Source organism: Sus scrofa, chromosome 3, assembly GCF_000003025.6.
Source record: "Sus scrofa isolate TJ Tabasco breed Duroc chromosome 3, Sscrofa11.1, whole genome shotgun sequence".
Taxonomy (NCBI): domain Eukaryota; kingdom Metazoa; phylum Chordata; class Mammalia; order Artiodactyla; family Suidae; genus Sus; species Sus scrofa.
In genome coordinates, this window is record NC_010445.4 from 37,641,489 (window position 1) to 37,882,327 (window position 240,839).

Consider the following 240,839-nt stretch of genomic DNA (forward strand, 5'->3'; position numbering starts at 1 on the left):
GTGGTGGGCAGCCCAGGGTCTTGCTCTGCCTGTGTGCTCACAAGAAAAACTGGATATTGGATGTCGGGGGCAACAGTGGAACATGAGAGCACATGGTGAATAGATGTGGAAGAAAGAAAAGCCAGTGGGAGGGTTAGTTAAGACACTAGGCCTGGGGATGCCAGAGCTGCAGGGGATGCCAGGGCTGTCATTACGTCAATGACAATGTTTAGGACACTTTTTTTTTAAGGGCTTCACCTGTGGCAGAAGGACGTTCCCATGCTAGAGGTCAACTTGGAGCTGCAGCCTTCGGCCTACACCACAGCCAAAGCACTGCCAGATCCTTAAACCACTGAGCGAGGCCAGGGATCGAACCCCCATCCTCGTGGATACTGGTTGAGTTTGAAGCCTGCTAAGCCACAATGGGAACTCCTGTTTATGACACTCTTATCACTCACACACCCAGCCCTCACCACCTGCTTAGACCTCCCTGCCTGCCCAAACCTCCCTCTCCCTGGCTCCATAGGGACACCAAGGACTGACTGTCCAGTTCACCTCCTGTTCACACTGCTGGCTGGACACAAAGCAGTGCCCCTGCTCTGCATTTACTGCGTGTGTGTGACCTTGGGCGGGTCACTGAACCTCTCTGCACCTCCCTGCACCTCCATTTCCTCATCTATAAAATAGGGATAATAGTACCTCCCTCCTGGGATTGTTTCAAAGATGAACTGATTTAATAATGGCAAAGCGCTTAGAATAGAGTCTGCCACATACATAGGACTATCTAAAAAAAAAAGTAAATTTCCAGCGTCCCCTCCAGCGTGGCCAGGGAGGGTGCCTAGGAGGGTGGATGGAAAGGAAGCAGGGAGGATGGTCCAGAAGCTGCGAAGCCCCAGAGCGCTCGCGCATGCTCACTGAAGGTCGTCTGCGACGCCTCCCTCGACCCACCTACCTACTCCCGGTAGTGGTTCAGTCGAGGTGGAACTACATTACCCACAATGCATCTCGCGGGCTCGTCCGCAGCCCTGACAGGCGGTACAGCCAATAGTACAAGGAGTATGTTACCCACAATGCCTCCTGTGGAACCTCTTATCCAGGCTCGTTCACGCCCTCCTCGGCCGGCTCAAGGTGCGAGGACTGCATCACCCACAGTGCTTCCCGGCCACGTGGGGTTTGCCTGAGCAGGGGACGCGGGCTCAGCCAATGGTCGCCGCCGACGGACCTGGGTCTGCGCCCTACGTGTTGTGGACCTCGGTTCTGGTCTGCCGAGCCCTCCGCTTCCAGTGTCCCGCTCCTGGCCCGGCCCGCCACGCAGGGCGCGCCCCGAGCCGCCTCCAGGTCGCAGCGCTATGGGTGAGTGTGGTTGCGGGCGTAGGGTCCCAGCTGGAGCTTCTCTCCCCGAACGGCGCCAGAGCTGGTTTGTGCTCGGTCTCGGTCGCCGCTCACCCTCCAGGTGAGGGGTCAAGATATCGGTTCCTAACTCTCTCAAGACCCTGGAGTTGGAGGGGCCTCGGTGGCCATCCATTTGGTGGGGTCCACGGAGGGGCTTCAGGCTTGCTGAGCCCGAAATCGGGGTCAGGTTGGACAGAATCTGGTCCTCCTGGGCAGGAGAGGCCCTGGTTCTCAGCGTATTCCCAAAGGGACCATATCCAAAAGCGGTCATCTGTATACTGAGAACTCAGCGTGAATCCACGTTTAACCGAGTTCCAGGCACTGTGCTAAAATAAACCAATTTCAAACATCCTGTTAAGTTCTCTCAGCAACCTGTTTGTAGATGGCGTCACCATCTCTTAAAATGAGGAACCGAGGTCCAGACAGGTGAAGCACTTTTACTGGGAATTAGAAGATTAGTTGCAAAAACAGTGTGATCTTCTTTAACCCTTACCTTATGCCAGTGTGGGCAAGTTGGCCTTGGGGCCAGGGCATGGGCTTATGGGTGCAAACCCTTATCCAGCCCCCAGTGCTGCACTCTGCATGACTTGTTTCTCCACAGAACCTTGAAAACACCTTTCCCAGTGTCTGGCCAGAGATATACGTAGAGACTGGTTTGATTCCCCCAGACCAGAGAAGGAGCAAGGCCCAGCAGGAGCAATGGCAGACTCTCCCAGCCTCCAGCAGCCACCACCCCCACCCCTGGAGCAGGATGAGATCCTGATTTTGAAGGTGGAGGAGGACTACTGCTGGGAAGAGGAGCCGTCCGTGGAGACAGAAGACCCGAGTCCAGAGACCTTCTGCCAGCTCTTCCGGCTTTTCTGCTACCAGAAGGTGGCCGGACCCCGGGAGGCCCTGAGGCGCTCTGGGAGCTCTGCTGCCGCTGGCTGCGGCCTGAGCTGCGCACCAAGGAGCAGATCCTGGAGCTGTTGGTGCTGGAGCAGTTCCTGACCGTGCTGCCGGGGGAGATCCAGGCCTGGGTGCGGGAGCAGCGGTCGGAGAGCGGTGAGGAGGCTGTGGTCCTCCTGGAAGGGCTGCAGGGGGAGCCCAGGAAACAAAGGCAGCAGGTGAGGTGGGGGGCATTTTGCCCCTGAGGTGAGGAAACAGGGCCCTGCTGCTGAGCTCTGCATCTGTAGATTCTTTGGGCCCTGGTGCTCTGGCCAGCCTTGCTCATTGGGAGGGCCTGGGGCTGGCTGGACGCTGAATCAAAGAAGGCAACTTCAGAGTGTTTCTCAGCCTTGGCCAACGGGTCTCCACCCGTTGAGTCACCACCATAGCCCCTCAAGCCCTTTCTAAGCCGGGTGGACTGGTTCATTAACACCACTCCAGGACAGGCCAGTCACAGGTTTTGATGGGAGGGATGCTGAAGACTGTCCAAGGCAGGGCCTTGAGAGTTGGAGAGATGCCCAAAAAAGGGGCAACCCTGGGAAGAAAGACCAAGGGCTGGTGGGTGCCCACATTAGAGCCCCCAGGTGTTCCAGTCTCCCCAGAGCTATGGCATTCAATATGATAGCTACCAGCCCTGTGTGGTTTTTCAAGTTAAAATTAAATAAAGTCTAATGCTTAAGTTACACTGACCACATTCCAAGGGCTCCGTCATCACTTGTGGCTAATAGCCACTTGCTGGACAAGGACAGCCCAGATCTGGGGTACTTCCATCCTAGCAGAAAGTTCTGCAGAGGAGTTCCTTCTGTGGTGCAGTGGGATCAGTGGTATCTTGGGAGCACTGGGATGTGGATTTGATCCCTGGCCCGGCAGTGGGTTAGGGATCTGGTGTTGGTCACAGCTGCAGCTTGGGCTGAAACTGTGGCTCGGATCTAATCCCTGGTCCAGGAACACTATGTGCTGCAGGGTGGCCAAAAAAAAAAGTTCTACAGAGAGCACCCCCCTAGAGCAGCCTCCAACTCCTTCTAACCAAATGTGGGGAGTGGAATGTCTCTTACAAATTTCTGCTGATGATATATTTGGCAAATCCTGCAGGTCACCTTTGTCTTCACTGGCCACACACTGCTGTTCTTTTGCATTTGGCGAGACAACCCCACCCCCCACCCCCAAAACTTGATCACAAGGTGAGTTGAGTGCAGTAAGCAAATCCTGCCTTTGTGGTGGCCAGCAAGAACCAGGAGCCCTTCTCTGTTCCTCCCTCCTTGGTGTTGGCTTTCCTCTGCCACTGTGCACCCCGCAATCTCTGGGGACTGTTTCCTCTCAGAGCTGTGGAATGTTGAGCCTGAGACAGGGTCCCTGATGCTGATTTCACAGTTCCCGGGGTGTGTATCCTGTCCCAAGTACTGTTACAGAACTCAGTAAACTGAGACCCAAGTTCATCGGATTCACCTTCTCTGGAATTAGGAAATAGATAATCCCAGGGGACCTGCAGACAATTACAAAAAATGTAGCAAGTGCAGTAACTTAAACTTCCAAAATGAGACCCAATTCAGGGCCCTTCTAACCCCAGTCTTTCTGGAGCACCAAGAAAGGAAGGGTGAGAGTGGCAGTGACCCTGACCCAGTGTGATGGGGACAGACCACAGGGTCTTGGGCCTGGAGCTTGAGCTCTTCCCGGATCATGTGCCTCCTCCCTGGGGGCTGCCTGGAGGGAGGCGTGTGGAGGGCCGCAGAGGCCATCAGACACGACAAGGCCGCCCAGTGGGGAGGCAGAGCCTGGGGACAGGATGGCCAGGGTGACTGAGACCAGAGGGGTTGGGAACTGGTGGGCAGACCTCTGTCTGCCTGCAGGATCCAGAGGTGTTCCCTGACGATGCATTGCCCCACAAGGCAGGGGAGTGGTTCTTGAAATGCCAGGCAGAGGCCCTGCCAGAGTAGCTGTTGCTTGAGGAAGGGGCTCAGCACTCCTGCCAGCAGCGCGCAGCCCAGCTGAACCACAGACCAAAAAGAGGCCCCCAGCTCTGGCCAAAGAAGGGTGAGTAGCTGCCCCTCTCGAGGAAAGAAAAGCCCTGCACCGGGGAGGGGACGGGGCAGGAGTGTGACAGAGGGTCAGGCCTGTGTGCCTCGGGGGGCAGGCTCCCTGCGGGGTGAGCATCAGGGAGCAGCTGGACAAGCCTTCGCTGCCACGCTGCAGGTGGGTGACTCTGTGCTCCTTCCCCAGGCCCAGAGGCTTCCTGGCATCAGGACACGGCGGTGCTGGCCACCTTCCTTTCAGCCTGGCCCCAGGTGAACAGGGATTCTGGACCAGCAGCAGCATCCCATTGCATCCCCACACCCTTCTCTCCCTCAGCCAGGTCCCAGGGTGTGCGAGGCAGACCTTCCCCTCCTGGGAAGTCTTACCTGCTTTCAGGTGCTACTTGGGCATCAGGTGTGTCCTGGAGGATTCTGGGGTCCCACTGGTGAGCTAGGGCTGTTGGTTCAAACCAGCTGTATGTTCTGGGATCTGGGTAAAAATAGGTTTGCCCTCTAGCTCTGGTCTGGCATCAGAATCTCTTTTGCTTGTTTGTTTCAATAACAGCCTTATTGAGAACGTTTTCATCGTCTCCCTAAAATACCCACACCTCTTAGCAGTCGCTCACATCTGCCTCCCTCCATCTCTCTGTCGCTGTGGATTGGCCTCTTTTGGATCTTGTTTGCTTGGGTATTAATCATACGGCCACGGATCTGGGAACCACTGGCCTGGAGGCATCCTAAAGTCCTCAGGTCTCCCCGTTTGGGTCCCAGAGCTGGCTTGAGCTGAGGCAGACCCCAGTGGCTAAGATCTCGGTGGGTCCAACTGCCCGGCCCAGCCCGTGTCCGTACCTCTCCAGCTCTGCAGCAGTGTCTGCGCCAAGCCTGGAAGGAGCGGGTGGGTAACGGCAAAGGGAGGGGAAGAAGTGTGGGGCCATGAGCAGGACCTGCCCTTGGCACACGAGAGGAGGGGACCAGTAAACCCGCCAGGCTGGCCCAGCCCGAAGGGGCAGTGGCACGGGACGAGTGAGCTGCATTCCAGCAGGTGCTGCTGACCTTGGAGGACATGGCCGTGTACCTGACCCAGGAGGAATGGAGATGCTTGGACCTGGCTCGGCAGGGCCACGGCTGCGGTGTCCTGCCAGAGGATGAGGGTAACGTGCGGAGAGACCCTGGCTTTGTCCATCAGACACTGTGCTGTGTCTCTGACTTAGGTGAGTCTCAGGGAGGGTGGCGCTCCCCTCGGGCTGGCTGTGGGGCTGTGGTGGCCTCCAGGCCCCGATGCCCAGGCCAGCTACTTGCTGAGCACCTTCCCTGGCTCCACCCCACCCTTCAGGAGTGGGTCCAGTAGTTCTCAAACATTAGTGGCCTGAGGAGTCGCCCAAGGAGCCTGGTAAAAATAGGAACTCACGCGCCCTGCGCCCAGGGGCTAGTTCAGTGACCTGGCCGTTCCCTAGCGAGCTTGCCAGACAGCCCCCTGCATGCAGCCGGCACTTCCAGGGTTGCTAGTGTCCCATCCGTGGCCCAGTTGCAGTGGGGGCTGTGTGACTGCTGGCTCACATCCCAGGCAGATGCCCAGATCTGTCCTGGGCTCCTTCACCCACGCACTGTCCACTGCTGGTTCAGCCTCTGTGCCGTCCTAAGCCCCCAAGCGCAGGGCCTCCCTTCACCACCCCACGCTGCCCCGCCTCAGCTCATCCTGCCACACTTGGCACCCACTCACTCCCTGAGATGTTTTTGAAGGAATTGAGACCCTGCTTTGTGTCAATTGGGGTTCTTCAGAGAAACAACAAATAATAGGATGTATGTGTGGGGAGAGATTTAATTTGAGGAATTGGCTCATGATTGTGGAGGCTGGCGAGTTTGAAACCCATACAGCAAGCCAGCTGGCTGGAAACCCAGGCCGGATTTCTTGGCTGCTGTCTCGAGGCAGAATTCCTTCCCTGGGAAACCTCACGTTTTCTCTCAAGGCCGTCAGCTGATTTGGTGAGGCCCACCTGCTGTTTTTAGAGTCAACTGATTTTACATGTTAATCATATCTGCAAAGTTACTTCTGCTGCAACATCTAGATTGGTGTTTAACCAAACAACGACACCGTAGCCTGACTAAATTGGCACAGAAAATTAGCTATCACATGGTTTCCTTTACATTCTCATTTTTGCTGAACTGATTGTGTACAGATGAAACCTTTCCACCCCCGTGAACCTGGCTGGCTGTGTGCGCTGTTGCTGGGCCACTGCTCTGTGCGCGGTTCCGTGTCTGACCTCTGCTGTGTGCTGTAACTCGGCCCTTCATCTCCGTAGTGATTGGGCGTCTGGGTTCCCTCTCGGAGCCAGGGCAAGCCCAGTCCTATTTCCTTCCTTCCTCTGCCTCAGAGCAAACGGTCACACAGAAGCAGAGCGCCTCCCGCCTCTTTCGGGGCCTCTAGCGTTTGCTTGGGTTCTCCTGACACCCCTTTGCCCTCACGCGAGGCAGTTGTTGCAGTCTTGTGTTCCGTCCTGGCCACACTCCCGCCCTCTCTTCCCTCCCCGTGAGCAGGACTCCCCGCCCCTGGGCCCCATCTCATGGCCCAGCAGGGCCAAAGGGAAGGCCTGTGGGGCCCAGCTCGTGTGGTCCTGGGGCCCAGGGACGTCTCTGGCGGTGGCAGCTCAGGTGAGGAGGACCGTAAGGAGAAAGATGCCCCCCCTCCCAGGCTTAGACCTCGGCGACTGTGTTTGTGGAGTTCGGGGTCAAGGGCGTAGAGCAAGGGTCAGCAGACCTTCTTCTAAAAGGGCCTGTGGCTCAGTGCGTTACAAACTCCACTAGCATCCATGAGGATGCAGGTTCAATCCCTGGCCTCGCTCAGTGGGTTAAGGATCTGGTGTTGCCATAAGCTGTGGTGTAGGTCACAGGCACAGCTAGGATCCTGCATTGCTGTGGCTGTGGCGTAGGCCAGCAGCTCCAGTTAGACTCCTAGCCTGGGAATTTCTATATGTGGCAGGCGCAACCCTAAAAAAAACTCCGGACACTAAAAGGCCAGATAGGAGGTAGTTCAGGTTTTACTGATCACAGGGTCTCCATTGCAACTGCTCAACCACAGACAGTACGAATAGATGTGGGAATGGCTGTGAAGCTTCATTTTCCAAGACAGGCTGGTCCCTGGCTGCAGGAAAGGTGAGGGGGGACCGGTGGCTTGAAGAAAGGTTTGGGGAGTTCCCGTCGTGGTGCAGTGGTTAACGAATCCGACTAGGAACCATGAGGTTGCGGGTTCAGTCCCTGCCCTTGCTCAGTGGGTTAACGATCTGGCGTTGCCGTGAGCTGTGGTGTAGGTTGCAGACGCGGCTCAGATCCCACGTTGCTGCGGCTCTGGTGTAGGCTGGCAGCTACAGCTCTGATTCGACCCCTAGCCTGGGAACCTCCATATGCCACGGGAGCGGCCAAAGAAATAGCAAAAAGACAAAAAAAAAAAAAAAAAAAAAAAAAAGGAAAGGTTTGGGTCTGGGAGTTCCCTGGTAGCCTAGCAGGTTAAGGACCTGGCATTGTCACTGCTGCCACACAGGTTCAATTCCTGGCCCAGGAACTTCTGTATCATGCAGGTGTGGCCAAAAAGGGGAAAGATCCAGGGCTTGAGCAGAAAGCCGTCAGCATAGCAGAGAGAGCCACACCACGGGCGCGACAGGGCCAGGTGCAGGGCCCCTCAGGATGCCCTGGGTGTCCTCCCCAGCAGCACTCACTCCTTGGGCCTGCCTGGGGATGGAGTTGCCCAGTTACGTGCTAACGGTGTGAGCCCTTCTAAGGACCTGGCAGACTCAGATCCTTTTTCAAAACTCTCATCAAAGCCCAGTGAGGCAGTTCCATCATCGTCAGTTGCACAGACAGGTGACCGTGAGCTTGAGCCCAGGCCTGGCCTAAGAGCAAGCGTGGAGTCAGGGGGGGGACAGCGGAGGGGCCTGTGCAGACTTGTCCCTTCCCTGAGGGTCAGTGTGCCTCAGTGTCCTCGTGTGTAAGCAGACAGTAGCCACAGCAGCTCAGGGTTGCTGTGAGGCTTCAGTGAGTTGCTGTGTAGCAGCATCTGGCCGTAGTTTCAGTTCTTGAGCTGGGCTCTGACCGCCACTTCCCCGTGGGGTGTGTAGGGGAATTTGAAGGCCCTGTGGCGCAGGGTCCCCCACCCGCCGTCTTCTCTTTGTCTGAAGCCTCCCTTTGCCTGCCGTCCCTGTGAAACCCTCGGCCATGGTGCTTTCTCTGTCCCAGAGCTTTGGACGCAATTCGAGGATGGCAGGGACCACAGGGAGGACGCACTGATGACCACGGGGTGGGGCCAAGCACTTCCGAATCCCGGTCAGCGTCGGGGACTGGCCACCATCAGACCCCAGTGACCCCTGGAGATAGGGGGGCCCCGCAGGCTGCAGAAGCCACACACGTGCCCCGAGTGCGGCAAGGCCTTTGGTAAGACGTCGCACCTGACCAAGCACCAGCACACGCAGACGGGCGAGTGGCCCTACCAGTGCCAGGTGTGCGGGAAGCGCTTCAGGGACCGCTCCAACTGCAGCACGCACCAGTGCATGCACACGGGTGAGAAGTCCTACGCCTGCGCCAAGTGCGGGAAGCACTTCAGCCAGAGCTCTAGCCTGGTCATCCACCGCAGGATGCACACCGGCAAGCGGCCCTACACCTGCACCCAGTGCGGGAAGCGCTTCAACAGCAGCTTGCACTTCAGCACGCACCGCAGGACACACACGGGCGAGAAGCCCCACGCATGCCTTAACTGCGGCAGGGGCTTCCGCCGGGGCACCGGCCTCCGCAAGCACCAGCGCACGCAAGGAGGTGAGCAGGGCCGGGGCAGCGCGGTGGGACTCCAGGGGCCGCCCGGGGCCCAAGCCTGACGATTCAGGGGAGCCAGAAGCCCTGGTCTTCAGGCATCTCCAGACCTGTCTGCTCCCGTGGACCCCGCATGGGAACACGCAGCGTGACATCTGAGGGGCCCAGGCTGCAGGAGGGCGCTGGGCGCTGCAGGTGCGTTAGGGTCCGGGGAGCCCCATGCGGGGGTGCTTTCTCTCACGGTTCAGGAGGCCAGAGTCTAAAACCAGGGCATCTGCAGGCCTGGCTCCTGGCTCCTGGCTCCTGGCCGTTCTCCGCGTTGCTGGGCTTGGGGCCACATCACGTCTCCCACAGCTCTTCTGTGGTCTCTCCATGTTTGTCTCCTTGCGGGAGGACATGGTCACGGGGTTGAGGGCACCCCCAACCCATCTTAACTACCATCATAGACCTCGTTTCCCAGGACGGCCACCGTCTGAGGTTCTGGCTGTGGATTTGGGGGGTACTTGAGCCCAGTGTGGGGGAAGCCTTGATGGCTGCAGGTGATTATGTACCCACGTCTTCCCTGGGCTTGGGCACCCCCCCACCCCCCGGCCTCGCTGCACTTTCAAAAAGTGGTCTGTGGGGGTTTTCCAGTATCACCTGGTGTCAGTGGGGAGATGGGTGGTTGGGGGTCACCTTGGCAGATCGTGACTGCTCTGTAGGGTGGCTGGGAGCAGTACTTCCCCGAGGCCCCCTCTTCCGGCCTCCCCCCGCCCGTCCCAAGTCTGGGGGTCTGGTGTTGCCACCTTTCCCACGGGGGTGGGCGCCAGGGCCGCCTGTGGTCTGGCCCACGTGGCCGTGTTCTGGGGCAGAGGCCGGCCTGTTTGCCCCTCTGTCTTTCTGAGGGGGATGTGCCTCTCTGACCTGTTCGTCCATTGTCTCAAGAGTGGCTGAGGGGAGCAGTAAGAGTCCTTGTTTGCTTTCGTTTTTAGTGGAAGAAGTCGCGAGCCGCGCTGAAACCAGAGGTTCCAGAATGTCTCATCCAGTCACTCGCTATGTTTCTGCGTTTCCACACAGCCCAGGTTCCAGGCTGCGTGATCTGGTCTCTGTTCCCTTAATAGACGAGATCCGTCCCTCTGGTCTGTGCCCTGTCCTGTGTGTACTCTGGAGAACGGGGCAGTCTGGTTGAGCGGTGGGTTTTTACCTTCTGGGCCAGCTCAGGGGGCACGTGGTGCCCAGCCAGAGGCCTGCAGCCTTAGTGGAAGCCTTTTCATATCTGACTCATAATGAAAATGCCCTTTTTCATCGGGAATGGGGGTTGCTGGCAAGGACCCCGTGACCAGATCACGTGGAGTCTCTGGCCCTGATCTTGGCACCCAGTGGCCGGCTGAGGCCAAGCAAGGCCTGCCTTACCTGGTGCAGGGCTAGATGGGAAGAGGCCCTTGACCACCCTCAGCATGTGGCAGCTGGCAGTGACGCCAGCTAAATGCTGCAACATGTGCCTAAATGCCAGGGACCCTGCCGGGCCCCTGTCCCCATGGCCCGTGGAGGAAGGGCGAGATGCTTGCCCTGCTCCTCCCACAGTGCGGGCGGGGCAGAGGGGCGCTGAGATTCTCAGACCTTGGAAGCAAGTTTGAGAGAGAACAGGGGGGCCACAGATCAGAGCTTCAGCCTGTTGGGAGCAGCTGGGCTGAGAACAGCAGTTGCAAAAGGACTGTGAAAATCAGGGGTCGGAAGATAACGCTGGGAAAGTACTGGCGAGGGAAGTGACAGAGCGTCCTGTCACCTCAGCTCCCGCCGGGTATTTACAATGGCAGGTGCCGCCCCACTGTTCACGGGGACGGCTTCAGGTGTGAGAACGTTCACGTTCTTTCTCTGTTTAAAAGTCAGTCCACCTGTACTTTGGAAGGACTCTAGAACATATAAATGCCCTTGTGTCTTGGTTAAAGAGAAAAAAAAAAGCGAATTTCCATCTACCTTTTTATCAAAAAGTCCCTCGGTCCGTGTGTGTGTGTGTTGTGTTTGTTGAGGAACACAAGGCAGTAAACATCCAGGACCAGGACCCAGAAGATCAAGCTAAGTTCTTCAAGACCTTTTCAACCTTGAGGTAAGTTTTTTAGTTTTAAAAAGGAATGGTGTTTCCTTCTGGTCTCTTTTCAGAGGCCTGGGGCCGCTTGAGCTGTCATGCTCCGTGCAGTTGGTACTGGCGTCTTTGCTCTCAGTGCCTGAAGATGTCTGACTGCGTTCTAACGGGTCTGGTGGCAGGGCCACTGCAGGAGGGTCCCTGTGCTGCAGGGGCACATGCAGATGGAGGTGCGAGAGCAGGGGACCCCAGGGCCTCGAGTGTGGATGGAAAGTCAGGCCATTCACTCACCTCCTCAGACCCATTAGCAGAGGCATCTACAGTTGGCCCAGAGCGGGTACCAGATCCTCCCTGGCTGGCCCTGCCCCAAGAGGGTCCCCCAGGGCCCCGAGACTTCCTTCTGGGTGTCTGGCCTGGGTGCTCTGCCTCTCGGCCCAGAGGGTGCAGTGTTGCTTCTCCACAGGGCTGGATCCGGCTGTGTCTCCAGGGCCCTGAGCCTTCTGGTTGCTGGGATCCTTGCCGGCCGGCAGTTGGGGCTCAGCCGTGGCCTTCTGAAATGCCCTGAGCTGCTGGAGAAGCTGACTCTTGCCCGTGCAGTCCCTGCGTCACAGGAGAAGCAGGCTCCATCAATACTTTGCCACCGAAACGGCCGCAAACACTGGAAAGGCTGAGTCTTCTGGAGCGAGTTCCCTGGTTCTCAAGATACTGAATGAGTAAGAAGTGCGGCTTCTCAGCCCTCACTCCGCCCCAGAGCACGTCAGCACGTTAAAGGCTCTGGGTGGCACTTGCTACCCCAAATTTGTCTTCCCTCTCTCCCGTGGCACCTGGTCACATTCCACTGCGGGAGCTGCCTCAGACCCCAGCGTCCCCAGAGGGAGGGTCCGCGGGCTTCGCAGTTCCACAGGGCCAGAGCATGCGATTCAGATTCACCCCATGACCATGGGGTGGCCTCCACACTCAGGCCTGGGCCTCTCCTGAGCTAGATTCTTCACTTAGTTGCCCCGAGCCCTGCTTTTCTGGCCGACAGCCGTGACTCTGTTCCCTCCCAACTCTTCCCTCCGCTTCCCCTGTGATCACCGGCAGAGAGCACATCACCTCGGGGAGATATTTTTCAGAAAGAAAATGTGATCCCCTCTCAAGAGTGAGCCAGGGCGTCCTTGGGGGGTGTCTGGAGGACAGCAAGCCAGGCCAGTCGATGCTGGGCTTCCCTCCCAGACCAGCCCACACCCTCCTGTGCTGGCCCTGTGGGTGCAGGAGGCAGAATGGAAAGCGCCAGTGCTGACTGTGCCAGGCCTGGGTGAGGTCAGCCTCCCAGGTGGTGGGAGCCCCCCCCCCATGGTTACCTGAGCCGCATTGGGCCCTTCGGGTCTCTCTGAGCTGCCGCCTCCTCCTCTTCCTCCTCCTCGCTGTTGGAGGAGCTGGAGCTGGAGCTGGGAGGGGAGGAAAAGTGGGTTTACTGGACCCCCGCCGAAACCAGAGGGCCCCTGGGCTTCCCACAAGTGGTGGAGGGATGCAGCCAGGGGCACGTACCCCCACCCCGACCCCCACCTCCTCGCTCCTTGCGGGGGGCGCCTGCTGCTGAACCCAGTGTGACTGTGGGCTGGGCTCAGTTCCCAGAGAAAGCGCTTCTCAAGTGAGCAGTGCTCCCGGGACCTGTCTGTCCAAGGGCCCTTCCCTCCGGAGGCCAGCATGACAGCTCAGAGCAGTCGGGTTGCTGTAGGGCTGTCACGGCTCCCTGTACCTGTCCAGTGACCCCTGGTCTGATGGCTTCGTTGGCCGCAGGTCAATGAAGATGCTGGGGGGCTCGGCTGGCCCCCTCAGCCGCATGTTCTCGGCCAGCGTCTGGAAGCCCAGCTCCCTGGAAATGCACCTGGGGTGAAAGGGGCCAGGTGGCTGTGTCACCTTCCAGTGATTGCTGTGTGACTGGTGCTGGGCTTGGCTGCCATTGGCTGGTCACCCCATGCAGGACACAGAGGCAAGTCCTGAGAACAATCCTCAAGATGTGGGCCAGGGCTGGCGGGTGGAACTTCCTGTCTGCCTTTTCCGGGGTGGCCACAAGTAGCTCCTTACGTTTACTTTTTTTTTTTTTTTTTTTTTTGTCTTTTGAGGGTCACACCTGCGGCATAAGGAGGTTCCCAGGCCAGGGGTTGAATTGGAGATGTAGCTGCCAGCCTATGCCAGAGCCACAGCAACTCAGGATCCAAGCTGTGTCTGCGACCTACACCACAGCTCACAGTAACGCTGGATCCTAACCCACTGAGCGAGGCCAGGGATCAAACCTGCAACTTCCTGGTTCCTTGTTGGATTCGTTTCCGCTGCACCACGACAGGAACTCCACATTTACATTTAAGCTCATTGAAATCAAACTAGAAATTTGGTTTCTCAGCTGCACTGGCCACATGTGGCCGGTGGCCCCTGACTAGACAGTACAGGTCTAGATCTTTCTACCGTGCACCTGAGTTGTCAAGGACAGAAGCCCATTCCAGCCAGCTCAGGCAAGAAGGGCAGTTACTGGCTCTCAGATTCCTCAAGAGGGCGGGACTAGCAGAGTGAGAGAGTTGGGATGCAGCTGGGCCTTGAGGGACCCCCGGGCCCTGACTCCACCTCTGCCCACCCCACCCCCAGCTTCAGCCTTTCTCACCGCAGCTGGCCTAGCTGGAGCCAGACAGGCAGGGTTCTCCTCCAGGGAGGCCATGTGGACCGTGAAGGGGTTCTCCTGGGGTGGGGAAAGAGCAGCTGCTTTGGGGCTTGAGTCCCAGCTCTGCCACTTAGGTCCTAGACAAGTCAACTTCTCTGAGCCTCAGTTTCCTCATCTATAAGATGGGGGGACTAGTAACTGATCACACTCTGAGGATGAAGGAAATGCACATCCAGTGCCTCAGCCATAGTAGGCCCTATAAATGCTGAGAGAAGCCATTTCTAGAGGGGACAGGGGCCGTGGCTAGTGGCAAGCCCCACCTGCTTCCAGCCTCCTGCTGCTTGTCCTGGGGCGTGTCAGCAGGTGCCCTCCGGGCAGAAGGAGAAGCTCTGGACTGCCTGGCACACAGGAGGACGAGCCGTTCCATGAGCCTGTCCTGTGTGCTCGGCTCCGCGTGGTCTGTGGGGAGGGGAGGCAGCTTAGTGGGGACACAGCCCCCTTTGACTCCTGGGCTGTGGGGATAAAAGCAAGAGGGTCATCCTTTATAGATTTTTTCCACGTATCCTGTGTCTTTCTAGGTTCAGACAGACGGACAGAACCCCCTCACCTCACGCAGAGAATCATGTGGTTGACTGATTAGCTTGTCCCCTACTGAACACCCAGTGTGGGTTGTTTGCACTTTTTCACAAGTTTGGACAGTGCTGCGATGAACATCCGTGATCCACCTGGGTGAGGGTGTGTTTAGGACACACTTTAGAAGTGGAATAGCTTGATCTAAGTCTTATGCGCCTTTAAATGGAGAACAGGTTTTGCCACATTGCATGCCAAAAATGGGGGTACCAGCTGCAGTCCCCCAACCCTGCCCCACTGTCAGGAGGGTGAGAGTCTCCTTATCCTGCTCTAAGGGGTTAAATTATAAGCAAAACCCTGTTTAGAACAGCACCAGGGCTGTCAGCCACAGAGGAGGCCTAAAGCCCCCATCTCCTTCACCTCAGACCTGCCTCCACTGGCCTTTGTGGGCCCAAGTGGCCTGGAGGGGATGGGGCTTTCTTACAAAACTGCCCAGAGTCAGGCGCAAGCGCAATGAGAAACAAGTCCCTGGTTTCCTTTGGTAAAGGGGGAGGCCGAGGAAGCAGGACTGTGTTTAGGAGCTGGCTGAAGGGGCACAAAATGCAGGATGACTCTGCTCCCAGACATAAAGAGAAGAAGGTCTGCGGGGGAAGGAGGAGGAAATGGCATGGGTTGAGGGCAGGGGCCATGTCTGAAGGGCTCCACTGTATCTCCAAGGCCTGGTCCATCCTGGCATCTAGCTGGCAGTCATGGGTATAATGGATGGTCGGACGAGGGAGTTGGTTTGTGGATGGATGGACAGATGGATGGTTGGTTGGATGGATGGATGGATGAGGGAGTCAGTGAGTGGATGGATGAGGGAGTCAGTGAGTGGATGGATGGAGGGATGGATGAGGGAGTCAGTGAGTGGATGGATGGAGGGATGGATGAGGGAGTCGGTGAGTGGATGGATGAGTAAGTCAGTGGGTGGATGGATGGATGGATGGACTCTTGCATCCTGGGTTGTAGGAGAGTGAGAGCCAAGCAGCAGAGAAGATGTGGCAAGCTGCTGGGCTGACTGGGCCCAGTCCACAGCCCTATTTTACTGGGAGGCCTGGAAGGAGCTGTTTGTGGGGATGCACCTGGGTTCAAAGTCAGACCTTGGCCCTCGAGGTGGTCAGCTGCCCAGCATGTGGCTCCAGGAGTGCCATCTCCCTGGTCATCTTCTCGCCCCGTCAGACTCTGAAGGACTTGATCCAAATCCCACTCTTCAAGTTGCTGAAATTGTTCAAAGTGGTGATTATGAGGCTTCTGGATCCTGTTGGATTTCACAGCTGCCTTGACCCACGGAGGCTGTCCTGGGGTGTCTGGGGCAGAAACCAGGACTGAGGCTCTGTGAAGGGTGCAGCCTGCCTTTCTTGCCCCCTTCCTGCACTACCTTTGGGCAACACTGGTTTCTGGCACAAAGACACTGTTTAGCTTGGAGGAAACCAGTGTGATTTGAAAACTACTTAGTTCATACAGGTTTAGAGTGTTAGGATTTAAAACGTTTTGCTCGATTAAGAAACAGGTTTTTGGAGTTCCCATTGTGGCTCAGTGGGTTAAGAACCCAACTAGTGTCCGTGAGGATGTGGGTTGCATCCCTGGCCTCACTCAGTGGGTTAAGGATCCAGCGTTGCTGTGAGCTGTGTACAGACGCAGCTTGGATCTGGTGTTGCTGTGGTTGTGGTGTTGGCCAGTGGCTGCTGCTTCGATTCGACCCCCAGCCTGGGCATCTCCGTATGCCTGGGGTGTGGTGGTAAAAAAAGCGAAGAAAGGGAGGGAGGGAGGAAGGAGGAAAGAAAGATGAAAGAAAGAAGCGGGTTGTTCTAGGCAGGTGTCAGGACTTGAGGGCCTGGGAGAGTGTGGTGGGGGCATGGGTGTGATGCGAGGGCAGGCATTAATCAGGAATTAGTGTGTCTTAGGTACAGCCTTGCAGCTCCCGGTAGCTCCATAGAAGAGTGAAAATAAAGGGGTTCGAGGGCAGCCTGGAACTGATAGAATGGAATCGGTGAAAACGACTCTCATGTGCACCCTGATGCTGGTTGTCTCCAAGTAGGTAAGAAAATTGTGACATTTGAATGTCATGTGGGAGCACCTTCGAAGGAGCCCACATCTCTAGGGTACACTTTTGTAAAACTGAGACGTGAAGGCTTTTCTCTTCCGTCCGGTGGAGTAGACAACTCCCCGAGGCAGGTTCCGCTGCCCTGGAGGCACTGACTGACCAGGTGCATTTAGGGCAGCACTTTTCATCCCCGCAGTCCTTCCCCCCCCACCTTACAAAATCCATTTCTCATCATCTCTTTGAACCGCCTTTGTCATCTTGCTGGCTTTGCTGATAGCTAAATTGCATTAACAGGGGCTCGCCATTTGTATGAGAGCGAGGACGAGGACGTGAACATTTTGCGACTTCGCTTTATCAAAGCCTGTTCTCTATCTCGTAAGTCTTGGTGATCATGCTTGGGTTTTTTTTTTTTTTTCCTTTCTTTTTTTTAAGGAGGCTGGGGAGGAGTTCCCATCGTGGCTCAGTGGTTAGCAAACCCGACTAGCATCCATGAGGACGTGGATTTGATCCCTAACCTCGCTCAGCGGGTTAAGGATCTGGCATTGCTGTGAGCTGCAGTGTAGGTCACAGGCACGGCTCGGATCCCGAGTTGCTGTGGCTGCAGCACAGGCTGGTGACTTTAGCTCCCATTCGACCCCTAGCCTGGGAACCTCCATATGCCTCAGGTGCGGCCCTAAAAAGACAAAAGACAAAAAAAATAAGTAAAAGGCTGGGGGGGTCCTACTGTGGTACAGTGTGTTAAGAACCCAACTGCAATGGCTCCGCTCACTGCAGAGGTGCAGGTTTGTGGCAGCATTGCCCCACCTGCAACCCAGCTTCAGTCTCTGGCCTGAGAACTTCCATACGCCACAGGTGTGGCCAAAAAAAGAAAAAAGAAGCAACAGCCTGGGGTCTCCTTGCTCTTCTCTTGGTCTCTCTGACTCTCCTGAGGAAGGCCTGTCTGCCGGTGCTGGGATGACACCCCGAGATTGGTAGGACCGCCTGCCTGGTGGTGGGCCTGGTGCCGTGGGCCTAAGGTCGCTGTCATGGACTGAATGTCTGTCCTAGAATCCGTGTGTTGAAATCCTAGCCCCCATGTGACAGCATTTGGAGGTGATTAGACCATGAAGGTGGAGGCTTCATGCTTGGGATTTGTGCCCTCAGAAAGGAAACCCCAGGGAGCTCCCACACCCTTCCAGAGGAACCGGGAAGCATGTTCTCAGCAGACACTGGACACAATGGAGCGGTGACTTCCAGCCTCCAGACCGTGAGAAAGGAATTGCTGTTGTTTAAGCCCCCAGGCTACACCTCTTTGCTACCAAGGCAGGCAGAGTGGGCCGGCCCTCGGCTTGGCCTGGGGAGGACCAATGCCCCAGGAGGCCTGGGCCCGGGGGACACCTACCTGGAGGGAGCGCATGGGCAGTCCCCGCTGGGGCCCCTCTGGTGGCTTTTCTGCAGTGTCACGGGGCGTTTCCTCCACTGGACTTGGGTCCTGGCAGGCCGGGTGCCGGGCGCTCCTGGTGACCTTGTGGAGTATGTCCCTCTCGATCATCTTCCTTCTCTCCCTCCGGAGGCTCCTGTGGTTCGTGGAGTCGGAGCCTGCCGGGGCCCCTGAGGCAGCGCCCGGGCCCTCTGTCTGCAGGGCTGCTTCCCCAGGGGGGAGGGTGGCCTGACCCTGTGGCCCCTGGCTGCCACTCTGGGATGCGCTGGTGTTGAAGGACTTGCCCCCCTCGTCTTCCTGCCACGCGGCGGCCTCCACGGGCATCCTGAGGTGGGAGCTGCTCTGGCCACAGCTCTGCAGAGGTCCCCCGGGGGCCCTTCCTTCCAGGGAGGCCGACTCCCGGAGCCTCGGGCTATAGTCCCTCCAAGGTTCTGGGGTGGGCTCCACGTGCACCGCTGGCTGTGGGAAACAGACGAATCTGGTGAGCACCTCAAATCACCTCGGCGAGTTCTGGTGTGTGGGAAGATGTGTATAGACTGTAGAATCTGCCATCTTAGCCATTCTTTTATTTCAGGACTGCACCCGCAGCTTACGGAGGTTCCCAGGCTAGGGGTCCAGTCAGAGCTGTAGCTTCTGGCCTATGCCACAGCCACAGCCAGGGGGGGTCCAAGCCACGTCTGCGACCTACACTACAGCTCACAGCAATGCTGGATCCTTAACCCACTGAACAATGCCAGGGATCGAACCTGCATCCTTATGGATGCTAGTCAGATGTGTTAACCGCTGAGCTGTGGCGGGAACTCCCACCTTAACCATCCTTATAGGAACAGTTCAGTGGTATTGACTGTATTCACAGCCTTGTGTGATACTCATCACTGCCTGTCTCTCTTACAAAGCGTCTTCTTCACGCTGAACAGAAGCTCCCACCCCTCTCCCGGCCCCTAGTGAACGCTCATCTACTATTTGTCTCTGTGCATTTGCCTGTTCTGGATATTTCATAAAAGTGCAACCACACAGCATTGTTCCTTCCATGCCCTTCCGCTCATGTTTCCAAGGTCCCCCCATGTTGTGGCATGTGTCACAACTGCCTTCCTTTTCATGGATGCATAATATTCCTTTGTATGGATGGCCCTCATTGTGTTGATCCATTTTGTCTGTTGATGGACACTTGGGTTTTTCTCACCTTTTGGCCTTTATGCACAGGCACACAGCCCTGGCAGTTCTCCTGTTCGGGGTTATTTCAGATCTATTTCTAGGCATGGCTGAGGGAGTTGGTGAGTTCTGCCCTGGCTCTGTAAGGTGACCCTGTGTCAGAACGTGTACTTGAAACTATAGAAGCTCGGCATGTATGGGGCTCCGAGGTGGCCTCTGACAGCATCAGGCCCCTCATTAAAACGCCTGCCCGAGAGGCTCACTGCTGCCGTGAGAATTTACTCTGTTTTTGGCAACTCCCAATGAGAAGCCCCTGACCTCCCTTTCTTAGGCCATTTACTAGAAAGGGCTTATAATTCTGAATATGTGCCTATTAGACCCCAGAAGCATCTCTCACAGACCTGAGAGCTGGGCCTTTGAAATGTACTCATCGGGAGCGACCAGGGCCTCTGCCTCCCTTCTCTGTGGGAGGATAGACTCCAGCTTCCACACCTGCCAGCGAGTAGTCACACCTGGGAATCGCCTCTTCCCTGACACCTGCGGTTTGTGGTTTCTCACTTTTATGCCTCTACGGAGCCCCCCTCGCCCCCTCCCTCACTCTCCCTTTGAACACCCCGTCACCCTCTGCACATCAGATGGAGCTCAGCTCTGCCCTGCTGTCCGTGGTTACCCAATAAAATCACCTTCCACTGCTTTAACTAACCCATTCCCCTAGTCACTGAGTGATAACGAGTCATAATGTTTATAATTGGGCTAGGTTTCTTCTGGAGCCAAGACACATCAAGAGCCCAGCAGACATGTGAGAGGCTTGCCAGTGATGAAACGCCATTGATGGGTTCTGGTCATAGAGCCAGCAGGTGACTTTAAGCATCAAACCGTTAATTTTACTTTTTTTTTTTTTTTTGGTCTTTTTAGGGCCACACACACGGCACATGGAGGTTCCCAGGCTAGGGGTCAAATCAGAGTTGTAGTCACCTGCCTACACCACAGCCACAGCAACGCCAGATCTGAGTCGTGTCTGCGACCCACACCACAGCTCACGGCAATGCTGGATCCTTAACTCATTGAGCAAGGCCAGGGATTGGACCTGCGTCCTCATGACTACCAGTCATGTTTGTTTCCTCTGAGCCATGACGGGAACTCCATGCCATTAATTTTATTAAAAATTTTTTTTTTTTTTTTTTTTGCTTTTTAGGGCCACACCTGCGGCATATGGAGGTTCCCATGCTAGGGGTCTAATTGGAGCTACAGCTGCTGGCTTACACCATAGCCACCAGCAACTCGGGATCCAAGCTGTGTCTGCAGCCTACACCATGGCTCACATCAACGCCAGATCCTTAACCCGCTGAGCGATGCCAAGGATTGAACCCTCAACTCATGGTTCCTAGTCAGATTTGTTTCTGCTGTGCCACAATGGGAACTCCCCCATGCCATTAATTTTAGATAAGAGCTCTTGGTCTTACCTGGTGCCCTGGGAAATAGGGAGACAAGAAGATGGAAAATTCACTCCATCTGGCACTGACTGCAGCTACAATGCACAGAGTTTTCTGTTTCTTGAGTTCATCTCACCTCCCTAGCCAGGGACACTGCTCATCTCTGAATCCCCACTGTTGCCCTGATACAATCAACAGGTATTTAGGGAGCTCAGGATCTTAGGAGGATCCTGAAGCTAGCTGGGTTAAGGGAGGTGTTTATGCCAACAAATTGTGACAGTGGTCAGACAGCCCAGGTAGAAACTAGGACAGCTGGTAGGAGTGAGTGAGTGTGTGTGTTTGTGTGTATGGAGGGACCACCAAGGCGAAGAGTAGGTGGCAAAACAGGATAGAAATCAAGGCCTCACCCCAGCCTATGAGAGTGTGCTGTGTACAAGGTCATTAGATGCTTGGTGTCCGAACTCCTTGGGCTGTGCCTAGAAAAAGGCCTGGGCGTGCAGAGATGCGAGACCTCTTTAGACCCACAGTGCTGTCTGAGCATCATGGACACCCACACCCTATTCTGCTGGAAGGGTCCTGGCTTCAAGGACCCCTGGAGCCCGCATTGCACAGACCTCAGGAGGAAACCCAGAGGGAGTGACCCAGGGCCCAGCACAGTCTTCAGCCAGTTCCTCTGACAAGTCTGGAATCAGGGTGGTTTGATCTCGCTGGAAGATGAACAGCTCCTCTTCCTCGCAGTCTGACTGTGGACAAATGAGAGGGCTTTGGATTACATGGCAGCGGCAGCGCAGCAGACAGAGCCAGGAGGGCCTCGGCTTCCCCGCACCCCCACCACCCTGCCCTGCAGCTGGGGAGACCAGTTTTCTTCCAAAGGGCCTTGCTTTGGCTGGTTCCTGCCGCTGACTTAGGATGAGGCTCAGCAGCACCATCTGGTGGAGGTGAGACCCAGGGGTCCCCGTTCTGCACATACCTGTCACCCCTAAGACCTAGGGGACAACAGTTGCTTAGTTTATGCCTGGCACTGAATGAGCAGGGCAGTGAGGATGACTGAAAGAGCAGACTCTTCCCATCCCCTCCTACGACAGGGAGCCCTGGGGCTTTACTTATGTGACATTGAGCCAACAAGCTCCAAAGCTGTCCTTGGTCAGCCTGGACAGTGCAGTGGGGGCCTAGGAAGACCTAGGAAGAAGGCAGTTGCCTACCAAGGATGAATCAGAGTCCAGAGACGGGAGCTGCTCCCTGACGGCCTCCAGGATGGCATCCCAGGGGGAGGGCGATAGGGGTCCCACGTCTTTGTTGTGGAATGCCATGGGGGCCGGGCCCATGGGATGCTTCGCAGCACGCTGTCATCCAAGGAGCCTTCCGTAGGACAAGGGAATGAGGCGAGAGGACAAAGTGTCAAAAGCTCAGGGGGCTGCCTTTTCAAAGCATATGCCACCCCTCGGGGGATGAAAACAGGTTGGCAGACCTCCCACCCCATCTCCTTTCTGGTCTGCAGGTTTCTGTTGCTGAGTGCCAGGCACTGTGCCTGCCATGCTTTGTGAGTGCATGTGTGTGTGTAGTGTAGTATGGCACCTGCAGATGTATATGATGATGTGTGATAATATATAGATATATGCATTGATGTGTAATGATATGTAATATGTACTTGATATGTAGATATATGGACATGATATACAGAATGATACATGTGATGATGTATAGATATGTGTAAACTATATATATCCCATATAACAAAGACACTATTATTGTCTACATTTTATAGGCTCAGAGAGGTTATATTATTAGTAAAAGCAAAAACAGAATTTGTGGAGTTCCTATTGTGGCTAAGCGTGTTAAGAACCTGAGTAGTATCCATGAACCTCACTCGGTTAAAGATCTGGTGTTGCCGTGAGCTATAGGTCGCAGATGCAGCTCAGATCCCACACTGTTGTGGCTGTGGTGTAAACCAGAAGCTGTATCTCTGATTCAACCCCTACCTAGCCTGGGAACCTCCATATGCTGCAGCTGTGGCCCTAAAAACAGAATTTGTATCCAAGTCAGAGGGTATTTCAAGCTCAACCGCCCTTTACTGCTGCCTTACAAAGGAACAGACTAGAGACACTTTGGAGTCCCCAAGACACTTTTTGGGGGGGGGGAGTTGACACTCAGTTTAACTCCTTATACAACCCCCCCTTTTTCTTTAATCCCAGAGTCTAACAGGAGAAGGCCCAGTCTCTCAGGATCAAGGGGGCTTTGAGATGTGGCTTGATGGTTCTTCAGAGCCAGCGTCTGGAGAGTACTTGCAGCCTGAGAGGCCTCTGTAACTATGCAGTGGGAAAAGAACACTCCTGCCCCAGCAATGGCCCCCAACAGGGAAGAAGCAGGAGAGGTGAGTGGGGGTGTCTTGCTCTTTCTGCGTTCACAGGAGCGGGGGCAGGAGCTTGGTGCACTCTGACCTGGGAAGAGCAGAGTGAGGATGCATCTGGTAGATAGATCACGGGGTGTTCTCTGGCTGGGGGAGCAGATCAGAGGGCAACAAAATCACCTGGGTGAGAGGGACTACCAGAGGTGACTACTACTGCTGTTCCCCAGGAGGATAAAGCACTAGGGGAGGAAAAGGCATTGCAGCCTGCGGGAAGAGCAGGTAAGAGCTCAGAGGAGTGAAAATTGCCAACAAGTTGGGGGAGGAAGGTTTCAGTTACTGGAAAATGACGTGCAAACGGACCAGATCGGAAGGGTCCTGAACGCCAGGGGGAGGAGCTCCGCTCACCCAGCTGGTAAGGATTACGTCAAAACACTACGCGAAATAGCAGATCCAGTCCGGGGGAATCCTGACTGCCTCTGCGTCCGTTTCTTGGCGGCGGCCCGTTAGCCCCGCCCCAAACCCCACCCCTTCCCACTGCCTGGGGCTAGTTGTTATGACAACTAGACGCCAACGTCCTCCTAGGTCGGGTTTTTAAATTTTATTTTTTTTTATTTTTTTAATTTTTTTGGTCTTTGTGCTATTTCGTGGGCCACTCTCGCGGCATATGGAGGTTCCCAGGCTAGGGGTCGAATCGGAGCTATAGCTGCCAGCCTACGCCAGAGCCACAGCAACGCAGGATCCGAGCCGTGTCTGCGACCTACACCACAGCTCACGGCAACGCCAGATCGTTAACCCACTGAGCAAGGGCAGGGATCGAACCCGCAACCTCATGGTTCCTAGTCGGATTCGTTAACCACTGCGCCACGACGGGAACTCCGAGTTTTTAAATTTTAAAGCTCGGAAACCTGAAAACCTTTCTCGCGTCCTCCCACCGACTCCCAGCCCCTCTTTCTCGCCCGCTCCGTCCAACTCTCAACATTTATCTCTGCAGCTGCGGTAGGCCCGAGGCCACTCACCACCGACCTAAGCCTCAGCCTCCCCTCCCAGCGCAGTCGCAACAGGGCTATAAACAGCCTCGATCGCAGCCCTCCTGTCTTATTCTCCCCCTCGGATCGCAGGGCAATTACAGGGGCTTTCGCCGCCTTCGTATCTCCGCTCAGCAGTCTTACGTTACTGGACTGCCAACCGTTTCCCAACCTCCCCCGCTCCTCCTCCGGGACTTGGCGCGTCCTGCCTATCCTGAAACAAGATTGGTTCTCCTGGCCAGTGGGGGGGCGGGGCAAGGCTACTCCCCCCTGATCATTGGCTGCCCCTGGCGTCACACAATGAGCTGGGCGAGCTGACCGGAAGGTCCGGGAGCGGGAATGACGAACTCCACAGCCCCTGGAACTCCCCCGCAGACCCGCGAGCGTCCCGGCGTGCTCCGCGCCTCCCGCAACCACTTCCGGGGCGGGAGCAGGGCGGCGGGATTTGGAGGCTGTGGCGGCGGCCCGCGTGGAGGGTTCCTCCGGCGGGCGCAGCTGGGGAAGCGCCGCGGCGAGCGGACGCGGGTTGGCGGCAGCCCCAGGACGGCCCAGGGCCCGAGGCCCAGAGCAGGTAGGTTCCGCGGCGGCCCTGCCCTGCCTGGTGCCCGCACCTGCTGCCCACCCGCGGGGCGTCCCAGCGGTGTGGCTGGCTCGCTGCAGGAGTTTCAGACTCTGAGCTTCCGCTTTGCAGCTGGAGAACGGGGAGGATAAAGCCAAGTGCCGAGTAGGGTTTCTGGGAGGAGGCGCCAAGGGATGTCAGTGCTGTAGATGCTCCGGTTATTCCCTAGGTTCCTTCCCCAGGGTCTGAGAACGAGATTGGATACCCGGCCCCGCGGAGGACCTATGCCCCGGGGCGGGACCGGGTGCCCTCGGGCTTTTCCAGAACTCCTCCCTGCGAGCGTGACAGTTATCACCAGCGTCATTTTGTTGTTGATTTTTTTTGCTTATTTCAGAAGTAACGGATATTGGAGTTCCCGCTGTGGCGCAGTGCGTTGAAGGATCCCGCGTTGCCACAGCTGCGTCTGGGATTCAGTCACTGGGCCGGGAACGTCCATATGCCGCAGGTGCGGCCGTAAAATTAAAAACAAACAAACAAACATAATTTAGCATTTTGCAGGATGGATAGGACACAAAGGTAGAACGAGAATTAAAATGTAGTATTTACAGTGCTACTTCCTTCAAATTAGTTTTGGAAGCGATGTGTAGATTTTCTTCAAGTATACCGTGGTACATGCTTGAATATAATTTTGTTCATAACCAATACCCCATCATTGTAGAGCAGCTGGCGTGTGGCAGGGTGAGAAAGGAAGTAGTAGTAGCTTTATGCTCTCTTAGCCTCCCAGTTCTCCCTCCTCGGGCTCCTTGAGTGGGGGTCTGGTTCTCATTGCCTCTTAGCGATGGGAAAGGTGTCAGACAGGTGAGTCTCCAATAAAACCTGGGTCTCACCCTGGAAGGCGTATGCAGAGTAGAAGAGACACACCCAAAGAAGGTTTGAGGGATCCAGTGAAAGGAGAACTGAACTGATGCTCAGCTTTGGATCCTTATCCAGGCTCTGTGGCCAGGACTGTTCAGGTTGGGGGTTCCCACCTGCAGAGCGAGAGAGCTGGTTGCTCTCTCGCCCACCGGTGTGGTGTGGAGGATCCAGGAAGCAGGCTTTGCTCTGAACTTGATTACACATACTCTGGCCAAGGGCTGCCGGACTGTTCCCCTAGCTGGTGGCTTGTTTGTTATTTGGCCATCTTGGCTGTCCCCTCGTGCTTGGAAGCATTCTTTAGTAGTGACAGAGGTGCTCATGGCGCCTGTGCACCTGTACTTTCGGGTCCCCTGAACTGGAAGGGGTTTTCTTTTTTTTCCTTCTCTTCCTTTTCCACACTTTTGTCCTTGTTCTTCCCTCCACCCAGAAGAGAAAAGGAGACAGATGTCTCTCCGGGGATAAGAGTTCTACTAGGAAGCTGATGACGTGGGTTTGATGAGTTAGGATTCCTCGAAGTCTTCATCCTGGTGTCCCATCTCGGGGAAGGTGTCACCCCACACATTTACTAGTCTAGCCCGTCCCCGTCATCTCTCCCAGTTTCAAGGGAATGCTGGTGGATTCCTAGTCAGTTGGCCTTTCCTATACACCAGTCCCATCCTGGTTTCTGTCCTGGGGCTTTTTTTTTTTTTTTTTCAAAATTTGTTTTAAAAATTTATGCACCGTAAATTCACTCATTTTGGTGTTGAGGTCTGTGAGTTTTGATAAACGTGTAGTCATGAGTTCACCAGTCAGGATGTAGGAGAAGTCTACCACCCCCAGGTTCCCTCTTGCTCTCCCTATGTGCCACCCTGACCCCTAACCCTGATTACCACTGATCAGTCCTCCAACCTTTTAGTTTTATCTTTTCGAAAGTCCTGTAAATGGGATCATTACAGGAAGCAGTGTTTTGAATCTGGCATCCACTTAGCCTAATGTGTTTGAAATTCGTTCATGTGTTGTTTACATCAAAACTGTTCACTGCTGCTGCTTGTGGTGGAGTGGCATTCCCTTGTATGGATGTGCCCCTGTTTGTTTATCCATTGTTCCATGTGGGTTTTTGTTGTTGTTGTTGGTTTTTTTTTTTGTCTTTTTTTAGGGCTGCACCCGAAGCATATGGAAGTTCCTAGGCTTGGGGTCAAATCAGAGCTGAAGCCGCCAGCCTACACCACAGCAACACCAGATCTGAGCCTGGTCTGTGACCTACACCATAGCTCATGGCAACGCCGGATCCTGAACCCACTCAGCCAGGCCGGGGATTGAACCTGCATCCTCATGAATACTAGTCGGGTTCGTTAACTGCTGAGCCACGACGGGAATTCCCCATCCACGTGTTTTTTTTTTTTTTTTTTTTTTGTCTTTTGTCTTTTTGTCTTTTGTTGTTGTTGTTGCTATTTCTTGGGCCGCTCCCGCGGCATATGGAGGTTCCCAGGCTAGGGGTTGAATCGGAGCTGTAGCCACCGGCCTACGCCAGAGGCACAGCAACGCAGGATCCGAGCAGCGTCTGCAACCTACACCGCAGCTCGCAGCAACGCCGGATCGTTAACCCACTGAGCAAGGGCAGGGACCGAACCCGCAACCTCATGGTTCCTAGTCGGATTCGTTAACCACTGCGCCACGACGGGAACTCCTCCACGTGTTTTTAACTGCAGTCCTTTGAGATAGTATGTCCCCTTTAGACAGAAACTGGGAGTTGGAGCTAAGTGGCAGAGATTTTTTTTTTTTTTTTTTTTTTTTTTGGTCTTTTTGCCATTTCTTGGGCCACTCCCGCAGCATATGGAGGTTCCCAGGCTAGGGGTCGAATCGGAGCTGTAGCTGCCAGCCTACGCCAGAGCCACAGCAACTCGGGATCCGAGCCGCGTCTGCAATCTACACCACGGCTCACGGCAACACCGGATCGTTAACCCACTGAGCAAGGGCAGGGACCGAACCCGCAACCTCATGGTTCCTAGTTGGATTCGTTAACCACTGCCCCACGACGGGAACTCCTGAGATCATTTTTGATCAAATTCCAAGTCCAGGGTCTCTCCCACTGACCCTGAGAGCTGATTTGGTCCACTGACCCAATTACCCTATCTCTGGTGCCCATCTGAGAGGCGATTGGGCTCCTTGAGTTCCTGGGGGATTCCCTTTCTAGAATGTGGGGCCTAGGGCATCATGAAGGAAAATACACACCACAGCTGATGACTCAGGATAGTGCTCCTCTTTTCCTGTCCAGCAGCAAGCTCACCAGTGTGAGCACGATGGAGCTGCCCACACCGTGCGCTCGTTAATGAAGTTGTCTGGTCAGCCCCAGGAGTCAGGGCATTGGGCAGCAGTCGGCCAGGGCAGTGAAGGTGGGCAGGGGTGTGACCATCCCCTCTCACTTCCCAAAACAGCCAGGAAGGAAAGGCCTCACCAGCCCTACCTCCGCTGCGGCGATGTCGGAGCTCAGCGATGAAGCCAGCGAACCGGAGCTCCTGAACCGCAGCCTGTCCATGTGGCACGGGCTGGGCGCGCAGGTCAGCCGGGAGGAGCTGGCCGTCCCCCTGGACCTCCACACAGCCGCTTCCGTCGGCCAGTATGAAGTGGTGAAGGAATGCGTGCAGCGGTAAGACAGCTCGAGCAGCCTTCCTCCCCTGTGGAGTTGGGAGCTCCCGACCAGGTCCAGGCCATCAGGGGCTCGCGGGGCCTTGCCCACCGCTCTAGCCATGTAGCACGTGGCTGGCGTGGCCTTCGCTCCTCTCAGTGAGGGTTTATGCTGGGCGCCAGTGAGGAAGGCCGTTCGGAGTCCGAGGAAGAAAAAGACAGCTTAAATTTTATTTCATCGGCTTCGAGACTTTTCATTTTAGGCTTACTTTAACCAGAGTAGTTTTAAGGTTTTCAGTGATTGCAAAAATGCTCAAACAAAACAGAAGTAAAGATGGAGAGCAGTGCCGTATGACCCGCCTTCCCCAGGAGGTTCACTTCAATCCTGTTGGCCTCCTCTCCCCTCTCGCCCTTGCCGCAGAGGGAGGGGGTGACCCCCCCGGGAGCATGGCAGAGGCAGGTGGACGGCGAGCATAGCCATCCTTCTCCATGACGTCCAGGGCGGCAGACAGCTTTGCTTCTTGTCAGCATTTCCCACCCGCTCTCTTGGCCTGGCCTCGCCACCAGCTTTGCTCGGCCCCAGGTGGGGGATGGCTCTTGTTTGTCTAGGAGAGAGTTAGATTTGAATAAGAAGAATGGTGGTGGCTGGACCCCGCTGATGTACGCCTCCTACATCGGACATGACACCATTGTGCACCTGCTGCTCGAGGCGGGCGTGAGTGTGAACGTGCCGACCCCGGAAGGGCAGACCCCGCTGATGCTGGCTTCCAGCTGCGGCAACGAGAGCATTGCCTATTTTCTTCTCCAGGTGGGCGGGCCGCTCTGCAGAGCCGGGAGCGTTTGGGTCCTTACAGCGAGGTGGCCCCATGCAGAGGAGTGGCCGCCCTGATGAGCGTTCTGTGTTCTCTTGAAGCAAGGTGCTGAGTTAGAGATGAAGGACATTCAAGGCTGGACTGCCCTCTTCCACTGCACCAGTGCTGGCCACCAGCAGATGGTCAAGTTCCTTCTGGATAGCGGAGCCAACGCCAACGTGAGGTGATCAGCAGTCTTAAGTAGCCGTGGGTGGGGTTGGTCACGTCTGACTCAGTAGGGCAGCTGGCGAGGCAGCTCAAGGCCAGAGGGCAGGGAGCCCCCGCCTGGGTTGACAGGCTCAAGACGAAGGGGCACAGGGAACTGTCCCGCCCAGGCACCGAGGCACAGGGATGGCCCTGGCTTTTCCGTGCATCTGTCGGGTGCAGTCCTTTAAGCTGCCTGCTCCTGATTCTCTGTCTGAAAACAGGGTAGCAATGCCTGCGGCTTAGAGCTGTTAGACACTGCTCGCCCCGGTTGGCGTCAGTGATTTACATGCTGCTAAGAAAGAAAAATGCACCTCATTTATTGACATTCGGACTTCAGCAGTGCTGAAATGTGAGAACTGTGTTCCTGAGAATGGATGAAAACCACTAGTTTGCTTGCTTCCTGTCTTCTAGACCAGGTGAAACCAGTGAGGCCTGGGAGGCATCTGCAGAGAGCACTGGTTTAACCATAAACAAGCATGAAAAATAAGCACACCAGATTCCAGGTGTGGCAAGGGCAGGGTAGATGGCAAGGGCAAGGTAGATGGTTAGGCCTGGAGCTTTGGGCAGGGTTCCTGGAGGATGCTGAGCCCGTGAGGCAGGCTGTCTGGATAGGCGGCTGGGAGGGAGTCGCTGTCTGTGAGTGTGAAAGGCCGCCGCTGCTCCTTGCTGGGGTTAAGTGGAGTCGGAGACAGCAGGTGGAAATGGTTAAGCAGGAGCAAAGACGGGGGATGGTTTGTCTTTAGAACCCGAGAGGTGAGCGCTGGGGTAGAAACCAGGAGAGCGGACGGGCCGACGTGCTCTCGGGGCTCGTCCCTCCCCGTAAGGCCGAGGGAGTCCTCTGGCCCCAGGACAGGCGGTTTGTCTGCAGCAGGGACACTTCTGCCTGCACAGCTTATCTCCGCTGATCATCTGCCGTGTCTCCATCCTGCAGGGAGCCCGTGTATGGATTTACTCCTCTGATGGAAGCAGCTGCTGCAGGCCATGAGATAATCGTGCAGTATTTTCTCAATCATGTATGTGACCCCGCTTGTTAGCTTATAGTTTAGTCACAGTAAGTGAACAGTCATCTCCCTGGGGTGTAAACTACAAGAGAGTTTTCTGCTACACACAAATAAGTGCTCTTTATACTTTATTCAACACCTTTTCATTGAGCATCTGTTGGTGCCAAGTGCTGAGCCGTGCTTAGGCATTAGGGGAACAATGGCGAGGAACCGTAAACGCCTATTCCTGGGATAATTCTGGAAATACTGTGATTTGAGAAGTGTGGGAAAATATCACTAAGAAGTCAGTGGCACTTGGAGTTCCTTCAGGCTGTGGTGCCCTGGGTTAAGAATCTGACTGCTTGGGAGTTCCCTTTGTGGCTCAGTGAGTTACAAACCCAGCTAGTATCCATGAGGATGCAGGTTCAATCCCTGGCCTGGCTGAGTAGGTTAAGGGTCTGGTGTTGCTGTGGCTGTGACATAGGCCTCAGCTGCAGCTCCATCTCTACCCCTAGCCTGGAAACTTCCATATACTGCAGGTACAGCCATAAAAGGGGGAAAAAAAAAAAAGAATCTGACTGCAGCAGCTTGGGTTGCTGTAGAGGCGCTGGTTCTGTCCTCGGCCTGGCGCAGAGGGTTAAAGGATCTGCTGTTTCCACGCCTGTAATGTAGGTGGAAGCTGTGACTCAGGTTCAGCTCCTGGTCCGGGAACTTCCATAAGCCTTGGGTGTGGCCATTAAAAAAAAAGTAAGTAGGAGTTCCCATCGTGGTGCAGAGGAAACGAATCCAACTAGGAACCGTGAGGTTGCAGGTTCGATCCCTGGCCTCGCTCAGTGGATTAAGGACCCCCGCCCAGTGGATTAAGGACCCGGCGTTGCCATGAGCTGTGGTGTAGGTCGCAGACGTGGCTTGGATCTGGCATGGCTGTGGTGTAGGTCAGCAGCTGTAGCTCCAATTAGACCCCTAGCCTGGGAACCTCCAAATGCCACAGGAACGGCCCAAGAAATGACAAAAAGACAAAAAAAAAAAAAAATATTATAGTCGATTTAGTGTTCTGTCAGTTTCTGCTGTACAGCAACATGACCCCGTCATACAACACATACGTTCTTTCTCTCACGTTGTCCTCCACCATCCTCGTCACAGGTGACTGGATACAGTTCCCTGTGCTGTACAGCAGGACCTCATGGCTTATCCACTCCAGATGTAACGGTTTGCATCTACTAACCCCAAAATCCCAGTCCAGCCCTCTCCCTCTCCATCCTTCTTGGCAACTACACGTCTGTTCTCCATGTCCATGAGTTTGTTTCCGTTGTGTAGCTAGTGCCATTTGAGCCATGTATTAGATTCCAGATATGAGTGATATCATATGATATTTGTCTTTCTCTTTCTGAGTGACTGTGCTTAGTGTGAGTCTCTGGTTGCATCCATGTTGCTGCAGATGTCATTATTTTGTTTTTCTTTTTATGGCTGAGTAGTATTCATCTGTTAATGGGCATTTAGGCTGTTTTCATGTCTTGGCTATTGTGAGTAGTGCTGCAATGAACATAGGGGTGCATATATCTTTTTGAATGCAAGTTTCGTCTGGATATATGCCCAGGATTGGGATTGCTGGATCATATGGTGGTTCTATATGTAGTTTTCTGAGGAACCTCCATACTGTTCTCCATAGTGGCTGTGCCAATTTGCATTCCCACCAACAGTGCAGGAGGGTTCCCTTTTCTCTACACCCTCTCCAGCATTAGTTATTTGTAGACTTATTGATGATGGCCATTCTGACCTGTGTGAGGTGGTACCTCATTGTAGTTTTGATTTGCATTTCTCTAGTAATTACTGATGTTGAGCATTTTTTCATGTGCCTGTTGGCGTCCGTATGTCTTTGGAGAGATGTCTGTTTAGGTCTTCTGCCCATTTTTCAGTTGGGTTGTTTGTTTTGTTGTTGTTCAGTTGTATGAGTTGTTGTATATTTTGTTTGTGTATTTTGGACAATAAGCCCTTGTCAGTTGCATGAAACTATTTTCTCCCATTCTATAGGATGTCTTTTTGGTTGTGTTGGGTTTTTTTTTGTTTGTTTGGTTTTTTTTTTTTATAGTTTCCTCTGCTGTGCAAAAAGCTTTAAGTTTGATTAGGTGCCATTGGTTTATTTTTATTTTTGTTTTTATTTCTGTTGCTTTAGGAGCCTGACCTAAGCAAACATTTGTACAGCTGATGTCAGAAAATGTTTTGCCTGTGTTCTTTTCTAGGAGTTTTATGGTGTCGTGTCTTACGTTTAAGTTTTTCAGCCATTTTGAGTTTATTTTTGTGCATGGTGTGAGGGTGTGTTCTAGTTTCATTGATTTACATGCAGCTGTCCAATTTTCCTGCACCACTTGCTGAAGAGACTGTCTTTTTCCCGTTTCATATTCTTACCTTCTTTGTCAAAGATTAACTGACCATAGGTGTCTGGGTCTATTTCCGGGATCTCTGTTCTGTGCCATTGGTCCGTATTCTGTTTTTGGTACCAGTACTGCACTGTCTTGATGACGGTAGCTTTGTGATATTGCCTGAAGTCTGGGAGAGTTATGCCTCCTGCTTGGTTTTTGTTCCTCAGGATTGCTTTGGCAATTCTGGATCTTTTACGGTTCCATATAAAATTTTGAACTTTTTTTTTTTTTTCCCCGACTTTTTGCCGTTTCTTGGGCCGCTCCAGCGGCACATGGAGGTTCCCAGGCTAGGGGTCGAATTGGAGCTGTAGCTGCCAGCCTCCGACGCCAGAGCCACAGCAACGCAGGATCCGAGCTGCGTCTGTGACCTACAGCTCACGGCAACGCCGGATCATTAACCCACTGAGCAAAGCCGGGGATCGAACCCGCAACCTCATAGTTCCTAGTCGGATTCATTAACCACTGTGCCACAACAGGAACTCCATATAAAATTTTGAATTGTTTCTTTTAGTTCTGTGAAAAATGTCATGGGTCATTTGATAGGGATCGCATTGAATCTGTAGATTGCTTTGGGTAGTATGTCCGTCTTAACAGTATTAATTCTTCCAGTCCAGGAGCATGGAATATCTTTCCATTTCTTTTCTTTCTTTCTTTTTTTTTTTTTTTTTGTCTTTTTGCCTTTTCTAGGGCCACTCCCACAGCATACTGATGTCCCCAGGCTGGGGGTTGAATCAGAGCTGTAGCTGCTGGCCTGCTCCAGAGCCACAGCAATGCGGGATCCGAGCCGCATCTGCGACCTACACCACAGCTCACGACAACGCCAGATCCTTAACCCACTGAGCAAGGCCAGGGATTGAACCTGCAACCTCATGGTTCCTAGTTGGATTCGTTAACCACTGCGCCACGATGGGAACTCCTCTTTCCATTTCTTTGAATCCTCTTTAATTTCCTTGATTAATGTTTTATTGTTCTCAGCATATAAGTCTTTCACCTCCTCGGTCAGATTTCTTCCTAGGTATTTAATTTTTGGGGTGAGGTTTTGTTGTGTTTTGTTTTGGTCTTTGTAGGGCATTACCCATGGCATATGGAAATTCCCAAGCCAGGGGTCACATCAGAGCTATAGTGTCAGCCTGCACCGCTGCCACAGCAACGCCAGATCTGAGCCAAGTCTGTGACCTACACTGCACTTCACAGCAATGCCAGATCCTTAATCCGCTGAGCGAGGCCAGGGATTGAACCTGTGTCCTTATGGATACTAGTCACATTCATTAATACTGAGCCACGATAGGAACTCCTGGGGTGAGAATTTAAAAGGTATCTTATTTTTGTATCCCTTGTCTACTGTTTCATTGTTAACGTTCAGAAATTGGTTGCATTTCTGTATACTAATCTTGTGTCCTGCTACTTTGCTGAATTCTTTGATCAGTTTGAGTAGTTACTGTGTGGAGTCCTTAGGGTTTTCTCTGTATCGTGTCATGTCATCTGCATAGAATGGCAGTTTTACCTCTTCTCTCTCAACTTGGATACCTACCTTTTGTTTCTTTTGTTCGTGTGATTGCTGTGGCTAGACTTCCAATACTGTGTTGAGTAACAGTGGTGAGAGTGGGGAATTCCTATTGTGGCTCCGTGGTAATGAATCTCACTAGGATCCATGAGGACGCAGGGCAGCCCTAAAAAGCAGAAAGAAAGAAAGTTGTCCACTTCTTCTAAGCTGTCAGATTTGTTGGCCTGTCATTGTTCATAGTATTCTCTTTGGGGTTTTGTATTTCTGCAGCATCTGCTGAGATTTCAGTCTGGGTGAGGGTGCTTTGCAGGCGAAGTCCTAACTCTTCTTCTTTCACGAACTTTCACAGGGAGTCAAAGTGGACACGAGAGACCACAGTGGGGCCACGGCCCGGATGCTAGCCAAGCAGTATGGACACATGAAGATCGTGGGGCTGCTGGACGCTCACTCGGCTTCTCTGCCCAAGAGCCTCTACCGGAGCCCAGGTGCCTGGGCCAGGCCTGTGCTGGCATCCTCCCTACCCCCTTGGCTCCTGGGGTCTTGTGGGGACCCCCCCCAACCCCCTGCCAGCCCCAGGCTGAGGGGGGCGACCACGCTCACGGGACCACCCTGAGTTTTGTTTCTTGACTTTGCTCTGGTATCGGCGGCCGTGCGTATGTGTTACTTTTATGTTGTCAGAGTCATCAGTCTTGCATTGTCTCTGGGTTTTTAGTGGGCAAATCTTTGTGATGCCCTGGTTGCACAAGAATGTGCCCGTGGTTTCCTCTAGTACATGCGTGGTTTCCCTTCTCCGATGCATTTGCACGGCATTTTCCCGGGTGGTGTGAGGTATGGTTTTTTCCCAAGGCCACCGCGTTGTCCAGCATCATTTATGTCGAGTCCATTTTGACCTGTGATCTGAGAGGCCGTCTTTACCATGTATTCTGCGTTTGTTGTTGTGTTCGGGGCTGTTTCTGGGCTTCCTGATCAGTTCCACTGGGCTCTACACGCCCCCCGACCCCCTGTGAGTGATCGGCTTCCTCCGACATGTGTTACTGTCCGATGGGCACCCCCCATAGCTTTCCTTGTCCAGCGTTTCCTGGCATGTGCTTATTTTTCTGTGTGATCTTGAGCCTCAGCTTGTCTGGCTCCTTTAACATGGCCTGGTGTGGGCGGAGTTGTTTTTGTTACTGACTGTGCCCATGGCACTCGCAAGTTCCTGGGCCAGGGATCGAATCCACACCACAGCAGTGACCTGAGCCACTGCAGTGACAACGCTACATTCTCTCTCTCTCTTTTTTTTAGGGCTGCATACACAGCATGTGGAAGTTTCCAGGCTAGGGGTTGAATTGGAGCTGCTGCTGCCAGCCTATACCACAGTCACGTGGGATCCCAGCCGCGTCTGTGACCCACACCACAGCTCACAGCAGTGATGGATCCCCAACCCACTGAGTGAGGCCAGGGATCGAACCCACACCCTCATGGATGCCCGTTGGGTTTGCTACCACTGAGCCGCAACGGGAACTGTTAACTGCCTCTCTGTTGGTCGATTGTCCCTTAAGAACAAGGGGCGTCGTTTTGTTCTGGTGTCCTTTTGTGTCTTACAGGAGGTTTTAAGGTTTTCCTCACAGGCATTTTGTGTGTAACTGAAGCTTGTCCCCAAGTGTCTGACTTGCCCCGTTGCTGCTGTTAACGCGTCACCCCTGGTGCTGCTGTCATTGCCTCCCAACCACCCGTCTGTGCCGAGGACGGCGGCTGGTGGTGGTGCCGGTTTTGTGTTCTGCCGCCTTGCTGAACTCTTTCCTCATCTGGGTTGGTTTTCTTATTGATTCTCTAGGGTTTCCAGCTGTACACCATGGAACCCGCACATGGACGCGGGTTTATTTGTTCCCGGGTTTTCATACCTCCGTTTTCTCTTCTCTTGTCGTGGTCACGGATCCCTCTGGTAGCTGCTGAAGGAGCTGGAGGTAGCGGGCATTCCCTGTGGCCCTGATCCCTGCAGAGATGCCGCACGCGGAGTAGGGTTTGCACATGGGCTGTCCTGTTGAGGAAGTGTTTGTCATTCCATGTAGGTGTGTACACACACACACACACACACACACACACAGTTTCCTTTTACAGCCACACCTGCAGCAATGGAAATCTGCAGGTTGGGACTGAATCCAAGTTGCAGCCGAGGCCTGCACCACAGCCACGGCAACGCTGGATCCGAGCTGCATCTGTGAGCTACGCTGTAGCTTGCAGAGTGCTGGATCCTTAACCCACTGAGCAAGGCCAGAGATTGAACCCGCATCCTTATGGAGACTGCATTGGGTTCTTAACCTGTTGAGCCACAACAGGACCTCAACATGTCCCATGTTCTTTTTTGTTTTAAATTTTATTGAAGTGTATTTGATGTACATTGTTATAATTTCTGCAATAATAATTTCCTGTACACTCACACATACATACATGTATATTTTTCTTTCTTTCTTTTTCAGCTGCCCCCCAGCATGTGGAGTTTCCAGGCCAGGGATCAGATCTGAGCCACAGTACAACTGGATCCCTAACTCTCTGGGCCCAGCCAGGTATCTAACCTGCGTCCCAGTGCTCCAGAGACACTGCCAGACCCATTGTGCCACAGTAGGAACTCCAATTCCTATATTATTGAAAGTGTTTTTTCCTTTTCTTTCTAGGGCCACACCTGTGGCCCAAGGTGGTTCCCAGGCTAGGGGTCGAATCTGAGCTGCAGCTGCTGGCCTACACCACAGCCACAGCAATGCAGGATCCGAGCTGCTTCTGCAACCTACACCACAGCTCATAGCAACACCAGATTCCCAACCCACTGAGCAAGGCCAGGGATCGAACCCTCATCCTCATGGATACTCTTACGATTCGTTTCCCCCGAGCCACGACGGGAACTCCCTTTAGAGTTTTTATAGGATAAATGTTGAATTTTATGAAAGGCTCTTTCAACACCTATTGAAGAGATGGTGGTTTTCTTGGTAAATCCATTCATACAGCGTGTTGTATTAGTGAATTTCCTAATAGTGAACCAACTTTCCTGGTGTGCTCGTCTCTTATGTGGTTTTGGATTCTGTCTGCTAAGATGTTGTTATTTTTGTGTGGCTGTTCATTCCTAAGGGAGATGGGGCTGTCGTTGTCTTCTGTCTGTACCAGGTGTAGGTGTCCCTGTTATACTTGCTTCATAAAAGGGACTGGAAAGGTCCCTTCCCTACTCTGCTCTAGGACAGTTCACATAGCCTTGGTCCCACGTTGTCTCTGAAGCATTTTCCTGTGACACCGTCTGGGCCTGGACTTTGTCCTCGCCCCTCTTCTGTGTGGTTTTCTCCTAGACCCTCTAGTCTCTGTGCAGAGAGTGGAGTGAGCTTCGAGAAACCCCTGCTGGCCCGGGTGTCCCCTCCTCCCGGGAGTCCAGGGGCGCTGGCATCTTCGGGGTCTCCAGGCGGTGCTGGGCTGTGGTGTCTGTGGGGTCCTGTCTCTTCTGACCCCCCAGGGGTCGTGTCAGGAGGTTCAGACTCGGGGATTGCCTTTTCCTTGGCTCCGCCTCCTTGTGCATTGACATGGGATGAGTCCTTCAGCCTGGGCTCGGATGGACCCTGCCTCTGCCTGGCCGCTGGCGGGTGGGGGTGTGGCCGCCGCGGGGGCTGGGTGACTGGGCCCGTGACGCGCTGTCCGGGCAGTGACTGGGTTGAGCTTTCGGTTCACACTGCTGTGAGCCCGCTCCCTTTCCAGGACCTCGGTAGAGGGTGTAGTGAAATTCAGGGAATGACGAAAAGCTATAAAACGCTAACAGCTGTGGGCACTGTGAGCTCTTAAGTGTGACGGTTTGAAATATTTCGTAAACTGAACACAGCCGTCAGGTGGCACTCATTTCCCACAAAGTTGTTCATGTTGAGAATATAAAATCGCTCAGAGTTCCCTGGTGGTGCGGCAGGTTAAGGACCCAGCGTGGTCACTGCTATGGTGCGGGTTGATCCCAGGCCCAAGAGCTTCCACATGCCACAAGTTTGGCCAAAAAAAAAAAAAAAAAAAAAAAAAAACCCAAAAAACGGACTTGCTTAAGGAGTTGTGGCTAATGTTGCTTTATGTTTATGATGGATGGATCTTAGTTGCCACTTCAAGTTAGAATTTATTTCTGACCTTAAACCTTGTACATGCTTATTGTAAAAACATGCTGGAAACTCAGGGAGAGGGACAAGATAGATCCCCTCAGGAGTTCCCATCGTGGCGCAATGGTTAACGAATCCGACTAGGAACCATGAGGTCGCGGGTTTGGTCCCTGGCCTTGCTCAGTGGGTTAACGATCCGGCGTTGCCGTGAGCTGTGGTGTAGGTTGCAGACGCGGCTCGAATCCTGCGTTGCTGTGGCTCTGGTGTAGGCCAGTGGCTACAGCTCCGATTGGACCCCTAGCCTGGGAACCACCATATGCCATGGGAGCGGCCCAAGAAATAGCTAAAAAGACCAAAAAAAAAAAAAAAAAAAGATCCCCTCAGGCTTCGCATTCTTGCTGCCCCCCAGGTGCTGCTGTGGCCCATCTGGACAGTGACATCCTGAGAAAACTTTTTTCATTTAAGAAAACCAGTTATGATTTCGTCCAGTTGGTTATGAGGGTTAGTAAATTAGCCCATCACTGAACAAAGTGTCTTCGTTTTGGTATATGATTCAGAAAAATATGAAGATCTAAGCTCTTCGGATGAGTCCTGCCCGGTTCCTCAGAGGCAGAGGCCCTGTCGGAAGAAGGGCCTCAGCATCCATGATGGGCCGCGAGCCTTGGCCAGGATCACGGCCATTGGGCTCGGAGGCAGGACGCGGCAGCCTCGCTATGGTGAGTACCCTCTGTTGCCCGAGGCTCTGACACTTGGGCTAGGATGCTCCTAGAGAACGGGCGACCCCCAGGCTCCTGACAGGTGGGCCAGCGCATGGGGGCAGCAGCTCCAGGGCTCAGAACTGAGTGCAGGGGTGGAGACGCATCAGTCGTTGGCTAGCTCTTGGGTTCTGCTTCCTCCTCTGGTCTTCCTGTCCACTGGTTACACTTACAGAGAGAGCTTTCTCCCCTGCAGCAGAAAAGTGGCTGAGCTCAGACCCCCCTTACCAGGTGGGTGGGTCAGCCCGGCAGGGAGATGTGGCCGTCGGGTCCTCCCCCCATCTCTGCTGCGTCCCCCGCCCCTGTCCTCTTTTCTGCACGTGTGGATCTGAGCGCTGTCAGGTGGTACACACGTACCCATGGGCCTGAGCCCTGAACCCCGAGTTTACAGGCCGCCTGAGTTCTGAGACCACAGCTCCCGAGTGTTGCTTGCCTTGCTCTCGGGGACCAGGCGCCGAGGCTGTTGCGGTGAGTTGGGCTCGATGCTCGCCTGCTGTTCAGATCAAGTGATTGGGCCTATGTGTGAGTTTCTGAGTCCTCAGTGGCCCAGCTGCCGGTCCAGTGAGCAGCCCTCTGCGGCTGGGCGGGAGGACCCCACTCCCAGTCAGGACCGTGAGACGGCTCGATTCCCTTCTTCGACCTTGGAAGGGGTCCTGGGGCTGACCGGGAGCTCCAGGCCCCCCTTTCTGGGCGTCCTGGGTGAGGGCACCCACGTCTTGTCTGGTGGCTGGGATCACAGGCCCTGGGATGTGACACAGGGCCTGTCCCTTTGGAGAAGCCCAGGCCACGTGTCCTGAGATGTGGTTGGGGAGTAGAACAGTCGGGCGTTACCCCGGAAGTGGAATTAATCTGTGTAGCCAAACAACAGAGGCTTTAAAAATGGAATTCTTGAGAGTTGCTCTTGTGGTGCAGTGGGAACGAACCCAACTAGTATCCATGAGGATGCGGGTTCGATCCCTGGCCTCACTCAGTGGGCTAAGGATCCAACATGGCCGTGAGCTGTGGTGTAGGTCACAGATGTGACTCAGATCCTGTGTTGCTGTGTCTGTGGCGTAGACTGGTGGCTACAGCTCCAATTAGACCCCTAGCCTGGGAACTTCCATATGCCATGAGTGTGACCCTAAAAAGCAGAAAAAAACAGAAGGATTTTTTCAGGTTACCAGCGCTGTCTGTACCCAGTTCTTTTCATGCTCCTTGGAGACGGCTGGGCGACCGTTCACCAGACTAACGGTGGGAGCTGTCTCTTGGTTGTGGCATTTCAGGTTTTGTTCTTCCTCTTGTACCTTCTGATATTTAAATTTTCTTTAGGTGCACATATGGTCTTTGCCAGCAGTTAAAAAAAACCTATTTTGAATGATGAATTTCTAACTACAGAGAGGTAAAGAAGAATTCATCAGTTACCTGTAGCCCCATTAGCTCAGCTCTTTCCTGCGAATATGCGTCCTGTCTCTGGGGCAGGGGCAGAATTAGAAGCACACACTCAGGTTTGCCTTCTGCCTCCTCTTGTTTTCTCGCAAGCAGGTATAGTCACGGGTTATGTGTTTGCTGTTGCTGCTGTTAATGTTTAGCCTGATCTCGGGAGACAGTGAGCGTGAATGACTTGAAGTGAGACCTTAGTTCCCGCCCCAGGAGATGAGCCTGGGCAGCCTGGGTGAAAACGGGAGTCTCAGCCACTAGACCCCCAGGGGCTGGAGGCTAGAAGCAGAGCTGCCCTGACCCTCATCCCCTCAGGAAAACTGGAACTTTGTGCGGAAATCAGGCTGTAAAACAGGCATGAAACCTAAAAGCACAGAAGATGCGGGAGAGCACACCGAGAAGCAGTTCAGGAGCCCAAAGCACCCTCGCAGGGGAGCGTGGGTGCCCTGCGCCTGGGGGCCGTGCCCGGGGAGATTCAGATCACGTCCGTAGGGCACTTCTTTGGGTCTTTGTTTTCCTCCAGCCGTCCCCGGCCTTGTTTCTCACACCTGATGGGACCCAGGGCCCTCCCTTAGCCGGGGTGGACCCCAGCGTGGGGTCAGCGCTATGGGATGGATAGCGCTCGACCCCTCGAGGAGCCTTTCTGCCCTGAGCTCAGCCTGAGAGACGCGGTCTTGGCTTTTCACCCCGTCTCGGCTTTTCACCCCGCTGAGCTCCGCCCTGCTCTTGGCTTCTCCTTGCCGGGTCGGGGAAATGAGCTCCTGTCTGCTCAGCCAGCGGCAGCCCAGCTCCTGGCAGCCCTGGGGCCGCGTCTGCCCCCTCCCTCCAGCCCAGGGGCTCTCAGCTTCCTGCTCGGCCGGGTCTCCAGCTGGGGGGCTGGCCTGAGCAGGAGCATCCTGTGCAGGCAGGGGCAGAGGGCGGGAAGGCGTGTGTGCGAGAGACATTTCCAGCTACAGGAGGCCCTCGCGGTATAGTTTTTTTGGCTCAGGAACCTGTAAATGCAGCTTGATGGAACTGGAAAAGCAACAGTGTGGCGTGACGGAGTGGGCACCAGCTGTGGTCACTGCTGGGCCTGGCTCCACTGTCACCCGTTCTTGGACACTGGCTAAGCCCTCAGGCCCTGTCCTCACTTGCAGGCTGCATGGACGCGCCCCCATGACGGTGGCGGGTGGAGCCTGCCAGTTGGGTAGGACTTGCCCGCCTCTTCCGGGGGCTCCCCTCAGGGCCATTCCTCTGAAGGAGGTGGCCGCGTGTGGGGAGAGCTTGTCTGCCGCTTGTGCGTGTGGATGTACGTGCCCCCTTGTGTCCACAGAGCAGGTGCTTCCACGGGGCTACGTCACCTTCAACAGCAGTGATGAGAGCCCGCTGGGAGAGAGGGGCCTTTGCTACAGGGACGTCACCTCCCCCATCAACGACCGGGATGTGGAGAGCAGCAGCAGCAGCAGCCGGGGTACGCGGGCTCCCCCACACCTGCCCAGTGGGGCGTGCGGCTGTGACGCTCCGTCCGTCAGAAGACGGGGGGGGGGGGTGGGTTAGAGAAGGTTCTGGCTCATAGGAGCAGAGTCAGAGAGCGGTGTGGGGGCAGGAGAGGAGGCGTCTTGGCACAGGCTCGGGGGAGTCAGTCCAGACCAAGGGTTGAGCCCTTGGCCGTGAGCCTCGGGAAACGCCGTTCGTTGTTTGCCGAGTGCCCTGTGTGCCCAGCCCACTTCTAGATGCTGCACTTAGCAGCGAGCAGAGCACACCTGCCGTGCGGTGGGCTGGGGGTCGGGGGGCAGGCTTGGCCGGGCAGCAGGCAGCAAGCGGAAGGAAACGGGGACCTGCTAAGGGGCTGGGGTACTGTGAATGAAGGCGCTTGGGTGTGGGGCTCTGGGGCGTCGCCACGGGCGAGGCCTGTGGTCAGGCGTTCCCGTCCTCGCCATTGTCAGAAGAACATACCTTCTGTGCCAATCTTGGGGCCGCAAGGAGCAGCAGCAGCAGTGAGGGCCTGGCCAGGGCCCCGGGACTCAGCAGCGAGGCCTCCCTGGAGAGCAATGAGGTGACGTGCCCCCCTTTCCCGGTGTCGTGGGGATGCCACGCAGCGCCCTGGCGGTGAGCGGGGCTGGTTCAAGTATGGACCGCGTGTCCACGCGGCGCCCGGCTGGCTGGGGCCTGGAGCACTGCTGGGATTGTGGCACCGGGGCTGCGATGGGGGTCACCGAGGAGGGGCCTCCGTGGCAGGTGGCAGGGGGCGGGGGTGTTTCGTGAAGGGTTTGAGCTTCCCCATCCGGTGAGGGGGGTGTACAGATCAAGATGCAGACACCGGGGTGGGGCAGGGAACAGACTTGGGACACAGCCATGTTAGCTGGGAGCCCAAAGAGTTACTTTGAACACACACCTCTCACTACAGGATTCGGATCATGCACGTAAAAGCTTGGTTCGCAAACAAACTAAAAGTTACCTGAAGGCCAAGAATCGTCACAGCAGCAGTGACAGCCAGTGGTCTCCCAGCACTGGGACTTCTTGTGCCCCAGGATCTGTCCCCCAGACCGACAGGGCCCCATATTCAGGACCCCAGGTAAGACCGCTGTTAAACGAGGCTGCTTTCTGTGGTTGGAGGCATTTATTTGTACTTCCGACGGGCCAGGCGTTGCTGAGAGAAAAGCGGGGTGTTTCTCCCCCAGATGAGCCGTCCAGCTCCTGGGGCTGAACGGATTCCTGACAGTGAGAGGGGCCGGCTGCAGTTGCGCCCCGTCCCTGTGCACAGGAAGGCTGTCCCTCTGCCCTGGGCTTCCGCGCCCGGCTCGCCCTCCCTGAGCACAGGCAGCAGCACAGGACCAGTTGCCCAGTGCTGCTTTCAGGCAACAGCGACGGGATGCATGTGAGGCAGAGACAGTGGCACTTAGGACTTAACGAGAGCCGTGATTTTTGCATTTCTCGTCTCCGCTGCTCTGGCTCAGCACCTTCTCGGGGATGAGACAGCAGCTCCCTGAGGTGTAAGTGGCACAGCTCTGGCCCCCAAAGCCTGTGCTTCTGCTGCTTTCTCCTCTCAGCCCCTCTGTGCTCCGTGTTTCCAGACACGACGAACGGCTAACCTCTCAATGCCTCAAACACATGCTGACCGGAGACCTTAAATCAGCTTCTCAGAACATGTTCCAAGATCCAGCGTACATGCTTGGCAGAGGAACCAGTGGGGTGAGGGATTTTGACGGAGTCCCCCCAGGTGGGACCATGGGCAGGGCAGTGGAGCCTTGGACAGCTGGGCCCCTGCTGTCCCCACCTGCCCCTGCCATGGCTGGCACGGTGCATCCCACTGCGTCCTGGGATAGGGGTTGGGACAGGGGTGTGGCTGTGAAGGTGGCTGCCCCTCACCCTTCATGCACGCACATTGGTGGGAGCCTGGCTAAACCATCTGCAAGACCTGCCTCTGGGTTGGGGTTTCGCACATAGCAGAGCAGCTCCCTGGCTTCCAGAATCTGCTGATCAGTGCTCAACATGGGCTTTGTAAAAAAACAGAAAACAAAAAGAATAAAATATGTTCCAAGAGTTTTTTTTAAAAAAAAAAATCCTACATGTAAATCGAATATCAAAGTGATAGAAATAAGAATAAGTCACATAGGAGTTTCTTTGGGATCAGCAGGTTAAAGATCCAGTGTCACCATTGCAGTGTCTCTGGTAATTGCTGTGACACAGGTTCAGTCCCTGGCCCAGGAACTTCCACATGCTGTGGGTATAGCCAAAAAATTTGAAGATGGGAAAAAAAAAAAAGGAGTTCCCATTGTGGGCTCGATGGGTTAAGAACTCAACATAGTGTCTGTGATGATGCGGGTTCGATCCCTGGCCTCGCTCAGTGGGTTAAGGATCTGGTGTTGCCAGAAGCTGTGGCATACATCTGGTGTGGCTGTGGCATAGGCCTGCAACTCTGGTTTGACCCCAAGCCTGGGAACTTCCGTATGTCGCGGGTATGGCCTTAAGAGAAAAAAGGAAAGAAAAAATTAAAGGCTAGACGGAAATATGCATAGTTGACTCATGAAAAAAAACCCAAAAAACAAATAGAAATTCTGGAGTTGCAAATACAATAATAGAAGTGAAAATTTCGCTAGAGGGATTCAACAGCAGATTTGACCACACAAAAGAGTCAGAAAACTTAACATAGATCAGCTTGAGGCTTTACAGTCTGAGAAACAAAGAATGAAGGAAAATGCCTTTGAGACACCAGCAAATGTAACAAGTATGTCATGGTGTTCCTGGGAAAGAGGAAGAGAAAAGCAGAAAAAATTTTTGTTTTGTTATTTTCTTTTTAGGGCCACATCCATGGCATATGGAAGTTCCCAGGCCAAGGGTGGAATCAGAGCCGTGTCTGTGACCTAAACCATAGCTTGAGGCAACACCAGAGCCTTAACCCAATGAGTGAGGCCAGGGATTGAACCTGTATCCTCATGAATACCAGTCAGATTGGTTTCCGTTGAGCCACAACGGGAACTCTGCTCATCGGCTTTTTAAACTGCTGAGCCATGTGGGAACGCCATAAAAAATGTTTGAAAATAGTCACATCTGGGAGTGGGTTAAGGATCCAGTATTGCTGCACCTGTGGCTCAGATTTGATCCCTGGCCTGGGAACTTTCATGTGCTGTGGGTGTGGCCAAAGAAGAAAAAATCAGCTGTATCTTCAAATTAGATCCAAAAATGCATTTGCACATCCAGTAAGCTGAAAGCTCTACTGTGGTTAAACTCAGAGCCACCCCTGGACGTATCACGAAGTGTCAGAAAACAAAGCCGCCTGGAAGAAGAGACCAGCGACTCTGAACAAGCCAAGAGGGTCCCGGGAGGTTAAGACCATGTGTCTCCTTAGAAACCACGGAGACCAGGAGACACGACATGACACAGTCAGAGGCGCGAACGAAACCTCCATCAGGGACGTGACATCCAAGAAGTCCCCGCATGGCACAGCGGGTTTAGGATCCTGCATTGTTGCAGTGCTGGCAGAGGTCACAGCAGTGGCTCCAGTTTGATCCCTTGGCCCTGGAAACGTATATGCAGCAGGCATAGCCCAAAAAAGGGCAGCATCCAGCAAAAACTCCCCCAACGTGAAGGCGAAATGCAATGGCCTTGGGTCAGCAGAGGCTGAGAGAAGCCGCTGCCGTAGGCCTGCCTGCAGTGCACCTGCCCCTGCTCAAGTGAAGACGCTGGTCCAGCGATCCCCGCGGGCTGCCCATGTCCCTGGTGGACACGGAGGGGCTGGCCTGTATTTCTGCACACTTGGTGTCAGCAGGGCTCAGAACCGGCCACCTGCTCAGCAGCAGGAAGTAAGGCGGCTCTCCCTTCAGTGCCTGTCTTGTCTTGTCCCCGTGTCCCTGTCCTCGCTCACATCTTGGCTCCTCACCCTCCAGGACCTGGCCGCGCTGCTGGAGCAGATCGGCTGTCTGAAGTACCTGCAGGTGTTCGAGGAGCAGGACGTGGACCTCCGCATCTTTCTGACCCTCACCGAGAGCGACCTGAAGGAAATTGGCATCACGTGAGTGGGAGGGGGTGACCAGGAGGCCCGGGAGCAGCTTCCGGACCGAGAGACAGCGCTCTGCCTGCGCCCAGCACTCCTCCACCCCCGGGGCCCCGAGCTGGCCTGGCGGATGTAGCCGGGCGTAGGGTACCTCGGTGTTTCCCACCCACTCTTGAAAGGGTCCCAAGTTGGCAGATGGGTGTCCACAGCCTGGGGCTGGTGGCCCCAGCTCCCTGTCCCATGAAGGCAGCCGGGCGGGGTTACGATGCCTCATGATACTCTGCCCTGGGGCCTGGGGGCTTCTCTCCCATCAAAGCTGGGCTCTTCCCAGGCGTTGGTCTTGCTCGAGGACAGCCTGTGGAGCCTCCGTGTGCTGAGCTGTGTCCTCATTCCTGCTGCAGCTTGTTTGGGCCCAAGAGGAAGATGACCTCTGCCATCGCCCGCTGGCACAGCAGCGCCCGCCCCCCGAGTGATGCCCTGGAGCTGGCCTATGCCGACCGGCTGGAAGCCGAGATGCAGGAGCTCGCCATCCAGCTGCACAAGGTCAGTGCGCGCGGAGATGGCGAGTGGGCTGTGTGCAGAGGACACGGCCAGGGAGGTGGCAGGAAGGTGGCAGACGAAGGCTCAGCCATGCACAGAGAGGAGGGAGGGTGAAGGCAGCGGGTGGCAGCGCAGCTCGCAGGGAGGCCCCAGAGCAGGGGAGGCTCCAGGTGGAGACAGGCCGCCTTGGGCCAGGAGAGGGTGGCAGGCGGACGGACACCTAACGTGGGCTGGGGCACCCAGCCCAGCAGTTGTAGCCTGGTGTCCCTGTGCCTGCTGCCTGCTCACCCAGCCCCGCCTGCCCCCTTTCCCGCTGCAGCGCTGTGAGGAGGTGGAGGCCATGCGGGGCCAGGTGTCGCAGGAGCAGGAGCTGCGGGCCGTGGTGGAAAGCTGCCTCCTTGAGCAGGACAGCGCCCGCAAGGACGTTGACACGCAGCTGCAAGAGAGCCGGGCCCTCGCCCGGGACGCCGCTCTTGTCCTGGACCAGCTGCGGTGAGTGAGCATCCAGGCTGCCCACGTGGGCCAGAGCCAGGCGAGTCCCTCTTTGCTCCAGGTTCTTCAAGCTCCGGGTCGTTTTCAGGGCCTCCTGGGGTCCCCCTGCCCCGCCACTTCACTCCGGCCGTTCCTCCTTGTAGGGCAGACCCGGCGGCAGAGGGGCCCGAGAACCTGCACGCCTTGTGCAGGGCCTTCTCGGCGCGGCCTCACGGCGTGAACCCACCTCGTCCTCGGAGGAGGTGTCCGCCCTCGCCAGGCCTCCCCTGACCGGTGCTGGGTTTCACGTCCCGCAGAGCCTGTCAAGCTGAGCTTTCAGCCCGAGTGCAGCAGGACGGGCCCCCACTCGGGGCGGCCACGGGCCCAGCCCTCCCCACAGCGGGTAAGGAGAGCAGCGTCCCCTGGCCGGGTTCTCCCCTCGTCTCGGCGTGGTCATCACACACCGACACCCAGGTCCCCTCACGCGCCCAAGCCCACACGTGTCTGTGCTGTCCCTCGTGGGGGCCTCCGGGCCGTGGCTGCCAGTCCAAGAGCTCAAGGGACTTGTGCAGCCCCGGGCTAGGCCACCCCGGGGCAGGGTCCTCTGCAGGCAGGAGGAGAACACGCTGACCAAGGGGGTGACTTGGGAAGATGGGGCGGGGCCTTTGGGCACGCAGACCCCAGGCCCACCCAGCCCTCCGCCCTGCAGACCCCAGAGGCTGGCAGGCCTCCCTGCGGGCCCTGAGCCTCGCGGAGCTGGCGGGAGCCCTCGAGGACCGCGTCCGGGAGATGGGTGAGTCCGAGCCCACACCTTGCCCCTGCCCGTGCCCCCAGCCCCCCGGACTTGCAGAGCGCTAACTGTCTGTTCGTGGCCGCAGGGCGAGTGCTGTGCTCCGTGACCCAGAGTCTGGAGAAGCTGCAGGTGCTGAATGGGAGGGAGAACTGGCGGGAGCCTTAGCCGGGGGGACGGTGAGTGTCGGCCTAGGACGCTGGGACGCCGCATGGCGGAGTGAGCACTCCCTCACACCTTCCCTTCCCTCCTCAGAATCTGACATGGGGTGACTGATCCACCCTGAAGCCGTGAGCCCGGAGGACAGGAGGGCAGTGAACGAGCGGCTGCAGCGGCCAGGGCCAGAGGACCGGGCCCCAGGAGCGGCCAGCAGACAGAGGCAGGACGGGGCTGTGACTGGTGCGAGCAAGGGCAGCGAGGCCCACACCGAGGCGGGACCAGGGCCTCTGGTCCCAAACCTGGGCATAGGGCCCAGAGCAGGCAGGGCTTGGGGGAGCATGTCCCCAGACACCGCAGGCGCCACACAGAGGTCCGCCCAGATGGGTGAGGACCAGGCACCTGTGCAACATATGTCATTTGCTGGAAAATAAAATTTAAGATAGGCTGGTGAGGGGTTCGGGTCTGGTCACTCAGCCTGCAGCACCAGCTGCTCAGCCACACCAAGAGGAAGCCCCGCCAGGGCCCTCAACCCCGTGCTCAGCATGGGGCCAACCGGGCGACCCCCGATGTCCCACTTATCCCTCTGTGTGGAGGGCCACCTGTGTCAGAGCCCCCATGGTCCCAGAAAGCTACTCGGAGAGCAAAGCACGTCCTGGAAAACAGGCAGGGTGCAGGTGTTTTATTTACAGAGCAAGGTGCCCTCGCCCACGCGTGTCTGCCGCCCCGTTGAGGCTCTAAGGTGGGGCACTGGGCAGGGCCGGGAGCACTGAGTTCCTTACCAGGCCAGGCTGGCGCCGTGGGGACTGTCAGCGTCACTGAGGCGTCTTTCTGGACAGTGTCGAAGAGACGGCCCGTGCTGACCTTCCTGCCCTGGGGGCTCTGCCGTTGGCATCCTGCGCATCCAGCCAGTGCTGCCAGACCATCTCCTTGCGGCACCTTCAGCCTGTGCTGGGGACAGAGAAGGGAGGAGCAGCAGGCTCAACCCTGGTGCCACCAGGATTTGGGGCCGGGGGGGAGACAAGGTTCTCTCACTGTCCGTCTCAGCAGCAAAACCAAGCCCAAAGCCCAGAGTGTCCCCAGCTGGCACTGTCACAGGACACGGAGGTGGCTGGCACCCCCCTGGATGGGATGCCTACACCTGCTCCACTCTGAATGGTGCCCAGAGCCTGCTCTCAGGCCTGGCCCTGCCCTCCAGGTCCCTGGGTGGTAGGGACAGGGATACCCTTGTGCACCCATCCTGAGGCCTACGGCCAAGACCAAAGAACACAGGACAGGACAGCCAAGGAGCAGCCGGACTGTCCTGCCTCCAGCAGCTCCATCTACAGCAGACCCCATGGCCCTGTCTGTCCTCAGGGACCAGGCCCTGGCGGGTGATACTGCCTTGAAACCGCACCACAGATAAAGCTGAAAACAAAATTACATGTAACATCCTATCCGGGGCTGGCTTTAAAAAAAAGCAAACCCCAAACTCCTTTTATTTACCAAGTGACTGTCATCATGAGCAACAGCCAACCGTCACCTGGCCGCGAGCCAGGTGAGCAAACAGCACGCAGCTCCAAGAGTAAACTGAGGCTTCCCTCCCCCAGGCCTGCTACGCCGAGCAGGATGCAGGAACCCGGTCAACCCAAAGCTGCCCCCACAAGGACAAGACTGGCGAGAACAAACCCGCTTCTCCAGGGCCCATGTGTGGGTTCCCTTAACCCAAGTGGCCAATCAGGTGACACCTGGGGCTCCCCCAGCTGGTGAGACACGCAGAGGAGAGCCCAGGTACCCAGGGCACCACCCAGTGCCTGCTCAGGGTGAGCAGAGGTGACAGATGCCCACTCCCCATGCAGTGAGCCTGGGGCTCAGAAACAGGCTGCAAGACAGACTCCCACACAAACTGAGGGCCCAGCCACAGAACTAGGGGAGGGTGACAGACAAGGCACAGGAGCAACCTCAGGAGGAAGATGGGAGCAGCTTCTCCAGGGCCTTCTTCTGCTTTTCCGTGGCTGCAGCCAAGGCCTCAGCCAGCTTTTCCTCCGGCATCATATTGAGCACCTTGAGGGCAAAGAGGAGCTGGTACTTGGCTGTGCTGATGAAAGCGTTGCTCAGGAAGTTGGGAAAGCCACCAACTCGGTCCTTCTGGGTGTACAGTGGGACACGCACAAGTCCCAGCACCTGCATGGAGAGGAGACCTGGTTTGGGACCAGGTCCCCATGTGGATGACATGGCCCTGGCAAGGGGCGCTCCTGAGCTGCTAGGCCAGGGGAAGGACAGCCAGGTTGCCAAGGACACAATGGGACACCCCGGCGGGGTCTGGTGAGGCGGAAGCCAGCCAGCTCCCTTGGAGCAGCACAGCGCCTCTCTTCCCCAAGCGAGCTTCAAGGCCACCCCATGCACATCAAGTCCCAGGCCCCATCCACTGGCAGGAAGCCCCTCGTCCACACCCCATGCTCCCTCTGTCACCTGGTAAATCCCAAACACCCAAGTGTCACTCCCAATCCTTCCAGACTATGACACCCACAAACAGAGCCTTCACTCCCCCACCGTGAGATCTTGGCCCTTGAACTCAGACCTACAAGATCCTCTTTTGGCTCTTCGGTTTCGCACCTCCCCGGCAGGCACCGCCCCTTCCCATCCTCCCACCGATCCCACTCCCCACTCCCAGGATTGGCAATGGCAGGCAGCAAGGCAGATGGAACACAGCCCCGAGGGAGCCCCAGCCCCGGCTCCCCTCCCAGCCCACCCCCGACCCGTGGTCCCTCTCCCCACCCCGGAGCTGGAGACAGCGACACCCTCCCAGCCCGGCCTGGGGACCCTCAGGGGGACGTGTTACCCATCGGTGCCTTCCGCGGGGCCAGAGCCAAACCCCGGGGCGGGGGGCGGGGCCCGGGCGGCGGCCCCACCTCCAGGCCGTGGTCGCGCGAGTGCACCGCGCTGATCTCCACGGCGTGCAGCTGCTCCAGCGTCAGCTGCCGCGCGTACAGGTGCGCCACGACGCGGTGCGGGCCCTCGGTCAGGTGTGAGCTTAAGTAGTCTGCCTCCGTGAGGCGCAGGCAGCCCAGGCCCAGGCCCAGCACCCGGTTCAGTCCGTCCTCCAATGACCAGAAGCGCCGGTCCACGAAGCCCCCGGGAAAGCCCAGCAGCCCGTCGAAACGCATCTGCATCTGCAAGGGAGCGTCAGGGTCACGGGCGCGAGTCCGAGTGGCGCCCGGTCCCCGCCCGCCTGCCCGCGTCCTCACCAGCACCGAGAAGCGCATAGGGATGCGGCCGAAGAGCTGCCCGGGGTTTGCAGCGTACAGCATGGCGTGGCACGAATGGCTCCAGCCCGGCCCAAGACGCATCGCCTCCACCCGGCTGATCTGCTTCAGCTCCGGGACTGCCACGGTCGACATCTTGGCACTACCCACCGCCGCCCAGACACCGCCCCTTAAGTGCATGCGCGGGCCCGCCCCGCCGCACCCAACCAATCCGCGGGAAGCCGCGCCCCTGGGCCCCGCTCCTCCGCCAATCGCTGACCCGCGCCGGGGCCGAGCCCATCGCGACGCTCAGAGGCGTCGTTGCGAAGCGGGAGGGGCGTGCGCAAAGGGGAAGGCGGTTCGCGCCCAGCTGTCACCCAACAGCCGCGCACCCCGAACCGGCACCGCCCACGATCCTAGAAAACCACAAGGCCCAAGATGCAACGCGACAACCGAGCCCGCACGAGCCGAGCGCAGATTCGGATTCGGGTTCCCAGACGCGCGGCGCCTGCGGGGTTGGGGCGCTACCTGCAGGCGGTGCAGCCTGTGGAGTCTGGACTCAAACTGCGCGTCTAGAAGAGGGCAGGGAAAGCCCTAGCAATTATACTGCCCTCCGCCTTCCCCCGCGCCTCTTCGGGAGCACAGCCGCGCCGGCTTCCCACCGTCAGCTCCAGGCCGGGTTGGCGCCTGTCCCTGGGCGTGCGGGCGCCCCCTGCCTGCCCCAGGGGGCTCAGCCGAGCCTTGCGGCCAGGAGGCACAATGCCAGCCCATGGTTCTGCTGCCGGTTAAACACAGCCTGGCAGAGTCCAGCTACCCCCCGAGTCCAGCCCAGCCCTGAACTGGGGGTGGGCGGTGAGGAACTCGGGGACTTCCTGAATCCAGCCTGCTGGGGCAGAAGTGATTTAGATTCCGGGCAGGGAGCTTCCCAGCGCAGCGCCCAAATACCCGTGTCAGGGGCCATATAGGCCAGGTACTCCCCCCTTTAGGAACCTGGGGCTCAGATGAACGGGACTTGCCTGAGGGCACCCAGCAGTTTGTGAGAGCCAGGATCCTACCCTCGAATTCCACCTCTCCTACCCAGTGTCCGCGCAGAAAACCGTGCAGCTTCTGGGGACGAGGGCCTGAGTCACTTACCAGCGTCTGTACCGGAGAAGGCAGGCACTACGGCTCCGGAGCATCAGAAACAGCAGCTGCGGCAGAGCAGCAGGCTCCCCCGGGTTCTGTGGTGCTACTCACTCCATCAGGTAGCCCAAGCTCCATTTTCCCCCCGCGTGGTCCTCTGCCAGGGTTGGGGCTGCCGCAGCAGGGAGGCAGCCGCAGCTGGCAGTGGGAGGCCAGACTCTAGGGAGACTAAAGGTGTTTGAAGGGAAGGACCCAGGCATTAATAAATAAAGGTGTTTGAAGGCTCGCCTCAGGCATTAATAAAGGAGGTGGGCCCGTGGTGGGAGACCCAGTGCAGCCAATGCAAAAACCTGTGTGACTGAAAGGCCTTTTCCACACCGAGACCGTGGCAGACCGGGGACCCCCGAGGTTGGCAGGCCTTCCCTGGGGCAGGGCCAGGCCAGCTAGGAAGGCTGGCTCCACCCTTGAGTGCCTGAGTCAGAGGGCACTGCTGGCTGGCCGTGGTTCGGGCAGTGCTGCAGTGGGCGTGCTGGGGCACCAGCCTCTCCCCATGCAGAGGCTGCTTGCTGGTCAGGGGAGCTCAGGCTGAGCAGAGGGCCCCAGCTGGGCTCCAGCGTCCTGGCAGCCAAACCTGCCCTCCAATCCATTTCCCCCGAGGACAGCTGGAGAAAGTCGCTCCCTTGCTTAGCAGCCTCCAATTGCTCCTAGGGCAAAACTGGGCCCCCACAAAGTGTCTGCACCCCACACCCCAGCTCTGACACTTCAGCCACTCCGTGGACACAGTAGACCCACTCCTGCCTTTGCACTTGCTGAGCCAGCTGCCTGGGGTGCTCTTCCAGGCCCAGCTCCTTGGCATCCTTTAGGGCTCAGCTGAAACGTATCACAGAAGCCCTCCCCAAACACAGGCTAAATCAGCACCACCTCGTTAGCCACCGACCCCCTTCCTAACTGTAATCACATGTGGTTAGACCTGAATCACTTGCGTAGCATCTCACTGACTAGAACGCAGGCTCCCAGGGGCCTGGCGCCTTCTGCTTTCTGCTGGCACAGCAGGCACTCAGTTCACGGCGGCAAGAGGAACTAGCGACGGCTACGGCCAAAGCAATTGCATAGCTGGAGGCCTGGGCTCTTCCACCTGCTCAGGAAACAGAGCCAAGTCCCAAGGGTCCCTCCCCTTTGCTCCAACCCGACAATCAGCATAATGCCGACCCCAAGAATAACAAGCAGCAGCACTCACGCCCTCCCGGAAGTCCTATGTCACATCACACATGAGGGAACAGTGGCTGCAGCCACAAGCAGGCACTTGCGCTGCTCTGAGTGTGTCAGAGCTGCCACTCAGCTGTCCTGCCTCCCGAGAAACAACCCAGTCCTGTGGAGCTGTGCATGGAGGGAAAAGCGAATAGGATATTGCTGCATGATTTTATTACTATAAATATACAGTAAAAACGAACAAAAACTAGCCAATCAGAGTACATCAAATGGTAGCACGTGTTAAGTCCAAGACAGGCCAGTCTGCACCCCGCCCTTCAGTTACTGGCCCCAAAACCAATGGTGAGAGGCGGGGGGTGTTGGCCAGTGAGAGGAGAGGGGTGAGGAGAGGGAGACGGTCATGTGCGTGTGTGGCATCTGTGCACCCACGAGCACACGGCGGGCAGGACGGGAGGCAGGGCGCCTGCAGTGTGGCCTCTGTTCATAGGCTCAACTGGAGAGAGAAGGAGGCGCCCATTCCGAGCACCCCACTCATCAGAGCCTCAGGCTGTGTGGTCGGCTGCCCAGCACCATCCTTCCCACCTGCTAGGAAAGCGCTGGCACGGGGAGTGCAGACCCGCCGCCGCCAGGCTAAGGTCCCACTGGGGCAGCTCTCATCCAGAGGCACCAGGGCCAAGCACGCTGTCTGCCTTTCTGTTGCCCGCAAGTTTGTCTTTAAGAGAAGGCGAGGTCACCTCACATGGGGCCCTCGTCCCCAGGGACATCCCGCCACAGGAGCCCCAGACGGGAACAAATCAAAGCAAATTCTCAGTGCCATCTACGGCAGAGGGAGCAGAGAAGCCACCAGCGCCTTCCAGAGCAGGTGATGGCGTGCCGCTCGCCGAGCAGAGCCCCGGCCCAGAGGGTCTGGTGCCGTGGGCAAAGCTGCCGCTGGGAAGGGCTCTCAGGCACCACACCGCCCATGCCCAGACCCAAACCTGGCCGAGCCTCGCCAAGCTGTGCAGGGGGAGGGCAGGGGCAGTCTCCTTCCCGGCCTGAGACTCAGACCCCACCTCCTCTCCTTCCAGGGGCCCCGCGCGTCCCCGTGAAGGCAGCACCTCACCGCCCAGGAACTCCTCTTCTCCAGCGTGTCCCTCAGTTCCCGGGCATCGGCCGCCACGGCTCGGGGGCTGGGTGAGGCTGCACACGGGTGCCCGGCCCCGGGGCATTGGGAAGGACCCAGAGCTCAGCGCCCGGGACAGAAAGCCACTGTCCTTCATCTTGTACCATTTACAAATACATGGACTGTAGAAAAAGGGTCGTCAGAGGGGACAGTCAACTGTGCTCTTCGGTCAAGGGTCACACAGCTCCTCGCAGCCAGTGACCACGCAGAACTTGCAGACTGGAGAGGCCAGGGGTTGCGCTGGAGTCCACGGCCCTCGGCCAAGTCCGGGGAGCCAGGCCAGGCTCTCAGAGTGGGGTCAGCTCGGCGGCCCCAGGGTCAGGACTGGGGCCACCAAGTGGAGGCCGGGGGGGCCCGGTGGTGTGCAGGCTGCGGGGCGTCTCCATGGAGGTGGACCATCCTGCGGGCAGGGGGACAGGGAGGGGGGTCACGCTGGGCCGAACTGTCCTGACACCCCGCTCCCCTGACCCGCTGGGCTCGGGCTTCTCTCCGGCTGACCCTGTGTCCGTGGCTGGGCACCCAGAGGGCCCCGGGGGGCTGTCTGTCGCAGCAAAGAGCCGCAGCCCTGCATCAGAAGACAATGGGGTGCCTGGGGCAGCCACCCTGGGTCCCCCACCCGGCCCTCTCTGTGCTTCCCCGGCTCTTGGGGGCCGCTGTCCCGCAGTGCCTTCCCGCTGGGCTCGGCTGGGGCTCAGCTGACCCAGGTGGAGGGAACAGTGGGGTCTGAGTGCCCAGCAGGGCCCAGCGCAGCCCCAGCTGGCCTGGCTCAGGGGCCTCTGCTGTCCCCGCCCCCCAGCTGCTTCCAGGACCCTGCGAGGGGCTCAGGCCCCCGGAGTGCTTGTGCGACAGGAACAGCACAGCTCACAGGGCCCGCTGACCCGGGCTCTGGGGCGGCTTCAAATGGCGAACAAAGGAGCCCTCGCGGCCTGGGACAGACCCTCAGTGACTTGGGGAAGGGACTGCTTTCTTAGAGGCTGTGGCTGCACGTGGGAAGCCAGCTCTGCCAGGGGAACAGCGCCCTGGGCGGCTGCGTGTGACCCGCTTCCTACCTCCAGGATCTTTACTAAGTGACACCACCATGAGGCTGGGGCCACCTGCATGCATGTGTCAGGTCCTATTTCAACAGGGGGTCAGACCAGTCCGAGAAGCGTTGAAGGAAGACGGGAACGGACAGAGCGGGTCGCAGGGAGGGCAGACGCGGGCCTGGCTCGGGCAGCGGACAGGACACCGGAAACCTCCACCCCCAGGTCCTCCACCCCCCTGCGTCCCAGCAGGGCGGGGGTCCGCAGGCGCCTGCCTGTTGTGGGGGCACCCTGGGGATCTGCCTTCTGTACAGCCGCCCGGGGAGAAGGCGCCTCCTTGGAGGGGGCAAGACAATCTCACGGGGCCCCGCACCGGCCGCCCTCAGAGTGCGCCGGGAGGTTCCCCGGCGGGTGGGGGGACAAGTCGGACGTCAGCCGCGGCCTGCCCGGGCCACCGGGTCCAGACGGGAAGGCCTCCGGCTCGGGAAGCCAGAGGCAGGCCCCTGGACTCAGAAGCCCGGGCCCGGAGAAGACACAGATGTGGAAGACCCCAGACGGGCAGAAGCCCCCGGACGGGAAGGACCCCTGGCGGGGCAGGAGAGGAGGGCAACGGGGTCCTCTCTCGGGCTCCCCGCCAAGGCCGCGTGCAGAGCCCCCCGCCCCGCGTGCGAAGGCGTCACGTACCAGCTTACTCCTCTAAAGCACCGGAGCAGGAGCCGGGCCCCAGGGCTGCGCGGAGGAGGAGAGAGATGGAAGCTCGGTTAGCAAAGCGCTCGGAGGGAACAGTGCTCCCCGGGGCAGAGGCACCGCTGCAGGCGAGATGCCCGGGCGGGCGGAGCGGACAGCGTATGATGCAAACAGACGCCCACACAAGCCTGTGCTGACACAGCGGAGACTGACGCGCAGGCACTCGGCCCAGGGACCTCGCGGGGAAGGGGGCGGGGCCAGTTGGGGCGGAGCCCGGAAGCGCCCCACCCTCGGGGGCGGGGACAGCTGGCGTCCGACCGCGGCCTTTCCGCCCCCCTCCCTTTCCCATCCACTGGGGCCGGGGGCGCTCTCAGAGTCCCTAACTTCGCCGCCGCGCGGTGGGTAACAGGAGTGGAGCCCCGCGCGTGCTGCGTTCTTAAAAACACACGCCCAAGTGGGAGGGGTTCGGGGTCTGCACCAAGCAGAAGATCTGGGAGGAAGGAGGGCGCCGACGTGTGCGACTCACAGCGCTTTGCGTGCCCGCCACCCCTGTGCTCGCGGGGCGTGGACACAGCCTGCTCTGCTCCCGCATCCAGAGCCAGCCCCATCCAGGCCCCGCAGTGCGCAGAGCCGGCGGCCTAGCCCAGGAGCTACAAGGGGGCCCGGCCACCAGCCTTTGGCCGCGGTGGTCTCTCCTCTCTCCTCCACCGCCGTGTGGACATAAAGGCCATGAACACTCGCCTGTGCCAGAGAGCCAGAGGTCCTGTCTCACCGGGGGCCTCCCTGTGGGCCGTGGCCTGCCCTGCCCTGCAGACACCTGAACGTTCTGTGTGCCACTGGAGGGGCGACAAGTGAGGGGTGGCACCTCGGAGGCCAAAGGTGGTCACCCCAAGGGGGCCAGGGGCCGCCCTGCAGGTTCAGGACACACACTTGTGGCTCCAGGGCACCAAGGCCCTCTCCTGCCCCCCAGCCCCCAAGCAGGTCTTCACCATCATGAATTACCGAGTCCTCTGAAAGAACTCACTGGAACTTTGTTACTCTAAGCTCCTGACAAGCTTTCACACTTGGCCCCTTTGGCGAGTGAGCCAGTGTTGCCCCCTCCCTCACACCGTCTGCAGAGGCTGCTGCTTGCGCTGAGGCACACAGACAAGAGGCCCATTCAGACCAAAGCAGGTCCCAGCCCCACTCCCACCCGTCCCCGGGCCAGAGGACCAGGCCGTGGGGGCTCCCAGGCCAGGTGGGGCAAGGAGAAGAGACGTCCCGCCATGAGGCAGGACCAGGTCTGAGGGCCACGCAGCGGCTGCCTTGACGCCAGGGCCTCGGCTAGTGTCCCAGCAGCCCAGGCACTAGCCTGCGAGCCCCCAACTCCCATCCCCCGCCTTTGGAGCCCAGGACTCAAATCTGAGGATCCTGACACAGTGGAGCAGGGCCCAGAGGCCACGGAAGAGGTGAGAGGAAAAGCAAGACCCGGCCCCTGCCCCCAGGCCTCGCTGGTACCTGGTGCCCTGCCCGTGTCCCGTGCCCTGGCCCGGACCTGCTGCTTCACCCAGGACCAGAGAGCCTGTCAGCCCGGGGGCAGAGGTCCTGCTGCTGAGCAGCCCCCGGCCCACGGAGGAAGGATGACAGCGGTGCCAGTGGGACTGGACCTGCCCGTCTGGCCGTCAACGAGAAGCCTTTCCCACCTTTCCAAGGCTGAACTGGCTCCGGGGCGGGAAAGAGCCAAAGAGCCAGGGGCTGCAGGGTGACAGGACGCAGCCTGGCTATGTTCTGGGGGTCTCTGGAAGGAGGAGGAGCAGACAGAACAGCGCCAGCTCCAGAGGCACAGCACGGCCCCTCCCCAGGCCCAGAAGGCCCATCCGCTGAGCGCTGTTACCTGGCAGGTAGATGTCAGCAGGGGCGCTGGACTGGCCGCGGCCACGAGGCTCAGGGCTGCCATCCTGCAGGACGTTCTCGATGGACGGCACTCGACTCCCTGCAGGAGGGCACATGTTGGGGACCCGCAGGCAGGAGGTGGGTCCAGCCATCCCCCTGGGGCCCAGACCCCACCCCAACTCCCCTCTGTTCTCCTGGGACCCAGAAGCAGACGGTCTATTTTCTCCCTCTTTCCTTCTCTCCTGCCCCCAGCACAGAGCTTTGTTTTGTTTTTATTATAAGAAGTCACACACCCATGTTTAAGAGACAACATGGAATGGTAGCGGATTTAACTGTCTCCCATCTTCCTGGATGAGCGGGTGGGGCGCACAGCCCTCTGGCCCCACGCCTGCACCAGGAGCTCACACATGAGCTCTCAGCCCAGGATGCTCACCGGGCTTGTGGGGGTGTCCCCTTGGCAGAAGAGGGGTCTGGAGCCTGGGACGGGTGCCAGGAGGGCCCCAGTCTGGCTTGTGCTCTGTACAGGCAGCAAGGAGCTGCTGCGAGGGAGGTGGGGGCACCGAGGCCTGAGAAGCAGAGGGACATGCTCTGCACTCTGGGCAGGAAGTGAGGGCACTGGGCCCACATGGCAGACACCCAACCTGGGCACCCTGCCTCATGCCCCGGCCTGAGGCCCCGTCCAGCGGACTGCAGGCACACGTGGGTCACGGGGACAGAAGGGCTGCGGTTTGCTCTGGGGGCCTTGACCACACCATGGCCACCTCCTGGCTCTGTCACTCTCAACTACGGGGCCCCAGGCCTCCCCTGACAGCAACCCTGAGCCTCGGTCTCCTCATCTGACAGGGAGAGGGATGACTGGAGGAGGCACAGGGTTCCCAGCTGGCAGAGGAAAGCTCCAGAGGCTCCTCCTCCTCACCGCCACCCACGGCCCCGTGTGCTTGGGTGGGGTCCTCACTCAGCACCAGTGCACACAAGTGGTGGGACTGGAGCCTGGGGGCAGGTGGGGGCCACCAAGTGCCAAGGGCTGAGGCTCCTTCACAGGGCACACTGGGGGTGGGGCTGGGGGGGCACCTGGCTAAGCTGTGCACTGCACACCAGTCATTGGCTATGCCAGGCTTGAGGCTCCAGAGACCCTGAGGACCCCCACTCTGGAGGGATGGGCATGGCCCAAGGCCAGGCCAGGTGGCCCGGCCAAGAGGACAGGCACAGAGCATGGAACACAGACAACGGGCAGAACTATCCAAGCAGGAAGAAAAAGAATTCACGGGAGACAGAATTACCATGGCGGAGGAGAAGACCTGGAGCTCGCCTCTCATAACAGCAACAAAATTACAACCAACTGCTGAACAACCTTCAACCTACAGACTGCAAACTATCCAGAAAGATACCCTACTCCGCGAGACAGAGGAGGCCACACCTACCACATTAGATCACAACCCTGTACCTGCTGGGTGGGCAGCCCATAGACTGGAAAGGAAGTACACTGCAGAGACTCATCCACAAGAGTGAGCGTCCTGAGCCCCACACCAGGTCCCCAGGCCTGGGGAACTGGCCTTGGGAGGAGGAGCCCCTGGGGCATTTGGCATTGAGGGCCAGTGGGGCTTATGTGCAGGAGCGCCACGGGACTGGGGGCAACAGGGCAAAATAGAGACTCTAGAGGAATCTGGGTCAGACCTGCCTGAGGTTCTTAGAATGTCTCCTGGGAAAACGGGGTGACTGAGGCCCACCATGGGGGAAGGACATTGGAGACAAAGGTCTCAGGAACAATCATCAGCCTGAGCTCCTCTCGAGGTGGCCAATTTGGAAAACTCCAGCCCCAGCCACTTAGGGCTGAGAAGCCCCAGGCCAAACAACAAACCAGGTGGCAACACAGCCTACAGCAAACAAACTGCCTAAAGACCCTCCAGGGACAGAGCCTCTTCTAATCTCACCCAAACAAAGCCCCAGCCACCAGAGGGATAAGAATCAGGTCCACCCACCAGTCAGCAGGTACCAGTGCCTCCCATCAGGAAGCCTGCAGCAAGCCCCCGGTACCAACTTCAGCCACAAGGGGGGCAGATACCAGAAACAAGAGAGGCTACAACTCTATTGTCTGCAAAAAGGAGACCACACCAAAAATCCACACAAAATGAACAGGCAGAGAATTATGACTCAGATAAGGGAGCAATAAAAAACCTCAGAAAAACGGCTAAGAGATCTGGAGATTGCCAGTCTCCATGAAAAAGACTTTAGGCTGATGACAGTAAAGATGATTCAGGATCTTGGAAATAAAGTGAAGGCAAAAATTGATAAATTACAGGAAACACTGAGCAAAGAAAGAGAAGATTTAAGGATTAAGCAAGCAGAGATGCAAAATACAGTAACTGAAATAAAAAATTCATTAGAAGCAACCAACAGCAAATTACAGGAGGCAAAAGAACAAATAAGTGAGGTGGAAGACAGACTAGTGGAAATCACTAACAAGGAACAGAAAAGAGAAAAATGATTGAAAAAAAATGAAGAGGAGTTCCTGTCATGGCGCAGCGGAAACAAATCCGACTAGGAACCATGAGGTTGTGGGTTCAATCCCCAGCCTCGCTCAGTGGGTTAAGGATCCAGCGTTGCCATGAGCTGTGGTATAAGGTTGCAGATTCGGCACAGATCTGGCATAGCTGTGGTGTAAGCCGGTGGCTACAACTCTGTCTGATTAGACCCATAGCCTGGGAACCTCCATATGTGGCAGCTTCAGCCCTAAAAAGACAAAAAAGAAAAAAGAAAAGAAATGAAGACAGTCTAAGAGAACTCTGGGACAACATTAAATGCTAAAACATCTGTATTATAGGGATACCCAGGAGAGGAGAGAGAAAAGGGGGTAGAGAAAATATTTGAAGAGATAATGCCTGAAAACTTGCCTCACATGGGAAAGGAACCACTCACGCAAACCCGGGAAGCACGAGTCCCATATATTTATTTGTTTATTTATTTTTGCTATTTCTTTGGGCCGCTCCCGCTGCATATGGAGGTTCTCAGGCTAGGGGTCCAATCGGAGCTGTAGCCACCCGCCTACGCCAGAGCCACAGCAACGCGGGATCCGAGCCGTGTCTGTAACCTACACCACAGCTCACGGCAACGCCAGATCGTTAACCCACTGAGCAAGGGCAGGGACTGAACCCGCAACCTCATGGTTCCTAGTCGGATTCGTTAACCACTGCGCCACTACAGGAAGTCCACGAGTCCCATATAAAATACACCCAAGGAGGAACACCCCGAGACACATAGCAATCAAACTCACCAAAATTAAAGACAAAGAGAAAATACTGAAAGCAGCTAGGGAAAAGATACAAATTAACATACAAGAGAACCCCAATAAGGCTACTGGCTGATTTTTCAGCAGAAACTCTGCAGGCCTGAAGGGAGTGACGTGATATACTTAAAAGCAATGAAAGGATGGAGTTCCCGTCGTGGCGCAGTGGTTAACGAATCCGACTAGGAACCATGAGGTTGCAGGTTCGATCCCTGCCCTTGCTCAGTGGGTTAAGGATCCGGCGTTGCAGTGAGCCGTGGTGTAGGTTGCAGACGCGGCTCGGATCCCGCGTTGCTGTGGCTCTGGCGTAGGCTGGCAGCTATAGCTCCAATTCGACCCCTAGCCTGGGAACCTCCATATGCTGCGAGAGTGGCCCAAGAAAATGGCAAAAAAAAAAAAAAAAAAAAGCAATGAAAGGAAAAAACTTCCAACCACGATGACTCTACCCAGCAAGGCCTTCATTTAGATTTGAAGGAGAAATCAAAAGCTTTACAGACAAGCAAAGCTAGGAGAACTCAGCACCACTAAACCAGCTCTACAACAAATACAAGGAACTTCTCTAGGTGGAAAAGAAAAGGCCACAACTAGAAACAAAAATATTACAAATGAAAAAAATAAATTAATTAATTAATTTAAAAAAATATTACAAATGACGAGGCTCACGGGTAAAGTCACACATACAGTAAAGGTGGGAAATCACCCACACACAAACATGCCACCAAAACCAGAAATCGTGAGAAGAGGAGGGTGCAAATGCAGGACACTGGAGGTGCACTTGCAATTAAGACACCAACAACTTAAAACAATCTCGTCTGTATATAGACTCCTCTATCAAAATTTCATGGTAACTGCCAACCAAAAACCTACAATAGGATCCCACACAAATAAGAAAAAGCAATCCAAACACAACACTAAAGATAGTCATCAAACCACAAGAGAAGAGAATAGAAGAAGAGAAGAAAAAAGACCAACAAAAGCAAATCCCAGCCGTTAATAAAGTGGCAGTAAGAACATACATATCAATCATGACAGTCCATGTAACTGGACTACACGCCCCAATCAAAAGACACAGACTGGCTGAATGGATCCAGAAACAAGACCCGTGTACACACTCTCTCCAAGAGACCCACTTCAGTTCTAGGGACACATGCCAAGTGAAAGTGAGAGCATAGAAGGAAATATTATTCCATGCAAACAGGAAGTCGGATGGCTGCTATTTGAAATGGTTGGCTAGACAGGGAGAACCAGGAGTCGCTGAGCGCTGTCCCTCTGGGAGGTCCTGGGACCCCAGCACAGCCAGGGGCATCAGAGTCTTGGGCGGGGGGGCTTACCTTGCTTTAGTGACACAGTCTCATCAACCTCCTCCGTTAGGAAGCTCTAGAAAACAGAGCAAAATGCGCCTGACTCCTGGGGATGACAGCCCAGCACCAGGCCGCAGGGAGAGGACCCCGGGCGAGGCCAGTCTGGGACCCACAGTGCCTACTGGGTACTTCGCCCCCCACAGCTTCACAGGGCTCTGTCTGTGGGAGAGCACCCACCCCTCGGGTGAGGAAACTGAGGCTCGGGGGAGTCACAGAGGCCAAGGTCATCGAGTGATAAAGTGGCGGGATGGGACCAGGGCTCTGGGAGGCCTACAGATGGGCGGTGGGGACAGCAGGACACAGGGCAGCACTGAGGATGGCAGGAGGGGGCCTCACCTCGGGGGAGCTGCTCAGCGCCAGCCCCGCTCTGCTCAGCGGGGGCAGAGCCTCCGAGTCGTCCTCTTCATGGATGGGCGACGAGGGGGACCGCATGGTGCTGGGGACAGAGTGGGCAGAGGGCAGTGTTTCAGCAACGCCAGCCCCACCCAAGCCAACGCCCCCATGAAGGTGCACAGTGGCAGGGGTCCCCCCGCTGCTGCCACAGGCCTGTGCACTGTTTCCAGAGAAGGGATCTCGATGGCCCGGCCTTGCGGGGTGAGGGGGCAGCAGGAGAGACCCACACTGGCTTTTTTTTTTTTTTTTTTTTTTTAATCTTTTTACAGCTGCACCTGTGGCATGTGGAGGTTCCCAGGCTAGGAGTTGAATCAGAGCTGCAGCTGCCAGCCTACACCACAGCCACAGCAACGAGAGATCCGAGCCTACACCGTAGCTCAGGGCAATGCTGGATCCTTAACCCACTGAGCGGGGGACGGGGGCGGGGGGATGAAACTCGTATCCTCATGGATGCTAGTTGGGTTCTTAACCCACTCAGCCACAACAGGAACTCTAGAAAAAAAACGTTTAAAGATGGGATTAAGATGGCGGAATAGAAGGACTGGAGCTCAACTTCTCTCCTAAAAACAACAAAATTCACAACTAAAGGCTGGTTTCTGGTCCACAACCAAATGGACCAGAAACCTTCAAGAAGATATCCTACCCCAGAAGACAACGAGGAGGCCACATCAAGAGAAAGAAGAGAATTACGCACTACCTGTTATTTCTTGAAAAGGTTCTGGTTCATGCAAACAAATAATGCTCCAAAGAATGCAAAGCCCCTCCACCAGGGACAGAAAGCACTGCTGCTCCTGGAAAGGCAAAGTGTCCCTCTGCACGGGTGCTCTGTGGCCTCTGCGTGGAAGGCGAGAGAGGTGGACAGACAGACAGATGGACGCGTGCATAAGCGCTGTCACCAAGGCGTGGCAGGGGTGAGGGAAAGAGAGGCGTTAGGTACGGACATGATTCCATCTGAAATCAGTGACACTGGGCATGTCCATGCATTTCCCATTGAAAAAACAAACAAAACCCCTGATGCCCGTTGTCCGAAAGCCTGGTGGAGAGGCTGGTTGTACCGCTGACCTGGTCAATTTTTATGAAGAAAACTCTTTGAAGAATAGCAAATGATTCAAAGAGCAATGTTTAAAAACAGGGGTTCCCATCATGGCTCGGCAGAAATGAATCTGACTAGCATCCATGAGGACACAGGCTTGAGCCCTGGCCTCACTCCGTGGCTTAAGGGTTCGGTGTTGCCATGAGCTGTGGTGTAGGTCGCAGACACGGCTCAGATCCCGCACGGCCGTGGCTGTGGTAGAGGCCGGTGGCTGCAGTTCTGATTTGACCTCTAGCCTGGGAACCTCCGTATGCTGCAGGTGCGGCCCTAAAAAGACAAAAAAACCAAAACCAAAAAAAAAAAAGTCAAACCTGGGAGTTCCCACTGTGCTACAGCAGGTAAGAGGATCCAGTGTTGCCACAGCAGTGGCTCAGATTTGATCCCTGGGCCCAGGAACTTCCATATGCCATGAGTGCAACCAAAAAAAAAAAAAGGAAAAAAAATAGCTCAAATTTGATCAAAAAAATGCATCTGCACATCCAATAAGCTGAACAAGCTCTAAGTTGGTTCCACTCCCCCGCTGCTTTTCGTGAGTTGGGAGTCATTCTGTCACATGGATGAGGAGCAAGGTGGTTTTCTAGAACCTGTGCCTTCTTTATACTCGAGACGAGCAGCACCGCTGAGGAAAGACTAAACACAGCCGGGCTGGCTGCTGGCCCCTCCAAGCGTCCAAGGGACCTCGGCTGACTCTGGCCTGAGCCCTCTATCGAAGGTCCCTTTCAACATCAGCGACGCCCCGTCACTGCCGAGCAAGGCTGGGGGACCGGCTTGTGGGGCACAAACAAGGGGGACCACGTGCGCCTGGCAGGCCCTGCACCTTCCACGGTGGGGGCCACCTCACCTGTCGGGGGACTTGCTCCGGGGCTTGCCCTTGTGGTGGCCGCTTTCCATGATCCGATCCATCGCAGCAAGCGGACAGGTGGCCTGGGAGAGGCCGTCTGAGACGCCCGCGTAGGTGATCTCTTCATAAAGGGGGGCCGAGGGGACGGCCGGGGACACGGCCCGGAGGCCGTTGAGCGCCTCAAGCAGGGAGATGGGCTCGTAGCCGGGCGGGATGCTGTCGGAGCTCTGCGGGGACAAGGGTGGGTGAGGGCCTCGTGCCCAGGGCGGCCAGATGGTCTGACCACCTCCTGTCCCCTCTGCCTCCGAGGGACACACGCCCCCTCATCAGCACCCTGCCCCAGGCACCCTCGGCCGTCAGCTGCAGCATGCAGCCCTGGCCGCCCACGTGCCCCTGTCAGTGCCCAGGACAGAGGACGAGAGGGCACCGGGGAAGGCCACCCCCGCCCCATCCTCAGCCAGCCCCTACCTGGCTTCCCGCTCCTGCCTGGTGGCGGCGGAGAGTGAGAGAGGGGTTAGTGGGAGGAGGGGCAGGCGCAGGAGGGGAGCAAAGCCAGAGCAGAGGCGGGAGAAACCGGTGGGAGCCGGTGGTCTAGCCCAGGGAGGCCCCGCCCGGCACCGCCAAGAGCCTCCGCAGGCCTGGGGCGACCAGCCGGCCACAGGGCGGATGAGCAGCCGCAGGGCCGACTCGGGCTGGGGAGTCTGAGGGGCACCCTGCTCAGAACGAGTTTCGCCCTCCCTGGGAGTGGATCAAATCAACAGGCTGAGTCTCGCTTGAGGATTCAAGGCAAAGGGAGGGCAGGTGCCAGGTACGGACACGGCAGCGACCCGCCATCACCCTCCTTGACAAGGCGAAGGGCAGCGCTCTCCACCTGGAACGCCGCCTGCCCGGCTGACTTGCGGCGGGAAGGGCCGCTGCCCTGCAGGGAGGTGAGGGGGACCCGGGGGAGGCATGGGAGCCGGGTGGGGCTTCCCGCCCTCAGCAAGGCCCACCCGAGTCCCCTGCGACCACAGGGCCGGCATTTGCTCCCATCCCACCCTCAGTTTAAAGGCAAATAATTACTCTGAACCCCTTCGCCCCTCGAAACAGGAGGAAATCCTCGCGCTGGGCTGACCCTCCGTGACCCCGACTCTATGGGGGGCGTGGGGCTCAGCAGAGGCTCCAGGCTGAGGCCCAGCCCAGCGATCGCCACCCGCTGCCTGGTCCCCAGCCTGCTGCCCGAGATGCAGGGAAAATGCGAGGAATCCAAGTGTCGGCCCGCAGAGCAGGGATGCAGGACGAGCAAGCACGAGGGACATTTGCAACAAGAGCAGAAGCCTTAGTTCCACCTCCAACGCCATTCCACTGCCAGCAAGAAAAAAAAGGGAAACCAGGGCATTCAGGAGGCCGGGTGGAGGCAGAGCTGGCGAGAAGGGGCGCCTGGGGCTGGCGCTGCTGCCCGGCGGGACCGCGAGACCGGCTTTGCGCCAACAGACCTTGAGCTTTGCTTGTTCCACAAAACTCCCCTCCTGGGTGGTGATGCTGGGACGGGGAGAGTGGACGTGACAGATTAACTAACCGAACACGTTAGCGGGGGCGACAGTGACTTCCTGTACGAGTCACGTGCGGCACTTGGGGCATGGGGCAAAGACACAGCCACAGGGCCAAACACACTTACTGTTTCCCTTTTAGGTTTCTTGCTGGCCAGTGAGGCGGGGTGCGACTTTGATTTTTTAAAGGGACACTGTCAAGATAAAAATCATAGGTTGTACCGCTGCCACCCCATGCAGTGCCGGGGCTGGCTGCAAGGGCTCTCCCTGGTGCTGGCCTCAGTGTGCCAGGAGCCTGCGCTTCACAAACTCCACGCGCACAGGCACCGCAGCGCCCGGCGGGGCAGGCCTGCCCATCTGCATGGCTCTGGAAGAGCCCAACCCTGTGCCCAGCGGCCTCTCTCGGGGGGGTTCCTCTGAGCAGCAGGTCCTGACGGGGGCAGGCATAAGAGTGCCTGGGGGCTCCCCACACGTGGGCCCAGCTGGGCTTGGGGAGGGGACCCCAAAGCCCAGCAACATCTTCAAGGACCAGCATGGCCTCATCATCTTATCACCAAGTCTCAGCCCTAAAGGTGGAGTTACAGGCACCGATCACCCCTGCTCTGCAGGGATCCAAACTGACTCACGGGAGAAAGCGCAGCAGTTGGGCTCTCCAGTGATATGTGGCAACGGCCACACAGGGAATGGGACAGACAACAAGGGCCACTTCCTTGGGACGGAACCTCCAGAGAGGAAGGCGCTCTGGAACCTGCGAGGCCACTGGCCCAGGCCCAGGCTGCCCTGCACAGTGGGGGCACCTCAGCTCCAAGACAAAAGGGACACACAGGAGGGTCCTGCCTGACCCTCAGACACCAGGACAGAAACAGAGGGGTGACAATGACAACCCACCCCTGGAATTCCCACCATGGCGCAACAGGATCACGCAGATCTTGGGAGTGTTGGGATGCAGGATGACTCCCCAGTCCGGCACAGTGGGGTAGGGATTTGGCGTTGCAGCAGCTGCAGCATAGGTGGCAAATGCAGCTTGGCTCTGATCCCTGGCCCAGGAACTCCACATGCCGCAGGGCGGCCAGTGACCTGCTCTCTCCACCAAAATCATGGTATGGGAGAAAGGGTGCTATTCCGATATCAAGTCCATTCTTCAATGGTCAGAGGGCCTGTTTTGGAGCCTGGAGCCCTGGTGCTGACGGGCGCCCGGCAGGCAAAACAGTGCGGCTGGCCCAGAAGAAGTGGGGTGACGGGCACCCCACCCGCAGGGGCAGCCTTACCCCTGATTTAGTGGCGAGACCACACCCTCAGATTTCAAAAACAAAGCAAGAAACCTGAGTCTTAAGGAAAATTCCCAGACATCTAAACATTGGCCCAATTTTCAGAGACACTGGGCAGAAAATACACACCTGCTGGCCCTGTGCTGTGGGCAGGCCAATCCAGGGCGTTTTCCTTTTCATTTATTTACTTATTTATTCATTCTTTTCTTTTCCTTTCTTCTTTCTACAGCCACACCCTCAGCATATGGAAGCTTCCAGGCTAGGGGTTGAACTGGAGCTGCAGCTGCTGGCCTACACCACAGCCACAGCCATGCCAGATCCAAGCCACGTCTGAGACCTACAGCAAAGCTTGCGGCTAATGCCGGATCCTTTACCCACTGAGTCAGGCCAGGGATCGAACCTGCATCCTCATGGATACTGGTCAGGTTCTTTAACCTGCTGAGCCCAACGGGGACTCTCCCTATTTCCTTTTTAGAGACATGGCAGGGCCTCTAAGGCTCACTGGATCCAAACCACCTCAGTCAAGAAGCAAGAACACAGGCTCACTGGCTGACAACCCTCGGAGCCAGCCAGGACCCAGGAGCTGGAGAGCCCAGCCTGCCCCACGTCCATGCTCCATCCTTCGGCCCCACCTGTCCAGCTCGGAGGCCCCCCTTCGGCCCCCATCCCCACCTGCGTCTCTCCCTCCCTGTCTCTGTCCTGCCCATCTCACTCTCGCCCGCTGCACCAAGGTCTGACCCATAGTTCTCGGGGAGCAAGCGAGGTGGACGGCAGCTGAGTGCTGTCCTGCGTGTCCAGGCAGGGGACAGGCGGGCAGGAGTGAGGATGTGTCACAGCCGCCCTCGGGCAGGAACAGGGTGACCCTGGCCTTCCGGCTCCGTGGAGCAAGGGGAACGGACACCGCAGCTCAGACGCCATGCAGGGTGACCCACACTGCAGGCACCTGCTATTGGCAGAAGTAGCGACACTCTGGCAGCTGGCGCTCGCCGGGCCCGGCCTGGTCACCCTACTCGTCCTCAGAGCTGCCCAGCAGGACCACCCCTGGCCCACTGGGCCGATGAGTCAGAGGCCGGAGGGGTGGCAGGCAGGGCTGCTGGCCCGACAGTCTGGGGCCCAGCCTGGAGCTGCCCAGAGGGCAGAGCCTGGGCACCTCCTTCTGGCCACCCCTTCAGGGCCTCCTTCACGGCCGGGCCCACTGGGAGCTGGACACTGGCCTCACCCGAAGGTGCACCCCGCACACGGGGCGGGGGTGTCCTCCAGGCTCCCCCACTCCACCCCACGCCCTCCGGGGCAGGAAGAGGCACTTACAGAATGCTCCTCATGGTCCATGCTCTGGGCCAAAACGGGGCTGAAGGAGATGGGGGACAGGGCCCCTGGCTTCTTCCTCACTGCCCGGATCTGCAGCAGGGCCCGGAAAGCTGCGGCAGAAGGAAGGGGTTCAGGTCAGGCAGGAGGCAGCACCACGGAGACCCTCCAAGGTTCGGGGACACTGGCCGCCCAGCCACCCTGCCACAGTCCCAGGACAAGCCACGCGGCTGGTCAAAGGCAGGATTCTCTTTGATGCCACTCTCAGTAATATTGGGGGGGGGGAGTCTCCTCAGGCAAGAGAAACAAAAGCAAAAATAAACACAGAGGGCCACCTCAAACCTAAGAGCTTCTGTACAGCAAAGGAGACGACAACAAAACGAGAAGGGCACTGACGGAACGGGAAAGGTATCTGCAAAGAACGCATCTGAAAAGAGGTTAAAATCCACACATAAGTATCTGTGTACAAACCGGTCACACTGTTCACCGTAAAAACAAGCAACTCAACTTATAAAATGGGCAGAGGATCAGAACAGATTTTGTTTTTTCCAGAAAAGACACACAGCTAGCCAACAGGCACATGAGAAAATGCCCAACTTTACGAGCCAGAGAAACACAACTCTGAACCACACCCCGCACCTGTCAGAACAACTCTTCACAAAAAGACAACACATAAGGGCCGGGGAGGACAGGGAGCAGAGTGGAGCAGAGGGAAGCCTCGTGCACGGGTGGCGGGAATGCGAGCTAGTGCAGCCACTATGGGAAACAGCATGGAGGGTCCGCAGAAAATGAAAAGAAAGGGGAGCTTCTGTCGTGATGCAATGGAAATGGATCTGACTGGCATCCACGAGGACGCAGGTTCAATCCCTGGCCTTGCTCAGTGGGTCAAGGATCCAGCATTGCCGTGAGCTGTGGTGTGGGTCGCAGACGTGGCTCAGATCCTGCGTTGCTGTGGATGTGCTGTAGGCCGGCGCCGTAGCTCTAACTGGATCCCTAGCCTGGGAACCTCCATATATGCAGGAGTAGCCCTGAAAAGCCAAAAATAAAATAAAGAACTATCACACGATCTAACGATTCCACTCCTGGATATTTTGCCGAAGGAGAAAATCCCACTAATCAGAAAAGATACATGCACCCCTATGTTCACTGCATTATTCATAATACCCCAGATACAGAAGCCCATCAATACAAATGGATAAAAAAGATGTGGTGTGTATACAACGGACTATTAGCCATAAAAAAGAATAAAATCCTGCCACTAATGACAACATGGATGGACATTATGCTAAATGAAATAAGCCAGATAAAAACAAATACTGTATGATTTCACTTATATATGGAATTTAACAAAATAGGAGGTTCCCTGGTGGTGCAGCAGATTAAGCATCCAGCATTGTCACTGCTGTAGTTCAGGGTGCTGCTGCGGCAAGGGTTCAATCCTCTGCCCTGGAACTTCTGAATAGTGTTCATGCGGCCAAAAATAAATAAATGAAAGAATTTGAATAGATTCCTTCCCAGAAGCTCAAAGGAAGCATGCTGCTTTCGGAGATTGAAAAAGTACAAATGACTTCCGGAAGACAGTAATCCTCAGATACAAGGAATTTTATTCAAATATAGCTGATGAGGAGTTCCTGTTGTGGTGCAGAGCAAATGAATCTGACTAGGAACCATGAGGTTTTGGGTTTGGTCCCGGGCCTCGCTCAGTAGGTTAAGGATCCAGCGTTGCCATGAGCTGTGGTGTAGGTCGCAGATGCAGCTTGGACCTGGCGTTGCTGTGGCTGTGGTGTAGACCGGCAGCTGTAGCTCTGATTTGACCCCTAGCCTGGGAATCTCCATATGCCGCAAGCATGGCCCTAAAAACCAAACCAAACCAAATATAGCTGATAAAACTGTGATAACCACAATTTTATTTTAGTTTTCATACATGAAGCATTTGTTTTGTGAAAATTAAGTTGGTCATGAAGTGATATTCCATGAGATATTAAAAAGAGTATATTAATTTGTTACTGAAAACTGGGAGTTAATGTTGCAGCTTAGAGGTGATGAGCCCGACTAGTATCCATGAGGACTCAAGTTCAATTCCTGGCCTTGCTCAGTGGGTTAAGGATCCAGCATTGCCTCGAGCTGTGGCGTAGGTCACAGACGCAGCTTGGATCCCATGTTGCTGTGGATGTGGTGTAGGCCAGCAGCTATAGCTCCGATTAGACCCCTAGCCTGGGAACCTCCAGGCTGCCTCAGGTGCGGCCCTAAAAAAACAAAAACCAAACCTTTTTAGGCCCCTAGGGTTTCTCAAGGCCATAGTGATTAATTGCTTTGAAGTATAATTTTAATATAGCTGTGAACGATTCAATGGAAAAGTTTTATAATGAACAGTCATGAACTTAAGACCTAAATGTTAGCAAGAAAGAGCTATCTCTATGCCCTGGAGTTTCACATCTACCAACACATCACTTCCGAAAGTGACTTAACACATCTGATGGCTGTCGGGAGGGTAAATGAGGAGTTTGGAATTAACACACACACACTACTGTACGGAAAACAGACAACCAACAAGGACGTACCGTACGCACAGGGAACTCTACTCGATACCCTAATAAACTACACGGGAAAGGAATCGGACAAGAACGGAGACACACCCGTGTATGTGTAACTCAGTCGCTCTGCTGTACACCCGAAACTGACACAACACTGTACGTCAACTATCCTCCAACAGAAAACAGAAGCTAGAAATACATCCATCCGATAGTCTTGATGCTAAAACCAAAACAAGCTGTCATTCGCCTACTCAGAGAGCAGGCCCCGCAGCTCCCACAGGAGGGTGCTCTCACCACCACACCTGGTCCCTCGTGGACCCAGCAGGAACCAGGCCAGGATGTGCACCCACCAGCAGGACCTACAGCCTCAGAACATTGATTCTTTTTTTTTTTTTTTTTTCTTTTTTAGGACCGCACCCTCGGCATATGTAGATTCCCAGGCTAGGTATCCAATCGGAACTGCAGCTGCCGGCCTATACCAGAGCCAAAGCAACGCCAGATCTGAGCCGCATCTTCGACCCACACCACAGCTTACGGCAACACCGGATCCTTAACCCACTGAGCGAGGCCAGGGATCAAACCTGCATCCTCATGGATACTGGTCAGATTCATCTCCACTGAGCCATGACGGGAACTCCCTAAGAATGTTTATTCTATCAGAGGACAGAGATTTCATTTAGAATTAGGCCCAGTGTGACAACCTTTGACCAAGAAAGGCTGGATGCTCAAAGAAACTGAATTTAACCCTTGATCGTTTACACTCAGCACATTTTTCTTTTTCCTTTTTTTTCTGTCTTTTTAGGGCTGCGCCCACAGCATACAGAGGTTCCCAGGCTAGGGGTTGAATCAGAGCTGTAGCCGCCAGCCTACACCACAGCCACAGCAATGCAGGATTTGAGCCACGTCTGTAACCTACACCACAGCTCACGGCAACACCAGATCCTTAACCTACTGAGCGAGGCCAGGGATCAAACCTGCGTCCTAATGGATCCTTGTCGGGATTGCTTTCTGCTGAGCCACGAGAGGAACTCCTCAGCACCTTTTTCATTTCACTGTAATTTTTAATCCAAATATTTCCCACAGACTTTTTTGCAGGGGCAGGGGGGCACATCCACAGCAGGTGAAGTTCCAGGGCCAAGGACTGAATCCACATCACAGCAGTGACAACGCCAATCCTTAACCCACTGTGCCACCAGGGAACTCCCAATTCTTTTTATTATTATTATTTTTTTTTGGGGGGTCTTTCATCTTTTAGGGCCACACCTGCGGCATATGGAGGTTCCCAGGCTAGGGATCAAGTCGGAGCTACAGCTGCCGGCCTACACCACAGCCACAGCAACTCCAGATCTGAGCCACGTCTGCGACCTACACCACAGCTCATGGCAACACCAGATCCTTAACCCACTGAGTGAGGCCAGGGATGGAACCCACATCTCATTGATACTAGTTGGGTTCCTAACCCACTGAGCCACGTTGGGAACTCCTCCCGTAATTCTTTGAAATCCAGATTTGACTGATAAACTTCCGTGCAGGTCACCACACACACGGCCCTGCAGCCCCTCCTGGCCGATCGTCCCGAGCCTCACGTCCCCAGGGACAGACTACGCCACCGCCGTCGTCACGGCTGTCACCTGCTGTGTCAACCACCAGCCCCTCTCCCCACGTGGCCCCACTCACGCAGCCGGCAGATGGGGCAGTTGCTGGCCTGGTAGCGCAGTGTGTCCGCACACGAGTTGCAGAGGCACAGGTGGCGGCAGGGCAGGATCAGTGTGTCCCGCAGGTCCGACAGGCACACCACACACTCGTTGCTGTTGTCGCTGTTCTCCTCGTCCGAGGGCTGCAGGGACACCCAGGGGCCCAGGTTGGTGGCTCCCGAGGCCGGAGGCCAGGGGTGAGGGTGGGGTTGGAGCCTTCCCGTCCCATTTCGTCTGGGGGCTGCGGGGGCGCAGGGAAGGCCCCGGGGGCAGAGGATGAGAACTCAGGTCTCCCGTTCCTCAGATCCAGGGAGGAAATGCGGAGAGAGGAGACCTGACAGAACGTGGCTTCCGAGGCTGCCCATTCACTTGGTTAAAACAAACAGAAAAGTCAGGCAAGGCTAACACGTTGAAATGTTTTCCTTAAGTAGCAGCAGCTTCTGGAAAACAAAATTCGTTTCTGGATGAAGAGACAGGGATCGGCCAAGTCCAGCCTGCCACCTGTTTCGAAACAGCCTTACTGGAACGAGCTAGTACCCCGTGTCACCCTAGTCCATGGTGGCCTCTGCGTGAAGCCAGCACCGAAGGACAGACTGGGCCCGAGGGTGGAAGACATTAACGAGCAGGCCGACGGGAGAGTCAGCCCACCTCTGGGGCAGAGCCTGTGACCCGGGCAGAGAACACAGCCTCCAAGTTCCAGCTGCCATGGAAGCTGGCGTGAGACTTCAGAGCTTTCACTTTTGGCTGTGCCCATGGCATGTGGAAGTTCCCAGGCCAGGGATCAAACCCGCACCATAGCAGTGATAACGCCAGGTCCTTAACTCACTGAGCCACAAGGGAACTCCGCCAGATATTTTTTAAAAAGAAGCGGCAGTTTCATTGGAGCCTTAAGACAATGCCGAAGGCACAGGCTGAGCTGGACACAGCTCTGTGGGCCACTGGGCTCCTGCCACAGGCAACAGAAGGCAGGCCGGCCAGCAGGTCTTGAGATGGGAAAGGCCGAGGCCACAGTGGCCAAGGCCAGAGGCACCGGGGGGGGGGGGGGGGGGAGGGCGCGTGTCCTCAGGCTGCCCTGATGCCCAGTGATGGTAACAAGCCCCAGGGCGTTTGCTGAAAAGGACAAGACGCCCCACGGACTCTGCTAACTCTTTCAAAATGAGGGGAAATGATGGAGTCTGGGGTTCTGGGGCCCCTGGGGGAAGGCATGGCAGAGAAGTGCCTCACCTGCCACCAACCTGCAGGGCCAGGACCCGGGGCCCCAGGCAGGTCACCCTGGGTATGCATCGTGCAGGTGGGAGGAACATGTGGGAGCGAGGCTGGCCCGGCACCCGGCAGCACCACAGGCACGTACCTTGGTCTCCTGGTTGTTCTTGTTCTCGATGCCGTAGATCTCCTGGAGCAAGTAGCTCACCCGGTCCACCTGGAGGGCAGAGAGGCGTCTGATCATCTGCCCCTCCCACCCCACTCAAGGGTTCCTCTGCACCCGCCTCCCAACACCCCCTCCCAGGTGCCAAGTGTGGTTGCTAACTCTGTCTGGCGCCACTGGCATGGCGGGGGCACTACTGGAGTCAGGCAGGGAGAACGGCCACCTGCCCAGCCCACCAGCAGCTTGGGCGCTGGGCTGGCCAAGGCTGTGCTCACCGCAGAGGGCATGGAGCCAAGCTCTCCACGGGCCCGGCAACCCCCCACCTCACCAGACCCAGTCCCGGAAGAAAACCACCTTGGAGGCCTCGTCACCAGCCCCACGAGTGGTCAGCGTCAGGCCTCGAGTTGAGCATGCTCACAGGGGCCTTTCCCACAGTTCCCAGGGATCACCCACCACAGCCCCAGCACAGCTGGTCAGCCCTCCCACAACACGTGCCCTGACCATCACTGGGGTCTCCAGCCCTCCTGCCACCTCCAGCGGCTAGACCTGCCACCGTTATCTTCTCCTTTCTTTTAGAAAACAACTCCAATCCTGGGTTACAGCTGACACACCTGAGTAGCTGCATACAAGGATAACCTGATAATCATGGCTTCAGAAACAGATCCGCCACGGTCACGATTAAATCAGTCTCTGGAGTTCCCATCGTGGCTCAGAGGTAACAAATCCACTAGCATCTATGAGGACGCGGGTTAAATCCCTGGCCATGCTCGGTGTGTTGAGGATCCGACATGGCAGTGAGCTGTGGTGTAGGCTGGCAGCTGCAGCTCCAACTGAACCCTTAGCCTGGGAACTTCCACATGTGGCAGGTGCAGCCCAAAAAAAAAAAAAAAAAAAAAATCAGTCTCCATGAGCAGTTCTGGGGGCCCCACTGTCTAAATCCTCACAGTACGTACCCAAATGGGAGGCCACCAGGGATAACTCTTTCTGGTGTTGGATGTGGAATTACCGCCAAGAAAGGCTGTACTGGTCTCCAGCTCCCCCTGGTTCCAGAACATTCCACCCCTCTCTCAAACACAGATTGAGTCGATCAAAGCCTTTGCCCAACATGGAGATATTTTTAGTAATGTGTAATGTAAGGAGGAGAAGGGGAGGCTGCGGCGTCTATTCCCTCCCGCCCGCCCGCCCCCTCTCTGTCCATCCATCCATCCATTCATTCAGCAAACCACACTACATGCTGAGTTCAAGCTGGACAAGACTCTGGGCTACGCCAGTCAATGCAGGTACGAGGGGGCAGGGGGTGGGGGGGCAGTACCCGTGCACACACCCGTGACCCTGACTCCGGGAGCCCAGGCCCTCAGCGATGATGTGACTGGCCACTTCCGCAGCAGCCATGGTGGCCCAGGGAGAATAACCCAGAGACCTCTAGTCATGTGTGCACACGTGTCTTTTAAATCAGAAGGCTCCCAGCAATTCCTCTGGAGGACTTACAATCTGCTTCTGCTTCAAAGGCTTCACGGAGAAGCTGCCGTCGACGTGCTGCGGGGAGAAAGACAGGTTAACTCAGCCGCACCAAAGGCCCTGCCTCGGCCAACCTGCGTCCACGGCTGAGAAAGGAGGGCCACTCGCAAGGCCAGGGTTTCTCACAATGTGGTCCTCTGATCTGGCTTCGAAACTATCCAGAGAGTCTTTTAACAATGTCGCCTGCTGGGTCCCACCCTGACCTACAAAGCCCAGCTTGCCAGGAGTAGCTGTCAAATGCACTCAAGTTCACCACCATCCGCCAAGTTCTGAAGATGGACAGGCACCTCCCCAGTGGCAAGAAGCAGCACCCGGACGGCAAGAACTAAGACAAGTGGTTCGGGTTTGGTCTAATGGCAAAAGCTGCAAAGGACGCCATGCACCTGCGCCCACAACGGGGAATCCCAAGGCCCCAAGAACTGAGAGAAGAGGACAGAGCCACATCGCCTGGTGTGACCTGGGGAGGCGTCCGGGTCCGAATCCACGCAGTTAATCACTGGGCTCCACACCAGAGGCACAGCATAGGCCAGCGCCTCGCCAGAGGACAGAGGCAGCCCAGCAGTCACCATCTCCGCTGACACGGCCGGCCCAGGACGGAGACGGCCATCTCTGCCAGGGCACTAGTGTCACCACACCCCGGGGGGCCAGGGAGAGCTGGGGCCCGGCTGGCTGTACTGACTCCCTGGGGCATCTGGAAAGACCCAGATCACGGGGAGGAGCTGGGCTCGGGGCTGCAGACACACACTGGGATGGGGCAGCCAGGGGTCGGCAGGGCGTGTGGAACAAGTGGTCTGCATCTGGGTTCTTCATGGGGTCCCTGCAGGAGGACCATCTGCCTGGCCTAGGACGGTGCAGAAAACCCTGCACAGCTGCTGAGCGCCAGCCAATGTCAAGGGGCACTGCCGAGTGGGGGTGAGCCCGGGCCTCTTCAAATAGGGCACACGCCCTACTACTTATTCAGGGCCCTCGGGTAGCGGGGACCCTGTCCCAAAACAGCCTTGCCCTCACTTGCTGCGTGGACAGATACACAGAACTGCCTGGCCCAACGAACAGGGCCGACAAAGGACCATCCCTGATGGGGTTCCTGTCGTGGCTCAACAGAAACGAAACCAACTAGGAACCATGAGGTGACAGGTTCCATCCCTGGCCTCGCTCAGTGGGTTAACAATCCAGCGTTGCCGTGAGCTGTGGTGTAGGTCACAGCTGCAGCTGGGATCCTGTGAGGCTGTGGCTGTCCTATAGGCTGGCAGCCACAGCTCTGATTCAACTCCTAGCCTGGAAACTTCCATATGCTGCAGGTGTGGGCCTAAAAAGACAAAAAAAAGAGAGAGAGAACCATCCCTGGAAACTGAGAAGCCCCAGGGCCAAGTCAGCGGTGCGGTGGACTGTCCTCACCACAAACCAACACCCCCAGCACACTGTAAACACAGCCACAAAACACACAGCCAGGAGCCCAAGGACTCAGGTCTGTGTGGGGAAAAGGGCAAAGCCTGAGCTCAAACACACGTAACGCTGAAGGCAGATGTGAGCAAATCCGTCCGCGGAGATGGCCTCTTTGTATGCGGGGCACCCTCTCCTCAGGGACCCCAGGAGTGCCTGCACATCCAGGGCCACGCCAGGCAGGTGGAAGACCCTCGTCCACCCACAGCATTCACTGGGCACCTACTGCGTGCAGGATGCGATGACACGTGAGAGATCACCAGGACAGTAAGGGGCAGGACGGCACTTACCTTTTCAAAGGCAGCCAATAGCACGTGGGCGTGGCCGGTCACTTCCACGACTGCCCAGGAGAGAGGTCAGAGGTCAGAGCCAGCCTCCACCCCACCCCTGCCCCCGCCCGGGTTCTCCTCCCCAGCTCTCAGCCTGTGGGCAGAGCCCAGATCTGCTGGGGGTCCTGCCCTCGCCTCGCCCTCCTCTTCCAGGGGCCCTGCAGCTCCCTTGCACCCCCAAAAGCCGCCACCGCTGACCACCCATGGCTGGCTCTGCTCCCGTCACACTCGGCACATGGAGGGACTCTCGGCAGCACCGAGGAGCCCAGGGACAAGCTGAGGCCTGGCCAGGCTCCAGCACCTCACCCTGGCCTGGGACCCTGCAGCCCAGAGCAGTGGCCAGGGAGAGGCCAGCAGGACTGGCAGGAGGATCAAGGGCCGTGAGGGGCTGAGACGGCAAAGCTCAGGGCTGCCTGCGCCCTGCCAACTGCCTTGTCACCTCCCTGCGTGGACATCAGAACCAGAGGCCCGTCCAGACGTTGTTGGAGCAGCAAGAGCCAGGCTCCGCCACAGGGCACGGGGCAGGCTGGGCAGGAGGAGGACCCTAGGGGGCGTGGGGACAGCACGGCCCACAGGAGGCCCCACGGCCCCAAGCCCACTGATGGGCTGATCGGCTGATGGGCGAGGAGGAAAGGAAAGGCCACTCACCGTCCCCCTCATCTACCACAGCCTGGATGACCACTGGGAACACACCCCGGTCCAGGTCGAAGTTCAGCTGCGGAGAAAAGGAGGCGAGAAGAGTCAGCTTGGGACGGAGGGAGCAGACGCGGTGAGCAGCAGGCCTCAAAGCGACAGGCGGCTAAGGAAAGACAGGCGCCCTTTCCTTCTTGTGGTGACAGATAAAAAAGGGCACACGTGTGTCCTGAGTGTGTGACTCAGGGCCATTAAGCACATCCGTCAGGTCACGTGACCCTCGGCACCACCTTCTCAGAACGTCCTCGTTCTCAGCAGGTGCTCCTTGTCCCCGTCCAGCCCCGGAACCTCTTCTCCACATCCCGGGTGCATGGCCTGCCCCGGGCACCGCAGCCAGAGAGCCACGCGGCATCTGTCTCGCATCTGGCTCCCCCCTTCCCGCACGGTCACGCCACGGGCACAGTCACCTCCAGGCCCAGGGGCAGCCCGGCCGAGTCAGAGCCCACTGCCGGCCGTCACCGGCTCACAGAAGCCGGGCCCTCCGGCTGTGCTCCAGGTGCCGCCTCTGTCTGAGCACACATGGCGCAGAGACGCCGAGTTCAACCGTGACGGCAGGTGCACCGTCTGGCCAAAAAGAGAAGGAAGGAGGTAGAGTGAAGGAGACCACGGGGCTGGGCTCCCGGAGAAACCTCCTCCCACTCTTCCTTCCCCTCTGACTTAAATCCCTCCAGCTGTGGGCCACGCTCCCCCCGACGTGTCCGCTCAGATGCAGGGGCCTCAGTGGCTGGGGGCGAGGGGTGTCACACAGAAGTGCTCAGCCGAACACCCCAGCCACGGGGAGGGTGCCAGGCGGTCCCGGGTGTCGGAGGGGCAGGGTGGCAGGGTCTGCCTCTCCAACCTGGGCTCGGTTTCCCAATCCACGGAAAAGAGGGTAAAAGCCACACCTAAGGCAAGGTTCTGAGTGCAGTGGCCGGCAGGGCATGGTGAGCTCCAGCCACTGAAACTGCGTGTGTCTGGGTGGCGGGAGCAAGGAGGGAGGTGGCCTGGGAGGACCGCACAGCACAGGGGCTCTAGGGCGCAGGCTTGTCGGGAACGTGCACCCACGGCTGCGCTCGGGGAGGTGTGGGGCGTGCCCAGGCCCACCCAGGACCCACGACCTCAGGGCGGCAGGGCCGTGCCGCAAACGCCTGGACTTGGGAAAGGGAGGGACCCACTCTCCATGCTCCTGCCTTGCTCTTGGGGGACCCAAGGGTGGAGGGCGGGGGGCGTGACGGCCACAGACAGGAGCTGCACGGCATCTCCAGCTCTCCCCGGGATGGGACCTGCACGCCTGTTCCTGCCCGCCCCACCTGAGTCAGGGAACAGGGAGCCATCCTGCCAACGACCATCCCAAAGTCACCCTGGTGACAATGGTGAGGCTGGAGGATGCAGAGGCGCTGCCCTCTAGAGAATGCGATTAAGCCCAGGAGGAGGCTGGTCAGGTGATAGAGCCTGGTGGGGAGCAGAGCCCTGTGCAGGACCACCTCCGCACTTGCGGCCGGTCGCCAGGCACTGGAGTACAGCCATCAGTGCCGACGTGGGGGACTCGGGGCTCCGAGGAACTGCCGAGAGCTGCCTCAGGGCCAGCTGACAGGTGCAACGACAGACACGGCTCTGGGCAGGTGAGCACAGCCCTTCTCTCCTCCTGTCCCACCAGCAGCCGGTGCAAAGGAAGCACTCTGCATGCCGACTGCACAGAGCCCTGACGGCCACCCTGGGGGGGTGCTGCTTCTGCCTCCGGCTGAGGGTGGGAAAGCAAGGCCCGCAGAAGTGGCATAAAACTTGCTGATGCTCTGGAGAGAAGGACAGAGCCAGGCCTGCCCCAGACCTCGCCCACCCGTGTCCTCCTCGCTCCTGGGAAAGGCCACCAGTGCTGCCCAGACACGCCGGGACTTCTGTTCTGAAGACTCTGCATTATCGACCCAGCTCACCAGGGGCCTCCTGTCCAGACGTATCCAAACCCAACCAGAAACGTGCAAATGGCTGCATCTATCTGCCCAACATCCAGATGCCCTTTTCAGGTGGCAGCACCCCAACTGTCCTTGAGGAAACTGGGGAACAACTTCTCTCTGACCCTGGATCTGGGAGGCCTGGCCAGAGGATGATATGGGCCTGCCTCAAGCAGGGGCGAAGGGGGGCACGCAGCCTACGACTGTGCCTCCCGAGGGTTCTGGGACCCAGGCGGGGACCACATCACCCCACTGGTCTGCAGGCACCAGCAGAGGGCAAGGCCGACTCATTGTCCTGATGCATGGGCCCTGCAGGGAAGCATAGCCATTCAGCTTTTTCAGCATCTATGCCAATAAATTCCTTAAGTCAGACTGAGGTGTTTCTGTCACTTGCAACCAAGAGTCCTGACACAGACACTGCTGCGAGGGCTCGGCTGTAGCAGCCCCCCCGGCACGTCCCACAAACATTCAGTGTGGATTACATGTCGTCCTGGGGGGGCACCCGACCCGTGGCATTCGTTCCACTGACTCCACAAACCCAACGGAAGACGGCCGTGGCCAACCCCGTGCTGCGGAGGGGACAGAGGCAGAGACAGTGGGGCTCCGTGATCCCAGCTCTCCCCAGACACCAGGGCCGGGGTGGGGGGACCCAGGGAGTGTGGGGGATCCAAGGAGCAAGGGCCACCTCTCCCAAACTCCTGCTCTCCAGACCTCGGCACACATGTCACGCACCAGAGCTAAACATGCTGGGAGGGGAGACCTGCACCCACCCAGAGAGGCTGTGGGCGGGGGGTGGGGGTGGGGCTTCTTTTCAATGCAGGGGAGACTTTCTTAGGGAGACAGCTGCCAGGTCAGGGGAGAGCGGAAGCTCTCGACAGCGAGTCTCGCCCCGGCCCCCGGTTCACACTCCAAGGCATCCTCGCCTGCTGTCAGACGAGGGTCTTTGCAAAAGTCAGGCCAGAGGGAAAGGCGAGCGGCTAGGGGGTGACATGGCTTTGCTGAGGGCATGGTGGGAAAACTGCAAAGAAGCCCCGCCAGCCACAAGGAGACTGTAGGTCCTGAGCTGCAAAGACTCCACAGGGCGGTGGAGTCGGAAATCCAGTGACAGGTGCGTGGGGCAGGCAGCACGGAGCCCGTCTCTATGCCTTCCTCCTCATTTTGCACTGAACCTAAAATTACTCTAAAAAAAGTCTTAAAATTCAGTTAATAAAAACAAAGTGCAGCCAAGAGAAATGAAAACTCACATCCACGCAACAACTTGCACACAAGTGTTCCAAGAAGCATTGTTCCCAACAGCCAAAAAAGGCGGAAACAACCCAAATGTCCATTAGCTAATGAAGCAGGGCCACCCACCCAACGGCCCGTCATCCAGCCATGAAAAGGGACAAAGTGGCAACACGCGCTACGGGGGACATGATGCTGAGGGAAAAGAGCCACACACGAGAGGTCACAGGGGGCATGACTCCGTTTGTGTGAAACGCCCAGACGGGCAAATCCAAAGAGACCGAGAGCAGGAGTTCCCACTGTGGCCCAACAGGACTGGTGGCATCTCTGCAGCCCCCGGACACAGACGTGATCCCCGGCCTGCCCTGGGGTTAAGGATCTGGTGTGGTCGCAGCTGCAGCGTAGCTCTGAGCTATGGCTCAGATGCAATCCCTGGCTCAGGAACTCCACAGGCCATGAGGTGGCCAAAAAAGAAAAAGAAGAGAGAAGGTTGATGGGCAGGTGGTTGCCATGGACTGGGGTGGGAGGAACAGGCCTGCTAACGAGTAGAGGGTTTCTCTTAGGGGTGACAAAAATGTTCTGGAACCAGACAGCAGTGACGGCTGCATGACTGTGTGAACACGGTACATACCCCGTGCGACAGGGAGCTGTGTGGTGTGCAAATGATATCACCGAAAGGTATTAGAAAAAAAAGCTACAAAATGGCATTTGTACAGATGACTGCATTTTTGTAAAAAACAAAATGCACGCAGGAAAAAGAAGTCTAGAAAGTACAGGAGAAATGGTCAGGAGTGGTGGCCTCGAGAGAAGAAAACTCAACGGGGGGCATTTCTGTTTTACCGACTCTCTAACTTGCCCATTTCACTAGAAGCATCTATCACTGTTATAATCTTTAAACGTGCAAATTCGAGGAAAATGGCTAAAGAAGGAAAGATGGCCAGGCCTCCGAAGGATGATGCCGGCAGCCGGGGGGACACCTAGCCGTGTCTGGAGACACGTTTGGTTGGCACGGCTGCAGGAGAGGGTACTCCCAACACGCAGCAGGTGGGGGCCAGGGCTGCTGCTCAGCCTCCCACAGTGCACGGGACAGTCCCTGTCACAGAATGACCAGGACCCAAACGTCAACAGCTCCGAGGCTGAGAAACCTGAGTTTGGTTGCACAGTGTGTCACATCTCCACCACCTGCCAACACCGCCTGCAACGCCCTCGGCAGGTGAGGAAGTCACGTCGGGACGTAACAGCACGACTCTCTTCTCTGAACGGCTTCACTTCTAGAACCCGGATGAACCTCGAGTGAGTTTCCCAGCTACAAGAATAACTGATGAAGTTCCCACTTAAAAAGTAACAGAGGGGCGTTCCCACTGTGACTCATCAGAAACGAACTCAATTAGTACCCGTGAGGATGCAGGTTCGATCCCTGGCCCTGTTTGCTGGGTTAAGGATCTGGTGTTGCCATGAGCTGCGGTGCAGGTCACAGGAGCAGCTTGGATCTGGCGTTGCTGTGGCTGTGGTTAGGCTCGCAGATGTAGCTCCGATCCAACCCCTAGCCTGGGAACCTCCATATGCCACGGGTACCGGCTTAAAAAGCAAAAAAAACAAAAAACAAAAAAAAACCCAAAAAGTAATAGAGGGAGGAATGGGAGTGGCTACTTAAGAGGTGCAGGACTTCCCTCTGGGTGATAAGAATGTTCTGAAACTGACCAGCAGTCACACGCCGTGAATGCACTATCACTGATGTCAGTTTAGGGAGCATGCATTCCCCAACCATAAAAATACACTGAAGAGAAATGGACCCAATTTCAAGAGCATACTAGCTGAGGTGATCATGAGAAGGGAGAGAGGAGGATGGGGTCCTGGGATAACAGTGCACCACAGGCTGAGTGGCTGCCACTGGGCCCACCATGCCAGACACTGACAGTTTGGGGACTCGGGCTCCCCGATGCACAGGGGGAGGAAAGGGAGTGCCCTTACGCAGCAGTCAAGACGGGCTTACGAGTCGGCTGTGCCCCTGGGACCAGTGACCCAAACTGGCGGCCTGGGTCTGTACATCTGCAAACACAAAGGGGACCCATTTCAGGGCCAAAACGCTAAGAGATCAGACTAAGACAGAGGTCACCAGGCTGAGGTGTGGCCCCAGCCCAGCCACCCTCAAGTCACCATGGGTGGGCGCACCCCCTTACCTCCCTCCCAGCCCCCCAACCTTGGGGAGCTTCCCCTCCCCACTCACAGGAGGGTGGGCAGGGCCAGATGCACCTGCTGGGCACCTGAGGTAGGCACGTGCACAGCCTGACATGTGGGGCTATGTGCAGGCCCCCGGGGACTGCTGATCAGCCCTGCCTTTGACGTCAAAGCCCACGCTTCTTCCAGCAGACCCGTCTTGCTCATGTTGTAACAGAGAGGTAGCTTCTGCTGCCTGACATCGAAACCCCCGACCAGCCAGCCCATGGTCTGACCAGGCTTCATGGTCTGACACACCCGTGATCTAGAACCTTGCTGGCAACTCCCACACCTCACCACACCCTGCTCCCTCCAATCCTTCCCCTCTCAGATTTCAGCAACATAGTATGTGGCAACCCTCTATTAGATAAACTAGAGAATTCAGCTAAGTGAAAGAAGCCAGACACAAAAGGTCACACACTGTATGGAGTGTCCAGAACAGGCACATTCAGGGAGACAAAAAGCAGACTAGCATCAGGGGCTGGGTGAAGGAACAGGGATTAGCTGCACATGGGCAGGAGGGATCCTATCGGGTGGAGAGAATCATCCTAATACGTGATATTTGTGGTGATGGCTGTGATCACAGATTTAGTTAAAATCCGAACATTTAAAATGGGTGAGTTTTATAGCCAGCAAGGCTCTCATTCACATTTGAAGGAGAAATCAAAAGCTTTACAGACAAGCAAAGCTAAGAGAACTCAGCACCACTAAACCAGCTCTACAACAAATACTAAAGGAACTTCTCTAGGTGGAAAAGAAAAGGCCACAACTAGAAACAAAAAATATTACAAATGACAAGGCTCACGGGTGAAGGCACACATACAGTAAAGGTGGGAAATCACCCACACACAAACATGCCACCAAAACCAGAAATCGTGAGAAGAGGAGGGTACAAATGCAGGACACTGGAGGTGCACTTGCAATTAAGACACCAACAACTTAAAACAATCTTGTGGAGTTCCCGTCGTGGCGCAGTGGTTAACGAATCCGACTAGGAACCAGGAGGTTGCAGGTTCGGTCCCTGCACTTGCTCAGTGGGTTAACGATCCGGCGTTGCCGTGAGCTGTAGTGTAGGTTGCAGACGCGGCTCGGATCCCGTGTTGCTGTGGCTCTGGTGCAGGCCGGTGGCTACAGCTCCGATTGGACCCCTAGCCTGGGAACCTCCATATGCCGCAGGAGCGGCCCAAGAAATAGCAAAAAGACAAAAAAAAAAAAACAAAAAAAAACAAAAAACCAAAAACCAATCTTGTAGGAGTTCCCATGGTGGCTCAGTGAAAACAAATCTGACTAGCATCCATGAGGATGCAGGTTCCATCCGTGGCCTTACTCAGTGGGTTAAGGATCTGGTGTTGCCCTGAGATGTGGTACAGGTGCGGACATGGCTCAGATCCTGTGTTGCTGTGGCTGTGCTGTAGGCCAGCAGCTACAGCTCCAATTTGACCCCTCGCCTGGGAACCTCCATATGCCACAGGTGCGGCCCTAAAGAAAAAAAAATCTTGTACATATAGGACTCCTATATCAAAATTTCAGGGTAACTGCCAACCAAAAATCTACAGTAGAGTCACACACAAGTAAGAAAAAGCAATCCAAACACAACACTAAAGACAGTCATCAAACCACAAAAGAAGAGAACAAAAGAAGAAAAAAGACCAACAAAAACAAATCCAAACAGTTAATAAAACAGCAATAAGAACATGCATCTCAATCATTACCTTACATGTAAATGGACTAAATGCCCCAACCAAAAGACACAGACTGGCTGAATGGATGCAGAAACAAGACCCATGTACACACTATCTTCAAGAGACCCACTTCAGTTCTAGGGACACATACAAATTTAAAGCAAGGGGACAGAGAATAGAAGAAAATATTCCACGCAAACAGAGATCAAAAGAAAGCTAAAGTAGCAATACTCATATCAGGCAAAATAGATCTTAAGGTAGAGAATACTACAAAAGACAAAGATGGACATAATAATCAAAGGATTAATCTAAGAAGAAGATACAACAATTTTAACTATATACACACCCAATACAGGATCACCTCAATATACGAGGCACCTGCTAAGAGCCTTAAAAGGATAAATTGACAATAACACAATAATAGTGGGGGACTTTAGCGCCCCACTTACAGCAATGGACAGATCATCCACACAGGAAATCAATAAGGAAACACAGGCCTTAAATGATGCATTAGACCAGATGGACATAATAGACATTTACAGAGCATTCCATCCAAAAGCAGCAGAATACACATTCTTCTCAATGCACATGGAACACTCTCTAGGATAGATCACGTTCTGGGCCACAAACTAAGCCTCAATAAATTTTAGAAAACTAAAATCAGGAGTTCCCATTGTGGCTCACTGGAAACAAATCTGACTAGTACCCATGAGGACGCAGGTTCAATCCCTGGCCTTGTTCACTGGGTTAAGGATCCAGCATTGCTGTGAGCTGTGCTGTAGGTTGCAGACGTGGCTCAGATCCTGTTACCGTGGCTCTGGTGTAGGCTGGTGGCTATAGCTCCAATTGGACCCCTAGCCTGGGAATCTACATATGCGAGGGTGCAGCACTAAAAAAAAACAAAAAAAACAAAAAAAAAAACCCTTGAGACAAATGATAATTAAGGCACAACCGGAGTTCCCATCATGGCACACTGGAAATGAATCTGATTAGGAACCATGTGGTTGCAGGTTTGATCCCAGGCCTCGATCAGTAGCTTAAGGATCTGGAGTTGCCATGAGCTGTGGTGTAGGTAGCAGATGCGGCTCGGATCTGGAGTTACTGTGGCTCTGGTGTAGGCTGGCAGCAACAGCTTCGATTCAACCCCTAGCCTGGGAACCTCCATATACCACGGGTGCAGCCCTAAAAAGACAAAAGACAGAAGAAAAAAAACAAAGACACAACCATTCAAAATCTATGGGATGCCACAAAAGCAGTGCTTAGCGGGAGGTTCACAGAGATACAAGGCTTCCTCAAAAAAGAAGTAAAATCTCAAATTGACAACCCACCACCTGAACGAATTAGATAAAGAACAAACAAAACCTAAAGTCAGCAGAAGGAAGGAAATCATAAATAGCAGAGAAGAAATCAATAACATAGAGATTCAAAAAAACAACAGGAAAAAAAATCGATACAACCAAGGGCTGGTTCTTTGAAAGGGTAAAAAAAATTGACAAATCTCTGGCCAGACTCACCAAGAAGAGGAGAGAAAAGAAACCCAAATGAAAAAGGAGAAATCTCAACAGATCCTACACAGACTTTGCAAAACATATGGTTACTAAAGGGGACAGGTGGTGGGGAGGGAGGAATTGGGGGTCTGGGACTAGCAGATGCACACTGTGACACCTGACACGACTGTCCAGTGAGAAGCTGCTGTGGAGCACAGAGAACTCTACCCGGTATGCTGTGATAACCTACGTGGGAAAAGAATCCAAGACAGAATGGATACGTGTATATGCATGACTGGGTCACTTTGCTGTACAGCAGAAATGACCACAGCCTTATAGATTAACTATATGTGATCCAAATTTTTAAAAAATAAAAAATTCTAAAAATTAAAAAATAGGAGTTCCCACTGTGGAGCAGTGGGTTAAGAATCTGACTACAAGAGTTCCCTTAGTGGTTCAGTGGTAACGAACTTGACTAGTACTCACAGGAACGCTGGTTCAAGCCCTAGCCTTGCTCAGTGGGTGAGGATCTGGAGTTGCTGTGAGGTGTGGTTTAGGTCACAGATGTGGCTTGGATCCCACGTGGCTGTGGCATGGGCTGGTAGCTGCAGCTCCAATTGGACCCCCAGCCTGAGAGATTCCACATGCCGTCCATATGGCCCCCCCCAAAAAAAGAAAAAGATCTGGCTTTGCCACAGCTGTGACTGGGATCCAATCCCTGGCCCCAGAACGTCTATATATAGGCCATGGGTGTGGCCATAAAAGAAAAGTAATAGTGAAAAGAGAACCATTCTGAGGTGTACGCAGTACTGAGAGTCACGCTCTGTACATACGGTGAGTGTCTGAGTCTCCTCCTTACACCAAGACCCTCTGCAAAACACCCACTGTCCTCGGCTTGCTGGGAATCTGTCTCTCCCTCAAGGACCACATACGCACACGCTCGCGGGCTGCAGAAACGCTCTCCTGCAGTCTGGGGCCGTCACATGCGCGAGGTCACAGGATGCAACAGGCTGCTCTCCACGCCAGCGCGTCGTACAGCAAACACAAGCTCCGTCAGCTGCTCTGAGGCTGCTGGCACCCACAACCGAAGGAGGTGTGGTGCCCCCGCGACCTGTGCAGGTGGCTCCCTCTGCGCCAGTGCCCCAAGCACCCAACCCCCACGCCCCATGCTGTTTCCAATTTTACTGCTCCCGACAGAGCCGCACTGAACATCCTCCACGACCTCGGTTACGGGAGGTGGGGGGCATCCCGCTGCACTCATCCCTGTGGCCCCGAGAACCACACGGAGCCGGTACGGACGGAGCCTCTGAGTGCTGCTGCTTTGTCCGGCCGCGATCACCAGTCCGGCCAACGCTTGGACAGAACCACACGCCACGATCCACGCACACGTGACGGAGCCCACAGAGCTTAGTGTGCAGCCCCTCGTGACGCTCATCAACCACGAGAGGGACGGAGGCAGCGGGGCCCGCAGTGCTGACCCCCAGGGGAAGGAGCCTGGGAGGGGCCGGGGCCGGGGCGGGGGCCGGTTACCTCGTCGTCCTTCCACTCGGAGAAGTCGATCTTGAAGGAGGGCAGGGAGAACTGCTGGCTCACCCCGCGCTTGTAGTGGACGGTCTCAGACTGCAGGGCTGGGCTCTTGGGGCTGTACCTGCAGGGGCCGCACAAGAAAACCATGAGACGGCCCCCGCCGGCTCTGACCCGGGGGGTCTCCCAGAGCCCCGCCCGCCCGGGCACTGCTACATTCCCAGGCGGCCCATACCTTTCCATTTGTTCTTCATGGTTTGTTGACTTTTTCGAATGAACACGGCACAAAGATGCACACAGTGCCACGTGACCCCCAGCCCTCGCCCCCACACTCACTCCCAGCCACGCGCATCTCTGCTTCGTCTACATCGCGGGCACATCCCGGGCAGGCCAGGCACAAGCACACCTGCACGTGCAGCTGCTTCCTTAGTCCACCCACACACGGCTCCTACCAGCCCTGTGCCTGGCGCTGGCCCGCCTCATCGCGTCAGCCACACGACAGCAGCCGCATGGGCTCCATCACGGCTTTACCCCAATTCAGCCCGGCCCCCGCTGGTGGGTCAGCAGGAGGTCCCCAACATCTTGCTGATCCAATGAAGCTTCCGGGACCCTCTTCCACACACACCTTAACCCCACGTGCAAGCACGTGCCCAAGATAAATTCCTAGGACAGGAGTGGCTGCGTCAAGCAGCATGCGTGTTTTCTTTCTTCTTTCTTTTTAGGGCCGCACCCGCAGCATGTGAAAGTTCCCAGGCTAGGGGTCAAATCAGAGCTAAAGCTGCCAGCCTATGCCACAGCCACAGCAACAGGGCATCTGAGCTTCGTCTTTGACCTACACAGCTCACAGCAACACCAGATACTTAACCCACTGAGCGAGGCCAGGGATCGAACCCACAGCCTCATGGTTACTAGTCGAATTCATTTCTGCCACAAGGGGAATGCCCAGCACATGCATTTTCAACACTGATTCCCTAGCATCTCCCTAGGCAAGACTCCAACACGGGCCCCTCCTGCCATCCCCAGGGCCTCACTCAGTCTCTAGCACAAAGGACAGTCTCAAGGGCCTTGGCACCCCTGGCCTGAGAATGGCCCTGGGGGCAAGGCTGCTCTTACAGGAACAAGGGATCAGAGCCCAAGCTCTCAGCCACCACCCACCTCCAACAGAAGCTGGCCCCCGAGGGGTTTCCTCTCACCAGGCAGATGGAGTGGTGTGTTTCTGCAGGTGAACTTGCCACCTGGAGGCAGCCCTGCCGCAGCTGTGCTCAAGTGGCAGAGTTCAACCCTGAGGAGCCAAGAGGGCCCTTATTTCAAATAAAACCTCTGAAAGCTCGAACACACAGCACAGACAGAAGCAGAACTGCTGGGGGCCCCTGCCATCCTGGGCCTGCCCGGCACCACAGGACTCACGTGGCCGTGCCATTCAGGAACTCCTCCACCGCCTGGCAGTAGATGGTGATGGCCACCCGGGCATCAGCATCGAAGGTGAACTCCAGGCTGTAGAGGACCCGGGGCTTCTCGCTATCCTCGGTGGGGCTGTCGGCACCATCTTTGTACCTGCCCAGGAGGCAGAGGGACCGGGGCAGGTCAGGGGCCAGGCCTGGGAAAGCGCCCCCACCCTGTACAGCACGCACCCCCAGGGTCAGGTACCTGGCTTCCCACCTTCCTAGGAGCATGGAGGCAGCCAGCCCCCGTGGGACAGAGGCCCGACAACGCAGGGGCGTCCTGCCCACAGAAGGGGGACGTGCACCCTTGTTTGGAGACGCCCAGACGCCACCAGCCTCCCAGGTCTAAAGCTCAGCGCATGGACACTAGGGCCTGGACCGCGCAGGCTGAAGCAGTGTCCTGTGCACAGTGGGGTGCTGCTCAGATTCCAGACGCAGGGCGCCCCCCCGCTGGGACAACCATGACTGTTCCTGGGCATGGTCACCCGGCTGAGACCCCGGTTTAAAGGCACCCTCACCCTGGGCAGCTCTGGGCACCAAGTCCTGGTCCCAGACACTGGGTGGAGGCTAAGGCCCTCACCCCAGCTCAGGCGATGCGGAGAGCGGGTGCGGGCTTACCTCACAAGCCGGAGAGAGTCTTTGCGGATGTTCACCAGGCTCCTCAGCGTCTTCACTGGCTCGTGGGGGGCGGGGGTGACATAAGGAAACTAGGAGGGAAAATCGACCCCAGGTCACCGCTCTGCCTGGTCCTCCGGGCCCTCACACTGACCGCAGGACAGCCCCATCCTCGTCCACATCAGAGCACACCCCAGTCGCAGGGCCAGCACGTGGGAGAGCCGGGACGAGAACCGCCCGAAGGATGCTGGCCTCAGTCCCCAAGGCCAGGAGGGTCCCCGGGGCCGTGGCTGGAGCCGGGGCTCTCAGGCCACGCCCCTGGAGGTGGGATCCGCCACCGCACTGCTACCCCGAACAAGGCAGGCTCTCCACATGAGGACGACGGTCAACACAGACTCCGGAAGGGGCGCCGGCGCACATGCCCATGCGCACTGTAAAACCAGCGGCATCTGGTGGGGGTGGGCGCACGGTCAGGCCCCTGCTAGTGACGACTCACCCCGTCTCAAGAGACACAATCAGCAGGGAGCCAGGTAAAGGGTGCCTGAGTCTCTGCACCACTCCTGCAGGCGACATTATGATGGCCTCAAGGTACAAGTTACACAAGGCAACAGATTTACAGGCGGCCTGTAGGGCCAGGCCCTTGGTTTGGAGCCACGGCTGTGAACATGTGGAAGGCAGAGTGGACGGCTCAGCATGACTGAGGCCCCCCTAGCCCCGGGGGGTGGGGCAGCACGCTGGGGCCCAGCCCCGTGCCTCCGAGGGCATGAAAACCAAGACTTCATGTCGACCAGCTGCTCCACGGCCAAGACAGCCTGCAGACCCCCAGGCCAGGACACCCCCCACCAAGCCTCCTTAGGGGACAGAGTCCAGGGTCTTGTGAGGGAGAGGGCCTCCCGCCCTGCCCCTCCAGGGACCATCTTCTCAAGTAAGAACCCGCTGAGTTCCCACGGTGGCCCAGCCGGTTAAGGACCCAATGTTGCCTCTGTGAGGATGCGGGTTGGATCCCTGGCCCTGCTCAGTGGGTTAGGATCTGGCACAGGTCACACATACGGCTTGGACCCGGTGTTGTTATGGCTGTGGCCAGCAGCTGCAGCTTCGAGTCGAGCCCTGGCCCAGGTCCGTCCATATGCTGCAGGTGTGGCCAAGAAAAAAAAAAAAAAGAACCCAGTTCTGGCTCAGCAACCCCCGATGGGCCTCCCTCACCCCTCCACCTCTTTAGTCGCCATCCACCAAACACTCCCTCCGCTGTCTGTACCACCCCAAGTGGGGCAGGGTCTGTCCTTGCCTCCAGCTCCCGGAAGAGCCCGAGGCACACAGCAGGTACCCAGTGCACACTGACTGACCAGACAGCAGTGCACACACGCGGGCCACTTCTCCGTGACTAGGGAGGTGGGCTGAGGGTAAAATGGTCCTGGCCGTCTGGGCTTCCGCCTTGGGGCACGTCTCTAGCCCACGGTTCTGTGGAATGGAACGTTCGTTTCTCTTTCTAAGCAGTCGTGCCAGAGGCTGGGATGAAGGCCCCAGCCTGGACACACCGGGTCCCACAGCTGCTGCTCTGTCCCCAGGGAGCCCCCGCCCCCACCAGGCTGTCCGGACTCCAGGGGGGCAGCAGCAGGACACGGCCAGCTGGCACCTCCTCCCCATCCGGGGTGACCCAGCTCCCGCATACCCCGTCCGGGGTGGCCCAGCCCCACCGAGACCCACCTGGACCGGGCGGTTGCCCAGGAAGTTCAGATCCATGTTCTCTCCAAAGAGGTACCCTTCAGGGTGGGGGGTGTCAAATTTCTCACCTCCCATGAAAAAGTGCGAGGCAAAGTAGTTTCCTGGTTAAAAAAAGGAGACACAGCTGTAGATTTCCAGGCTCGCCTCGGCCCCCTGGCCCCATGGGAGCATCTCCTCGGCCCCTGGGCGCCGCCTGCCACCCGCCCTCCTCAGGGATGCACGCAGTCCCCGCTCCATCCCCGCTTCCTCCTGCAGCAGCGGAACTGTGTCCCCTAGGAGGACACGGCCCAGTCCTAACCGCAGTACCCGTGCCTTTATTTAGAGTCTTTGCAGCTATAATCAAGTTAAAGGGAGGTCCAACTCAACGGGGGCTCCTAATCCAGCCCCCAGTGTCTGCCTAACAGGAGACCTGGACAGACACGCAGAGGGAGGAAGGCAGGATGATGACAAGAGGCAGGGACTGGGGTGACGAAGCCACAGGGCAGGATGCTGCCTCCCGGAGAAGCTTCAGAAGGAACCACCCCTTCAACACCTTGATTTGGGGCTTCTGGCCTCCAGAACCGTGAGAATGAACTCTGTTTAAGATCACCCAGTTTGTGGTCCTTTTTTACAGCAGCTGTGGGAAATGAGGACACTTTCTCTTCCTTCCCAGATGAAGCCGTGTCTGCGACCTACACCACAGCTCACGGCAACGCCGGATCGTTAACCCACTGAGCAAGGGCAGGGATCGAACCCGCAACCTCATGGCTCTTAGTCGGATTCGTTAACCACTGCACCATGATGGGAACTCTCTCTCTCTCTCTTTTTTTTTTTTTTTTTTTTTTAGGGCCACATCCACAGCATAACAAATTTCCCAGGCTGGGGATCGAACCAGAGCTGCAGCTGCCAGCCTACCCCACAGCCACAGCAACGCCGGATCCTTAACCCACTGAGGGGTCCAGAGATCGAACCCATGAACTCACAGACTTTTTTTTTTTGGCCACAGTTTAAAACTATACGGATCCAACTTATCTCATTTCAACCTGACTCCACCGTGAGGACCGAGGCTACGTCCCTGGCACACTTCTCCTAAAGACACATCTTGTAAAAACAGATGGACATAAGGCATAAGAGGTGGGTCGGCTTCAAAGGAGCGCGCTCACAGCCTCGCCGAGGAAACACCACAGTACTGCGTCGCCCGAGCTTCCTGATCTGACACTTGCCCGCCGGCCCCCAAAGTAAGGCCAGGTGACCATAGGTCCCCGTAAATTCAGTGCCCTTCCTGGGATGGGATGGTGCCCTTCCTGAGAACTGCAGCCCTGGTTCCCAGGGACCCAGCCATTGGCTGCCTAGCCCAGGAGGCCCAGAAGGAGGACAGGAGCCCAGCGTGGTGGGCGTGCAGGGAACACAGCTGAGAAATTTCAGGCCCGGGTGCAACCCCTGCCCACATGTGGACCAGGGACCAGACCGCGCCAACCACATGGAGAGGAGAATAAAGCAGAACTAGTTAAATAAATATAAGACCCCTGACTTTACGGACACCACAGAATAGCTGCTAGAGTGTCACCCAGACCTGGACATGACACAGAAAGGTGGTCACAGAACACATGTCAGGTGCATATCCCAAAACCCCCTGGGAGGCACGTGCACACTTGTACATGCAGAACCCAGCTATATTACACACAGGGTGGTCAAAAGGACACACCTGAAACTCTGCTGCAAAGTCCGGCGGCAGCGGAAGCAGCAGGGAAGAGCCCAGAGGCTATGCTTCGTGTCAGGTCTTTTCACTGCACATGAACCATTGCGCTGCTCTTAGCACAACAGAAAGGCTTCGCAACCACCTGGGATGCGAGTTCGGTCTCAGCTGCTGCACGGGGAGCACCAGTGCATTTTACTGCGCAAGGACTTCGAAGAGGAAGCTCCCCCACCGGCCCGTGGGGAACACAACACCAGAGGCTGGGGGCAGAGGGGGCCTCTGGACCTGAGTCTGGACCCTGGCTTCAGACTTGGTTGGCCCTTGGCCCACCCAACCTCCAGCCCGAATCAGAGGGAAGGTGAGAGGGGCCTCAGCTGGGGGCTGTCGGGGCCTCAGCTGGCAGCTCAGAGCCACCGGGTCGGCGGAGAAGGAAGTTAGGCCATTATAACAGCACGTGTGGCACGGCGACAGGGACAGGCACGCGCACTAGGCCCCGAGCCGGGTCGGGGCCACAGCAGCACATGTGCAGGGGCAAGGAGGCCTGGCGACTGCTCAGACTGGCAGTGAGGTCCGACTGTTGGGCGGCCTTGGCGGGGCATCTGTGCGTGTGAACTGTGGGACCAGGAGGAGCGGGCAGAGCCAGGAAGGGGAGGGAGGCCAAGAGCAAAACAACACACCCGAGGGCAGAAGCAGGAAGGAAGACACGAGATGCAAAGGGACGAGAACCCACTCCCACAGCCACCGGCCTCTTCTTCCGGGCCCTGGAGTCGGTGACCCAGCCCGGACTCCCTCGGGCCCACCGGGGGGGGACAGATCCTGCCCCCACTTTCCAGGTGGGAGACGGAGCTCGGCGGTCACCCAGAGTCCCCTCAGCCCTTCCGCCACGTGAGGATGCCGAGGACGGCCGCCCGTGCAGCCGGAGAGTGTCCTCGCCAGACACGGAATCTGCCGGCGCACTGATCTGGACTCCCCGGCCCCCAGAACTGTGAGAAAACACACCTGCAGCTTGCGTGCCCCGGCGTGCGGGGACCCATCACGGCAGCCCCAGCCACAGTGGCCTTGGAGCTGCTGGGTCACAGGGCCCAGACTTGAGTCCTTGAGAAGCAGGTGTACCCCAACCCAGCAACCTCTAAATAGGGGGCAGGCCAGATGCCACCCAGCCTCCCGGGGGGCGGTCTCAGCCAGGGCCATGGGGCAGCTCCGGGGCCTCAGCAACCCCTGGTGGCGCCCAAGCACCGCGGCCCTGGAGGACGGGAACACCACGCAAATGGGAGTCGGCCCTCAACCCGAGGACCGATTCAGAGCCCTGCCCGCACCCTGACTCCTCAGGGCTCCTAGGCCTGCAGGTCCCACCTCTACTCTCAGCACTGGCCGTCCTCCCTTCTCCCTCCTGCCTCCTCCCCCCCCCCTCCTGGCTGTGCCCCTGGCCTCCAGGCCTCTGGGGGGCTGACCCCCCCGCCCACTTTCAGACCCACCCGCCCTTGGCTCACCCTGCCCCACTCAGACCTCTGTGTGCTCAGCGAGGCCTTCGCCCTGCCCCCAGCACGGGGAACTCGGAGGGACCGCACACAGATGACCTTCCCACCCCCACCCCAAGCCAGGACTGTGCATCTTGGAGGCGCGATGCCCACGTCACCGGGGCCTCGAGGCGCCCAAAGGACACCTGCCTGGGGAACGCAGGACTCAACGCCCTTCCCACAGCGGGTCTAGGTAACCCAGGCTCCCCCTCGCACTCCAGACACTCCAGACCAGGGGTGCTGGCGTTAGTTACCCTGACAGACAAAGGCTGCTAGGCCGAGGACCGAGGGCCAGGCACCCGTTCTTCAGATCCCGCTCTGCACTGCCCACCCTACCCGCATGTCCTGGGACCCCAGGGATTCCTCCAACCCCTCCAGCCCAACGGGCTGCTCCTGCCCCACGACTCCCTGGGGCCTCCCGTGACCTCTGTCCACACGCCAGCAAGTCCTCCTGCCCAACCCTCTGCACCCGCAGATCCACTTTTCTCTGTTGGCTGATGGACGCCCTGTCCTCCGCTGCCGGGACCACAGAGCATGTGTTTGTTCACCATCCGACACCCCCAGCGACTACCACCCAGGCCTGGACACGGGAGGAGCCAAAGGAAGGTGAGGACACTGGTATTCCCACGTGACCGTCAAGGAACCTGAGGCGCAGAGAGGTCAGGCAAGTGCTCGAGCCACACCGCCAGCGCGCGGTGACGTCCACAGGGAGACCTGCCACCCAGCCACGTCCTCCACCTCGCCTGCCCCGGCTGTGTTCGCAACACCGCGGGCAACCCTCCAACGCGCCATGGACACTGCCGGGCGGCCTACGGATTTCACCCCATCCTGGTGCGGCCCACCTGGAGACAGCGTCGGAGCCCGCAGGATAAGGGCTCGGCCGCACGCCACTGCCCCCACTGCAGGCGCCGACGCCAGGCTAAGGGTCGCCTGTGCCTCTGACCCGCCAGCTACAGATCCAAGGTTCCCAGGACATCCTTTCCGGGCTCAATTAATTCACTAGCGTGGCTCACAGAGCCCAGGAAAAGAGTTCACTTCCTAGGTTACCAGTTTATTTATTTAGTTTATTTAGTTTAGAGCCGCACCTGCGGCATATGGAGGTTCCCAGGCTAGGGGTCTGATCGGAGCCACAGCCACCTGCCTACGCCACAGCCACAGCACCTTGGGATCCGAGCCACATCTGCGACCTACACCACAGCTCACGGCAACGCCAGATCCTTAACCCACTGAGCGAGGCCAGGGATCGAACCTGCAACCTCATGGTTCCTAGTCAGGTTCATTTCTGCTGCACCACCACGGGAACTCCCTAGTCGGGTTCTTAACCCGCTGAGTCACCACAGGAACTCCAAGGTAACCAGTTTATTCTAAAAGGATGCAATTCAGGAAGGGCCAGGTGGGAGAGGCACAGGGCAAGGCCGTGCAGCTTCCACACTCTCTCGAGGCACCACCCTCCCTGCATCTCCCTGTGTTCACCAGTCCAACTCTCCAAACCTGGCCCCCGTGTCTCGGTGGAGGCCTCACCACCTAGGCCAGACCGATTCACTCATGGAACCCGGTCACCGTCTCAATCCTCAGCCCTCGAAGCGCATGGCTGGCTCTACCGGCAACCCGCCCCCAACCCCAGGTGTTTCCCAAAGTCACCTGTTAATATAAACTCAGCCGTGGCTGCTGAAACGGGTCTGTTCAGAACATCAAAACACACCCATTTCACCTTATCAATGGTCACTCAGGAGATTCCAAGGGTGTGAGGAATTCTGTGTCCCAAACAGATGAAAACCAAACACGTATGTATTTCTTCCTACAAACCACACACCGTGACATGAACAAAGATGGCTTGGGCCCTCCTAAGAAACACAGCTGGCCCTGGAACCTGGGACAGCGGGTGTGGACCTCGCTCAGCTGCCCAGTGGTCCCCCCCGCTTGGATGCAGGGGGAGCGGGAAAGGCAAGAGGCCAAGAAGAGTTCACTGACTCCACTGCCTGAAAACTCTTCTCATTCTGTCACAGGACACCTGCCCACAGGGACCAGCTCCCTGACATCCACGGCCACAGCTGGCCTGACTGACAGATCAGACACTGTCTCCAGACGGTGCAGATCTCAGAGAGCATCTCCAGGCCCCCGGGCCTGCCCTTGGTCAGAGCACCTGTGACCAGGCTGCTCGGAGACTCCCCAGGGTCGAGGTCACGTGTGTACAGGGAGGCGCTTCTCTGCCCCCCCACACTCAGGCTGGTCTAGGGCAGCCCACCCAGCCAGGCCTCAGGGTCCCCGCCTGTAATAAGGCCTTGGTGGGTAACACCCGCTGCCCGAGGCAACACCAGCTGCAAACTGCAGAGGGCCGCTGGGGATGCCTTAAGGATAAAAGGAACTTCGCACAGGTGACAAGACGGTCCCTGCTGTGCGAAAGCCACATCACAGCGGACACAGCAAATACAAAGCTCAGGGCCCCCAGCGTGGAGGGAAGACCCGTGAGCTGAGGACGGCTTTGACCAAGCAAAGCCTCTGGAAGGTGCTGCCTCTTTGGTGGGGAGGGGGCCTCCCCACCTTATACACCTCTTCTGGACACAGTCTCCACAGTCTCCACCACCCACAGGGCTGAGCCCTGGCTGCCACTAGAGCATGCAGCTCCCAGCCCCTGGACATAGCCGGATGGCTGCAGTGGACGGGGGCTGGGCCATCCCCAGAGCTCCCCCCTTTCCTCCCCCCAGGGAACTGGACCCAGGACTTGGTCCCTGAGGGCCCCCAGTGGACAAAGTCGGCTTTAAGCCTGCCCCGGCAGCACACACTGAGGCCAGAGGGGATGCGGGCCCTGCTTCAGCTTCCCCTGGCTTCCCCAGTGGGCGTGGTTCCCCACCCTGGGCTCCAGAGACCCCACCCCCCAGGCTGCCAGGGCACGCCATTCCTGCCTGAGTGAGTTGGCGTAAATGCCACGGACTATCAATCTCCAAAGAATTCAAAATGTCATTAAAAGCACCCCTGCTAACAAGCCAGACAGAGACAACCCGAGACAAAAATCAAAAATATGCAAAAGACCTCACAGAAAAGAGGAAAAGAAATGAATGGCAATCTACATACAAAAAGGAGCCCAGCCTCAGGGTCATCAGGGAAAAGGAAATTATAACTACCCCCTGACATCCATGCTAATGCTGAAGAGAAAAGCAACAGCAGCTGAGCCACCTCTGGGCAGCAAAGTTGCCTCTGCTTCTGCTGCCTGCCGCAGCACTACTGCCTTGCTTGGGTTGCCTCTCCTGTTTTCCGTAAAGATCCGAGACAGGTTCTCAGCTGAAGAGGTGATGAGAGTAAACTTGAGATGGCGGCTGATCTAAATAAGCCCTTTGCTTGAACCAAGCATTTGTTGACCAAAGTGTTTTCCCAGCTTTTTCTCAGAGAGACACTCAAAGTCAAAGTTTGAGCTAAGACGAGCAACCTCAGCCAGCAGTCAGACACCAGAGTGCAATGTGCAAATCCAGTGTGCTGCCACGAATTGTGACTTTTTTGTTTTGTCTTTTCTAGGGCCGCTCCTGCGGCATATGGAGGTTCCCAGGCTAGGGGTCTAATCAGAGCTCTAGCTGCCAGCCTACACCACAGCCACAGCAACGCGGGATCCGAGCCACGTCTGCAACCTACACCACAGCTCACGGCAATGCCAGATCCTTAACCCACTGAGCAAGACCAGGGATCGAACCCACAACCTCACGGTTCCTAGTCTGATTTGCTCCCGCTATGCCACAACGGGAACTCCGAATTGTGGCTTTAAATAAAGGCGCAATTTTAATTTTTCTTCCGGGGGGGGGGCAGGGGAAGAAAAGCAACAAAATGGAACAGAACACACACACACACACACACACAGAATCTCGGGTAGCTGTGGTGGCACAGGTTCAACCCCCGGCCCAGCACAGTGGGTTAAAGGATCCGGAGCTACAACAGCAGCAGCAGCTCAGATTCCATCCCTGGCCCGGGAACTTCTCAGTTCTGCTATTCTTCGGTTGTAAACACACGTACGTGTGTAGCCCACACATTTTCTGAAGCACTGAAGTGAGTATGATTCCTTCTCTTGATCCCCCTTAAAGGCACTGCAGGAGGCTGGTCACTCGGGGCTGCCACAGGGGCGGGAGATGCGGGGAGCACAAGGCGGCAGTTATTGGAACAGCGGACGCCGGGCTGACCGGGGGCAGCCAGTACCCCCTTGGAAGGCCGGCTCTGTGGGTGTCAAGTACCCAAAACCAAGTCAACACCCAGTGGGATGCAAGGGTGAGAAAATGGGTTCTTTCCAACCGCCGCAGACACGGGGTGGGCAGATGTTCCCACGTCGGTCATTCCCAAGCCTCCTTCCCAGCTTGGACGGTGCCGCCGCCGATTTCCAGACAGCGAGTGACCCCACCCCGCCACGCTGCCCCACACCGCCGGCTTCTGGGCAGAGTGAGGCACGGCCAGGCGGGGGCCGGGGCTGGCTCCCCCAGCTCAGGAAGTTGGCAAAGCTGGACAATCACCCCGTTCTTCACTGAGCCCGAGGCCAACGCTGCAGGATGACACAGAAACGGGAGGCCACGGCTGCCCCCGACCACGTGCAAACACCCACGGGAAATGGCCCTGGATGTCTGGCTGCCAGCGCCGGGCTGGGGAGGTGAGGCAGGCAGCAGTGGTCATCCAGGAAGCACAGGACCTGCCCAGGAAGCTTCCAGGCCACTGAGAAACACAGGCTGGGCAGGGCCTGGACCGGGTCCACACCCCCAGCTCCCGGGGACTCACAGGCAGAAGTGCAAGGGGACCAGAGGTTACTGTAACCCCAGGGAGTCGGGAAATGGGCCCGAGAGCAAGCACGGGGCCTCTGGACTCAGGATCCCGCGCTCCTCCAGCCAGGGCTCTATAGCAGGTGGGGGCACAGGACTCAGGCGGCAGCGGGCTCGCTCCCGCTGCTCAGCTGAGCTCCGACTGTGGCCACCCCGTTTCTGGAAGAGTGTGCTATGAGCACAGAGAGGGCCACCTGACTGTGAGGAAGAAAACACAAGCACCCCTCTGGTCTCGCGCAGGCAGGGCCTCCGTGCCACGACCAGCGTCCGGCACAGGCTGAAAGGCAACGAGACAAACTGGTGGAAGGGTGCAGAACAGCCCAGGAGCCGCGAGAAGGATGCGGGACCTCCAGGCAACGTGACAAACCCCAGCCCCAGCAGCCTCAGGGCCCAAGTGCCCACAGCAGGCTTCCAACCCCGAGCAACCTACGGCTTCTCCTTTAGGGAAACAGGTCCTCAGACACCCGCCCCCATGGACAACTTAAAGAGGCTTTGTTTCTATTGCTTTGTTGTTGTTTTGACCTAAACATAACAATGGAAGCTTGAAAAATACAGCCAATTTATACAGCTCTTACAATGATAAAGCCCAAACCGAGGTGCGCTGAGCAGAAGCAGAGAACCAGTTCGCCTACGCGAACAGCACAGGCGGCGTGCTGCCAGCCATGCAGGTGTAGCGCTCTGAGCAGGAGGGGGAGCCCTGTGTGCAGGTGGGGCCCCTTCCCCACCCCCACCCCAGCACCACTGACCACGGGCCTGGGCGCACAAGCTCACTGCCGCCAGACAGTGATGGGGCCCAGGGACCCAGAATGTCCCAGTGCCAGAGGTTGTCCTGGGTGACACAGAAAGTCACCCCTTGTCGAGAACACCTGCCTTGGGTATCTCTTTCAGGCTCCAAATAAACTAGAAGTGGCCAGGCCCCCACTCTACAAAGAAACCCGACACAGGTGGCACTGCTGACAAGCAGAGGTTTCTAGACCACCAGCAACATAGCAGCACACGCCCACAGCCTCCTGACACACGCCTCAGGCCCCTCATCGCTAGGGGCGGGCCCAGCGGTCCTCAGACCCCCGCCTGACACCCCAGGGGATACGATGCAGCCCAGTATGAGCAGCTTGTACCCTGGGGAGAGAGGCTTGCTGTGCAAGTATTTATTAAACACCTGCTGTGTGCAGGCCCAGGTGCTGGGAGAAAAAGGACTCAGTCTGATTTGTAGTTCCTCTGCCAAAAAGGACCAAAGCGTAGTGTCACAAGGACAAGGCAAAGCTCCAGGGAGACAAAGGGGCTGAACAGGCTCTGAAAATACAGGTACCTGATGTACAAAAGGTTTACGGCTGGCGGCTCGCAAGGTTGACTGGCCCTCCCGACACTTCTGCTGGGTGACTTGTCCCCACCATGACCTCCCTCGGACACCAGGGCAGGGCAGCCCACATTGCTGTGAGACACACAAGTAGCAATGGTGATGCCGGAGGAGGGATAACCCACAGCCACACTCCTGTGACAACCCACTGAGTTCCAGGCTTCCCTCGGCCCTGGCGCCCTCACGCCTGCTCTGAGCCTCGGCTGGGGACCGAGGGTGAGGACATGCGGAAACAGACCCGGGCCTTTACAGTCAAGCGATTCCTGACCAAGGTGTAATGGCAATTTGATGGGGAAAGAAGAGCCTTTTCAACAAATGATGTTGAAATAACTGAATAGCCATACGCAAAAACAAAAACTCGGATCTTTATCTCAAACCACACATGAAAAAAAAAAAAAAAAACTCGAAATGGATCAAAAATCTAAATGTCTAAGGTAAAACTAAAATCAAAAAAAAAAAAAAAAGGAGAAAATTGTGACCTTGAGCTAGGCAAAAATCTTTCAGATGTAACTCCAAAATACATTAACCATTTAAAAAACCTGACAAACTGAACTTCACCAAAACTTAACTTTTGCTTCTCAAAAGACACCATTAGGAGGGTGTTCCCCGCATGGCTCAGCGGCTAATGAACCCAACTGGGATCCATGAGGATGCGGGTTCTACCCCTCGCCTCGATCAGTGCGTCAGGGATCCAGTGTTGCTGTGAGCTGGGGTGTAGGTCACAGATGCGGCTCAGATCCCGCATTGCTGTGGCTGTGGTGCTACGTGGCAGCTGCGGCTCTGATTCGACCCCTAGCTCGAGAACCTCCATATGCCATGAATATGTGGCCCTAAAAAGATGAAAGAAAAAAAAAAAAAAAAGACACCGTCAGGAGTTCCCTCTGTGGCGCAACAGGATGGATGGCGTCTCTGCAGTGCCTGGATGTAGGTTCCATCCCTGGCCAGGTGTAACGGGTTAAAGGATCCAGTGTTGCTGCAGCTGAGGCTCGGATTTAATCCCTGGCCAGGACTTTCCATACGTCGTGGGTGCAGCCATAAAAATTTTAAAAAGAGGGTTCAACGCTGGCCCAGAGAAGTTCCACAGGCATCCCCACCCCCTCCAAAAAAAAAAAAAAGAAAGAAAGACAAACTACAGACTGTAGACAACATTTGCCAATGGCAGATCAGAGAAATGAACGGTAACATAGTGTCCAGAACCCCTGGAATACACTTACAACTCCATCAGAAGACACTCCAACCTTTACAGTGAGCAAGACGGAAAGAGCCAACCCCCTACACACACACGCACACAAAACAGTCACGAAGCACATGAAAAGACGCCCAACACCATCAGTCACAAGGGAACTGCAAATCCAAACCACAATGAGCTACCGCCTCACACCCACCAGCACAACTATAATTACCAGGGTGGGCAGTAAGTGTGGACAAGGACGTGGAGGGTTTGGAAGGCTCGCACACTGCTGGCGGGAAGACACATCACATGGAGCAGCCGGCATCATGGAAAAGTCTAGCAGCTCCTCAAAGGCTTGCACACAGAGTTAGCACGTGACCCGGTAATGCTGCTCCTAGGTGTTTATCAAAGAACACACCACACCAGTGCTAACAGCGCCGACGGCGGCGTTACTCCTGATAGCTTCTGGAACAGGGGGACACCAGCCAAAGGTGCGCTTACGGGCGAAGCGATAAAGAAAATGTACTACAACCAAACACCGAAGCTCAACAGGCCTCAATCTCAAGATCATCATGTTAAGCGAGAGAAGCCACCAGGCCTGCTGTGTGACCCCATCTACATGAAATGTGCAGAAAGGGCAAAACGGAGAGACTGGCAGCAGGTCAGCGATGCGGGGGGATGGGGGTGACGGCATAGGCCACCTGCAAACAGGCACAAGGCGAAAAAGCCTTCAGGGGCGTTCCCGTCTGGCTCAGCGGTTAACGAACCCGACTGGCACCCCTGAGGATGCGGTTCAATCCCTGGCCTTGCTCAGTGGGCTAAGGATCCGGCGTGGCCGTGAGCTGTGGTGCAGGTCACAGACGCAGCTCGGATCCCGCGCTGCTGTGACACAAGCCAGCAGCTGTAGCTCCGATTTGACCCCTAGACTGGGAACTTCCATATGCCTTAGGTGTGGCCAAAAAAAGAAAAAAAGAAAAGAAAATCAGACAGGAGTTTTTTTTTTTTTTAGGGCCGCAGGTGTGGCATATGGAAGTTCCCAGGCTAGGGGTCAAATCGGAACTACAGATGCCAGCCTACACCACAGCCACGGCAATGCCAGATCCTTAACCCACCACCACGTTAGGCCAGGGATCCAACCCACATCCTCAGGATACTAGTTGGGTTCATTTCCACTTTATTATTTATTGCACTCATTTTTTAAGTTTATTTTTTTGGGGGGCCACACCCTCAACATGTGGAAGTTCTCAAGCCGGGGATCTGAGCCTCAGCTGCAGCAACACAGGATCCTTAACATACTGCAGCCAGTCAGGGACTGAACCCACGTCCTAGCAGCAACAGTGCCAGGTCCTTAACCTGCTGCACCAGAGGGAACTCCCTGACGAGAGATTTTAGAAGCCCTCCCCCTTCCCTCTCTGTGACAGGTATGTTAATTGATCTTACTGTGATAATCATTCTCCGATAAATATACATATCAAATCAATATGTGTACAACCTTAAACTTACATAATGTTATATGCCAATTATGTCTCAATAAAGCTGGGGGGAAAAATGGACAGTGTTACAGAGCTGTAAGAAAAAACTACCAGCACTCAACGATTCAATACGATCAACAAAACTGGCCCAGACTTGAAAAGAGATCAACTTTCTCATAAATGGACTATGGCCCATGGGTCCCTAAAATCATCTCAAAGCCCCCCCTCCCATCCCCAGCCCACCCTTGAGGAAACATACTAAAGCACTGCGTAGGTCCCCAGCTGCCTCCTGGAACAAGGTGGCCAGAGGGACAAGGAAGCAGAAAGGACAGGCCCAAGAGAGTCTTGCTATCACTGGCAGCAGAGCTGAGGTGGCCCATGGCACCCAGATGCCAGCCCCAATCGATGAGACGTGGCTGACTGTAGCCAAGAGTGGCCCAACTGATTAACAAAATCTGCCACGTAGGATCCAAAAGTGGTGCTCTAAGTGCCTTTTGTGATTTTGTCCAAACGCCCAAAGGAAAAAATATCAAGTTTGCTCTGATCCCAGAGAACAGCAGGTGCCACCTTAAACCTTTGTTTGTCTTTTATCTTTTTAGGGCTGCACCCACAGCACATGGAGGTTCCCAGGCTAGGGGTCGATCGGAGCTGTGGCTGCTGGCCTACGCCACAGCCACAGCAACGCAGGATCCTTAATCCACCGAGTGAGGCCAAGGATTGAACCCGCAACTTCATGGTTCCTAGTCGGATTCGTTTCCACTGCACCACGACGGGAACTCCCCCAGCTTAAACTTTTTGCTATCTCTGCCAAGTCACTGCTAACTGCAATTAGACTCTGACTTGGTCACCTCAGAGTCTAAATGCAGTTAGAATTTTCTAATTTTCTTTTCAAGCCATTACAGCAGCTAACATTTTTTGAGGTGTTTAAATGCAGGTTCCTAGGCCACAGTGGCAGGGGCAGCAAGTCTGACGTGGGGCCTGGGAAATGCACGTTAAACAAGCTTCCCCACAGGTGGTTCTGGAGGACACTCAAAGGAAACCTGGCCGGGAGGTTGCCCGCAGGCCAGCTGTGAGGCCTGGAAGACCACGACCTCAGATCAAAGGCTTCTCCTTGGTCCTCCCTCCCCATCCTCCTCCTTCTCTCCTCTCTGGGCAAATGAAGGGATGAGGAGACGGCAAGAGTGAGAAAGCCCAACTAAAGTTCCAGGTTAGGCCACACTCATCATCAGAAACAGAACAGTGGGGTGGGTACAACCGTCTGAGAGTCCAAGTCCAGGTCCTGCTCCCAGATGCACTTCCATCCAGCCCTGAGACCTTGAGAAAGTCACTTCTTCCAAAGTCACTTCCTCCCTGGAGGCTCAGGTCTCTCAGCCACAAAACAGGACACAGGCGAGCCTGGCAAATCTCCTCCAATCATTCTCAGGTTCTCCACTAAGGATTCCCAGCTGCTCTCCCATCCATGGCGGCAGGGCCTCCTTGGGCCCACCCACCATCCACCACACACCACGCACACCTGCCAGGACACAGGACAGCCAAGCCCCTGTCCAGAAGACACGGAGAGTGTCCAGAACCACTGGCTGGGTCTTCGCAGGAAGCGAAGAAGGGAACCCCCAAAGGAAGCGAAAACTGGCGAAGAAGTGATGTCAATCCTTTGGACAATGACCACTTTATCAGCACAAGCGAAGCGCCGGGCACCGTGCTAAGCCCTCACCAGCGTCGCGCCCCTGAACCTCACCCCCCCACCCTGGGGGTTTCCTATTGAGTGTCTCGCCCTGTGCAGCCGAGGGAGCGGAGGCACGCAGGGGCGAACTGACTGACCCAAGGTCACCTAGCCGGGACCAGGCAGTCAGCCCCGGGCCCGACCCACGCCCCGGGGTCCTGGTGGCGGAGCGCGCGGAGCCCCGGGTAGGGCTGCTGCAGAGGGGCCCGCGGGCCGACCAGAGCTCCTAATCCACCCTCCGCGGAGAGGCCCGCGCCCCAGCCCGCGCCTCGCTGTCTGCGCCCAGGGCCGGGGCCGGGACAGCACCTCACCGGACTTCGGTGGGTAGCGATAGGCCGAGTTCGCCTGGATGTCAATGTCCTCCACGCCCGCGATGCGGCGGCTCAGGATGGAGCCCATGGTGCGAGGCGGGCTGGGCCGAGGCTGGGACAGGGGCAGCTGCGGCGGCCTCACACAGTCATGGCCCGGACCAGGCCGCACGGACACTCGCCCACAGCCGCGGGCGCTCGGCCTCCGAGCCCCCACCCCCGGCTCGGCCTCGGGCCCGACGCCACGGCGGCCCTCCGCCCCCCCGGCGCTGAGGCACCTCGGGAAATGGAGTCCCCTCCGCGCCGACGCTGCCCGGCGGCCGCGCGGGAGGCCCACCTAGGAACTACATTTCCCAGGAAGCTTCTCGCCCAGGCTCGCTGAAGTTGTTGACAAATGCTTCGGGACAAACCAAATGGACCGGAGTCCAGAGGGGAGGACCCCATCAACTGCAGTGCAAATTATCCCTCCCTCTGCATTCCAAGCACAAGACTAACGTCGTAGTTCTTTAGCCTTCTATTAATAATTTTATTTTCATACATAGTCTCTTCTAGGAACCAACGCCTTCCATTTACTCCTTTCTGAAAAAAATCTCTCTGCACTACCATGGATCTCCCCACTTCCCGGGATTTAATCTCCTGGCCCGGCCAGCAGAGGGCAGACCCTTACCTGCCACCTGCAAAGAGTTGGGACGGAACCCCAATCACCCAGAGCGGTGCTCACAGGAGAAACGAGGCACCTTCCCCAAAACTCTAGGCATCTCTCCAGCTCCACGTCCAGAACAGTTACTTTGAAGACATAATTTTAAAGCTCCCCGCAGAGGCAGTAGACCTCTCCGCACTATACAGAGAGGGGAACTAAGGCACAAATGAGGGAGGGCCACCCGGAATGGCGCTGAAGACAAGTTTATAAGATTCAGGTTAGAGATTAAGCCTCCTGTCAGGTTGCAATGTACTTTCTTGGTTTTGATTCACACAAAACTCTAAGCAGACCAAATGAGAATCTGTTTTCACCTACTTTTCAGTTGCGAAAAGGCGATTCTAAGAAAGGACTTTCCCCAAGATAGGTGTTGGGAGGGCAGAGGCTGGCTAAGAGTCTCAGATGGTAAATTCACCACAGTTGGCATTAAAGTGAGCCCTACAGCTTCCTAGAGGCCAGAACCCATCCAGAATATAACCTTCCTATTTTCAGGAGACTTGGAAAGCCAAAAATAAAAACGGAGGTGAGGGATTTGTGTGATTATGAGGGAGAATCCAGGTCTTGGGGAAGCTCGGTTTAAACTTTCTGCCCTGCACCCAAGATCCCCATTTACTGCACCCCTACTATGTGCTAGACATTGGTGTTGAGGGCTAAACACACATCTCCTCTTTATTTTTAAAGGCCACACCTGCAGCATATGGACGTTTCTGGGCCAGGGACTAAATCCAAGTCACAGCTGTAACCTACAGGTCCTTTAAGCCACTGCACCTGGCCAAGAGTGAACCTGCGCCTCCGAAGCAACCAGAGGCATTGCAATCAGGTTCTTAACCCACTGTGCCACAGCAGGAACTCCATATCCTCTCTTTTAATTCTCTGTCGTAGGTTCTATTTTCATTCCCAATTTACTGAAGGGGAAAGAGGCTAGGCAACGTGGAGTATCCCACTCAGCTTGCATAGTAGATAAGTGGTAATACAGCTGGAATTTGACCCAGGCCACTCCTTTTAATGCCACGCTCTCCTGCCACCCCTACCCACCCCCACCCGAGACAGGTACCCTCAAGTGCCAGATTTCTTGTCTCTTGCCCCCAGATGGGCCTGAAGACACCCCCATCCCATGTGACCTTTCTTCTCTTCCTTTAAAAGGCTTTCTGTTGAATCACATAACACTGTTGAATCATATATACATAAATAGATATACCAACACGGCATCCAATTTACCAGGCTCCCTGTTTGGAGGGGAGGGGAGGAGGATACTAAGGGCCCAGATGTTCTGGCTGAAAAACAACCCTAAGAGCACGTCCTCCCTATGGATCGTGGGCCAGGGCAGCCGTTTCCATGGGCTGGATGTCTGATTAATTACATACTCCTCTCAAAAGAGCTTTGGACTTGAAGTGTATGGTTCTGTGCTTCTCCACCCACTATTTGGAGATAGGACCTTTCTGATTTGATCCTGGTTCTATTATCAACATCTTGGCTGATTCATTTTTTTATTCAACAAATATTTATCACGCTACTATGTAAAAAGCAATGAGCCAGGCATAGAGATTAAATGGTAAAACCCACAGATATGGAACGTTTAGTGAGAAACAGACATGAAAGGAGAACAAGTGTATAAAAATACAAAATATGGGTGCTGTAGGGAGTTCCCATCGTGGCGCAGTGGTTAAAAAATCTGACTGGGAACCGTGAGGTTGCAGGTCCAATCCCTGGCCTTGCTCAGTGGGTTAAGGATCCAGCGTTGCCGTGAGCTGTGGGGTAGGTCGCAGACGTGGCTTGGATCCCTCGTTGCTGTGGCTGTGGCGTAGGCCAGTGGCTACAGCTCTGATTAGACCCCTAGCCTGGGAATCTCCATCTGCCATGAGAGCGGCCCTAGAAAAGGCAAAAAGAAAAAAAAAAAAAAGGTGTTATAGGGGAATGGACTAAGGTGCCATGAAACACCAGGACCGGCGTACCATTGATAAGGGAGTCAGGGAAGGTTTCTCGGAGGAGGTGATATGTAAGCCCAGACTTGAAGTACAAGTAAGAACCAACCAGGCAAACTCTGAAGGAGTAGGTCAGCCTAGGTTCCAGGCAGGGAGAACAGCATGTGCAAAGGCCCTGCGGAGCTGAGTGAGATCCATGAGCTCAAAGCCCAGTGTGGCTAGAGTCAAGGAGGCAGGAGGGTTGGGGTGCAGAGGTGAGGAGTAAGGTCAGGAGTAAGGGCCCAGACCTCAAGGCCCCTCCGTCAGCCAGCATCTGGTCCTTGGAGTCATAAAGACAGACCCACTTCATGGCTTCCTAGTTAGGAGTCCTTCAAGTCTAGACTTCACGAGCCTCCTGAGGGAGCAGGATTGCTGCTGATGCATTCCTGTCTTCCCAGACCCAGTGGATGCCTGATAAACACATCCGTGGAGTGACTGAAGGAATGCAGGGCTCTGGGCCCTCCAACTCTGGCAAGGTCCTCAATCTCCCTGGACTTCAGATAAGATGAAGGCACTGCCCCAAATGCCTTTTATCCCTCCCTTCCCCCATCTACTGACCCCGACTGTCAGGCCCCATCCAAGCCTGTTAAGAAATCCAAAGTCCACCCTCTAGCCAGGCTGATCCTGGCTGCAAACAAGCTTGTTTTTCATTCCCTGCTGCCCTTGGAAAAACAAGCTGGCTGGGGGGCCGTAGGGGCGAGAGGGCGGACCTTCGCTCCTACTACCCCACTGCCCCACCCCAGGCAGCTGGCTGGCCTGGAAGAGCTCCTTCTGGGCTGGGCAGGTCTAGGCAGGCACCTGAGCGAAGGTACTCCCTCTCTCGCTAAGCAAGAAAAGCCCCCAGTGGGTCCTGCCAGGGCAGTGCCCATCCTCCTTTGCCAGAAACACACCTGCTGCTCACTGGGCGCCTGCTCTCCTCCACGGGCTCTGAACACTGTCAAGAGTGTAAAGAGGTTTGGATTCCAACCTCGGTTTCCTCATCTGTAAAATGGGGCTTGGGTCCCCTAGAGCAGTCCGGGTGGAGGCAAAGAAATGGTGCTCCGAGCACCAAGCCCATGCCAAGCACCTCACTGGCATTAATCTGCCAGAGCAGTCCTGGGAGAGCTCTGAGCTCTTACCTTGGGTTTCACAAATGAGGAAACTGAAGCTTAGAGCCGGAGGACCATGTCCTAACATCAGAATCATTAAGTGGCAGAGTCGAGACTGACACTTAGGTCTGTCTGGCTCCAGAGCCTGCTCACCTTCCACCATGCCTTACTGTCCCAGTGGTAAGGATGTAGCAGTAACTACATTTAGAGCCGCCTACCCCCGTGCTGTGCCAAGTGCTTTGGCTGCATTAAGTCATGTATGATGTTTTGTAAAGGTGAAAGGCCATTCTTTTTTTTTTTTTTTTTGTCTTTTGTCTTTTTAGGGCTGCACCTGTGGCATATGGCGGTTCCCAGGCTAGGGGTCCAATCAGAGCTGCAGCTGTCGGCCTACACCACAGCTCACAGCAACACCAGATCCTTAATCCACTGAACAAAGAGGTGGGCTCCAGCCCCCCCTCACACCCCCCCATACCAGTGCCCAAGCCCCCATAACTTGGGATATTTCAGGTCTAGTCCACTAGTCCCCCACAATGGCCCTCCCACCAGCCAAAGATAACCCTCCCTGGAAGAGTTCAGGGACCCACGAAGCGCTCTTCAGAGAGCACTGCAAGTCCTCCTTCCATGCACCTGCCCCCGGGTGGGACAGTGCTTTTGTTCAATCCAATTCTGCAACAAGGCCCTGAGCAGAGACGGACTGCCCTGGAACCAGACACACCCAGGACATCACCTGAACTGGAATGGACCTCCCCCCCACATCTGGTCTCCACAATGTTCAGACACAGTGACCCTAATGCGGACACTGGATCAGATCTATTGAAGGCCCTCTATGGCTGGCCTTTAACCCACCACCTCCAGGGCCTGTGCCGGTTTCCTTCCTGAGGGCACCGCCCAAGCTTTCTACATCTGCCCTTGGAATTTTTTTTTTTTTTTTTTTTTTTGGCCAAGCCCACAGCGAGTGGAAGTTCCTGGACTAGGGGGATCCCCTGCCACAGCAGTAATACGAGCCACAGTGGTGATAACGCCAGCTCCTTAACCCGCTGCACCACAAGAGAACACCTGTCCCTGGGAATTTTGACGCATGCCCCCACCCCTGCCCCCAGCCCACCCTTTTTTAGAGTTTGTTCTCTGTACCTGGGACCAGGCACAGAGTAAGGACCCAATAAATAGCTTCTCGTCTAATGAAACTGGGGCCAGGGAGCGAGAGGAATCTGGATAAGGTCATTCTGGGCGGAGGTGACTGAGCCTTCCACCCCTCCCGCCAGTTCCGAATCCGCCAGGCACCCCGCACACCAGATCTGAGACGTCAACCGGAAGACGAGCGTGCGGAGCTGTAAACACAGCCCGCAACACCCCACCCCCGAGCGCTCTTCAACCCCGCCCCCGCCATCCACGTGACGTGCCCCCGCCCGCCCCCGCCGCTGCCTCATTGGGCGGCCAGCTTTGTTTACCTTATATGGCCAGGTCCTAACACCGCGCGACCGCCCATTGGCTAAGGTGCGGCCTCACTCACTTGACGTCACTCAGGACTGAAGATGCAAATAAACCGAGGCATTCTGGGAATTGGAGTTCAGGGCCATCCCGGAACTGGCTCCGCGCGGTCCTGGCGCCCGCAGTCTGAAAGCCGAGATTTCCGGCAAAGCGCACGAGATTTTGCGTGGGAAAGTGGGAACCTTGAGCGGAGAGTACCCCTAGGCCGCCCTCCCTTCCTCAGCCGTACATCGAGCCTACTGTGAGCCTGGTTGAGCGCCAGGCCGGGGAGGGACCCGCGTCGCGAGTGGGCGAGGCGAGCTTGGACTCTGTGCTGGGGAGACTCGGAAGGCTTTCTGGAGGCTGTGACTTTAGGCAGAACTCTGAAGGGCAGATTCATTCAGTCACTGAACGGGTATTTATATAAGCGCCCACTGTGTGCCAGGCCTTCTGGGTCTTACGGCCCTAGTGCTGCCGATTTGTACCAAAATCCCAACTTCTCCCCCCACCCCACTGCCCAATAGTGCGCCCGCTCGACACAGAGGGCTGCCAACCACCCTGGGGGTCGGGATCCTCGGGTCCTAGCCAATATCCTGCGACCCGCGTTTGCGCCCATGCAGTCTGGAGTCCTCGCCTCCGGACCCCTCCTCAGTGTCGGGGATGGGGCGCGGGGCCCCCAGAGCTGCGTGCTCGTCCTGGTCCTGTACGCAAAAGGCGCCCAATGTTCAGACACACCCTCGGGCCGGCCCGGCCTGCAGCTCCCGTCCGGGCGAGGCGGAAGCGGCGCGGGACTACATCTCCCAGCATGCCCCCCGCGGCCCGGAGTGAGGCGAGGCTCGGTGAGTCAGAGCCGCACAGTAAATATTTGTATTAGCCGGAGCCGGCTCGCTAATGGTGGACGCGTGAGGCGGAGGAGCGCGCGGCGGCTGGAGGCCGGAGCGGGCAGGCGGCGGCGGCGGCGGCGCCATGTCCGTGAACATGGACGAGCTCAAGCACCAGGTCATGATCAACCAGTTCGTGCTGACGGCGGGCTGCGCAGCCGACCAGGCGAAGCAGCTGCTGCAGGCGGCCCACTGGCAGTTTGAGGTGCGCGGCCGGGCCGGGGCGCGGGTGTCCGTCCCCCGTGGCGGCGCGTGCTGCGGGGTGTGTGCGGGCCGGTGTGGACACGTGCGGCTGTGCCGGGGCCGGGCCCGCGCACTCGGCCCGGTGTTCCGGCGGTCGCGCGCCCCGGCGTCCGGGCCCCAGCGCGCACACGCGGCGTGTGGGTCAGGCCCGGCTGCGCGGCCGTGTCTACGCGGCCCCCGGAAACGCAGCCCGCTCCGGGTGGGCGGGAGGGGCAGCCTGGCTCCTAATCCCCGCCCCCCCATTCCCCGGCGGCCGGGTTACGGGGATCCCCCCGCCCCGCGTTTTGTTCTGGTAATGGCCAAGGCGAGGCGGCGCCGAGGCCCCGACGGACAGTTGGGCGGGCGGCAGGAAGAAGGACGCCCCAGCACTGGCCTGAGCCGGGCCCTCGCCGCCCCCACCTTGGATATGGGAGCCCCGAGCCCGCGGGCGCAGCTGCCCGCCGTGTGTGGGTCTGACGGTCTGTGTGTTGGATGGGCAGCCCGGTGCCGCGTGTCCACGTACATGTGCATTTGTATTTACGCACGCGCCACGCTACGTGTGGGCACGTGTAAACACGCAGTCCACCCGGGGCACGGGTGCGGGTGGGGGGGGAGGGTGTGTTCCGTGTACACACTGGTCGCCGTTTTGCAAACGGTGCTTACGCATGTGCACACGAGTGTACAGGTGGTGTGTCGGAGCGCACACTACAGCTACGGGACGGCATTTGTGTGCCCTGCTTCAGAGGCTTGTCCAGGTTCCCTTCTCTGTGCTGGCTAGTGACTCTACCATGGCATCGTGTACACGGTTCAGTAGTTTTCAGCCAGCTGGGCAGGAGGTGGGGCTGCCCCAGCTTGGCCCCCACCTCCCCAGGCCTCTTGGACCCACAGAACACTAGTGCCCAGGGCTTGTGTTGCCAGGAGGCCACCTGGCCTTCCCTAAGTCAGCCGGCCCAGAAATAACTCAGGACGGTATCTAGGGATGAGGCCAGAGCCCCTTGAGCTCCGCCCCTCACAGGTGTAAGGTCAAAGCCCCAGCCACCCTGTAGAGTCTTGTGCCCAGTCCAGGCTTAGGAGCCCAGGCTCTAGATGGGGACCCAGCTCAGAGAAGGTATTTGGGCGGGAGGAGGGACAGGAAGCCAGAGGACTCTGGAGTTCAGCTTTCTGGGCCCGGGATGGGGATCAGGATTCTAGCCTGAAGGTTGGGACACTCTGTGGAGTTAGCGGCCTGTCCACCCAGAGGAGTCTTGCTCACTTTCCTACCAGAGAGCTCAGGGGGACGGCTGACCCCTGCATGGTCCTCTCATCCCAAGATGGAAGGCTGCCCTATCTCTGCACACGTCCCAGCCTCTGGCCTGAGTTTCCTCCGCTGTGTCTGGGGCGGTGTGAGTTGACCTCTAAGGAGTGAAAGGCCAGTACCCCCTACCCCCAACCCTAGCAGCCCCACCCTGCAGGAAGCTCCCTAATCAGCCCATTTGTCTCAAGAGCTGGATGTGGCAAAACTTGCAAAACCACATTCATGGCAGTTTGCTTGAGTCCCACATCTGCATACATGGCTCCCCCCCTTCCTGGGGCTGGGCAGGCGGGTGTCCAGTGGGAAGTGGCCCTACCTGTCTCTCTCAATTTAAGCCCACAGAGCCTGGCACCAGCCCAGGTTGCTGTCACTTGGTCACAGGAATTGAAAATGTAGCTTTGAAGATGGAGATACCTGGCGGGGGAAAGCTGATCTTAGGAGGGGCGGGAGCAGCCTGCGGACTCTGGCATCCCCCAGGAGAGGAGCGCTGCACCCTGGGCGCTGTTTCACAGCATGTAAAAGGGAGATGCGGGGGGAGGGGGGAGGCTCACCTGTGGTGAAAATGGGGTGTGAAGTCCAGTCCTAGGTCTTCTGGGAGTGAGTGGGTAACTCCCCTCTGTGCCTTCCACCCTTGGCTGGCCCAGCTGGATGCCCTGTTTTTGGGTCACATTCTCTGTGATTCAGGTGTTAATGGGGACGGAAGGCTGCTGGGGGCAGGGGAACCTGAGTGCTTTCAACTCTGGAGGGGCTTTAGGAAGGCAGGACAAGGGCAGCCATTTCTCCTGGAATCCTCACACACAACTACTACTGCCTTTGGAGCTGCTGTTGGAGGAGGAATGGTGTGTTCCTTGGGGCTTCTGCGGGGAGAGGGGGTGTCTCAAGGAGGTGCTTAGAGCCCAGGGCCCTCCCCCCAGCTCCCACCCCCGTGTTTGGGGATACTGGGGTAGGGCATCTCCAGCAGGAAATTCCCAAAGTCATCAGAATCTCCTTCAATAATCAAGCTCCTGGGGTAAGCCCCGAGAACTAGGCTGGGTTTCTGGGTGTGTTGGGAGTCGGGGAGGGGGTTAGACAGGGCTGGGGGCGTGTCCGAGGGGGCAGCCATGGAGGGCAGAGCTGCCCACAGACCCTTCACACACTGGACGGGCTCCCTCACCCAGCACTTTCACAAGAGCACTTGGTTCCCTTATTTTCCTGGATGCCTCTCCTGCAGGGGCTAAACCAGGACACAACAGTGCCAGTGGAGGCTGCCCTGGGGCCCCAGCCCCCCAGAGCCACTAGATGAGCTGCTCTAGCCGGGGCTGGCTGCCAGCCTCTTTCCCACCTCCTTCTCATGGTCCTGGGTGCAAAGCCCATCTCCCCTTTCCTCCTGCTCTACCACCTGGAGAACATCCCGCAAGGAAGTCTCGAGGACTGGAGGGGAGAGCGAAACCAGACCTTCCTACTTAATTCTGGCTCTCGCAGCGGAACCATGGGTCTGAGGAGGTCACTGCTGCCAGGGAGGGGAAACTGCAGGCCACCTCCAGTCTCCCTGTGGTGCACATGGAGAAACCCAGCCCTGGGGCAGCGTCCCTTGGTTGAGAGGAGCGGGCAGGTCACGACGCTCAACACCTGGGGGCCTTCACCATCTCCTGGCTCATAGACAAGAAAATTGAGGTTCAGGGAGGCATAGGGACTCGCCACCCATGGAGTTGGTGACAGTAGCGCTAGGAGCTCCGGGCGCCTTTCCTCAGGAGACAAACCCCCACGTTATAGTGATGATACCAGGTAGGGGTGAGCTAGAAGCACCTGGCAGCCAGGGGAGGGCCTTCCCTGCCAACCAGACCTGCCCAGGGGTCGATGGCACCTCCGGGCAGAGGCCGAGGGTCGGGAATGACAGATACTCTGCCTTAACTTGCCAGGCCAGGGCCTCCAGGGTCCTGAGGGTAAGCGTGGGCCTTTCTTCCTGCAGACAGCCCTCAGCGCCTTTTTCCAGGAGACCAACATCCCCTACAGCCACCACCATCATCAGATGGTAAGTGTCCCCATGGACCAGGGACAGCAGCGCAGGAGTCTCCCAGTCGGGGGCAGGGGGAGGCCGCCCATACCCTAGGAAGGTCCAGGGGCTCTGGGCCATGAGGAGCTGCTGGGACGGGACTCCGTGGGGCTGATCAGCAGGCACAGGGGGTCAGCCCGGCCCGGGCAGCGCACCCTTCTTCTGGGCTCGGGCCGCCTGGCCGCCTGGGGGCGGGGCTGCATCCCGGGAGGGGGCCTGGGTCCCCGCCCCCTACAGCAGGCAGGCGGGGCGGGGGGGGGCTTCAGAAAGGGGTGCTCACCCCTCCCTCTTTGTTCCTCTTTCCCCCACAGATGTGCACTCCCGCCAACACCCCCGCCACGCCCCCCAACTTCCCCGATGCCCTCACCATGTTCTCCCGTCTCAAGGCCTCCGAGAGCTTTCACAGCGGAGGCAGCGGCAGCCCCATGGCCGCCACGGCCACCTCGCCCCCGCCGCACTTCCCGCACGCCGCCACCGGCAGCTTCTCGGCGCCCGGCTGGCCAACGGCAGCCTCGCCCCCAGGGGGCCCACAGCACCACCCGCTGCAGCAGCCGCCCCTGTGGACTCCGGCACCCGCTTCCCCGGCGTCAGACTGGCCGCCCCTGGTGCCCCAACAGGCCGCCTCGGACCCCAGGGCCCACCCTGCCATGGAGGCCGAGAGATAAGGGAGGCCCCTCCCCCCTCCCGGAGGCCAGGCCCCCTGGGGCGGGGGAGAGGACGTCTCTGCGGGCCCCCTTCACCCCGTCTGCACCCCCATTCCCCGGAGCCCTGGAGGGGAGAGATCGGGCCCTGGCGCCAGCACACAGGCTGCCCACCCCCGTGCCCGGCAGCACAGGCCTGCGGCACCCAGCTTTCACAGATCTGCTCTAGAGTCTGGGTGCTGGGGAACAGAACTTCCAAGAACAAGCAGCCTTCGCAGAGGACGCGCCCCGCCCCAGGGGGCTGCGGAGGATCTGAGGCGAAGACTTGGCCGGCTCCTGCCTTGGAGGCGCCTCGGCCGGCGGGCGAGATCCCCACCCTCGGGAATGCAGAGCCTTCTCCGCATGTGTGCGTGTAGCTGTGTCTGTGTATTTATATGTATGTCGCTCTTCAAGAAGCAACCTAGTTTATGGGGCAGCTGGACTTTGCATGTTAGAGTGAACCCCCTTTCCCCTCGCCTGCCGCCGCCCCTCTCTCCAGGGCCCTGCCCCTCTCCCCGGCCCCCTGGGCAGCCAGCCTTGGTGTTCCCTGTGGAGAAAAGGATTGTGGGAAACTCCAGGACTCTTCCCACCCATCCCCCAGCACCTGCCTGCTGGGGCTGCCTGCATGCCTCCCCCCAGAGCCCAGGGGGACCCCGTCCCCAGTTCCTTTCCCCCTTTTAACAAAGGAGAAGAAAGAGTTCCAAACCACCGCCAGGCTCTGTGGTCTTGCCTCGAATCCTAAGCTTTGCTGCCAGCTGGCTCCATGTGGTGGGGGAGGGTGCCAACAGAGCCCAGAGCAGAGGCCCACCCCCCAGTCCTGCCTGGCTCCACGCTGCTCCTGTCTGTCGCTGTCTTTTCAACCACAACATGCTCTGGAATCTTCCTACCCACCCCAGGCCCTTCCCATGAAGTTAGTTCCTGGCCCATGTTCCCAGAACCCCAGCCTCTGTCTGCTCACCCTTCCCCCTGCCCAGCTGGACAGGGATCCCAAACTTCAGGGCTAACAGCTGCCTTCCGGTCTGCCTGGGTTTCACTTAAGGAACCTTTCTTCCTGTCTCAGGGCCCCAGTGACTGGCTGCAGGCTGGAAACCGCCTAATCTCCAGCAAACATGCCGGGTGGGGCAGGGCCCCCTCCCTTGAGGAGGCACAGGCCAGGGCACCCGGATTCAGATAGCAGGCTTGGATGTGCAGCCCCCAGGAGCTGGCAGCAGGGACTAACGAGGTTGGTCAGAGTCCAACCTGCAGCTAAACCTTTGGTTACTATGGAAATGAGCCACCCAGGGGCAACAGACAGAATCCCTGGCTGCTCCCAGGCCCAGTTGGGGCAGGCACCTGCTCTTGCTGTGGGGAAAGCCAGGGATGGCCACTCTGCCCTGGACAGCCTGTTCCAGGGCAGGGCATCTTTCAGGCCTGCACCCCTCTGAAGAGTGGGACCAGAGGAAGGAAGGAGGCCTGAGCCTCCTCAGCTCCCAGGCCTCTGCATGGAGCCTGGGTTGGAGAGTTCTGGTTTGGAGGTCTGCTTGCCTGGCATCTCAGCACATGCCATCCACTGTCCTGCACTTGTGCCCTGGGGGCCCCACACTGCCATTCAGCCTCACCTCCGCCCTGTTGGAACCCGGACAGGCTCTGGACCACTGTCTGCTCCCTGCGCACCGCTGAAGACCAGCTGTGGCACCTGGAAGTGTGTCCTCACCTTGAAGCCCACCCTTTTGCCTTCTGGAGTCTGGAGGGGTGTGTCCGTCTGGGGGACGCGGGGGAGGGGCTGTGCAACGGGGCAGGATTAGAAGGGTGAGGCTATCCTGGGCCTTCAGAGTTTTCACTATAGTTTCTTAACCCTTTTGGATGGAAGGAAATTCTCAGGAAGCTGCGACACCCCCCTCCGAGTGGAGGAAAATTGCAGAGGCAGCTGTTTCTGGGTCATCTGCCTCTCAGGGGTGAGCGTGCCTGAGCTCCACTGGGGCAGGACACTGAGGTGGCCGTCCATGGTGGAGCCACACGAGACAGGTGCAAGGTCCAGGGCTTGCAGGCTGGAGAAGTCGCAGGCAGGCCCCTGGATGGTCTGTAGGTGAACCACACCCTTGCTATTCAGAGAGTGGTCCACGGACCAGCAGCAGCAGCATCTGGGAGCCTATTAGATGCAAGACTTCAGGTCCCAGCCCAGACCCCTAGATAAGAATCTGACAGGATTCTCACTTACCCAGGGGACATTCAAGTTTGAGAATATCCCAACCTGGCATCTGGGCCACTGTGGGCTGGACCTGGAGATCCTGGGTTGACTCACGGAAGCTGGAAGAGACTCGAGGTTCCTGCAGGTGCAGCTTGGGCACTCTGACATCCGGGTCTGGATTGTCCTGTGTACTGTGGGATGATGGCCCATGTCCGGGCCCCTTCTCGCTAGTAGATGGGAGTAGCACCCCCAGTGTGACAGCCAAAAATGACTACAGACGTGGTGAAATGTCCTCTGGGGGCAAAGTCTCTCCAGTGCAGAGGCCCCGCCCTGCCCCATGGTTCCCTAGCTGCCTGCAGAGCAGACAGAACCCCCTGGGAGCTCCTAGGCCCCTTGGCATCAGAACCTCTGGGGAGAGGCCCTGACATAATTTCAAACATTCCCCAGAATACTGGTGATCAACTTGTGAATACACTCGAACCACTCGATCATACAAAGGACAAACTGCAGTGTGTCCCTTTGGTCATAGTTGCTATTAAGATAGCTCCTGGCGGGGGGGGGGGGGTGGGAGAGTTGGATGGAGCTGCTCAGCACAAGCCCCTCATGGCAGCTGGGAGCCACCAGATTCCTGACCCTCGAGCCTGCAGTGCACAAGGGTCCCGGCGGTGCTTGAGGCAGCTTTTCCAGAGGAGGGACCAGGAATCTGATTTTAACTAAGTGCCCCAAGGCACCGTGGGAACCAGAGCAGGAAGGGGCAGAAGGCAGGGCTGGAGCTTTCCCACCCCCCAAGTCTGAGCATCTCCCAGGCAAGCAGAGGGCGGCGAAAGGGGGTGGAAAACTCAAGAGGAGCCAGAGGTGGCCCAGCTGGATGCCACGTGCCCCAGAACACAGACCCTGGAACTTCCTCAACTCCCCGAGCCTGGAGGTTTGGAAGCAAGACTGAAGGAGGCAGGAAGCACCCACTGCACGTTCAGGTATAAACTGGCTAAAAAGCAAAGGTGCCGACATCCATATGGCACAGACCCACGTTTACAGCCGTCCTCAGCTGTCTTCCTCAGGCACCTCCTGGGAGCTGCCTCAGCAGGATCCAGAGCCTCGTCCCCTCAGTCCAGCTTCCCTGGGCTTCCTCTCCTGTTACCTGACCGCCAGACCTGAGCTCCAGATGACTTTGTTTCCAAAATTCCACTCTAAAAAACACCATTTGCATCCATGATCCATGAGGCGGCTGGAAAGAATGTGACCAGGGTTGTGCACTGCTCCTTTCTGAAGGGGAAAGTGGCAGCTCCTGGGAACGGGGCCTGGCCTCCTGGAGTGGGGGTGGCCCTTCAGGGCTGCTGCCGAAGGATCGGTGTGGCCCCTCGGGGGCTTGCAGACTCACAGGTCCTGGATATACGTGGCTGGGCTTACACTGTTTTTTGTCTTATCTGCCAGCATTTTAAAATCGGGAGTGTACATGAAAAGCCTCCCTCTGGCTCACCTTGGCCAAGTTCCCTTAAGGCCGCAAGTGACTGAAGCTGACCACCCGAGAGGGGACACAGCCCAGCCTGTCCCTGACCGGCAGCCACCCTGCCAACCACCGCGGACACGTATGTGTCCAGCTCCCATCTCGGGAGTCGGTTGCCATCTCTGAAGGGGTCTGCTCTGCTCTGGAAGGAAACGCCTTGCCACATGGAGTGGAGGAGGGCTCGGGGTGAAACGGGGCTCTGAAATGCTTTCTGTGGGCAGGCAGGGCTCCTCCTTCAGGGCGTCAAAGAGAAGGGCTTGTTCTGAGATTCCCTTGGTCGAAGGTGGATGGTCCCGGGCCTGCTGAGAGTCCCCTGGGGTCTCTGAGAACACCCTGGCCAGCTGCAGACCATGCTGTCCCCGAGCCTGGCCCGCAGGCCCAGTGGTGGGCGGCGGCCGCAGTGGCCCTGGAGGTCTCCCAGGGCTTTTCAGAGCAGGACTGACCTGAGGACAGACCAGGGCTTTGACTCCGGTTAGTGCCGGCGTCGGCTTCTGGCAGGCCGCCTGCGATGGCCAAGAGGAGAGCTTTTGAGGCAAGGCTGGTTCCAATTCCTGCCTTTGGGAAGGTCTCCAGTTGCTTAGCCACAGCTCATGTTTGGGAATGTATGTATTTCGAGTAAGTCTCACAAGAACAAAGCTCTTTTAGGGGTGTGGGGGCCCGGGTCCTTCTGGGAAGAGTGGGGAAGGGCCCACCTCCTGGACGCCCGAGGTGCTGGGGGCCTGTGGGCAGAGTTCTGCTCTGCTTTCTGGGACCATTTCTCACTTCCTGGAGCCTAAGAGCTGCAAATATTGGGGGACTCCTTTTCTGCAGCTCCTGGGGAAGCCACGAGCAAGAGGAAGAAGGGGAGAGAGAAGAGAAGCCCTTCTCTGGAGGTTGTGTGTGTCTGGAGGGCTTCTGTCTGGAGCTCCCAAATCCATGGAAGGCAGGGGCAAGCCAGCCAAGGTGGTGACAGGAGGACCTAGTGTCCCTAAGAAGTCCCTGCACAGAAGACCCTTCCTTTAGTGCGTCCACTGTCACGAGTACGGGTGCTGCCTTTCGCCAAGGCAGAGCATCTGTTTGGAACGCTTTCATCAGTAGTTTATACTTTAGGGTTAAGGAGTTTGTGGTCTTTGAGAGGAAAAAATATTCAGTAACCCTTACATTTGCATCAGCGGGTTGTGGGGCTGGGTTTGGGGGTGCAGTCACTACACAGCATCTCTATCCCAGCAGCACCTGGAGGCAGGACCCTCTGGTTGGCAGGAGGCATCTCATTCATGCGGTCCCCTCGTATCTGGCCAGCCCATGTGCCCCTCTCTCCACACGACCAATGCATCTCGATCTTAAGATGGAAAGTTCCAGGGATTCCCCTTCACTCTGAGACGGGACAGGACAGCTGGTCACCCTATTCCCTGTCCAGCCTGGCCCTGCTGCCGCGTCCCAGGCCAGGAAGAGCTGTGGCCCCCCCGCAGCAGAGGAGGAGGGTGGGCCAGGGCTTCCCCCAGTTCCCACTCCTACTGGCCCCATCCCTAGTTCTGTCCTGCTGGGGACGGTGGGGTGGGTCACCCTCCAGAGGCAGCAGCCCAGGAGCAGGTGCAGTACCTCCCTGCCAGCTACCAGGGCCAGGAGCCCCTCCGCCTGGAATCGGGAAGGGGGTGTTCTGCCTGTGTCCCTGGCAAAGTCTGTGTGGAACTCCCACCTGGGACCAGGCCAAAGACTGGCTTCCCCACCCACCTTACGGGGGACAGAACTGCCATCTTAAGATTGCCCCCGGCTGTAGCTGGGTTTGCGATCACCCCCCTTCCCGAGTGCCCCGGAGGCCTGTCAGGATGCAGATGGTCAGTGACCCACCTGGGTTCACGCCTCGCTCCCTGGGCTGCAGGAACCCACTCACCACTGATTCCGCGGGTGGACCTAGGCAATGGGCTGAAAGGCAGCTCCGAGGGGCTGAGGGCAGGGCCTGGGTGCCTGTGGTCCCACACATGTCAAGGCTTCAGGAGACAAGCCTGGCCACACCTGGCACAGGATCCCCTGCCTCTGACTGCCGAGCCCAGGCAGCACCTCCCTTTCCTGCCATGGGAGAGATGACATGCCTGTGGGCAGCACCTGCTTCCTGGGCAGGTGGCCAGAGAGCTGAGACCTCACTGTGTGACCCTGGGCAAGTCACACGACTGCCCCTGCCCCCAGCTCCTGACCTGCCCGCCCCGTAGGACCAGGGCAGCACAGGGCCCTCTGCCACGGCGGGACGTGTGACGAGGAGGGGAGGCCTGCTGCAATTCTCTGCAGAGACTCTGACTCAGGGGTGGTGGCCCAAGGAAGGGCCGGCAGGTCCGCCCACCACGTGGCACAGGCAAGGCCACCCCGTGCAGAGGACATGGGACCAGTCACCCTAATCCCCAGGGAGAAAAGTGAAATATTTTATTCGGGGGGTAAGCTGACAAAAATACTCATCTGCGATAGGGGAATGGGGCCACGGCTGCACTGCCAGTGTCCCCCGAGGCAGCGTAGGTCGCTGGGGTCATGAAGAGCTTGGCCTCACTTGGACACAGTCCTTGGAGAAAAGAATGAGAGGTCAGAGCCAGGAGTGGCTGCGAGGGGCGGGGGACAGGCTCCGTCAGGTCCAAGGTCCTCCTCCAAGCCAGCACCCGGCCCCCCACCCCGGGTGGACCCCCGGGGAGGGGGTCACCCCACCCCCTGACTCCACCACCCCAGGATGGATGCTAGGGGTGCTGAGCCCCAAAACCATGTAGAGAGAACTCTTGTTTGGTCTCCGTGGAGTGTGACAGACGTGTCAGAAACACTCAAAGGGTCGAGGGTGCGACTGGACAAGTGAGGGGGCGGAGAGGGAGAAAGAGCAGGACTGAGAGGGAGATGCAAGGACCAAAAACCATCCGAGGGGCAGAAACACACCAGGCTGTGGCCCTGACTCTGCCGGGCCCCAACTCCACATCAGGGCGCCCTGACTCCCACTTCCCTCTCTGTTCCACCCGTGCACAGGCAGTGAGTGCAGGAACGAAAGGGCCAGAGAGACGCCAAACGGGGGAGCAGGGCCTGTCCTCTGGGGACGGAGCCGTCCTGGAGGGCTCCCAGGCTGTTGCTCCAAGTGCCCGTGGACTAGCCAGAAGTAAATACAAACAATCAGGTTCTTTAAATACCCAGTTCACAGCAGCCGTCACTCGTGGAAACAATCAGCACAAAATATGTAAGCAAGCACGGAGGAAGGCTGGTTCCCGTGCGAAAACTGGTCCTGATAGAAATTACAGTCCCCAAGGCAAAAGGACAGCAGCATTAGCTGTAATTGGAACTGATTCTGATGAAGTCATTTCAGCAAAATTAAAAGGAAAGTGATTGTTTTTAAAACCATTTTAACTGTGTTGTATTGAAAACTGCTCAGGAATTCACTTGGCTTAGTGGAAAATTCAAGCCAGAAAGCTGTGTTCTCCACGAGATGCAGCACAAGCAGCACTGGGATGTGTGTATTTATATGGCCACAGGATCAAGACGAGTCCGCCCCCTAAATCCCAGGTCAGGCTCGGCACAGTCCCCACCACCGGGGGATGGGTGGGGAGGGGATGCGGGCAGCCGTTGGCGTGTGGGCACAGGGCTCACAGGTTGGTGGGCTCCTTGGTGGGCTGCATGCCAGCTCTAGACTCCAGGCGCAGAGGCCTCGGGTGCCTGGCAGGCCCTGGGGCAGGCTGGGGATCCTGTGGGGACGGCAGCAGCAGGGGCAGCTGTGGCGAGGGCAGCAGAGACAGAGGCCAAGCTTGCATCATTGCTGTTGGCTGGTGGTCCAACGCAGGCGAATCCATGCTGGCTTGGGGGTGCAGTGCTGGGAGGGGCAGAGAGGCCCAGGATGTGTCTAAGAACAGCCGGGAAGGAGGAGTTCCCATCGTGGCTCAGTGGTTAACGAATCCGACTAGGAACCGTGAGGTTTTGGGTTCGATCCCTGGCCTCACTCAGTGGGTTAAGGATCCGGCGTTGCCATGAGCTGTGGTGTAGGTTGCAGACGTGGCTTGGATCCTGCATTGCGGTGGCTCTGGCGCAGGCCAGTGACAACAGCTCCGATTAGACCCCCAGCCTGGGAACCTCCACATGCCATGTGTGCAGCCATAGAAAAGACAAAAAAAAAAAAAAAAACAATAGGGAGGGAGGCTGGCTCCCCAGGGTCACCCCAAGCCTGGAGGTACTCCATCTCCAGTCCCAGGCTCCCTGCACTTACACCTTGGCTGTGGGGGGAGGTGGTGGTGTCTGCCCAGGAGAAGTGAAACCAGAGAGGTGGGGCCTAACACAGGGACCAGAGAGGACGCAGGGTTTGGTTTGGGGTCCAGGACCTCGGCTCCAGCCCAGCTCTGACTCCCCAGCTCCAAGTCGCTGTGCCTCAGCCCATGGCATGCAGAAGTTCCTGGGCCAGGGATGGAACCTGCACTGCAGCAGTGACAATGCCAGATCCTTAACTGCTAGGCCCCCAGGGAACTCCCTCCTTGCTTTAAAATGGGCAAGCGGGGCAAGGACTGGGCGAGATAAGAGGGGAGGAGGTGCCTTGTGTGCTGGAACGCACTCGCAGCTGCCTGGCGCACGGTAATGTCAAGCCGGGGAGGCGGGGCTCACTTATCCCCAACCTGGCTCATGGGTCCCCAGCACAGACACCCAAGGGAATGAACGGGGCCCCCTTGTCCCACCCCTGCAGCCGGCTAGACACCTGGGGACAGGTGCCTGGTCCAGCCGAAGGGTGCACTGGCTGAAGGGTGAAGCTAGATCCCAGGATGCCTGGAAGCCCTGGCCAGGGCGCTGGGTACCGAGTGCTGGGTGGGGGCCCCTCAAGGGACCTGTTCCAGCCCAGGCCCGGGCAGAGCAGGTGAGAGATGGAGGAGGTGGGGCAGGAGAGAGCCAGGCTGGGGCTCACCAGACACCCGCCAGACTCTCCGGGAGGTGGGAACAGGTACTCACAGGGGTAGACGGCTCCGAGCAAGTCTCCCGGGCGCACACCCTCGCTCGGGTTTTGAGCCGGGGGATGTGGAGCTTTCACGGCTTAGCGGAAAAAGAGAAGAGAAGAGAGAGAGGAGCTGGTGGGGCTCCTCCAGGTCCTGCCCCACCCTGGGGTCCACGTCCTGTCCTCTGGCCCCTGCAAAGGCCTGTTCGCTTGGCTGGAGCCCACCCCGCTGCCCGCTCCCCCTCGCGCACCTCTCCACAGGCCAACCCAGTCCTGTGTGCAGGACCCTTCTTCCCACCCCACTCTAGAGCTCCCCCAGCCTGAGACACGGGACAAAGGCTTTCGGAACGGACCTCGAGGCTGGGGAGGAGAGGGATGTGATTTTAGCGCAAAAAGATGTGGGTGACACGCTGGCCAGTCTGGCAGCTCTTCAGCTCTTCCCAGAAGGACCAGACCCCACGGTGCCCCACCTTCCTGTCCTTCCACTTGTGTGTGCACAGCTTCTGAGGAAAAATTCCCACGAAATTAACCATTACGAGGCAACGATTCAGTAGCATTAAGTTCACTCACAAGGTTGTGCAACCACCATCTCCGTCTGCTTCCAGAACATTTCATCACCCCCAAAAGACACCCATACCCATGAGGCCCTCAACCCCACTCTCCCTCCCCGAGCCCCTGGCAACTGCTCATCTGCATCCTGTCTCCCAAATCTGCCTGTTCCGGACATGTCGGGGGGCACAGGAAGGGTCACACACTCTGCGGCCTTTGGGGTCTGGCTCCATTCTTCACTTCTGAATCTCCGGTGTCCCTTTCTCCCCGGCCTCCAGACCAAAGGCTGACCCACCCACGAGGTGGGACCAGAGGCCGTGAGGGTGACAACCGAACAGGGCATGGGGTCTAAGGTGCCGGGCCAGGCCACGGGAGAGAGGGGGTCCGGGAGCACGAAGCTCCTTCCCACGCAGGGCCCCGACTGTCCCTTCCGCTCAGATGGCTGCGTCCTTCCCTGGCTGTCTCCTGTCTACGTCCCTTTCCAGAGAGTCCTTCTGAGCGCCCACCCCACAGGGATGCCTGCGGGGCATCCTCTCCCCAACTTCCCTGCTTCTGCCCATTCACTCGCGAAACTTAGACTTCACCACCCCTCACCAGCGGCATCTAAAACATGCCCGGCGCCAAGGAGGGCTCAGGAATGACCGGCTGAGTGGCCAGGGCCCTGCGGAAGCAGGAGGGGACCGCAGGGAGCTGACACCTCTGGCCAATGTGGCAGCACAGGGCCCGGCTGTCCACTGGGCAGTTTGCCTGAAAGGCCCTCACTGGGCTGGCCTGGCCTTGTCCCGTCCGCACAGCATCTGCGGGGCTCTCTGCCTGCCCCCTTCCCCCCTCCCCTCTGTGAACACCTCCCCAGCCCAAGTCTCTTGAATTCCTAACCCCGTCTCAGGTCTGCGCCCTGGAGGCCCTGACCGACTCGGGGACACTGTAAGTCCCGTTAGCCTTTGGGGTACGCACAGCTTGGGTCATGTCCCTTGAACGGAGTCCCATGTGCTTCGTGGGTTTGGCCTAAGAGCAAATGCCCAGTTGAGGGTCACTCCCCAGCTCCAGCTCTGATCACCAGTTGCCACGTGGATCCCTCCACCGGTCAGAGGCAGGACCTGCCTACCAGCTAACCACCCGGACTGCCACACCGCTTCCCTCCAAGGGGAGGGATGTGGGGCTGGGGAACAAGTTCAAAACTGAGACCCGGTGAGGCCTGAGAGCCCAGCTCTAAGCCAGTGCTCCCCTCGCAGGCCTGTAGATGCCCTGGGTGCACAGGTCCAGACCCGAACTCACCCCTGACCCCAACACCTGCTCCTAGGCTCCCCTCTACGGCTTTCCTGTCTTTGCAAAAGCCAGAAGCTGAGTAACCGGGAGACTCCCAACGGGACGGGACCCCTGAGTTCCGGTGGATGAGAAAGGTTCTCAGTGGATTCCAGGCAGGGCGCCCGGCACATGCTGACCCCAGAGGTGGGGGCAGCCTGCAGCCTTAGAGTGAGCAGCTCTGGGAGGCCGTGTGGGGGGAACAGATGTCCTAGAGATCAGCCAAGGACTCTCGACTCTAGGGACAATGCTCCCAAGATGTCCCTGTCCCAACCCCCAGAACCTGTGACTACATCACCCTGTGCGGCAGAGGGGACTTTATAGACACCATCAGGTTAAGGGTCTTGAGATGGGAAAACGATGCGGGGACATCTGGGTGGGCCCGATACAATGGCCAGGTCCTGGGGAGGGGAGGCCAGATGGTCAGAGTCAGAGGAGGAGACCCGAGGACGGAAGCTGCGGCCAGAATGACGCCCCGTGAAGATGCAGAAGGGGCCACGAGCCACGGAATGAGGCAGGCCTCGGGGAGAAGACCGTGAGGAAACGTCGCCCCTTGAGCCTCGGGAGGAGCCAGCCCTGCCGACACCTCGATTTTAGCCTCACAGGACTCCTTTTGGATTTGACCTCCAGAACCAAAACAAAATAAATGCGGGTTGTTCCAAGCCACTCGGTTGGTGGTAACCTGCTACAGCAGCCATAGGACACTCATCCTACAGGCTCTGAGCTAGGGCAGAGCCGGCCAGGAGCAGCTTTTAGGCCATTCACCCAGGGCTGGTGAGGACGGCGAGGCTGGTAACACATCTCCTCCTCCTGCACCTCTGCCTCCCTGAGCCCCACCTGGACTCAGCCCTCCTTCCACTGAGACGTCTCCAGAAGTCCGGCCTGCCTCTGGGAGCACGGCTCACCAGGGAGCAACAGGCGTTCCTCTGCCCGGCCTGACCACAGCACAGGCATCAGGAGGGCACAGGCAGGCTGGATGCCCTCAGGGACCCTGTGGGCAAAGGATGGATGCGCACATCTGGGACAAGGCTAGACCTAAGCTTGTTTAGGTTTAGATACTGAGACCAGTTTCCTTATTGTTCTTTTTTTTTTTTTTTTTTTTTTTTTTTGCTTTGTAGGGTCATACCTGCTCTAAAAAGCACATGGAAGTTCCCAGGCGAGGGGTTGAATCGGAGCTACAGCTGCTAGCCTACACCACAGCTCACAGCAATGCCAGATCATTGACCCACTGAGCGAGGCTAGGGATCGAACCCACGTCCTCCTGAATCCTAGCCAGATTCGTTAACCACTGAGCCATGAAGGGAACTCCCTAGACGCTGAGTCTGTTTTGATTAGAACTTTTTTTAAATGGCCATACCCACAGTATAGGGAAGTTCCCAGGCCACAGATGGAATCCAAGACTCTGGAGTTCTTGTTGTGGTGCAGAGTAAACGAATCCGACTGGTACCCATGAGGATGCCCATTCGATCCCTGGCCTCACTCAGTGGGTCACGGATCCGGTGTTGCCATGAACTGTGGTGTAGGTCGCAGATGTGGCTCAGATTCCACATTGCTGTGGTGTAGCCTGGCAAATGCAGGTTCGACCCCTAGCCTGGGAACTTTCATAAGCTGTAGGGGTGCGGCCCAAAAAGCAAAAAAGAAAAAAAAAAGAAAAGAAAGAAAGACTCAGCTGCAACCTATGCCAGATTCTTTAACCCAGTATGCTGGGCTGGGGATCAAACCCGCACCTCTGTTGTAACACGAGCTGCTGCAGTTGGGTTCTTAACCAACTGTGCCACATGGGAACTCCTAGAATGTACTTTTGAGTAAATGAATGAGCAATAATACAAAGCTGTCAAAAGATCCAGCCACAGATGGGTTTCAAATTGATTCCAATTGCTAGTTAGACTGTGGACCCCAAGCAGGTTAAAGCAATTGAGCCGTCCGGATTCAGTCCTGGTTTGTGGATCTGGAGAATGAAAGAGCTCTGGGAGAAAAGCCCTAGCTCTGGGTGCCAGCCCTGGGTGAGGTGGGTGCAGAGGGCGCTCTCTGACGGACGAGGGTCAGGTGAGTAGATCGTCCTGGCCCCCCTGCCAAGGCTGCGCTCACAGCCCATTTGTGTGGAATGCCTCGCCGGCTGCCGCAGGGTGAAAGAAGGCAGTGCCGCAGGGTGAAAGAAGGCAGTGCCGCAGGGTGAAAGAAGGCAGTGCGGGGCCTGGCAAGCAGCTGGGCTCGTTATCTATTCGTCACCATCGTGGTTACCCCGCCTGGTGATCCCAGAAGCCCAGCCTGAGTCTCCTCCCGACAGCATCCATGCTGGGGGCCTGGAGTGGCCAAGCCTCACCCAGGAGCTGTTAACACTGCAAGGGCCACATCCGTGCCCTAGGAATCGGGGGTTTGAGATGAAGTCCTGCTCCTGGACCAGGGCAGGGGCCTGGACAGGGCTGAACAGCAGTCTCCAAAAGGACACGTTCCTCCCGGACCCTGTGAGTGTGACCTTATTCAAAGAAAAGGTCCCTGCAGATAGAACTAAGTGAAAGGTCTTGAGACGATGGCATCTGAATTAAGCTGGGCCCTAAACCCAGTAAGAGGCAGAAGAGGAGAGGATTCAGGGAGGCAGCACGTAGAACGGAGGCGGAGATGGGGTAATGCGGCCACCAGCCCAGGAACGCCGCCTTCGGAGGGAGCGCGGCCCTGCTCATGCCTGGATGTGGGATATGGGACCTGAAGCGGGAGCGTTCGCCTCAGTCGTCCTAAGCCGCCTGTCGGGGCACCTGCTGCGGCCTCAGGGCTCTAAAGCAGGGCTCCGTCTTCTTTGTCCAGTGCATCTAATAAGAACCCCTTTCCTTTGCTTGGGTGTCTGGTGGCTAGTTCTCAAGTCAGTGGGGGCAAAGTGGGCTGAGGAAGGATACTTCAGGCTGGACTTAACCCTCTGGCCACCTTGCAGCTCCAAGACCAGCCCCCTCAGGGCAGTGTGTGGAACCCCTCATCCCAGAGGGAAAATCTCAAGGGGCGAGCAGAGAAGGTACCTTTTAGGATACTGCGGGCCCAGGAACAGAGCTGAGACTTGGGGTCCCCATGAGAAGCCAGCTGTCACTGGGGCCTTGATGCTGCAGCAACTAGAGCTACTCATTTCACAGTCTACCCCTGGCCCCACCTGCCCCCACCTCAGACAATTAGGACACAGGCCTCCAGGGTTATCATGCCCAAGCCCAGCCCTGTCTCCCCACTCCAGGTAGACTTACCTGCTCCCAACTGTGCCTGCCTTCCTTCTACCACAGCCCCCTGGATGGCTCTCTTTCCACTTGACCCTCCATCCAGCTAAGCCTCCTCGGGCTCTCAGAAATTCAGGACCTCCTCCTTGGACCAGTGTCCCTTGTCATAACTCTCCCATCACTGCCCAGCATTCCTTCTTTGGGGAGGCCCTCCAGACGCCCCCCCCCAGCCTCCTTTGTCACAGCTGTCCCCAAGCAGCACCTGGCCTACAGGAGGACCCCAGGTGCGCAAGAGCTGTGTGAGAACCCCCCTCTAGTCATGGATTCTGCCGGCTCTGGGCCCCACCTGCATCACACGGGACTTCACGCTGCCCAGCAAAGGCAGGACACCCAGGCAGGGGTGCCCAGGAAGGCCTGAGGCCACTCACCTGCCAGCTCCTTCTCGGCCCCAGTCACTAGCCGCGGCCGGTCTTTGTTGCTCATTCGACCCTTGTACAGGATCCCGTCCACTCCCAGGATGTCCACCTCGGCCTGTTGGACAGCCCAGGCCCTGGGTCAGGGAGTGTCCTCCAGCCTCTTTTGTACACAGAGGCCACAGGGTCTGGCCTCCCCAGGGTCACCCGCCACTGGGGGCTGCGGCCTGACTCACGGTGTCATAGTTCAACAACTCAGGGTCCCCGTAGGGGTAGAGCGTCGACAGGTTGCATGACTTGAACTTCAGGTTGGCATCGTTTCTGGGGCCATCACCCCAGTCCTGCTGGGAGCCCAGCAAGTCCAGACTCCTCTCCTGGGCTCCAAGGCTCTGCAGCTTCTGCAGCCGCTGCTGTTCCCTGGGGAGAAGCAGTGGGGTCAACAGCCACCTGGAGACCCCTCCTCTCAGAGGAGCCAGGAGGGAGGGAAGACTGGCGTTTCTTCCAGCTGGAGTCGGGACGATGCAGCTGGGTGGGCCTGGGGCCTGCTGGGTGAATACAGACAAGCACTGTGGGGCAGGGGCAAAAGCTGAAACCTGTGTTTCCCAGACCTGAAGCCCTGATCTGGCTGGCCCAGCACGGGCTCTTAACCTTTCATCTCAAGAAGGAGCCGGGCTGACTGAAGGGGAGACGCTGCGGGGCGGGACGGACCGGGAGCCTGGGTTGGCACACGCGCCACTATATACAAAACCGACTGCTAACAAGGACCTGCTTTAAAGAAAGTTCTGGGAAATCCACTCCACAGTCTGTGATGGCTCCCTGAGGAAGGAATCGGAACAGGAATGGGTATCTACGGAGGGCTGATTCACTCTGCCACACCGGCAACTCACTTATTGAAGTCCCCTATACGCCAATAAGATTCATTAAAAAAAAAAAAAAAGGAGCCGGGCAAGGGAAGGCAGGGCATCGGGCACGGGCCCCCACGTCCCTCCCCTCCCCTTCGGGTGGCTGTGGTCGCTGCTCAGCCATCACACCCCCACCTGGCCAGATGCGGGGTGGGCTGCGACCTCTCCTTCAGCCGTGAAAAGGGCTGAGGGCAGAACGACCTCAACGGGGAGGCGTAAGCATGCAAGGAGGTCAGGCCTGTCAAAGCACTTAGCCCACTACCTGCCTGGCCACTGCAAGCCCCACGGGCCGGGGTCAGGGCTCGCTTCTTCTAGCAGGTAGCAGGCACGTGAACCTGAGTCTACGGGGGAGCCTCCCCCTACCAGTCCTTGGCCCGTTACAGACACCCAAGAAACACGTCCGTTCCTCTCCCCGTGATCATTACTGCCCGGGGACGTCTCCCTCTCAGGTGGCTGGCGGTGCCCCGGCACAGTCTTTGCATCCTGGAACTGGAGTTCACGTCTCTGCAGGCACCTGGGCTCCCAGGTGTCCTCTGTGGGGCGCCCCCCCACTCACCTCATCTGTTGCCGCTGCAGGTACTCATAGCTGTTGGCGCTGGCTGGCCGCAGCCGCGACAGCAGGTGGGCATTGCGGACGGTGACAAGTGGCCTGTGAAGGACAAGAGCCAAGTGGGAGACAGAGGACCCAGCTTCCACCTCCTCCAGGAAGCCCACCTACCCTCCACAAAGATCCACAGCACCGGGCCCCCATGCTTCTGGTATGTTGTAAAGAATACTTGTTCTTTTTTTTTTTTTTTTTTTTTTTTTTTGTATTTTTAGGGCTCCATTCACAGCACATGGAGGTTCCCAGGCTGGGGGTCAAATCGGAGCTATAGCCACCGACCTACACCACAGCCACCACAATGCCAGATCCGAGCCATGTCTGCGCCCTACACCACAGCTCATCGCAACACTAGATCCTTAACCCACTGAGCGAGGCCAGGGATCAAACCCACATGCTCACGGATGCTAGTTGGGTTCACTGACCACTGAGCCACGACAGGAACTCCCAAGAACAACTGTTCTGATAATAAAAGTTAAAAAACAGAACAGGTCAATTCTAGAAATGGGACCCAGGTTGGAGTTTGCCAGGGGCTTGGTGGAGGGGGCCGGGGTGGTGGTGACTGCTTTGGGCTCAGGGACCCAAGCCGCTGCAGTGACAATGCTGGATCCTTAACCTGCAGTGACAAGATACTTGATCTTAAACCACGTGAGAGTGCTGTCTGTCTGGTGGTTCCTCAAAAAGTTAACCATGGAGCTTCGACATGACTCAGCACTTCCACCCCCAGATTCGTTGTGAAAACAAGGGTCCAAATACATGTCAGCAGCAGCACCATCCCAACGCTTAGCAGTGGGAACAAACCAAATGTCCAGCAACATGCTGATGGGTCAACAAATTCGATCTGTCCACACAGGGGATGCTATTCAGCCATAAAATGGAAAGACGCACTGACACACGGCTACAGCACGCGTGGAGCCCGAAAACACGAAGCTCACTGAGAGAAGCAGGACACAGAAGGCCGAGCCCTGTATGATGCTGCTGACACGAGAGGTCCTGGTCGGGGGTGGGGAGGGGAAAGAGGGCAGGCTGATGGCTCTGGGTTTCCTTTGGGGAGACGAAAGCATTTTGATACGAGGTGAATGTGCACTAAATCAGACTGAATTGGTCACTTTAAAAAAGGCTGATTTTAAGAGTTATCTTGTGGGGAGGCGGGTTAAGGATCCAGTGTCGTCACTGCAGTGACTTGGGCTGCGGCCGCTGCATGGGTTGGATCCCTGGCCGAGGAACCTCCACATGCTGAGGGCATGGCAAAAAAAAAAAAGGGGGGGGGTTGGTTTTATGTTATGTGAATTTCACCTCAATACATAAACAGAAGTGTTAGACTATAAAAACCCATGCAAGCAAGTGCCACAAAAGTTCCCAGTGTGGCTCAGTGGTTAGTGAATCCGACTAGGAACCATGAGGTTGGGGGTTCGATCCCTGGCCTTGCTCAGTGGGTTAAGGATCTGGCGTTGCTGTGAGCTGTGGTGTAGGCCAGCGGCTATAGCCCTTGTTAGACTCCTAGCCTGGGAGCCCCCATATGCTGCAGGTGTGGCCCTAAAAAGACAAAAAAAAAAAAAAAAGTGGGGCAAAGTTCAGCTTTCCCGTGGGGTTTCCTTCTACCCTTTCCCTCTGGGAGTCAGCCCTGCCTCTGGATGCAGGGGGCACCAGACAGGGCTGGGGAGGGGAAGGGACACCAGCCCCTGGCTCAGGGCGGGAGCTAGCACAACCACCTGCACAGAACAGGGTACACGGACATGCGTGTGAATGTCAGTGGAACCTCGAGGGCACCAGGTTAGGGATGTGGGGGGGATGGGACGGGAGGGGCACTCACGGGCTGGTCATCATCTCCACAGGCCGGTTGCAGGAGATGCATTTCACCCGCTCGAACAGCTTCCTGGAGGACACCTAGCTCCGTCAGCTGCCGCAGCGGCCAGACCCTGCAAGGTCACCCCTGCCCCCTGCCGTGCTCGGGGAGGCCCCAGGTCCACCTGAGCCTCAGGGCCAGGGCTTCCCCCACATGCTGCTCCCACTCAGCTCTACTGGCCCCCACTGACCCGTACCTGCCACCACTGGGCAGCAGTGTGTGATAAAATGTGAGTAGTTTATCTTCTCACCCAAACACAAACCAGGGAAAGCCACCCTTCACGGTAGGCATTTGGGAGTGAGAGGGGTGATCTGAGGACAGGAGCCCCCATGAACATCAAGTCCCTCTGTCCGGAGGGCAGAGGCGGCTCTACTCCTAGATCTGCCCAGGCTCCCCGTGTGGCCTCACAGGGCCCCTCCCTCTCTGAGCCTTGGTTTCCTGTCTGTAGAACAGGTATGCACCGGGGGTCCCTCTGCAGCCAAGGCCACAGCTGCCCACCTCTGAGCCCCTGGGTGCTCTCAGCCTCACCCCCTCTCCCCACCAGCTGGGAAGCCCCCCTGCAGAGAAGGATGCCCAGCCTCTGGGAGCTGCACCCCTAACCGGGAGGGGCTCACTTCCTGAAGCCGGCAGCGCTATCGGGGTCAAAGCGGAGGCCTTCAATCAGCAGCTTCCTGACTATCTTCCAGACCTCATCTATGTCTTTCTTCAGATCATGCAAATCACTGTGAACCAGCTGTGAGCAGCCAAAGGGAAGAAAAGCACGTTTGGTCAATGAGTTCACACCCTGCCTCATTCCAGAAAAGGATTTGCAGCAACCTGCAAAGTTACCAAGAATGCAACAACACGCGTCAAGAAAAGCAAGGAGTTCCCTGGTGGCCTAACAGTTAAGGACTCGGATTCAGCGTTGTCATCGCTGTGCTGGGTTGTATGGTGACTCTGCATGTGTGCCCAGATTCAGACTGTTTTCCACAGTGGGACTTTTGAATATTTATTACTAGCTGATATTTGTTTATTTACTGGAATATAATTGATTTATAATGTTGTGCTGGTTTCAGGTATACAGCAAAGGGAATCAAACTGGGTATATATACACCCATTCCTTTCCAGATTCCTTTCCCATATAGGTTATCCCAGAACACAGAGTAGAGTTCCCTGTGCTATCCAGCAGGTTCCTGTTGATTATTATTTCTTTAGGGCCACACACTAAGTCAGGTTCTTCTTTTTTCTTTGTTTTTTGTCTTTTTAGGGCTGCACCTGTAGCATATGGAGGTTTCCAGTCTAGGTGTCTACTGGAGCGGAGCGAGGCCACTAAGTGAAGCCAGGGATCAAACCCAAAACCTCATGGTTCCTAGTCAGATTTGTTTCCATTGCACCACGACGGGAACTCCCTATGTCAGGTTCTTTTTTTTTCTTTGGATAATGATTTTTATTTTTTCTATTACGGGTGGTTTACAGTGTTCTGTCAATTTTCTACTGCACAGCAAGGTGATCCAGTTACACACACATGTATATATTCTTTTCTCTTACATTATCATGCCCCATCATAAGTGACTAGATAGACTTCCCTATGCTATACAACAGGATTGAATTTTTTTTTCTTTTGTCTTTTTAGGGCTGCACTCACGGCATATGGGGTTCCCAGGCTAGGGGTCGAATCAGAGCTACAGCTGCTGGCCTACGCCACAGTCACAGCAACGCCAGATCCAAGCCACATCTGCGACCTACACCACAGCTCACGGCAATGCCAGATCCCCTATCCACTGTGCGGGGCCAGGGATAGAACCTGCAACCTCATGGTTCCTGGTCAGATTCATTTCCCCTGCGCCACGACAGGAACTTCAGGATTGAATTTCTAAAGTGTTTCTTCCAGTGCCCACATTTTAGTCTTTAAACACCATTTCCCCAAAAGAAACCACCAACACTACTCCAAGAAATGTCTGAGTCAGATGTGAGGAAGGGAATACTGAGGATGAAGCTGGAACGTCTTGTCACTGAAGAAAGGAAGATAGCTATCCAAGACAGAGGGTCACCGTCTAAGGGCTCAGGGGCCAGCTTGCAGGACTAGGATGAGACCGTATAGGTGACAAAGGAGTAACTTAATTAAATGAACACAATAAATATTTTAAAATCCATGATTCATAGTGACATCCATGGAGTTCCCATTGTGGCTCAGTGGTTAGCAAATCTGATTAGGAACCATGAGGTTGTGGGTTCAATCCCTGGCCTTACTCAGTGGGTTAAGGATCTGGCATTGCCTTGAGCTGTGGTATAGGTCGCAGACGCGGCAGATCTGGTATTGCTGTGGCTGTGGTGTAGGCCAGCAGCTACAGCTCGGATTGGACCCCCAGCCTGGGAACCTCCAAGTGCCGCAGGTGCGGCCCTAGAAAAGATAGAAAAAAAAAAAAAAAAAAAGGACACAGTGACATCCATGAAAAAGAAGGAAAAAAAACAACAACAGAAAAAAAACAGAAGCCCTCATCTCCTACCATATACTGAACCATGAAAACTAAATGAATGAAAGGAAATAATTCATCATTGTTCCTGTCTTTCCTGCAAGAACCATATTTCAGGGTAATCAGCTCAAGTTGATGAAGGAGAGCTCTTCTTTACAACTTGCAGCTGATACAGAAGCAAAGCTCCAGGAGTAGAAGGATTTCCATTGTGTAACACTTAATGAGGTAACTGGTTCAGGCAACAACCCTCGATTTAGGAGGAAACTACTGGGAGAATGGCCCATGAGGCAACGGCCATTCCCAGGGGGCCAAAGAGTCATGCTCAAGTCATTCGCTTCTTCTAAGGGGAGAATATAGGTCTACACTGGTGGCGTCAGCACTGCTGTGCCCTGAGGAAGCTTCGCTTCACCACTGAGGGACCACCTGCCGGCAGGACCTGACTGCTCACCAAACTCTACAGGAAGTGCAGAGCATACCCAGAAATTTTTTTCCCCAACTTGCTATTTTAAAACCTTTTAAACTTACAGAAAAGCTGCAGGAGCAATTCCTGCTGTGGCTCTGTGGTAATGCATCCAACTAGTATCCACGAGGATGCTGGTTCAATCCCTGGCCTTGCTCAGTGGGTTAAGGATCTGGGGTTGCTGTGAGCTGTGGTGTAGGTCACAGACGTGGCTCAGATCCTGCATGGCTGTGGCTGTGGTGTAGGCTGGAGGCTGCAGCTCCAATGTGACCCCTAGCCTGGGATCTTCCATATGCTGCAGGTGTGGCCCAAAAAGAGAAAAGAAAGTTTGCAGGAATATCCAAAGAGCACTCTGATATTCACTTAAGTTCACCCATTTTTAGCATTTTGCCATGTCCTCTTTATCTACACATATGTATGTGTATTTATTTTCTGAACCACTTGAGAGTTAATCGCAGACATCATGCTACATCACCCCTTTAAAAAGTTAAACGCAGAATTATCATAGGACGCACCAATTCCACTCTTGGAGATCCACGCAAAAGAACTGAAAAGAGGTGTTCAAACAAAGCCTCGTACATGATTGTTCACAGCAGCATGATTCACATTAGTCAAAAGGTGGAAATAACTCAAGTGTCCTTCAACAGATGAACAAAAAAAAAAAAAAAAAAAAAGTGGCCTATCTATTTGACGAAATATTATTCAGCCGTAAAAAAAAAAAAAAATGACGTTTTGGAGTTCCTGTTGTGGCGCAGTGGTTAATGAATCCAACTAGGAACCATGAGGTTGCCGGTTCGATCCCTGGCCTTACTCAGTGGGTTAAGGATCCGGCATTGCCGTGAGCTGTGGTGTAGGTCGCAGATGCGGCTCAGATCTGGCATTGCTGTGGCTCTGGCGTAGGCCGGTGGCTACAGCTCTGATTGGACCCCCTAGCCTGGGATCCTCCATATGCTGTGGGTGCGGCCCTAAAAAAAAAAAAGGGGGAATGAAGTTCTGATTAATGCTACGACATAGATAACCTTTGAAAACATGGTGCTAAGTCCAAGAAGCAAGACACAAAAGGTCACATACTGTGTGATTCCCTTTACATGAAATGATCAAAACAGTCCAATCACAGAGACAGAGAGTAGATGAGTGGCTGCCAGAGGCCAGGGGAGCAGGGACCGACTGCTTAATGGGTCTAGGGTTTCCTTTGGGAGATGGAAATGTTCTGGATCCAGATGGAGGGAGCAGTTGCGCAACACTGTGAATGTACTAAAGCCACAGCATTAGTCACTTTAAAATGGTTAGGTTAATGGCCGCCTGGTGGCCCAGCAGGTTAAGGATCTGGTGGGGTCACTGCTGTGGCCTGGGTCCCTGTTTGATCCCTGGCCTGGGAACTTCCGTATGCTGTAGGCACAGCCAACAAAAAAAGTACACAAAGAAAAGAAAGGCAACGAGCAGAAGATCAGTTAAAAAAAAAACAACAACAAAAAAGCTTTCAATCAGGAAAAAAATTCAAACACAGAGGTGAAAAGACTAGGATTATTAACCCTGATATATCCACCATCTAGATTTAATAATTATTAACATGTTGCCATATCTGTCTTATTTTCTTGATGCAGTGGTTTTTTTTTAAGTTACAGAAATCATGACATTTCACTCATAAATATTTCAGTAATTTTCTTACATAACCACAATAGCGTTAATCCATCTAATGCAGTGAGCAATCCTTCCCAGCTTCAATCTAAGTCCTAGCCCATTTTTAGAGCTGGAGCAACTGAACCAGGAAACAAGAAAGTCTCCTCATGTGTTGCATCTGGTTGTTTTGTCTCTTGAGAGTTGTAATCTAGAACAGCCTCTGCCCCACTTTCCTTCACTCTGCCATTGAATTATTGAAAAAATAAAACAGGTCAGCTGTTCTGTAGATGACGGAGGTACTCCAGCTGTAATTCTGTATCAATTTATAAGATTTTGAGGACAAATGTGTCCCACATCCGTTTTGCTTATCCTCATATCCTCAGGGACCAGCGTTGGAGGCACCCGATATGGAGATGACAGGTGAATAAGTCCTCATTTTATAGATGTGGAAACCGAGGTGTGGAGAGGTCCTATAACTCAGGGTACTGCTGCACATGGTGGGGCTGCGACTCAAACCTGAAGCTGCTGGATTCTAAACCCAAGCTCTTTTGCTCATACCAGCCACCCCAGCTGCAGGAACCACACGGCGCTGAAATGGCTGGCCCCACTTCCTGTCTCTCTATTGCATGGCACAAATGAAGGCTCGGACCCCTTATCAACACTGTCAGTAAACAACAAATGAGTAAGAGGGGGACCAGCAGGACACCCCCGCCACCCTGCTGCCTGTCCCTCTGCCTGCCCAGACAGCAGCGTGATGGCTGTCCACCTCCCAGACGCTCCTCAACTACACTTCTTGGTATTCACAGCCCCACGTGGTCCATTCACTCGCGCTGAACAGGGCTGACCTGTGGAACCCGCAGGATGTTACAGAAGTGATGGAGTGTGACTTCTGGGGCTAAGTCCTGGCGGGGAGGGACTACTTGCTGCCAAGTTGGAAAGCCCCTCAAGCAGCCCCAAGGCGGTGTCCATGTGACAGGAAGTGAGGCACCTGGCCCACAGCCATGGGAGGGCGCCATCTTGGAAGTGGCTCCTCCAGCCCCAGTCAAGCCCTCAGATGACTGCAGTCCTGGCCATCTGAACTGCAGCCCCAGGGGAGAGCCAGCCAGCCAGCCAGCTGAGCTGCTCCCAAGTTCTAGACCCCCAGGAACCAACCATGAACATTTGTGGCCTGAAGGGACTAAATTTCAGGGTAGTTTGTTTCACAGCAAGTGGTGGCTAATACAGGGCTACTCACTTTCTCTTTTTTTTTTTTTTGGTCTTTTTGTCTTTTCTAGGGCCACACCCACAGCAATATGGAGGTTCCCAGACTAGGGGTCTAATCGGAGCTGTAGCCGTCAGTCTATGCCACAGCCACAGCAACATGGGATCCGAGGCGCATCTGCAACCTACACCACAGTTCATGGCAACGCTGGATTCTTAACCCACTGGGTGAGGTCGGGGATTGAACCTGAAACCTCGTGGTTCCTAGTTGGATTTGTTTACCACTGAGGCACAACGGGAATTCCAGGGCTACTCACTTTGGTGCGTAGGTCCTTGCCCAGCTGAGCCACAGCTTTCTTCCAGTCATCCTCATTGGCCATGACCCGGAACAGCATCCCCTGAATCATCTCGTTCAGCTCCATTGCCATTGTGTCCAGGTCAGCCCGGCTCGCCTTGCTTGCCAGGGTGCTCCTGTCAGCTTTCTAGAGAGAGATGAGACTCAACGAGGCAGGGATGCAGGGGTGGGAGCAGGAGGAGGCTGGGGGAGATCAGATCACCTTGGTCAATCTTTCTAATTTGGGAACCTGGACACCTAGGCTTGGCTTAAATTCAACTTTGGGATCTGTGTCGGCTCAAGTGCAACCATGAAATCTAAGCCAGGGTTTTCCTGTGAAGGATAAGTTGGGGCATGGTTTGTTTTTTTGTTTTTGTTTGTCTTTCTGCCTTTTCTAGGGCCACTCCTGTGGCATATGGAGGTTCCCAGGCTAGGGGTCTAACCGGAGCAGTAGCTGCCGGCCTAAGCCAGAGCCACAGCAGTGCGGGATCCGAGCTGAGTCTCCAACCTACACCACAGGTCACGGCAATGTCGGATCCTTAACCCACTGAGCAAGGCCAGGGATCAAACCCGCAACCTCATGGTTCCTAGTCGGATTCGTTAACCACTGCGCCAAGAAGGGAACTCCATGGTGCATGGTTTTTAAGTTCACATAACAAGTTGTTACTAATCCTGAATTGCTAAAAATAGAAGTTGATGGGACAACTTTTTTTTTCTTCTTTTTAGGGCTGCCCCTGTGGCATATTGAAGTTCCTGGGCCAGGGGTTGAATTGGAGCTGCAGCTGCTGGCCTACGCCACAGCCACAGCAACGCCAGATCCAAGCCGCATCTGAGACCTACACCAAAACTTGCTGCAATGCTGGATCCTTAACCCACTAAGCGAGGCCAGGATTGAACCCACATCCTCATGGGTACTAGCTGGGTTCTTAACCCACTGAGCCATAACGAGAACTCTGATGGGACAACTTTTTTGAGAACCTCCCCCAACCTTTCCATAACATAAAGGTGGAAGGAAACTCCAGAAGTCTGTCTGCCTGGATGATTCCATGTCCCTGGGTGGGAGAGCCGGGCTCAGAGTGGGAGGGGAGGGGATAGCCACTCACTCACCTCTTTTAGCTCCTGCTCCATCACAGTTTTATCTGCCTTGTACATTTCTAGGTTTTTAATTTGAGAATGGACGACCTAAGGACAGAAGCAGAGCGTATGTCAGACACTCCTGGATGCTAAGGATGGCATGGACCTCCCACGTCCACCTTGCCGTGTGCTAGCAAGGGACCATGGGGCCGGGTGGACAGCAGGAGGGGTGGCAAATTCGAAGGCTTGGGCTCCAGGTGCCCAGATTAGAAGTGAAGGAACTCGAGGCCTGAAACAAGCTGTCGCCGTGGAGGTGGCATCATAGATTCTTTGCTACACAGGGGAGGAAGGAAGACTCTGGGAAGGAAAACACAAGCCCATGCTGAGGCTCTGGGTTCCTTGACGTCCGTTTAAGGTAAGTTCACCTCTTCCGACCTGGCACAGGGTCCCCATGAGAACAGCACACTATCCATCAACCAAGCACTTGTATGTCTTTCACACACTCTGTGCACCAGTGTGAGGGGAAAACCCTTGTTTTGCAATCCTGTGACTCAATAAAGAACCAACCCCTTGCATTAATTCTGCCCTCTCTCTACTTGGTGGACCCTCCCTACGACAGCAGCCACCAGCTAACCTGATTGGAAAGAGCCTCACACCCTGGGCCACGTCCTCAGAAAGGAGGGTTACATTTCCTCCAAAGTGGAAGTAGGCTTATACTTCTCATTTCAAATCTGGTCTCTTTTCCACCCTCAGAAACAGAACTCTCAACTTTTAGCTGGCATCTGGCAGCCCAAAATCATGATTATATTTCACAGCCTCCCTTATAGCTAGATGGGACCACTGAATGGAAGTGGGTAAGTGTCCTCTTCACTGCTGGCTTGAATGCAGAGTTAATGACTGGAGCACCAGCAGCCATCCTGGTCCATGAGGTAAACTTGTGAATGGAAGTCATACACCATGGATTTCTGTACCAGCTGAGTTTCTTGAATATAAAAGAGAAATACACTTATGCCTAGTTAAGTCAGTAATTTGGGGTTCTATGTTTTTCAAAGATGAACCTAATATTTTTTTTTCCTTTTTCTTTTTAGGGACATACCTGTGGCATATGGAAGTACCCAGGCTAGGGGTTGAACTGGAGCTGCAGCTGGCAGCCTACGCCACAGCCACAGCAACACTGAATCCGAGGCTCATCTGCAACTTACGCCATAGCTTGCAGCAAGGTCAGATCCTTAACCCACTGAGCAAGGCCAGGGATGGAAGCTGCATCCTTATGTATACTAGTCAGGTTCTTAACCTGCTGGGCCACAAAGGGAACGCCAATCCCCCTTTTTGTTTTTTTGTCTTTTTAGGGCTGCACACAGAGGTTCCTAGGCTAAGGGTCGAATCGGAGCTGCAGCTGCTGGCCCAGGCCACAGCCACAGTAATGCCAGATCCGAGCCTCGTCTGTGACCTACACCATAGCTCATGGCAACGCCAGATCCTTAACCCACTGAGCGAGGCCAGGGATCAAACCCATTTCCTCATGGATGCTAGTTGGGTTTGTTAATTGCTGAGCCACGAAGGGAACTCCCTAATTCTAATTAATGCAAAGTTCCTGCACTTCCACCTTGCCCCAGGTGGGCTCCAAGGTCTAATATGGGCAGTGGAGGGAGGAAAGGGAGCTCCTGCTTGGGCTTCGTGTCAGGCTGCTTCCTCCAAGCCCACATCAAAAGGGCACTCAGACCTTTCAGAGTCATTAGGCCCAACATTAATACTCAGATCCCCACTTTGCTCTTCCTAGTTAAAATCTACAAATAAAAAGGAGGGTTTAGGGAGTTGCTGTTGTGGCTTGGTGGTTAGCGAACCTGACTAGTGTCCATGGGGACATGGGTTCGATCCCTGGCCTCGATCAGTGGTTTACAGGGTCTGGCGTTGCCATGAGCTGTGGTGTGGGTCACAGACATGGCTTGGATCAGGCATTGCTGGGGCTGTGGGAGAGGCCAGCAGCTGCAGTTCCAATTCGACCCCTGGCCTTGGAACTTCCATATGCTACAGGTATGGCCTTAAAAAGACCAAAAAAAAAAAAAAAAAAGGAGTTCCCGTTGTGGCGCAGTGGTTAACGAATCTGACTAGGAACCATGAGGTTGCGGGTTCGATCCCTGCCCTTGCTCAGTGGTTTAACGATCCGGCGTTGCCGTGAGCTGTGGTGTAGGTTGCAGACGCGGCTCGGATCCCGCGTTGCTGTGGCTCTGGCGTAGGCCGGTGGCTACAGCTCCGATTCAACCCCTAGCCTGGGAATCTCCATATGCCGCGGGAGCGGCCCAAGAAATAGCAACAACAACAACAACAACAACAACAAAAAAGACAAAAAGACAAAAAAAAAAAAAAAAAAAAAAAAAAAAAAAAAGGGATTAGCCAGGACCCTCTAACTTCCCCTGCCAGGTTACCTGTGTACTGGGTTGAGTTACTTCTTCCCCCAAAGTCACGCCTGCCAGAACCTGGGAACGTGGCCTTATTTGGAAACAGATCTTTCGGGTGTAATCAGTTCAGTGAGATCATACTGGATTGGAGGGGGCCACAAGGATAAGGAGGCCATGTGAAGACACAGATATACAGAGAGGAGGTGGTGTGACGACAGAGGCAGAGACCGGAGCGAGGCATCTACAAGCCAAGGACAGCGCAGCTCCCAGAAGCTGGAAGAGGCAGGAAGGGCCCTCTCCCAGAGCCTTCAGACAGACCAGGCCCTGCCAGCACCTTGACTGGGGGCACTGAGCCTGCAGAACTGTGAGAGAGTACAAGGCTCCAGTCTTGAGCCTCTGCGGTCATCTGTTACAGTGGCCACAGGAAACTGGCGCACCCAGTAAGTCGCAGAATCGGGATTGAGACCCAGGCCTATGTAACCACAGCAGGCTGATGCCTCTGCCCAAGTCCGTCTCCTCCTTGTTCAAATGGCAGTAATCCCACTCCTGTCCAAGGATGAAGAGGGGCCTGGACCCGACGTCTTCCTGGAAGAGCAGGCACTGGATACACATCAGCTATCTCAGTCCTCTCCTGCACCGAGCCAGAGCCCGGGACACAACAGTCTGTGCCAAGAACGGCTTTGCCTCTGGCTTATCAAAGACACCTGTCCATTTGCAAAGGGAAAATAATGCTTTCACCTCATCTGAGTCACTAAGAAAGAGCTCTGTCCTCACTCTCCTGTGTGTTCGTCGTGGGAAACACCCCGGGAGAAGTGCTCTAAGAGGACGGAAATGTTTCCATCCTGACTGGGTGGTGCTGACGTGGCTGTACAAAGAGGCGAAAATGAATCGAGCTCTGATGCTTCAGGCCTCGGCATTTTCCTGAGTGTCATTTATTCTTTGATTAAAACCCAACAAACACTCCCTGCACTCCCCTGCAAAAAACAGAAGGGCCCAGGCGGCGTCCGTCTTGTTGACTGCTGTTTCCTCGGGCCCTGGAAGGGTGCCTGGGGCAGTGAAGGCTCCACAACACTGGCTGAATGGCTCAGGGAATGAATGGGGATTTCTCTGGCCACCTGTCAGGCCCAGGACATTCTTTCCTGGCATCCAGGTAAAGCAGGGGCAGCGGCGCTTCCCCACCGGCCCCGATGCTGTGACAGAACCAGAGCAGAGGCACCTGCCCTCTCTCCTTCCTCCACTGGAAGGGCTCCTCAGGGCTGCTGGTCTCCTGCAGCCTGGGTTCGTTTGAGAACCATCCAAGGCAACATGTGGAAGATAAAGCCCCATTCCAGATCCTTCCAGGGTTCACTCCTACAAGGCATTTGTGCTCGCTGGCACACGGGGGAGGAAGGAAGTCTGGACAAAGGCTGACTTGATCCATTTGGCCTCTTGGGCCAAACTCCTCTTGAGTTTCTCTGAGCGAGTGACAGCTCCTTGGAGGCAGATCCTGTGTCCCCCCAGGCAGGGCGGGACATGGGGCTGGACGCTCAGCAGACGTGCTGAACAAATGGGCTCCGGTCTCCATCCAGGAAGGACACCAGTAGGTCCCTGGGACACGGCAGCTCCACAAGGGCTGGGAGTTAGCAGGAGGCACTGCAGTTCCTGATGCTGGTACTCACACAGGTCTGCCCAGGACAGGGCGTCCTGCACTCCCGCCGCCCAGATGCTCCCAGGCCTCCCCACTGCAGCTGGGAAGCGGTGCCCCTCTGACAAGCTCTTCTCCATCCAAGTTGCCCTGCAGGCACAAGCCTGATGACCCTGTGTGACCTCAGGAGGGGGAGCGCTGCCCTCCCCTTTCGCTTCCCACATCTAGCCCACTCCGCCAATAGCCCCCAGCTTGGAATCTGAAGCCCCCCATGGGACCCCCTCAGGTGGGTCTGTTTGGAATTTTGTCTCTTTAAAACCTGGGGGAAAAGTCATCTCCTCCTACTGACCCTTTCTGCAAAGGTCTGGGATGTCCTGGGGTGGTCAGGCCAGGGTTACGGGGCCGGGGCTGTGAGCCCACGGGAGGCAGTGTCCGGTACAGGAAGCCCTGGGAGGTGCTGTGCAGCCGTCCTCGTGTTTCTAGTCTCTGCTGCCCCCACAAGGCCCCGCTGACTAAGACCTCAGAAACGAGCTGCTTCAGGGAAAAGCCATGCCCGTGACAGTTGGCACAAGAAATCCTCTTATTCCTGCACTGACTCAGTCCGCACATTTTGAGCCTTCACTTTACACAGGCGCTCTTCTGGGGTGGGTGACCCAAGCAAGGCAGATCCTGGTCAGGCCGTCGGGTTTATGCGGGGGTGCGGGTGGGGATTTGCTCATTTTTTACGGAAGCATAGTTTATGCACAGTAAAATACCAGCACCGTGTCCCTGGCTGCCCTCCTTCGGGGCGTCTGTGAAACGTCTGGAGAGAGTGACTGTCCTGCTGAGGAGTCCTCCCTCCTCCCAGCTGCCCGTCCTGGTCTCCCCAACCCCCGAACCTTTAACTCATCCAGGTGGGTCTGGAGCTTGTCCACTGCCCTGTCCAGCACCACGTGGTGGTCCTTGATCATTTCGATTTGGTGGCCCCAAATCCTCTCAAGTTCTTCCTCCTACAAAGGGAAACAGACATCCAAGGTCTGAGGTCCCCATGGCTGGGAAGGGACTTGAAGGGACCAGAGGGTGTGTTCCCAGCCTGCCAGCCAACAGCTACCTAAGACCAGGCAGCCGCCCACCACTGGCACCCCAGCACCAGCCAGAGCAGATCTGCCTCCCCAGGGTGGCAGCTGCCTTCTGAGCCCCACTCCCTCCCCAGGCCTCCTTTCAGCTCCAAGACTGATGCCTTGTCCGGGAGGGCAGGACCTCTACCTGGCTCTGGGCACGAAGTCTACATCACCTAAAGCCATCACCTTCTCAAATGCCTTTTCTGCCCAGGACACTGACCCTCATCCTGGATTTCTGGAGGATGCCAATCTTCTCCTGCAGTACGTCTACTGTTGTCCCAAGCTTGGAAGAGGCTCCCATATTAGCTGAAAGCAAAGAAGGGGGTGGGTGGCAGGGATGCAGAAGATGCTTCGTCTAGAGCTCTACCTGCTTCCTGTATGGGATACCTCAGGCAGTACTGGAGGTCTTTAAGATCATCTAAAATTTTCCAGTGGCCACAGTTTTTTTTTTCTTTCTATGGCCGCACCTGCGGCATATGGAAGTTCCCCAGGTTAGGGATGGAATTGGAACTGCAGCTGCCCGCCTGCGCCGTAACCACAGCAATGCCAGATCCAAGTTGCATCTGCCACCTACACTGCAGCTGACATCAAGGCTGGATCCTTAACCCACTGAGCAAGGACAGGGATGGAAGCCGCACCCTCATTGATACTAGTTAGGGTCATTACTGCTAAGCCACAATGGGAACTTCTGTGGCTTTGAGTTTTATATTTCTTTGTTTTCTTTTTTTAGGGCCGCATCTGCAGCATATGGAAGTTCCAGATCCAAACACCAAATCTGAGCTGCATCTGCGACCTACACTGAAGCTTGCAGCAATACCACATCCTGAGCCCACCGAGTGAGCCCAGGGATAGAATCTGATCCTCTTGGATACTCGTTGGGTTTTTAATCTGCTAAGCCACAAGGAGAACTCCACGTTTCATATTTAAATGAATGATGATCAGAACCTTAACTGTGCCACAGTATTCACTGATATTAAGATGGATCTTTCTCTTTTTTTGGCCATACCCATGGCACAGGGAAGTTCCCAGGCCAGGGACTGAACCTGAGCCATAGCAACAGTAGTGACCCAAGCCGCTGCAGTGACAACACTGGATCCTTAACCTTAGCCACGAGGGAGCACCAGTGTGGATCTTTTTAGCTGCTCAAAGTTTCACTTTTTCAAGATTTGTGGAAGGGCACTGCCCATCAGAGGCGGCATCACATATGGACTTGACTTAGCGTAATTCAACTGTTATACTTGGCAGAAAGCAAAAAGCAAGATAAAGGTTCAAAGAGAGGAGGACAGTGGGTCTCAAAGTGGTTTCCCTGAGCCAAAAGCAGCCAAGCAGCATCCTCTGGAAACGATGAGGAAGGGAAACTCTGGTGCCCCACCCAGATCAACAGTTCAAAAACTGCAGGGCTGGGCCCAGCCACCTGTGCCTTACCAAGCCCTGAGGGATACATGCGGAGAACCACGGGAGAGAGCCATGCCTCTTTCCACTCCCCACAGTGAACAAATGCCCGTGAGGGGCATGAAATGGTCCTACTGCCCTCAAACACCACTGTGGTCTTTAAGGACATGTTTGCCCAGCTGTTCCTCGTCCCAGCCTGACCCCTTCCTCTGGAGTCTGTTCAGTGCTGCTAGACATTCTGCTGGTTCTGGACTTACTGAAACACTGTGCAGAAATACTGTTTTATGGGCTGCTGAAAGGGAATTTCCAAGGGTAATTCTGACTTCAGATTTTCTGCCTTAAGCACCGACCTTAGACCCTGACCACCCTCTTCTCTAGGACCTCGCTGTACACTCACTGTAAAAGGACACACTAGTAAGAGTTTAATGCTTAAGCCAAAGGAATGAATGGCTAAAGGTTAACTGGACACTTCGTTGGGAAAGGTAAACCAAGGAGAGGAGATGCTTCTCAAAGGCCACGGGGAGGGCCCTGAGCCCTTGTCACCCTTCCGGGAGCCAGGCCAGGCCTACCTAGGTAAGTCATGCGCTGCTCTAGGCTGGCTGACAGCTGGGCAAGCTCTCCTTTCAGGGAGTCGTGTCTAACGGGCATCCAGGCCATGTGGTTCATGGAGGACCTGACGGCCTTCTTCTTGTCTTCGGGGGTTGTGGCCTGTTTGGCAGCCAGCATGGCCTGGGACAGGGCCATGCCGGGTGGAGACAACGAAGGGGAGAGGATTTCCTCATAGTCCATCTCTCGCAGGTCTTCCGGCTCACCGTCATCGGTGAAGGCCACAGAGCTGGAGGCCCCGCGGGGGGACCCTGTGCCCTGGATGTCTCCCGGGACCCCTGAGGGCCCGGATGTGGCCGTGGATGTTGCTATGGTGGGCAATTTGGTGGTAGGGGTGTCCCTGATCAGCCTGGCAGCAGCCTTAGCTGCCTGGGCTGCTGATGTCGCTGCAGCTGCATAGGTGGCGGCCGCGGCAGCTGCAGTAGCAGCACTGGATTTGAGCCGCTGAAGGTCAGACTGGGGTCCCTCAGAGAGGGCCTCCTTGGGGGTCCCAGCCCTCGGGGCTCCGTCCTGAGGGACACCTACTTCCGCAGAGTCACGCTCTTCCATCTTTTCTGAGACAGACGAGAGCCTGGGAGTCTCTGCCTGGCGATACCGTGACCACAGTGAGCGAGGCCAAGCAGAACCCAGCTCCACGGCTGGGGGTGGGGCCCCAGAGCCCCGGAGCTGGGCAGGCAGGGAGCCTGGCGGGCCCAGGCCAGGCTGAAAGTAACCTAAGCCCCAGAAAGGCCCAGTGCTGGTCCCCGGCAAGTCTCTGGGAGGAGGCCAGCCACGTGGTGGTACAGGCCAGGATCCTGCTGGTGTGGGCTGAGGACCCAGTGCAGGCCCAGGTCCAGGCCTGGGCCCAGGGTCGAGCGTCTGGGGCTGTTCCCGCTCCTGGGCCTTGCTGAGTGGAACTTCTTGGGGAGACTCTTCCTCCGGTAGCTGCCCCGGGACCTGGTAATGCCAGGCGCTCTCCAGGAGCCGGGGGTGCCGGATGGCCTCAGAGACCTGGCTGCGACTCGCTGCCTTGTAGCGCTCGGGCGTCCGGAGGTCCATTTCTGGGACGTGTCCTGCAATCTGCCACAGGTCGGCATCATCCACCATCGCGGGAGCCGTTCCCTGTGGCGAAGGGGGCTGGGCTGGCAGGGCTGCTCCAGACCAGCTGGCCCGTCACCCGGCCCACTCCCTCTGCCACCTCCCCTGACCTCCACAGTGGCCGCGCCTCCTCCGCCGTCACTCACCGGGGTGAACATGGCCTCGTGGAGGCTGCTCCAGAGCACCACGTCCTCAGGCTTGGGGATGGTGACGATCCTGCTCTGCAGGGAAATCTGGGGGCGGGGAGGAGGTGGGGAAGGAGAGTTGTGAGCCTAGGGGCTCCCTCCTCCATGCTGCCCTCCACGCTTGCAAACAAATGGGCCTTTACAGACTGTTCTCTTCCCACCCTCCCTTCCCCCGGCACCCAAGCCTGGCGGACAGGGCGCTGAGGTCGGTGGATGGGTCCCAGGCCCTCACCACTTCCTCCTGCAGCACACTCATCTTCCTGTTCTGCCCTTTCAAATCTTCAGAGAAAGTGTCTATTCTTTCAGGACGTATCTGTCAAACGAGCCGAGCCTGTAAGCCAGGGCCCAGCTCAAATGAAAGGCATCAGCTCTAGGTGACTGGGAGAGAAGGAAGAACAGATCCTAAAACAAGTGTTTCCAAGTGAGTGGGAAAGGGTTCCCCGGGCAAGTAAGTCTGGGAAATAATAGGCTCAAAAAGCATTCAAGGGGCTTCTGTACTGTAGGACTCCTCAGAGCTTTTAATGGGCTAAAGCACATTAAGACTCTCCAAGACGTGGCCTGAGAAGGCACTGGTTCCCATACAGATTTGGCCACAGGTCCTTTTTAAATTTCTTGATATAGTTTCCTGACAGTGCCATTTCTTGCTCAGATGGGAGATACCCAGCCCAAGACTGAAGGTCGCACGGCTGCCATGATGATCGCATGTGTATACTGACCTGTGCATTAGGGAAAATACATTAAATCGTGTTATTTGGGGGCAAGTCACAAAACCTCAGCCACAACACCAGCCTAGGGGTGTGGAGGCCTGGCTTCTGAACCCAGCTCTGACTCATTAGCTGTGACCATACACTTCGGGGATTCTATGTTCTTCTATATCATGATAAGGAGTTGATATTCTTGTGGCTACAGAGCAAGACAGAATGTATGCCCAGGGTAGTTTGCTCTCCTTTTCAATGTGAACAGAGTTTTCTAGATGAGGAAAAAGTATTCTCTGAGTTGATGGACTATAACCTGGAGTTGCCAGCACTTAGGGAGTACCTGCCTGAGAATGAAACCAACCTGGAGGAAAGCATCACTAAGGGAGAGATGTTGATGTGGTATGAAGCACCTTGATCTGGCTGTGCCTGAAGGCATCCCTGGACTTTTCAGTAAATGAGACAATAAATTCTCTTATTTTGCCTAAGCCAGGATGAAGTAGATTTCTGTCACTTACAAATGATGTCTTAGAGTTCCTGTTGTGGCTCAGTGGTTAACGAACCCAACTACCATCCCTGGCCTCACTCAGGGGGTTAAGGATCTGGTGAGCTGTGGTGTAGGTCGTAGACACGGCTCAGACCCCACGTTGCTGTCACTCTGACATAGGCCCGTGGCTACAACTCTGATTGGACCCCTAGCCTGGGATCCTCCATATGCTGCAGGGGTGGCCCTAAAAGACACAAACACAAAAAGATGTCTTAACTCGGTGCAGGGTGAGGATCACGGTGGAAGCTGCAGAGAGTTCAGTGAGATGGGCCAAGTGGCTGGGCCTTGTCGGTCCCCTTCTCTTGCTCCCATAGCTGTGTCCTTTGACTAAGAACCATTTTCCTGGATTTACCCTGTCACCCTAACCGCCAGAGGTCCAAGCAGCGTGGCCAGTGTGCAGGATGCTGGGGAGGGTCTACCTTGCCAACGATGACCTTCAGCATGGCCACATCCTTCTTAAGGGTTTCGATGGTGACCTTGAGTGCATAAATATCAGTGAGCAAATCCTGCAGGGTCTTCATGGACTGAGGAGGAGAGAGGAAAGGAACACGTCAAGTCGGGCGTAGCGGGGGAAAGGCAAACCAAGAGCAGCAGCTCTCTGGTGAGGCCAGGCTTTAAGAGGTCCTTTGGCTCTTCCAAGGCACAGGCTGGAATACATTCAGAAAGTGACCCTGAAGTCAACAGCCCCAGAGTGGAAACAACCCAAATAATTATCAACTGAGAAACAAAGTTTGGTTGACCCATACAATGGAATATTATTTGGCAGAAAAAAAAGATACTGATACATGCGACAGATAATCCTGAAAACATGATGGTAAATGAAAAAGCGGGGCTCGAGGAGGGGCAGGAATGGAGAATGACAGCTAATGGTTAAGGGGGTTCTCTCTGGGCTGTTTAAAATGGACCGTGATAGCTGCACAATAGTGAATACAGTAAAGTCAAACTTTCTGGTCTATGGACTATATCTCAATAAAGCTTCAGAAGACAGCAGAAACTTTTTTTTTTTTTTTGTCTTTTTGCCTTTTTCTAGGGTCACTCCCGCAGCATATGGAGGTTCCCAGGCTAGGGGTCGAATTAGAGCTGTAGCTGCCGGCCTACACCACAGGCACAGCCACACCAGATCCGAGCCACGTCTGCGACCTACACCACAGCTCACGGCAATGCCGGATCCTTAACCCACTGAGCAAGGCCAGGGATCGAACCCACAACCTCATGGTTCCTAGTCGGATTCGTTAACCACTGAGCCACGACGGGAACTCTAGCAGAAACTTTTTGAGTTCCCGTCGTGGTGCAGTGGGTTAAGGATCCAGCACTGTCACTGCAGTGGCCTGGGTTGCTGCAGTGGCTCGAGTTCGATCCCTGACCCGGGAACTTCCACACGCCTCAGGTATGCCCCACCCCCAAAAGAAAAGAAAAGAAAAGAAAAGAAATAGCATTTTTGCTTTGACTGGTGGAAATTTCTATTGGATGATATTCATGGGTTACTGTAAATTTTGCTGGGAGTGACAGTGGTATTCAGAGAACAGTTTTACAAATCCTTACCTGCTATGGATGGAAAAAGCGCATTTCAGAGAAATCTCCCCAAGTCCAAATCCTCACCTATGCCTGGGTGCTTCCCCACGCTCTTGTCTCTCAAGGGACCAGATAACCTGAAGTAGGAATCATCCCCTGCCTCCTCCATTGGTAAGCACAGGGCAAACGCCAGAAAGATGGCCAGGGGGCTGCTCCATGGATTAGAGCTGCTCAGGAGAGGAGGAAGACTTCTCCTGCGGCTGCCCTAGACATGAAGCCTGCCTCTCAGAAGCCAGGCCAGAAGCTGGGAGAATAACCACAAGAGAGTAACTTGGCCCCTCAGGCCACAATCAGGGCTGGGATGGTGCAGAGTTCTAGAAAGCTGCCCTTCCTAAAAGCTGATAATTCTCTTACTCTGAAAAGGGCTTTGAGAATGTAGGCTCTGCCTGGGGGGCCAAGTGCTTACAGAAGCCTTCAGGGGCTGATAAGGGGTCCAAGGCAAACACCCCCCTGGGACAACCAGCTAGACTGGTCCACAAGGCCCCAGCGCCAGAGCTCTGGGAAATGGGAACGCTAACGCCACTTCCTTCCCAGGGAAAGAGGAATGCACCCTGGGAGGGGAAGTTCATCACTATCACTGCAGGGACTTGCGCCCTGATTCTCTAAACCCCCAAAGTGTCTTCTGTGCCCTTAAGCTTTCTGAAATTCTCAAAAACCAATTTAAATTTAAAATCATTTTAACTGTGGGATGTGCAGCAGGAGGTTTTGGCTGGAGAAATAAAATGGGGAGGGAGTTTTGAAATTTCAAATAAGCAGCAACGGCTTGGGTTGTTATAATGCCCTAACGGGACCCACAAGTTTATTTATGGAAACAAGGCCAACCAGAGCAATCTTAATAATAAACAGCGGACGTGGCCTCTCGGTTTCTCTTGTGAGGCCAGCTGCCAGGGTTATCACAGATGAGACAACCGAGGCCTCGAGGAGGCTGCCAGGGGCTCCTGCACAGCTTTAAAGGATACCAGGGAGATGGGGGCAGGGCCTGGGAACCTGCAGCTCTCGGGGGTGGGGGGGGCAGGCTGGGGATCCTGGGTCAGTGCCCTCCTCCACTGCCCCCCAGGTTACAAGACGAGGCACAGCAAACAGTGAGCACAGGGTTTCTTTTTCTTTTTTATTTTTTTAATTTATTTTTTATTTTTTGCTGTGTAAGTTCCCCAGCCAGGGATCAAACCCATACCATAGCAGTGGCAATGCTGGATCCCTAACTGCTAGGTCACCAGGGAACTCGAGCCCAGGTTTTCTAACTCAGCAGTTTTCAATGGGGTGATCTGGGCCCCAGCATGCATTTGGCAACTTCTGGAGACATTTCTGGTTATCGTGACTACGGGGCCCTCCTGGCACCTCGTGAGTAGAGGCCAAGATGTTGCTCAGGATCCCTCAGTGCACAGGACAAGTCTCAATAACCACAGAGAGTTATTTGGCCCCAAGTGTCCATCATGCCAAGAAACTGCAATCTAAGCCTGCTCAGTGAGGACCTGCCATCCTCCCCAAGTCCCCCGAGTCCCCAAGCCCCTGAGGGCTGACTCATGCGTGTGAGTCCTCCCAAACCCTCTCTCCAGAAGCCCCCTTGGTGCCTGCCCTAGCTTCCCTGCACCATTCACCCAGGCTTGGGTGGGTGCTGGGGCCCGCAGACTTGCCTTTCCCCACAAAGGGTGGCATTTGGTCTGCAGGCATGGCTGAGGTGGGCGGGGGGCGAGGGGAGTGGGGGTGGGCCGCAGGCTCTTAACTAAGCAGCTTGTGCTGCCCTAGAACCAGCTACCATGGCAACCCCAGCAATGGGTCACCGTGGTAACCCAGGCAACCTCAGCCAGGCTGGGACTTGGCAACACTCTCTAATGGGGGCGGGGACACTGGTAGGTGCACAAACAGTCCCCTGAGGGCAGCACAACCAGGTCCGAACCTGTCTACCAGCCCCCTCTGGGAGCTGGTTGGGTCGCTCTGGGTACTTGTGCATGGTAGAAGCCTTCAACCATCACGGCAGGCTGGGGGCAGGCTGCCCCAGAGGGCACCGTGTCTACCTCTCGGGCTCTAAGGCCCTGCACAACCTGCCCTTTGCCACACACACAACCATCTGTGTCTCTGTACCAACTCTTGTCTTAAAGTCTCTTCTGTCTGATGTTGGGACAGTCACTCCAGCTCTCTTCTGGCTACTGCTGGTGTGGAATATCTTTTTTCTTTTTTTCCTTTTTGGCCACGCCCAGGGCATATGGAAGTTCCTGGGCCAGGGATGGAATCCAAGCCTCAACAGTGACAATGCCGAATCTTTAACTCTTAGGCCCCCAGGGAACTCCTGGGCTATCTTCTATCCTTTTACTTCCAGCCTATCTGTCTCTGACTCAGCGTGTGTCTCTTGGAGACAGCACGTAGTTAGATGATGGTTTTCTCCTTTTAACTGATTCTGAGAATTTCTGCTCTGTGTGTGTGTGTGTGTGTGGAACACAACAAATACTAAGGTGAGCAATTCAGTGGCATTTGTTACATTCACAGGCTGTGCATCTATCACCATCATCTAGTTCCAGAACATTTTCCTTCTTTTTTTTTTTTTTTGTCTTTTTGTCTTTTCTAGGGCCGCTCCTGCGGCACATGGAGATTCCCAGGCTAGGGGTCGAATCGGAGCTGTAGCCGCCGGCCTACACCAGAGCCACAGCAGTGTGGGATCCGAGCCGCGTCTGAGACCTACACCACACCTCACGGCAACGCCTGATCCTTAACCCACTGAGCAAGGCCAGGGATCGAACCCGCAACCTCATGGTTCCCAGTCGGATTCGCTAGCCACTGCGCCACGACGGGAACCCCTCTCCTTGTTTACTTTTAATTGCTGCAATAAACCTGAGAGGAGGAAGCAATGGCCATCCCCATCCCTTCCGGGGGGTAAGTGGCAGGGCGTCTCACACCCCCATTCCTGGGCCTTCCATCTACCCACTTGGCCCTGGTTTGGCACTGACTCGACATTTTCTAACACTGTGAGCCCAAGTGAGCTGCTTGGCGTCTGTGCCTCAATTTCCCCATCTGTAAGCTCGGGATAATATCAGCACCTGCCTCAGAGAGTTGCTAAGCAGATTAAAGGAGCCACCGGACAGCCAGCTCGCCACCAGCCCACCTGGCACAGGGTGAGGCACAGAGTGAGCACTTGTTCACCACGTGCCTCATGGTGAGACCACTCCCCCAGGGAGGGGGCCCCAGGAAGAGCGAGGGGAGAGGGGACAGTGCGGACACGGGGCCACAAAGTCCAGGAAAGTCAGGCTGCCGGATTCAGGCCTGTGTTTCTTGTGGCCTAGAGTCTGATTTCTAGGAAGGGAGCTTGCATTGTCTAAAACTTCCATCATTTCTATAAACACCTGCACCAGGGTTCCCACCTTTTCCAGCCCCTGGCTCAGAAGTGAAGCCCAGTGGCCCCTGTGTACTGATGCCTTTTGGGGTGCCTGCCAGTCCAGGCAGTGGAGCAGGCCCCCAGGAACTCTTAATTCTTAGGCATGACCCTGCCAACCTGGTCAGGAATGGACACCTGACCCCAGATGCTCCATCCCATTGTCTTGCCCAAGAATCATAAGCAGAAGACCCAGAGATTTGCAGGTGGAAGCTGAGACAGGTGTTGTCTTCGAGATGAAGGAGGATTTAGGAATGTTTCCACCCTGTGAGTCCTGCCCATCACATCTTCCTTGTACCAGTAAGAAGCCCCAGGGCTGGAGTTCCCGTTGTGGCTCAGCAGGCTAAGAACCTGACTAGTATCCATGAGGATGCAGGTTTGATCCCTGGCCTCGCTTAGCAGGGTAAGGATCTGGCACTGCCACAAACTGCGGCAGAGGTCACAGATGTGGCTCAGATCCCACGTTGCTGTGGCTGTGGTACAGGCTGCAGCTACAGCTCGGATTAGACCCCTAGCCTGGAAACTTCCATATGTCACAGGTGTGGCCCTAAAAAAACGAAGAAAGAAAAAAAGAAAGAAACCTGTGTCCTTCAAATAACATGCTGCCTCTGTTTAAAGAGAATCTCAACTCAAACGCCCATCAACACGTGAATGGTTAAACCCAGTGTGGTCTGTCCATACAACAGAATACTGTTCTGCCATAAAAAGGAATGAAGCACAGACACAGGACACATCGCGGATGTGCCTGGGAAAAGTGGCGCTCAGTGAGAGAACCAGACACAAAGGGCCGTGTACTTTGTGATTCTGTTTATACAAATGGTCCAGAGCTGTAATTCTTTAGAGCCAAAAAGGAGATCCACGCTGCTGTGGTAGGGAGCAGGGAAAGGGAGCAGTGAGGACGCGCCTCTCCTTGCAAGCCATGGATGTGGTTCAGAAGGAGAGGGGCTGCGGCCGGTTCTCCATCATCGAGGTGCCAAAGGTCACCCAGCTCCTCACCTCAACATGCCTAATTTTATGTTACGTGACTTTCACCTCAATTTATTTATTTCTTTGGGCCGTGCCTGCAGCATATGGAAGTTCCCAGGCTAGGGGCTGAAACAGAGCTGCAGCCACCAGCCTACACCACAGCCACAGCCACAGCCACAGCAATGCAGGATGCGAGCCACATCTACTTGTGGCAATGCCGGTCCCTCAGCCCCCTGAGTGAGGCCAGGGATCAAACCTGCATCCTCATGGATACTGGTTGGGTTCTTAACCCACTGAACCACAATAGGAACTCCTCATCTCAATTTAAAAAGGAAGAGTGGAGTTCCCATCATGGCACAGTGGAAACAAATCCGACTAGGAACTGTGAGGTTGTGGGTTCGATCCCTGGCCTCGCTCAGTGGGTTGAGGATCTGGCACTGCCATGAGCTATGGTGTAGGTCGCAGACTCGGCTCAGATCCTGTGTTGCTGGGGCTGTGGCGTAGGCCGGCAGCTGTAGCTCCGATTAGACCCCTAGCCTGGGGACCTCCACATGCTGCGGGTGTGACCCTAAAAAGCAAATAATAAAAATAAAAATAAAAAGGAAGTGTGTTAACCCAAGAGATCCTGGAGAGACTCCTCCGTGTGACGGCTGTTCATCCTCCTCGCCTGCCCGTGCCCTCGGAGGCCTACCCACAGGCTCTGTGCTCCAACTCCAGGCACTCCCGTTTGGCCAACGGGAGCATGGAAGGATGGAGAGAGAGGCTGGGATATTTATTTCCCAAGGTCCAACTCTTCCCCAAGGCTGTGGCGGGGAGGCAGGGGAGCATGGGTGCAGGTGGGTCTGAGTCTGAGGCCTCAGCTCAACTCCTGTTCCACTCTCACTGGCGGCCGCGCCCAGCAAATCAAGGAACACTTCTGAGTGTCCGTTTCCTCACCTACAGATCCTCAACTGTTTTTCTTTTCACTGAGCCAAGATTCACGGAACAAACCATGTGAAAGTGTACAGTTCCGTGGCATTTAGTGCATTCACGATGCCGAGCAACCACCTGCTCTCTCCAGTCCCCAAACCTTGTCATCACTCCAGACGGTAACCCTATGACCACTAAGCCATCCCCCATGCCCCTCCCTCCAGCCTCTGGCAGCCACCCACTACTATCTGCCTGCCCGAATGTGCCCACTCCAGACACTTCCCACGATGTGTGGCCCTCTTCCCTCAACACTGAGGAAGGAGGCCAGCTTGGGCTTCGGTCCTGAGTCCGAAGCTGAACTCCTCTCCCCCATTTACGGGAAGGGCCCCTCATAAGGGGCACAAGGTAGGGTGAAAGGTCTGGCAGGAGAGCCACGGGGCCGGAAGCTGCGGGAGGCCGGGAGGCTTACCTTGGCCACAGCTTCCTCATTGCCCTCCACCATCTTGCGGAGCTTTATCTGTTGCCACAGGTCCTGGGCGGGCTGGCCGGTGCCCTTGCTGCCCTCCAGCAGCTGGGAGGTAGAGGGCAGATCCTGCAGCAGGGCCAGCTGGCTCTCCATCCTGTCCACGCGGCTCACCACCTGGTCGAAGACGCTGCCAAGCCCCTGCATGGGGTTGAGGATGGGCTGGACGTCTCCCTCCCGGGGCGTGGACACGGCCTGCGGGGTCTGGAGGAAGTCCTCGTCCCCTGGGAGGACCTTCTTGAGCTCGGCCATGTGGATGTGCTCCAGGATACCCTGCAGCAGGAGGTGCAGGGCCTTGAAGTTCAGCACCCCACACTGCGGGAGGGCGATGTTGACCAGCTCCGAGAACGTGAGCGAGAAGCTCATTCTGCTGAGATTGGGGTCGGCTGGGCTGGCGTTCTGGGAGTCCATGGGGAAAAGTGAGGGCTTTCAGTACACCTGGGAGTGGACCTTTCAGGTCCTCAGGGCCCTGGAGAGCCTGCAAGTCACAGCAGTCAGGGAGAGAATGGCCTCTGTCCTGGCCAGAGCGCAGATGAGTTCCAGTTGCTAGGACACCAGAGAACATGGGCAAGCGGGTGAGCTTCCAAGCGCCTGGGGTGGGCAGGGGAGCTGCTCAGCTAACGGATAAGGACTATTCCAACAGACCAATGGGCCGCCTTTTAATTCCAGCCCTTTGGTTACATCAGACCAATGACCCTTTCTGAAGAGCGGCAGGGGAGGTGACAGAGAGGCAGCTTACTCCTCGGAAGCCAATACAACCAGAAGACGGAATTTGTGGGGTTAGGAAACCCGAGTAATCGCTCTGGCAGTGCAACGAACCAGGTGAATGTCAACGCACTCGCGGATCACGCAGCCTTGAACCTCTCATCTAACCGATGGGGATTCAGTTCTCATCAGACCCTTCTTGTGGCCTCTGTATACACACTGCATAAATGCCACGGTCGGGCAGACGGTTCATAACCGACCTCCAGAAAAGCCGGCAGGGTCCCTAGGGAAAGACCAGCCCAACTCCGGGGCAGTTTTCATGGCCTGGGGCTTGGCAATCGAGGCCCTTGTCTTTAGGATCTGGTGTCAGCCAGTTTTGTTTGTGTAACTGCCCGTGCTGTGCCCACGGATGCCTGCTGTCCACAGCCTTAAGGGCAGCAACTGCGCCTGAGAGAACCGGATGGCTCGTGGGCACAAAAGCAGGGAGTCTAAGCCCAGTCCCGCCACCCATGGGCGGCGGCGGCGCTCTGGATACCGAGATGTTCGTCCCGAGGGCCGGTTCCATCCCCCCTCCCAACCCCACTAGAAGGGGCCATGGAGGAAGAGAAAGAGCCGCGTGGAGTGGGAATGGTCTGGCTAGACGGGTTGGGGTGCTTGGTCCACTCCTGTGAATGTAACCTCACTGAACCCTGATCACAGGGCCACTCTGCCCTGTGACAGGCTCCAGACCAGATGAGACTGGCCGTGATCATGGCTGAGCTCAGACCAGAACAGGACACTCTCCAAACCACAAACATGACCACATGGCCGCTGTTCGGGCTAAGTGACTGTTGCTTCTTGACCAGCTGGACAGTTAGCTTCAATTCATTCCTCCTCGTCGCCTAAGACGGGCCAGATCCTAGGGAGTTCCCGTCGTGGTGTAGCAGAAACGAATCCGACTAGGAACCATGAGGTTGTGGGTTCCACCTCTGGCCTCACTCAGTGGGTTAAGGATCCAGCATTGCTATGAGCTGTGGTGTAGGCTGCAGAACGGCTCGGATCCTGCATTGCTGTGGCTGTGGTGTAGTCTGGCAGCTACAGCTCCGATTCAACCCCTAGCCTAGGAACCTCCATATGCCATGGGTGCGGACCTAAAAACAAACAAACAAACAAACAAGGGCCAGATCCTAGAACAAGTCCTCCACCTTAACCCTCTGTGAGATGCCCTGGCTCCCTACCAAGTTGTTAGACTAAAATTTCAGGTGCTGCCCTGACATCTTTGGGTCTCACAGGCTCCCTTGGCTTCCTCTGTTCCTGTCGGATGGGCCCCCAGCGGGCAGGGAGGGACCCCACCCCGCTAGTTCTCCCACAAGCCTGACCGGCCACACTCCGCCCATCCTCAGCCGCCCATCCTCAGCCTGAAGGGCTTCAGTTCCCGCCAGCCTGTGAAATTATTCCGACAAGACCATCTCGCCCTCCTCCAACACACACCCTGAAGACGGCCCCTGGATTCACGCCCCTGTGGTGCTCCCCCAACACTGTACCAGTGAACGTGGTCCCGGTCCTACCAGCCTACATCCTGTACACACAGGCATTTGCTCATTCCATGTCACAGAGCGGCAAGACGTGGGAAGTTGCCTGTACTGGCAGGAGATCAGATGGTGCTGAATTGAAACATTTATGATGAAAATGCCAAAAAAAAGAAAAGTCAATGCATTAGACCTGAAAGGGTCAATAAACTTTTTAAATTGTGTTATTTTGCATCTGAAAATAAAACATCTATTACAAAGACAAAAAACCTGAAGATCTGGCTGCTTGTGTTCAAGAGATCACCTCACTGGGTATTCCCAGCTTCCTGGAGGGTCTGCTGTCTCCGGGGAGGGACCCTGCCATGAGGTCAGCAGATGGCCGCTGGGAGCTAGCACCACTTGGTTCTGATGGCAGAATGCTCATTCAGACAATTTCAGGACAAACTTGTCGCTGGGACATTCTCTGAATGGTGGTTGGAGCCAGAAGCCAATTAACATGATTGAAAACAAGCAGTAGCACTTTTTTTCCCTCCCAAATAAATTGAGGTCGATGATTAAATCAGTTCTGTAAAGTGCTGTTCTGCTTCATCCCAACAAACCATATTTCATGCTCAATAAATAGCTGAGAATGCTACAGGCAGCCTCTCCTCTCTCATTCCAGGAAGAACTGAGGAGGAAGGCTTGGCTGCTGGTGGAGGATGAGAGCTCGTGGTGAATGCCTGTACTTTCTGGCTGCCTGGTGTCTGGATATTCTGCTTATTTGGGGTGGGGGTGGAGGTGGGGGAATCTCACGACTGGCACAGGTGACCTGCACCCGCTCAGAGGCTGAAGGTCCAATTAAATCCTACCTTACTCATTAAGGTCTCGTTTGTGGTTAGAGGTGAAAAATCTACAGGGCAACTGCTGGCCCTATTCTGAATTTCAGAGCCAATATTTTAAAAAACTTCTTTCAATGCAGATTGACTCTGGACTGATCCGGCATGGGGTCAGCATCAGTCTGGGTGTGGTAGGTGGAACTGCAGTGGCTCAATCACTTACCATGTGAGGCGAGATACCTGATCCAGGCAGGCCACTTACCTCCCTGAGCCTCAGCTTTCTCACCTCTAAAATGGGGCTAATGGCCCTTACCTCACTAGGATGAAGGGCACTGAAGCTGAAGGTCCAGGGGGAGTGGCACGCATCTTGGCCAGGCTCAGCTTTCCAGTTCCCACCTGAGCTGGGCTCCCCAGCCAAGACCATAATTCTGTAAGCAACCGTGACCTTCCGGTCAAGTCATTTTCTGCTCAGGTAGCCAGAGTCAGTTTCTGTTGCTTGAAGCCAAGAACCTCCAACTGAAGTGGTCATTTGTGAGGCTGGCAAAACTTGAGGAAAACACAAACGGAACTCAGCAGTGAAGGGCAGCTAGTGTCCGGAGGCGGCTACAGCCCATCAGAGCCTGTACTCACTGGGTGCCCTGATGCCCACCACTCAGGAGGGTATGTCCAGGTGGCAGGAGGGGCTGAAAGGCCCACATTTCTCCTTGGTGGAGATTAAAATTTTAGTTTACATTTGCCCTGGGACCTGGGCAAGGCGCAGTCCAGCTCCCTGAATGAGATCTCAGACCAGAGGTTTCCAGGGACTCAGGGGAGATGCCCTGGGATCTTCCAGATCCTTCCTGCCTGGAGCCACCCACGTCACATCCTTCATCGGTCCCTACTGACTCTTCCTCCAAATATGTCCCTGTTGCAGCTACTCTCCTCCTGGTCCACGGGCAGCCCTGCCGTCCTGTGCTCAGGACAACCACCACCACCGGACATGGTCCACAGGGCGCACGGCTGGATACCCTCTCGCTTCTTTGGCTTCCACTCATAGCAGCGCTCTTTGCTTTCTGGCTACAGCACATGGACTTTCTTTCCTTTTTTGATTGTGTTAAAATACACCTTATGTGAAATTCACCATTCTAATCATTGTAAATGGGCAGTTTAGTGGCGTCAAGTACGTGCGCGTTGTTGTGCAATCCTCATCACCCATCTCTGCATTTTTCTCATCCTCCCCAGCGACCTCTGCACCCACAGCACAGTAACTCCCCACCGTCCTTTCACTTCTGTCCCTGTGAGTGTGACGAAGCGAGGTGCCTCGTGTAAGCGAAGTCACACAGAATTTGTCTTTGGTTCCTGGCTTTTTTTACTGAGCATAATGTCCTCAAGGTTCATCCATGCTGCAGTGTGTGTGCGAATTTCCCTCCTTCTGAAGGTTGAATAATATTTCATTGTATGTGTATGACACCCTTGGCTTATCCATTCATTCACTGATGGATGATGGACACTTGAGCTGCTTCCATACCTCAGCTATTATAATGTTGCTGTGAACATGGGTGTATTTGAAATGCCTGGTGAAGTCTCTGCTTTCAACCCTCTTGGGTGTATACCCAGAAAGGGAACTGCTGAATCATATGGTAATTGCATGGATAATTTTTTGATGGACTGCCATACTGTTTTCCATGGTGGCTGCATTGTTTTACATTCCCACCAGCCACTCATAAAGATGCCAATGTTTCTGTATCTCATCAAAAGGTGCTATTTTCAGAGTTCCTGTTGTGGCTCAGTGGTTAAGGAACTTGACTAGTATCCACAAGGACATGGATTTGATCCCTGGCCTCACTCAGTGGGTTAAGGATCCAGCATTGCCGTGAGCTGCGGTGTAGGTTGCAGACATGGCTCGTATCCTGAGTTACCATGGCTGTGGTGTAGGCCGGCAGCTGCAGCTCCAATTCGACCCCTAGCCTGGGAACCTCCATGTGCCATGGGTGCGGCCCTAAAAAAAAAAAAGAACTTGCTTTTTTTCTGTTTTTCTGATTATAATAATTCTAATACTAATCAGTGGTTATCACATTGTGGTTTTGACTTGTATTTCTTTAATGATTAGGAATGCTGAACAGCTTTTCATGTGCTTATTGGCCATTCGTATATCTTCTTTGGAGAAACATTTTTTTTTTTCCTAGGGCTGCTCCCGCGGCATATGGAGGTTCCCAGGCTAGGGGTCTAATCAGAGCTGTAACTGCCAGCCTACACCACAGGCACAGCAACACAGGATCCTTAACCCACTGAGCGAGGCCAGGGATTGAACCTGCAACCTCATGGTTCCTGATATGATTCATTAACCACTGAGCCACGACGGGAACTCCTGGAGAAACATTTATTCAAGTCCTTTGCTCTTTTTTTTTTTTTTGGTCTTTTGTCTTTTTTTAGGGCCGCACCCACAGCATATGGAGGTTCCCAGGCTAAGGGTCAAATTGGAGCTATTGCTGTCAGCCTACACGACAGCTCACGGCAACGCCAGATCCTTAACCCACTGAGCAAGGCCAGGGATCAAACCCGCAACCTCATGGTTCCTAGTTGGATTCATTTCCATGAGCATAATGGGAACTCCCTTTTGCTCGTTTTTCAATCAGGTCACTTGTGGGGGTTTTTGTTGTTGAGTTATATATTCTAGATATTAACCACTTATCACACATATGATTTTCTTTCTTTTTTTCTTTTTTCTTTTTTTTTTTTTGTCTTTTTGCCTTTTCCAGGGCCCCTCCCGCGGCATATGGAGGTTCCCAGGCTAGGAGCTGTAGCCGCCAGCCTACACCACAGCCACAGCAACGCGGGATCCGAGCCACATTTGCAACCCACACCACAGCTCCACGGCAACGCCAGATCCTTAACCCACTGAGCAAGGCCAGGGATTGAACCCGCAACCTCATGGTTCCTAGTCGGATTCGTTAACCACTGAGCCACGACGGGAACTCCTCTCTTTTTCTTTTTTTGTCTTTTTAGGGCTGCACCTGCAGCATATGAAGTTTCCAGGCTAGGGGTCAAATCAGACCTGCAACTGCGGGCCTACACCACAGCCACAGCAACAGGGGATCAAAGCCTTGTCTGCAACTGCTGTAGTGTACACAGCTCACGGCAACACTGGATCCTTAACCCACTGAGGGTGGCCAGGGATCAAAACTGCATCCTCATGGATACTAGTTGGGTTCATTACCACTGAGCCACAACGAGAACTCCCTAAAATTTTCAAGTTAACTTTTTTAGTTCCCTTCCTTATCCTAATTCTTCCTGCCCCAGGCCCTTCGCACATGTAGTCTCTCTGCCTGAAACACTTTTCCTTCCCATCTTCATCTGGGAAAGGAAACTTCTACTTATCCTTCAGACTTCAGCTCATCCATCACTTTTTTGTGCATGTGTGTGTGCTTTTTAGGGCCACACCTGCAGCATATGGAAGTTCCCAGGCTAGGGGTGTCAAATCAGAGCTGTAGTTGCCGGCCTACACCACAGCCACAGCAACAGGGATCTGAGCCACATGTGCGGCCTACACCACCACTCATGGCAATGCCGGATCCTTAACCCACTGTGCGAGGCCAGGCACTGAACCTGAATCCTCACGGATCCTAGTTGGGTTGGTTTCTGCTGAGCCACAACGTGAACTCCTCATGCATCACTTTCTAAGGGAAGCTTTCCCCACCTCCTTGATATAGTAAGTGTCCCCTCCTCTGGAATCTTAGCACTTTTCCTATCTTTATTTTTTCACACACTTGTCATTGACATCTGTGTGCCTGATTACTGCCATTCTCCCCCATGACCCTGTGAGTTCCCAGAGACAGATACAATCCAGTAAGACATGGCTTCTACCAAGTACACAGTAGGTGCTCATTAAATACCAACTGACTGGATGAACAAAACAGTCACTTGCAGAGAGCCTTTTTCCTCGGAAGGGCCACAGATGGAGACATCTGTTTCTTTTGACAAGCTTCCAGGTGAGTACAGGAAGGCTGCCCTAACCACACTGAACCGTCCTTGTTGACTCACGTAGGGTAGAACAAGTACCACAAAACAACTTGAAGAAAACGCGAAGCTTCAAACTATGCACTTTAACAATGTGTTCCGAGAACCACTGTGATCAGACGCTGAATTTACAGTGTCTTTAATTCAAACAATACTACCACAGTATACTGTTTCTGATGATAAGTCAGCTGTTAATCTCATTTGTCTTCTCTAGTAGATGATGCCGCTCTCCTCTTGCTCTTTTCAAGGCTGTTTCCTTTTTTGGGGGACAGGGGACGGGGGGGGCACACCCATGGCATGTGGAAGTTCATGGGCCAAAGACTGAACCTGTGCCACTGCAGTAGCCAGAGCCACAGCAGTGACAATGCTGCATCCTTAACCTGCTGAGCCACAGGGAACACCTTTGTTTCGTCTTTTAACCATGACGAGCGTGGGTATGGATCCTTGCATTTGTCCTACTAGGTGCTTTTTGAGATTGTTGGATGTGTAGATTAATTTTTTTTAAGTACATTTGGGGACTTTTAAGGCATTGTTTCTTTGACTATTTTTTCTGCTCCTCTTCTCTCCTTTCCTTATGCTACTCCTATTACACATGTTGGTGCACATTTCTCTGAGGCTCTGTTCAATTTTCTTCATTTTATTTTCTACCTTTCAGACTGAATAATCTCTATCAATCTAGCTTCAAGCAGTTCCCGTCGTGGCTCAGTGGGTAACAAATCCTACTAGGAACCATGAGGTTGCGGGTTTGATCCCTGGCCTTGCTCAGTGGGTTAAGGATCCAGCATTGCCATGAGCTGTGGTGTGGGTTGCAGATGCAGCTCAGATCCCACGTTGCTGTGGCCGTGGCAAAGGCTGGCAGCTACAGCTCTGACTGGACGCCTAGCCTGGGAATCTCCATATGCTGCAAGTGTGGCCCTAAAAAGAAAAAAACAAAACAAAACAAAACAAAACAAAAAAAAAGAAAGAAAACATATGATCTGGAGTTCCCATTGTGGTGCTATGGGATCAACAGCATCTCTGCCACACCAACACACAGCTTTGATCCCTGGCCCAGCACAGTATGTTAGAGGATCCAGCATTGCCACAGCTGTAGCACAGGTCACAACTGCAGCTCAGATCTGATCCCTAGCCTAGGAACTCCATATGCCATGGGGCAGTCAGAAAAGAAAAAGAAAAGAAAAGAAAACTTAAATAATTTACTGGAGGTCACGAAGAAGCTAAGAAGTGGCAGGGCCAGGATTTGAATCTAAGGTCTCAGCTCTCATGGGGCATCTGACAGAAATATACTCATGCCATGCACTTGAAAGTCTGTGACGGTAATATCAGAAATTAGCCAAAAATTCTCCCCTGGGAATTACTCAGATACCCATGAACAGCAAAGCAGACAGACTGTGTCTATTCAAACAATGGGCTATCATATGACAATGAGAATAAACACTGACAGCTACATCCAACAACACGGAAGTCTTTCATAGGTATACAACAGAGCCAAAGAAGCCAAATACAAAAGAGCTCATACTATATGAACCCATTTCTATAACAATTACAAAAAGGGAGAAAACTAATGCTTGCTGCTAGAAATCAGGAGGAGGATGACCCTGCAGTGACCTCATGCCTGGAAGGGAGTGTGAGGCAGGTTGCTGGGAGGTAGATACATCAGTGTGTTCAGTTTGTGACAATGCACTGTGCCATATGCTTTTTTTGACTGCACCTGCAGTATGTGGAAGCTCCCAGGTCAGGGATCGAACTTGAGCCACAGCAGTGACACCACCAAGTCCTTAACCGCTATGCTGCCAGGGAACTCTACACACACTTCTGTTCTTTTCTTTTTCCTTTTTTTTTTTTTTCTTTCTCTCTCTTTAGGGCCGCGCCCATGGCATATGGAGGTTCCCAGGCTGGGGGTTGAATCGGAGCTGTAGCTGCCAGCCTACGCCAGGGCCACAGCAACGTGGGATCTGAGCAACGTCTGCGACCTATAACCACAGCTCACGGCAACGCCGGATCCTTAACCCAATGAACAAGGCCAGGGATCGAACTGTATCCTCATGTATCCTCATGGATGCCAGTCAGGTTCGTTAACCGCTGAGCCACGATGGGAACTCCTGCGCTTCTAATACAAAGCTCTCTTCTGTGTCAAAGGTCTGGGAATCCTGTGACAACAGCAAACAAATTCAATCACCTAATAATGTGGATTCCGCAGGGGCAGCGGGCTCCCTTTCTGTCCTATGCTGGATGACATGATAGAATTTTGCAAAAAGTGGGCCTGAGTCTGACAGCTTCCTCTCTCACCTTGTTCATGCTGGCTTGTACTGTTGCTGGAGAAAAGCCTGGGAGGTGAGGAATCAGTCTAGGGCCACAGAGCTCAGGTCTGCCAGCCACCAGCTCTGCAACTCTAATCATGTTACCCCCTGGCTTAGCTTCACGTAAATGCACATAGGCTCCTTGTGGGAATGGAAAGAGCTTAACACGGTACCTGGTACAAAGTAAATGCTCGGTGACATTAGTTGCAGCTCTCAAAATGGTCACATGACTGTGTTTGAGGATACTGAGCTGGTGATGCACCAGCCTGGTAGGTGGTGGTAGGGGAATAAGGAGGACGCAGAGAACTGTGGGAGGAGATAGAGGCTTGGGCTTTGCTCCAACGGGCAGAACCCTCTATTACCGGGAGTGCTGCATTACACAACTGTACCTGATACGCTTCAACTGGCTCCAACTTCTAAGAGAAGATACAAAACCAGGCAAAACAAACCTATTCATAGAAGTCCGGCTAGTGTCTTCCTCGTGGGAAGATAGTGAGTGGAAGAGGGCACAGAGGAGGATGCTGGGGAAAGGAGGTCCCACTGTGTCTTGACCTGGTGCATGAATTTCTCAAAATGCATCCAATTCACTCCTCAAGGTCCTCTCCTCTGGGTCTCAATATAAGAATCAGCCCTGGAGTTCCCATTGTGGCACAGCGGAAACAAATCTGACTAGCATCCATGAGGACACAGGTTTGATCCCTGGCCCTGCTTAGTGGGTGAAGGATCCAGCATTGCCGTGAGCTGTGATGTAGGTTGCAGGCATGGCTCAGATCTGGTGTTACTGTGGCTGTGGTGTAGGCCAGCTGCTGCAGCTCTGTTTAGACCCCTAGCCTGGGAACCTCCATACGCCGAGAGTGTGGCCCTAAAAAAGACCAAAAAAAAAAAAAAAAAGAATCAGCCCTAATTTTAGCTTTGGATGAAGAGAACCGAACTACAAAGGCTGATTATCACGCTGGCTCGGTGTTCTGTAATGCAGGCTCCGAGTCCAGAAGGAGAGGCCAGCAGGGGAAACCACCGCCTCACGTGCACCATCGTTTTGCCAGCAGATGGCACTGGTTTAGAGAGGATGCAGCAGCTCCGGCTTTTCCCACTCTGGGCAGTTTTCTGCACAACTGGGGAGGCAAAGCTGGGAAGAAAGTTCTCAGGAACCCTGTGGGGCGGCCTTCTTGAAGGCCAACAGCTGTTCATCCAGCAGAAGGAAGATGATCCAGCGCCAGGGGCCCAAAGGCGCCTGTCCCCGAAGGCCAGGGCCTGAGGTGTTCCAGCTGCCCCCAGTTATAGTCAAATCTGGACTAGAAACAAAAGGGCGGCTGGCCTTGCAGAACAGAGGGCGGAGGGCAGAGGGCGGAGAAGGCAGGTGATGTGGACAGAGCAACATGAGCGCATTCATTCATGAGGAGGGGGATATCTGCAGAAAGTGAATGCTCCCCCAGAAAAGATGAGATTAAGCAGTTAGGCTGCCGGGCCGCCAATGACAGCTCCTGTCACCTCCTGGGACAGTCCTGGGACCCTGGTGGCAGAAATGCCCAGATGATTCGACAGCAAATAACACGGGTAACATCATCCTCTCTCTGCACAGAAGGGGTGGGGGCTTGGCTTTACTTTTTTGTTCCGTTATGTGTCTGTCTCATTTCTTCTGAGTCGCTTGGGTATAGTCTCTCTTTTTCTTTTTTCTTTTGGCAAGTGCTGTAAGATCTAATTCACATTCAGTCTTTTTTTTTTTTTTTTTGCCGTTTCTTGGGCAGCTCCCACAGCAGATGGAGGTTCCCGGACTAGGGGGTCGAATTGGAGCCATAGCCGCTGGCCTATGCCAGAGCCATAGCAATGCGGGATCCGAGCCGTGTCTGCAACCTACACCACAGCTCATGGCAACGCCAGATCCTTAACCCACTGAGCAAGGCCAGGGATCAAACCCACAACCTCATGGTTCCCAGTCGGATTCGTTAACCACTGAGCCACGATGGGAATTCCACATCCAGCCATTTAAATGTACAATTCAACAGCATTTGGTACACACAGAGTTGTGCAATCATCATGACAAACAACTTGAGAACATGCCTCTCTCTCCAAAATAAAACTCATACCCACTAGCAGTCACCTCCACCTTCCTGAGCTCTCCCAGCCGGAGGCAATCACTAATCTTTCCACCTCTACAGATCTGCCTATTCTGAACACTTATCTCACATAAATGGAAACATACAATACACGGTCTTGCATGGCTGATGTCTTTCGAGGATGTCTTCCAGGCTCATCCATGCTGCAATCTCTGTCAGAATTTCATTCCTTTTTATGACTGAATAACATTCTATTGCGTGGACAGACCACATTCTGTTGATCTATTTATTAGTTAATAGATTGCTTCCACTTTTTTGGCTACAGTGAATATGAACTTTCAAGCCATGAATATGAACAAATGTCATGGATATTTGTGTACAAGGTTTTTTGGAGTTTTTTTGTCTTTTTAGGGCCGCACCTGCACCATATGGAGGTTCCCAGACTAGGGGTTCAATCGGAGCTGTAGCTGCTGGCCTACACCACAGCCACAGCAATGTGGGATCTGAGCCGCACCTACGACCTACGCCACAGCTCACAGCAACTGTCTTAACCCACTGAGCAAGGCCAGGGATCTGAGTCCTTATGGGTACTAGCCAGGTTTGTTTATCACTGAGCTACAGCAGGAACTTCTGTGCACAAGTTTTTGTGTGGACATATGCTTTCATTTCTCTTGGGCATATTCCTAAGCCTCGAATTGCTGTGTTTAATCTTTTGATCACATTTGCCTTTAGTCAGAAGTGCAAATGGAATTCAATCATCTCATCTGTTCCTTGAGTAGCAGCAAGTGGGAGGTGGCAATCACATTTTTGTGAGGACTGAGGCCCAGGGCACTCAAAGCATAGCAAACATGACTGCTACCATGTGTACTGAGGGCCAGGATGTGCCAAGCACCACACAGAGTGGCCCAGCTACAGTAAGCCTGTCCATCTCCATAAAGCTGGTCTTACATTTAATCCCATTTTTGCAGTTAGAAATATTAAGTCTTTTGAACAAGGCCACGTAGTGGTTCAGCCCCAAAACCCACACCCGGTTCCACTTTACCAAATATTAGGCTCTCGCTGGTGCTCAAACCCTCTGCCATTTGGTGGACTCTGGAGGGTCAGCAAACCTGCACCAGCCTCTGGCATGCTAAGGTCTGCATGTCCTGTCCTACTCCACGGGACACTTGGCACCACCCTTTGCCCTCCCTCCTCTTTGCCCCTTCTCGGTCTCTGTGGCTCTTTCCTCTGGATCCACCCTAGGGCCCCTTCCCTTCCTAACGGGTCTTTCTGCCTCCAATTTCTACCCCTCCCACACTGCCAGGATGATCTAGCTAAAGCGCAGATCTGGTCACCTCGCTCAGCTTTCTCTCTGTTTCCCGCAACTCCTGAACAGGATAAGTTCTACATTCCATAGACTGGTCTGTGAGACCCTCGTCTTTCCTGGCCCACCCCCTCCCATTTCATACCCCACACTCCAGCCATAAACCACTGCGTGCACTTCCCTGAGACACGCTGCATTCTTTCTCTGGGACTTTGCATAAGCAGTTCTCACTGCTTGGAATGCCTTTCCCTACTTCTGCCACCTGGGGACCTCCTACACAACCTTCAAGTCCCAAGCCAATGTCTAGCTCCTCTTCCATGCCCCCACCCCATGGTCTGGGTGCTTCCTTCCTGGCCTTTCAAAGCACTTTGTTGTGCAGTCTTCAACACAAGCTGTTATATTAATCTCCTTTGCTGGACTGTGTGCACTTAGAGAACAGAGATTGGGCTTTATACCATTCTGTATATTTCCAGGCCTAGAACAAGATATTGCTTGGTTGAATGAGTAAATGAATAAATGTTCCATATCTTCACTGTCCAATACAGTGTTACAGCTGTCTGTGGCTATTAAGCCTGTGAGATGTAACTGGCTCAAACTGAGATGCTCTGTAAGTATAAAACTCACACTGGATTTCAAAGACTTGGTGCAGGAAAAATAAGAACGTAGCGTATCTCAGTGATAATCTTTCATAGAGATTAAATATTGAAACAATAATATTTTGCATATATTGGGTTAAGTTAGTGAAATTAATATCACTTGTTTATTTTTACCTTTTTAATGTGCTTAGTAGAAAATTTTTTTTGCTTTTTTGTTTTGTTTCGTTTTTTTGTTTTTTTAGGTCCACACCTGCAGCATATGGAAGTGCCCAGGCTAGGGGTCAAATCGGAGCTGTGGCTGCCAGCCTACACCACAGCCACAGCAACATGGGATCTGAGCTGCATCTGTAACCTATACCACAGCTTATGGCAAAGCCGGATTTTTAACCCACTGAGCAAACCCACATCCTCATGGATACTAGTCAGAATCATTTCCACTACACCACAACAGGAACTCCAACAGAAACTTTCAAAATTACATATATGCTGGTCTCCCAGCTTCCTAATTGCTTCTCTTGATTTAAGCACACTCCACACAGCAATCAGAATGATTCCTTAAGGAGTTCTCTTGTGGTATAGTAGGTTAAGGATCCAGCATTATCACTGCAGTGGCTCAGATCGCTGCGGTGACATGTGTTTGAGCCCTGACCTGGGAACTTCCACATTCCTTGGGTGTGGGGAAAAAAAAAAAGATTCTTTAAAATGTCAAATGAGGAGTTCCCCTGTGGTACAGTGCATTAAGGATCCAGTGTTGCGCAGGTCACAGCTGTGGCTTTAATCTGATCCCTGGCCCAGGAACTTCCATATGCCATGGGTGGAACAAAAAAAAAATTTTTTTAAACTTATTAAATGTCAAATGAATCATATACAGTTGTGTTTCATTATTAGTGGTAGTTATGGTCTATAAAATCGCTGCAACTTCTCAGCCATAAAAAAGAATGAAATAATGCCACTGCAACAATATGAATAACCTAGAGATTATCATATGTGAAGTAAGCCAGAAAGACCAATACTATATGCTATGACTTAAAATTATACAAATGAATTTATTTACAAAACAGAAACAGACTTACAGACAGAAAACTCACAGATTCATGGTTACCAAAGGGGAAAAGGGATAGGGGAGGTAAACTAGAAGTTTGAGATTAGCAGTTACAAACTACTATATATAAAAAAGATAAACAACAAAGTCCTACTGTATAGCACAGGGAACGAGATTCAATATCCTATAATAAACCACAATGGAAAAGAATATAAAAAGAAAAAATACATATATCTGAATCACTCTGCCCTACACCAAAAACTAACACAACCACTGTAAATCAACTATACTTCAATTTTTTTTTTTTTTTTTTTTTTTGTCTTTTTGCTATTTCTTTGGGCTGCCCCCACGGCATATGGAGGTTCCCAGGCTAGGGGTCGAATCGGAGCCGCAGGCCCCGGCCTACGCCAGAGCCACAGCAACGCAGGATGCGAGCCGCGTCTGCAACCTACACCACAGCTCACGGCAATGCCGGATCCTTAACCCACTGAGCAAGGGCAGGGACCGAACCCGAAACCTCATGGTTCCTAGTGGATTCGTTAACCACTGCGCCACGACGGGAACTCCTATACTTCAACTTTTAAAAAGAAATCGCTGCAAACACTGAATTAGTGAATACTGAACCACTGCTCCCAGGCGAAGTGCAGGGTAAGGTTCCTGCCACCCAGTGATCACATTTGCATCAGCTCATTAACATATATCCATGTTTTGAGTGTTTCTGTTTAAAAACACCCTATCTCATATACCTTATTTCTTCAGTAACATAGAACTCAAGGCCCAGAGCACTATAACTCGTGCCTGAACAGTTTATCCAACACAGGTATTTTCTGTGTAAAGCACATCACGGCCTTCTTGCCCTCAGGAACACGGACCAGAGCTTCAGTGCCATGTTTGAGGGCCATATGAAACAGCAAAACCAACCAAAAGCACAAAAATACGAAAAGCATGGCACTAAAAATACCTCCTCACTCGCTAACAGTATGAGAGCTGGAAAGCGAAGGCAGAGTGTTATCTTATTTAAGCTCAGCTTGGACTCTCCACCGCAGGCAACTAAAACCCTTCCCATCTGGCCATGTCCACATAACTCACGGCGCCTAAAACCCAGTAAATACTGGTGGAATAAATGAGCAAATACGCGTGGAAGGAAAGTGCGCCTTGCTCCGATGTGCCGGGTGCCAGAGGGCCGCCCCCCTTATCTTCCCGTCACTCCCGCACGCGAACAGAAGACCCCAGGCCCTCCCACGTGCCTCGCCGGACTCGAAGCGCTTCTGCTCCCTGACGTCACCAGAGCTACTCACGTGCCGCCTCGAGGCTCCGCCCCTTCGCATACCTCACCGCCCGGCCCCTCGCCATGACGACACCGGCCTCGGCCCTTCTCCAAAGCCTACCCGCCTCCATCTGACAGACGCGCAACCGCCAACTGCGGAGGCCGTTCTTGCTGCTGGTGCCGCGGCCACGGTGCCACGAAGACGGTGAGTCGCCGCCGCCGTTCTAGACGGCTTCTCGCGGAGCCCACGGGAGGGAGAGACGGGTGCTCGCGGTCCTCGCGGCGAGGGGGGGTCGACGTAGGACCGTTGGGTGGGGGGGCCCTCCCCGCCCCCGCCCGCGGCGCCCGCGCGGTGCACGCCGGGCCCTGTGGTCCACTTGGCCCGTAGAACGAGTCTCGGGCTCCGGGAGGGACTACATCTCCCAGAGGCCTTTGGGCGGGCGGGGGTCGGCGTGCGCGCAAAGCCCTGCGAGGCTGAGGGTCTCGTCCTCCGAGCTCCTGTACCGCGTCTCTGTCGGCGTTCTCTTGGTCCGGGGCTCCCGGCCTCTCGAGGTAAAGGGATCCGGGGGCGGCGCAGCGGGCAGGTCACCTCCTCCCAGGACTCCGATGCGATCCATAGCGGCCATAGGGTTTTGACGTCGTACTGTCGCTGGGTTGACCATACGCGGGGCTGCGGTGACAGCTTAGCCAGGCCCGGGCGGGCGCCGGGATCGGTGTCCCAGAGGCTGCTGGCCGGCTCCTCCGGCGGTCCTGCTTATCACACCTCCCACATCCTCTGCACAAAAGATTGGGCAAACACCATTTTTGGTTTTCCAAGGGGGCTGTTTCCTCGAGGAGAGGGCCTTGGGAGGAGGGTCCCGGCGACAGAGAAGCTCCATGGTGACCTTGGCAGGCCCGAGGGGCCCCGCGTGGCTCTCCCTCCCCCGCCCGCGCCGGCTTGGCTACATCTGTCAAATTCTGCACTCTCGGCCTCACACGCCGGCGGCGTCAGGGATGGAGGCAGTGACCTGGCCTAGCTTTGGGCCCAGCCTCATGCCCTCGAGGACCTTGGTGTGGCTGAACTCTCGGCGTCATGCGAGCCGGGGTTGGGCATTTGGTTTGTGTAAGGGGATGCGTGTTTCTGTTTTCCCTCTACATGTTCCCAGGAGGCCCCTCAACAGGTGTCAGGTAAGGAGCAAGCCTCTGTTTCTCCACTGCGGGCCCAAGATCTGCATCAGTCACTGGGGCCTTTGTTAAAAGGACACCCACTCCCAGAGGTTCAGATGTAGTGGTTACAGGATGTGCCCCAGGCTCTATTTAATAAGTTCCCCAGACAATTCTCAGGCACATTAGGGCTTGAGAACCTTTGTGTTGGAATGAGGAGGTTGGAGGGCCTGGGGCCTAGCGTACCTGTTCTGTCTGTATCCTGTGGGCTGCTGGCAGGGCAGTGTCTGGCATGTGTGACCTCTCCCCTTGGTGCTTTGTTTCTTCCCTCAGGGCTCACCTAAGAGCTGATGGGGAGAGGCATGCCAGCTTGGCCTTGCCCCCTGCTTGACGCTGAATTATGAAAACTTTCAAACATACGGGAAAGTTGAAGAAGTATTAGAGCAAATGCCCATAGACCACCACCTAGAATGCCCAACAGTTACTGTACTTCATCAGCAATCTTTTTTTTTTTTTTTTTTTTTTTTGCTATTTCTTGGACCGCTTCCATGGCATATGGAGGTTCCCAGGCTAGGGGTCGAATCGGAGCTGTAGCGGCCGGCCTACGCCAGAGCCACAGCAACGCAGGATCCGAGCCGCATCTGCAACCTACACTACAGCTCACGGCAATGCCGGATCATTAACCCACTGAGCAGGGGCAGGGACCGAACCCGAAACCTCATGGTTCCTAGTCGGATTCGTTAACCACTGCGCCATGATGGGAACTCCTTCATCAGCAATCTTAACCATCCAGCAGTCCATCCTGCGTTTCTGTTTATGTGTCAAAGTAAGTCGCAGATATGTCTGTCGCCCTCCCAAACAGTTAAACGTGCGTTTACTTCTAAGTTGAGTCTTAGAATTCTTGGTTTTTTTGTTTTTTTTTTTCCACTAACAGAAGCCTTGGGTATTTGAAAGTCTTTCTCTCTCCCATCCCTGAGGAGCTTGGAAGTTTGGAGATTTTTCCATAGGCTGGGCCTCTGGAACCAGGAAAGAGAGTTACATGTCCTCTTACAAAGATTTGAAAACAGCAGGCTCTTAGGCTCTTAACCTTAAAAGCAGAAACGTGGATTGTGTGACATAGAATAATACCTCAGAGAACAAAACTATTTTGGGGGGAGCGAAGGGAATGTGTCCCAGAGGCCAGGTGGCCCCACAGGTCACCGTGGCAGAATCGACGTCAGTGATCAGCCTGCGTGCCGTTTCTGCCCTTTATGCTGTTAAGCTCGCCGGGTTTGAACCTGCTGGTTCGATGTGTTTTCTAAAGCTCCTGGGGTGCAGGGCTGCGTAGCCCAGTTCACAAGCTCTGAGTCCTTTGGCCCAGGTCCTTTGCTCTGTAGCCGCAGACGCCAGCCCCTAACCCTGTTTGTGGTCTTGAGAGAGAAAAGAGACAGGTCCTGGGAAAATTTGTCTTCTCTTTCAGAAACACTCTTCAAAGGGCGTGGATGTATTTTTACTCACATGGCACAAAGGGGAGCGTGGTCGTTAAAGTCGTGGCGTCTTATACCAATGTCTCTGCCCTGACAGGGAGGATGGCACTTGTGCCAGTGAGAAGGCAGCATGCAGCAGGAGCTCTTAGTGGGGAGGAGAGCTGGGCTGGTAGTGGTGGCATGAGACTTAGTGTATCCCCACAAAGGGACTTGGAAGTGAGTGCACGGAATGGAAACGCGCCAGTTTCTAGGATCCCACGAAGGCCTCGCACAGTCTGGAGTCCTCCAGACGCATCTCCCCTGGAGGCGGTCAAGGCTGCAGTGCAACTTAGAGCTGCAGAGGATGGGGACGCCTGGCCTGGGACCTGTGGCCGGCAGAGCCTGTCCCCCTGAGAGGGTCCCCACACAGGGAGATGCGGGTCTGGTCGGCCCCTGAGCCTGTGGACCCATGGCCTCTCCTACTCTAAGTCATCAGGCTCTGGTGACAATGCTGGGGTCCTGGGACCCGTACTGCCTAGATGCCGCAGACCACACTGGAAGCCTTTCTGTCACTCCCAAGCTGTGCTAGGCATTTGCCCTCCCAGAACCTCACTCGCTCCCTCTGCGATAGGAGAAGAGCAGCACCCCGGCCAGACGAAGAGCTGGAAGCACCGAAAAGCCCAGGGCCTCGAACATCGGAGCAAAGGTGGACGAAGCTGTGCAGCGTGGGCTGCGGACGTGCAGGGCCAGGCTGATTCTTTCCACGAAAGCGGGTGTGATGTGTCTTGGGTAACACTGGGACATTTTTCCAGAAGACATTGCTCATCACCTTTTTGATGAGATCTGTGGGCGCCGCGAGCTCCTGTGGGGTCTGTCCACTGGCTGATGCAGACTGTCGATTCTTAGCGCAAGGAGGTGTCCTCAGAGGCCGGTCGGGATGGCGAGCCTGCTGGGAACGCAGTAGTGTGGATCCAGTCTGAGCTGAGATCTGTCCCAGTGTCTGTGTCTTTCCTTCTGGGAGGAAGCAGAGGCCAGGGAATGTGGGAGGAGGTAGGGAAAGATGGGGGGGTCTTCTTGAGTGGGGTTTGAGGAGATCTCTAACCCTTCCTGCCTTCAGGAAGACGTGAAGTGGTTGTCACGGTTCTAATAACATTAAGAGCACCAGCCTCGCGCGTCGGGGGCCCGGCGGGAGTGGAGTGTCATTGCAGTGCTTCGTTCCCACCCGGCCGAGCTCTCCCTGCATCTCTGCTTGCGTGCGGGCCGGCTCCGCACAGATCGCCCAGCACCTCTGTGTCTCTTGGCTGAGGAGGCAGCCAGGACGCCAGGTCACTTGCCCGGAGTTGCCAGATAAGCGGGGCCCTGAACCCAGCCCTCCTGAGACAGCAGGGGCTGCGGACATGGGGGCTCCGCTGTCCGCCTTGTGAAAACTGATCCATGGAGTTGACCGTGACTCCTGAAAGGGTTTTTTGCCTGTCTGGGTTTGGGGCGCTCTCAACAGGAAGCCAGTGCACACCCCCACTCGGCGGAGGCGTGGTCAGGCCCAGGGCAGTGGGCGGTGGGCCTTTGGGTTGGGGACAGCACAGGAAGCCTTCCCTCAGGGACCTGCTTATTCAACACACCTGGGCCAGGACTGAGCCAGGCCTTGGGGACAGTAGAGTCTCAGTGTCCTCTGGTGGGGAGATGACAGTGAGGGACAAAGGATTTCCCTGCCAGGAGCTCCAGGAAAAGCTTGAGTTTGCTGGAAAGGTTTGGAGGCGGAGGGCAGGGTCTCTGGTGGGAGTGGGGGTTGGTTTGTTTGGCAAAGGGCGAGTTATAGTCTGGGGTGGCTGGAGTGTAGCAGGGTAGAGAGATCTGGAACACAGGCCAAGTCCAAACTCTGCCCCCTAAACCTTGACCCGTAGGTGAGATAGTGGATCTGAGAGCTTTTTGAACCATGGCGTTAGCAGGGCTTGTTGACAGGGCAGGGTTCAAGGGGCAGAGACAAGTCTGCAGCACCTCTCTTGGGGACTGGGACTGCAGCAGGCCTGCAGGCGGGGGACACAGAGCCCCCACCCCGGTTATCAGCCGGGCTGTATATTGTCCACCTGGTCCAGTGATACTCGATGCTGCCTGGTGCTGTGGAAAGATGAGCCCCAATGCCATCCCTGCCCTCCTGGGGCTGCCGCTCTGGCTTGGGAGCCCTTGACCCCTTGCTCTCAGTGACTGTTGCTCCAGTCCTAGAACCCCTGCTTGCCTTCTCTCAGGGCCTGCCTAGGGCCCACTGCTCCCCAAAGCCTCCCCACTGCCCCCACCCACAGACCGCCCCTTCTCTCACCTGGAGCACCTGCCGCCCGGATTCTCTTGTGGGTTCTGCTGAGTGTCTTGTAAGTCTTTCTAGTGTGAGCTGGCCTCCCAGCTGGATCTACAGCTCCCCGAAGGCAGGACCAGGGTGCTGAGTGACGTCCTAAAGGGGCCCCTGAAATGTTGGCTGGATTAGACTCGAGAATCTTCAGTCTTTTCAAATAGGTGGTCACTGGAAAGAAAGAATAAGTATACAAACTTGGGTAGAGATGGCTCTGCTGAATTAAATCGGCTAATCCTAGCACTAGAAGCTCTGTTGCTCCCGTGACTTGTCCGCTCGGGCCCAAGGCTCAGGCCTCAGTGTCTGTCTGCATGTCAGGCTCTGGCTGTGCATCTGCTTTGCCCCGAGCCCGCACTGTGACCCCTTTCTGTGCTCAGCAGACTGGCCAACAAACTGGCCCTGGCCCCTCTTCCCTCGCCACCTGCCACCTCCCCCTGGTGGGACCTTTCCATGGCCTTGGACAGGCTCTCTCCTCACTCCGTCCTGTCTGCCTGAGTGTTGGCTTCTCAGAGCATCCCTCCCTCTCTGCTCCCCTTCCTCACTGGCAGGCGATGCACCTGCCCACCTGCTGCCCCTGCCCCTCTCCCCTAAATCATGCCGCCGGGAGCATAGCTGCTTCCCATCTTCAGGGCCTAGGAAAGTGCCTGAGGCAGAAGGCCTGCCAGGTGTCTGCCCCTTAGCCGTCCCTTCACACTCATGGCTGGTGAAGCCCCGAGGCTTCGGGACTGTGGTCTGCCTGGGCTCCATGATCTGCCTGGGCTTGGTCGTCAGGGGAGTTGAGTTCCCCAGCCAGCTCGTGGTCCTGGTGCCCTGTGAGGGCTTCAGCAGGTACGCCCCCCCAGCCCTGCCCTCAGGGGGAGAGGCAGGGGCTGGCCAGCTCACTGGCCTCTCCCTTGTGCTTGTGGGTGCACTGAAATCCGTGTAAACTCATACAGTGGACTTCCACTGTGCGAGGCCCTGGATTGAGTGTTTGAGATCCTGCTCAGGCAAAATTTTGGAAGATGTGTGAGCTAAGAGACAGGGCCGAGCTGGGTGCAGTGAAGGAGGGCTGGCGGGGATGAGGGTGGGGGCACCGCCTTTGTGGGTGCTTAGTAATGTCTGGAGACCAAATGCCTGTGTCAGCTGAGCCCTTGGACTCTGTGATCCCCCAAGACACCTCCGCCCTAAACAGTGGCCTCCAGATGTGCGAGTCATAGAGAAACACACATGGGCCAAAAGAAAGGCAAGCCCAGATGCGACGTGAGCTCCTGAAACCGGCAGAACGCCCCTTGGGACTGAGTAAAGTGTAGGATCTTCTGTCTCAGCGCAGAGGGAACTCAGTGAGAGGCAGAACGACAGGTGAGGGGAGAGGTTATTAGTGTAGGATGCTTGTGAGAAACACAAGTGGGTGGGCCAGGGAGGGCCGTGCCGAGAACTTAGTGGGCTCCAGTTTCACAATCAAAGGAAGGGTGGGGAGGGGAGAAGACCCCCTTCTTCCTCAATTCGTTTTTGATGTTTTTTGGCGCCGCACCCGCGGCATGTGGAGGTTCCCAGGCTAGGGGTCTAATCAGAGCTGCATCTGCTGGCCTACACCACAGCCACAACGCCAGATCCAGGCTGTGTCTGCGACCTGCACCACAGCTCACAGCAATGCCGGATCCTTAACCCACTGAGCGAGACCAGGGATTGAACCCGTGTCCTCATGGGTGCTAGTTGGGTTCGTTAACTGCTGAACCACGATGGGAACTCCATTCTTCCTTATTCTTGAGTAGACGTCGGGCTTCTATCATCAGCTCTTCCTCCATGTCCAACAGAGGCATTTCCCTGGCCCCACCTGGTCAGACTGACTGTCCCGGTGCAGTGTAAATGAGCAAAAAGGCGGTAATGTACATTGAAAGTGGTAAATCATCTCAGGGTTCGGCATGATGGTAGCGTCCCTGTGGTTTTGTTTTTAGTGTGTGCAGAGAAGCCTGTCCTAGGAATCATTAACTTAGCGACCTCACTGGGCAGGACGTGGGTCTCGCTGTTGTTTCATTGTTTGGGGGCCTGTCTCATGCTTCTGTTGCGCAGTTTTGTTGCTGAGCAAGCCTGCTTTCTGGAGAGATCGTTACCCTACAAGGATCTCCCTCACTGCTTCCTTCACTTACAGTCATCTGTTTAATCCCACTTTGTCTCTTTGCTGTGTCCCCGTCCCTCCTATCTCCTCCAAGAGAAGATCCCAAACTGTCCCAAGTGGCATGAGTTCACTCTTCGGATCAGATGTCCATTTGGAGTGATAAGAATTGAGTTAAACTTTCGAGTTCTGTGTCATTGAATGTAATTTCAGAAGCCGATTAGATTGCTCCCCACGTTTCCCAGAGCACTTTTCCCGCTCTTCCTTTCACCTTTGTGGATGTCGTGTCCTCGTCATGGACCCCAGCCCCTCAAGACTCTCGGGTGCCGGTCATCTGAGCACCCCTTGCTCCAGGGACTCTTCCACTGGAGTGTGTATCCCTGGACTGTTCTGTGTTTTTTTTTGGGGGGGTTGCTTTTTAGGGGTGCACCTGTGGCACATGGAGGTTCCTGGGCTAGGGGTCGAATCGGAGCTGTAGCTGCTGGCCTACACCACAGCCACAGCAACACCAGATCCAAGCCGCGTCTGTGATCTACACCACAGCTCATGGCAACACCAGATCCTTAACCCACTGAGTAAGGTCAGGGATTGAACCTGCAACCTCATGGTTCCTAGTCAGATTCGTTTCTGCTGTACCACGGCCAGGAAATCCCGTGGTTTTTGTTTTTGTTTTTTTAATCGGTCCTGTGATAGAACTTCTTACATGTGCCCTTCAAAGAGGGTGTTTACAGCAACATCTAACCATTGCAATTGTGAGGGCTCCCACCAGGAATAATCACTAGTCTGCCACATGTCTGCTGGTTTGGGTTTTTCTTCTCATCCCTGACTCCACCCCAGTGACCTCTAGGAGTGTCCCCTGCCGGACTGCCCGCAGCTGGTGTTCTTCATCCCATGGCGCTTAGTGTACAAGAATCGAGAGCTGCCTGTACTTGGAGGAGCTTGACTGATGCAGACACTACCACACGGTTCTCGGGAACGAGGGGTACGTCCGGGAACTCGGAGCACGTGAAGGCAGAAAGGCCAAGCCATGCCCTTGGAAGCGTGGAGGTCCCTGCCCCCCGCCCCCAACAGAATGGGGGGACTTGGGTAGGGCCTGGCTGTAGGCTGAGCTCCCCCTCTGGACCAGCGAGGCCAGCAGGATTTGTCTCCAGTAAGACTCCTACAGCTGGATGGGGACCTTGTAGTGGCCACGTGGCTTGGCTACACTTAAGGGCCCAGCACTTTTTCCTGCATTAGGATGGTATGTCTTGATCTCAGGTGACTGATTGCAATAGAGTCAGTCCACAGACTGTCCGTTGTGTGTCAGCTCACCGAAGACCGTGACAAGGAGCTTTTCTTCTCCGGGCTCCACTTTGCCTACGTGATGGTTCTTTAGCCTTGTCGCATTTCTAAAATTAGTCAGCCTCTTGGTTTCCAAGCCCTGCCTGTCCGTCAGGTGCAGACAACTTGTTTATTCACTCGTGGTTACAGCTGCATCTGTTTTCTGCCCTTTGCTCCTCATCCCCCTCCTGTCTACTTCCCTCTTCTGTGCCAGCTGTAGAGTAGCAGGAGCCAAGGCCCTGCGCCCTGTTCCGCCTGCCTGGGAGGTGGCTCGAGGGCAGGATGGGGTCTGTGCTCTGAGCGCCGGCTCGTGGCCTCTGAGACACCATCAGTCCCAGCGTTGTCCTGTGTCTTTTGGGATTTCGTCCCCTTCTGGCTCTCCAGGCAGGGTCTCTGAGGCTGGAACTAACTTGGATGGCCTTTATGTTCCAGCGTCACAGGCTAGACCCTCAGTTTCACTGGAGCTCTGAGAGGTGGCTTGTCCCAGAGCACTGATCTGTGTTACCAGATTCCTACAAAACTGAAGTGAGAGGAAAGCCCAGTCCTTGAGTTTGCTCCTTGAAGCGCTTCTTTCCTGAGATTACATCAGAGGCACCTTTTCTGCACCAAGGAAGAATACACCTAAGTTTAACACAGAGTGAGCATTTGAGGAAGGAGCTGCCCACCGTAGCAAAACTAGAAGCTGCACAGAAATAAAAACTTTATGTGTGTGTGTGTGTTTATATGTAACCAAATCATCTGAAATCTCACTCTCCAGAAAAAACACCATTCTTAACATTTGTCGTGTAAGCACTGTGTAAATAGACACATCTCCCGGCCAGGAGTTACATGTATGCGGGGCAGCTGCATGCCTTCTTCACTCGGTGCTGTGTTAAGTCCATCTTTCCCTGTCAGTAAAAGCAGGTCTATGTCATTTGTGGAGGCATGAATATAGTTACCTTGTATAGGTTAACCATGGGGGTAACTAGTGCCTTGGGTTGAGCATCAAGACATTGATATATGCAGGAGTCCCTGTGTGGCCCAGCGGGTTAAGGACCTGGTGTTATCACTGCTATGGCTCAGGTCGCTGCTGTGGTGCCAGTTTGATCCCTGGCTCGGGAACTTCTGCATGCCACAGGCTCAGCCAAAAAAAAAAAAAAAAAGCCATTGATATATAGAAACATTTTTACATGTGAATTGTTGCTAATGTGTTCGTTTATTTCTAGGACACATGCCTCCAAATGGAATTAATGTGTTAAAAAGATGACCCGGGTAGTGAGATGGGCCTCCAGAGGAGTTGTGTGAGGCCACTCCGCTGTGACCCACTTGCTGCCGACACTGTTCACAGGGAGTCCAGGTGTTTGCTTGGCAGGAATTCCGTGTGATGTAAAGTATTGTCGCCATCATCCCAGGTCCTAGAAGTCTTACTGCTTTTTCGCTTAGAACCATTGTGTCAGTCCTGTCTGCCTTTTTTATTTTTATTTTTTGTCTTTTATTTAGGGCCTCATCCATGGCATATGGAGTTTCCCAGGCTGGGGGTCGAATCAGAGCTGCAGCTGCCCGCCTACGCCACAGGCACAGCCACGCCAGATGCCAGCCACGTCTGCAACCCACACCCCAGCTCCACGGCAACGCCTGATCCTTAATCCATTGGGTGAGGCCAAGGATCGAACCCACGTCCTCATGGATGCTAGTCAGGTTCGTTACCACTGAGCCATGATGGGAACTCCCTGTCTGCCTTTTGATTTCATGTCCGATTAAGAGCAATCAGCCTTTTCTCTGCTGCTTTATTGTGTGCCTCCTTTCCCATGCTCTGCTTGCGTAGCTATGAATGCAAGTAGTTGTATTTGTGCAAACACTTGTGCGTGTTTAGTGAACACTGTGACAGGCTCTGAGCTGCATGCTCTATCCATGACCTCACTTAGGCCCCGTCACGACTCAGTGTCAGGGCGGCAGCTGCCCTTTCACAGATGAGAAACCTGAGGCTGAAACGTTAGGTGGCCGGCTGGGTGGGACCTGGGGCCTGGGCACCGGCAGGTGAGGTTTCTGCCTGTCCAGCTTGACCTGTGACAATGGAGCTCAGGCCTCCCATGGAGGACTGTGGCCGCAGCATTTGGGGCCATTGGCTGAGGCTGACGTATTGGCTCCATTGAGCCGTGATACTCACCCGGGAGGAGCGTGCAGGGCTGAGGGGAGGAGAGCAGACAGATGGGAAACCAGATCTGCTTTCTGGTCCTCTCTGCGTCGGGCTTGTTTTGGAGTGTGTAGAATTCACCTGCATTTGCGTATAAAAAGGAAGTAGTTCGAAGCCACCAGTGACGCTGTGTGAGGGAGGGAGAGGCTCTGGTCCTGCCTCCCATCAGTAGGGCCAGTGGAAAAGGGGCTGAGCTCCGGGTTCCCGTCCCGCGAGTGCTACATTTGGCACCAAGGGGGGCTGCTCAGTGAGCTGCGGCCTCGGCCTTGGGGAGGTGGCGGAGGCGGAGGCTGTGTGAGCCGGAGGAAGCCCAGGAGTGGGAAGTGGTAAAGGAGCTTTTCAGCTACCGGCCACTTGTTTACATATCTTCAGGCCCAAGAAGCACCATTTATTTGTAATAGTACTTCTTTATTAACTTCCTTGTTAATAAGTAACTGGAGATTGAGCAGTCACAGGGAGATTCTGGCTACAGTGCACTTGAGAATTGCTAGAAAACTAGCTCTTCTGTTTCTCTTTGCTACCGAGATTAGGTCTGGCTGCATTTACTAGGGAAACCCAAAGTAACACACTAAAACTAGTTTCTCTCTCACCACGAGATGCAGGAGGTACGGCAGGTTGAGAATCCAGCATTATCACTGTAGCAGCGCAGGTAACTGAAGTGGTCATGGGCACGGCCAAAAAAAAAAAAAAGAAAATACAGAGGTTGTCAGTTCAATGCTAGAATAGAATCTCCATGGCCATCCAGGGCCCGGGCACCTTCTGTTGTCTTTAAGCAGGCCTTCCGTCCCCAAGGTCACCTTGTGGTCAAGCATGGCAGCTGGGGCTGTCGCATCCATACTCCCTGCAGCAGGCAGGAGGCCCTGAGGGAGGACACAGGGTCCGTCTCCCTGCAGAGGCGGCTTCCTTTTACACCTTTCAGCAAGAAGGTGCATCACTCTGCTTAGGACTCACTGGCCAGAACTTAGTCATGTGGTAACGCGCCTGTAAGAGGCCCTGAGAACAGTTTGGCAAAGACTCCGCTGCCTTGAATCAGTTCTACGTGGGGAAACGGAGGTCTGGCGCTTACGCAGGGTCATACTGTCCATCGGGGCCTCTCCAAACTTGACCGCTGGTCCAGAAAGGAAGGCTGGGGGGGGGATGCTTCATGGGGGGGGGTGCCCTGCTCGGAGGGGAAGGGCTGGGGTGCTGCTCTGGGGGTCCTCGTCCTGCCTACTGGCCCCAGTCCCCCCTGGGGATCTGAGGTCTGCGTGGTTCAGAGCAGTGCTGCACCCTGTCCCCCTGTGGCAGCCTGGAGGCTTGCATGGCCCCAGACTGCTGACCAGCCACCCACAGCAGGCGGTCTCCCTCCTGAGGCCTTGTGACTCACCATCCCGCTGCTGCCCCATTTTCTCCTTTGCCTGCTGGTTTCGTTGACCCCCACCTCCTGCCCCCTGACTTGCTTAGAGAGATGCTGCCAGACCCAGAGCGGGTCTCATCTTCCTGTATTTTCACAGTGTACTTTCTCAGACACCACTGGTCTCACTGTGTAATTAGGTTTGTGTTTGATGCCTGTCTCCTGAACTCGGTGGTCAGCTTCTGGAAGGCAGGGACCGAGCTTCTCATGCCCTGCCACCTGGCAGCCCGTGCCCAGCACAAAGTAGATGCTCCTCGACGGTCAGCAAGGACACTGGTTGTTCCCAGAGGAAGCATGGTCCCTCCAAGGGCCACTGGTAAGGGGCCACCACACAGACTCCTTTTTTTTTTTTTTTTTTTTTTTTTTTTGTCTTTTTAGGGCCACACCCGCGCCACATGGAGGTTCCCAGGCAAGGGGTCTAATCAGAGCTGTACCTGCCAGCCTACACCACAGCCATGGTGATGCCAGATCCGAGCCGTACCCGTGACCTATATACCACAACTCACAGCAACGCTGGATCCTTAACCCACTGAGTGAGGCCAGGGATCAAACCTGCGTCCTCATGGATATTAGTTTTGTTTCTGCTGAGCCACGACAGGAACTCCCACACAGACTTCCTGTCCCTGGGGATTGGGAGAAGAGGACAAGGACGGTACGTGGCATTGCCCGGGGAGTCAATGGTCATCCCTGGTGCACAGGCCCCCAGTTGTGAGGACACTTCATGCTGCCTGGTCCTTCCATGGCTTGTCCACAGGCTGTGTCTCACTTCTCATGAAGCCTCCACGGTGGGTGGGCAGGGTGTGGATGGTGTGGGGGCCAGGCCTTCCCCCCAACCCCATCCTCTGATTGGCCCCAGGGGACCCAGCAGGGTGCTTGGCTTTCACCCTGAGTCTCCACCCCTCTCAGAGTAGGGGCACCTCCTTGGCTCAGCAGATGGGAGGCTCTGGGCAAGGCACACAGCTGCCTTTCGGTTCCCCCAGCAAACCCCCAAGCCCTTCTCCTGGCCAGATGCCTAGAACCTGCTTCCTAGGGGACAGAGGAGCCCCTCTGAGGCCAGTTGGCATCCTGGTGCCATGGCTGCTGAGATGGGGGGCAGGGGATGGTGAGCTCCTCTGGGCAGGCCAGGCCAGCCCAGCCAGGCCCCAGGAAACCAGGCTCTGCAGCTGCTGCACCCAGGGTCTGGGCAGAGTGCCCTTCACAGGGCGTCGCAGTCCATGGAGCTCTGGGGCAGTGCCTGGAAGGAGAGGTGGCCCTTTAGGAGGGCTGCTGGTACCCCTTCCTTTCTAGAAGTCGTCTCAGCGGCCCCACAGAGCCATTGGCTTCAACTTGGCTGGCCCGCAGTGAACTGATGGGCTGCGCCGCTCAGGCCGGAGTCCCTGGGGAGTGCAAGCCAGGACCCCCTCATGTGGGAGCAGAAGTGGTTTCCTTCCTGTTTTGCTTTCCTTCCTGTTGGAAGCTGTTCATAATACATGAGCACAATAGCAGGGGCGGTTTATCCAGTGTTCTGTGGGCTGGGCCTCAGGCTACTGCTCCGGGCAGTTTGCATCCTCTCTACTGTAAAACAGGCCCAGCCCTGAGAGGCAGGTGTGACTACCCTGTTTACAGAAGAGGAGTCAGGCCCCGTAGGACACAGAGCTGGAGAGCGGCGAAGCTGGCTCTGCGCTCGCCTGATGCTTCCTTTAAAGCCCCGAACGGTGCAGCAGGCATGTCCCTGGGAAGGGGGCCTAGTGTGACAACAGCCAGCTCAGAGACTCACGGGGCAGTCCATGCTCCTGGCCCTTCTCTGCCCGCAGGTACCCTCTCACGGCTTGGGCGTTCCTCTAGCCCAGTAGCTCTTGAAAGGTGATGTGCGGTCTCCTGGCGGCTCCCTGGGACCTTCCAGCGGCTGAAGGTCAGAGCTGTGTTTATAACAGCACCAAGATGTTATCGTCATATTGACTGTTTTCATGGTGGCAGCGTTTGCGTTGGTGGTACAGCTGCAGTAGGATTAGCTCTGCTCAAGGCTCCGCACCCAGCTGTGCCAGTCGCTGTTGTGGTTGTGTCCACGCCAGTTTCACTTAAGAAAAGGCAGTGAAAATGAACTCATCTGGACTCTCGAGTACACATCTTTTTAATGTTTTATGTGATAAAAAGAGAGGACATGTACCAAGTATGACAGATGCCTCAAGGGAAAAAGCGTGTGTGTGAGCTGAACTAGCTTTTTTGTGGAGCTCCATCTTCCTTTTTCTTTCCCCACACTCACAGCATGCACAAGCTCCCTGGTCAGGGATCGAACCCATGCCACAGCAGTGACCCACGCCACCGCAGTGACACCACCAGATCCTTAACGCACCGTGCCACCAGGGAAATCGTATTTCTTAAAATAACGACTGACACACGAACTTTGGTTCTTGAGACTTGGGGATTTGGGAGACATTTTCTTGAAAATGAATAAAGTGAGCCTGCTAATTCAAGGGAAACAACTGACCTTTTGGTTTTTTGTATATGTTGCTAATGATAAGTGTGTTATTCTGTTTGTTGCCGATGGTAAAATTTGAGCTTTCAAATGAAAATGTTAGAAGTTTATAAAACTTGTATCTGCCACTGTGAGCTTCATAGTTTAAGGGTTTGTTTGTTTGTTTGTTTGTTTGTTTATGGCCACACCTGCAACATGTGAAAGTTCCTGGGCCAGGGACTGAATTCAAGCCACAGCTGCGACCTTGGCCATGGTAGGATTCTTAACCCACTGTGCCACAGCAGGCAGGCCAGTTAAAGATTTTTCTGATGGGAATGGTGGTGATACCATGCATGGGAGCACAGTGTGTAGCGTATGATGAGGTGTGTTAACGCTGCTAGACCTGCACCATCTGGGCTCATAATTGTGGACCAGCGTTTCCTGAATGGTGCTTGTACAAAACTGGTCAGGTGTAGGAGTTCCCATCGTGGCGCAGCAGTTAACAGATCCGACTAGGAACCACGAGGTTGCCGGTTTGATCCCTGGCCTCGCTCAGTGGGTTAAGGATCGGGTGTTGCCGTGAGCTGTGGTGTAGGTCACAGACAAGGTTTGGATCTGGTGTTGCTGTGGCTGTTAGCGTAGGCCTGCGGCTGCAGCCCCAATTCAACCCCTAGTCTGGGAACCTCCATGTGCTGCAGGTGCTGCCCTAAAAAGCAAAAAAAAAAAAAAAACAAACAACAAAAAAAAAAACCACCAAAAAAACTGGTCATGTGTAAAAGATCCATTCCAAATACAGAGTAGCCCAATGGTTTTTGATGTAATGGAAAATTGTTGCTGAAGATTCAGATTCCATATTGTAACCTTTCGGAAGCTTTTGCCACCTGTCATGTTTGGGTGCAGTACCAAAGAATATCCGCAGTTCGCCGAAAAGACCATTCAGATGCCTCTCCCTTTCCCACCTATTCACTGTGGGACACCAGGTTTTCTTCTCGCTTCAACCGAGACAGCCTCGTAGCTTGGGTGGTGGAGCAGACATGAGCTGTCTTCTCTTAAGCCAGACTTTTAAAGGGTTTGCAAAAATGTAAAATAATGCCAGTCTTCTCATTAAGTTTGTTTTAGAAAGTAGTTTTAAAATTTTCATTTATGGTATCATGTAATGAGTTAATTTTTACATGAATTAGTGAATGCTTTTAAAAATTCCTCATTTTTGATTTCTAGTAAGGTGAATATTGATAGATATAACCCACAAAACCAAAATCTTTTTGGAGTCCTCAGTCATCGAGTGTAAAAGAATCCTGAGCCCCAAAGTTTGAGAACCGCTGCTCTAGCAGAGCCTGGGGAACCGTCCCAAAGCCTCCCTCTGGGTGCCTTCTTCTTCGTCTGTCTCGCCCTCCAGGAACCCGCACACTGTACCCTTGCGCTCCTGGCCATCCTCCAGGAGGCGGTGCTGGTGTCTTTCCAAGGCAGGTCCTGTCTGGGGCAGGGTTGGCACCCCGCAGTGGGGCAGGGCAGCTTAGACCACAGAACGAAGCAGTGGCTGGAGCCCGGGAGGAGCGAGGCCCTCCCAGCTCCCACAGGAGCCCCCCCCCGCCCCGGGGCACCCCCTGGCAGCTGTGAGTTGGCAGGACTCTGGCCCTGGATCAGCAGCTGCACGCTGAGCAGTAAAGGAGGAGGAGGAGTAGCTGGGAGCAGAGTGGAACGCGCGGAATTCCCAGGGCCTGGTGGTCTGGTGCTTTTACCTCCTCTGAGGGACTGAGCGACCTGGAGGAAAGCAGCTGAAATCAGCACTCAGGAGACAGAGACCCCGTCCCTCCTCCCTCTGCCACTGGGAATCGAAGCTGCCCGTCACTGACCTGTTCTAAAATGATATTTTCAAAATTTTATTTTTAGTTATGCAAATAATGCACAAATACCTTATTTAAAAAAAATCAACAACAAAAACAGAACCTAAGGAAGGAAGAGCCTTTCTTTCTGGACGGTGGCCGCCAAGCTTAAGTCTTGGAGGGATGATCTGGGTCCGGGGTGTTCCTTCTCCATCCCTTTTATTTATATCTGTGCACACACAGACAGGAATATCTAGACCTGGGTGGGCTTTGGGTTTTTTGTTTGTTTCTTGGGTTTTTTTGTTTTTTGTTTTGGCTGTGCCTGCAGCCTGCAAAAATACCTACCCAGGCCAGTGACTGAATCCGTGGCACAGCAGTAACAATGCTGGATCCTTAACCTGCTGTGCCACCTGGGAGGTACCCAGCTCTGTCTTTTTGTGATAGGATTCACATGCCCTGCAATCCACCCTTGAACACACAGTTCAGTGGTTCACAGGGTTGTACAGCTGTCACCACTGGTTCAAGAGCATTTTCATCCCTTGGACGAGAGTTTTGACTAAAGTGGCCTGTCCCCCACACAGTGAGCCTTCCAGGTGCCAGGCTTGCGTTGCCATCGTTACTGCTCTGCATGCAGCCTGGCTGGGAGGTGGGGGTTCCAGTCCCGGCTCCACAGGAGGAGCGGCTCAGGACTCAAGGCCAGGGCTGACTCCAGATCGCCACACTTTTCCCCGCTCGCCCTGTTTACCCATTAACTGGCCACTAACATGGGGCACATCCTTGTCCCTCTGTGAACGGGGTGTTCTTGGTTTCTTGCTGTCCTGAGCCTACAGTGGAAGACTGGTCCTTTCCTCGGAGCTGCCACGTTCCTCAGGCTGCTTGGAGTGCTGTGTTGGACACGGACAGGGCCTAGGGTTGGTGGGGCCGGAGTTGGCAGGGGAGCAGTGAGACAGTTTTGCTGGAACCCAACAGTACGTGTCTCAAGGTCATTTCCACCCTCACAGTGGGCAGGCTCTCGCCTGGCTGTGTCTCCCACCCTCACGCCTGCGTGCTGCTGGGGTCAGCGCCTCACAGGCTGGCCAGCTGCCGAGCGCTCAGCTCTGTCCTCAGAGAGCTGGTATTTTATGATCATTATGATCCATGAAATGCAGAGAAAACAAAGGGGTGTGCCGTGGCACATCCTCGGGCCCCCCAGGAGCTCCTGTTCGGCTTACACTGGGCTTTCAGACAGCAGTTTCTTCACAGTCTGCAGCTACAAGAGCTGAGGCCTCATTGAAGGGCTGGCTTCATTGAGCTCCTGGGACCCCAGGCCTCTCTCTTTTGGGAACTGCACACCTAAGGGTCTTTCAGCCCCTGCCCCAGCCTCTTGTACGGATGCTCCAGCACCTGCCCGGCAATGCAGTTGCCTGGGCTATGAGCTCAGGTTCCGCGTTTGCACTTGTAGCTTATCTTGAGTGGTATACATTTCTTACTGGAAAACTCTTTTGCTCTTGGACTTGAGGTCTTTATTACATCTTAGACAACACAGTGTGGGAACACACACTTGGTTTCATAACGGGAAGCACTGAGGGAACTGGGGTTTAAGATCTTGAGATCTGTGAGAGCCATTTCTCAAGACACCTCTCTTTGATGATAGAAGGGCCTCCCCCTGTCTCTGCCCCCGTTCAGGCAGGCAGCTGCAGGGCTGTGTGGAGGGGACGGGGCACAGGGCTGTGTGTAGTCAGGGTCTGGAAGGGAAGCCTCCCTGTGCACCTCCTGGGAGTCCGGGCGGCCTGTGGGCGGCCTGTTCAGGGTAGGGTGGACACCAGCGAAGGCTCCGCCCTGTGTGCAGGGCTCATACCATCATTATGATGGTGGGATTCCAGATGCTGAATTCTTGCCTTCTAGGAGACTGCAGATTAGATCTGCCAACTTTGTTTTGGGCCGCACCCACGGCATATGGAAGTCCCCAGGCCAGGGACTAAATCCAGGCTGCACCTGCAGCAACACCAGAACCGTTAACCCACTGCGCCATTGCTGGGGATCGAACCCAGGCTGCTTCAGAGACAATGCTGGATCCTTAATCTGCTGCACCTCAGTGGGAACTCCTAGATCCAGTGATTCTGATGAAAAGACAGGCCACACCTGCATCCTCAGTGGTATGTGTCTGTACCCATGCTCCCCAAAGAGAGACCCAGAGGACCCAGGCTGGTTCCTCGATCCCAGAACCCGACAGTGCTCAAGTACCTCGCGAATGCAGTGCAGTGCAGCTTTTCCTCCCAGCCTGCTCACTCAGCACATCCCAGGGCCTCCAGTTCCCTGGTGAGCCACCCCAGAGGCATGCCTGGTGGTGTGATGAGATTTGATGGCAGGTGCTGGCCTGTGTTCTAACAGACGCAGCATGTCACAGAGTTTTCCACAGACTTGAGTCAAGCCTTTTTCTCCCAGTCGGATGGCTGTGGCTGACCAGCAGCGGCCTGGGCAAAGGCCTCAGGCTCAGCATGCGCAGCTAGTGCCACCTGGACAAGGACCTTCTGTGATGTCCTCTAGAGGCTTTGCTGTGTGCTCTTCTTGACCCTGGGCTGTGGGAAGGCACCTGCACTTGGGGGTAGAAGAGTCACGCCAAGGTCCTTGGCTCGGCTCTGCTTCTGATGAGCTGCGGAACCCCAGCCAGGCCCTTCTTTTCTTGGCCTCCATCCACATCTTCAAAGAATAATTCTAAGCAGCAACTCGCAAGAGCCTGGCATATAATTTATAAACTTGGAAAGATGTTTTCCCTCCTAGGGATCAAAGAAATAAATGTAACCACACATCTTCTTACACTCTACATCAGTGATAACAGCAGTTTTCAAATTTTATACTATAAATGGGCATCATCCTTCACAAAAGGCATAAAAGGTCCATACCCTTGGACCTAGTAACCTCACTTCTGGTAAATTTAGCCCAAGGAAATAATTCAGACAGGGACAGCCCATTGGCCACAGGTGTGGCAGATATTTAGGAAAGGCGCAGGGAGCGTTCTAAGGGCTTACATAGAGGTTGGCCAGGTAAGCAGTGGTGAGCCAGTGTCTAAAATTATTAAACTTGATGGCCAGAGAGTCTTGCAAGATGGAGGAAATACATGTGACACAAAGTTAAAAGGATTTAAAACTGTCACATCAACAACTATTTAAAAACATAGATGTGCTTACAGACTGGCAGGGACACGCAGAGTGGCTGCGTTAGGGGGATGAGCTTGGGCAACTTTGTTCTCTTTCAGGTTAGTAAGTTTTACTGACATATAGTAATCCACACACCATACCATTTCCCCGGTGGCTTTGAGTATGTTCACGGAGCAGTGCAACTGTCATAACAGTCAGTTTGACAGCATTTTTATCATTGCCAAAGGGACTCCAGGAGTTCCTATCATGGTGCAGTGGTTAACGAATCCGACTAGGAACCAGGAGGTTGCGGGTTCGATCCCTAGCCTTGTTCAGTGGGCTAAGGATCCGGCATTGCCATGAGCTGTGGTGTAGATCACAGACATGGCTTGGAGCCCACGTTGCTGTGGCTGTCGTGTAGGCTGGCAGCTGTAGCTCTGATTAGACCCCTAGCCTGGGAACCTCCATATGCTGTGGGTGCGGCCCTAGAAAAAGGCAAAAAGACAAAAAAAAAAAGTCCTTCCTAATATTCTAAAAGGTACAGGTCTCTTATAAGATACATGATTTGTAAAAATTTCTCCTCCATTCTCTAGGTCATCTTCCCACTTTCTTGATGGTGTCCTTAGAAGCACAAATTTTTTATTTTGATGAAATTGATTATCTTTTTTCTCTTTTGTTGCTTGGACTCAGTCCCTCTGGACCTGCCACTGATTTGTAAAATTTAATATTTAAACTTACTGACCCATGCTCCCTCTCCCTTGGCAGGATTACACGGGGCCTTCCATCCCCTTAGAGTGCTGAACTTAACACTGGTGGGCCCTAGCAAGAGCTGCGCTAAAAACATGCTTTCGCTGTATATAATTTTGTACTGTTTAGCTTTTTTTTTTTTCCTAGTCCATATTATTTCAGTTTTAAAAAAAAAAGTCTTACTGAAAAATGCTGCTAATTTTTAGGAGTTCCCATTGAGGCTCAGCAGGTTAAGAACCTGACTAGTATCCATGAGGATACGGGTTCAGTTCCTGGCCTTGCTAAGTGGGTTAAGGATACAACGTTGCCACAAGCTGCAGCATAGGTCACAGATGCAATTCAGATCTGACGTTGCTGTGGCTGTGGTGTAGGCTGGCAGCTGCAGCTCTGATTGGACCCCTAGCCTGGGAACTTCCATATGCTGCAGATGCAGCCCTAAAAAGAAAAGCTACTAATTTTTAGCATTTTATACTGCTGAATAGAGCTGAAGGAAGTGCCTTACTAAAGGAGACAGAATGTAGGGGCAGGGCTCCCCTGCAACTTGACACTATCCCCTTCCTTCTCACCCCATTCACTCCCAACATAAACAAAGAGCTGCTGCCGTGGGGAGCAGCCCTTGCTTCTGATTCCATCCCCCAGGGCATGTGGGTGTGTGTGAGGGTGCTCTGGGCCTGGCCTGGTGAGGAGAGGACAGAGGATCAGCCATGGCCCTGGGGAGAGCGGCTGTGGGAAGGGGAGGCGGGGCTGGAATGGGAGGGGATGGAGGACCAGACATAATGGTGCCTGCACAGGGGAGGGTGCCTGCATGGGGCCAGGTACCCAGGCCCAGCCCAGCCCCAGCGCTGAGTGCTGCCTCTTCTCCTCTGAAACAGCTCCCAGGGCCCTGTGTGTCTACCCAGCCTCACCTGCCTGTCTCCTCTGAGTACCCAGGAATTGAGGTAAAGTCCCAGACCCTCTCCCACCAGCCGGCCATGGTGTCCTGGTGCAGGGGCTCCTACTCGCTAAGTCTGCAGGGAGCCAGACTGCCTTGGGGGAGCCCTAGACTAGGTTCCTGTGCTGCTGGGTTCTGTCCGCTTCACAGGGCCCCCAAGCTCACACAGGAAGTGCAGATGACCACAGAGGTGGGAGGAGGGTGGCTCTGGGCTGAGTAACTGGCAGGGGTGGGGCATCTCTGGGGCCTAGAGGGAGCCCAGTTGGCTCTCCTAGAGGAGGAGTCCGCCCCAGCCCCTCACCAGCATGCAGATTTACTCGGAGAGGAGTGAAAGGTGGCCTGAGCCCCAAGGGCAGGGACACCTGAGGACACACCACTTGCCTGACTGGCGGGGAGAGCAGGGCTGGGAGGGGAGATGGCCTCTGGGTTCTTCCTCCAGGTCCAGGAGAAGCAGTGAGGATGTCGAATGAGCCGCCCCCCCCTTACCCCGGAGGCCCCACAGCCCCGCTTCTGGAGGAGAAAAGTGGTGCTCCACCCACGCCAGGTAGGGTTCAGCTGTCCCTAGCCCTCGGCCCTGCTAGAGGCCTGGAGCCCTGAGCTTCCTTTCCCTGTCCCTCTCTGTCCAGGCCGCACGTCCCCAGCAGTGATGCAGCCCCCACCAGGCATGTCGATGCCCCCTGCAGACATTGGCCCCCCACCCTATGAGCCACCAGGTTACCCAGTGCCCCAGCCCGGCTTCATCCCCCCACATGTGAATGCGGAGGGCACCTACATGCCTCCAGGTAAGCTGGAAAGGAGTCCACCCACCGCGTCATCCAGGTGCTGACCAGCCTTCGCCGTCTGTGTGTAAAGACAGGGCCAGTTGTGGGTCTGGACAGTGGACATGGGAAGGTGCCCTGGAACGAGGTACTGCTGTGCAGGTGCTGTGGGCCTGAGACTGCGGAGGAGGCCTGGGGTCCTGCTCACCCAGCAGCTCTTCAGAGAAGGGCCCTGATCGGGCGGGCTGGTCCCTGGCACTCCAGAGCAAGACTGCACTAGTGGGGGGCAGAGAGGCAGCGAATGGCATGGCTCTCCCTCCTGTGGTCACCATCCTGGAACACAGCCCAGTCCACTGCGTGTCAGAGGCAAGGGAGCCAACGCGTCAAGCTAAGACCAGGAGAGACTGGGCCTTGTTCCCAGCCTCTGCCGCACCTGGCTGGACCAAGCAGCATCTCTGTCTTGGTTCACGAGGCCTCGCCCTATGTCTGTGGGTGCTGGGGGCCCTGAGGCTTTGTGCTCGCCTCACCTGGGGCAGGTGGCAAGCCAGTGACCTGTCTCTGTTCCCTCTTCTGTGTCATTCCAGGTTTCTACCCTCCTCCAGGCCCCCACCCGCCCATGGGTTACTACCCGCCAGGGCCCTACCCGCCGGGGCCTTACCCTGGCCCTGGGGGCCACACGGCCACGGTCCTAGTCCCTTCAGGTGCTGCCACCACGGTGACAGTGCTGCAGGGAGAGATCTTCGAGGGTGCACCCGTGCAGACGGTGTGTCCCCACTGCCAGCAGGCCATCACCACCAAGATCTCCTATGAGATCGGCCTGATGAACTTCGTGCTGGGCTTCTTCTGCTGCTTCATGGGGTAGGTGGTGCAGGCACTGGTGGGGCTGGAGGAGGCCGGGCCCGCGGTGCCTTCTCTTCAGGCCTCCCTCTCTCCCGTCTCTGATGCAGGTGTGATCTGGGCTGTTGCTTGATCCCCTGCCTCATCAACGACTTCAAGGATGTGACGCACACGTGCCCCAGCTGCAAAGCCTACATCTACACGTACAAGCGCCTATGCTAACGGAGCTGTGACTGGACTCCCCGCTGTCAGTCTGGCCCCTTGTGCTTTGCTCCCCGCGCTGAGTGGCTCGCTTCCCCGCTCCCACCTGGGGGTGGAGGCCGTTCCACCATCCGTCCCTTGGAAGTCTTGTCCCCTTCGCCTCGCCCTTCCCTGAGCATCTGACTCTCCTGACAGAAACTCTGTCAGATTTAAGGCCAAGGGTCAGCAAGCGGCAGGGGGATGGCGCTGAGCTTGTGTGTTGCTGGTTTGCTTGGTGTTTATGATCCGAAGATAAGCAGGGAGTGGTCTCTTCACACGGTCTCTTTGCCGGGGTTTCTTCCTTCATTTCTGTACCAGGTACAGGTTTGGTCCCGAGTCTCCCCGGGGCCAGAGCAGCCAGAGCAATGGCTGGTTCCGCAGACCTGGGGCCTGCAGTGGGGTCATTTCTGACCTGCCGGGCTGAGTGGGGGGAGGACCCAAGCAGGACAGCGGCATCAGGCCTTTGTGTGTTTCTGGAGCGCTAGAGGCAGGTGTGACCATCAGAAGCAAAGACTCTGTCGCTCAGAATTCTCAGGAACGCTGAGCAGTGCCCAGGAGCCACCTGGGGTAAGGTAGTGACGTCGACTCCCCTCCAGGCCATGGGTTAAGGGACTGGGCCCTAGCTCGCTGAGAAGGGACTCTCCTCTGGCCCTGCCCAGCTCCCCTTCCAGCCACATCACTGCAAACCCCAGGGCCGTGAGGGTCACCCTGGAATCTAGCCCATCTGTCTGCACCATGTCCTTGCTGCGTGTGGGCACCACTTCTGCCTGGTAGCTGGTGTGTCCCAGCTGGAACCATAGATGACAGACAGGAGGGCCTCCTTTCGTGCACACTCAAGATTTGCAGTGCCCTCTCCACGGTCCTCTCCCCAGTAACGCTGGGCCCTTCGCCCCTGGCTGACTCCTGCCAGGGTGTTTGCCCCAGCAGCAGGCACTGCAGTGAGAGCAGCTGCAGTGCTGGACTGGGGACAGGCTGGGATGAGAAAGGAGCAGCCTCAAGTGGCAGAAGTGCCCTGAGGGACACCAGCCCTGCCCTGGGCCTGAGTCAACACTGTCTTTACTTCCTGAATGGGTTGTCCATGAACTTGTTCCCCTGGACCGCTGTATCCTGCTGCCGCCCCACTCCTGGTCTCGCACTGCCACTGCATGGCCTCCTGTCACTGTGAATCGTGGCCGGTCTCGGTTTGTAGTTTCTCATTAAATTGGCCCTTCACTCCCCCGCCCTGGGCCTCTGCTCTCTTGCCTGGCTTCCTTCTTTTGCGAGGGAGAGAGGGTGGGGCTGCAGGTGGTCTGAGGGGAAGGGGTCGAGTCTTCAGGGTCTCGGTGCTTATGTTGAACCCGCTGCCCCAGGACGACGCTGACATTTCAGTCTCCGGCTAAACCACACCAGAGCCCAGCGTGGAGGGCTCCGAGTCCAGCTGTGACTGCGCCAAGAAGAGTGGGCTCCATTTTGCCATCAGGCCCTTCCTGATAATGTGCCGCTCACCTCCACACCGCACATCCGCCCCTGGGGTCCGCACGCTGGAAACCCCCAGCCAGAGCTCCGGCTAGCTCGTCGCCTTGCAGGGTTACCCTCATGCCCTTTAGGCAGGAGAGCCACTGGGCTGAGGCTTCTGTTCTGAAGGCTACCAAGGGTGGGCAGGCAGCCTGGGCCCCGGATTCTGGCCAGCTCTGCCCCTGCCCCTCATCTGACTTGTGAAGGCAGGTGGGCTTTGGTCAGGTGTTGAAAAAATAACCCCACCATTTTTTTTTTTTTTTTTTTTTTTTTTTGTCTTTTTGCTATTTCTTTGGGCCGCTCCCGCGGCATATGGAGGTTCCCAGGCTAGGGGTCCAATCGGAGCTGTAGCCACTGGCCTACGCCAGAGCCACAGCAGCGCGGGATCCGAGCCGTGTCTGCGACCTACACCACAGCTCACAGCAACGCCGGATCGTTAATCCACTGAGCAAGGGCAGGGACCGAACCTGCAACCTCATGGTTCCTAGTCGGATTCGTTAACCACTGCGCCACAACAGGAACTCCAACCCCATTTTTTGAGCAAAACTTCTGCAGGTCCTAAATACATAAAATAGGTAATAAACTATTAAATATTTAAGTTCACATTTCTATTTTAGATAATGAATTATTACATAATACAAGTACATGCCTTTTTTATCCCTATTTATAAAAATTTTTTTTCCAAAAAAAAAAAAAGCCCTCCAGAGCTTTCTGAGAGGTAGAAAACCACAGGCCCAGATGGCCTTAAGGGTCTTCGTGAGATGGTCCCAGCACCCGCCCTGGAAAAGAGGGCCACTGGAAAGCGACCACAGTACTGGGAGCAGGTGAAGGGGCTGCCGGCACCAGCGAGAAGGATGACACCACACCAGGAAGGAGGGAGGCAGCTGTCAAGAGTCCACTTTATTAGCACGTGGTAGCGTTTACACAGCTCGAGGGGGAGACAGGCCACCGTTGAATAGACCCCACTCAGGCAGGGTCTCTGAGGGAGGCTGTGAGCCTGGCTTCTACCCCCCGGTGGCCCTTGCCCCTAGGAGGGTCCTGCAGAAGAGCAGCCACATCTGGGGAGCCTGGACCTGCTGGCTGCTCCATTCCCAGCAGGGGAAAGACCCCCCCCCACCTAAATGCCGACACAAGAGGAAGAGCAGAGGGAATGAGCCTTAGGGTCAGAGGAGTAGGCGCCCCAGAAGCAGAGCTGGTTCCAGAGGCCTGGCTGGCCTGCTGAGCTGCGCTGGCTACTCCCACTGCTGTGGACTAGGGGCTGCAGCGGGGCGGGCCCGCACCCAGCTCAGCATCTGGCCCGCAGACAAGATGCTGACAGGCAGGCTTTAGCATCTGGCTTTTATTGGGTGCTTGTTTTCTCAAGCCCAGCATTAAAAAAAAGTCACCTGAGGTGGTAGTTCGGTTGTGGGTGGAAGTGGGGGTGGGCCATTGGTCAGGAGGAGCGCCAGCGTGCTGGGGGAGGTCCTTCACATGTAGTACCAGGCCAAGAGGCTGGCAGCCAGGGCCACGCTGGCCGCCAGAAGGAACTGGAGGCTGGGCTTGCTCAGCACAGCCAGGGCTGTTTGGAAGGGGCAGCTGCTGCCCTCCAGGGCACCTGCACGGCAGCACCAACAGACACGGCATCAGCGGGGGTACGGACACTCCCAGCCCAGGGTTTGGGGGAGGAGTGCAGGACACATGAGACCTACCTTTGTCTTGTTCGCCAGAGTAGTAGGGGCACTTGCGCACATCTCCTTTCCCATCGTGCACGGGGAGCCCGTCGGCCAGCGTCTCTTTGGCCAGCAAGGAGCCAGCCTGGTCCAGTTCATTAAATACCTGCAGGTGCCGGGGATCAGCAGCCATCACTGGACTGTGTACACTGCTTCTAGAGAAAAAGCTCCCCCCCCCACAAAGGGGGCCGGGGCAGGCCAGGCATGCCCAGAAGTGTGGGGGTGGCACCTCGCCCGGACAGAGCTCTGGGAAGTGTGGCCGCACCAGTGCTGCTGGGGCTGACAGCCCACAGCTGAAACTACCGGGAGACAGACATGAGGAGAAAGCAAAACTGCTGCCCCCAGACCCCGGGGAGCACGGGTACTTCTCCATTTCCAGGCGCTGGGTATTTTTAGCAAGAAACAAAAAGAGGAATGTGGGAGAATGAGGCCCAGGCAGGGCTGACAGCCGACTGGAGGGCTTCACAGAGACCTCCTGTGGCTGCCTTCCTGCTGTGAGGCTGGGGCTGGCGCCACACAGAAGCATCTCCCCAGGCCTGGGCCCGTCTAACAGCTGCCTGCAAACGGCGGCGTTCTCCTCTCTCTCCTTGGTTCTCTCCCTGAACTTATCAGGGAGGACTGTTCACAGCAGCCCGTGCTAAGAAGGGGGAACTCCACTCCTCATGACCAGAACAGGGAGCGGACAGCTCCCTCCTCCCCAGCGCCTCCACGTGCTGGGGCCTCGCTGTCCCCAAACACGCTCATGCCCTCTGGTCGACGCGCTCCCTGGACTTGACCTGGGGCAGGCTGCGCTCATGTGTCCCAGTGCACTGAGGCCCGTCTGGGCAGCTCTGGGCCCCGGCAGTACCTGCATGTTGTACTCGAAGGCCTTGTTGGCCTCCTCCACGATCTTCTCTTTGGTCTCCAGGTTCAGGTCCAGGGCGTTCATCCTGGCCCGATAGAACTGCTTGAACTGCTGCGCGTTGTCCACGTTCTCAAACAGGTAGAACTGGGTCCCTTCCCCTGTGCTGGGGAGTTTCAGGGCCCGCTGGGCCACCTTCTTCAGCACCTGGCCCCCCGAGAGGTCCCCCATGTAGCGGGTGTAGGCGTGGGCCACCAGCAGCTCTGGCTCATTCTGCCCCACGTAGTGGATCCGCTCCACATACTTGCGGGTGGCCTCAGAGCACTGCGCCTGCTCCTCCCAGTCCCCACCGTAGAAATACTCCATGTCCTTGACCAGCGCCTCCTTGCGGTGCAGCTCGGTGGGGAAGTACAGGGGGGCGAAGGCTGGGTGGTCCTTGTTGCGGTCCATCTCCTCCTCCAGCGCCGAATAGGTGAAGTACAGCGCGGTAGTGGCCAGCTGCCGAGGGCGAAGGGGAGACCGTGGGACAGGGCCGGGGCCTGGGCCGGCCACTCCCGAGCCCACTGCCCACACGTCTGAGCAGCTGTAGACAAAGGCGCCAGTGGCACCCCCTCCACTCCCCAAAGGCCCGCTTCTACACAGTGAATTATTCGTGGGTGCAGGGAGCTTTTGCTTCTTAAAGGAAGGACCTGGTGAATTCTCTGGTGTAAGGATCACTCCCTTTACATGACTGTGTTATTCCGTTTAGGACATGAACCCACAGCCTGGTGTGGAAAAAGACCCAGCTTCCCCCTCAGCAGCTCCAGGGGCGGGAGTGGGGCTTCCTCCTGGAACTAAGGCCCCCAGCCCAGCCCAGCCCATGACCAAGGGCACGAACCTTGAACAGCTCCTTCCTGATGTTGCCTTTCAAGAAGTCCTTGACGAACTGTGTGCTTTCTGCCCGGTCATGTGCTTCCTTGGTCCCCTCTTTCAGGAGCTCGGAGAGGTCCGCCATCCTGTGGAGAGGGCACGCGTGTGTGAGTTCGCCCTTCCCAGCCCAGGCTGACTGGCTGCTGAGCAGAGGCTGCTCAGAAATGTGATTCCAGCCTGTTACCAAGGAACACGGGACAGGCAGACGTGGGTCTGCGCCAAGGACATGGGCGACACCTGGATGACTGCGACCGCTGCCTCAACCATGTCCGTGTCTGTGAGCCACTCAAATGCTTGGCTTTGGTGGCCACCTCATGCCCAGAGAAACACAGGCCTCTAATCTGCCCACAGCATTTGCCGGCTTTGGGGAAGAGAGGCCCTTTGGGCAGGTATCTCCCAGAATCCACACCACTGCGGACTGACTGCGCACCTGCTGGGGTGGCCCTGCTGCCTCCCTCCCACCTTGGACCCAAGGCCTCCTCAGGATTACATGTGGCTGGACTCAGGCGCAGGAGGTTGACATCAAGGCCGCGGAGACTGGAGCTGGACCTAGGTTTGTTCTGCTTAACAAAATTGGGCAGGGTGGAGCAGGGCCGACAGATGCCAGCAGCTGGTTCCAGTCAAGGCAGAGAACACGCTGAGCAGGTGAACAGGCAGTTGTCCATGAGAGCGAGAACAACTTGGCCTCTCGCAGCCCAGCCTCTGCTGGCTTCTTTAAGAGATTGGCTTGCATCACCACCCATGTGCTGAAAATAGTCTAGTATTAGCAATTATTTCAAGATATAAAAAAAAAGACATTAAAAAAACCCTTGTGGCACAACAGGTTAAGGATATAGCACTGTCACTGCAGCGGCTCGGGTCACTATTTTGGCATGGGTCCAATCCCTGGCCTAAGCATGGCCATTGAAAAAAAACAAAGTGAGCAAACAATAAAACCAACTTCTTTGCCAAGGCGAGGCTAGGAACGATGGGAACCTGAGGCTTTGCCTGAACTGGCCCTCCCCAGTAAGAAAAGCCCTGAAGTTAGAGTTGCTCACACATTCAAAGGGATGGGAGACACGGGAAAAGATGCTAGCTTTGCCTCTGGTCACACTTTCTTACCCCTGATGACAAAACGCTTAGGACTTTAAGAAGAAAAAAGGACCAGGAACGCCGTCAAATTTCCCCATGCAGCACTCCTCCCAGTGTCATCCTGCCTCCAAGCATGAGATGGGTGAGAAGGAGCAGGAGGGCACTGAGCATCCTGGGATCCACAGCACCACCACCCCTGACCGTACACGGACCCGGGTATGCTGGGCATGGCAGACCCTGGGCCCACCTGACTCCCCTCGGCCAGCCCATCACTCACCTGGTGTGGTTTTCTTTCTCTGGGGCCCCAGAGCTCTTTTCCTCCGGCTCATCCACCCCCTCTGAGGTCTCCAGTTCCACTGACATCGCTGCCAAGTGTGGTTCTCGCAGCTCTCACCCCTCTGGGCCTGTGGAGATGAGGAGCAGATGATGTGCTGCCCACGACAGTTGCTTCCCCCAGACACCTGCTGGTTCTGCTCTTCTCGGAGCCAACGTAACCCAGGAGTCACCCATGTGCCTCAGGACTGTTTTTATTAAAAATAAAGCTCTGCCATTACTGGGACCATATCTGCATAGGGACAAAACGTCAATATGGATGGTGGTAAAAGCAAAATGTCTTGATGCTGAACTTGCTGTTTTTCTACCTGCACTGTGGGTATTTAGGAGAATGTCTTTGTTGTAAGAAATATATACTGAGGTATTCAAAAGTCAAGAGGCGTATTACCTGCAACTTACTGCCAAATGGTTCAGAGGGAGAGCGTGTACATGCGCATACATGGGGGGCACGCAAGGAAAGCTCATGGGGTCAGATGCTGAGTGACAAGCAATCTGGATAAAAGGTACACAAGAGTTCACTGGACCATTCCTGCCACTTTTTCTGTATGTTTGAAATTGTATCAAAATTAAAAGTTACCTAAAACATAAAATAACAAAGAAAAACAATCATTTAAAAAATACTGCAGTGCAGCCGCTCTCCGTTTGGCAGCAAGCACCCCTGAGGCCAGCCTGACCTACCTGTTAGAGGCAGACGGCCTGGTGCAGAGAGCAGCACACAAACCGGACCCTTACGCCACGTCGTCCAGAGCAGCTCCAAAGGCACCCGCCAGCCCCATGAGCCACACTGAGTCACCAGGCGAGCAGACTGTGCCCAGCCCACTCCAGACTCCACCAGGCTCAAGGAGTAAACACGAGTTAGCCAATCAGTGCCCCTGCCTGCTGCCACGGCCGAGCCTTCGTCAGTCAGGGAGCTAAGGTCCCAGAAGACAAGCTCGCCCTCCACCCTGGCAGTGCAAAGGGGTGGAGCCCAACCGGGAACTTTCCAGATGAACAGCAGCACAGCTGTACCAACAACTAACAAAGTCACACAGAACCAGAGCTACCAACATGGGGGCCAAATGGAGTCAAGGAAAGAAGAGGCCTTAACTTTATACCACACCCAGCACCTGTTTACTGGGTACTACCAAGCTCCGCTGAAAAATGAGTGTCAACGGTCAGGACAAAGAAGTGTAAGAAATGGTCCTTTGGAGAGTTCCCATCGTGGCGCAGCGGAAATGAATCTGACCTTCATCCATGAGGACGCATGTTCCATCCCTGGCCTCGCTCAGTGGGTTAAGGATCTGGTGTTGCCATGAGCTGTGGTGTAGGTCGCAGACTCAGCTCGGATCCTGAGATGCTGCAGCTGTGGCGTAGGCCAGGGCTACAGCTCCAATTCGACCTTTAGCCTGGGAACCTCCATGTGCCACGCGTGCGGCCCTAACAAGACAAAAGAAATGGCCCTTGAAGGACATAAAGAAGATAATTAAAAACAGCCTATCTCAGCCCACAGACATAACACTGTTAACATGCTGCTGCAAATCCTGAGTTTTCTCTCAGCATGTCGGCACATCTTGTTATCTTTCGGGATATTATAAGGCCTGGTTTGCTCAAAAGGATCTCTCTGAACCTTCCCTTACCTTTAGATTTAGCGTTCATACGATGCGATTAAGGACAGGACAGGAGCTTTTAGCACAGCACCTGCCCCGTGTAAAGCACCCAGCAAACATGAGAAATAATGCCACGTACATATGCTTTGGCTGAGGCTCACTGATGTCCAAGAACACTTCGAAAAGAGCTGAAGTACAGTAAGACAAAGCATGATATCACTTATGTGTGGAATATTTTCAAAAGGGGGGGTTTCAACTCACAGAAACAAGAGCTGAATGGGGAGTGCCTGGGAGTGGGGGCAATGGGGGATGGCTGGTAAAAGGGTTCACATTTTCAGTTACAATATGAATAAGGTCTGAGGATCAGATGTACAGCATGGTGACACTAGCTGATCATACCGTGTTGCATAACTGAAATTTGCTAAGAGAAGAGTTCCTAAGTGTTCTCATCAAAAAAAAGTAAATAGGTGGGGTGAATGATCAAATCTGACCATTAACTGTTTTACTGGATGATAACTACACATTGGGGGGAGGGGTACTGTCACTTAAGCAACAAGGCTTCTTCTTCTTTTTTTTTTTTTTTTTTTTTGTCTTTTTGCCATTTCTTGGGCGGCTCCCGTGGCATATGGAGGTTCCCAGGCTAGGGGTCCAATCGGAGCTGTAGCTGCCAGCCTACACCAGAGCCACAGCAACACGGGATCCGAGCCACGTCTGCAACCTACACCACAGCTCACGGCAACGCTGGATCCTTAACCCACTGAGCAAGGGCAGGGACCAAACCCACAACCTCATGGTTCCTAGTCGGATTCGTTAACCACTGCGCCACGACGGGAACTCCAAGCAACAAGGCTTCTGTTTCTCTTATAAAGAGACAATGAAGGGAAAGCCAGCTTCCACCAGTGCCCACCCTGGCATTTTTTTCTCAGCAGCACTTTATTTGTGCCAGTCTCCCCACAGGTACCCCCTCCGCCCCCCTCATCGACCTTGTCCTGTCCAAGAGCCCCTAATTCCCTCCTTCCAGCCCACAGGAGGCCCAACTCCGGCTCCAGGGGCAGGACCACAGCAGTCGGCTTCACTGCTTAAGCTCCAGGGCCCAGAAAATAACAGGCTCTCCAGAAACACTTGCTGAACAACAATCTGAAGGAAAGACGGCGGGCGGGGGCCGGTGTAGAGCATGCTGCCCACGCCATGCACCGCGGACAGCAAGAGCCAGCTGCAGGCCACCACTCCAACAGGCTCCAAACTCAAACAGCATTTAAGGAGTTTGCTTTGAAGGAAAGACAGACACCAGCTCATCCCACCCCAGCAGCAAGACAGTGAGTCCTTAATGTGGGCTGAAAGCTCCATCTGGCAGGGAAGAACATTCTTGGGAAGGCTCAGTTAGTACATTCAACCCACAGAGTCTGGGTGCGAGGAAGCGGGCCCACGTCCACCCGAGGCCTGGATACGGCTCCTCAAGGGAGTCGCCTGCAGGGCAGCTTTCAGGAAAGACCTTGTACGGCATTCTCTGAACAGCTACTTGGCCGCATTTGGTCAGGGTGACCTCTACCCTCGAATCCTTTTCTGCTCTGCAGGAACCACTGGAATCCCTGGAAAATCAGAGGCCAACCCATAAATGTGGAGCCTTTCTAGACTTCAACCTCTGCTCCCTAACAGGAAGCTTTCCCACCCCTCAAGACAAACAAAACAGGAGTTCCCGTTGTGCCGCAGCACAAAAGAATCCACCTAGGAACCGTGAGGGTGCAAGTTCGATCCCTGCCCTCACTCACTGGGTTAAGGATCTGGTGTTGCCGTGAGCTGTGGTGTGGGTCGCAGACGCGGCTCTGAGCTGGCGGTGCTGTGGTGTAGGCTGGCAGCTATAGCTCCAGTTTGACCTCTAGCCTGGGAACCTCCATATGCTGCTGGTGTGGCCCTAAAAAAAAAAAAAAGAAGTAATTCATGGTAGTCTGTGCCAAAATGATTAACAGCCATACTATGATATTTGAGAAAAGTCACACTGCCTAACAATACAGGGCAGAGCTCCTCAAACAACAGTAAACAGGAGTTCCCGTCGTGGCACAGTGGTTAATGAATCCGACTAGGAACCATGAGGTTGCGGGTTCGGTCCCTGCCCTTGCTCAGTGGGTTAACAATCCAGCGTTGCCGTGAGCTGTGATGTAGGTCGCCGATGTGGCTCGGATCCCGAGTTGCTGTGGCTTTGGCGTAGGCCAGTGGCTACAGCTCTGATTCGACCCCTAGCCTGAGAACTTCCATATGCCGCGGGAGCAGCCCAAAGAAATAGCAAAAAGACAAAAAAACAAACAAACAAACAAACAAAAAAAACAGTAAACAATGGACTCCTGGCACCAGTGTGACGAGGTGATGGGCTGTACCCAGGCACAGGAAAGCCTACATCAACTTATTTGTGGATACTAGTCGGGTTTGTTACCGCTGAGCCACAGCAGGAACTCCCATAAACTTTCTTGTTCAAAAAGGACTCCAACACTGACTCCAGCTATGTATACTAATGACGACAGGAAGGGTACGGCTATGTATAAGTATGCTAGTGATGACAGGAAGGGCATCTGGAAAACTATCAATGCATGTTACTTGTTGGACTTTTTAGCCAACTGCTCTTTCTTTTATATAAAGAGGCTCAATTCTCTTGAAAAGGGAGAGGGAAAGGCAGGCAGAAGGGGCGGGAGGGACAGAGAGAGGGAGGAATTAGACCAAGCAAACCAGCTAAGACCCTGTACTACAGGGTCAACATCAACAGGAAGTCCCCTGGGCCCCTGACTTTGCTTTTACAGAACGGTGTCTGTCCTCTCTCTTCTGCTCCCGGAACTGTGACCCTCTGCGTATAACTCTACTTCCACAACTCCCGAACATGATCACTACTGGTGTGCACTCCTGCCTGCTCTGAGAGAAGTGACACATCCCATCACGAGTGTTCCCTCGTGGGGGCCTGCCCAGCAGGTCTAGAACACTGGTTTCAAAGCCTCTGCCTTGGTAAATGACAGGCTCAAGGCTCTGGGGCTTCCGAAAGACCAGCCGCGTTCAAAGACGTCAAGCCCTCCTCCACAGAGACTCACCTCCGCAAATCTCAGGTCGGTTAGCCCGGTGCGCTGCTGCCAGATGGAAACATCACGTCAGGCCACGTCATCACTCCTGCTCTCCCAGTGGTCCCAAAGGCATCCCTGGCAATCCTTTTCATTCCCCTTCTTTCTCTTTGCCTCAGAACACCACAACTGAGGGAGGGTGACAGGCTGCTGAGCTTGGCCAGCACTAGAGAAAGTGCTGAAAGTCCTGAAACCAGGACAGTTCTCCCCCTACGTAACTGACAGTGACCGGCCAACAGCTACCGCAACTCATCCGAGGATGAAAGAGCCAGAAGCAAGGCGAGTGGCGGCTTAGACTCCTGCACCCTCCCTGCTGGATGGCTTCCTGCTCGGCGTCAGCAGAAAGCCTGCTGGTGGCTCAGCAGAGTTCACTCCAGTCTAGAACTGGTGTCACTTTAAGGGGTGATAATTCTTCAGCTTCCACTAGTGTGTGGTCCTGCCCCCCCCCCCCCGCCGCCGATTATACTAGAAGCTCCCCTAGAAGACAGACCAAGACTCCCGCAGATGCTGAGTTTCCCAGAGTCCAATGCCATGTTCCAGATCACCTACAGCACCCTGGGGAGCCTCCAACCTGAGCTGGAACCGGTGCAGATGCACCAATGAAATGCCTCCTGAGGAAGCTAGCTCAATGAAGGAGACCAAAAAACACTGATTAAATTCTCAAATACGGAGTAAAATAATAAAAAACTTTAGTGGTATTATGTCTCTGAATTAAATAGCATGAAACCCACTTTTATTTTTCTTCAGATCTGACTCCCCCCTCCCTCCCTCCTTCTCCCTGCCTCCACCCTTCTTCCTAGTGGTCTGGGTTTTCTAACTAATGACTCGTTTATCATTTCTGCACCCTGCAGCTGGCCGTTCTCACCCCACAGGGCCCAGCCAGGTTGGCGCCTTCATTTACTGGCCAGTATTGTGGTTGTTCTGCTGCTCCCCAGCGTCCACTGCTTCCCTCCTGGGGCCCCAGCAGCCCAGCGTCTCCCTTGCAGTGCCTGCCCCCTGCTGCTCTCCCCACCTCAGAGCTGGGCACTGCCCGGGCCCTCTGACTGCTGATACAGGCCCAGTCCCACATCCCCGCTGCCTGTGAGGGCAGGTGCGCCATCAGGCTCTGGCTCCTTTTCTTAGCCAGGACAGGTAATGAGGCCTCTGGTTTCTTCTGTCCCAAGGCCTGCCTCTGGTCTTTGACAGCTTTCTTCCCACAGCCCACGGATGTGTGTGTGTATGTGTGTGTGTGTCTGTCTGTCTGTCTGTCTTCCACTCTTCTGGATGAACAAATAGCTTTCAGTTGTGTATGTCTTTGTCTACGATCTCACTCCACCCACTTATACTGTGACCTTCAGAAGGGTCATAGTTCAAAAATGATGCATCACCTCTCACAGAAACCATATACCATATATGCCGCGTAAATGTTCTTAAATGATAAACACCGAGTCCAAGAGTCCAAGACAGAGCCTTTCCTAGACCACCAGGTTTGTTCCTTCTCTACATCCCCTAAAGGCTTTTTGCCTTTAAGTGAGAATACTTGCTCCTTGCTGTTGAACAACCCCACGTTCAGGCCAACTCGGTTCTTAGTGGTGCCGTACACTCCTACCAGGCAGGCCTCAGCAGAGAGAAACAGGTTGTTTAGCCATCACACAAGTTCTTTTCTAAGTATCTGTCTACATAAAAAGTACAAATCCTAACATCCTACTTACAACCTCACATATGACTCGGGGTACAAACAACCCTTGGTGCTACTTCCGAGGGAGCAGGACCAGGAGGGAGGAAGCCAGGGGCAGGAAGGTGAGGCTCTGAGAGCCTCCAAGTCTCTCTGGCTCTCTCCACTTTGCACCTGTACAGTGGAATGAACACCCACCCAGCACTCAATACAAGGCTCTTACTAGGATCAAATAAGATAATGACCATGAAACCACTTTATAACAAACATTAGGTTACACAAATGTTACAAAAGGAATTGAGCGTGAACTCAGAACAGTTTACTAGCTGTAAGCCGTAGTTATCCACCATAGGAAGTTATCCACCATAGCAGGCTCTACCATGAGCTTTCTTCTGACCTTGCTACGACACCAGGAAACTCAACAGGGGGAAGAAGCCCCGTTCCCAGATGCGACATGGAGATAAACTTACTCTCCTTAGCACTGTTTCAAATCCAGAATTTATAAACCCCGCACCAAGGGCCAGTTTTGCATCCCATCTGGCAAATGGACATGCAGAAGAGGTGCAACCTGTTTTCAGAAGTCAACAGCCACTTGACTAGCTCTGCCCTGCTCCCAGACCTCACGGAGGCTGGAATGTTGTGGGGGAGGGAGGAGCTCAGTGGACCTGTGCTTATAGGGGCCACTTCCAGGCTCCCACTCACCGCTGGTTATCGCTATTCCTTCAGGAATGGAAAGGCAGCTGGACCCTGTACAAAGGGCATGGTCTTTAGAGCTAGAAAGATCTGGGCTTGAGACCTGAGGTTCCAATGCTTAGTAGCCCTGTGGCTAGAGGTAGGCCATAACCTTTCGAAGGCTGAGTTTCCTCGTCTATAAAACTGGGTAATACAACTCCCTTTGCTCTACAATGTCAAGCGTGCTGTGAGGCCTAAATGAGCTCATGCGAGTACAAGGGCCTCATGAAATGTAATGCTGCTCCAGTGCTGATGATCTCTTAAGGAAGCTGTTGGCGAAAATGAGCAGCCAGGTGATTCTGAAACACTGAGGAAAAAGTCATATTCGGTGAATCCACACAGACTGTTCTGAGAAGGTCACACCTGGGAACCTCTGCCTCAGCCCTCATTCTCAGGCAGGGTCAGGAAGTGGGAACGCCTGTGCCTCCTGAGGTGAGCCCTGTGACCACTGCAGCCAAGCCAGATGTTGGGAGCGGGGCATAGGAGTGAACAGCTCTGGCCCTACAAGGCAACTGATAAGTGGGGCCTCCCAAAACCCTGAGAAAACCATTCCATCTAAGTCAAGAGCTTCTGAGTTTATAGAATAAATGGCCTGAGGTCTCTGAACTCTGGTGCTGCCACACCTCAGGAAAACTTATACCCAGGCTTTGCCCCTTTTATTTTGATCACTGGGTGAATTCAATCCCACAGCTCATTGAATGGATGACTATTAACTTCTTGATAAAGAGCAAGTTCAGACAAGGAATCCTGGAAAAGTAGGAGTCCAGGGACACAAAGCTCTTGCATCACACTTACTCAACACATACCTGCACCTTTGGGCAACAAGCAACCAGAAAGCACCTAAGCACACTAGCCTCTTAGCAACCTCAAAAGGCGGCCACGATTCTGGTAGTCGAGACCTCTCTGGCAGGCTTTTGTCTCTAAGGAGGAGGGTGTTTATCGCTAGCACGTTCAAACACCACTGAGCAAGCACTCAAAGCAGATACTGAGACAACACCTCAAACACTGAAAAGAGCAGAGAAGGGACCACAAGTCTACAGTGCTGGTGCCAAAGACGCCACTTCCTTTACAAAAGAAATAAACATAACACCCGCCCTGTTCCCCGAGTGCCGCCAGGTCTCAGGGCGGAGAAGACAAGACTCTTTACTCCCATGAGAACCTGGGGGCAGGGGGCCCGGGCGGGGGGTGATTTTCTGGCTAAATTCTAAAATGGTTAGGCTGGGATCTTCTAAGAACAGAGCCTAGGCACCAGGCATCCACAGGGCTGGTGTAACAGAGTAAATGCTGATGAGACCGTGGGTCACCACTAGGTACCATCACGCAAAAATCATTCCAACTTTGGAACAATCCTGAAAGCACATGTGCTGTGGACTGAGTGATTGGTCACATCTCCTTTCACTAGGGGAAACAACAACTGTCAACTGTGGGTGGAACTACTGTCACCTGTGGCTTTAGCATCACTTGTAAAGGACGGCTACAAAATAGTGTTTGGGGGTGGAGGCAGAGAGTGGGGGACGCGGAGGCTCCTGTGGAATTTCCATTTTGGAAAACCTAGAAGTGCTGCCGGCTCCCAGGTACTCTCCTCTCTACAGACAGCTTGATGGAACCTAAGGAGCATCCCTGCAGGGACTGCAGGCCCTCAAGTTCAGCCGCTGAGGGTGGTACACAAGAAGAGCCCCAGACTGAAGTCTAACAGATGTGGACACACCAGGCTCAGTCCCCTTTGAGCAGGGTCCCATGACTACGAAGGAACTAAGCTCAAGAGAATTAAGTAAATGGCCAAAGTCACTCAGAGTAAACAGTCAAGCTGGGACCAAACCTGCGTCCTGAATGCAAGGCAATTCTTCCCATGTCCCCAGCTAACCCTCAGTGGTACATGAACGTAAAATCAGTATGGAGTCACAGCAGACTACCAGCAGCATGGAAAGAGGTCATGCTACACCGCAGTTGAGCTCACACTGGAGGGGTTTCTAAACCACTGAGCGCCATTTGTTTCTTCAGTATGAAAGGGGAGCTCAATCCTATGATTTCTGACAAGTAAATGCTCAGGCTCCTCTTTGAAGACTCAGAAACTGCTGCTGCCCATTCCCATAACACTCACCTTGGCGCGCTCAGATTACATGGTACCCCGAGAAGACGGCTCCCCTGTGAGCCTCGCTTTTGGTGACAAGTAGGGCAAGCCAAGGCTGAAGATGATTGAACCCAAAGGGGAAGATGGGGCCCCCACCACCACGCGGCGCCTGGAGGGAAGCAGCCAGAATTGCCAGGTCTTGGTAGACAGTGAAGCCAAAGGATCTGGGGCATCCTTTCTCCAAAGGGAGGTCACAACAGCATCTGCACATTTCTATAGCACCTATTACCATAGTAACTATAGAGAAAGGCAAGATCTGGTTTCAAGAATCTGAAAGCGTGTCCTCCATATGTTGAGTGTTTACAATCTATTCAGTCCTAGCCTTCAGTCTTCTGAAAATATATCCTGCCTTGGAAACAGCAGTGTGATGGAAGAAATGTATCAGCATAAACCTCTTACAAGACCAGCAACTCCATAGACGAAGGCATTGGTCAATCAAATAAGGTGGCTCCCATACCTCACTATGGACCTGTGGGATCTTAACATGTTTCCACAGCCCCACAGAGTTAGGGATTACTCCCAGGCTTTTCCACGACTGCCTAGACTCTGGCGGCAGGGGGAAGGGTGGGTCAAGCAGAGGAGAAGCCCCCACCAAGAACTGGCAACTCTGAAGTTCCCGTTGTAGCGGAGCAGAAACAAATCCGACTAGGAACCGTGAGGTTACAGTTCGATCCCTGGCCTCGCTCAGTGGGTTAAGTGTCCAGTGTTGCCGTGAGCTGTGGCATAGGTCACAGATGCGGCTTGGATCTGGTGTGGCTGTGGCTGTGGTATATCGGTTGGCAACTACAGCTCCATTTCAACCCCTAGCCTGGGAACCTCCATTAGCTATGGGTGCGGCCCTAAAAAGCAAAAAAAAAAAAAAAAAAAAAAAAAGAAAAGAAAGAAAACTGGTAACTCCATGAGGCTGGCCCTATCCTTAGAGGCTTGGGTCTATGGTGGCAGGGGACCAGCAGCAACAGCTCTTGGGCTTTCTTAGAGTAAAAGGCTGAGCTTCTCCAGCGTTTAGCAGCAGGCCCTGCCTCTGCTGGTGCAGAGGTCAGGGGCACAGAGCAGGCGTCCTGCTGCCATCTCCTCTCTCCTTCCCTGTATTAATGAATGAGGCAACTGCTCCTAGGAAGGGGGGTTCACAAAGGTTTTCCTCCCTCAGGCTACCTGGCCTGATTTGTACATGAATGACAATGTCCCTTAGGAGTAGCCAGGAGATGGAGGGTAGAGAAACTATATTGTAGGTGATGCGACATCTTCAGCAGTTAACTGTAACAGCAGCCTTCTCTTCCATTCTAACAAGCCTCTCGGAATGAGAGTTGACTTAGAGGGATAATCTTCAACTCAATAAAACCAATTTTTTTTAAAGACAAAACATTCACAAACTTCACTAGTAACAAGTTACTTACAACCCCCTCAAAATCATGCTTGAAAGGCAAACAAATCCCGGTGGCACAGTGATTACTTCATAAAATGCCCTTAAACTCTCTCTAAATACTCTAGCTCTTCACCGAAGCCTTCTAGGAGCCAGGGTAAGAGATCCGATCATCACACATCACTCTGCCTGGTCTATGCATCAAATTTCCAGTCATGCACTTTATTCCATTTTTTCTTTGGCCACACCTGTGGCATATGGAGGTTCCCGGGCTAGGGGTCTAATCGGAGTTGCAGCCTCCGGCCTACGCCACAACCACAGCAACACCAGATTCAAGCCACGTTTGCAACCTACACCACAGCTCATGGCAACGCCGGGTCCTTAACCACTGAGCAAGGCCAGGGATCGAACCTGCATCCTCATGGACACTAGTCAGATTCCTTTCCGCTGAGCCATGACTGGAACTCCATTGCTGGATCCTTAAACCACTGCACCGGCCGGGGATCAAACTTACGCCTCCACAGCCACCCAAGCCACTGCAGTAGGATCCTTGACCCACTGCACCAGAGCCGGAACTCCAGCCATAGGCTTCAGTTTCTTCACTAGTATGAAATCCTCAGGACACAGCCTCCCCATGCAGTAGTCAATGGCAGTAACTCAGTGTCTAATTTAGGTACAAATCTAAGTATTTGTATTTCAGTATACCTCCTATGACATGGAAGCTGAATCCCTCCATCTAAAAAGTTCTAGAAGATGGGCTTCACAAGTCTAAGGGCAGCCACATGCACAAGAAGCCCTATCTGCTCAGCATAGTGCTAATGTCAGGACACCCAAGGAGTGAGGCAATGACTAAGCTGCATCCTACGATAGGCACCCAACAAACCTCACCTGAACTAAGCCAGCCACGAGAGAATCCACTGCCACACACAGGCCGAGAGACAGCACAGGGATGTGGTTAAGGCACAGGCTCTAGTCAGGCACGACAGACAGCCACCTGGTTCTGCTGCACTAGCTGGGTGGCCTTGGACCAGCTATTTCACCTCTCAATCTCAGTTTCTTCATCCAGAATAACAACTCTGCAACGTAGGTATCAAGATTAAATGAGATAATTTACTTATAAAACTACTATATCATATGGTACTGATTAATAAAGTGTCTAAAGTTAACAAATGTTCCTGAATACTTCTCTTTTTTTTTTTTTTTTTTTTAGGGCTGCACCCACAGCACAAGGAGGTTCCCAGGCTAGGGGTCAAATTGGAGCTGTAGCTGCCGGCCTATACCACAGCCATAGCCACGCTAGATCCAAGCCACGTCTGTGACCTACACCACAGCTCATGGTGCAGCTCAATCCTTAACCCACTGAGCAAGGCCAGGGATCAAACCTGCATTCTCATGGAGACTAGTCATATTTGTTTCTGTTGAGCCATGATGGGAACTCCCTGTTCCTGTAAACTTTTTGTCAAGAAATGGAAACACCCCTGTCCCTCTGAAAGGCTCTACAGACAGCATCACATCTACACTGGGTCACAGACTGAACTGAACGCTCACAATGAAGAACCCCCTTCCATTCTTTTTTTTTTTTTTTTGGTCTTTTTGCCATTTCTTGGGCCGCTCTCGCGGCATATGGAGGTTCCCAAGCTAGGGGTCGAATCGGAGCTGTAGCCACCGGCCTACGTCAGAGCCACAGCAGCGCAGGATCCGAGCCGCATCTGCAACCTACACCACAGCTCACGGCAACGCCGGATCGTTAACCCACTGAGCAAAGCCAGGGATCAAACCCACAACCTCATGGTTCCTAGTCGGATTCATTAGCCACTGCGCCACGACGGGAACTCCCCCACTTCCATTCTGATGACACAAGACACCAAGGGAAAAAACAAAAACAAAGCAAAACAAAAAAACTTTGGACTTTCCAGCAAAATGAACTGTGGAAAGGACCTAAAGGAAGGTGATCACCGGAGTCCAAATTCTTTTAAGGAGACTCTGAGTTAGGTGAAGGGACCTCCATGCTACAGAGGGTCAGAACTGGAGAAAGGACATATTACTGTTTTTTCTTTAGAGCAGCTCATCGCTATCAATAAAAGTTTATATAAATGAAAATTTTACTTGGAGCACATCATTATGAGTAAACTATAATTTAAAAAAGAGAAAGAAAAAAATTTTTTTCTTTTGCATTTTTTTTTTTAGGGCTGTACCCATGGCAAATGGAGGTTCCCAGGCTAAGGGTCTAATCAGAGCTACAGCTGTCGGACTACACCACAGCCACAGCAATGCAGGATCCAAGCTGAGTCTACCTATGCCACAGCCACAGCCACACCAGATCCTTAACCCACTGAACGAGGCCAAGGATCGAACCTACAACCTCCTGGTTCCCAGTCAGATTCATTTCTGCTGCACCATAACGGGAACTCCAGAAAAAAAATTTTTAATAAAAATTTGGGAGTTCCCATTGTGGCTCAGTAGGTTAAGAACCCAACCAGTATCCATAAAGATGTGCCCTGAGGATGCAGGTTCAATCCCTAGCCTCACTGAGTGGGTTAAGGATCCAGCATTGCCACAAGCTACAGCATAGGTGGCATAAATGGCTCGGATCCGGCATGGCTGTGGCTGTGGTGTAGGCTGGTAGCTCCACCTTCAATTTGATCCCCAGGCTGAGAACTTCACATGCTGCAGGTGCCCTTAAAAAGAAAAAATAACAATTATTTAAAAAAAATTTTTTTAATAAAAATTTACTTGGCGTTCCCTTGTGGCACAGGGGGTTAAGGATCCAGCGTTGTCACTGCAGCAGTCTGGGTTGCTGCTGTGGTGTGGGTTTGATCTCTGACGGGTTTGATCTTCTACATGCTGTATGCATGGCTCCCCCCCAAAATTTTTTGAAACGGACAAGAGTCTAAGACTCTTCTCATCCCTTCATCAGTTTACAAAGAGACAAGATGAGGTTTGTTCTCGCACTAAGCTCCACATCACCCATCACACCTTCATCAAACATCCTTTACAGCGATTCCTGCGGAAACCGAATTTCCACCAGAACACAGAAGAGGCTGCTCGTCGATGGGGCAACTTGGCACTGTCCAGAGATGACAATGAAAAGGGTCACATACCTCCCTGGGAATAGAACTGATTAGCATCTGGGTCACTAGGAGGCAAAAGCTTAAAAGCAGGCTCAGTAACAAAGCCAGGCAGAGGTGAAGCCCATGACAGAAATGTGTTTACCGACAGTTCTTCTGAGGGATGGAACATAAAACTAGGAAAAATTGTAACTGTCATTTATCAGTCTCATGTCTGACTGACACGGAGGCTAAGAATGAGGAGAAAGAAGTCCTACTGCCATGTCTGCACTAGCTGGCTACATCACATGCCCGGGAACGCCAACACCCTCATTTATAAAGTAAGAGGTACATCCTCAGTGGGGAGGATGACACAACAGGAGGCAGGGCCGGAAAGACTGTGGGCTTCCCCACCCATTTCACACAGAGCAGCTCCCCTATTCCTTGTTATCCTTCCTCCAAAAATGGAGTTGTGCTGCTTCTAAATATAAGGTCTAGATAATAATGAGCTGGATGATCTTGGAGGCCTGATTTACATGAAGAGCTACCTAAGCAAGCCTTTCACGATCCGCTATGGCACTTGTATCCTGTTATAGTACTCATTTGTACGCATGTCTTTTCCCAGGTTATGGCTCATTTATCTTTGCCTCCTATTGCCTGACAGAGGGTACCACCTCATCAGGGTTTGTTGAATGAATGAATGAATGATTTCCAGAATGTGAGGTAGTCTCACAATCAAGATATTCTCAAACATGGAGTTCCCTTCGTACCTCAGAGGTTAATGAACCCAACTAGCATCCATGAGGTTCCATCCCTGGCCTCGATCAGTGGATTAAGGATTCGGTGTTGCTATGAGCTGTGGTATAGGTCACAGACATGGCTGGGATCCTGAGCTGCTGTGGCTCTGGTGTAGGACAGCAGTTGTAGCTCCAATTCAACCCCTAGTCTGGGAACTTCCAAATGCCACAGGTGCGGCCCTAAAAAGCAAAAAAAAAAACCTCCAAGAGCAGACGAGAAAGAGGACATTTAAAAGTTAATCCCAGAGGAGTTCCCTTGTGGTGCAGCAGGTTAAGGACCCAGCATTGTTCCTGCAGTGGCTTGGGCTGCTGCTGTGGTTTGGGTTCAATCCCTGGCCTGGGAACTTCCATATGCTGTGAGCACTCCCAGGAGAAAAAAAAAAAAAAAGTGAATCACAAAGACGAGAAAAATGGCTGGCTGGTGAGTAGGCATCTTTGAGCAGCATTATTACTGTAGAAATTTCTACTGATGGGGGTAGGGGGCTGACATGGGCCTCCTGAGGGTCCCAAGTACATAATGCTTTGCACTCAAATAACTCACTATTTCATATCTGAAAGAGCAATGATGCATTGCATTGGTTATAGACTGGCTTCCTTACATTCCTGAGATAGAGCTACTGAGAACGCACCTTCTAAATGTTAAGGACTTTGAAAGCTTCATTAAGAGCAGAACACTGCCTTACCTTTATTTTTAAAAAAAAGAAATGGATAGGCAGAATTTTAACAGTCCAGGTAACAAATCTTGCCAGCACTCCTCCACCCCAACCAAGCATTACCACTGACCCTTCCTGCTGTCCATCTTTGTGAAAACCCTTTATTCTCCCAGCTGGCTTTAGAGAAGGGATTTCATAGCAGTATTCGCTTTGTGTTTGTTACTCTAAGGAAGGGAGTCAACCATCTCTTAACAAACCCACATCCTATTGTTAAGGACATTTTGTAGGAAAAACACCAAGGCATTAGGTTATCAGTATTTCAAGAGGAAAAAGCAAAATGCTACAGTGATCCCAATTTATCAAAAAGAAAATAAAAAACAAACAGCAATTTGTCACTGTGAAACTGAATAACTTCCTGTTCCATGAGGCAGTCCACATAAAATACATAAATTAAAGATACATGAAGGGAGTTCCTGTTGTGGTGCAGTGAAAACAAACCTGACTAGTATTCATGGGGATGCGGGCCTTCCTCAGTGGGTTAAGGATCCAGCATTGCCGTGAGCCGTGACGTAGGCTGCAGGCATGGCTTGGGTCTGGCATTGCTGTGGCTGCGGCACAGGCTGGCGGCTACAGCTCCAATTGGACCCCTAGCCCGGGAATCTCCATATGCCGTGGGATCGGCCCTAGAAAAGGCAAAAAGACAACAACAACAAAAGAAGATACATGAAGTGGGTGCCTATAATTACCAAGAGGTCTCCAGAACCAGCCCAACATTGTCATCATTAATCATTACCGAACAGGAATTCAAATGGCCCAGAACATCTGTTGACTAAGGACCTGATTAGGCATTAGGCAATATTGTATGAATAACTAGGGGGAAAAAGGTAGATAAAGCAGAGGAACTGTCCAAGAAAGGCAGAGACTCATGTGCTCCAGGGCACTGAGAAGTTTACCCTTTTCCAGTCAAACCCAACACAGAAGGCCAATACATGAAGCAAGGACAGTGGAGCGTCCAGTTAAAGCAGTGGGGCAGAGGGTGGGGAGGCGGCCGAGACTCAGGAGCTCAGCTCCTCCCGAGCCCTTAGGAACCCTGAGCCGGGCCTCGGGTGGTGGCTGTGGTCTAGGGGAGCTCCATTGCCCACTGCGAGTGCTGTGTGAGCTCTAGGACAGTCTTTTAGGTCTGTATGTCCAAAGCAGCAGAGGGGAGCTGGTCCTGCATCAGCCACTCTTCCTAGACCTGCCCAGGGCTCCCTCTGCTCTTTCATACCTTGTTTTCAATAGCCCAGCAGTTTCCAAAAAATGTCCTGACCTTCCAAAAAGCATGTGATTTCTCGGTCAACTCACCCCACCCCCAACACTCCTACTTGGCTCTAACTCTGTCTCGGGAGCAGGTACACATTCTGTTTGACTCCTCCCTGAGGGCAGACCTGGAGCCTCACCCACACTAGTCAGTTAGGGCACTTTAACTGCCCCCCTCCTGGGAACCAGATTAGATCACAGTGTACGTGAGAACACGCTGTCCTTTGCATGAGCACTAATGCATGTCCCATGACACGCAGTGTTTGATAGAAGGCTGTTTGTTTACAAGGAATTCTAGGGTTTCTGTCTTTAATCTTCCACCCAAATACCTCTTCACCCAAATACCTCTTCACTGGAAGATACACATTCAGAGACGTGCACTTCTGAAGATGGACAGCAAAGGTATTTGTCAGGATATAATAATTATGAGCTTTTTTGGGTTGCAAATCCCTTTGAGAATCAGATGAAGGCTTCAGACTCTCCAGGTCAATTACGTATTTTTAAAAATGTAGCCTACGCCATTCCAGAGCAAGCACAGGCCCCTAAAGTTCATCTGATGACCCAGCACTCAGGTTAAGAATCCCTATTCTAGAGGAGTCATGTTAAGAGATATTCTTTTTGTGGGTAGTATGTTTTCAGTAAGACCCCTGAGTGCTTCATTAAAGAGAGGCTTCCTTCCTCTCTTCTCTTCCCTACTCTTTTACCTAAGCCAGTAGGTTCAGTTCAAGTTACTGCCTTGTCCATTTCTCAGCTCTTCACTTCCCTGACCTCCCAGAATGCTGAGTGTCAAAACGACAATCATAAACTGTACAGAGTCAATTCACTGTTTCACACGTCCCCAAGGTGACTGCCAACTCCGAGTGAACAAACTGCTGGGTCTGCTGTTGTTTTGCACACCTCCTCGGTGCCAATACTCTGCACACAATAAAGGTAACACAGGCTTGCCAAATGGACAGATAGCACTGTTTCTTTGTCCTTTGACCTGCAGGCATTTGCATTTCAATGTTTCGACTTTAAAACCTGGGCATATGCCACATGCAAAAGCCAAGAAAAGCCACATGCAAAGGCAAGGAACCATAACCTACAACAGTCAGTCGCCCGACTGCCTTCCTCCAGGGGCCATCAGTGTAACTTTTTGCAAACACAAAAAGTGTTATAAAGCAAGACAAACACTGACACTGAGCACGAACACTTAGAAATTTTACTTAGGCTGAAAAAAAACTAAGTGTGTAGTAAAAGAACAGAGTATTTTAAATTATTTTCTAATTAGTGGACTATCTGCCATTACCAAACGAAAGAAGACCCGACCCTCCCCTCGTCCTCCTGTAGAAAAATCAAGAAAATAAGGTTTAATGCCACTTCACTACGTCTGCTTTTCTCATCTGCCTTCAAATACTACTACCTAGAGCCCTCTCTCAACCCATGCTCAATTCTGCTCACCAATTCCTCCCTTCGTCTACCTCCCCTCCTCCAAACTGCCCTATAAATAGCTCCAGGTGACAACAGTTCCTCTGCAGAGCCCTAGTGGCCTTGCCAGAGAATACGGCAGATCCAGTATTAAGAAAGAGATGACTACACTTGGGCATGTGACATGTCATGTTATCATCAACAAATATTTATAATGCTCATGAGGTCTAAGATTTTGCTTGGGACTTCAAGGAGCTGTTAACAGAGAGAGAAAAGGAGAGAGGGAGGGAGAGAGAAGGAGGGAGGGGGAGGGAGATGGAGAAATAGAAAGATAAATAACATAGCAGGTGTACTATAGTATAAATACTAATTATGCCGTAAAGACAACAGTGCTAAAGATAGAGCCGTGTGTTCCAGATTTTCCAGGACAGCTCTGACTCAAACATCCTGTCTCACCAACCCCTTCGGGATACCTGTAAGCTCAGACTATGGATCCCAGTATTTGGCATAATAAATACGATCACCACACCGACTGATAAGGCAGGCCAGTCAACTAGATTAGCTAAAAGCATGATGGCAGATTGTTTTAATCATGTCAGCACCTTCCTACAACCCTCAGGTAAGTGTGGGGTTGAATACAAGACAAGACAGTGAAACTTGAGTCTTCTGAGACTGGGAGAGCTCACTAGAGCTCCCAGGGAAGATGGGAGTATTTAGAAAAAGTCAGGCTGGACGCAAGACACTTGTCTCTTGATGCCATTCTTTCCCAAAGCCCTTTTAAAGTTCCTGAGAACTATGACAATCATTAGGCCTGTGATACTCCTAGGAAGGAAACAAATCTATTCGTGTGACAAAAATTAATTTTTCCCCTAAGCAGAGAGAAGAGAATATCCACTTGCTGGGCCTCTGGCATAAACGCTGACAGCAGTCACTGTGTTCAACAAGCACCCCCTCCTATCCTCTCTGCTGTCTTCCTCATGTACCTGTCACCTACTTCTGCCTTCTTGCCAGTTTACTCCCTCTTTTATCCAGCCTGTCCAGCTGTGGCGCAGTTTGGGTCCCTGGCCGGGGAACTGCCACATGCCCCATGCCCGGGGCACCGGCAAAGAAAAGGCGGGGGCGAGGAAACAAGAATCACACGGGAAACTTTAAAAACACAGGTTCCCAGACTCCATCCCTAACTCAGTGAACAGAAAGGTTTGGAAACCCCTGTCATAGGTGAAAAAGCAGCAATCAAGGCTCCAAAGTCTCGAAAGCTTATCAGGTATTAACCTCATTTTTCAGGCATGGGGTTTAAATGTTTTTCTCTTGGAGTTCCCAGTGTGGCTCAGTGGGTTAAGAACCCAGTATAGTTTCTAAGGATTCAGGTTTGACCCCTAGCCTCACTCAGTGGGGTAAGGATTGGCATTGACACAGCTGCGGCTGGGATTCAATCCCTGACCCAGGGAACTTCCACATGCCATGGATGCAGCCATTAAAAAAAAAAAAGAAGAAGAAAGAAAAATAGCTTCCTTTTTTGGGAGAAACAAACCACTTTTTTCTAATATAAATTAATATGTATGTATTTGGATACAGACACCTGCATGAAAATGATAGTGCTGAACAGCTATCTGTGAGTGAAAATAATGGTTACAAATTGATTAATTAGCTCAATTTTCTCCTTAATTCAATCCTTTTAAAAGTACAAACACAAAGTCAGTGTAGCAGTTCCCTGGTGGCCTAGCGATTAAGGATCTAGTGTTGTCTCTGCTGTGGCCCCTGGAACTTCTCTGTGCCACATATGCAGCCAAAAAAAAAAAAAAAAATCAGTTGATCTGCAGACTTTCACAGAGAGGTACTTTCATAGAGAGAGATACAAGAACACATTTGAAAAAAGAACCCTCCTCAACATCACATCACTGAATAGCAAGAAGACATGCATTCCAACACAATTCCTACTCCATAAGCAGACCAAACAGCCCTTGATTATTAAAATATTTGCTTAAAAGAAATACATCACATAGAGAAATGCATGTTTGCTAAAAGCCTTTTAAAACTACATCAAAGCAACATTAAAGCCCGCTCAATGAGAAGAGCTTCATAAATTTAACTGCTGTTTTGAAATGCCTAGTTAAGGCTTCAGAATATTACCTTGTTAAGGTCTGAATATAGGATGTGGTTGATATGACGACCCAGAAAGAGTTCCTGGCTCCATTTCAGCCAGCCACGACTGCAATGTAAACACAATCCCCTCACGGGCTGATCATAAATACATTCCCTTTACAACAGCTATGCACCTCTAAATTATCTGTAATCAACTCCAAAAAACATCATTACTCTTTTTTGCTTTTCCAGACACGCCTGCAGCATGTAAAAGTTCAAGGGCCAGCGATCGAACCTGGACCACAGCAGTGATTCTAGCCAAGGCAGAAACTACACCAGGTACTTAACCCACTGAGCTACCAGGGAACTCCATCATCGTTTTTTTTTTTTTTTTTTTTTTTTTTGCTTTTTAGGATCGCACCTGTGGCATATGGAGGTTCCCAGGCTAGGGGATGAATCGGAGGTGTAGCTGCCGGCCTGCAACTCAGGACCTGAGCCGAGTCTGTGACCTACACTACAGCTCAAGGCAAAGCTGGATCCTTAAGCCAGTGAGCACAGCCAGGAATCGAACCCGCATCTTCATGGATCCTAGTCAGGTTCCTTAACCACTGATCCATGAAGGGAACTCCCCATCATTGTTTTTCTTAAATAAAAAGACCGGTCACACAGAAAGGATTTATGAATAATTATAACTGCATACTTTGTAAGTATGTGTAATACTGCTAGAATAGACTATTTGTTGTGAGCTGCTGTATTTCAATACTGTGTGTCAAACTTATCAGAAATTTTAAAAGAATGTAAAGCCACGGAGTTCCCATTGTGGCACAGTGGAAACAAATCTGACTACGAACCATGAGGTTGCGGGTTCAATCTCTGGCCTCGCTCAGTGGGTTAAAGATCTGGCATTGCTATGGCAGTGGTGTAGGTGGGCAGCTGTAGCTCCAATTCAACCCCTTGATCCCCTAACCTGGGAATCTCCATATGCGCAGGCACAGCCCTAAAAAGCAAAAAAAAAAAAAAAAAAAAGAATGTAAAGCCAGCTGCCCACATTAGCTGACTTTAAAATGTGTAATATGGGAGTTCCCTCGTGGCTCAGGAGATTAAGGATGCAGTGTTGTCACTGCCATGGCTCTGGTTACAGCTGTGGGGAGGGTTTGCTCCCTGGCCCAGGGAATTTCTGCATGCTGTGGGAGAGACCAAAAAAAAAAAAAAAAAGTGTAATATAATGGGGGACATCTTATGGACTGCATGGCAAATACATGAAGTCAATATGGAAAAGTAAACCACAGAATGAACAATATCACAGACCACCTCAGTGGTCACCAGAGTGAAATATCTTCCATATAAGAAAAAAAAATGGGAAGACTCCCCCCCCAGTATAAATAGGTAATTATATTAACTGTTCCAATTAAAGACAGCCCCACCACCACCACTTGCTGGCAAGAGTTAATTGGTAATGGCACTGCTGCTCAGCAGGGCCAAAATATCCTAAGGGATTATTCAGATTACCAGAAAAGACAGAGCTTTCATCTGACGATTTTCACACAAACAAACATGACAAATATAATAAATTAAAAAGCAAATAACCTTCACTGTGTTCAACACAAAAGGAGACGTGACCCAGATTTCTTAATTCTCCCCTTAAGTGCTATGAGAAAAAGAGATTGCATTAAACGTCTATTTATAACTTTTTAGTTAACTATGGCCAATAACACACAAGGAAGTAATTCATTGTTCCAATTTTTTATTTTTCTCTCCAAAGAGTTACAAGTTAAATTCTAAATTTTACACTGAAATATACAATCCCAATTTTCAAAAATATCTTTCTCCTAGAGCAGTGATACTTCAGTCTTTGGTGCAAATCTGACACAGAGCTCAACTGTCCTATGAAGAGAGTCAGTATTTTAAAATGAAACCAGGAGTTCCCATTGTGGCTCAGCAGTTAACAAACCTGACTAGTACCCATGAGGACATGGGTTCGATCCTGGCCTCACTCAGTGGGCTAAGGATCCAGCCTTGCCATGAGCTGTGGTGTAGGTCGCAGACGCAGCTCAGGTCCCAAGTTGCTGTGGCTGTGGTGTAGGCCAGCAACTCTAACTCAAATTCAACCCCTAGCCTAGGAACTTCCACATGCCACGGATGCCGCCCTAAAAACGACAAAAGACAAAAAAATAATAATGATAAATAAAATGAAACAAAAAAAATCAAGGTAGCCCAAAGGCCGCAGATGTCTGTCCAGTTTTGCTTTTCAACAGACTCAACAACGGGTGAGCCAAAAGCAATGAATATTTTACTTTCTGTAACTCATCTTCTCGGCACTGTCATTTTCTAAAGCAGTTCATACTCCTGACTCTGGTGACTGACAGGATCTCACCTTACTGGTCCAGGCAAAGGAAAAACGGAAATCAAGTCAGACAATGGGGAAGACACACGTTTTTCCTCTTCTCATCCCCAGGCAAATGAGGTCACTCAATGAGTATGTTTCCAAGGTCCCTCCAATTCTCATACCCTCACCAGTGACTGGCCTTAGATACTGTATTCAAAAACTTTTTCCAAGTTCACCCAGTAAACTTGTAAATGCCCAACTGAACTGTGAGCTCCTGCTAAGTATATGATGTTTTGTCCTGTGATGTTTCTTTAAAAAACAAAAACAAAAAACTAATGAATAAAGCACAGATTTACTCATTTATATTCTTTATACATCTCAGAAAAACTAAAAATTTTAATAGGGCAGTTAAAATTAAAAAAAAAAAAAAAACCCACCCCGGTTAATGCCATAACAGAAACTCAAAAATATAAAAGCAGTAAGCTCCTGTTTCCTACTACTTGGGAGGACAGTGTAGCAGGAGGGGAAGACAATTTAATCCATTTCCAATCTCTACAACTCTACTTAGGAAAGAGCATGGGATCTGGGGACAGATGACCAGGTACAAACCATCTGTGCCATCTTCTTGGTTGGGAAATGCAGCTCGAGGCTGTCAACCTGAGACTCGTCATTAACCCCACGTTACAAGTGGGAAAATCATCAACTCACAGGGCTTTGTGAGGGGCTGAGGGAGAGGACTTCCTGAACCCGAGCGCACTAGACGATGTGTACCCTTTCTCAGTCACGCTCCGCTGTGGGTGCTTCTAAGAGCCACGAATACAACACAATAAGCACGAACAGCCCCAGCCACCGTTCCTCGGAATCAATTTCAACGGCATGACAAGGACAGGCCTTGTGCAAAGACTGAGCAAGGCGACCCTGGCAGCTTTTACGTGGCAATCAGTACACACCTAGGCACTGCGATTATGAGGCGACAGGTAGACTTCCCGCCAGACCAACCCACCGGCTGCCCCTGACGTTGGTCTCTCGCTATCTGGCGGCCGCAGGTCCCTCGGGAAGTCGTGACAGGGACTCAAAGGGCCCTCGGAACGAGGTGAGTCAGGAGGAGTAAGGGCAGAGCCCGGGCCCAACAGCTCGACGCCGGCCCAGGTCCGGGTCCTCGCCCGACCAAGGTGGACGGACGTGCCGGCTGGCAGATACCGGCTGCGAGCCCCGCTGGGGACGCCAAGTCCGCCCGCGACCCGGGGGTCAGCTCCCCCGGGGCACTTGTGACGCCGGCGGGGGGTGGGCTCAACGGGGACCAGCGCGAACGGGCGGTTCAGGCCTCCCCGGGCCTCCGCAACCATGTCTGGGAAGCGGGGTCCCCCCCGCCCCGTTCCCGGCCTGCCCTTGCTCCCTCAGGTGGGCGGCGGGACGTGGCCGGCCCTGCCCAGCTCCCGAGGGCCCAGGCCTGCCAGGCCCTCCGAGGAGTCGGAAGGAAGACCGCGCAGACCGCAGACACTCACCGGCCGCGGGGCCGCCTCGCAGTCAGCCTGCACCGCGTCCGCGCGTCGGTCGGCGACTCCCTCGGGCGCCGCAGCGGAGCGCGCGGCCCGACGTGCGCACGCGCGGAGGCGGGACCTGCGGAGGACACGCCCCTGCGGCGGGCGCGGGGCTGCGCTCCCCGGCCCCTCCGCGCTCCGCCCCGCTACGGAAGTCCGACCGCCGGGGAGTGAAAACTCGGCTTGGTAGGAGGGGTGTTTATGAGGACGCTCTGTGCTTAGCGCTTTTCTTGCTCCGTGTCGCCACCGCTTCAGGCTCATCGCGTTGGGCTCCACCTGCCCCTTCTGTTCGAGCCACACTGGTTTCCAGTCATTTCCGTAACCATCCACCTGGCTGCAGCTTGAAAGACTGGTTTTGTCCGGTATTGGCAAAGGTGTGGGGAACGAACAGTAATTCTTGGAATTATTGTGGAAGGGGGAAACTGTCTGGAAAGATGTGTTAAAACTTGGAATAGGTATTCTCTTTGATCCAGTGCTTCCACTTAGGGGTAGCTGTTCTAGACAAGCACTAGAAGCCAAAGAGACACCAACAAGGACGTTCATTGCAACACCATTTCAATGACAACCTTCAAACAACCTAAATATCTGACCATCAAAAGGGGATGGGATGGAGTTGACAGAGGCACATCCTTTCAATAAAGTTGTGCCAGTCAAAAGGAAGGGTGAGAAGTTCCCTTGTGGCGCAACTGGCCGGCTATTGCTGCAGCTTGTGGCACAGGTTGCTGAGCCACAATGGGAACTCCTATAGTCGGTTTCTTAACCTACTGTGCCACAGTGGGAACTCCTCACAATGTAATCTTTCCATACATATATTTAGGCACGTAAATGCATCCAAAAGGGAAATTTTACACACTAGAATGATAGAGGGATGTCGGGGTCACTTGTGCTATATCTGTACAATTTAAATTTTTTATAAGAATGAATAAATGAGTCACGCATTATTTGGCTATCAAAATCAAATGTAAAAGAATGAATTTCTTTTTTTTTTTTACACACTGTACTGCACCTTGCCCCCAACACACACATCAAATTGGTTTAAACCAAGTGACACTGATTGAAGGAGGGGTTGCCTCAAGAGGTCAAATGAGATAATGTGGGGCTAAGTCTGTGCCTGACACATAGGAGGAGCCCAGGAAAGGCTTCCCACTGTTATCATCACTTGTACATGTCACTGGGCTGGGTAACAAGTGTTTTGCAGCAAGTCCTTGTCAGATATAAAATCCCACAAGAAATGCTGAGTCACGGCTGAGCATATGCCAGTCCGTAGCCAAATCGCTTCCCTCAGGCTTTTGGGGACCATCAGTTTGCTGGGGCTTCAAGAAACAAGAACTTCACCCAGGCTGCCCGTCTGCCTGCCCACTTTGGGACAGCTCCCTGGCACCAGCATCACTGACCAGAAGCCTGGGGAAGATATCTGTTCCTTGTCACTCACGGCCTGCACTGATTTCCAGTCTTAACGTTTAGCAAGGCCAAAGGGCACTGGAGTCACTCTGGTCCCAGTGTGGCCCTGGGATGCTACTCCCAATTAAACCTGGAGGCCAAGGACAGTCAGCTTCATGGGTTTGTGATCAGAGCAGTCATACTGGGTCCCAAACCCTGGGCCTTGGGCTTGAAATTCTTGCTAATATTTTAAAATAAGGAGCCCTGGGAGTTCTTGCTATGATGCAATGCGATCCACGCATCTTGGAGCACTGGGACTCAAGTTCCATCCCTGGTGCCTGGAATAGTGAGTTAAGGATCCAGCGTTGCAGCAGCTGCAGCTTAAGTCGCAGCTATAGCTCAGATCTGATCCAGTCCCTGGCCTGGGAACTCCATATGCTTCCAGATGGCTGAAAAAGAAAAAAAAAAAAAAATCAATCAATAAAATAAGGAGCCCTGCATTTTCTTTTTGCACTGGGCCTTGTTATTGCAACTGGTTCCACCGGGGATCTTCTTGTTTGGATTTATTTCTTTATAGTAGAGGCCTCAGACCATTGAGTTTTGTGGTTTAAGCCATGCAGTGGAAGGGAAAACCTTATCTTTTATCAGAATAATATGCACTTGGGTTCCATTTAATAAGTTTTTATTGAGTTCCTACCAAGTGCTGGGCACTGTGCCAGCAGAAAGAGACAAAAAAAGACATGGGACCAACTCTCAGGAAGCCCTCAGTCGATATGATATAGATAATTTTGCCAGTGGAATAGAGATGGGAGTGAAATAATAGTCACTGTAGCCTAGAGGTCAGGGAGGGCCTCCTGGAGGAAGTGATGATTATGTGGAGTGTTAGGGAATGAGTAGGAGTTGGCCCTATAAGGTGGTGGGAGGAAGGTATTCCAGGCGAACACCTGGAATGTGGTTAACAAATCCAACTAGGAGCCATGAGGTTGCAGATTTGACCCCTGGCCTCGCTCACTGGGTTGAGGATCCTGTGTTACTGTTGGCTGTGATGTAGGTTGCAGACGCGGCTCGGGTCCGCGTTGCTGTGGCTGTGGCTGTGGCGTAGGCCAGCGGCTGCAGCTCTGATTCGGCCCCTAGCCTGGGAACCTCCATATGCTGTGGGTGAGGCCCTAGAAAAGACAAAAAAAAAGAAAAAAAAGAGCCAGCATTTGTCGCTGCTGTGGCATGGGTTTGATCCCTGGCCTGGTAACTTCCACATGCCACAGGTGAGGCCAAAAAATAGATAAATAAATAAATACATGTATCTTATAATACCTAGACACCAATATTTTACATACATAAAATACACATGACCGGAGTTCCTGTTGTGGCTCAGTAGGCTACGAACCCAACTCATATCCATGAGGATGCGAGTTGGATCCCTGGCCTTGCTTAGTGGATTAGGGACCCCCACATTGCTGTGAGCTGTGGTGTTGGTCACAGACTCAGCTCAGATCCTGAGTTGCTGTGGTGTAGGCCAGCAGCTACAGCTCGGATTCGACCTCTAGCCTGGGAACTTCCATATGCCTCTAAAAAGGAAAAAAAAAACAAAACCCAAAACCAAAAACACATGGCCTTGTGGGTTATCTCTTGTGGGTTATCGCTACTACCAGATTCAGGAAAACCATCAGTTTTAGTTTGATTTCCCAGTAACTGCAGTGTCTAGTAGATGTTTAGGCAATCAATCAGCAAATATTTATTAAGCACCTACTTTGTGCCAGGTACTATTTTAGGCACTGGAAATTCATCAGTGCCTACTGTTATGAAGCTAACATTCCCAGAGGGGTCTGTACACACTTTGGAACAAATGAAGAAGGGAAAAAAAAAAATGAATGCTCTTATCTAGTCAGCAGTACATTTTTAGAAGAGGAGAGAAGAGAATCATTTCTGACTTTTAGAAGAATACAAAGAAATCTCTTTTCTCCTAAAAGAATTCAAACCCAGGCAAGTCGTGGCAACCTCAAATGTCAGCCATACAGCAACTCAAGAGCCTCGGGTGTTAACTCCTGGGTATAGATTTACTTATCTTTGAGTGACACCCTATAGTGCAGAGCTTCATGCAAGATTTAAAATTTTTGAAGTTCCTGCTGTGGTGAATCGGCATTGTAGCAGTCTCTGCAGTGCCAGCACCCAGGTTCAATCACCCGACCGGCACAGTGGATTAAAAGATCCAGCCACAGGTAGGTCGAAACTGCAGCTTGGATCAGATCACCGGCCAGCGAACTCCATACGCCATTGGCTGGCCAAAAAAGAAAAAAAAGATTGAAAAAATTTAATTATTTTGTTTGTTTATGCTTTGCGCAGTCTTCATCCCCAGCATCCAGCTAAGCAGCCCTCTGCGTGTCTGTTTAGGTCAGATCCGATTTACGCAAATTCGGTGTTACGAAGGCCTGGCGCTGACGGATGCTGACCTGATCTGAGTACACTGGGCCCGGGACGAACCATCTGTGCCCGCGGAGGGGGTGGTGGGTCAGCTCCGTTCAGAGTCACGACCAGGACGGCGGGGGCTCGGAAGCAGCCCACACTGCGGTTCTGTCACACAAGGTGGCCGAAAAAAGGTGGCTTTGCCAGGGTGCGACTGGAGCTTCGGGCGGGGGTGGACTCGGCTGCAAAAGCGGAGGCCCCCCTCCCTTTCCCCGACGATTTCCCACCTAGGCGGTGGCAAGGAGGTACACGCGACCTGGGGGAACCGGGGGTCGGGCTGGGAGGCCATGTCCGGTCCGAGGGGGTGGGGGTGGCGGGGTACCGACCTCTCCCGGCCGGACCGCCCCCTCGGTCCTACGCGGCGCGCGCGGGGTCGTTCCGGGCGGGGATGCCCGGCCTCGTCGCCGACTCTGCGCCTCTCACAGCGCTCAGACCTCTCCCGACCGCGTTTCCCGTTCCCGGTCGCATGGCGGAAAGGAAACTGGTGGTCGTGTTTGGAGCCACTGGTAAGGGACACCCCAAAAGGAGGCCGCGAGACGCAGGACCCCTCGCCAAGCCAGCCCAGGGGTCCGGCCGGCCCAGCCCCACAGAGCCAGGGCCCACTCTCAGCGCCAGGAGATGTACCCCGGGTCCTGGAGGGAGATGTGAGATGGCTCGGACCCCTGACCCAGGGTGGGGCCATGGAGCAGGACCTGAACGCTGATTCCTCTTGTAGTTTTTCAAAAATTAATTTCTTAACTTTGAACTACTAGTGATTGCACGTAACATCAGAATTAAATCTCCCTCCTACCTTTGCCCTAGAAACCCCACCCATTGCCTTTACCAGGTTTCTTTCTCTCTCTTTTTTTTTTGTTTTTGTCTTTTTGCCTTTTCTAGGGCCGCTCCCGAGGCACGTGGAGGTTCCCAGGCTAGGGGTCGAATCCAAGCTGTAGCCACCGGCCTATGCCAGAGCCACAGCCATGCGGATCGGAGCCGCGTCTGCAACCTACACCACAGATCACAGCAACACCGGATCCATAATCAACTGAGCAAGACCAGGGATCAAACCCACAACCTCATTGTTCCTAGTTGGATTTGTTAACCACTGCGCCACGACAGGAACTCCATTACCAGGTTTCTTGAGTCGTGCCTGATATTTAGATATATATAAAGATACTCTGGAGTTCAATGGTGGCTCAGTGGTAACGAACCAGACTAGTATCTATGAGGACTTGAGTTCCATCCCTGGCCCCGATCAATGGGTTAAGGATCCAGTGTTTCCCGTGAGCCCTGGTGTAGGTCGCAGATGTAGTTTAGATCTGGAGTTGCTGTGGCTGTGGTGTAAGCTGGCAGCTGCAGCTTGGATTAGACCCCTAACCCAGGAACTGCCACATGCCACAGGTGCAGCCCTAAAAAGATCATAAATAAATAAACTATAACAGCTTTACTCAGATATAAATCACATACCATACAATCCACCCATTTAAACTGTGCAGGTCACTGGTTTCTAGTATATTCACAGAGCTCTGTAGCCATCGCCACAGTTGTGTAACATTCAGCAACCCAGAAAAGAAACCCCACACCCATGAGCAGTCACTCCCCATTTCCCACCTTTCCCCAGCCCTTGGAAACCTGCCAGTCTACTTTCTGTCTACAGATTTGCCCATTCTGGACACTTCATATAAATGAAATCGAACAATACATGGCTTTTTGGTTCTGCTTGCTTTCTTTCTTTTTTTTTTTTTTTTTTTTTTTTTTTGGTCTCTGTCCTTTTAGGGCCGCACCCGCAGCATATGGAAGTTCCCAGGCACAGCAACGTGGGATCTAAGCCACGTCTTCCACCTACACCACAGCTCATGGCAACGCCAGATCCTTAACCCACTGAGCAAGGCCAGGGGTCAAACCTTATGGATGCTAGTCAGATTTGAACCACGAGGGGAACTCCAGATCTGCCTTCTTTCACTGAGCATCATATTTTCCAGGTTCATCCACATTGTGGCGTGAATCTGTACTTCATTCCTTTTTACGGCTGAATGGTATTCCATTATAAGTATAAACCACGTTGTGTTCATCCGTCACCCATTGATGGACATTTGTTTCCACATTTTGGCTTTTATGAATAATGCTGCTGTGAACCTTCCTGAACAGGTCGTTCATGTCATTGTATAATTTTCTTGGGACTACACCTAGGAACAGAATTGCTAGATCACATGGTAGCTGTGTTCGGCTCTTTGAGGAACTGCAACTTTTTCAAAGTGATTGTATTATTTTATATTCCCACCAACACTGAGGGTAGTTGCAGTTCTGCAATTTGCCTTTTCCACTCCAGGACATGTTGTGGTCACCTGTCTTAAGACACACAGATCTGGAGTTCCCTTCATGGTGCAGTGGTTAATGAATCCGACTAGGAGGTTGTGGGTTTGATCCCTGGCCTTGCTCAGTGGGTTAAGGATCTGGCGTTGCCGTGAGCTGTAGTGTAGGTTGCAGACGAGGCTCAGATCCTGCGTTGCTCTGGCTCTGGCGTAGGCTGGCAGCTACAGCTCTGATTAGACCTCTAGCCTGGGAACCTCCATATGCCACAGGAACGGCCCAAGAAATGTCAAAAAGACAAAAAAAAAAAAAAAAAAAAAAAAGACATACAAATCTGTCACATTAATTTTAATCACCTTTGGATGGATTTATCATGTATTTAATCAGGTTCTTAGCAAAAAACATGCAGATTGTAAATTTTCACTATTGATAATAATATGCAGCCTTTTTTTTTTTTTTTTTTGGCCATGGCACATGGCATGTGGAAGTTCCCAGGCCAGGAGTCAAACCTGAACTGCTGCAGTGACAACACCTGATCCTTAAACTGCTGTGCCATAGGAGAACTCCCATAGCCAATATTCTCATACATATATTTATGGTTTATTTTCCTTTTGATGATTTTAAATTTTTTAATGTTCCCAGTCTTTTTTTTTTTTTAAGAAAGAGGTGATATTTTATTTCTTAAGTTAAGCAGTGGGCTCATGGGTGTTGGTATCCTTTTTTTCGGCCATGCATGTGGAACTTCCCAGGCCAGGAATCAAACTCACACCAAAGTTGGGACCTGAGCCACAGCTGCAGCAAAGCCAGACCCATAACCTGCCGCACCACACAGGAGCTTCCTTGACATCCCTTTTTGTATGTGCTAACTATTTCATAATACATTTTAAAATTTTTGTAAACGGTGTGTGAACCTTGAAAAATTGTGCCTAGTGAAAGAAGTGAGATGTTGAACCCTGCATATTATGTAATTCCATTTATATGAACTGTCTACAACAGGCAAATCCACAGAGACAGACAATAGATCAGTGGTTGCCAGGGGCTGAGGGGGAGGGGAAAATGAGGTGACTGTGGATGGGTATGGGTTTTCTTTTGGGGGCAATGAAAATACTCTAAAGTTGACTGCAATGATGGTTGCACATTTCACTCTGAATATACGAAAAGCCATGGCACTGTACGTTTTGATATTACGGTAAATGAATTCTGTCTCAGTGGAGCTGTTAGTTGAGAGGTGGTGTAGGGCAGGACAGTGGGAACTGCAGGTGCAAAGTGTCGGGGGTCTCGCTGTGGTGGCACATTCCTGTGGGGCTTCACCTTGACAGGCCTCCCAGGCAGCTCCCACCCTGCAGGTTTTTCTGATTCTCCGCAGGTGCCCAGGGAGGCTCAGTGGCCCAGACGCTTCTGGAAGATGGGACGTTCAGGGTCCGAGTGGTGACCCGGAACCCTAGGCAGAGGGCGGCGAAGGAGCTGAGGCTGCAAGGTGCAGAAGTAGTGCAGGGAGACCAGGATGACGAGGCCAGCATGGAGGGGGCCTTGACCGGGGCACACGCCGCCTTCATCGTGACCAACTACTGGGAGAACTGCAGCCAGGAGCAGGAGGTCAAGCAGGTGAGGGCGGGGAGGAGGGCACGTGGCTGTCCCAGTTCAACGATGACGAGGCCAGGATGGTTAGACCTCTTGTCCTGGATGGCACAGCTGTGCACGGCAGAGCCAGTCTGGAACCCAGGTGGCCTGTTGTGTGCTTAACCGCTGAGCTGTGGCACTTCCGGAGGGAACTGCTGGGGCTCTCTTCTCCAAGGAAGACCCCTCAGCATGGGGACAGAATGGGAAGGTGGGGATGGGAAGCTTGGAGCAGCTCGGATGATGGAGAGAAGTGGGCTGGGGCTGTGAGGGTGGCAGGAGGCTTGTCATCCCATGGAGGATGGGGCGCCATGGGTGAGCCACGCATGGCAGAGGGGCAAGTGACCAGGCACGGTGGCCACTCCGGCAGGAGAGCCAGCGCTGTGCGTGACGGGGCACATATCCTTCCTCTGAGCTTTGTGGTTTCTCCTTCCCCGCCCGCAGGGGAAGCTGCTGGCCGACCTGGCCAAGCGCCTGGGCCTCCGCTACGTGGTCTACAGCGGCCTGGAGAACGTGAAGAAGCTGACGGCGGGGAGGCTGGCGGCGGGCCACTTTGACGGCAAAGGGGAGGTGGAGGAGTATTTCCGGGACATCGGTGTTCCCATGACCAGCGTGCGGCTGCCCTGCTATTTCGAGAACCTCCTCTCGGCCTTCCTGCCCCAGAAGGCCCCGGACGGAAAGAGCTACTTGCTGAGTGAGTGCCCTCCCCGCTTCCTCTGGCGCCTGCTGTCACCGTGCAGAGCTGCGGTGGCGCCACGTGGGCTTGTCCTCAGGGGGTCCCGGGTCCGAGTCCCGGCTCTCGCATTGGGCACATTGGGCCTCGGCCCCCCGTGCGTGAGATGAGCATGCGCGGACTTGCGAGGCAGCGACCGGGAGGCGCGGCCGTGGGGACGCCGCGCGTTGCTGGCTCGGGGCTTCCGGGAGATGCGTGTGCTCACTGTCATCCGTCGCGCAGGAGAGGCCTCGGAAGGCGAGGTGCAGCTGCACATTTCCCAGAGGAGGAAAGCACTTGCTCCTCAATGCCCGTTTGCGGGTCTGGAATCCGTTTGGCGGGAACTGTATACAACCTCTGACCTGCTGGGCGGGGCAGTGGGTCAGCTCAGGGGGCTCAGCAGGTAGAGTGGGAGGGAGGGGTCGGTGCCCCCGGCTCCTTACCCCTGCGTGAACACTGCTCGCCCCTGCTTGGGTCGTGCCCGTCGGGGGAGCCGTCTGCTTCTGGCGTTGGTGCACTGGCACCACCCTCTCCAGTTTGCGAAGCTCTGGTCAGGGATTCGCTCATGTTCTGTCTCTGAGTTGGAGCTCCACCCCACAGGATAGACAGGCAGCCACAGTGGCCCCCGTCCTTTTTTTTTTTTTTTTGGCTGTGCCTGTAGCAGGCCTAAGTTCCTGGGGCAGGGATCAAAGCCGCGCCACAGCTGCAGTGACAACCTGGATCCTTAATCCGATGCCCTACGGGGGAAGTCTGTGATCCCTTTTTATAGGTGAAGGAATTTTATAGGGCAGGACCTGGACGCCCCAGGTGTCAGATCTAGACACAGATCTGCTCCTCCACCCCCCAAACTACACCTCAGTAGGTGAAAGCACAAGTGGTTTACTGAGCACCTGTCACGCTCCCTGCTCTGGGCTCAGTCTGGCCTCAGCTAACCAAGCACCCGTGGGTGAAGCTTTGCACCCCCACACAAGCATCCATGTCAGGAATGGTGCTTGACAGAGTGCTCTGGGGCCTGCTCCTCGGGGGCGCCCATTCTCCCGGACGCCTTTCAAAGCCCCTGCTTCTCCTTCGCCTTGTTCCTGCCTCTGCACTGAGAGGGGTGGCAGGTTCCACGTTCTCTTCACACCAGGGTGGAAGCAGCCGGGCTCCAAGGGTTTGAATGGCGTGCCAGGTGGCAGAGCTCGATGGCATCGTTTCCTGACTGTGTTCTGCTGCTGGCAGCAGGGTGTCCAAGTCGTGCCAGGTGCTGGCCAGTGAGAACCACTCCCTTGTAGACATGTGTCACTAGGTCCCTCTCCCACTCCCAGGCTTGCCCATGGGTGATGTGCCCATGGACGGCATGTCGGTGACCGACCTGGGCCCCGTGGTGCTCAGCCTGCTGAAGATGCCAGAAGAATACGTGGGCCAGAACATCGGGCTCAGTACCTGCAGGCACACGGTGGGGGAGTACGCCGCCCTGCTCTCCAGGCACACCAGGAAGACTGTGCGTGATGCCAAGGTGGGTGGTGTCCCAGCTCCCACCAGGGCACTCGACAGCCCTGGACAGAGTGTCACAGTTGCCCTCGTGCTCTGTGCCACGTAAATCCAAATTCGTCACCACTTAACGTTTATGCTGTGCTCTTCTTGAGAGCCAAGCGTGGCCACCGAGGGACATTTCTGGCTTCGGCAGTTGACAGAGCGTCGAGGAAGTTTTCCAGGAAGAGGGGACAGTAGGGGCCAAAGCAAGGAGCAAAACCGTAGGGCGACCTGGGCTTCTCTGTGGAAGGGGAGGGAGGCCAGAGTAGCACTGCCCCACCCCGGCCAGGTGGGCAGGAGACCCTCGGGCTTCCTGTCCGGTCTTGGGTGCCTTGTTTCATATCATTAAAGAAAATCTGGGGCACTCCAGGTCCTTCAGTGACAAAAACCACCCATGGAGCCCCCAGACCCAAGCAGAGCAGTGATGGGGGGAGGTCATGGCAGGACACGTGTCAGGCAGGTCAGACCCCAGCCTGCGGTCCTGCTCCCAGCCCTTGACACCCACCAGTGTGTGACCAGGGCCCGGCCCCTGACCCCTCTGCTCAGTTCCCCCATCTGTGAAGAGGGTGTGTGGGGTCCCCGGCCTCGGGCGGCTCTGAGGGTTGAATGACACAGGCTCCCATGGCACCGTGAGTGCACTGGAGGGCGGGGCTTCCTATGGAAACAGAAAGCCTGAGGCAGCCCTGGTGGATTTGGGGGCTGAGGAGTTCAGACTCAGTTTGGTCAGGAAAGGGGAACAGCTTTGATTCTGAGCAAAAAAAGTGCAGGAGGGGACTGAGAAGTTTCCAGGGCATGATCCTGGAAAAACAGGATTTAAATTGCTCTAGATCGCTTCTCAGCCTTTTGGCTAAGATCACGTGTAAATTGCCCTAGAACAGTGGTTTTTGAAGTTTATCTTTTCAGTAGAGTAGTTTTCAGGTGAATTAGTGAGGACCAGGGTGGGGACTGAGGTGCTGACAGTGCACTCCGCGTGCTGCGTTGCCAACCAACCCTAAGGACTCCCCTCTGCTTCCAGACCACCCCCGAGGACTTCGAGAAGCTTGGCTTCCCCGGTGCCCAAGACCTGGCCAACATGTTCCGTTTCTATACCCTGAAACCCGACCGCGACATTGAACTGACCCTGAGGCTCAACCCCAAGGCCAGGACGCTGGAGCAGTGGCTGGAGCAGCACAAAGGGGACTTTGCCAGCCTGTGACCCTGCCACCTCTCAAGCCCGTCTGGGGGGGGGGAGGTGCAGTCACAGGGATCCTTTCTTGTGTGATCCAGAAGTTTATTTTTTAAATAAAGGCCGTTGTTCTCACAGATGGCTGCCCAAGAAAAGCGCTTTGTTTCATGGACCGGGGTTGGGGTGGCAGCTGCTGGAGCACCAAGAACATGAAAATTCCAACAGGAAGTGCCCAGGGGTGGGGGCCGAGGGGACCACCCCACCCTGCCAGCCAAGAGCGACAATTTTTAACTTCCCTGCACACATACCCTTCGTCTCCAGAAAGTGACTGCGGCCACCTGCGTGTTTCCTCTTTGGTTTTAGGGCCGGAAGCCCAGCCCTTCTGCCTCCCAGGGCGCAGATGCGGGCAATCTCCAAACAGGCTGGAAAGAAAGCTGAAGGAACGCGGCCAGGCTGTGGACGCCAGGTCTCGAGAACTGGACGCTGCCTGCAGCAAAGGCTGGGCAGGGAAAGCAGGGAAGTGACGGCCCAATCCTGCTGGTGGGCGAGTCCCGGGCACTGGTATGGCTTCCATCTCCTGCTCACTTCAGAGGAATAAAGGCCCCGAGGACCCAGCTGGGCAGGCTTACTGGTGTCTCCATGGGCTTGTGTGACCTCCACTACCACGTCTCCACTACCAAGCTTGGCCTTGGCCCCGCAAAGCCACTGCAAAGGGTGGTAGCCCGATTCATTGAAAAAGCACTTCTCTGACAACTCAGCAGCGCTTAACCAAAAGAGTCACGCACCCTGCCTCAAGCTTGGTTTGGCGGAAAAGCCAGAATGAAGATGCAGGATGACCCGGGCCTGTAAGGGCCACAGAGCAGAGGCACGTGACATACTGGGGCGGCCGCTGCAGCAGGAACAGCCTCCCAGGCAGGGTGGGAGGGAAGGGACGTGACCACACAGATTTAGGCCCATCCGTGCCGGCAGGAGAATGTTAAGAGGTCACGTGTCCGGCCTGTGCCGCCCAGGACCCGGGACAGGTAACTTAACTGCCCAGGGCCATGACTCAATGTGCCAAGATCCTGGTGTGGCCTTCGGTCAGTGCCAAGCCTGGGGAGAGCCTGCTGTGCCAGGTCCAGGGTAAACCACAGGGACAAATGCCAGGCTCCAGCTCCTCCTCCACAAGCAGCAGGACCTGGGCGTGTCTTGGAGCCTCTCAGGTCTCTTGCTCACCTGGTGCCACCTGGCCGGGCTGTTCTGAGGGCCTCATGAGGTCATCGATGCAAAGAGGTATCTCACAACCCTGGGCCACCCTCTTCCTCCTCTCTGCCACACACGGTCAAACCTGCTCACTTCCAGTGCCCCTCCCACATGTGGCGAAAGCAGCCGAACCCTGGTGGGAACAGCTCATGTCCCAATTCCAATGAAATGGGTAGAATGGTGCGCGCAGCTCAGGATGCTCCATGTGCTGTGACCCAGCCACCTGCACACGAAGACCAGCCCTAGGCAGCGAAACAACTCTATGCTACCGTGACGGTGGATACCTCTCCTTACACTCCTGTCCAACCCACAGGATGCATAGCACCGAGAGGGAGCCCTATAATGTAAAGGATGGACTTCATGGGAATTCCTGTCATGGCTCAGTGGTGAATAACCCAACTACGATCCATAAGGTCGAGGGTTCGATCCTTGGCCTCGCTCAGTGGGTTAAGGATCCAGTGTTGCCATGAGCTGGGAGGGTAGGTCCCAGACGTGGCTCGGATCCTGCGTTGCTATGGCTGTGGTGTAGGCCGGCAGCTGTAGCTCCAATTCAACCCCCAGCCTGGGAACCTCCATATGCCGCAGGTGCAGCCCTAAAAAGACAATAAATACAAAAATAAATAAATAAATAAAACATGGACTTCATGGATGTGGGTCACTGGTGGGTGTTGATGATGGAGAGGCTGTGCACGTGGTGGGGGAGAGGGCAGGTGGGAACGCTCTATACCTCCCTCTCAGTGCTGTAATGAACCTAGAAACTGCTCCGAAAAATAAAATCCATTAAAAAACAACACTAGTAACCCTAAAAAAACAAACAGAAAAGAGTTCCCGTCATAGCTGAACAGTGACGAACCCAACTAGTATCTATGAGGATGCAGGTTCCATCCCTGGCCCTGCTCAGTGGGTTACGGATCCCGTGTTGCTGTGCTGTGATGTAGGCTGGCAGCTGCAGCTCCAGTTCATTCCCTGGCCTGAGAACTTCCATATGCTGCAGATGCGGCCCTAAAAAAACAACAAACGACCCTAGTATCTTAAACCACTTGACCTATGATAGACATTTGTGACCACCTGCTTCCCTTGTCTCTTGGCGACAACCAAACTGGCAGCTCATAAGGCCCTTCCTGTACCTGGATGCTGGATCAGGTGCCCTACCTGCCCTGCCCGCGCTACACCACAGGAAGAAGGCAGGCGTGGATGTACCGCCCGACCTGCTGGGCTGTCTGGTCCAGCCCCACACAGCCCTACTGCCGGTTCTCAGCACCGGTCCCAAGTGGCTGGACACCATATGTCCCTGGTCTTCTGAAACCTGGTCCTTGAAATACATTAGTTAGCTGCCAACTTTTTTTTTTTTTTTGCCTTTTTAGGGCTGCACCCTCGGCATATGGAGGGTCCCAGGCTAGGAGTCGAACAAGAGCTATAGCCGCTGGCCTGTGTGACAGCTCACAGCAATACCGGATCCTTAACCCGTGAGCAAGGCCAGGGATCGAACCTGAAACCTCATGGTTCCTAGTCAGATTCGTTAACCGCTGAGCCATAACGGGAACTCCCCAGGTTAGCTATTTTTCAGAGTATAGTTGAGTGGCACTCAGTAAACACAGGTTGTGCGGCCATCACCACCATCCATCCCCGGAACTTTTTTCTCCCTTCAGCTGTGCCCTCCACTCAGCACACAGAAGTCCCCAGGCCAGGGATCAAAGCCGCACCACAGCCACTGCAGTGACCACACAGGTCCATAACCCACTGCGCCACAAGGGAACTCCACTTTTTTGTACTTTTAAATGCCTCATCTCATGCTCCAGCCCCACTCAGAGGCTGCAGAGCTGTCTGGGGACAAGCGCCTCAGGAGCCAGG

The 240,839-nt window shown here is 54.8% G+C and overlaps 10 protein-coding genes across 39 annotated transcripts; 5 read left to right on the forward strand and 5 right to left on the reverse strand.

Annotated features, from left to right (window-relative positions):
• Window positions 936-10,890, forward strand: ZNF500 (zinc finger protein 500). The gene is given in 8 exon segments (XM_021086689.1): window positions 936-1,332; window positions 1,973-2,272; window positions 2,275-2,477; window positions 4,146-4,329; window positions 4,516-4,580; window positions 5,350-5,518; window positions 8,535-9,107; window positions 10,073-10,890. Coding segments are annotated over 7 exon segments (1,593 nt in total). The 5' UTR covers window positions 936-1,332; window positions 1,973-2,070; the 3' UTR covers window positions 10,270-10,890.
• C3H16orf71 (chromosome 3 C16orf71 homolog) lies at window positions 11,047-24,009 on the reverse strand. 8 transcript variants are annotated; one of them, XM_013995684.2, is made up of 10 exons: window positions 23,934-24,009; window positions 21,662-21,818; window positions 21,074-21,202; window positions 17,836-18,333; window positions 15,493-15,628; window positions 14,122-14,260; window positions 13,805-13,879; window positions 12,905-13,033; window positions 12,507-12,593; window positions 11,047-11,763 (listed from the first exon to the last, which is right to left on the reverse strand). In XM_013995684.2, exons 2-10 carry the CDS (start codon window positions 21,782-21,784, stop codon window positions 11,481-11,483), a joined length of 1,599 nt encoding a protein of 532 aa, XP_013851138.1. In that variant the 5' UTR covers window positions 21,785-21,818; window positions 23,934-24,009; the 3' UTR covers window positions 11,047-11,480. The 8 variants fall into 8 exon arrangements, with proteins under 8 accessions (XP_013851138.1, XP_013851136.1, XP_005662220.1 ...); XM_013995682.2 differs by having other exon boundaries at window positions 23,830-23,981; XM_005662163.3 differs by lacking the exon at window positions 13,805-13,879 and having other exon boundaries at window positions 15,511-15,628; window positions 23,830-23,986.
• On the forward strand, window positions 22,694-48,014 carry ANKS3 (ankyrin repeat and sterile alpha motif domain containing 3). Of its 2 annotated transcripts, none has more exons than XM_021086672.1 (17): window positions 22,694-22,830; window positions 27,720-27,931; window positions 28,519-28,717; window positions 28,823-28,944; window positions 29,899-29,980; window positions 34,221-34,356; window positions 38,520-38,678; window positions 41,446-41,583; window positions 42,059-42,168; window positions 42,520-42,687; window positions 45,500-45,624; window positions 46,008-46,149; window positions 46,466-46,638; window positions 46,935-47,020; window positions 47,327-47,410; window positions 47,496-47,586; window positions 47,663-48,014. In XM_021086672.1, the coding sequence occupies exons 1-16, from the start codon at window positions 22,768-22,770 to the stop codon at window positions 47,573-47,575; spliced, it is 2,079 nt and encodes a 692-aa protein (XP_020942331.1). In that variant the 5' UTR covers window positions 22,694-22,767; the 3' UTR covers window positions 47,576-47,586; window positions 47,663-48,014. The 2 variants fall into 2 exon arrangements, with proteins under 2 accessions (XP_020942331.1, XP_020942332.1); XM_021086673.1 differs by lacking the exon at window positions 22,694-22,830 and adding an exon at window positions 24,157-24,402.
• NUDT16L1 (nudix hydrolase 16 like 1) lies at window positions 42,718-53,165 on the reverse strand. Of its 6 annotated transcripts, XR_002342435.1 has the most exons (5): window positions 50,791-53,165; window positions 50,385-50,715; window positions 49,504-49,726; window positions 48,346-48,514; window positions 48,126-48,218 (listed from the first exon to the last, which is right to left on the reverse strand). XR_002342435.1 is itself a non-coding variant. In XM_021086686.1 (4 exons), exons 1-3 carry the CDS (start codon window positions 50,986-50,988, stop codon window positions 49,505-49,507), a joined length of 681 nt encoding a protein of 226 aa, XP_020942345.1. In that variant the 5' UTR covers window positions 50,989-53,165; the 3' UTR covers window positions 42,718-48,514; window position 49,504. The 6 variants fall into 6 exon arrangements, 3 of the variants coding, with proteins under 3 accessions (XP_020942345.1, XP_020942347.1, XP_020942346.1); XR_002342434.1 differs by having other exon boundaries at window positions 42,718-48,514; XM_021086686.1 differs by having other exon boundaries at window positions 42,718-48,514; window positions 50,455-50,715.
• MGRN1 (mahogunin ring finger 1) lies at window positions 53,310-106,618 on the reverse strand. Of its 7 annotated transcripts, none has more exons than XR_002342433.1 (18): window positions 106,360-106,591; window positions 92,332-92,450; window positions 90,631-90,719; window positions 89,978-90,124; window positions 88,577-88,694; window positions 78,464-78,530; window positions 77,777-77,826; window positions 76,017-76,064; window positions 74,514-74,582; window positions 73,146-73,305; window positions 68,938-69,047; window positions 66,490-66,555; window positions 64,833-66,353; window positions 62,842-62,941; window positions 62,476-62,521; window positions 57,863-57,961; window positions 55,987-56,031; window positions 53,315-54,680 (listed from the first exon to the last, which is right to left on the reverse strand). XR_002342433.1 is itself a non-coding variant. In XM_021086676.1 (18 exons), the coding sequence occupies exons 1-17, from the start codon at window positions 106,445-106,447 to the stop codon at window positions 55,991-55,993; spliced, it is 1,644 nt and encodes a 547-aa protein (XP_020942335.1). In that variant the 5' UTR covers window positions 106,448-106,596; the 3' UTR covers window positions 53,315-54,680; window positions 55,987-55,990. The 7 variants fall into 7 exon arrangements, 6 of the variants coding, with proteins under 6 accessions (XP_020942333.1, XP_020942335.1, XP_020942336.1 ...); XM_021086676.1 differs by having other exon boundaries at window positions 64,833-65,059; window positions 106,360-106,596; XM_021086674.1 differs by lacking the exon at window positions 55,987-56,031 and having other exon boundaries at window positions 53,310-54,680; window positions 64,833-65,059; window positions 106,360-106,593.
• On the forward strand, window positions 111,774-117,384 carry UBALD1 (UBA like domain containing 1). The gene is made up of 3 exons (XM_021086690.1): window positions 111,774-112,655; window positions 115,912-115,974; window positions 116,307-117,384. The coding sequence occupies exons 1-3, from the start codon at window positions 112,536-112,538 to the stop codon at window positions 116,658-116,660; spliced, it is 537 nt and encodes a 178-aa protein (XP_020942349.1). The 5' UTR covers window positions 111,774-112,535; the 3' UTR covers window positions 116,661-117,384.
• On the reverse strand, window positions 124,426-159,878 carry C3H16orf96 (chromosome 3 C16orf96 homolog). The gene is made up of 15 exons (XM_021086691.1): window positions 158,106-159,878; window positions 151,245-151,349; window positions 149,816-149,896; window positions 149,545-149,631; window positions 148,285-149,422; window positions 146,544-146,629; window positions 146,102-146,212; window positions 141,234-141,308; window positions 140,110-140,274; window positions 134,674-134,792; window positions 134,027-134,089; window positions 132,169-132,261; window positions 130,947-131,127; window positions 130,726-130,828; window positions 124,426-125,350 (listed from the first exon to the last, which is right to left on the reverse strand). Exons 1-15 carry the CDS (start codon window positions 158,568-158,570, stop codon window positions 124,947-124,949), a joined length of 3,276 nt encoding a protein of 1,091 aa, XP_020942350.1. The 5' UTR covers window positions 158,571-159,878; the 3' UTR covers window positions 124,426-124,946.
• CDIP1 (cell death inducing p53 target 1) lies at window positions 173,771-197,778 on the forward strand. Of its 7 annotated transcripts, none has more exons than XM_021085650.1 (8): window positions 173,817-173,950; window positions 185,793-185,968; window positions 187,446-187,543; window positions 194,645-194,710; window positions 195,143-195,247; window positions 195,330-195,485; window positions 196,046-196,319; window positions 196,409-197,759. In XM_021085650.1, the coding sequence occupies exons 5-8, from the start codon at window positions 195,163-195,165 to the stop codon at window positions 196,518-196,520; spliced, it is 627 nt and encodes a 208-aa protein (XP_020941309.1). In that variant the 5' UTR covers window positions 173,817-173,950; window positions 185,793-185,968; window positions 187,446-187,543; window positions 194,645-194,710; window positions 195,143-195,162; the 3' UTR covers window positions 196,521-197,759. The 7 variants fall into 7 exon arrangements, with proteins under 7 accessions (XP_005662212.1, XP_020941309.1, XP_020941312.1 ...); XM_021085649.1 differs by lacking the exon at window positions 173,817-173,950 and adding an exon at window positions 174,166-174,297 and having other exon boundaries at window positions 196,409-197,778; XM_021085653.1 differs by lacking the exons at window positions 185,793-185,968; window positions 187,446-187,543 and adding an exon at window positions 181,604-181,748 and having other exon boundaries at window positions 173,818-173,950.
• On the reverse strand, window positions 187,556-226,675 carry HMOX2 (heme oxygenase 2). Of its 4 annotated transcripts, none has more exons than XM_013995673.2 (6): window positions 226,573-226,675; window positions 202,840-202,966; window positions 201,460-201,577; window positions 200,589-201,080; window positions 199,721-199,847; window positions 187,556-192,665 (listed from the first exon to the last, which is right to left on the reverse strand). In XM_013995673.2, exons 2-6 carry the CDS (start codon window positions 202,923-202,925, stop codon window positions 192,604-192,606), a joined length of 885 nt encoding a protein of 294 aa, XP_013851127.1. In that variant the 5' UTR covers window positions 202,926-202,966; window positions 226,573-226,675; the 3' UTR covers window positions 187,556-192,603. The 4 variants fall into 4 exon arrangements, with proteins under 4 accessions (XP_013851127.1, NP_001231341.1, XP_013851126.1 ...); NM_001244412.1 differs by lacking the exon at window positions 187,556-192,665 and adding an exon at window positions 198,905-199,626 and having other exon boundaries at window positions 226,573-226,644; XM_013995672.2 differs by lacking the exons at window positions 187,556-192,665; window positions 226,573-226,675 and adding exons at window positions 198,906-199,626; window positions 203,574-203,711.
• Window positions 230,380-237,885, forward strand: NMRAL1 (NmrA like redox sensor 1). 2 transcript variants are annotated; one of them, XM_003124636.6, is made up of 6 exons: window positions 230,380-230,693; window positions 230,874-230,954; window positions 234,104-234,342; window positions 234,799-235,048; window positions 236,374-236,564; window positions 237,597-237,885. In XM_003124636.6, the coding sequence occupies exons 2-6, from the start codon at window positions 230,915-230,917 to the stop codon at window positions 237,774-237,776; spliced, it is 900 nt and encodes a 299-aa protein (XP_003124684.4). In that variant the 5' UTR covers window positions 230,380-230,693; window positions 230,874-230,914; the 3' UTR covers window positions 237,777-237,885. The 2 variants fall into 2 exon arrangements, with proteins under 2 accessions (XP_003124684.4, XP_013851144.1); XM_013995690.2 differs by having other exon boundaries at window positions 230,381-230,954.

Excerpts from the sequence above, each read along its gene's own strand:
- C3H16orf71 (XM_021086681.1), bottom strand. The coding sequence starts at position 21,427 with ATGTGCAGAACGGGGACCCCTGGGTCTCACCTCCACCAGATGGTGCTG. Across the intron at positions 13,880-14,121 it reads CAGCAGGAGGCTGGAAGCAG|GAGAACCCCTTCACGGTCCA; the intron begins GTGGGGCTTGCC and ends TCCCCACCCCAG. Across the intron at positions 11,764-12,506 it reads AAGGGCCCAATGCGGCTCAG|GGACTGCACGGGCAAGAGTC; the intron begins GTAACCATGGGG and ends CCTGTGACGCAG.
- ANKS3 (XM_021086672.1), top strand. The coding sequence starts at position 22,768 with ATGCAGTGGGAAAAGAACACTCCTGCCCCAGCAATGGCCCCCAACAGG. Across the intron at positions 42,169-42,519 it reads CCTCCCTGGAGAGCAATGAG|GATTCGGATCATGCACGTAA; the intron begins GTGACGTGCCCC and ends CTCTCACTACAG. Across the intron at positions 47,021-47,326 it reads CCCAGCCCTCCCCACAGCGG|ACCCCAGAGGCTGGCAGGCC; the intron begins GTAAGGAGAGCA and ends TCCGCCCTGCAG.
- NUDT16L1 (XM_021086686.1), bottom strand. The coding sequence starts at position 50,988 with ATGCACTTAAGGGGCGGTGTCTGGGCGGCGGTGGGTAGTGCCAAGATG. Across the intron at positions 50,716-50,790 it reads CTATGCGCTTCTCGGTGCTG|ATGCAGATGCGTTTCGACGG; the intron begins GTGAGGACGCGG and ends GCTCCCTTGCAG. Across the intron at positions 49,727-50,454 it reads CGCGCGACCACGGCCTGGAG|GTGCTGGGACTTGTGCGTGT; the intron begins GTGGGGCCGCCG and ends CTCTCCATGCAG.
- MGRN1 (XM_021086674.1), bottom strand. The coding sequence starts at position 106,447 with ATGGGCTCCATCCTGAGCCGCCGCATCGCGGGCGTGGAGGACATTGAC. Across the intron at positions 69,048-73,145 it reads CTGCCCCATCTGCCGGCTGC|CTTTCCGGGCCCTGCTGCAG; the intron begins GTGAGTGGGGCC and ends CTTCTGCCGCAG. Across the intron at positions 62,522-62,841 it reads CGCTGAGCAGCTCCCCCGAG|AGCTTCCTAACGGAGGAGGT; the intron begins GTGAGGCCCCCT and ends TCTGTTTTCTAG.
- UBALD1 (XM_021086690.1), top strand. The coding sequence starts at position 112,536 with ATGTCCGTGAACATGGACGAGCTCAAGCACCAGGTCATGATCAACCAG. Across the intron at positions 112,656-115,911 it reads CGGCCCACTGGCAGTTTGAG|ACAGCCCTCAGCGCCTTTTT; the intron begins GTGCGCGGCCGG and ends TTCTTCCTGCAG. Across the intron at positions 115,975-116,306 it reads GCCACCACCATCATCAGATG|ATGTGCACTCCCGCCAACAC; the intron begins GTAAGTGTCCCC and ends TTTCCCCCACAG.
- C3H16orf96 (XM_021086691.1), bottom strand. The coding sequence starts at position 158,570 with ATGGACTCCCAGAACGCCAGCCCAGCCGACCCCAATCTCAGCAGAATG. Across the intron at positions 149,632-149,815 it reads GTGTGCTGCAGGAGGAAGTG|ATTTCCCTGCAGAGCAGGAT; the intron begins GTGAGGGCCTGG and ends CCCCGCCCCCAG. Across the intron at positions 134,793-140,109 it reads GCAAGGACCTACGCACCAAA|CTGGTTCACAGTGATTTGCA; the intron begins GTGAGTAGCCCT and ends GGCTGCTCACAG.
- CDIP1 (XM_005662155.3), top strand. The coding sequence starts at position 195,163 with ATGTCGAATGAGCCGCCCCCCCCTTACCCCGGAGGCCCCACAGCCCCG. Across the intron at positions 195,248-195,329 it reads TGGTGCTCCACCCACGCCAG|GCCGCACGTCCCCAGCAGTG; the intron begins GTAGGGTTCAGC and ends CTCTCTGTCCAG. Across the intron at positions 195,486-196,045 it reads GGGCACCTACATGCCTCCAG|GTTTCTACCCTCCTCCAGGC; the intron begins GTAAGCTGGAAA and ends GTGTCATTCCAG.
- HMOX2 (NM_001244412.1), bottom strand. The coding sequence starts at position 202,925 with ATGTCAGTGGAACTGGAGACCTCAGAGGGGGTGGATGAGCCGGAGGAA. Across the intron at positions 201,081-201,459 it reads TCAGGAAGGAGCTGTTCAAG|CTGGCCACTACCGCGCTGTA; the intron begins GTTCGTGCCCTT and ends CGCCCTCGGCAG. Across the intron at positions 199,627-199,720 it reads CTCTGGCGAACAAGACAAAG|GTGCCCTGGAGGGCAGCAGC; the intron begins GTAGGTCTCATG and ends GCTGCCGTGCAG.
- NMRAL1 (XM_013995690.2), top strand. The coding sequence starts at position 230,837 with ATGCCCGGCCTCGTCGCCGACTCTGCGCCTCTCACAGCGCTCAGACCT. Across the intron at positions 230,955-234,103 it reads GGTCGTGTTTGGAGCCACTG|GTGCCCAGGGAGGCTCAGTG; the intron begins GTAAGGGACACC and ends GATTCTCCGCAG. Across the intron at positions 236,565-237,596 it reads AGACTGTGCGTGATGCCAAG|ACCACCCCCGAGGACTTCGA; the intron begins GTGGGTGGTGTC and ends CTCTGCTTCCAG.